General features: G+C 38.5%; 28 protein-coding genes, 4 long non-coding RNA genes and 2 other non-coding genes across 47 annotated transcripts in view; 18 read left to right on the forward strand and 16 right to left on the reverse strand.

Annotated features, from left to right (window-relative positions):
* Window positions 1–5,485: 5,485 nt before the first annotated feature.
* On the reverse strand, window positions 5,486–5,984 carry LOC149092047 (uncharacterized). Its single transcript, XR_016196236.1, has 2 exons — window positions 5,821–5,984; window positions 5,486–5,769 (listed from the first exon to the last, which is right to left on the reverse strand). It is a non-coding gene; the product is annotated as an uncharacterized LOC149092047 (long non-coding RNA).
* Window positions 5,985–9,402: 3,418 nt separating this feature from the next.
* LOC108648980 (CLIP domain-containing serine protease B8) lies at window positions 9,403–11,850 on the reverse strand. The gene is made up of 4 exons (XM_018097963.3): window positions 10,818–11,850; window positions 10,652–10,748; window positions 10,294–10,592; window positions 9,403–10,227 (listed from the first exon to the last, which is right to left on the reverse strand). Exons 1-4 carry the CDS (start codon window positions 11,440–11,442, stop codon window positions 9,905–9,907), a joined length of 1,344 nt encoding a protein of 447 aa, XP_017953452.1. The 5' UTR covers window positions 11,443–11,850; the 3' UTR covers window positions 9,403–9,904.
* Window positions 11,851–13,192: 1,342 nt separating this feature from the next.
* Window positions 13,193–16,452, reverse strand: LOC108648981 (serine protease 7). 2 transcript variants are annotated; one of them, XM_018097964.3, is made up of 3 exons: window positions 16,287–16,452; window positions 14,599–15,247; window positions 13,193–13,951 (listed from the first exon to the last, which is right to left on the reverse strand). In XM_018097964.3, exons 1-3 carry the CDS (start codon window positions 16,342–16,344, stop codon window positions 13,357–13,359), a joined length of 1,302 nt encoding a protein of 433 aa, XP_017953453.1. In that variant the 5' UTR covers window positions 16,345–16,452; the 3' UTR covers window positions 13,193–13,356. The 2 variants fall into 2 exon arrangements, with proteins under 2 accessions (XP_017953453.1, XP_089121792.1); XM_089265666.1 differs by lacking the exon at window positions 16,287–16,452 and adding an exon at window positions 16,025–16,207.
* Window positions 16,453–18,286: 1,834 nt separating this feature from the next.
* Window positions 18,287–18,366, reverse strand: TRNAL-UAG (transfer RNA leucine (anticodon UAG)). The gene has a single exon. It is a non-coding gene; the product is annotated as a tRNA-Leu (tRNA).
* Window positions 18,367–18,877: 511 nt separating this feature from the next.
* TRNAL-UAG (transfer RNA leucine (anticodon UAG)) lies at window positions 18,878–18,957 on the reverse strand. The gene has a single exon. It is a non-coding gene; the product is annotated as a tRNA-Leu (tRNA).
* A 643-nt stretch (window positions 18,958–19,600) lies between these two features.
* On the forward strand, window positions 19,601–21,191 carry LOC149092048 (uncharacterized). Its single transcript, XR_016196185.1, has 2 exons — window positions 19,601–20,418; window positions 20,500–21,191. It is a non-coding gene; the product is annotated as an uncharacterized LOC149092048 (long non-coding RNA).
* Window positions 21,192–23,264: 2,073 nt separating this feature from the next.
* On the forward strand, window positions 23,265–24,407 carry LOC108651050 (uncharacterized). The gene is made up of 2 exons (XM_018100477.3): window positions 23,265–23,467; window positions 23,533–24,407. Exons 1-2 carry the CDS (start codon window positions 23,372–23,374, stop codon window positions 24,328–24,330), a joined length of 894 nt encoding a protein of 297 aa, XP_017955966.1. The 5' UTR covers window positions 23,265–23,371; the 3' UTR covers window positions 24,331–24,407.
* Window positions 24,408–25,070: 663 nt separating this feature from the next.
* LOC108651232 (uncharacterized) lies at window positions 25,071–26,146 on the forward strand. 2 transcript variants are annotated; one of them, XM_018100745.3, is made up of 6 exons: window positions 25,071–25,357; window positions 25,440–25,547; window positions 25,618–25,677; window positions 25,746–25,778; window positions 25,871–25,951; window positions 26,011–26,146. In XM_018100745.3, exons 1-6 carry the CDS (start codon window positions 25,118–25,120, stop codon window positions 26,029–26,031), a joined length of 543 nt encoding a protein of 180 aa, XP_017956234.1. In that variant the 5' UTR covers window positions 25,071–25,117; the 3' UTR covers window positions 26,032–26,146. The 2 variants fall into 2 exon arrangements, with proteins under 2 accessions (XP_017956234.1, XP_089120664.1); XM_089264538.1 differs by having other exon boundaries at window positions 25,072–25,357; window positions 25,746–25,793; window positions 25,880–25,951.
* Window positions 26,147–50,296: 24,150 nt separating this feature from the next.
* On the forward strand, window positions 50,297–52,297 carry LOC108649175 (odorant receptor 42b). Its single transcript, XM_018098195.3, has 3 exons — window positions 50,297–51,307; window positions 51,668–52,025; window positions 52,104–52,297. The coding sequence occupies exons 1-3, from the start codon at window positions 50,538–50,540 to the stop codon at window positions 52,173–52,175; spliced, it is 1,200 nt and encodes a 399-aa protein (XP_017953684.1). The 5' UTR covers window positions 50,297–50,537; the 3' UTR covers window positions 52,176–52,297.
* A 639-nt stretch (window positions 52,298–52,936) lies between these two features.
* Window positions 52,937–54,380, forward strand: LOC149092049 (odorant receptor 42b-like). The gene is made up of 3 exons (XM_018098196.3): window positions 52,937–53,822; window positions 53,877–54,234; window positions 54,297–54,380. Exons 1-3 carry the CDS (start codon window positions 53,053–53,055, stop codon window positions 54,366–54,368), a joined length of 1,200 nt encoding a protein of 399 aa, XP_017953685.1. The 5' UTR covers window positions 52,937–53,052; the 3' UTR covers window positions 54,369–54,380.
* A 6,731-nt stretch (window positions 54,381–61,111) lies between these two features.
* Window positions 61,112–172,368, forward strand: heca (hdc homolog, cell cycle regulator). The gene is made up of 6 exons (XM_018112561.3): window positions 61,112–62,409; window positions 106,964–107,060; window positions 165,585–165,773; window positions 166,722–166,810; window positions 166,906–167,005; window positions 167,676–172,368. The coding sequence occupies exons 1-6, from the start codon at window positions 61,112–61,114 to the stop codon at window positions 167,847–167,849; spliced, it is 1,947 nt and encodes a 648-aa protein (XP_017968050.2). The 3' UTR covers window positions 167,850–172,368.
* LOC149092050 (uncharacterized) lies at window positions 62,813–66,867 on the forward strand. The gene is made up of 2 exons (XR_016197646.1): window positions 62,813–65,170; window positions 65,219–66,867. It is a non-coding gene; the product is annotated as an uncharacterized LOC149092050 (long non-coding RNA).
* On the reverse strand, window positions 102,116–103,246 carry LOC115563262 (uncharacterized). The gene is made up of 4 exons (XM_089265703.1): window positions 102,849–103,246; window positions 102,695–102,786; window positions 102,498–102,633; window positions 102,116–102,318 (listed from the first exon to the last, which is right to left on the reverse strand). The coding sequence occupies exons 1-4, from the start codon at window positions 102,955–102,957 to the stop codon at window positions 102,224–102,226; spliced, it is 432 nt and encodes a 143-aa protein (XP_089121829.1). The 5' UTR covers window positions 102,958–103,246; the 3' UTR covers window positions 102,116–102,223.
* LOC149092051 (headcase protein-like) lies at window positions 168,321–172,368 on the forward strand. Its single transcript, XM_089262694.1, has one exon. The coding sequence runs from the start codon at window positions 168,321–168,323 to the stop codon at window positions 169,302–169,304; it is 984 nt and encodes a 327-aa protein (XP_089118820.1). The 3' UTR covers window positions 169,305–172,368.
* A 16,041-nt stretch (window positions 172,369–188,409) lies between these two features.
* Fer1HCH (ferritin 1 heavy chain) lies at window positions 188,410–191,125 on the reverse strand. Of its 2 annotated transcripts, XM_089260360.1 has the most exons (6): window positions 191,032–191,125; window positions 190,734–190,966; window positions 190,297–190,422; window positions 189,449–189,544; window positions 189,064–189,341; window positions 188,410–189,000 (listed from the first exon to the last, which is right to left on the reverse strand). In XM_089260360.1, exons 2-6 carry the CDS (start codon window positions 190,870–190,872, stop codon window positions 188,719–188,721), a joined length of 921 nt encoding a protein of 306 aa, XP_089116486.1. In that variant the 5' UTR covers window positions 190,873–190,966; window positions 191,032–191,125; the 3' UTR covers window positions 188,410–188,718. The 2 variants fall into 2 exon arrangements, with proteins under 2 accessions (XP_089116486.1, XP_017968051.2); XM_018112562.2 differs by lacking the exons at window positions 189,449–189,544; window positions 191,032–191,125.
* An 885-nt stretch (window positions 191,126–192,010) lies between these two features.
* On the forward strand, window positions 192,011–193,893 carry Fer2LCH (ferritin 2 light chain). Of its 4 annotated transcripts, none has more exons than XM_089262709.1 (4): window positions 192,011–192,164; window positions 192,490–192,619; window positions 192,832–192,858; window positions 192,944–193,893. In XM_089262709.1, exons 2-4 carry the CDS (start codon window positions 192,508–192,510, stop codon window positions 193,507–193,509), a joined length of 705 nt encoding a protein of 234 aa, XP_089118835.1. In that variant the 5' UTR covers window positions 192,011–192,164; window positions 192,490–192,507; the 3' UTR covers window positions 193,510–193,893. The 4 variants fall into 4 exon arrangements, with proteins under 4 accessions (XP_089118835.1, XP_089118849.1, XP_089118831.1 ...); XM_089262705.1 differs by having other exon boundaries at window positions 192,067–192,226; XM_089262723.1 differs by lacking the exon at window positions 192,832–192,858 and having other exon boundaries at window positions 192,016–192,164.
* A 30,279-nt stretch (window positions 193,894–224,172) lies between these two features.
* Window positions 224,173–224,542, reverse strand: LOC108658121 (uncharacterized). The gene is made up of 2 exons (XM_018110779.3): window positions 224,295–224,542; window positions 224,173–224,226 (listed from the first exon to the last, which is right to left on the reverse strand). The coding sequence occupies exons 1-2, from the start codon at window positions 224,428–224,430 to the stop codon at window positions 224,210–224,212; spliced, it is 153 nt and encodes a 50-aa protein (XP_017966268.1). The 5' UTR covers window positions 224,431–224,542; the 3' UTR covers window positions 224,173–224,209.
* A 338-nt stretch (window positions 224,543–224,880) lies between these two features.
* On the forward strand, window positions 224,881–225,446 carry LOC149092052 (uncharacterized). Its single transcript, XR_016196226.1, has 2 exons — window positions 224,881–225,080; window positions 225,180–225,446. It is a non-coding gene; the product is annotated as an uncharacterized LOC149092052 (long non-coding RNA).
* A 1,896-nt stretch (window positions 225,447–227,342) lies between these two features.
* On the reverse strand, window positions 227,343–231,751 carry LOC108660249 (uncharacterized). 2 transcript variants are annotated; one of them, XR_016196488.1, is made up of 5 exons: window positions 231,579–231,751; window positions 231,260–231,512; window positions 228,328–229,024; window positions 227,503–227,686; window positions 227,343–227,435 (listed from the first exon to the last, which is right to left on the reverse strand). XR_016196488.1 is itself a non-coding variant. In XM_030385972.2 (2 exons), the coding sequence occupies exons 1-2, from the start codon at window positions 231,678–231,680 to the stop codon at window positions 231,273–231,275; spliced, it is 342 nt and encodes a 113-aa protein (XP_030241832.1). In that variant the 5' UTR covers window positions 231,681–231,751; the 3' UTR covers window positions 230,721–231,272. The 2 variants fall into 2 exon arrangements, 1 of the variants encoding a protein (XP_030241832.1); XM_030385972.2 differs by lacking the exons at window positions 227,343–227,435; window positions 227,503–227,686; window positions 228,328–229,024 and having other exon boundaries at window positions 230,721–231,512.
* A 45-nt stretch (window positions 231,752–231,796) lies between these two features.
* LOC108660247 (uncharacterized) lies at window positions 231,797–233,063 on the forward strand. Its single transcript, XM_018113583.3, has 2 exons — window positions 231,797–231,967; window positions 232,028–233,063. The coding sequence occupies exons 1-2, from the start codon at window positions 231,870–231,872 to the stop codon at window positions 232,914–232,916; spliced, it is 987 nt and encodes a 328-aa protein (XP_017969072.1). The 5' UTR covers window positions 231,797–231,869; the 3' UTR covers window positions 232,917–233,063.
* On the forward strand, window positions 233,018–233,757 carry LOC108660248 (mitochondrial transcription rescue factor 1). Its single transcript, XM_018113584.3, has 3 exons — window positions 233,018–233,319; window positions 233,374–233,446; window positions 233,512–233,757. The coding sequence occupies exons 1-3, from the start codon at window positions 233,018–233,020 to the stop codon at window positions 233,713–233,715; spliced, it is 579 nt and encodes a 192-aa protein (XP_017969073.1). The 3' UTR covers window positions 233,716–233,757.
* Window positions 233,735–236,417, reverse strand: Nep7 (Neprilysin 7). The gene is made up of 2 exons (XM_018113582.3): window positions 234,914–236,417; window positions 233,735–234,856 (listed from the first exon to the last, which is right to left on the reverse strand). The coding sequence occupies exons 1-2, from the start codon at window positions 236,057–236,059 to the stop codon at window positions 233,849–233,851; spliced, it is 2,154 nt and encodes a 717-aa protein (XP_017969071.1). The 5' UTR covers window positions 236,060–236,417; the 3' UTR covers window positions 233,735–233,848.
* A 237-nt stretch (window positions 236,418–236,654) lies between these two features.
* On the forward strand, window positions 236,655–239,823 carry LOC108660129 (uncharacterized protein CG4951). The gene is made up of 7 exons (XM_018113418.3): window positions 236,655–236,848; window positions 236,903–237,342; window positions 237,406–237,606; window positions 237,670–237,753; window positions 237,817–238,050; window positions 238,342–238,549; window positions 238,614–239,823. The coding sequence occupies exons 1-7, from the start codon at window positions 236,798–236,800 to the stop codon at window positions 238,788–238,790; spliced, it is 1,395 nt and encodes a 464-aa protein (XP_017968907.1). The 5' UTR covers window positions 236,655–236,797; the 3' UTR covers window positions 238,791–239,823.
* Gp93 (heat shock protein 90 Gp93) lies at window positions 238,952–242,591 on the reverse strand. The gene is made up of 5 exons (XM_018113417.3): window positions 242,353–242,591; window positions 242,151–242,237; window positions 241,901–241,983; window positions 240,124–241,388; window positions 238,952–240,061 (listed from the first exon to the last, which is right to left on the reverse strand). The coding sequence occupies exons 1-5, from the start codon at window positions 242,390–242,392 to the stop codon at window positions 239,164–239,166; spliced, it is 2,373 nt and encodes a 790-aa protein (XP_017968906.1). The 5' UTR covers window positions 242,393–242,591; the 3' UTR covers window positions 238,952–239,163.
* A 263-nt stretch (window positions 242,592–242,854) lies between these two features.
* On the forward strand, window positions 242,855–249,921 carry mfrn (mitochondrial iron transporter mitoferrin). Of its 3 annotated transcripts, none has more exons than XM_030385980.2 (7): window positions 242,855–243,004; window positions 243,071–243,892; window positions 247,890–247,978; window positions 248,049–248,173; window positions 248,246–248,481; window positions 248,548–248,709; window positions 248,777–249,921. In XM_030385980.2, exons 2-7 carry the CDS (start codon window positions 243,776–243,778, stop codon window positions 249,197–249,199), a joined length of 1,152 nt encoding a protein of 383 aa, XP_030241840.1. In that variant the 5' UTR covers window positions 242,855–243,004; window positions 243,071–243,775; the 3' UTR covers window positions 249,200–249,921. The 3 variants fall into 3 exon arrangements, with proteins under 3 accessions (XP_030241840.1, XP_089114010.1, XP_089114013.1); XM_089257884.1 differs by having other exon boundaries at window positions 242,872–243,002; window positions 243,059–243,892; XM_089257887.1 differs by having other exon boundaries at window positions 242,873–243,008.
* Window positions 249,922–250,499: 578 nt separating this feature from the next.
* On the reverse strand, window positions 250,500–254,300 carry BOD1 (Biorientation Defective 1). Of its 3 annotated transcripts, none has more exons than XM_089257847.1 (5): window positions 253,970–254,300; window positions 253,155–253,900; window positions 251,079–253,094; window positions 250,879–250,901; window positions 250,500–250,767 (listed from the first exon to the last, which is right to left on the reverse strand). In XM_089257847.1, the coding sequence occupies exons 1-4, from the start codon at window positions 254,191–254,193 to the stop codon at window positions 250,885–250,887; spliced, it is 3,003 nt and encodes a 1,000-aa protein (XP_089113973.1). In that variant the 5' UTR covers window positions 254,194–254,300; the 3' UTR covers window positions 250,500–250,767; window positions 250,879–250,884. The 3 variants fall into 3 exon arrangements, with proteins under 3 accessions (XP_089113973.1, XP_089113969.1, XP_089113977.1); XM_089257851.1 differs by having other exon boundaries at window positions 250,627–250,767; window positions 250,879–250,892; XM_089257843.1 differs by lacking the exon at window positions 250,879–250,901.
* Window positions 254,301–254,601: 301 nt separating this feature from the next.
* On the forward strand, window positions 254,602–260,212 carry NSD (Nuclear receptor binding SET domain protein). Its single transcript, XM_018112391.3, has 5 exons — window positions 254,602–255,028; window positions 255,085–256,267; window positions 256,328–258,848; window positions 258,904–259,029; window positions 259,087–260,212. The coding sequence occupies exons 1-5, from the start codon at window positions 254,707–254,709 to the stop codon at window positions 259,303–259,305; spliced, it is 4,371 nt and encodes a 1,456-aa protein (XP_017967880.1). The 5' UTR covers window positions 254,602–254,706; the 3' UTR covers window positions 259,306–260,212.
* Window positions 259,578–269,441, reverse strand: mino (glycerol-3-phosphate acyltransferase mino). Of its 2 annotated transcripts, XM_018112394.3 has the most exons (8): window positions 268,254–269,441; window positions 263,219–263,330; window positions 262,518–262,682; window positions 261,474–262,459; window positions 261,109–261,413; window positions 260,702–261,045; window positions 260,327–260,642; window positions 259,578–260,268 (listed from the first exon to the last, which is right to left on the reverse strand). In XM_018112394.3, exons 1-8 carry the CDS (start codon window positions 268,364–268,366, stop codon window positions 260,036–260,038), a joined length of 2,574 nt encoding a protein of 857 aa, XP_017967883.1. In that variant the 5' UTR covers window positions 268,367–269,441; the 3' UTR covers window positions 259,578–260,035. The 2 variants fall into 2 exon arrangements, with proteins under 2 accessions (XP_017967883.1, XP_017967884.1); XM_018112395.3 differs by lacking the exons at window positions 263,219–263,330; window positions 268,254–269,441 and adding an exon at window positions 262,830–262,987.
* Window positions 265,080–266,445, forward strand: nenya (RING finger protein nenya). Its single transcript, XM_018112401.3, has one exon. The coding sequence runs from the start codon at window positions 265,475–265,477 to the stop codon at window positions 266,165–266,167; it is 693 nt and encodes a 230-aa protein (XP_017967890.1). The 5' UTR covers window positions 265,080–265,474; the 3' UTR covers window positions 266,168–266,445.
* A 140-nt stretch (window positions 269,442–269,581) lies between the features above and the next one.
* RpL4 (ribosomal protein L4) lies at window positions 269,582–271,560 on the reverse strand. Its single transcript, XM_018112399.3, has 4 exons — window positions 271,405–271,560; window positions 271,029–271,209; window positions 270,583–270,953; window positions 269,582–270,340 (listed from the first exon to the last, which is right to left on the reverse strand). Exons 1-4 carry the CDS (start codon window positions 271,405–271,407, stop codon window positions 269,690–269,692), a joined length of 1,206 nt encoding a protein of 401 aa, XP_017967888.1. The 5' UTR covers window positions 271,408–271,560; the 3' UTR covers window positions 269,582–269,689.
* A 49-nt stretch (window positions 271,561–271,609) lies between these two features.
* BCAS2 (BCAS2 pre-mRNA processing factor) lies at window positions 271,610–272,734 on the forward strand. Its single transcript, XM_030385981.2, has 2 exons — window positions 271,610–271,797; window positions 271,856–272,734. The coding sequence occupies exons 1-2, from the start codon at window positions 271,723–271,725 to the stop codon at window positions 272,663–272,665; spliced, it is 885 nt and encodes a 294-aa protein (XP_030241841.1). The 5' UTR covers window positions 271,610–271,722; the 3' UTR covers window positions 272,666–272,734.
* LOC108659465 (uncharacterized) lies at window positions 272,674–276,495 on the reverse strand. 2 transcript variants are annotated; one of them, XM_018112397.3, is made up of 7 exons: window positions 275,885–276,495; window positions 275,036–275,291; window positions 274,651–274,983; window positions 274,449–274,585; window positions 274,095–274,381; window positions 273,333–274,037; window positions 272,674–273,269 (listed from the first exon to the last, which is right to left on the reverse strand). In XM_018112397.3, exons 1-7 carry the CDS (start codon window positions 276,212–276,214, stop codon window positions 273,104–273,106), a joined length of 2,214 nt encoding a protein of 737 aa, XP_017967886.1. In that variant the 5' UTR covers window positions 276,215–276,495; the 3' UTR covers window positions 272,674–273,103. The 2 variants fall into 2 exon arrangements, with proteins under 2 accessions (XP_017967886.1, XP_017967887.1); XM_018112398.3 differs by lacking the exon at window positions 275,885–276,495 and adding an exon at window positions 275,353–275,681.
* Window positions 276,496–276,616: 121 nt separating this feature from the next.
* Window positions 276,617–279,187, reverse strand: LOC108654368 (coiled-coil domain-containing protein 149). The gene is made up of 6 exons (XM_018105603.3): window positions 278,821–279,187; window positions 278,174–278,764; window positions 278,010–278,117; window positions 277,616–277,700; window positions 277,420–277,558; window positions 276,617–277,348 (listed from the first exon to the last, which is right to left on the reverse strand). The coding sequence occupies exons 1-6, from the start codon at window positions 278,962–278,964 to the stop codon at window positions 276,781–276,783; spliced, it is 1,635 nt and encodes a 544-aa protein (XP_017961092.1). The 5' UTR covers window positions 278,965–279,187; the 3' UTR covers window positions 276,617–276,780.
* A 435-nt stretch (window positions 279,188–279,622) lies between these two features.
* Window positions 279,623–283,551, forward strand: part of gb (solute carrier family 7 member genderblind) — a 4,022-nt gene continuing 93 nt past the window's right edge. The window contains exons 1-6 of the mRNA XM_030385973.2: window positions 279,623–280,800; window positions 281,571–282,084; window positions 282,170–282,370; window positions 282,447–282,596; window positions 282,677–282,854; window positions 282,990–283,551. The exon at window positions 282,990–283,551 is cut by the window's right edge and continues 93 nt beyond it. Coding sequence (XP_030241833.1) covers window positions 280,364–280,800; window positions 281,571–282,084; window positions 282,170–282,370; window positions 282,447–282,596; window positions 282,677–282,854; window positions 282,990–283,051 — 1,542 coding nt within the window. The 5' untranslated portion in view covers window positions 279,623–280,363 and the 3' untranslated portion in view covers window positions 283,052–283,551. The remainder of the gene's footprint in view (window positions 280,801–281,570; window positions 282,085–282,169; window positions 282,371–282,446; window positions 282,597–282,676; window positions 282,855–282,989) is intronic.

The raw sequence follows: 283,551 nt of genomic DNA on the forward strand, positions 1-283,551 counted from the left end.
GCAGCAGGAGTTGTGACAGCTAGCGTATCCATGTAAGTGGGCGTAACACGAATGCTTGCCCAGTTATGGGCGTTAAGTTAATTGATTAAGGGCATCGAAGCCATAGAAAGAATTTACGAAAAAATGTACCGTTAAATTGCGAGCATTGTCCAGCTTAAATTGTGCGCCACAAGAAGGGCTGCCACATAATGTGGCAACTGTGCGAGCCTTTGTTGCGTTTTGATTGGAATTTTATGAGCCTTTACCTGCTGTGCCCCGAGATAAGAGGCCAACTGTCTAAGCCAGCCTGCTATGCTATGGCAGCCAGCCATATTTGGCTATATTTATGCGTTTAATAAGCAACATGACATGTTGCAAATGTCATGTGTGTGTCGACTGTCATTCAAATGAAGGAGCTGCCCCAAGTGAGAGCTGGGAGACGCGTGCGCAGGATGTGCTTGATTACTTTGACATTTTGCAGGGTATCTCGGCATGTACGTTAATGAATGAAATAAATTTAATTTTGGCAATTAATGCACTGCCAGGCATCAGACGTCAGCAAGTTTCCCCCCTCAGTCGCAATCTGTTAACTTTATGTTTATCATTATTGACTCGTGAGTGCTTCGCTCGCCCTTTCACTTGTCGCTCATAATGAGCGCCGAGTTCCGACTGTGGCGCCGCCCCCTCTTACTAGGCGTGGCCGTTCTTGGCTTAGATTGGTTCGCATTTCGTAATCAAATATTTCTGCTTTTCGCAAATTGCAATAAAAACGGACAGCAGAGGGTACCAAGCACTAGCCGGAGGGTTGAAACGGCCCAGCTAGCGGCGAGAGGCGAGAGGCGAGAGACACCGCTTAGTCATCATAGTCATCATCATTGAGGCCCGAAGGCAACTTATTGGATTTCTTGTTCTCAAGTGCTGCTTTAACGCTATTTACGAGACAGTTCTCTTTTGATACGAACTCTATAGGAGAAGAGACAGAGCAATCAAGTGCTGCTTTAACGCTATTTACGAGACAGTTCTCTTTTGATACGAACTCTATAGGAGAAGAGACAGAGCAATTTTTTCCTTCACACCTGGTGCATGACTCCATTGTGCGTCCACTTCAAAGCCACTCGAAACTGGAACAAAGGTTATGCATGTGTGTGTGTGTGTGTGAAAAGTCTCTGCAATTAGTGCTAAAAGCAGCATCAAAGCTGAATACAAAGAAATGAAAAAAAGAAGTAAAAGAAAAGCGAGGCTAATAACTAGATTAGAGCTTAAAGCCGCAAACGTGACTTCATTAAATATGAACTGAAGCCACAAAAAAAAAAAGGAAGAGAAGGAAACGCGTTTGCAGTTAATCGACGCTTTCCATATGAGATATGAAGGATAATATTACAATGCGCTCGCTGTCCATGTATCCATTACACTCGACTGGCCGACTGCATTGGCTGAGAGGGTGATTTCTCGGACGGGCCGGCCGATTAGTTCAGTCAGCCGCAACCAAGTTCTGGGCCATGTCCACTCGTTGCCGAGTCCATCAATGGCACATCAAACTGTCCGAGCAATAACAACAATGGAACCATTCAATCAGCGCGCATAAAAACATAAAGAGATTTTAATTTTTTGATTATGGTGAGCGTGTGTTCGTCCACTGTGTGTGTGTGTGTGTGTGGGTGTGTGTGATATGTGCGTGTCCTGCTCTCGAGGGACTTTTTCCTCTTTGCCTTTGTCCAATCGTTAATCAATGAAGTTCGTGTGTGGAACTCCCCTTCGATCGAGACGCAGAACCCTCTGGTCAGCAGCAGGACAGCTCATTTGTGGATTTAGCATAATAAAAAAGAAGGGAAAAGGAAGAAAAATCAAGCAAGTTGATTAAATTTCGTTCGAGCTGAAGAAAAGCGTCACGAAATTTTCTGTGCTAATGCGTCGTAATTTCTGTTAAAGTCAGTTCCGGACAAGGGGAAGTTAGTCGAGGTTGATGTAATTCAGACTATAATTGCAGTTCATCAGCTGCAACCGGAATTGCGCTGGGCTATAATACTCTACATATATAGTTGGTACAGCACCTGAGGTTGGGAAAATGTTAAAGCAACGCCTGCTTCCGCTCAATTAAACAATTGAATGCAATTGAAGGCCTACTACACAACAAAAGACAAATCATGGCTATTAATTCCGCACTCGTGGAATGTTTCATTATGTGTGGCAGCAAGCAGCGGGCAACTGGAACCCGGGCAACTTCTGCCACTCTTCTGTGTGCACACATGTGGCTCAAGGATTCCAATGCTCCTGCCTGCTGCTGTTGCTCCTGCTCCTTCTGCTTACTTTTAATTTCCTTGCGCCGCCTTATTACTTCCATTCATATGCAAATCGTTGGACTGTAACACACAAGCCAGCAGCAGCAGCAGCAGCAGCATCAGTGGAAAACCTGAAAAGCCCAGCGCAACAAAAGTCAAAAGAAAAACGAGAAAGGAAAAGGAAAATTGTATAAATGGGAAAAGCGAACGCGCATCAAGTCGCTTGGCATTTGGCTGTGAGCGATTAAAAAACGGCAACTGCCTCTGTCAAGGCATATGCTTAGCATATGAATGCCCAATCCTCCAATACCATATAGTACACTCGAAAAAATATGAAGAGCTTCTTCAATATGGATATTGCAGTAAAAAGTCTATACAGTGAATTTAATTAAACAAAACTGTGGGATTCTTAAGCTATTCATAATAGAAAAAAATTCTTTAAAATGTAAACCATTATATTTTTTTAATTAAATAATTTATTATTTAATTTAAAAAAAATTGAACAACCGAAAATATTTTTATTTATTTACTAATATCAGTTTAATATTTAATAACATTATTAATATTAATTTTAATTTTAATTGTTATTAATTTTTTTAAATATTTATATTTATATTTATATTATTTTCATTTGTTTACCTTAAACTCATTTTTTAGTCAATTCAAATTTTCGTTCAACATATACCTTACATTGTTTTCAGTGCATCATCTTAAAGTGCCTGAGAGCTCTTGCTGAGTTCGCAGGATTTTCACCTCGTAACCCAAAAAATGTACTCCGTGGTGTTGGTGTGGTGGTGGTGATGGTGGTGTTTCTGTCTTTTAACTACCCGCGAATGGACCGTCAAATGCTTTATGGGGTTGTTATTATTGTTGTTGTTGTCGCTGTCCTTGTTGTTGTTGTTGTCGTGATGTTGGGACTGTACCAACGATATGAGTGCTACAATTTGGATTTTAAGCATGCCATATCAAATTTAAATGAATCGCTTTGCCTACCTCCGGGGACTACATGTGGCGCTTATAGTTCTATAGATTTAGGGTTACAGAATTGTATCACTTATGTGCTTATGTGTGTGTGTGTGTGAGTGTGTGTATTTGTTTGCGCATAGAAACAGTTCACATTTCCAATTTCCGCTGCGATTTCGCTCTTTTGTTTGGCAAAACAATTAATGTTATTTTGCATAATAGTTGGGCGTTGAGCCTTGGGCGTTGGGCGTTGGGTTTGCTCTGTGTCGCAGCCACACAAAAGGTCACACAAATGCTGTTGGCCACATGTGGTCCACAAAACCTACAACTCCCTTGAATTTCTAGTTTCGCTATCGTTGTCTGCTGCTCTTGCTATCAAATTGTATTTGACTTTGAAACAAGCTCGCTGACGGCGACAAAAAGGTGTATGTGTAGTGATGTGTGTGTGTGTGTGTGTATGTGAGTGTGCATGTGCGTGTGCGTGTGTCTGTCAAGTTATTCGCTGACAGCTTCAAGTGCTCTTCTTCCTTAGGCTCAACGCTACTCGCTTCGACTTCAAGTGCCGCTTTGCTAATGTGCAAAAAATGTTGCCGAACTTTGTTGCAGCTGCAAATTGTCGCTGTGCTGCCGCAACGAGTGCCACTTGAGTATTTGGGAGAATTGCCAAAAAGACACACACAAGTGTTGTGTCACACACTCGCTCACTCACACACATATGGCCTGCTTCCCTGCTTATTTATTTATTTTCGCTTAAATGACACGAATTTGTCATCTGATTGCAGAGAGCTAACATGCGCCCCGTTGCTTTGCCCCAGACCAGCTCAGCTCCCAGCTGCCGTCAGCTCCTGCCCCACCCACTCTCACATACATATGTCGTCGTTGTTTGCTTGGCCCAACGCCCACCTTTTGTTTGCACAGTAGCTCAAAATTTCAATTAGAAGGGAACACAGTAAAAAAAATAAATTGTATTGTTAAGAAAATGTTACAAAATGTTTATAATTAGTTTTTCGTATGCAAATTTGAGTGTGGCAACAAATTGAAATTAAATATTCTTTCTATTGTGCGAACTTTGACCTCAGGCTGTGACCCACTGCCTTAGAAATTGAGGTCTGACAGCCCACAGCTCGACAAGGTGACGTTGGTTATTCAGGCACGTTCACTGCATTACTTCCGCCACATTGAGCCGATGTTGTTGGCAATTTAATTTCAATAAAATAAATATGCATAGCTCACTGTACAGTCTGCACAATTATAAAGGAAAATTCATATAATTTGCACACGTTCAAATGCCAACCCAAACGAGATAAACGGAAGTAAACGACGTCGGCAGCAGTTTCAAGAGAGATTCGCATCTTCTCACTCTGCAGCTGCCTGAAGTGCTTTTCCACTCATTTCAACAGCTTGTTGCTAATTTCTAATAAATATTGAACACATCTCCCGGGAGAGTGGGGAGGGTGTGGACTGCGCGTTGGCAATATGCAAATTATGCCAGCACAATTTTCGCACAATATGAAAGTCATAATTTTTCAAGGCATCACGTGTCGCCTTGGCCTGTGATTATTATCATTGCAATGCATTGGAGGGTTCGCATTATGCCCATGTTGATTAAAAATCTAATGTCTATTGCTGTTTATGTTTGTGCTTGTTTATACATGTACTACAATGGAGTTTGTTGATTTTGCGTTAGCGACACGTGGCACAGCATGACGAGCCGCAAAGAGGGAGAGAGAGAGAGAGGGAGAGAGAGAGAGAGAGAGGTGTACAGTTGAGCCTATTGAGAGTCGTACGGAGTACAATCCATTTAAGCAGCAAACTCTTAAAAATGTTAGAAATGAAGGTGAAGTTATTAACACAGTCTTCTACAGAATTAAAAAAAAATAAGGCAAAATTTGCGATTTCAGCCCTAAATCAATAATCAAGTCAGGAGTTTGAATTCAATTCGTTACAATTTATTGCGAATGCAGATTGATTTTGAATATAATACGCATTTTATAGAGCTTGCAGTCTCTACTTTTAGATTCATTTCAAATATAATATGAACTATTAGAACTTAATATATTATTTTTAAAATTATAATAAATTTTTGATATGAACACCATCTGCTTTGACTATGGCCTGCAGTTTAGATGTACAGCTGTTCATATAAAACACATCAATTTAATAATTTGTAATCAAAGATTTTTCAATGAAACACACATAAAAAATCTTAATTTTTTCCTATATTTGTCAAGCCATCAGCTTTCCCTATTTAATATCCCGCTCACTCAGCTTGATTCATCATTTATTGCATACTTTTCGGTTGTCGCATTTAATGCAAAATAAAATTCACTTTGTGCAATTATTAGTGATGCTTGAAAGAAGTCCGGGTAGTGGCTCTAGTCGTTCTCTGATGCTTGTGATGCTTGCGTTTTCTGTCACGATTGCCGTGCTCCTTGTTGTTGTGCGTCCATTTTGGGCTGAATCGGAGTCTAAGCAGTGGCCGAGGATTGCCAAACATAATGGCCGCCGGTCCCGCATGAGCGAATGCCTCAGTCGAAGTTGCCTCAATCTGTGTACATTCAAATTGTGCAACTGACTGTCAAGGACTTCAACTACGTACCTCCACAGAATGATGATGTCTGCCGTCACACAATAGCAGCAGGGCACTCCATAGAGTTAAGATCAAGCAATAGCGCCACATAATACTTCGATTGACTGTTTAATTGTAACTCAAATATCAATATATGCGTTTTTTTATGCGTGTACTAAGCTCAAGCTCTTCACTCTGACTGATATGTCCATTACACTACTGTTTACGACCGACCAGATTATCAACCGTCTGTGGATTGTATATATACATATATATATACATTTATGCATACAGATTATACACTATATCCGCTGGAGAAGGAGCATCGATTTACTCGAGGGAACAAATGTATAAATATAAACATACACACATATATATTTCTTAATTAAACTCAATATTATATAGATATGAACGATATACTCTCCATTATACAATATTAAGTTGTGCCTTTTGTACATACACTTCAGTTTTAGGGTTGTCATATTACAAATTTATATTTTAATATCACATTTAAGTCATGCTCCAAAATAGTAACAACTGTGAATACGAGAACGCTTAAAAAGCCTGAGATACAGAGATGAATATCCGTTCATACATATATATGCGTGAAAGGTCTAAAAGCGATTGGTGTCTAATACTAAGAAAAAGGTTGAGTTTTTGGAGAATATAATAAACTCCATATAAATACATATAAATATAAGTGTTAACCTAGCTTAAACATTAAGTATTAAAAAAGAAAATACAAATAACAAACCAGCTAATATTATGAAGAGTCCACAATATAATAATTTCCTTTCTTCCTTTCTTATGCAGCAAGTGTATAACAACTTCGTTTACACTAACTCTCGGTAAGCCTTTATTTATGCTTCCCGTTCGGCACATAAGACGCAATACGTAAAATGCTTTTACTCCGATAAGAACGCAAATATTTGTCTCTCTGTCCCGTCGTTCGTTCTTCCCAGTTCCCACTTTCCACTAATTCTATTTTTATTCTCTCAGTAATTCTGACATCCATTAACTAATGAAAACGATACTCTCAATATATACCCACATATACATATACATATATATATTATAAACATTTATTTCTCTTTTTTCGCATTCTAATTTCATTGTATTTCCCCAACAATTTCAACCAAATGCCCATGTGAATTACCCTTGAACCCAGCCCACTTTCCCATGTGCCCGCCCCTCTTGTATACATATGTGGCTGTCATGCAAAGCGTTTGATGGTCGTATCCTGTCCTGTGACAGACATTTAATGGCAGCGTCAACGTCTGTCGCATTTCGTTGATATTATTGTTGTTGATACGGGAGCTGCTCGCGAAATTAACAAATCGATAAACTTTTATCGTTATGCATTTCGTTGCTCAGCTGCACATAAATGGAAATCCAATTGGCGAGCACATAAAAAAACGGCACGAAACATCTAATAAAACGTCACTGGCTAGGCTTAGAGGCAAAACGGTTCTGCACCTGTAGAGCTACGGCCATATGGCTAATTTTATGGAGTTTACCTATTCATTTTCCAATTTTGTCCAAACAAACAAACTTTTTACACAAAAGCCTCTGCGGCAAAAACTCTGGCCCAACTCAATTATCCACTGCAAGAGGGTTGCTTCGACTTTTAAATTCGATTAGGCGACCTTTTCTACTGCACAGCATACAATTTGGAATTTTTCCAAAGTTGAGTGGGCGTGGCAGCTGAACTGTATTGCCCCATAGTACTCTAAACAATTTTCAATTTTTGTGGTTACAGCTATTCACTTATTATTCTCTTTGGGCTGCTCAGAATGGACAGATGTGACTCTAAAAAAAATAATAACCACTTACTTGGCAAGAAGAGGGCGTGGCTGTACCCGATTTAGTTCTGACTGCCCCTGAGTAATACGAGTAATACAACCATTTCAATGTCTATGTCTTCTTCACACTTCAAAATTTCTTGCAATTTTCAATGTCAAAAACATTTGGCAATTTCCTAACATTTACTTAACATTTATGTAAACATGCATACATATATCTCTATTTAGTTCAAGGTTAACGAAAATCGCCAACGCTTCGTAATGAGCTGTGCAAATAGCGACGGCAGCAAGAGCAACAGAGACAGTAGCACTAATGCCTCACTGTCTTCTTCAGACTGTTAAACATCATCATGAATATTAATGCGACATATCGCACACATATCAGCATAAATAGCATTAACATTAACATTAACAGCAACAACAACAGCAGCAGCCGAAGCAGCAGCCGCCGCAGCAACCCGTCAAAGAGTCAAGTTCACTTTCACTACGCTGACGCATACTCGATCACTATCATCATCACAATGATGATGATGATGATCATCAGCATTCAGTGTTGGCCAGTGACCAATTTTGGTCAGTGGCACAGTTGGAATCAGCAGCGGCCGCTGCCAAACTGTGCATACAAATTGTTTGCCCTGTCTTGCGGCTATTTTTGGCCAACTCGGTTTGGCCTGATGAATGGCATCGATTTGAATTTGGGCAGCATTAGGCTTGGCTTGAATTGAGTTGGCTTGGCTCGGCTTGGCCATGCCCAGCTCGTCTCCATTTGGCCCGCATTGCATCACTGCTCACGTTCGAAATCGGCCGTAGTCCGCGTTGAGCCAGGTCTACGCCAGGTCTGCCTGCCTGGACTGCACGCGAATGATGAGTGAAAGCAAAGTGTGGCAATCAATGACGACATCAAAACTACGACGAAAAACACATATATATATATATATATATATTGAATATGGTAGCAGCGATGACTGTGGATATCGAAGGTTAAATGCTCTAACAATGTTTATTATGATTGAATATTTTAGATTATGATTTTCATATTCTCAAAGAAGAACCGACTTTGATTCTTTGCCTTTCAAAGTTGAATTTCAGCTGGCAGAATTGGAGTTTTAAATAAGTGGATTGATTTTAGAGTTTTTGTTATTGAAATTTAATTATTTACAGAAGCTGGATATTATAATTTTAATATTGTATTGCATATATACAAATATATAAAATGTTCTCATTGATCAATCTTAATATGTATCACAATATAGTCAAAATATTTTAAAAATTAAATTATGTAAATACTATAATAATATATTGAATAAAAATTAAAAGAGGAAATATTTATAAATATATTATATTGTTTGTTTTAGAATTTGATTAATTTATTTTATTGTTCTTCTTCTCAACCATTTCTATACGTTTTGTACTTCCTTTACCAAATCATAATACCCCTTGTTAGTGTATTTAAAACTGCAATATCAAGTTTAACCAGCTGCTGACAGGGATGTAAAAAAAGTGAAACAGCTGACTGGCTGTCTATATAACTGTCTGGCTGGTAAGCTGTCCGTTTAGCTGTCTGTTCAATCATTTGCTTAACGTCTCGCCTCTTTCATGGACACGCCCCACAGCCCTGGGGCTCAAGGGCATGCGACGCTAACTAAGTGCAAGTGCAAACAGTAAATTCAACTCTTCTTCATTGTTATCTCCCTCAGCTCCGTAGCGATGAGTCAGCAGCATCGACTAGCTCCAACTGCCGCTGGAACCGTGCCAAGATCAGCTCAGGTCTTGGAACATTTCTCGCTTTTGATTAATAAGGAAAACGCTCTAGTGTGTGTAAATATTTTAATAGCTTATTTCAATAGAAACATGTTTTTCAGACTTTTATTAGCTCACACACACATGCTAAAGCACACACACACCCATACAGACACACGCTCACACACTCACGCACAGACACAACGGCATGCACACACGCACTCACACTAATTAACTGTTAGATACATAATTAGCAAAATATGTACAAATATTTAGAAACAGTTCAGTCCCCAGTGCCCAGCAACCCCTCCCCTACCCGCCTTTCTGCTAGGCGCCAACTGTTATCGGCATATTGAAATATCTCCGAGCTGCAAATCTGACGTCAATATTCCGCATTCCGTCCTCGTCTATAAGTTAATATGCCTCTCAATCCAGCTACTGGCTCATAAAAGTATATATTTTCTATTGCCCAACCATCCTCTCCCTCATTCTATCTATCCCTCCCCCTCTCTCAATATCCCTCTAGACGAAAGCTCTTTCTTCCCATCTATACTCTCTCTTCCACTCCTTCTCTATTTCTTGATTATGCTCTCGATCCAGTTGATGTAGCTCAGCACCGATGTATATACGCCCGGTCCGGAACCGCATTGTGTGAATCCGTAGCTTACAATGCCGTAAGCCACCCACCGGGAGTGTTGACGATCGAAGAACATGAGCGGACCTCCGCTGTCACCGGCACAGGTGTCTTTGGCCTTCTCGCCGCCGGCGCAGAGTTGCTTAGGACCCAGTCGCACACCATAGAGATCCAGCATCTTGCTGCAGTTTTCGCTGGACACATAGGGTATACGCAGCTTCAGTTTGATTGGGCTGTGCGTATTTATGAAGTACTTGTTGACTATAAGAGATTGATCAGAATTAGAACGGCAGTACAGCTGGCTGCTACAGCTAGGCGAACACTTACAGAGATCGGTGCGTCCCCAGCCGGAGACGGAGAACATTTGCCCTTCGGTCAGCGGTGTCTGAACTGTCTTGTCGGGCAGGCAGATGGGCATGATGAAGTGCGTGAAGCTAACCGGATGCTTCAGCCGGATTATGGCAATGTCATTGTACTTGTGACTCGAGTACTCCTTGTACTCCGGATGCACATGGATATGCTCATATGCAATATCCAGTGCCGCATCCGCGCAGCTCAAGTAATTGGGCTCCTCAATGCAATCAGGCTCCGTCTTGACATTAAACTCCCCCAAACGCACATGTTTCCTGTAATGTCGCTGATGATGTTAATATACCCTTAAGTAATGCTCATTTAACAAACTTACAAGCCGCGACGTTCCCGCACACCCTCGCCCTGAACACAATGGGCAGCTGTCAAAACATGTCGATCGTCAATCAGAGCTCCACTGCAACCATAGTCATCTAAGGACAATGTAGAGAAGAGGATATTAGTTCATTTGAAATTACTATTTGCTCTGAGCCGCAACTTACTTGAATGATAGACGAGCAATGCCAGCCATGGGTATTCGTCTAGTTCAGCAATTTCCCCGCCATAGATGCGATTCGTGACCTGCTTGCCACACTCGTTGAGCAGATTGAAGCCCGTGCTGGGCTCCACGGTTTGAATGCGTCTCTTCAGCTTCTTCCGCTTGAAGCGCGCGGTGACATCCAGAAAGCGACGATACTCAAACTTGGTGAATTGTATAACCGGATAGAGATAGTCCTGTCCATTGGCTGGGCAGCATACGAGAGGATTATACGAAGCATCCTCCAGCGTAAGGTCAGCAGCAGTTGCTGTTACATTTGCCGTTTCCGTTGCATTTGCTGTTGTCATTGCAGTTGCATTTACAGTTGTCTCCATTTCGCATTGCACCTTCTTCAGAAAGTTGACGCGCTCCGAGCTCAAATTCGTCACATTGCGCACCTGTAAATAGGCGGCGCACTGGCTCACCTGTACACAAATGCCACGCTTTGTTTCGTTGGGTATATCGCAAGCCAGCTGCGCCGACCGAGACGGCTGCGGCTGAAGCTCAGCGCTGCCGGCTGTGATGCGCAGGGCAAGGGCGAGCAATGTGCCGGCCACCCACAATGCGCCGCTGTTTGGGTGAGGGTACATCAGCGATTGGCCGAGTCCAGGTCCAAACAATGCGATGCTTTAACGAGAGCGACGCCAACGTCGACAAACGGAGAGGCGGTCAGGCGGGGGACAACGCGACGTATACGCAATCGCGAACGCGTGCAATGGCCAAAAGCAAATGTCGCGAATATCGAATTGTTGACTGTTGATTGTTGATTGTTGACTGTTGATTGTGGACTGTGGATGGCTGAGCGGCTTATGAAAACGCAAACGAAAAGTGAATCCGCTCGCGTGAACGCTCGGCCGTATATTAAAATCCAATTTGAATGCTGCGCGCAGCGGCGACAGCGTCAACCGAAACCGAAACTAAAACCGATACCGAAACTACAACAGCGACTCGGAAGAGCCGAAGCTAAGAGTGCCAAAAAAAAAAAGCAAAAATAAATAAAATGAAAACAAAAAGCAAAAGTAAATAAATAAATAAATGAACGAACACAGCCCTCGCCAGCTTGTGACACCAAAACGAGCCCAAAAACTGCAATCGCCGTTAACGAAACGGGAGCAACGGTCAGCGATGTTGTTGTTGTTGTTCTCATCGTGGCTGCGGCTGCTGCTGCTGCTACTGTTGTTGTTGTTATTGCTGGCCGCACGCTGGCAACTGGTACGCGAGTCCGGTTATGCAATCAGCCGTCAGCTGTGTTTTCTGGTTTCACTTTCATTCGGCGTTCGAGCTGTGCGAATAGGCATTGCCTACTTTTAGGGGAAGCTTAAAAAGCTGCTAGCAAAAGCTTTTAGGGAAGAGTGAGAGAGGCAGAGAGATAGAGCTTTTACAATTGAATATATATGAATATGGAATTAGATCAATAGGAGCAGAGAACGGATGCAAGATCGATCGATATGACTAATTGTAAGTAAGAAGCGGACTTATATACATATATGCAGATATGAACATTATATCACGCAATTCAATTCAAGTTGTCATAGTTAATGAATCATATAGGATATGAGCCCTTAATTATAATTGTTTTAAGAAGAATACTAATCACATTGGAAACTCCAAAACCAAAATTACCCGGAATCTACAATAACTAAATGTGTATTAGATTGATAATTGAAATGTCCCTGCTGCCATTGAGACATAACGAATGGGTGCTTCAAATGAGTAAGTGCCAAGGTTCTCTATATGATTTTCTAATTCAAAGTTCTGTTTATATGCATTTCACGTTGATTTGCCTAATAAATTCATTAAAAAAAAAATTTTATATATGATAACTAATAATCCATTCAGTTTCAACATCAGGTTCATTAGGTTACTTCTGGTGGTAAATATTTTATATATAAATAGTGTTTATAGACCAAAATTGTATCTCTATATATCAGATATATATCGTAATGTAATTCGATATGCTCCATAAAACTATGTCTGAAAGGCCAGATCAAATAAAAATCGATTGATTTATAAAATATTGTTCACGTATATTTTAAGCAAATGCAATCTAGAAGTGTCTTCTCCCTAATAATATTCATCCAAGTTAAGAGTGCGAGCCATAACCACAAAGAGCTTTGGTCAAAGTCCAAGAACAGCTGGCACGGCTTCTACAGCTGTTGCTACGGCTGCCATTGCTTTTGTTGTTGTTGTTGTTGTCTTCGCCAATTGTTACCGGAAGCTTTTGTTGCGGTTTATGTTTATATGCCGTGGTCAATTAATGTATGGCGGCAATGTCAATGGCAGGCGATTGTATTGACGGACGTGCTGGAAAATCCAAAGGTTTTTCAAAGCTCAGGTTCATTCACTTTGCACATAGTCTCTAAGCTAGATTCTTTTATTTTGGCTAAAACACTTATGACTAAAATTAAATATGCTATTGATATAGATATATGTATGTATGTATAAACGAGTATGTAGGCAAGATCACATTTCGAGCTTTAGTTTTAGGGCGAGCGCTGCTCTCGTTAGGCTCTCACATTCTGCTTTATCCAGATGTCGTAGGCCGCAACGCTGGTATAGACGCCCGGCCAGTCCTTCAAGCCGCACTTGTAGCCAAACGAGACAATGCCCTCTAGCACCCAGGTATTGTCCCGGAACCGCAACAGTGGTCCGCCGGAGTCACCATCACAGCTATCCTGCGCATATTTCCCGCCCGCACACATCTGTGTGGGCATGATGCTGATCTTGCGCTCCGAAAATTTACGCTTACACTGCGCCGGCTCCACAAAGTTAACGGTTAGCTTCTGCTTGATGGGACTGCGTGCTGTTTGCAGTGTCCGGCCGTAGCCAACGACCGTATACTGTTGTCCCGCCCGCTTCGTTTCCGGCGCCACCACCGAAGGCAAGCAGGCTGGCTGTATGCTGCTCGAGTAGTGAACATTTCGGTCCAGCCGCACCAGTCCAATGTCGTGCAGCTGATTCGGCGACCTCTCCTTGTACAGCTCATGGACGATCGCCTCCTCAATGCCCAAGCGCTGGGCAGCCGGCGCACAGGCGCCGCCGCCTCTCGGACAATCCACTGCAGAGCGCGTATCGTGCTCGCCCAGACGCGCCGAGGCACTAAAATATAACAAATTAAGTAATACAAATTTATAACATTAAGTTAAAGCATGGGGCGCGCTTGTTTAGCAGGAAATCAGATATATATTGCTAATTGAATTTAAAAAGTGCGAACGGGTCAGCCGCCAAACACCCAACGTAAAGCGAAACAAAAGCTAAAGCAAAAGCAAAAGCAGCCGGTCGAGTAAATTAAGAGCGCAACGAATTGTTATCCACTTTGAACCGCCGTTCCATGACACCTGCACCCCCTCCCAACCCAAACTCCACCCTTTTCCCCTGCCCCAACGACGAAAAAAAAACACCCAACTTAACCCAGCCCAGAGCAAGACTTAAATGAATCACGTTAATAAGGCAGCAGCAGCAGCCGCAGAAGTCGCTAAACGCTTTGAATCTGGTTTGGCCAACTTAATTAATATTCTTAAATATTTCGACAATAACAATCAGAGCGTCACACACCCAGAAAAAACAGAGATATACAAGCGGTTAGATGGAGTCCCCCAAAACGGCTTGGAAATCGCAGTTCGATTGACAGCAATGCGTGAAATTTTTTTACGTATGATTAAGCAGTGCGAATTTTCGTCACGGCTAACGGAAAGTTGAATGAATTTATGAAACCTGCTCGTAAGTAAATTCAAAATTTTACTCACAGTGGTCCAATTTGTCGCACGATCCGTCCGACTAGACAGTGGGCAGCGGTGAGCACATAGCGCTGATTAATCAAGGTGCCCGCACAGCTAGTAGAGAGTCCGTTGCCGGCAAGCCGTCTGTACTCGAGCAGGACCATCCAGGGGAACTCGTTGAGATCGGCATCCTCGCCGCCATAGATCTTGTTCTCAATGGTAACACCACCGCAGGCGGGTGGCTGTGGCAGCAGAGCCGAGCCATCCACCTGCTGTGGCTGGCGTCGACCTTGACCCGGACTCTGCGACAGACTGCTGTCGGCGCTTGGCTCCTCGCCAAAGCTCCAGGGTCGCCGATCGCTGGGAAAGAGCAGTGTGGTTGGCGCTGGCGTATTGGGCGCACGATTCCAACTGAAATCGTAGCCCTCGCTGAGATCACTGAAGTCCGGATAGTCGGCAAAGTTGGGCGTCACACGGTAAGTGCGCGTGTAGCCCGTATCTCGAGTGCAGCAGACAAATGGTAGATTATCTTGGCCCATTCCACAGCTTGACTCTTTGATGAACTGCTTCTCCGTGGTCGACAGAGGCGACTGCTGCAGCACCGAATACAGAGTCTGGCACTCATTTATCTGCACACAAAGGCCGGCACGTTGATTGGGATTGATGCAACGCGCGTCTGCAAGAGGTAAAGAGAGAGACAGAGAGAAAGAGAGAGAGACAATCAGAGATCTGGTTTATGTGGGGAAGAACACGGCCTAAACATGAGAATTGACAGCGACATTTCTGTGGTTCACCAACTCGCCTAAAATAGCCGAGTCATTGATGTTTATGTTATTTATATTTGTGTATTAAAACTGAATGGAAAGTTATCTGAAGAAGTCGAAATAGGCCAAATCGGTAGATATTTTGGGTTTTCATTGAAATGAATGTTCTTTGACTTTAAAGTTATATATGAAACATTGTATACTAAACATATTTTGAGACATTAGCTTTAGAAAATCTACTCTAACTAAAAAAAATTTTGTATTTAAATTTTAAAATTTATTTTACAAGTTTTTTTTATATATATGTATATGCTTTAAAAAAATCAGTAAACACTTGAAGCTTATAAATATTTAAAATAATATATATTTAAAATTCAATAAAAACCATAGTTTTATTCCAAATTTAATTTACAAATTAAATTTTATAAAATATAAAAAATATGCATTCTCAAAATATATTTTGACTTTTCTCAAGACATTTCTTTACCTATAAATAGGCTTTATTGTTTATGAAAATTGAACTGAGTGTTCAACAATTGCTTGCTGAACAATATTAAATCGGACCTGTGTATAACCTAGATACACCGAAATAATTGAGCAATTCTCACTCATTTATAACATTGTCTTCATATTATCTTATTCTTTTTTTTTTTTTTTTATTGTAAGCAGTTGATTTAAGTTATATTTACATCAAAACGAAACGTTTCATCACGTAAATTTCAGTACAAAAATTGTTGTTTTAAGGTTGCATTGAACTTGGCACGCGCTGGTGCTTAACAGTCTTTAGCGACTGGCTGAAAACCGGCTATAATTAGTATTTAATTATGCACTTTTCCCCAAAGCTCGTGTATATGGTTCGAGTTTTTTTTTCGGTAAACAACGCATTCTCTTAGTATTAGGTACGTATTAAGGAAATCCCGAAGAATTTGTGGTTTTTCATTTGTCACTTACAACGCGCTCTTGTGTAATCCGCAGATAAAATGCACAGCAACAACACAAACAATTTCATAATTATTAAATTAATAACAGATGCTTTATGAAATTATAAACATTTAAAAATGGAATATTTGTATGTATATATGTTTTGTATAATAACCGTTCAACTAGACGCTTGAAATGAAACTGTGAGTGGCTGGCAGTTGTGTAAGAGCTTTTATAGCCGCGATCGTGATTAGCTGAGAGTTAACACAGCAAGAACGAATGCACACGCGACTCTTGTGAGAACCGGTGTTAAGAACTTGAAAACAAGCAGAGCATCGCGCTCACAGCTTAATCAGCAGCCAGAGGCGAGCGCCTCAAAATGGGGCTTAACATGTGGTTAAAGCATTTGCTACAGACCTAATACCAAATAAATGTTCATAAATATATGTATACATAGATGTTAGCTGTTTTATATATGTCACTAGTCAATACAATACGCGTCTATGCTTCTTGGGGAAAATCTCATATTTTGACAGCGAGTACAGTGAACCTAAGTCAAGTCAATGAAATCCGTGTGCCTCGTCACAAATATGACTGAGACTGTGGCGAAAATTCCGGCTAATTGATTTGAGAACTGCTCTGCTTCGTTTACTCATTTGTCTGAAAATTAAATTTGTTCAATAACCAATTAATTTGTCTATTTGTCATAAGAAATCGATTGATCATAATAGTAGGCTAAGAACCTAATGTTATTTGCTATAAATATTCTTAAAAAATATATATATATAAATATCTGTAATTACATTACTGAGATTTCCTTGATATGCATTTACCAATGTGTTATACTAATCCGAACGGAACTATCCTAACGAGTTAATCTGATAGACTGACCTGTCTCAGCACTAAAATTTCCATTCATTCGTTGATGACTCAGATGCACATCATATTTAAATAACCAACGAAAAATCACATTTCTAATTATATGTGTGTATATATTTTGTAATATATAACATACATAAATTATATATAAATTTAATATAATATGTAGATATTAGATACTATAAAATAAATATATTATATTGTAATCAAAAGTACAAGGTCTTGTATATATAAGCTTAACATCATTTTGATAGTTTTAATGCAATTACAAAAGCAAATATGCATTATTTTTCTTTAATAATCAAAGCGACGTGAAAAAGTAAGTTGTTTAATAAACAAATATCTATAGAAATATGAATCAATCTTTAAGTTAACTAAATTAGTTTACATGTTCCTAAGAGTACGATTTATAATGTAGCTATAAATACAAAGTACAACAAATATTTATAATAAATGGTATTTATAATCTAAAAAGTTTTAATCGATTTTTTTACTACGAAATACTAGAAATATACTTTACACATTTCAGTATGACGTACATCTAAAAATAAATTGTCTGGCATCATAATTAATAGAAAAACTCAACTACTAGTTTAATAAACGTGGAATTTAATCCGTTTTACCCTAGATGGCAATTGAAATTATAATTGTATAGAGAAAACATTCCATTGTACCTTCTACTATTTAAGTTCATAGGAATTTTCAAAAGGACTTTAAGCTTAAGTTGTGAGATATGGGTTTCACTGAAAGTCCACGCCTTTCGTCTTTCCAATTAGCTTCGAAAGAAAGCAATAAAACAAAAAACGAAAAAAAAAAACCTTAGATAAGTTGTGTTGCTTAACATTTGATTCATTTATTTGCCCCGCGGTAAGGACAGTTACATAGAACGCAAAACCCTTTAATTTCCTGTAGCTTTTCCTTTCATTTTATTCTCAAATTGGACCGACCACTGCGGGTTACTAACAAGATCAACATGTTACCGCAGAAAGGGTTCAAATGGAGTTAACTAGCGCACGCGGGAAATGTCAACGCCAGATAAACGTCTGTGCCGGAAAATAGGCGTGGGCATGCTTTAATTAAGCGCGAAATATTCCGAGTGCTAATGCAAAACAGCTTGCAACCCCACCAGAACTAAAATAAATGATTTCACTTGACAGCGGTGGGATTCGAACCCACGCCCTTTCGGACTGGTGCCTAAAACCAGCGCCTTAGACCGCTCGGCCACGCTGCCATATGCCGACGTTGTGATTCCAAGCCAACAACTTTCACACAACCTATTTTTTTTGTAATGAAAATGTTCTAATCAGAATCAAACACATTACACTTGTTCATATATACATATGTATGTTTGTATGTACTTAACAAGAACTGTACTGAGCTCTCCAATTTGTTTACGTCTATTATGCCCATAATTTATTTCATTGAATTTTAATTTAACATTAACAAAACAAAAATTGATAATAGATACATATATAGATATCCGTTCAACGGCTTTGCTTTGCCTTGCTTTGCGATAATCCATTAAATTGCATTTTATACACTGTTCTGATTTACTAAAAATAACAAACTTTGAAGTGAATTCTACATAATATGGACATACTATATACACCATACAATATTATTTCACAAATATTGAAAAGATTATAATTTTAATGAAATTATTTACATAAATATACTATGTATACATGTGATGGATATATTCTAAGAATATATTCTAAGAATAAAAAATATATAAAAAAATTTGACAGCGGTGGGATTCGAACCCACGCCCTTTCGGACTGGTGCCTAAAACCAGCGCCTTAGACCGCTCGGCCACGCTGCCTCGCCCGGGTTTGTGTCAAATATGCTACTTGAATGCGCACCACAATTCTATTGTCTGTCGTCTGGTACTAAAATGTTGGTATAGTTTCGGGGATGTTTTGCACAAGTGTTGCCGAAGTACATTTTGAAAAGGTAGTAGACATCAAAACAAGAAAGTAGTAAAAGCTGGCACTTGCTACTGATAGGCAGCAAGAACATAAACATGATGTTGAATGCAATAAAAAATAGTTTTTGAGGCAAATTTTAATAAAAAGCTAATTAACAAAAAAAAAAAAAATTAATAGCAAAATAGTAAACAACAACAAAAATTTAAATATAATCCCCAATTTGTAGACTAAAATGATTGTGAATATTTATTGTGCTTCTACATACATATATGCATATAATTTATTTGATTAACATATAATATGGAAATATTTGCAAATAAAAAAGTATTATTAAAGCTGAAACCAACAAATTTCTTATCTGTTTAATCGTAACCTAAATCAGAATGTAGAAAATATTCACAAACAACTAAAGTTTTTTATGCAGTCTTGCACTTACTAAGAATTAAAATCAATAAATATAAAATAAAATATACCCGAGTAATAACAATGCCAAAACCACTTTTTACGACTCAGGATTCACATCAAGGCTATTCTAATTCATTGACAAACGCATTTTGATTTTGCGATAATGAGTCTGGGCATAAGGTCGCCGTGGTCAGGGCATGTTGAGATACAGATGAAAACATTTAGCTACCTTCCCGGCAATCTTGCGCCCTTTGAGGTCGACAATTTCTAGCCGCACACCCCGTTGTTTTGTTGTTATTTTACGATTTGTGCATTTCGCAAATTCGCAAGCAAAATAAAAAACAAAGAAAAAACGAAAAGGTTTCCCTTTCTATATATTTTATAGCATTTTTATGACGATATAGTTTACTATTTTGCTTCTACACTTTTTTTTCTGCCCCGTCATCTGGGTTTACGAGCGTTTTATAACTTGTTTACATTAGGCAAGTGAGTAACGGTAACCCTGGGAAGCGTTTTATGCAAAAATCTATTAAAACGATGGCGGGCTGCATAAAAATCACAATAAATGCGTCTTAAACGGTTCATAACACAGCCACCACAGGGATTACGCCGGCTCGACTTGACTTTGCCCCACACCAATTCACATTGCTACGCCTCGAATTCAGTTTGAAGTTTGAGGCAAGCGTTGCCAATGGACCGTGACAATTGTTGCTGCAAATGAAAATATCGCATGGAGCCTTCCGCAGCTCAGTTTAGGGTCTGATCTGATGGCTGACAAAATGTTCGCTATCATATCAACTATAATTGTGTTCTCAATATATTTAATTCTGACCACTGCAGAGGATTCCATTATAGGAGCTATAGAAAGTAATATGGAAAAGATGGCCTGCAAAATGGAAAATCAAGAAGAAGTGCCCCCGAGCTTAAGCTATGCTATAACCGACATCTTTGTAAGTATGCACCCGAAGTTTTCTTAGTAATGTACATATATCAAAACTATATATATTGTGTTTTCTTCAATTTCATTTTAGGAGAAATTTGGGTCACATGTTAAGCGCGAAACCCAAAAATATTTAGGACTTATGAATATGCTAAATGGAAAGAATTATACTATATTCTTTTCTTTCTCGAAAAAGCATAATAAGCCATAGGTATATGTAAGTTAAAATAAAACAAAATATTAAAAATTGCATACTAAAAGCAAAATAAACAAGTAAGAAAACTCTAGTCGAGACTGCTCGACTAGGAGATACCCTGAACCCTCCAGTCTGATATTCCAATCACTCTGCACCTTTTTAGGCACACATACATACACACGCACGTATTAGAACGCGCTCTGCTAACTGTGCAGTAAGCAGCGACTGCGCTTGGGCCGCGCTGCAGTTCGGACAATATTAAACGAATTTATTTGTTAAATAATATAATTTCTAGACGTCCAATCTTAATGAAACTTTCAGAACATGATCATAATGTTCAAATGTATGTACATTCCAAAGCACAAGTCTCTACTAAATGAAATACGCCTTTTAAAAAGGTGAGGGTGAGGGGTCGAGTTTAAGGGTGGGGGGTTAATTTTAACAAAAACCGAAATTATATTAAATACACATAAGTCTACATTTAAAATTTGGAAGCTCTAGCTCTAAAGGTGTAGGCGCTATAATTAAATAACTAGCTTTCGATAAGGTTTTTAATCGATAATAAAATATCGGGAGTAGTTATCGATTTTTAGTGATAAACTTGATATGCGCGTGATATACACGGACGTTGGAAAAAAAAATTTCAAGTCTCTAGCTCTTATATCTTCTGAGATCTACGCGTTCATACATACGGACGGACGGACGGACGGACGCACCGACAGACGGACAGGGCCAAATCGACTCAGCTCGTCGCCCTGATCAAGAATATATATGTATACTTTGTGGGGTCTGCCACGCCTCCTTCTGTCTGTTACATACTTTTAACAAAACCATTATACCCTGATTTCCCATTTTCAATGGGTTCAGGTTTGTATACCCTGTAAAGTAAAGTAACAAAAAACAAAACAAAGATCCATTTGCTACAGTTACGTCAACTTAATTTCATAACGAAATATTTAAGTTCCCTGTACATATCACAAATTAAAATTTAACGCAGTTTCTAAGCTAACTAGGTAATAGAATGGCCTACTTGATGTGAAAACGTTTGTTCAGTGATCACAGAATGTTTAAGCTGATATATATTTTTCTTCTAGCGGTGCTGATTTCAAGTCTAGATGCACGCCCAAAGAGTATCGAGGACTTCAAATCATTGTCGAAGTGCACTGTAAGTTTTCAATCGCATTTATATACATATATTAACGAAATAATCTGATTTAGTTTTCTTTTAAATAGGCCGAAAATAATAATATGATGCCAACCAAAAAGACGATATCATTTTCAATCAAACCAGCTAAAAATGTTCTTATCAATTTGATTTATAAACCAACAAAAAAAGGACAGGGATCCCGGCCAAATAAATCTAAAAGGCGAGGCCCACAATACTTCCTGAACTTTACGTTTCAGAACTATAGGAATCCAAAAGAAGACACAAAAAAGAAACCAAAAAGAAATCAGCATAGATCTACAAAAAATCTATATAGGGATTTTCCGCTTAAGGGCGAAGATCCTTAGGCTAAATATACATACATCGTAATTGGAATATTGTGGGAATAATAATAAAAGATATATAAAAATATATATATAGACAAATTATATACCTCAAGTCACGAAATATTACTGCAATAATGTTTTTGAAGTCAAGTAAAAGACTTTTTTTCTTTTGTTTTTGTATTTTGGGTATATGTCAGTATACGTAAGCGAAAAGCATAGATGTAAAATTCTCTATCCTCTATAACCATGACGGATCCCATGAAATTAAGACTATGACTATATGAACTCAGCTGATCATCCTGAATTAGAATAGTGATCTAATTTTTTACAAACTGATACAAGAACTGATTTACTTTGTGCTATGGTTCTTTAAAAGTTCCCCACAAGAATGTGCGGGAATGCTCATCGACAAATCACAAACGCCATTGTAAACTAAACTTAAGTGTATGATTAAGTTTTTCAATTCAAGTAAACCATTTGGATGTATATATCAACAAAGTTATCTTTAAACATTTACGTACAACAAATTTGATTATATGTACGCAAAGTGGAGTTTGGACACATTGATAAAAATTAGATTTTTTTCAATTAGATTTCGATATGGAAAAAGTTCTAAATATCAAAGTATTTTTCTATTTTTTCACTTTATACGATTGATTTCCTCTCATTTCCTAAATATATAGAACAAACAATAAATCATAATCAAATAATTTTTAAGCCCTAGAGCTTAAAATTTTCTATCAAATTCATGATGGCAAACCAATTACCGGAATAGGCAATTATAACTAATATATTTTGAGATAAGCTTCGACGCACAAACTTGCATAACTCTTAAAAGGCAATTAATATTCTGTCACTGAACACACTTCCATCAAATTTCTTATCAAGTAATGTGACAAATTTTCACAATTATTAATTAAAAGGTAGAAAATTATGAATTAAAAAATTGGCGCTGATAATTTTGTTTATTTTATGAAAAAGTAAAAAAATTGTTTTAATGTGAATTTTAATTCAATGGGTAGACAATACGTCTTGCTCTAGATAATGGCCAGGCCACCATTAAAAATATTGACACACCGAAAATTCCCTAGATAATAATCCGTAGACAGAGTCTAGCGATAAGCTTATCGCAATTTATCGACTTTCGTTTCCCTATAAATACGACCTGAAACATGCAAATATCTTCAGTTGCTATTACAATTTTTATTGTATAGCATACTAATAACATAACTAACAGTTATATAACTAGAAAAATATCTGAACCGAAAACTTCACCATGAAATTCTTCGTTATTTTTGCCGTGTCGATGACCGTGTTGGGTCTGCAGGATGTCAGCGCCAGGAGCATATTTGACAGTCTTGGCCAAGAGTTTGTATGTGTTAAATGCCAAAGGTACAGAACGTTGAAGATGTAAATCTCAACTACTTTCGTTTTCAGGGCAATTTCGGTAACGCAATTGGCAAGGAAGCTTCAGCCTTTGGCAATGCCATAGGCCAGGCCGCTTCTCAGTTCGGTAATAATGTGGGCCAAGCAGCAAACAATCTCGGCAACGCAGTGAGCAGCAGTCAACTGGGCCAGGAAGCCTCCAATTGGGGCAACTCTATTGGCCAAGCGGCCTCAAATTTCGGCAATGAAGTGGGCCAAGACGCTGGCAACTTGGGTCACATAATTGCAACTAATGCATCTAATATGGCTCACAATATTGCCAATGGTGCATCCAATTTTGGCAACAGCGTGGCATCCGATGCTTCCAGTCTGGCACATGACATCGCCAACAGCTTCAATTCCGATGAAAACTCAGCTTCCAATGTGGCCAACAATGTTGCCAACTCTGCATCGAATGTGGCCAGCAATGTTGCTTCTGATGCTTCCAATGTGGCCAGCAATGTTGCTTCTGATGCTTCCAATGTGGCCAGCAACATTGCCAACTCTGCATCCAATGTTGGAAGTAATGTTGCCTACTCTGCTTCCAATGTTGGAAATAATATTGCCAACGCTGCATCCAATGTGGCTAACAATATTGCCAACGCTGCATCCAATGTTGGCAACAATGTGGATTCCGACGCTTCCAACATTGCCAATAACATTGCCAATTCCGCTTCCAATGTCATCAACAATGTGGATTCTGAAGCTTCCAATATTGCCAATAACATTGCCAATTCTGCTTCCAATGTGGCCCACAACATTGCCAATGCAGCTTCAAATGTTGCCAACAATGTGGGTAACTTTTTGTAAGCGAACTGCCCAACTGTTTGTAATCAGCAATATAACATCATTGTAAATAAAGCTTTAATTTCTGTCGACTATAAAAACGCTTTTTAGTTCTCTAATTCAGCCATTTTACAATGTTAAACGAGTAACTGAGGGCAATGTTCTATTTGTTGACCTGATATAGACAGAAGTATAGAAAGTCTTATCAGAATTCATAATTATGCTGTTCTCACAAATTGAATTAGAATACAGTAGAATGCGGTTATAAGGAACCATCGTTATACCCAGACCACGCTATAACCATATATGTTTACTCATCTAAGTTCACCAGAAGTTTCGTCGCAGTAACCGTACAGACGGTACAAGCTGAGTCGCTATAGCCGGCTTCTACTGTATATTTCAATTTCACATATGAAAAGCTTTGCTTCTTACAGAGCTGAGTATCTTACAAATTATATATGTAACACAATAAATAGTCTGATTCCGTATAAACTTTTGACTTATAGCTCTACAAAGCAATACACCCACAATTCAAACAACATTACACAACCTGACTATTATTGCCATCAAAATAGTTAATATTAAGAAAAGCCCTTAGCTCAACATTCACCGCAAGGCGATAAGAACTTCGGACATCAATCAGTGCGCGCCGCCAGTTTCGTATATGAATTATGAGCTAGTTGAGCTTAAGAAGGGCTACTCGTAATTACATTTTACTGCGACTCAACTTACATAGATAAGTTGGCTATATAAATCAGGCTGTTCGTCTCTAAAATCAAAACAGTTAACAAGTTAAAGTCGAACAAGCAATATGCAAGTCAAAATTGTTGCCCTCTTGGCCATCGTTTTGGTGGCCCAACAAGTCGATGCCGGCACCATTACCTTTGGTGATCTAATGGGCGATATCTCGAAGGTGGCTGTAGCTGGCGAGAAAGTAATCCATCAACTGGAGAAGAAGTTAACCGATGCTGCGCAGTCTGAAGTGGAACATGTTGAGACAGCTATGCAAAACATGCTAAGTGATATGGCTAATGGATTGGGTGATCTAGCTGTAAGTATGAGCATTATAAACTTGCCAGAGAGTCTTGAAATTCGATCATAGATATATGATCGCCCCAAATTTCCGTTTCTAGAATGCTCTGACCAATTTGCGAGCTCAGCGTGATTATGTTCAACCGGAGCAAAACAATCTTCTTGGCGGTCTTATGGGTGACATGGGCAATGCACTTGGCCACTTGGCTGTAAGTAGAACAGAGTTCACAATTTTACTTGAAACTATAATATATATATGTATATATACTCATTACACAGAACACGATCACCAGCCTCAGTGTGCAGATTCAGGCCATGCCCAAGTCTAGCAGCGTTTCAGTAAGCATCCACATGAGCGCAACTTGAGATCTTATAACAGATTTGTTTTTTGTTTTCCTTCAATACAGTCCTCTGGTGCTTCGATAATTGGAGAAGTTGGCGTAAGTACTTATCAAGTTCCCAAAATTAATAAACAATTCCAATTTGTTGCTCCAATTTCGATTTCTTTTATTATTAATTCATGTATTTATAGGGCGCTCAGGCCATCGCATCTGCTGCTCATGCTGCTGCGCCCTATGTGAAGCAACTGAATGCTGCTCTGGGCGATCTTGCAGTGAGTTACACATTATTAGTTCATTTTGAACTTCAGCTAATGACTTTGAACTATTACAGAACTCCCTCACCCATCTATAGATTGAACCATATCATGTAGAACACATTTATATTTTCTATCTTTATACTCGCATATACTTAATCAATCAATTTGTAGTTTTAATAAAGCGTGTCCTGAACTTTTTGAACTTTACAAGCAATCTGGATAAAAATAATTATGTTGTGCTCGAGCTTTTGGAATCTAAGAACTGTTCATAGAACCAATGTGTTTTCGTCGATTTCCAGATGCCTTTCCTTTAAAAATCATATCAATGTTGTCTTGTATCTGACTGATACGAGTGAAGCAGAAAGGAAAGCAACAATTGAAGATTAATTTACCTGAAATTCACTATAAAATCAACTATATAACTGAGTCGACCATCCCAAGCAGCCTCTGATCTATTGACTAAGACATATGACATATAAGTTTACCTGTTGGGAAGTGTTCCACCTTCCAACTTATTGATACTGTTGCTACCCGATGTGAGAATCTAAAAACCTCTAAACAACATCTTAAGTCTCTCCTTTAGTATATAAAGAGATATACTTATACCAAGGGAGACAATTTTCATTTCACAAACGAGTATAAATACATATGATATTTTATATAATTTATACATTATGTTGTGATAGAAAAAATGTATTTACCTATTTCTATTTCTGATTGTGAAGTCACATCACTTCACCGCGCATGATCATGCATTTGAAATAAATGAATATTGCTTAAGCTATCAAAAGATGAGTATAAAATCTAATATATCCACTGTGAGAGTAGCGATATAATCATTTACTTGATCTTCTTTGTACGCCTTAAATGATTTTATTTATTTTTTTATTTTTCTACAGCGCCGTTTATAGGGCTTAGCCGCAGTCGCAGATGCTCGTGCTGCGGAAATTGGGTCATCTAAAAGGGTGAGTCGTTATAGAGACCATCGGAAGACAGCGCCAGGGGGAAAAGAACTCGTATGTTATTTATACGTTGCATGATGGCATATGCATAAACATACTTTTATGCATAACTGTGTGTGTCTGTTTGTGTGACTGGCTTTTGTCGGCTGTTGTTGCTGTTGTTGTAGGTGTTATTAAGTCAGTTTATTGAGCGGCAAATTTCGTTTGTTTTGGCAACAGGAAAATTGGATATTTACGTCCAGTCGAACAATACATATATACGCACGATGTTCCCCAAAAAGTCGTGCACGCCGCCAGAAAACTGTAATTATGAACAATTTTTACAAGCATTTTGTTAATTAATTTTGGCAGCTCAAAGACGTAGAAAAAAGGGAAAAAGAAAAAAAAAAACATTCAAAAACCCTTTTGTATGCACGCCCACACAAGTCAGCGTCGCATATTTATGAACTATTTAAAAAAATATATATAATTTGATATCAATTAAAATGCAGAAGCCATAGCTGCTACCGGGCACGACTTCACATACACACACAGTGCGTGCGACCAACTATTTATTTTTTAATTATTAAATCTTAACAAAATACAAAAAAAAAAAAAAATAATAATAATAATAATATATAAATAATTGTCACATCGTGTTGAAGGCACATTTATTGCAACTTCAGCTCTAGATTCCATAAACTCGTTTCGTGGGTGCTATTAAACGATCAAATTAAGTACATTTTACAGATTGAATCGGTCAACTATTCACGAGAACACGCATTGCATTGTCGGGTCGAACTGATTGCCCAATACCCCAGCAGTACTGAGAAGTAAATAAATGTCTTCGATTGGTGGAAGAGTGGAAGAGACGCGGTTTGGGTATGGTCAGAAAACTTGAAAAACCTAGTCATAAAGAGAAAGAGGTTGTTCAATCCGTCTGCTAGTTCTTTGACAATATATATTACTCCATGCGGGGGCTTTTATTGTTTTCGGTCAATCTATCCCAATCGCATTTTATTTTGTGTTTTCTGTCAATAGAGATAGATGTATATTCAAATAATTCACAGTTTGTCGGTATTTTTATTTAATTTACATGAAATTTATGGATCTTGTAAGATCTGTAATATGAGTATTAAGAAAATCTAAGCAGAAGATATATTTTATTATATTAAAGACTTCACTATATAACATTCAACAAAACCAATATACTCCATTCAGCTCACGATCGGATATAAAGCACTGGCAAACGGTGCTGGGAACCGGTTCGCGAACGTTTCTATGTTAGTGGTCAAGGTCTAAGGAGCAGCAGACATCCGGACAGTGGACAGTGGACAGTAAAAAAAAAAACAGACACACAGAACTGACTATAGAATGCAGTCAAAGCGGAATAAACAATAACAATGAACAGAGCAGCAGAAGCAATTCCAAAATAAATGCGAAAAACTGGAGCCAAAGTGAGATCGTCCAGAATTGCATAAACATTGAAGTTATATATAAAGTATACATTATATATACACACATATATAAATATATACATATATATAATTATACAATATATATCGGCTATGTGCAGCTGTATTAGTGCTGTTCTAAAATTAGAATTCAACTCTCAGTAGGGTGACTCTGTGCAAGACGTACTTAAAACATTTATTATATTATATTATATCTTTTAGCTTAATATTAAAAAAAAATATGAATGGTTGGTGTTTTATTTTAATATTTTTTTTTATTTAATTTATGCCCGAATGATGTCATATAAATATTAATATAATTTATTTTATTATATATTATAGGATTTCTTTTATTATAGGATACATCATTTATTTATATAAAACTAAAATATATATATAATTAAAATAAGTTCTAACAGATTAAAAAACTTAGCAAAAAATCCTCTAGTTCCAAATAGATAATAATATTAATAAATGAGTTTCTTTTAGTCCGTTGAGCAATACAAAATTACCCATAAAAAAAAAAATAACTTACAAATATTTAAAATTAAAATTAGGTTAGTTGGTGAGACTCTTTGTCAGTGAATTAAATGTTTTATTTATATTGAGACACCCTAATCATGGCATGCACCACGCTCGCAGTGCAACCAAAAGTTGCATGCATTAAATTTATATGTATATAAGTGTGTTTGAGGGACAATTGCGAGTGTGTTTGTGTGCCACAAAGGGTTGCCAAACCACTTGCTTTATGTACGAAGTAAAAAACAAAAATAAATAAATAAATAAAAGCGGGCTGCAAGAAAAAAAATCCCTATATTGAAATTTTTAGCAATGCGAATACATAAAATACATACAAACTGTTCGCATGTTGAACGAAAAACTGGTTTCTTTTATTGATTACGTTGCAAGCCACTGCCATCCCGTCTCCGGTCCCTTTGGGCCGTAGCCAAAGGTTGTCTTATCTTATCGGGAGAGGCCAACTTCTTGGAACAAACACCTGAACTTCAAATCGGGACGCGAATCGTCTAGCGACTGCTGCATTATTTGTCACAAAATTTCAGCTGTCAACTGTCAGTTCAAAGTGGGCCTGCAATAAAACTTGGTGAGTGTGTGAAGCGGCACTTAGCACGCACAACAACAACAACAACAACAGCTTCATTAAAATTAATTAATGCCTGGGCACACACTCACACACAACAAGGAGCAGGGAGCCGAGGGCAACAATAGGTGTCAAAGGGGGAGGTTGCCATCATTAGGCGCATATCAGTTTTTTTCGGAGTTTTTCTCTTTAGATACTCTTACCGATGTATATTATAATTTTGTCAGAAATTTTGTCAAGTATAGCAGAAGACTTTAAAGAGAATATAATCTAGAAACTAAGAACAACGAACGGCGAGCTAGGAACTAGAAACTGGGATTTGATAACAGAGAACCGTGAACTAGAAACAAGGAACTGCTAGGAGCTAGAAACGGGAGATAACAAATTAGGAAGTGCAAACTAGGAAATGGGAACTAGAAACTGAGAACTCAGAACTTAAAACTGGACACTAGGAACAAGGAACTATCAACTAGGAACTAACAACTTAGAGCTAGGAGCTAGGAACTAGGAACTAAAAGCTAAGAAATAGGAACTAAGAAATAGGAACTAAGAGCTAGGAACTAGGAACTAGGAACTAGGAACTATGAACTACAAACTAAGAACTAGGAACTAGGAAGTAGGAAATATGAACTCAGAACTAGGAACTAGGAATTAGGAACTATGAACTAGGAACTAGGAGCTAGAAACTAGGAACTAGAAACTAGGTAGTAGGAACTCGAAACCGAGAGCTTGGAACTAAGAAATAGGAACTATGAACCATTTCGAATAAACTCTTATTATATATTTATATATATTTTACAACTATATACCAAATAGGGTATACAAAAGTCCACTTCAATGTTCCTCCATATAGGTTTTTTTTTCGTTAGCCGAAAAATATTCACAAATTAAATTAAATGAAGTGAGTGTGAAAATGTTGTTGGTAGGGGTAAAGAAACAACTGAAAAGCCACACAGAAAACATTAAACAGCCGAACAGTGGGCAGGGTCCAAAGGAAATACGCTCAAGTGATTTTCATACCAAAGTTGTTGTTATTGTTGTTGTTGTTGCTGTTGCTGGTGTTGCTGTTTGCTGTTGATGTAAAATCAAGATAAGCAAATTGTTGCCGAAAAAAAAAATGTGGGCACAAAGGAAGCGATTTGGACATTTTAATGATGATAGAGCATGACATAGAATAAATGAAAATAAAATCCATTTAAATAGTACATCAAAATATATATGTATATGTATATATATATTTAAACACATACATATACATACAGTATATCTAACTCAAGAATAGCTGAGCTATAATAACTATATGATTAAATATCGATATGTCAGCCAGTTATATTTTGGACCTTAGAGGTACGCACTCTTATCTAAATATACTAAAGAATAACCCGGAATTTTTTTTTTTAATGGGAGTGAAATATTTTAGGCAACTCATTTAGAGTTAATTGTTTTCTTGTTGATGAAAATGCATGTCGGATAGAATACCAAACTAGTCTTAAGCTAATTAAAGAACCAACTCATTTTTTATGCATTCTTGAATGAAAACATTTTATAAAGAAAGCAGAAAGCAAAGGCCTGGTAAACTTAAGAAACCTTTAAATGAACAGTAAGAAAATTATATTTTACTCGACGATAAATTAACTTCTCTTTCATAAAATAAAGCTGAAATTGAATTAGATATATTTATTATATTTGTATATATTATATATTATATTTTCATATATTGTATATTTATTTTATTTATTATTTTTATTTTAAGACACGAGTGCAGCACATGCCATTAATGTTGCCTGTCATAAGCAAGACTTTCGATAATTATAATAATTCTGTTTTTTTTTTCTTCATCTTTATTTTGCCTGTCAAATTTTGGTTGTCATACAAATTAATGCCCAAAAAAAAAGAGGAAAAAAAATTAAAGTGTGTGCAAATGTGTTGCACAGGCACAGGCACAGTCACAGACACATGGACACCAACAGATACCCTAATGTGGCTGCAACCTGTTTGCACATAACAATGTGTTGCAACTGTTTTGATTTGGTGTTGCCGAAAAACGGGTTACCGAACACATTTCAAGTTCAAAAGTGCAATTACGTGCAACATGTGGCAAAGTAGCTGCCCAGCTAAATGGAGCAAATCAATGCGTGACTTGAGCATGGGAAATGGGGGCAAGTAGCAGACGCATTTTATAAGTGGTAGACCCCTATGAAGGTCTTGCTGTCTCAACTGATAAAGAGATAATGTGGCTACAATGAAATTTATTAAAAAACAGCACACACACACACACACACACACACACACAAAATGTATATTAATGTGTATGTATGTATGTGTATAAAAAGAAAGAGTAAATGTGACAGCAACAAAAACACAGACTGCGTCTGTCTAATTGTCTGACTGGCTGGCTGGCTGACTGACTAGCTGCGCAGTCAGCCCGTACATGCTATATAAGGCAATGCCAATGATATCATCACACACACACACACACATGCATATTGGCTGAGAGGCAGAGCCAACCGCAGATACTTAAGTATCTCAACTGGCGTGGCGCAGGCATTATTTTTGTATTTCACTCTTTCCACTGCAAATGTTGATAATTTGAAGCATGAAATGCAGAAATACCGCGCATACACACACATCAACACACTCACACTCACACGCACACACACACATACACACATACAAGTTCAAGTTTGACATACAGGATCCCATTCAAGGCCCCAACAACAAGTAAATACAAAACGAGACGCAAAATCGCAAACAAGTTTCGCTTTTATTTAGTGCCCCGAGCAGCGCCAACTTGCAGATTCCACATGCAACTGTCTGTGTGAGTGTGTGTATAAGCATGCCCATATATATATATATATATATAGCATATATATAGTGTATACATAAGCTATATACAGCGTCCCGTCGTTACGTGCCGCAGCATTAAAATGGAACAACTTATGTACGTGAACATGGATGGGCTTCTTCCCTGCACCAGAGGCAGACGTAGACTCAGACACAGACACAGACACAGTCCAGGGCCCAGGGCCCAGGCCCGGTTCATCGTCGGCACTTAATGCTCCACTGATTGCACAACGATCGCACGCTGCTGCGCAAACGCAAACAGCAACAGTTCCCGGCAGAGCGACCATAAAAGGGCGCTCTGCACCAGAATTGCAAACATTCAGACGCTCAGATACAATTGTATCTGCATCTGTATATGTTGCTGCTGCAGCGCGTCATAGTAGCCCAGTGCCCAGTCGGAGTCGGAGTCGGAGTCGGTATCGGTGTCGGTGTCAGTAGGTAGACTCATGCATGCATGCACACATACACATCTATGTGTGTCAGCCACAAGGAGCTGAAATTAAAGTAAGGCAGGAGGTTTGTTGTGCCAACCATATGTTTTTAGCTTTCGATTCGCATGTATCTGCTAGATACTTGTTGCACTCTTTCCACAATGGCCATTTAATTATTTGCACCGAGCCTTCTCCCTCTCTCTTTCTCTCTTTATCTCTCTCTCTCTCGCTCTCTGTTTGCTGTCGGCAGGAGTGGGCGTGCTGCGTTGGCGGGGACGGGGTTACGGCAGAGTAAGCCCAATGCACGCAGATTAAAAACTGATTTCCCAGCAAGGATCGCTTGATTAATCGCAAATCGTGCGCACACAATCGTTCAGAGATCACGTTTCTCTCGTCAGCGCTGGACTCTGGCCAGCAGCAGCAGCAGCAGCAGCAGCAGCTACTTTGGAGTCTTTAAAAATAGTTGGCACGCTCGTTGTGGCAGTGTCTCAGATAGACAGACACAGATATGAGTTAAGATCCTCAGAAGGCAGTCAATTCATCAATGCTGAACGGCCGTTCGTCGAAGCATCGTAGGATTCTACATTCTTCAGGTCTCTCAGCATAGACTCATAAGGTTAAGAAATCCTCTATTCCTTTTGTATAGAAATACTAGAATAAAACAATGAAGTGCGTCTATATCGTTTCTATATAAGTTTAAAGCTCACCAATAATACAGTTTATGGATAACTAAATGATATATGTATATTATTCAGGCAACTCTTTTGCCTAGATATCCTCTAATAATGCAAAAATAGCCTATATTAAATTAATAATATTTATATTTGAACATATCTTTATGGTTTTGAAAGATATGTTCTGGATTGCCTCACTTAGGCAAACAATTTGACTTTTAATTGCTGCAGATTCTCAAATGTGATATGAAAAGCGCTCAAATTTATTGAAAATTAAAACTCAATAATAAATTATTGTATGGCATGTATATCTCTGCAAGAAATTCAGATGCTTTGTTGTGATATATCGAAATTCCAATTGCTTTTACATAGGCTAGTTGCAGACAAATGATTTATATGAAAGACGCACTTGTGCTTATCAAATAGGAATTCAAGACAAAAAAAAAAAAAAAAACAAAAAAAAAAACCTCTGACACCCTCAACAATTTTATGTGATATTTAGGCTGCTTTGCCTGCCCTAAGCAAACAAAACATGCGTTTTATTATGCTCGCTCATAAAGTGCATAGAGTTTATTGGCTTTATGCAATAGCTGTATGAGACTTAAGCGTAAAATATATCAAATCTTCTACAGATGCAGAGTGAATTCTTGGTAATTATCTCCATAATTTCACTTCAAATGTTATACCACATTCATATTATTTAATGTTAAATCAATAGACTGAATATCATACATATATCTAGTTCTACGTTCTCAGAGATTTTTAGATGCATTACAAAAGTTTTGTTCATTGCGTTGTCGAAATATCATTTATAATATATATTTGTAACTCAATTTATAGATGAGCGAGTATTAGGCAGTCAGTCGGAGCCCATCATACTTGATGCTTTCAACAAGATGCCAGGGCAATGGGGTTGCCGTTGTAGAAGTTTGGCGTCCAATTTCCAATTTCTTGTCATGTTTTTCTACTGCCAGCAGTTGTGGTTCATTTGGCAAGCGCTATAAATTACAGAATAATTAAAGAAACAAGAAACACACACACACACGCACGCACAACAGCCACATAGAGAAATCACATATTTAGTGGCGTAATTTTAAGCAAATAAACAAAATTCATTTTTGGCCGAATGAAAAGAAATATTTGTTTAGGCAGCCGCCAGTATCTCATAAGGGCATATTCCCTATGCTAATTGCGACTTGACTTTAAAGGCATCATAATTTCAGCTTTGCCATAAATCACGTATATTAATATAAATCCAAAATTATTACCATGCCATGCTGACAGCATCGACCTTTTAACCCTTTGCGACAGTTCAACTCTTTTTTCTTTTCTTTTTTTGGCTGACTTTCTAATTAAGCGACAAAAGAGGAGTGCAACTGGAAGAAATACACAAAATATGTACTGCTTTTTTATTTTGATAAATTACTTTTTGTGTATCAAGAGAAAAAAAAATAAATAAGAAAACAAAAATTCAATGTACTTGGTGCGGTATACAAAGCTGGAAGATACTACTGCTTTTATACATACACATTTACATACAAATATAAATAAACGAGAATTTGAAATCACTGAAATACGGCTTTGTCAACCAAAATTACTTCCCCAAAAATATTTATCGATTTATTTTCACAAAAATATTTGTTTCTCTTAATTAACAAAATAAATAAATTACCATAAGTTGGTTAAAAATATCATATTAACATCATTTTTTAACATTTTAGCTCCACTTATTGTAAAAATCCAACGGTGTAAATAGTTAATAATCGATATATATCGGAAATGCAGCTTAAGTCTTATTGGAAAATTTCGATATATTTATTTCGTGACTTGAATTAGTAAACGAATCTTTCATGCATCTATATTGTAAAGTATCCAAGTCTAAATGGTAGTTCATTATACCCACTGCTCGCCATAATACAGGGTATGTATATACCTTAAAAATTGTATACAAACAGAATGAACAGGCGGCATGATGTACGATACCCTGGGGAACATTTTGTGCCCCAATCCCGGGACAAATTGCTTACAAAGCACAAAAATGCAAATCAAAATGACAAAAGCAATTAAATTTAACCCATTTTCAATACAACAAAAAAAAAACTGAAATCCTAAAAAAATCGAGAAAAAAAATGAAAATCGAAAAGAAAACTTGACTTTTTGTGGTTATTTCATGTGGAAAATGTACTGCATCACGCGGCTCAAAAGGGCGCGAAGCCGTAGCCAACAGTTGCACTGGAAAGCCAAATAAGAAGAAGAAGATGAAAAAACACTGTCAAAGGATAAAGGGCGAAGGATAAGGGGGCGCTTTTAATTATTGGCGCCTGCATGTGTCTCAATTTAAATTAGCTGCGCGCTGCTCAGCACAAAATTAAAATTCAATTTAAAAATGCCACGAAAAATAGCAAAAAAAAAAAATTTATATACAAAAACATAAATAAATAAAAAAAAAAGTCGTATAACAAAAGTGAACTAATTTGCTTGGACCCAAAAGGGGTGTAAAGGCTGGCATGGCAACCCTTTTGAAGTTACGGAAATTAGTTTTAGAATTTATTACAATAAAAAAAGAAGCAAATAAGAGAAGCAGAAGAAGAAGAAACAGCAACAACAACAATTCGCACAGGCGGCGCATTTCACGCGCTTTTCAATTGCCATAAAGATGATTTATGATTATCACATTTAATAAGCAGAATCTCATTTTTTTTAGTTTTTTTTTCTTGTTTTTTTTTTTTTGTAATTCCCGGCAAATGGCCAGTTAGCTGTTTAGTCGGAAACATCTGTCTCGGCCGCCACAATTAACACATTATATGCCATGAGGCATTCAACACTTGGAGCCCACATCAATCGCTGCACGAGTGAAGAGAAAAAACTGTTTTGCGATCCTCAATGACATTGAAATGTGCACTTGGCATGCCGACTGGTGGGCGAGGGGTGCTGGTGCCACGGGGTCGTTGCTGCTGGTTCTAGTGCTGTTGCTGCTTGCTTGCTAAAGCCTTGAAACTGCAAAGAAGAATTGTGGTGGATGGGGCACAGGCGACTTGCCAGTCGCGGGATCAACTTGAAAGCGGCGTAAAGTAAACAACAAAGCAGAGCTGGCTGGAGCTGCTTCTATACCCTATGCGGCAAACGACAGAGATGGGTATATGACAAGAAAATACTACATAATGCAACAATATGCATTAAATGCCAGCTGGTAGAGTTAGAGCTAATGTCCAAAGGCCTCTTCAGCCTGCCCCATTTACCCAAGCATATTCATTATAAAAATTTGAATCAATTTGCATTTGACAATTGTGTCAAATTGCACCATATCGAGTCATAAAAACTCTATACTCTCCCAAGGTTCGAGCCAAGTTGAAAGTTGTGTAGAGCATCGCAGAGCCGCTTATGCCCGGTCGTGCCTTGGTCTTGGTGTTTCTTAAATTGTTCTGCTGAGTTGCTGCTAGCCAGAGCAAACATTGTTAGCGCTAAATGCGCCTCAACAACGTTTTCGTTTTCTGTGGCGCTCTCCGGCCCGCAGTTGCCTGACTGCAACTGAGGCAAAGCCTGAAACAATATTTACACGTCGAGCACGAAGTTGCAACTTGAATGTGGCCATGGCTTTGACTGTTGTTGTTGTTGTTGTTCTTGCTGTTGCTGTTGCTTGGTGACGACAGATACGCCCGTATATAAAATTATAAAAATAAGAAGCATTCCGTCTGTGCCGTGAGACCTGCCACACTCGATGTTGCACTTGGGCTGACCTTGGACTGTATCCAACTAATAGCCAATACTATCTATTCTTCTCATTCTCGCTTTCTGTCTTTCTCTATCTCCGTCTCTTGGTCGATCTCTCTCTCTCTAGCTCCCTCTATCTGTGTCTCTCACTAACTAAAACTCTTACTATGTCTCTTTCACTCCTTCACTCTCTCACTCACTCTCTTTCAAACCGTAATTATAATATAATTATGTACCTATGTACATAATACATACATAATAATGATGAACAAGTGTCTTGGATTTGAAATAAACCATTTGCTAAGCATTTAGGCAAGGATTAGGGATAGGGAGGATTTAGGGAACAGGATGTATTATCGATTTTTGGGAGTGATATGATCTGCGCGTGTCTACAAACTTCAAGTCTATATCATCTAGGTCTAGCCTTCTCTGCACGTTTTCATTTCAATAAAACCTATATACACCTATATCCCAATTTCAATGGGTTCAGGGTATATTGAGGATCTTCGTGTCAAGTACTCTCGACTACATCAGTTTTACTGATTATAAATCTCAGTACGCCTTGACTTGGTCAAACAAGTTTCATGCAATATGTTTATATTCGCCTCATTCAGTATTCAACATTCGAGCGTCGTAGAATATTTAGTCAACGTAATAAAAGTACAAAAGTCAAATTTAAGTAACAAAATTATATAATGTGTAATGACGGATCGTGTACACTTCGTTGTAAAGCCATATTTTTGGCCGGTTGGTCAATAGGCCATGGACTTCTGACTATGATATTTTCCATTCATAGATATCGTATGTTGATTGATAATTGTTTTTTATTTTACTTTCTTTATTTGAATACAATTTTCATAAGCAGGAGTTGCTGGTGGTACATGGTTTTTGAACGGTGATTATTTTCTATTGGTCGTAATAAGTGGTGCCCTCTCCGTAATAGGTGGTGTAATAATGTTGATCGCAATCTTCAAGGTATGTACTCGGTCATATGTATATGTAATATAATAATGTATATGTAATATAATAATCATTTTCATCTTAAAGGGTATGAAATGGCTGCATGTTTTAGGGCTAATATTAAGCTGGTTCCTTCCGGTATTCATCGGCTTTTTCATATATCCACTTGGTAAGTTTCGTTAGATTTTAAAAGTATGTATTGGAATAATAATAACATAATTTGCTTATTTTTAGTCGTACATATCATTTTTACTATATGTGTTGCTCGGTACTATAAGGAAATGAGCAATCAAAGATTTCCATATTAACCAACTTGATCCAGTGTACATGTTCTGTCAACAACTGAAATCGAAAAGTAAATTGCAACTGAATTCAGCTTATTGTATGTATTCTGTTTCGAATTGAAAATAGCCAATGGGAATACCAGCAGCAAATTTTCTTCAAATTTTCCTTCAAGCTGCCGTAAACGGTTAAAATATATTTGCTCGATCCTCAATACAGAAGGAGTTGGATTGTCCATTAGGCGTTTTTCTATGCCATCGTCTAAACAATATTTGTAGAAAGTAAAATTATTGAAAGTAAATAATACGTTGGATATGAATTCCACAAAAGGTTTTGAAGCTTTACTAGGACATTGCAAATAATTTTTTCGTAAAATAATTTGTGTTTCAAAGATATATTTGTAACAAAAAAAATAAATAAATAAATAAAATAAAATAAAACCTAACTGTTGGTCGTTATTCATGAAATGTGGGCGTCGACGACTGAGCCAACTGAAGCCGGCAGAGCCAGTTTCTATAATCTCTCATTGTCAGATTTGGATTGTATGCGGTGATACGTGTGACCTTAATCTGTATTGACATGTTTCAGAAATTAGATAATGCAGTTGTCGTCGGCATTCGTGAGGCGCAGTTGATGGGCTTGTCTTACCTAAAAATATGACATCAATTGAAGCTCGTCAATCTGATATACTATTTGGCCCAACGAGCATGCTCTAATCCAAATGAACTATTCATATACCTACTCTATATATCATTTCTGGAGCTTGGCTATGATCTACTCAACCGAATTCTCGATTTTATGCACCGTTCCTAGGCGGATGATTCGATCTGTCTTGTAAACCTAAAAGCTATATATCTGAAATTTTCAATGTACTTCCTTTCTCTTGTCTTTCAGCAAATTATCAACAACTTTAGGCGGACAACTGCTGCAAAGTGCATATCAAGTGCACTTCACATGATGACAAATGTCGTGAAGGTAAAAATGAATAAAAATAAAGATGAGCCGCAAACGACATAAGTTATAATACATATGGTAGAATATATACAATATATGTTACATACGTGTACTTAAGGCAGGTGCAGATACATACACACAGCAAGAGACACACAAACACACACAAAAGTTCTTGCTCTAGGTTCATGCGTACATAGAATTAGCCTTCGAATCCAATAAGCGGCAGTCCAATTGGAACGTGCCAGAGCTGAAAATTTTTGTAACTGGAATTTGGAATGAAAATCAAATTTTGACATTTTTATTTTCTCTAATATTATATGCAAAATTTGTTTAATTTTTTTACATTTATTTTTTACTAAAAGAAAAATTGACATATTTTTATACATATTAGTTAGATATATTGTATATATATTATCAGATTTATGATATTGTGACTTATTGTGTGTAGTGCACGTATAAACGAACGAGTGTACGCGTGTATGTGTAATTAGCAAGAAGGGCACAGAGATGCGAATTGTATGTATGGGTCTGTGGGGGCAACACTGCACGATTTAACGAGCTGCGACTGCAACTGCAACAGCAACAGCAACAGCAACAACAACGTTTGCCGTCAAAGGCTTTCAGCTTACAGCGCGCCCCCATGCGGCGAGCGGGGCAGCAGAAACCCCACACACATGCATTTGGAAGAATTATGAGGCGTTGGCAACGCACTTTTGGCTAAAGGAGCCCAGGCACCCGCCCGCCCTGGCCCCGTGCAGCCCCCCTCATGGTCGCTTGGCCTCTTGAGCAGACATGCAGCGCATGCAACGTAGCGTTTCAATTTATGCGAAGTGATTCGTCATGCGGTTAACTTTAGAATCCGTACACAAACAGAAACACACACACACACGCACACATACATATTGGTGTTGTTTCAGTCTGCTGCAGGCTGCAGCTGTGTGGCATTTGCATATACATACGTACATAAATACATATACATATGTATGTACTCGCCAGAGCAGGGGCATTGAAACCTAGACGATTGCCAAGTCCAAGGCGACGCCTTGCCTCAGGGCGAGGTGGGCGTTGGGTAGTTTGGGTGTGGCTGCTGTTTGTTATACCCTCTAAGCCTATTGAATGCGTTCAAGAAAAAAAAAAAGTGGGGTATATCTCTTATAATGCTAATTGCTAAATTGATGTCGCCGGCCAAAAAAGTCTCAGACAACAGAGGAGTGTGGATATAGTACGATCTATCGTAAGCTCAATCCCAGGAGTTACAAAATCTAGAGACTTCATTCAAGTATAACTAAGATTCAGGGGAAATAAAAGTGAATTTCATAGAGATGAGAGTTTTGGCATGAGCTTAAGTCGTATAGCTAAGGGCAAAGTTATTCCAAGAGTACTCTGATGATATGGAACAGATATTGTGTATATGAGTGTATATGTATATATGTCCTATAAAAAAGCTATAAAGCTCAACAGAAGTTCATGATAGCTGCTAGGGTATTCACCAGTCGAGCACAGCCGTCTGCATTACGCTGCTGCTTGTTGTTGTTGTTTGCTGTTGTTGCAACAGCTCAATTGACAACGTTGACACTGACATTTCTTATGCTCCGTTTTGTTGCACGTTTGACCATGAAAGTCAAGAGAGAAAGAGAGAGCGAGAGAGAGAGCAACAGAGAGCGAGAGAGACGTTAATGGCTAATGAAATGTTTGTTGTTTGTTGTCTTGTTATTAGCTAAAAGCCGGATGGGGGCTAGGCCACGACCGCTCTGGACCAAGCCCCATCAACGCACAATTGTTGTCAAATGTTGCACGTCCAGATAAATTTGTGCTGCACGCATTGCAGTCGAACCCAGCCAAATCAAGCTAAGCCAAGCTGGGCTGGGCTGGCCTGGGCTGGGCTCAGGCCTGTTCCCTGACTGATAAGCCAAGTGCGGCTAATGAAGTTGTTCGCTCGCATTGTTTGCCTTCACTTCCATTTAGCCAGCTCACAGATTATGGGCCATTCAACCCACAAACATATAGCAGCATTTTAGGAGCTATTCGTATTGCCAAACTAATTGGCGATATTTTCTCGAAAACAATTTGTAAACATAGTTTAAGTTTGATTGAAAAAAATAATAATAATATATGAGAATATAGATTAAAGCAAACGAAATTAGAATTCATGATGTATGAAAAATATAACCATAAAAAAAAGGTCTATAGGGCTGTTAACACTAGGACTTGGAAAATAAATTAAAAATGCTTCAAGACAGAAAGAAACAGAAAACCTGATATAAAGTCAGAAGGAGAGAAAGAGAAAAAAAAATAAAATTCAAACAAAAATTTCTATGTTTCTAGGGATAGACAGCATTACAATGTATATAAGTATGATCATCTTACTGTCATATTTTCATTAATTAATATATGATTTCGCTACATTTCATTGGGTGGTTAGAAGACAGATTCATCTCTTATATGAACTCTTGAAAATCGCAACATATCAAACATATTAGATAAATCATTAAAAACTCTTAAAACACCCATTTACAAACTAAATAAACATCAAATTATTTGTAAACTTTATCAGACCAATTTCGACTGGAAACAATAGAGCTCTGCTTACATCACGAAAAAAAGGTCACAAACTTTTTGTGGAGCAAGCAAAAACTGAGAAACAAATTCGACTTTGAGAGGCGGCACTTTGATTTCGTTAAGCTATACAAAATTCGACGACTATAAAAAGAAATGAACAAAAAAAAAATAAGAAGAAATTAATAAATTCTCATAAAATAGGCTCAGCACATAAGATTTCCGATATTGCTCGATGGCCAGCTGAGGGAGCTGCGGCGGACTCTTGGCCATAGGGCACGAACTGAGTCACAGTCGGAGGCGAAGCTCTCAAAAAGCGGACCATTTTAATTTTGTTAATTTACCACAATGTTTGGATGGCGCAGTTTGCCTAGTTTTTAATAGGCAGCTGCTGCGACGGCTGCTACGGCTGCTGGTTGGGGGAAGCTGAAGATCTGTAGATCTAGCGAGGGCGACAATAAAACAGAATTTTCTCATGCTCGATGCCCCAAGAGCAAATTGTTTACACACAACGCTGGCGACGCTTTCTTTAGCAGATTTTGATTTCGATTGTGGCTTTTCATTGTTGTTGCCAGGCGCTCTAATGCCCTAGGCGAAATGTAGAGTAGGCATATTGGACTAAAGGGATAGGAAATTAATTTTCTTGAATAATTATTGATTATATTCAACATATATTTTCATATAGTTTAATTTGTTTTATAATTCGACCAACAAATAATGTATAATACCCAAAAAAAAAATAATGATTTTAGATATACGCAAGCTATAGATTTAAGATATAAAATTCCATTGAATATTATTAAATATTATTCAAGTACTAAAATATCCCATAGTTCCAATAGATTATCTTTAACTTAATACTTGTGCTAAGTTCCTAAGACTAGGTATCAGTAGAACTGAACAACTTGGAAATAGAGTCAATTACAGCCTTACGCAGGCTATCTTCAGAGAATTATATTGAAAAGTGGAAAAACCTTTAAGATTTGTATGCCTATAAATAAGTCTTTCGGCATCTTTTTCACTCTTTGCCGCACTAAACTGATTTACAGGGTATCTTTAACATTGTTTTATTGTCAGCAACGGCAATGCTTACGGACTTGGTGTATGTCATTTAGCAGCTGAATGATTTATGCCCCCAAAATTTCAGTTCAGCTCGTTTCGTTTCGTTTCGCTTTGTTTCGTACACTTCAATATGAATGCCAAATGCGTAGTTACGCATATTGAACGATGATCCACACACACACACACGCACACTCAGAGATATACCCTGTCAATAGGCAGATACAAATCGTCAAGCACTACCATTGGCCACTGGGCCACACTCAGCGAACTTCAGACAACAACTATTTTAATGCTCGCTCACAATTTGAGACGAGTATATAAGCTTTTATGAAAGATTGTATTATTAAGGGTTCATATGTGAAATTGGTATTACTTGATGCTTGTAAAGTCTAGCCGAATCCTATGCCTATGGTTGATTGACATTAGGGTACATCTTCATTTCGATCAGATTTATAAGAATCTGAGAATGGCAATTCAGCTCGTAGTCCATATCAAAAGTAATATATTACTCTATGGAGTCTATCTTTAACATAGGTTTTCATGAAACCAATATACCCAGTATTTGTATTTTCAAATACCCATATACCCTATATTTACATGTTCAATGGGCTCGCTATACGAAGTATACCTGATGAACGAGTATTGGGCAGTCGGCTAAGCGCCAACTACAACATGCTTACTTGTCTTCTATATAGAACATATATATCATATACACACATATATGTATATATTTTTAATGAATAACAATTTTGGTTTACTATAAAGAAATAGACAGCGCTGGGCGGTTCCTGGAACTGTTGAGCGGATGTGTTGATTTATGCCTGCTTGTCGCAGCAGGGCCGCGGGGTGGGCGGGGCTAGGCGCTGCTTCGGCAGATGGAACCTCTCGCATTGCGTAAGAGCCGCCATGTGCCATTGTTCAACAACGGAGCAGAAGAAGAAGAGGAAGAAGAAGCAACAGTTTTACAATTAAGCGAAATTAATCTAATTGGACGAGTCACAAAACAAAATAAATACATATAAGAGAAGCCCAGAGGAAGAGGAGAGAACGAATGCCAAAATAAAAGGGGTGCCATCAAATCCTGTGGGAAAGTTTCAGGGCAGGTTTCACTTTTACAGTGGCACCTAGCTCTATGCGAACAGTCGGTGCTTCGGTCATGGTCTAATTGCATTTGGGCAGCGGCTCCACATGCAACAAGGGGTTAAATGGACATGCACAAATTTGATCAGCGACCGCAGCTAGCGGCGACGAGGTCGGCTTGGCTTGGATCGGATCGGGTCGGGTGGGGTGGGTTCGGGTCGGGTCGGTGCAGGCATTTGCTGGACAAATGAGCAGCCAACCAGGCAGTCAGCATTAATCCAATTCCAGCGGATGTAACGGTCCATGGTTGACAAACAATTGCAATGTTGCATGTTGTTGGGTTCCGTGTGGAAAGCAGCCAAAAAAACAAATGAAACAAAAACAGAAACATGCACGAAATTTGCGCAAAGGGAGTGCACGACTAGCTGCTACCCTGTAAGCATAATAGATATGTGTATGTGTGAGAGAGTGAAGGAATATCAGCTAGGACTAACAAATACCCTATGCAAACATCATATTATAGAAGTGCAAAGCGCCTGCTGAAACAACTAATAGATACCCTATAGATGCGCAGTAGTCGTGAGAGTAACTGTGACATCTTAGACAACTAGCAGATATCCTAAAGTACTATGATAGCTGCCTAACAAATACCCTATATATAGGCATAAGCACACGATATCATAGCTTAACTTGAAAGTAGTCTGGTAGGCAACTAAAAATACCCTATATGCTAAATAAGTACTTATAACTATCTCAATATACGATATCACTATAAGCTTATGACTTATCGTTTGTTAAATATATGTATGTAATATAGGTATATCTATATTCGATCATACCTTAAACTTATACTTTGTTCCCCTTCTTCCTCTTCTTCTTTGTCTCTTCTACTTCGATATATTTCTAATATAAGATTCTATATCCCATGCCCGGCTATACTCCTTCTTAAATAATATATGTTAATTTGCCGCTCTAGATCTTAACTTAAATGTAGAATGCATGTTCATATATGTATCATGCAATCAGTTAATATAGATAGTCTTAAGGATAGCTGATTCTATGTCTAGTAATGCGAACTATAACCTCTCACAAGCTCAATCTTATACTCTCCAGCCCATATACCCTTGCACCGTTTCTCTGGCTACAGGGTATGGTAGAGAACAGGCTGCATGACAATGTGCAAAAGTTTTTGCATGCCAATAGGGAGTTCGGGCATTGCGAACACAAATTGGGAGCAGCGCACGTATAAATCAGCACAGAGTGCGACAGAGAAGGCGCCAAGAGGCCAGAAAGAGAGAGAGAGAGAGAGGAAGAAGAAGTGTGGTTAACGGTAAGGGAATTCTAAATTGCGCTCTAGAGTCGTGCAATTAATCTGTTAAGCTGCTGTGACGCCAACAGCAAATTTAATATATATATAAATATATACAAAATATATATACATATATACCATATATTTGATGAATATTTGTATAATCACAAAGAGCTGCAGAGCTTTCGAATCGCATTGGAGAATCGGCCATCGAGTTACACTGACTGCGCGAGGCCCAAATGTAGGCGTGTGCTGCCTCTCAATGGGTGGAGCTGCGCTAAAATTTCGATATGTATTTCATATGCTGGCCAATTTGGGGTTGGCCAAGGCACAAACACACACAACTGCAGCATGTTTGTATGTGTGTGTGTGTGTGTATTGGAGCACTTTCCTTTTCATGTGAGATATAAAAGAAGAAAAACAAAGAAAAGGCTGACACAGCACAAAGCAGATTAGATAAAGGCTGTGAAGGGCTTTGAGGGTGTTTGCTGTAAATCTAGATGGGTTTTACCTGTTACCTGGCAAAAATTGTGAATTGTAAGGAAATTTAACGTTTAAATCAATTAACGGGAAAGCTGAAGTTAAGAGAGCTTTTGAGAGTTCCAAAGTAAACTATTTTTATTGTCTTATTCTATTCCCAATCGCACTCTCAAATTTATACTCCCAATTCACTTAAAAATTGATATATACAATTTTTTATAACACTCGATTCATCTCCAAGTTTTTTTCAGCTCAATTTTTAAACTAAATCTATAAAGTACAATCCCTATACAATCCTCTTTAGTACATAACTTTCTCCAGTGAATGTCTATGAAAGGCCAAACCCTTCACTCGAATATATAGATTATATATTGGTATTACCCCAACAACTCTCTAAGCTAAATTAAGTTATGCCGCAGCACGGGCGCCAAAACAAAGCAATTTCAGGCGAGAGCAACTCTAACCACAGTGATGACTCACTAAGGCAACCACAAAGAAAAAATAAAAATAAAAAAAAAATAAAATCAGAATCTATTATGGAGCTGCGCAGTAGCAGCATAAAGGACCAAAACAGCTTGGCCATAACTTCGATTTCCCTTTTCTGTGTGTGGAAAATAAAACGCAAATTGGCAAAAGCTGCTGCAAAAACGAAAGAAAAACTCACACAGAAAGAGAGAGAGAGAGAGAGAGAGAGAGGGAGACTCAGATAGGCATGGAAAATGTGCAGGAAATGGGGTGTGGGCGGAGGCGGGTCAGCTAAACCGCATAGGGCCATTAACAACATAAAACACCTTGTCCCAAACGCACACACACAAACACACACACAAACACACACACACACAGACGCGACCTCGGCCAAGCCAGAGCCAAAGTCTTGGCCAAACTCCGCGATGAAGCCAAACAAATGTGCAGAAAAGCAGGCGCAACTCTTGACGAATGGCAAGCAGGGGAAGGGAGAGCGGAAGAGGAGCGGGGAAGTAGAGAGGGGGAGGCGGAGAGCATAAGAAGAGGCACAGCAAAAAGAACTGCCTAAGAAAAACGACAGCAAAGCATAGATATATACACACAAATACATATACATACATGTATGTAAGTATGTATGTGTGTGTGTGTCTGGCAAGTAACTCAAGTATCTCTGTGTAAGTGTGTATCTGTATCTATATATATATGTGTGTGTGTGTGTGTGTGTGTGTATGTGTAGCTGTAGCTCTGGCAAAGTGACATTAAAACTCCGCATTGGATGGAGTCCAAGTTTCCCTTTTACTTGCAGCTTATGTGGCACTGACGTAATGCGGCAGAGCTGCTGCGCCAAACTCCAGCCACACCCACACAGCGCGCCCCCTTGGCAACATGCCGCCCATGCTCCATGCCCCATGCCGCCTGCTGCTGTGTACAACAATTTCTTACTTCTACTTCTCTCTGTTTTATTTTGTTTTTTGTTTTTTTTTTTTTTTTTTGTTCAAGGTTTCAAGGCCCAGTAGCATAGAAAATTCACGATCAAGAACGTGGAAAGTTGCTGCCGCTGCCGCTGCCGCTGCCGCTGCTGTTGTTGCATGTGGCAAGTTTGGGCCGCGGGGCTGGGTTTTTGGTCGAGAGAGCGACACGCGTATTGCGTTTGGACAGAGGAGGCGGCTGGCGGGCGGGCCGGCGGCCGTTGGGCATGGTCGAGGCGGAGTTGCTGACATTGGTGGTTGCTGCAACGGCGACTGCGCAGCGAGAGCGCCCGCTTGCCACGCTAGGAGGCAGGAGTAGGAGGTGCCCCAGCGAGCGGCGGAAAGGGGCCGGGCCGCAGCCCTTTTGTTGCCAGGCATGTTTGAATGCTTTATGCGCACATTTGATCTTGGAGTTTGAGTGGAGTGGCTCGCTGGCTCGCTGGCTCGTTGGCTCGTTGGCTCGGTGGAGCGACTCGGCTGCGATTGAGGTTTATTTATGGCCCACGGCTTTTGGCTAACATTTTTGCCACCACGACGCACGCGTTTTGTTTTGTTTGCTTTTTTTTTTTATTTATTTTTCTCTCTGGGCTGGCAACTCCTTTATCGAGCCCTTACTTTTTGGGGCAGGCGAGTAGCGTTGGCATAGATAATGGCCAAAGCGGAGAACCGTGCTCAAATAACTCGAGAAACTACAAACTCCCACATATCTATACTTATATATATGTCTGTAAATGCAAATCATAGAATGGGCTGCAATAGACACACATACATATAAGAGTATTCTAGTTAGAGCATACATAGAAATCAGGGATTCATATTCAAGACAAAATATATACTCATATAATATAATATAATGCGAATTCATGCGATATCAAATGAATGAATACTATAATAATCTATAAACTAACGAGTATAGGCTGATAATATTACGGCTTAGCAACAATATGTATATGATATAGATTCTATAATCTTCCTCGATCTATAAACCTTTTTATATTGTTCTATTTCAGTTAATAATTCTTTTACATGAAATATTATTATTGTTTTCATTATTCTGAAGTTGTATGCCATGGAACTCCACTGAATATATATGTACATATGTGCCTAGATATGTATGTGTCTGTATAACAGTTATACAACAATATTATTTGGAGCTTTTGCACACGCCTCAACTCGTGTCGTCTCCATGAAAAACGCGCCGAGCAAAACGAAGAAGAGAACAAGTGATAACATTGATTAAATTTCGATTCGTACATAGAAAACATTGTGATAAAGCCCGAAGCAGAGAACACGTTTTTGGCATTACATAAGCAGGCTGAAAGCGCGGCAGACTGGCAGAGAGGCAGGCAGGCGGGCGGCAGAGACAGGATTATGGGTCGAAAACAGGAAAGCAGACAAAACAAAAACCGGAAGAACAGGAAAAAGTGGGCGAAATGTCAAAAACTGGACAGCAGAACGAAGAGTAACAAAAAAAAGCAGCAGAAGCAGCAGCAGCAGCAGCAAAAGAAGAAGAGACCAATAACAGCAGCAGGCGGCTAAGGCAGCGGCGGCGGCCTGTTCTATGCTGCTGCCCACTCGAAAAAAAAAATAACCAGCATTATACAGCGCGCACCTCCTTCCTCCTTCCTTTCCTTCGCCTTCTTCATTGTCGCAGCCAGCAGCCGCCAGCAGTATCGTGCAGTCAGTCCTTGGTTATTGCGAAAAAGAGCCATAGAAATGGCGATAAAACAGAAAATGTGCAAAACCAACACAACCAACGCGAATGCAAAAGGCAATAGAGAGTGCAAGTAGGCAAGCGAGTTGCCTGTGTGAGTGTGTGTGTGTGTGAGTGAGCATGCTGTTGGTAGTGAGAGTATATATACGCATACATACATTCATATGCTTGCATATACACACATCTAAACGAAGTGTTAAACGAACGCAACACGAAGTTGCTTTCAAGGTCTGGAGCGCAGGCAGCAGACAGCAGGTTCTGGAAGGCAGCGACGCCAACGCAGCGTCAGCCGTCGCATTCCATTCCCGCTGCAATTGCACGAAGTTGCCCTTGGACTTGCACTTGAAAACCGAGTGACAGCAGCGACTGCGCGGCTGCTGCTGACGTCGACGTCGGCATTATGTTGGAGTTGTGTTGCATGCTCGGCACGGCCGGCTCCTAATGCGCGCGCATGCCTCAAACCCAACTGCAACTGAAGTTGTCGCTGTCGCTGCTGCAATCGCTGTTGCTGCTGCTGCTGCCGCAGTCGCAGTCGGCGTCAGTGTGGCCGCCATCAAACCAAACGCTTCGTTCGTTTTGCAGCAAATTTCGTTTTCATGCAGCAAATTTCAATTTTATGTTATAAAATCGCACGCACACAGCTGCAGCCATATGATTATGCAGCTGTATGTGTGTGTGTGTGCTGCATGCATAATGCACATGTTTTTCTGTGCTGCTTATGTGCATGTGTCTGTGTATATGTATGCATTTTTGGCTTTTGCCATACTTCCTTTACGCCGTTTGCCAATTTTTTTGTTGCTGCTGTGTTCATTCGCCTGTCTTCACCACTGCCGCCAAAATAATGTTGAAGGTCAGCGTGTTAGTGTAAATTCCGTTTTTAAATGTATACATGCACATATACGAACATACATACATATGTATGTAACTGCGTATGTGTGTTTGTATATTTGTGCAAAAGCCACCCACACGCATTCGCTTTGAGTTGGTCCCGTTGCAAGCGCTAAACATCATCTGTGAAGAATTTTATGACACTTTGGCTCTGTGCGTATAACAGTTATAAGAGAACCAAATTTATTTGCTGCTATGATATAGCATTAGAGCCTGCAAGTTTCTTGTGACATACACATGTACTTATTTTTATCGCTTTCAGGTACAGTTGGAACTAATTCGACTCAAGCGAATTGCACTACCCATAATTGAAGTTATCGTTAATCGATTTATTAAGTATACTAACTACGACCCCTGCCACGACACATGACAGCATGCTAATTTTTCTCAGTGTGCAAATGCATACTATATATTTCTATATACTCATTCGTAGTTCAGCTAATTAAATTCTTAAGTTCTTGAACTTAATATTTTATTAATTAAGTGAAAACAATTAGCTTAACTTTTAATTGTAAACTCATAAATATAAAATAAGAAATTTACCGTTTTGTTGAAAAACTAATGGGGAAAAGTTTTCTAAACTTTTCCACTGCGAAAACATAATTTGTTCTGGTGGGAATTATTGCATTGCGCTAGAAAGGTATAAATACTGACAAATCAAGGAGCTTACTTCAGTTGCGGATAATTGTGAACTGCGAATATTGTGCATAGAGAGATTCAACTCCAGCAATGATTTTCGAATATATCAGAGAACCAGATGGGGAAAATCTGCTTGCAGCCCGAGACGGCTACAAATACGTCGATGATATTATAGTCTTCTTGGGCTGGGCCTCGGTCGAGGGGCGTGGCTACATATATCGTCGATTATATAGACTGTATACGGTTTTGGTCGTCATTTTCAGTCTATATGTTCCCGTTCTATTCGTAATGTCGCTTATGTGGACCATTGATATCTCCCATGCCGATACTCTGTTCACCACGCTCGAGGTGTTCTTCAACGGCCCCTCCTATACGATCAAGTCGTGCATAATGCTCCACAACAGATGGCGTGTGGACAAGGCCAAGGACATGTTGGACGTGATGAGCGAGCGTATGGTGACATACGAAGAGCGGGTGAAACTTCATCGATTGGCCGTCAGCTCCAATTACATAACAATTACATATCGGATTGTATACATGGTACCAACGACACTGAATTTAATCCATAGCCTCTACAAGGGATATCCGCCTCTAAATTTGTATAATCCATTTGTGGACTGGCATAAGGATACGCTCAGTCTGTGGATCGCAGCATTTTGCGACTATCTCCTACAGATCTTTGCGGTCCATGTCTTCATAGGCTCAGATTCTATGCTTCTGATATTCGGGTCGACTATGCGATCCTATACACAATGGCTGAAAGACCGGATCGAAGAATTGCGCAATAATCCCGAAATGACTGAGGATGAGAACTACCAGCAACTTGTTCAATGCATCAAGGATCATAAGCTTCTTGTGGAGTGAGTGAAAATTGAATATAAATATATCTAAGTCGTGTATAGGAGGGATTTACAATTTATTATAGACATTAAAATTTATTATATTCGTATACCCGTAAGAAATTTTAATTTTTAGTCTTCTATCTTCAATCTTCCAGCTTCAATCATTTTCTATCTCAATAAATTCTAATTTTTAATACTCATCTTTCAATCTCAATTCTTCTATCATCAATCTTCTATTAGAATTAATCACTCTATAATCTTAATGGTACAATCTTCTATTTTCAATTAACAATCGTCAAACTTCAAACTTCTATCTTCGATCCTAAATCTCAAATATTCGTTTTTCCATTCTTAATCTTCAATATTTCCTTCGTTTAGTTACAGCGAGAACATGCGTCCTCTGCTATCTCGTACCTTGTTTGTTCAGTATTGCACAGCATCCTTGGTGATGGCATCATCACTAATTCATTTGGTAGCTTTTGCGGATTTGGTCTCGGGCATTACAACCACCATTTATATGGTCTCAGCTTTGTTTCAAACTTTTCCAATATCGTACATCTGCGAGCAGTTAGTTGATGACTGTGAACTACTATCGATGGCTATATTTCATTCGAATTGGAGGGGTGCGACCGGCGCCTACACTTCGGCCCTTAAGTATTTCATTCACAGGACCCAGCAACCAATCCAATTTATAGCTGGCGGCGTATTCCCCATATGCCTGAACGTAAATATTCAAGTAAGTTGAGATGTTTCAAGGTATTTTTCTTGGGATTATTAAATATATATTATTTTTTCTCCCTCTCACATCTTCAAGGTGGCTAAATTTGCATTCACTTTGACAACATTTGTTCAACAGATGAGCGTATTTGAAAACTTTGAACGTTGAATTACCGAAAGAGCCGTGTGTTAGAAGTCATATCTAAATAAACATATATCCTTGACTCATAAATGAGATACAAAATGCACTACAAAGTAGATGCACTATAAAATAGATTATTGAATCATGTAATGCACTTTGTTCAATAAATATATTATTTGGAATTTAAAATAGTGTATATTTTAATAATATATGTACTTGGCTGATTGATTTTATTTCAACTTTGATTTCAACTTTGATTCTGACTGTGAGAATTTTGCCAGATTCTGTTAGGGAATTATATCGGATATCCTCAATTGGTAATACGCCCATTCAGAAAAAATAGCTGTAACTTTTCTTCTCAGCCATAGATTAAATATTCTCTCAATGACTTGGACAAAAGAAAAAGTCGCAAGAACTTTCTCTACAATTATGAAGAAAAGTTATTTGTTTGCCACCTAGAATATTGAATACGCTTTAGATTTATGTGATATATATATAGAGTAATACAAAATTCTACTTAATTTGTTCTGTGGATTTTATAAAGAGTTAATATATCAACTTCGATATTTCATTTCATACATAAATTTTTTGTGCTTAATTAGATCATTATCATCGACCTCATACCCTAAGTAGTAACAGATTTTGATTGAAACATATTTATTTAAAAGTTTTCAAAATTTTTAACATAATCTATAATGAGAGTTTGATAAAATCTACAGAAAACCCTAAAGCTCATAGGCTTATAGTGTATAAGTATTTGCATATCATACATTTTTTTTTTTTTTAATTTATAGCAAAAATCGAGAATATCTAAGTGGTCTATAGACCTGTATATAAAGCAATTTCCAGTTAGATTTCGTCAGTTAACTTGAGCTTTGAGTGCTGTGAGAAGATTTGTGGAAAAATGAAATTTAAATATCTTCGAGAAGCTGAAGGGGAGAATCTGTTTCATTCGCGCCACGCCTATAAATATCTGGACTATATGCTGAGAAACTTGGGCTGGGGCTCGACCGCGTCGTATAGCTATATGAAAAAGCAACTCTATAGAGTTTGGACTGGTTTGGTCGTGGCCTTTACTCTATATGTTCCAGTCCTATTCGTACAGTCTCTGATGTGGACCATAGATATCTCCCATGCCGATACTCTATTCACCTCACTGGAAGTGTTTTTCAATGCACCCGCCTATACGATCAAGTCGACAATAATGCTCCTGAACCGATGGCGCGTGGATAAGGCCAAGGATCTGTTGGACGTGATGAGCGAGCGCTGCGTCACATATGAGGAAAGAGTCGAAGTCCACAAATTGGCGACGCGCTGCAATTATATCATATGTGTATATCATGTTATATATTTTATACCGACTTCTCTGAACTTGGCCTATGCCATCTCGACGGGTATACCGCCATTGAACTTATATAATCCCTTTGTGGACTGGCGTGACGGTACTCGCAGCTTGTGGATCGCCTCGATCTTGGAGTATTTCCTACAGGTATTCGCCATCTATGCCACCTTGGCACTGGATGCTACTCCTTTGATATTCGGTCTGACTGTAAGGGCCTATATCAAGTGGCTCCATGTGAGGGTCGAACGATTGCGCATGCAGACAGATATGACTGAAGATGAGAACTACGGGGAACTAGTGCTATGCATCAAGGATCATAAACTAATTTTAGAGTAAGTATATCTATGTATCTCTATATATATATCTATATATTTTACTCTCTGCAGTTACTGTGAGAACATGCGTCCTCTGATCTCTCGCACAATGTTTGTTCAGTATGCGACTGTATCTTTGGTGCTGGCTTCGACTCTGATTCACTTGGTTTCATTTGCTGACTTGATATCGGGCATTACGACGGCTATATATATGACGGCTAGCTTGTTTCAAACTTTCCCATTCTCGTACACGTGCGATCTGATTGTTGAGGACTGTGAAAATTTAGCCTTGGCCATATTTCATTCGCACTGGATGGGCGCCAGTCGACCCTATAAATCGGCTCTGGTCTATTTCATACATAAGGTACAACAGCCGATTATCTTTCTTGGCGGCGGGGTCTTTCCCATATGCCTGAACATAAATATTCAGGTGAGATATTATTAAATTGATATTTTGAAAGTGAAACTTAAAGTCTTACGATCCTTTTATAGGTAGCGAAATTTGCATTTTCGTTGATGACTTTCGTACAACAAATGAGCATATTCGAAAACTTTGAGAAGTAATCGGATTAATATTTTAAATGAATCAGTTTCAGATAAATTATATACGTTTTTTCTCACATAATCAACACCAATTTGTAGTAGTTTGATATTTAATGCACCTCCCTCACTTTTTGATTCAAGCTAAAGTAAATAAATGGCTTATTAATATATATAATATTCATTATTTCGGATGATGTGTTCTATGATTACGATAAATCTATACATGGATACATGCTAGAGATCTATTAATTTAAGATATCTGTAGATTGGGCATATATGTATATATGTAAATATATGTACATATAGCAGAGAGCACCTACGAGGTCTCACCCTAAAACGTACTAGCCCAATCACATATGTATACAAATTTTCAATTTTACTTTAGTTTATTATATTTTGTAATCTTCCCAATTTATTTAATCTTCCCACAAAATACCCAAATATTACTCGAGTTTTTCAATATAATTGAGATACATTACGAAAACATTGCAATATCAATCCATGTATATTTATGTTATATGAATCTATGTATTTCGTATCTTTCAGTTCTCTTCATTATTTATATTATTTCTCTTACTACATATTTACCCAGCAAATCATCTAGAAATTTTTTATTACTAACTGAATTTTTACCTTAATTTTCATTAGCCAGTAAATGTCTGTATAAATCTACCTGAATGTTCAGCCATATTAGAGCTGTTTCCACATTTGTGTGGGCGGAGTTAGCTAGGTGTAGGCGCTGAAGAAAACATTTAACTATACTTAGATGAGGATAGATGATATATATATGCATATATATATATATATATATATGCAATACACGTTGTTGCCCTACTACGCTTATTACAGATAGTTTTTGTATAGATGTACATACACATACATATGTATGTATATACATATGTATAAATGTATTTACTCTCTCATCTGTAGAAAAAATAACCCCGAAACAAGTGAGCCGAAAAGTGCGTGCGCCTCAAAATCTTCGTCTCCTTGTCCTTGTCCTTGTCCCTGCTAATGCTCTCTCTCTCTCTCTCTTTGTCTCTCTCTTGCCCTCCCTCTCTCGCTTACTCCTTCTCCTCACTCTCTGTCTTTCTCTCGCGCGCGCACTCTCTCGCTTTCGTTACATGCTAGCACAAAGGACAAATGAAATTTTAGCTCTGTTGCGCTATCTCGCTCACTTTCACTTTCTGCTTTCACACATACAAACACACACACATACTTACATAGAAAAAGAGATATGCTATACATATATATATGTAATGCATTGGGCATTTATACCTGGTTAGGTAATCTAAATTTGATAGATTTCTTTCATAATAATAATATTTAATTTATTTTCAAATTTTAAATCTATTTAAATAAGGTTTTTTTCTAATATCAAGTTTAAGAACAAGTATTATAATACATGCTGGGTATACCTGCAATATAAGCCACATCTCATTTATGTATAAATATGTTCCTATCGATTCTATTTTCTAAGGATTCTATATACCATATTCAACAAACCGGGAGAGCTGCAAATAGTTGAAATGTTGGTTTTTGGGCCATTTTCAATTGCGAATGCTGACTTCATTTCGTTTACATATGTAAGAGGGAGGGGTAGGGAGGGAGTGAGACAGATACTCCAACGCTCAAGCGGAATTAATAAGAGCAGGGCGCCCACGCCCCGCATTAACGCCCCCACGCCCCCAGAGGCATGGCAAACCAAAAAATGAAACGAAAACACAAAGTGGAAAACAAAATGGAGTTTGAGTTATTTTTGGCAAACGAAATAACGGCACCCTTCGTGCACAGCTGGGCTCATAAAGACCGTGTCTATATATACATACATACTATATATACCAGATATACATATATACCATACGTATATATACATTTTTGGCGTTATGTACTCGACTGTGGACAGTGGTTGTCATGCCAGCATGAAAAATTTCAAACCCTATTTTGGGTTTCAAAGCCGCTTCCGATTGGATAAATGCGGGAGTATGGGTAATTACAAATAATACCCAGCCACACGCATACAAATAAATATACATACATACATATATATACATATCTATATATGTATGTACAGGGTATATGGGGATCTGTGCATCTGCTGTGTACCACTGACACACCCTCGATAGCCTCAGCTGAGTGAGGTAGGGGTCGAAGGGGTATGGGTGTTACGGCCGCTACCACCGCCAACTTAATGCGAACTTGATTTTTGCATGCATCAATTTTAAAGTGAGAGTACAGTGAAATCCATAAAAGCTGAAGAAGAAGAAGAGCTAATAAAAAATAAAAAAATAAAAAACAGATGTGAGGAATATGATAGGATTCGGAATGAAAATAAAAACGAAGCATAGAAATTCTTGTTGGTTTTTTATATTTAAATAAATTTAATTCAAATTTTATATAACATTTAAATTAAGATAGTACAAGAAATTAAGTTTTTCATAAAGAGAATGAGACTTTATAATCGACTTTTGATACAAAAATTTCAGGCAAAAAACCTTGTGGTTTAAAATGTGAGATATTGGATCTTAAACTATAAATTGTGGTGCAGAAATAGGCAATTATCGACTATATGTTGTTAAAGGATTACATTGACATTCAATTCGTAGGTTCTCTCTCCGAAATCCTTCACTTTCAGTAAACAAATAATTGCTAAGGCCCAAGTAAATTCGAATCTCGACTCTCAAAAGTAGAAAAAATTGCATAAACCAACCCATGAAGACGTTAGCTGTGCATTCGGCGAGCTTTCACTGTACTCCCAAGTTTGTTTGCGTCTTAGCCGCAAAGTTTCCTTCGGCACCAAATATCGACACGCTTTCTCACACGCAAAACAGGAAGTCTTGGAAGACTTCATGCTGGGTGTCAAAAGGCGATGTTTAGACCGACATTTATTTATGGCAACCCAGACCATGCCCATGCCCATGTCCAGGGGCTACATCTTCTGCAGCCTTTAGTTGCCATTAATTATGAAAATTAAAGTTGATGCGTGTCGTCGTCGTCGTCGTCGTCGACGACGTCTACGTCGCGACGTCGCCAGAGCTAAGGCTGAGGCTGAATTATGGTCCCAGCCGCAGGGCTGCAAAATTCTTGTTGCACTGCGATCCCCCAGTTTCATTTTACTGGTCATTAAAATTAGGTCAGCGCAGAGGCGCACACAATAAAATAATAAGTAAGGAAAATAATAATAAAGGAGACAAGAAGAAAAGAAAAGAACTCACGAAGCAAAGCAACACAAACTAGTCCAATTCCAACTTCCTCCGTTGACGCCTGGTTCTTTGTTCTCTTCTCTGTGTGTATATCTTTCCCTCTCGCTCCCTCTTGATTATTCGATCCTTCCAGCTAGAATACCAAACAAGCACACACAAACACATACACATACACACATGCACACATGTTCTCTCACCCATTCACACTGTCGAACTTATTACGCAATGGCTGCGATCTGCCTACCTGACTTAATTATTATATCAGAGCAGAGCAGCTACTCCTCTCTTCGCTCCGCACACACTCGCATCCAAGCTCACACACACATGCAGGTAGACAGGCAGGCAGGCACAAAAGGAGGCCCAAAAACTACGCAGTTTTTGACTTTGCCAGTTGGACGCGACCAAGGCCTTGACTTTATGGCAAGTCCTTAGTTAACGAATCCTATAAGAAACACAAACACACATGCAAACAAGTATATCCACATTATTGTGTTCCTCTATGTATTTTTGTTTTCATTTGATCTACTTTTTGCATACATACGTACAAATGTATGTACATATTGCCAGACACGTGCGAGCAGCACTGCTGCAGACCTATCGAATTTTGTATCGTTATGTTATCGATATACGTATGTACATATGTTTTTGAAATTCATATACACAAAACATATGTATGTACATACATGGATGTTCATAAATACATATTTGTATGTGCATACCGTTTATAAATCATTTAAATTATTGCTCTATAAAAACAGTTTTCACTTTCCAGCAGATGATGGAAGTCTCGATTCGTTTCTGTATGTTCATACATACATATACATATACATACATATGTACATATGTAAGCACAAACATATGTACGTATACACACCACAGTATATGCGCTTGTGACGTTAGAATATCGATAGTACCACTGACCAGAGTTCTCTGGTCAGTGATAGTATATAGAAGTTACATACATATGTATGTATGTACATACATATGTATGTATCCATATGGTATTAAACACATATGTACATATGTACATACATACATATGTACATGCATATGTATGCGTATAACTACTGAAAGTACACACATGCGTTGTATGTATGTATGTATGTACATACATACATATAAAGCTCAACCTACACGTGCCCTTATTTTGGTTTTTGCCTTTGTTATTTTTTTCCTCCTTTTCGCAACACGCTTTGCTTTTCGATTTTAATACAGGACTCTAAAAGGGAAGCACAAAAATTCAAACGAATACAAACAAGCAATACATACACATAAATATGTACATGTATACATACATATGTATGTACATACATACATTCATACACACAAGTAGAAGAGCAGTCGATGATGCGAAGAGCGCAACAGAGAACAGCGACGATACTGACACCAACAGCGAAAAAGCATCAAAGCGGTATAATAAATTATGGAATACCCTACATTTGTGAAGTGCAAAAATTCAAATGACTGTGCTCATACATTTTATTTATGTAAATCAAATGAAATTTAATCCACAATAATATATATATACAAATATACAATATATTAGATTGTAGCAAATTTTACTGTACACATGCACCAAGGCAAATATTTTCAGCAAGTTTAGAGAAGTGCATACTCCTTGCAGCGTGCCAAATGACTCGACGTAGCTCGCATGTTTCCACTTTGCTTTTACTGTTTTATGCCTTCTTCAGCTTGCTTTTTTAATGCCTCTTTTATTTTTGTTCGTGTGCCATTGTGTTAAGTTGCCTATGTATTTGTGCTTATATACGTTAATATTGTAACTGCACATGTGTGTGCGTGTGTTTTTTGGGATTATATACCAAATGGAAGCACAGTCAGCAGTAGACGGCCTGCAAAGGGTCCCATTCCAGTCAAAACCGAAACAAAGTAGATTCTATGGGAAGATGTACGCACATACTCATGCTGGTTTATTCATATCTATTTGTATGTGTGATACATATGTATTTTGGCACAGGTATCAATACATCTTGCGAAATGTACACATTCAGTTGACATGCGAGTATATGTATGTATCTAAATGTATAATTAGACTGTATCTAAGAATAAATGTTCACATAAATAAACTTTATGGAATATTCCAATCAGCTGCCAGAACTTTCTTGGTAAATTTTCAAACGAAAATCAACTTGACAACCCTGCTCAACGCAGTCTGTTGTTTGTTTTGCCGGCTTTTTTGCGTCACACAAACGCACACAAACACACGACCATAAACACGACCATGCACACACTAGCTTCATACATGTTGCGTCTGGTGCGCTGTCGAGCATTTGACTGACTTTGCGCAGCGCAGTACAACATGTTGTAGGGGAAACGAGCTGCGTTTGCGTCATGTTCGAGCCGCATTGAAAGTGAATTTGAATAGAACTTTTCGTTAATATCTCTTGCCATCTCCCTTGCTCGTCTACTCAAGTGCCGCAAGCTCCACCAACCAACCCCCCAGGAAAATACATTGCCAAAAAACCACCCCGCCCGACATCTCGATTTTTAGCGCCAAAACTTGTACGAAATTTTCCTCAAATGAAAAACAAGCATTTTCCGCAGCGAGGTGGCGACGTCGATTTCGGTGGTGGTGGAAAGTGAAACCAGCCAACCAAACCACCCTAACACCCACTCACCCCTAAGCAAGAACAACAGCAACAAAAAAAGTAAAACTTGCAACTGCGCTGCCAGCGTCGTGGTTGAACCAAACGCTGCCGAGCCAGGCAGCGGCTGTGCAGCTCGACGGACAACATCGAACAGCTCGACCCATCCACCCACCAACAACAACAAGAGCAGCAGAGGCAGAGGCAGCGGCAGCAGCAGCAGCAGCGAGAATACGTGTACGTTGTGTTGCCTCTGCCGGTCGGCTGTGCGATTGTGTATGTGCATGTGTGTGTGTGCTTCCAATTTCAGTTTCAGTTTGTTGTTCGTTCGCTAGACTGTTCGGCTGCTCGTGTGTACCGTTCGTTTCATTTAGTTGGATTTTCGCTTTTGATCTGGTTGGTTGTGTTTATCGCAGCGCTCTCCGTTTGCCGCACTTGAACTAAAAATTGGAAGTGGGCAAAGCGAAACAATGCAAAATCAGCGAAGAACATAATAAAACAAATAAAATAAATAAACGGTATCGAATACGTTTTGTATACATATATATTTTCCTACTCAATAAATAATATGCATAAAAGACAGTGTGTGGTGTAATAAAAAAAAAAAATAAAAAACAAAAACCGGCGCCGCCAAATAAACAATTTTTGTGCGTGTGTGTGAATTAATAAAAATAATTAAAAATGTAAAAATAAAAAATAAATTTTTGATACTAGAAACGCGCGTTGTAAACTCAGCTCAGGTATAAATTTAGCAATAAATTAACAATAAAAAAACATAGACTGCAATTTTGTGTACACTTTTTATACAGTTAAGACAGAAACAAAAAATCTTTAAGAACAAACAAAATTTAAACATGCTGAGGCAGTGGCTTAGCAGGGCTTAAAAAAAATATTTTCGAAAAATAACAAACGGAAATAGTTGAGAGCAGCAAAAAATTTGTTAGACACGTGCGAATTTATGGCGCCGCGTCGCAGCAGCAGCAGCAGCAGCGGTAACTCTCAACAGCAGCAGCAGCAGCAACTACAGCTACAACTCCAGCAACATCAGCAGGAGCAGCAGGAGCTGCATCTCTACAACTCCGCTCTCCACTTCTCGACTCCACTGTCTACAACTAACATGGCGCCCATGCAGCAAACGCTCAGCGTCGGCGTTCAGTTGACGCGCTGCTGCTATCCTAACGGTGAATGCACCAAACTGGACACCCTCATCGCCCTGGACGATCAGAGTCGGCTCGGCGACTATGTGCGCGTGGTGTGCAACAATGAGAACTGCAACGAGGGCCAGTATATGCATCGGGATTGCTTCGAGCAGTGGGAGGCGGGCGTGCTGCAGCAGCTGAAGGCGAGCGCTCGGGGTCGCAGCTGGTCGGAGCGGCAGCGTGTGCAGCAGTTGTGGACCAAAAAGGGCTACGATCTGGTCTATAAGAATTGCAGCTGCAAGTGCGGCCGTGGGCATTTGCGCAAGGATCTGGAATGGCCGCCGACTGGAATTTGCTTCCAGCGGTCGTTGATTGGCAGCGGCGGCAGTGGCAGCGATGAAGATGATAAAAAGGCGAAGGCGAAGAAGAAGCGAAATCGCAACACCAATGGAAATGCCAGCAATAATATTAATAATAACAACAACAACAACAACACGGCCAATAACCAAAAACAAGCTGTTGTTGCTTTAGCGCCGATCAACACGAATGCGGCGAATATTACGCCCAATCCGAATGTGGGTGTGATTGGCTCTGGTTTGCCCCACAACAACAACAACAATAACAGCAACGGCAGCAATAATCATGCAAACGGCTTGCAGCCCAGCGTTGTGGCAACCCTCAGCAACATACTCATGAGCAGCAACAACAACAACAACAACAGCAATGGCAACAACAACAATCACAATGTGTTGGGTCTAGATTTGCGTGCTCGTGCTGGAAGTCTCTCTTCCAGCGGTTCCAGTTCGCCCTCGGCCTCGCAGTCCAGTGCAGACAGCTCGCTCTCGCCCGTGCAGCAGCAACAGTTGCACTATCAGCAACAGCAGCAGCAGCAACAACAACAACAATTGCAGCTGCTGCAACAACAACATAACGGTCTCGGCCTGGCCAAGTGCCTGCTGCAGCCACCAACACCGTCAGCAGCATCAGCAGCAGCAGCACCGCAGCTGCCCTCCTTGGTCAACATCAGCGGCTTCAAGCCGCTCGCCAGCTACGATCAGCAGCAGCTCGTGCAGCAGCAGAAGAACAAAGAAGTCGAAATCTACTCGGAGCGTGTGCGGTAAGTTAACAGTAAATAGTACACACTTTAGCCTTCCAGTGCAGCCCCCACTCCTTGTCCCCTGTCGTTCGCGCCTTCACTTGATTGAATTTGAAAATTTCCCAACATGTGGGCGCAATGTCAATAATTCTAAATTCGAACATCTAAATAAAAGTGAGAAACAAAATTAGATATTTCTATCTACACTAAATGACAAAATTGGGCAATAAGAAGAAACAATAAATGAGAGAATATAAAATGTATGGAAATATATCATTTAAATAGAATAAATATTAAGAATAAAATTTTTTTGTAACATACATTTTTTTTTTTTATTAATTTACGAGTCTTATTTGTTATAGAAAATAGAGAAATACAAAAAAAAAAAGTTCTTTGCTTAATTTAATTTTTTTAATAAAATAATAATAATTTTTTTTATTATAAAATTTTAAATATATAAACATGGGAATATTCCATATTTTAGAGATCTTCATTCACGACCATTTCGATTAATTTCTTGTTTGATAGTGTCCAAAAGCAAATGTTTGTTTGTTTGCCGTACTTTTTTTTTGGCACATTGTTGCGTTTATATAACCTTGATAATTCCAACAACGATTCTCCCTCGCAACAGCTGCCAAATATAAAAAGAAGAAGATTAATCGCCGAAATTAATTCAAATTATTTGTAAAACATGTCTTTTGAAATAAATCACAAGATCTCTTTTTTTTGTTTTTGTTTCTCTTTTTATTTGTAAATACTTTCAAGGAAGCTCGCTTGCATTATGCAAATCAAGCAGACTTAATGACACCAAGCTACATATATGTATGTATGTATATGTCTCTTTCTCTGTTTTCCTCGCAGCTTTACTTCCTTTCGCCTGCACAGTACTTTCGCTCTCTCGCTCGCTCCCTCACTCTCATTCTCTTTGCTGATCTTCCAATGCCTGCCTGCTTCGTCGCATTCTGTTTGCGAATTTCAAGCGTTGCGTTTTTTTTGTGCGCTTTGCCATTCTGCTTGTTATTTCCTTTTTGGTCGCACATTTATTATTTATTTATATACGTACATACGTGTGTGTGTGTATGTTTGTACTTGTATTACGAGTTTCACTTTTATCGAATTCAGTTTATTTATTTTGTTTCTCTTCTTTTCTTTCGCTTGTGCGCTTACTTTATCTGTTTGTGTGTTTTTATCCATTACTTTGGGTCAAGGTTTGGTATTCGCCTGCTCCTTGCCCTCACCGTTTCTCGTTGATTGAAGATTTGCCCTCACACATGCGAAATTAATCATCAAAATTTATTGAAAGCTTCAACAGCCGCAATATATTAAGAACTATGTAAATTCTTATACACATACATTTATCGATCTGTGTGTGTGTGTGTATATACATATGTATGTACATATATACTTTTATTTTCATTATGCCCAATTTTAATATTTCCGTTTCTCAAAGCGAATTCGTCGTTGGGCGCATTAAAATTTATTCCAGTCCGATAAAAAATACAAATGTGTGTGTGTGTATGTGTGGGTGTGTGCGAGCAAAACAAGCAGCAAATGCTAAACAACAACATGACGACTACGAAGAAGAACGAAGAACGAAAAAAAAAAAAATAGATCGTGCTTTTATATTTGGTTGTGGCCCTCTTTTTGCTCTTATTTCTTGTTGATTTCCAATCTCTTCTCTCATTTAATACACATACATACATACATACTCATAGGCATGCCTATATGCTCTGCTCTGGGTTTTTGTATTTTTATTCTCTTCTTTGTATTCTGTTTTGCACAAGATCTGCACAGCCTGAGCCTGTGCCGCATTACCCTTTCCCTGTCCTTTCTTCAAGTGTTGCTCGCTCAACCCCGAAAACAGAAGACAAAAACAAATCAACTTCTAATTCCCTTCGTTCGTTTAGGCTCTCTTCTTTGCTGTTTTCGTTGTTATTGTGCTTGCTTTTGTCCAGTTTTCAAGGCCGCAATATTTGTTTTTATTTTTATTCTTTGGGCTCTCTCATTTGCTGTTGTTGTTGTTCTTGTCGCAGCTTTCGAATATTCTTTGTGTCTCTTCGCTGATTTAATTTTGATCTGTTTTATTGCTTCAAGCGCACAGTTGCTGCGCCTATGTCACACACACACAGTCGCTCTCTCGCGCTCTTTTACACACACTGTCTCTCTCTTGAAGACTCGCCGCAAAGCTTGTGCCTGCTTCTGTTTATGCATTGCATTTGCTGCTTATCAAAAGAGAGAGGGAGATGGAGACAAAAAACCGGCTGATTTGTATTATTTTCTGCGTTTGCACTTTTTAATTCATAAAAGCAAACAATTTTTTTTATCGCTTTTTATTTCTTCTGCGTATTTGTTTATTTTTGTTTCTGATTTTTTGTTGCTTGCTATTTTTAGCGCCACACGCGGCGACTTTATTTTTATTTCTTGTATTTCTGATAAACAAACGTTTTTAGGCATTTTCTGACTTTGCGATTTGCGCGTTTGTAGCTCTTTAATATTTATTTAATTCGCCCTTCCAATGCTGCTGCTGCGGCTGCCGAGCGTGCCTAAGCTTTGCAGATACACACACACACACAAGCGCACATTGTTATGTGTGTGTGACTCTGTATGTGTAACGTGTTTGCCGGCATTTTCTTTTTATGTATTCGTCGTATTCAATGTCAAGGTTAAGACATATTTTATGTATTCATTTTGTTTGGGCGTTTGTTTTTATGATTTTTTATTCTTTGCCGCTCTTTCGTCTGCCTACAGTAAAAACAAACTTTTTTTCTGTGTGTGTGTGTGTGTGTGTGTGTGTGTGTGTGTGTGTGTGTGTGTGTGTGTGTGTGTGCAGAAAGCTCTTCCTGTTTGGAGCAGCCGCAACAACAAAAGCATCAGCAGCAGCAGCTACAACAGCAACCATAAAGAGCTAAAAGATTTCTCCCGCTGCTTTGTCTGCAAATGATTTATGCCACCACCGTTGTGATTAGTCATGGTCTGTGCACAGCGCCACCTCTCCCTCTCTCTTCCGCGTTCACTCCCATTTGCACTCTATTCAAATGTCGCCTGTCCGTCTCTCTTCACACCCACGTGTTGCGAATGGCTGTGCGTTGTTCGGTCGTGTGCTTCGAATCTATTGCCTCTTTTACTATTCTTTGCGTAGGCGCTGCTACACGGCCGTGCCCCCTTCCACTGTTTCGCTCCTCCTTTGCGCGCTGTCTTCCTGCTTGCATCTAAATACATGACGAGATTCACGAACTTTCCTGAAGGAATGAGGGGGAGAGAAAAAACAGTAAACAACTAGGGAATAGCGCGCGAGCTCAATTGCAAACAAATTGCGCAGGGCTCAGCGCCGCAAATAGTTGTAGTTGCAGTTGTTGTTGTTGTTATACTAATGTGCATTTGAAATAAAAACAAACGCAGCAACAGCAACAAAAACACAAACGGAATATGAAAAACAATTACCAAGTGTCTACGAATTTGTTTTTATCGACGCCATCAGGCGCAAATCTTGCCTCGCCCTCACCCTAACCCCCCACGCTGTTGCTTCGTTGTGCGACGTGAAAATTTATACTTAACAAGTGAGCATATTGTTGGCGGGTGGGCACGACTAGTGAAATACCCTGCTAATGGTCAATAATACGGCCATCGATGATTCGCAAGTATCGATATTCTTCCTCATCATACAAACCAGTTGATCGCTAATGTTATCGATAAGTTACAGAATAATATATCGGCTATCTCAATTACTAAACAAACCAGTTTTACTCTCATATCGCTTTAGACGCAGTTTGACATTTAATCAATAATGTTATCGATAAGTTTCAATTTAATATACTAATACTCGCAGCCTTGTACTAGGCTTGTAATTGTATGCTTATTGATATATTATCGATTACCCATAACTCAAACAATTTAATGTGTGCTAGGTATATCTGTACTCCCATCATACCCCCCAGTGGCCCACTTAGCGCTATGTGGTATTACGAGTATTAACAAATTTCGCACGACTTTGGTTTTTAGCTGGTGCTGATTATATGGAACTGCGACTGGGGCACTCGTATGGGACTGCCCGCCCAATCCATTTAAACCATATCGCACAACTTGAGAATATATTGTATATGCATATATCAGCTCATATGTATATATGTATTTAAAAAATATATGTATGTATTTACTTGTGTGTAGTAAAAATTATGAAATAGTATTATTGCCGCCGTCGCGTCACTCGCATTGCCAGATGTCATTGGCAAATTGTTTTTGCTTAGGCCTGGCAAAAGTGGAGAAGGGGTTGGCATCGGCAGCGGTGTGGCGGAAGGGGTATTAGCCTGTTATTCATATAACACTAATTGAGCACGTTCCAAAATTGTCGTCTAGACTTGAAGCATAAAATCTGCAATGTAAAAATTTTATTATTGCGGAAGCAAATTTCCATTACATTACATTAATTGTTGTTTTGTTGTTTGTGGGTTTTTGTGTGGAGAATCGGAATAGAGGTTCTCACTATACATATATCAATATAACAGTCAACAAATGGACGCATATAAATATAAATAGAAATTGTATATTTTGTGTAAGGTTAGGTTTTTCGGGAAAATATACAATATATCGTATATGTATATAAAAACGTTTGCTTATAGGGGCCGCAGCGAAGCATGAAATAAACTGAACTCAAGGGGGCGGTCAGAAGTCAAAGGGCAGATGGCTTGATGTCCATTTACAGCCAAATTGAGGAAACATTAAAAAAGACGTTGACACTTGGCGTTAAATAATTAGAAATTATTGTTGGGCATTCGGTGATGGTATGAACAGTAGGGGTTTCACTCAAGAAACTCTTCAAGAATTTGGAAAAGTATAAGATTGAGAATAAAGAATATGTAGAATATGAACAAGCATTTCTAAAAAAGCAAACAATTTTAGGTAAAGCAGTTAAGGGAAACCAAAATAAATACATAGATCATATTAAAGAGCTTAGAAATAAATTCTAAAACTTAAAGAATATAATGGATTAAAACATTTTTTTTTATGTAAATAATAGAGCTCAATAGGGAAATACAAAGGGGAGCGATTTTTTGCTTAGAATAGAAAGCAATGAGAAGAATTGTGAACAAATTCCCCAAATCTATTTTGGTCAATATATATACATATGTGTATATGTGTAAAGCAACATTTGTAAGACGCATGATATTCTAAGGGGAGTTACCTACCTAGCCGCAGAGACCATTTGCAAATTAAAGCAGAAGCATTCTTGTGCCATGGGCCAGAGACGAGAGCAAGCAGAACTATGCAGTGGCGAAACCTTTTGGCCCGCAGCACACCCAACCAAGCTCTCGTTTTTCTTGTTGTTGTTGGGCCTTGCCTACCCACACCTGACCGCAAAAGCTATTAATGAAATCTTTGCCCAAAAAACGCATGCATACCTTATATATATCCATACACACACACACACACGCATACACAGCTGCAGCTGGCAAAGCCCACACGTGCGTTAATACAAGCATATCATATGCCAAAGTGCCCAGTAGGAAATAGTGAACGCAAAGCAAGTAGCGCCAATGAGGCATGCAAAAGTAGGACTTTGGCTAGAGAAAGAGAAGTAAAACTTATATTAATATGTGTAAATATGTGTTTGACTATGATTTATTGATATATATTTATTTTTGTTCATTAAAGAATTTGAGTTATAAATTAAAATTAATTAGCTTTGGCTAGAGAAATAGAAACACAAAAAATATTAATTTATGTAAATATGGTTTTGACTATAATTTATTGATATATCTTATATTGTTTATATAAAAATTTTAAGTAATGGATTAAAAATAATTTATTAAAAATTTTGCACTATATAGTATATAATATTATAATTTGTAACATTATTTATTATTATTATTAATATTATTATTATTATTATTATTATTTTTATTATTATTATTATTATTATTATTATTATTATTATTATTATTATTATTATTATTATTATTATTATTATTATTATTATTATATTCTTATTATTCTTATTATTATTATTATTATTATTATTATTATTCTTCTTATTATTATATTATTATTCTTATTATTATTATTTTCTTATTATTATTATTATTCTTTATTATTATTTTTATTATTATTATTATTATTATCTTCTTCTTCTTTTCTATTCTTTTCTCCTTCTTTTTTATTTAATTATTTCATCTTATTATATATCCTTATTGTTATTATTTTATAATTTTTATTTATTATTAGTATTTATATTATTTTATTTTTTATTATTAGTATGTTTTAAAACTGCATTTCATATATATTGCTAATTTTCCAACTGGGTCCTCTGCTATATGCATAGAGGTACTTATACATACACATATATATGTACATGTATTAATCTGTCGTCTGCTTGCGCCTACGCTACACACACACACTCACTTGCATGCAACGGCGCATGTCTGACAGTCCTATCTACCTCTTTCACTCCGCTGTGCCCCCAACTCTAGGCGCATTTTCATTGCCAACAGACAATGCCAGGGCAAACTCCATTACACACGCTCACACCCACACTCACACCCACACACCCACCAGCAGCTGCACACCACACTTACACACACACACACACACTGCCACAGGAGTCGCTGGCTTATAGCCAACATGCTGGGCAGGAAGCATGTGGAGCAAAGTGCTGAGCCAACTGAAGCCTTTCAAGTTGCCAAAGCCGGCAAAGAGCCGCAGTGTATGCGCTTATATATACATACATATAAATGTAGTACGTGAGTGAGTGTGTGTGTGTGTGTGTGTGTGCCTGTTGTGTTTATCTGTCTGCCCTTATGTGTGTGCATTTAGGCTTTTGTGCGAGCCAAACGAGGCGAGGCCCAGGCACAGGAGCAGGAGCAGCAGCAGCAGCAGCAGCAGGCGCAGTTGTTGCCGTTGCGCTGCAAGCAGAAATTGCAATCAATATTGCGGTGCTCCATTGTTGTTGTTGTTGTTGTTGCCATCGAGCAGCTGCCAGACACAAAAACGCAACATGAGAAAAAAGAAAACAACAGCAACAACAACAACAACAACTACATACAACATAGCTGGCAACAGTAAAAACGAGACTCGTAAATGAAAGCAGCTCTCAGAGCAAGAATGAAAAATTTCACATACACAAATGTATATACATATGTGTGTTTATATATATGTATATATATATTCACAATCGCACTGGCATATGAAAACATTTTTGCAAAATAAAAAAAAAAAATAAAAATAAAAATTACGAAAAATGTCGACTCCCTCTCTTGGGTCCACAGAGAGGCTCCACAATGGCAGCAGTGCACACACACACAGCACACTCATACTCACACTTACACAGCCCACCCACTCACACGCACTCTTCCGTTCATTCATAGCCAGCACTCACTTTAGTTGGTTTGTTTGCCTGTGCCCTATTTGATATCCATTAAAACGATTCAGTTGCCATTTTATACTCCCAATCTCTGAAAATATGCATGCAAATGCATCCTCTGCTCGTGTGTGTGTGTGTGTGTGCACGTGTATTGGTGTCCATTTGATTTGCAATTTGTGTCGCTTTGCATCCTTTTTTGTGACTCTCTGCCTGATGCTTTCTATGCTCGCTTTTATTTGTTTATTAGTTTTGGGCGCACAGTTGCAATTTTCATTTAGCCATTGGAGCTGCTTGGGCGGAGGGTAGAAGTGGGGGTATAGACGTTACTGGCTGGAGGTGTGCACAAATTAGAGATACGTATGTACATGTATTTCGATATTGTGCGGCGCCTCCTGCCTGTCGTCTGGCAGCCATAAATCATTTTGCTGTTGCGCTGCTCGATTCCAAATGTTTTGTTAATTGAGATCAAGATAGGCCAAGCTAAACTTGGGCTAAGAGCCGAGTGAAAAATTGTAAATAGCTAAAATTGATCAGATTGAGTGGTTAGAGAGAAATTCATTTAGATAATAATAATCGAATACTAATAATTAAATTCTTTGTTATTTTTGTAATGCAATTGATAAAAATAAAAATACGATTTGCAATCTAAAAAAAAAAAAAAAATAAATAAATAAATAAAAAAGAAAATAATAAAATAAAAAATTAATAAAAAATAAATAAATAAATTTAAATAAAATAAAAAAAAAATAGAAAAAATTATATTAAACTTTAAATAAGCTAAAATATTATTTTATATTATTATATTATTTTTATAAATAATAATAAAAAAATAAATAAACAAAAAATTATTTTAAACTTCAAATATGCTAAAATAAATGCTAAATAAATTTTATATAATTACTTTTTTCTTTTTAAGTTAATTAAAAATTATAAATTACGTTTCATTATCTCTCTAACAAAAAAAAAAAAATAAATAAGTAAATAAAAATAAAATAAATAAATAAAAATAAATAAATGCTTTAAAATACGTTTTAAAATCTTCACAAAAAATGTGTTTTTAGACCTTGAGGCCTTCTAATTAATTATTCCCATCAATTATAATATTTAATAACTTTTTGATAACTCAATTAAATTACATTCGCATTAATGAATTGAAATTCAATTTTGACTAAACAGAAAACAAATTTTGCAAATTATAATCGCAGCCGCAATTTGATTATTTTTTGGCCAATATAATTCTGGTAATTGTGGTAATTGGAATTGCCGGTTATTAAGACCGTAATTTATGAGTGTGAGTGTGTGTGTGTGTGCGTAGAGTGATAATTGTAATTGCATTGCTCGACATTTCATTTGGACGGGGATAAGCTCATTCGGGTATTGCATATCTCTTGGCATATAGATTAACAAATTTTTTTTGGGTAGCTGTTCGTTTGCTTGATGATCGCCCCAGACACGCCCCCTTTTGGCAAGGCAGACATTAAGCAACGAAAGCAATGAGAACAGCAACAACAACGGAAACATGAATGTATTTATTTATTTTGCTGCTTCATCGTAAAAATAATTTGGTTTTATTGCCATGGAAAAATTGTTGTTTGGATGAAGTCGGAGAAAAAGGCTGAAAAGAAAGACTTGTGCGGAGTCAAGTTGCAGTCATTGTTGTGCCTGTTGCTAATGTTGCATGCAACCAAAAAGTACGTAAACCCCAAGCCCCAAAAAAAAAAGGCAATCGTAACGCGTTTTATGTCCTCGTCATGCTGTTGGGGCCCGACTTTAATTTGGGGTCCGTTGCAAATCCGCAAATCAACGCCACATGCGCTCGCTTTCGGTTAACCGAAAAAAAAAGAAATAAAAATAAAAACTAAAATAAATAAATCAAGAGTGCTTGATTAAAAGTTACCCTATATGTTGTACAAGAATATTTTAGCTTAATTTCTAGAATTTTGCCTGAAATGACGATTATATATTTAATTTTTAAGTGAATAAATCAAGTCTGACATAGACAAAAGAAGTATGTAACAATTTAATTTTCCATTGTTCTTTTCTTATATTATATATTTATATGAATGTTGAATAGACAAATGAAGACGTGACAATGTGTGTCAAAATTCTTATTTTATTAAGAGGCTAAGAATCTTATACCATTGTTCCTGTATCGTAATATTCAGGGGAGAGATATTATCTTTAAGTTCACAAATTTATCATGAATATTACTTAAGTAAGGTATTGAAACCCCTATATACGAAATTTCAGCCTTATAACTTTTATTATTCTCGAGATCGTACAGAGTGATCTAATATTTGACAATGTGGACTGATATTTATAAGGTGTTACAATAATTACTTAGCTATGATACTATTTGACGGCATATATACCAAGGTTAAACACAATAGCTCTGCTAGTTTCTGAGTTCAAACAGACGGCTGGTAGACCTAATTAAGTGAGATGATATCTAACAGCTGCCTAGTGCTTATGGTAATACAGATTTTGTATGCCAACTTTGCCAACACAATAACTTTTATACTTCCTGGGTTCGCTTAGATAGTGTATCAGGTTTATATAGATCGAACCCACAGCTCTAAAAATATATGTATATTTCCTTAATGGGTCTGTTGCTTGCATAATTGATGCATACCCGTTTTTAGTAATTTTTAATGATTACAGGGTATACAAATTGCACTCATGCAATGACTGCCTGCAGCATGTCTGCGCTCCTTACATATATGTATGTATGTGTGTATGTGTGTGTGTTTGTATGCACACACACACTCGTGTATTTAATTGCTGTGGGCTGCCTTTCATCTGTTTTTCCTTCTGTATATTTCTTTTCGCTTTGCTTCCCCTCTCTCTCCCTCTCTCTCTCCCTCTCTCTGTCTTTCTGCCATTGACATTTGGTTTTTGGCCATGGACTCAACACTTATTCAATTGAACAAAACGCTAAAGTTGTTAACTTGGCTCTCAGCTCAATAGCCAGAGCATATGCAACGCCCAACGCCTCGCCGCCGATCAAAATCATGAAGCGTCAAATTGTTATGAGCACAAGATGAGACGATACAAATGGCAATGGTTATCGCACCAAAGTAACGCAATCAGTCGTGACAGAGAAATGTCTCTGGCCCTCGTCCTCCGCCTCGCCCTCTCGCCCTTTCTCAAAGAGACAAACAAGCAGCCAACACAGAGAACTAAGCACTGGCTGACTGCAACTAAATAGATATTATATAAGCATAAAGAATATGTTTGCCGCCAGCTAAAGAAAGAAATTGAAGACTTTTCGCACTTTCTCGCTTTCGCTCTCCGACTCCTCTCTCTCCCTCTCTCTCTCTCTCACACCATCTAGCCATAGTAGTACTTGAGCTAGTGAACTAAACAAGCTAATAATCATAAAACCAAATGAGTTTGAACGTCGCAACAGACTCTGTCTGTCTGTCTCTCTCTCTCTCTTTCTCTCACTTGACAGGATATTTGGGGCATCTTGCAGCAGCAGCAGCAGCATCGTGTGGCATGCCGCGTGTGGCATAGAGCACACAGAGCTCAGGGCGACAAAAAAATCATCAACATTATCGTCAATGTTTGCGCTGTCGAGAGTGACGATTAAAATTTAAGCTTCATTTGAGCTTTGTTGTGGGCGTTTATTGGGGGTGTGGCTGCATGCTTCACTGGCCAACTGACTGACTGACTGACTGACTGGCTGAATATGCCGTCAAAGAAGCTGTCTTCTGATTGAGTAGGTGTCAATAATCGTTGGGGCTATACAAATATATATTAACACATATACACAGATGTGTGAAATGCGATTATAATGCATAGTTAAGCCATATAGCTTATAAGTCTGTGTACTTGAGTTGTCTCTTATAAAACGAACGCAATGAAATTAAACTGTCACTGCAAAGGTTAAGTGGAAAAAAAAAATGAATTTTTCCATACATTAAAGTTGAATCAGAAACTTATATATTATAGACATATTTGTCACTTTTGCCTGTAATGTCTGGGAATATAATGAAAATGTAAAGAGAGAAAGCTCAAAATATTATCTAGAAGCATTTAGATAGTAGATAGATACTACTGATAAGATAAGTTACAAAATCTTTAGTTTATATTAAGTTGGAATATTTTTTTAGAGTGGTTCATGCTGAGTTCTTTAAGGTTATACCATATCATCTCTTATGTATTTGCAACTTTATTTAAGCTACTTCAACTTTCATTATGTAGATAAGAAAAGTATATAGCAAATATTTTGTATGTATCAAATCAGTTAAATAAATATACCGTTATAACTATTATACTTCAATTTTCCGTTTGCTAAACTCCCCCATTCATCGCGAAGTTCATGTGTCAATTAACAGAGCATCGTTTAGTTTTTGGCCTGAACAACTATCACAGAGACTCCCATTAAAAAAAAAAAATAGACCAAACTTTCTCACGCCACAATTTTGTTGTAATATGGCCAACCCAATCACCGATATAATTAATAATAGCAACAACAACAACAACAACAGCAATAACAACACTCCAGGCCAATGAGCTCTGGCAATGATCGTTGCTGCTTCGTTGGCTGCGATGAACGCTGTTGGCTTTTTATTTAGTTGTTGTTGTTGTTGTTGTTGTTGTTTTTGGCCTGGCGGCTATTTGAAAGACGGCGCTCAAATGAAATTGCAACGTATCTATTGCAATAGCTGCAACAACAACAACAACAACAACAACAGTAATAGCAAACAGTTGCAATTTAGATGTAACAACAACAGTTTATTGAACTTCTTTTTCAGGCAGGCGCCAGCTACAATTAAAAATAAATGTTTTATGTTTAAAAAAAAAAATACGAAAGAGAAGCGTAGAGTAGCTAAGCCCCTCACTAAGTTGTCAGTTGATTCAATTAAAAAATAAACTACTGCAAAAAGTACGAAAAGAAAAAAAAAAACGTATGGGAAAATGCTTGACTTGAAAATACCCTGAGCAAGGGAAGCCCTTAGGAAACTGACATAGGGTTACTTTTCATATATGTATATGTCTGTAGATACTATATAATATGGAGTTAATATAGTATCTAGCAGGGTTACTTTTAATATATGTATATGTATGGAGAAACTATATCATATGGAATTTATGGTAGCCTAAGAAATTTTCAGCTGGCACATGTGTGAGATTACACAGAGTTCCAAGAGTCTAGTATTTGAAATATGTTTAGTTGTTTACATATTAAACGGGAATATGAGAAGATATTGATATTTAATAAAAAATTAGTTAAAATTTCATGAGGAAAATATATATACTTTACTTTATATTAACTTAAAAATCGTTTACTCAACACATCGATAAAAATCGATAATATAAGTGTGGAAGTGGAAGTGGAAGATCGATAAAACAAACTTGAGCCATTAAATCTGTGGAATATATCTGAATATATTGATAAAGTCAGACTACCTAGACGGCTTCACTTCATACATACCTCAAACATATATACCCTTTGCTCACTGCCAATGGCTACAGGGTATTAGACAAAAGCGATCGCGCAGCCCAGCGACAAAATTACTGAAAGATATGAGAGATCTTTAACAGGCCATACACATATTAATATATATATTTATAAGGAGGCAGTCAGGTAGACCTGCTCATATGCGCACTTAGTTACTCTAAAAAAAAAATATATATATATTTTTTTTTATATATATGTATATAAAACCAAAAATAAGCGAAGCAACTTTCACTTTCGGTCATTTTGAGTGCCTGCGACGAGTACCGCTTGCTGCATGCCCCATGCCCCATACCCCTGAAGCTGCAACAGTGTCTCCCTCCTCACTCAATTGATGACAACAAAAAACAAAAAGTAAAAAATAAAAAAAAATTGATAATAAAAATACAACATTTATTGCGAATCGTTGGCGTCTCGAGCTTCACTTTCGTTTTTAGGCTTCAGATAAAGTTTTATTTAATGAAAAAGCGCATAAAAATTGCATTTGCCACAGATTCGTATCAATGGAACACAAATTGAAAAGAAAGTAACTGTTAAATATATGCCATTTGCATGCGTGGGGGAATAGCTGGAGGAGATAAGCGTAGCTAAATATAATTATAGCATTTGCTCAATCGCTTTTCTATGGTCAATTGAAGCTCAACTCTGGTTGATAGTATGACAGCTCGTAGATGCCGTTAGCTTGGGCATAACAGTTTACTAGACTTGGCCAATTTGTTGAGTTGCAGCTAATGCAAATTGAATTCTGTTGTTATATTTTCTGTTATTAATTAAAATAAATAGTTGCAGGCTTAAGCCTATATAAATCTCATTTCCATGGTCTGCTAATCTGTTTTCTTAAGACCTTCCCACATAATTCAAGATTATATATTTTCATTTCGCTTTGCTTGTTACTCCTTTATGTAAGTGAGATTTGCCTTAAAGCCACACACAAAGTACATTTGCTATATATAGCTGGAGCAGCACTATATATACATATATGTATATGTATATGTATATGTATGTATATACATTTCATAATATACTTGCTGGTTGATATTTATGGCCTAGGCCTTTTGCTACTACTTATAAGCTGATAAGACCATGGGCTGGGCCGCAGTCGGGCCTCTGCTCTGATGCACACACAATGAAATGCCATTGAGAAGCTGTACAAAAAAGAAAAAGAAGCAGAAGAGGAAGAAAAAAACAGGGTATAAAAAAAAAAGAGGAGCCGTCAGCAGATGCTACCTTAAGATTAAGGCTCAGTTACAATGGCAGCAACAGCAGCAAGACTTTTGTTGTTGTTTTTGTCTTCTTCTTCTTCTTTTTTTTTCAGAGTGAATTTTCGTCGTTTTTTGTTGTTGCTGTTGTTTTGTTTTCTTAACAGCAATTTTATCGCGTGCATAAACAAGCTGCAATGTGGAGTGTGGGGGCTGGGGAGGGGCAGAGCTTAGCAAGAGTGGGCGGTGAACGGCGCAGCGGGGGGAAGCGGGCACTGAGCAACAACTTCGACTTGTTTCGAACTTCGAACTGACTTTCAAGTTTACAAAGTCATGCAACATGGCCATGTGCAGCATCACTTCGTTTATGCTCGTTCACTCAACTAGAAAAGCGAGTATATTGGTTGTGATGCCATAAGCCTTACTATAAATATAAATAGATATTGGATAATTGAAATCTATCTGTAAATCTGGTTGGATATATCATATTTGTGAACATATTTTACTGCTCCAACCAAGTCTGCTCGACTTGGGCCATTCGTTTTGACCCTGAGCGAGCATTAAGCAGTCAGTTTTGAGTGCATTCTCACTTGGTGCCTTTGCTGTTGTAGCTTACCACTTCGATTGTCATTGTCATTGTTGCTGCTGCAGTTGTTGTTGTTGTTGTTGGCCGCAACTGTCAGCGGCCTGTTAAAAATTATTGCAGGACATTTGCAAAAATGGCCAAAAGGCGAACTTTTTTTTTTTATTTATTTATTTATGCAAAGCACTACGGCTTTAACCTTTTTTAGTGGTTGTTTATTTTTACTCTTTATTTTTCGTGCTTCTTCTGCTTCATACATATCTGTTGCAATTATAAAGCAACAACAACAATAACGTCAACTTTTTTGAGGTCAGCTAAACCACAGGAAAAAAAAAACTGTTGTGCATATGTGTGTATAATTTATGTAGGTTGATTTTTTGTTGCGTATAAATATAAATGTTTAAAAATATATAAACTGCTATATATAGTAAAAGCAAAGATATAAATAAATTGCCAGCCTTGAATCCCTTTTGTGCAGTGTGCCTTGAATATTATTTTTATATTTAGAAAAAGCCTACTAATTTATTGAATTTTTATTTTTAATAATATGATTTTAATTAATTTAATTATAAATATAAATTATAAATTTATTTAAAATGATAATTTACATATTTTTTTTTTTTACTAGTTTCCCAATTATTTAAACACCTATTGGAGAATAAAAGAAAATTTATATTGTAAAAATAAATTTTAGTAATAAAAATATACATAAATAATAAAATACATATAAATAAAAAAAATTTATTAAGTATACATATATTGATAATAAAAATATTTTAAATATATATCATTAATGTAAATATATTTTAGATTATTATTATTAAAATATCTCTTCATTATCTCATACCCTGTATTTCTGCTCTTCTCTCTTTTGCAGGTAAGTCAAGTGGACATCTTTCCGTTTTCTTTGCGACGTGTCTCAAGTGCCGGAACGGGCAACGGCCAACGGCCAAATAAATCGCAGCAAATGGCGCATAATTTTAGCTCTTGCCTGGTTAGCTATTGGTGGGTGAGTTGACTTGTCTCGACTGGGCTTAAAGATGATCTCTGCACTCAGTTTGCGCTCGCTCTCTCTCTCTCTCTCTAACTCTCCTTCTCTTTCGCTGCTCTCGCTTTATGCGATTTGTTGACGCTTTAAGTTAAATGCTCCCCGCGGCGTGATAAAGCAACATTTAAGCGCAATTTAATGGTTCAATGACATAATGAATATGCAACAACACGCGCACAGCAGAGCAGACGCTGCCACTAGTGGTAGCTCTTCTCCAGCTCTTGGCTGCCAGCTAATTAGCTGCATTCATAATTTTTCGTGCACATTATTTACATGCTAAGTACGGCATCTGGGACCAGGATATGGACAGGACACAGAACAGAGACAGAGCCAGAGCTGGAGCTGGAGCGGAAGCCCAGACAGACATTGGAATGGGGCAAGCCGCAAAAGACACAACGTTGTCCTTCTGTCGCTTTCCCGCTGCCCTCGCAATTTGCCTCGTCTTGCCTCTTTGTTGAGCGGCTTGTCCTTGCTTGTTGCTGCTGCCACACAAAAGCCTCAGCCGCCAACTTATTTACAGTTATGCGCCTGCATTTGCAAGCTGCAAGTCGGAACTCTTACAAGTACCAGCCGAAAAAAAAAAACTAAAAAAACTAAAAAATGAAGTTGAAAGGAAGGCAACAGCAGCCATGAAAAGAAAAAGTAAAAATGCCACTGAAAAAAGTCTGTCCCGACTTCAGCACACTCTGTTTTTTACAGTCTGCAATTTTTTGCATAGCTGGGCATGGAAATTGTTTTAATGTTGCTCCCAAACTGTAGCACAATACTGCTTGTCAAACTGAGCAGTATAAAGATCTTGCTATGATCGTTTCATAGAGCAAATAGGGGCGTGTAATGTTAGCAAAAAAGAAAACTGAAAATGAGTCTGAGACTATGTTTCTCAAACTGTCACAGTGATTGTCAAACTGTAAACAGATAGTGTCCAGATTACCTACTAAGAAACGCATCAGACCTTCAATGTTCCCTTACTGCAATCTGATCAAAATTTGAGTGAATATATATCCCAATCTACCCCATTTGGTATTTAAAGCCAGGGTATTCACAGCAACAATAGTTGGGCGTCTGCAACTGCCGCTCGAACTGCAAGTGAAAAGTTTTTTAATTGAACAATTTTAAGTTTATATTTTATTGAACATCACGGGGAAAAAAAAAACCATTTAAAACAAAAGCCAAAAACTTGGCCAAGTTTGGAGTTTGAGTTAGCTGCTTAAAGTTTTGGGTTTGGCAACGACTTACACTTGGACTTCGCCTTTGAGTTTGAGTTTGGGTTAAAGATGCAACCCAAGAGGACAACAAAAGAAGACGGCTTCAAGAAATGCTTCGGTTGGGCTGGCGCAGCGGGTGCATGCAACATGAGCCACGGCTGCTGCTGCTGTTGCTGCCACTTTACTTAAGCCGCTTAGCATGCGCCAAAAGATTGCGCACGGCTCGTAAATAATGAAGCAAACGCCGCCAGGCAAGCACCTGGACAACATTTTTGCCAAGGGCTTACACCAACTGCGACTTCAAAATGTTGTCGAGCTTAAAGAGTGGCAACGCTTAAGCTACGCACATTAAATCGATGAAATATTTAAACGGTACACGCTATCAATTCTCATTTTCATTATCATTTTCCATTTCCATTTCGTATTATCCTGGCGCCTGTCCTGGCCCTAGACACGGCCATGGCCAAGGACCACGAACGAGCACAGAGTCAACTGGCCAACTGGGCGCGACGCTGTTTCTGATTTATGCGACTGACTAGAGCAGGGATAGAGTGAGACACAGGGAGAGAGAGCGAGAGGGGGTGAGAGGATGCGGAGTGTGAGCGAGAGGGAGACTGGGTTGGGTGCTTTTGTCGGGTCAGACGCGCTAATTACGCGATCAAGTCTGTTTGAGATGGGGGCGTGGCGCAATGACAATGACTAGACATTTCATTCATTCATTCAACTTTATGACTCGTCTGTCGTCTGGCTCGCTTGACTGTAAATGTAACTTTTATTTTTCAATTTTCTCAACTCTTTTTTTTACTAGCTTTTGTTGTTGCGGCTGCAGCAGCAGCTGCTCCTGTTGTTGTTATAGTTGTTGCTGCTGTTGCTGTTGTTGTTGTAGCATTGTCCTGCGCATCTCCTCCTGTTGTCCATTTTTTTTTTTTTGGTTAATGGTTTATTTTGTCAGTCGCATTGTTTGCCAGTCAGACATAAACCAGCCAACTGTTGTTTTAAAGAGAAACTTTCATAAGCTCTGCTTTGAAATTCCCTTGAAGGGTATAGATTTGATGAGAGGATGTGCGGCAGTAAATAAATGTATATAAATGTATATTAACATATATATGTACATTTGGACTTATTAATAAAAGTTAAATATATTTTTGGTTTATTCATTTTTTTAGAATATCTAAGCCCTTGTTTTTGTTTTTTTTTTTCTCTTGTCCTGGAATGTTAGAGTTCCTTTCAGTTTGTATTAAAAATATCTATGTTAGTACAACAACAACAACATGATTTTATACTCATGCAAAATGATCCTTATCAAATGTCATTTATGTTTTCTCTTTAATCTTTTTTTTTTTTGTTTTTAATATCTAACAATATCTATTAAAATTGTTTAAAAATGTATCTATATTTATCTATATATACCCTTCTCCATAAGTGCATTTAATATTCGTTGTGCTGTCTTCCTTCATTCGTCTCATTTTTGTCTCTGCTGTCCCGCAATTAGGAATTCTTGCTGCAAATGTTTTCATGTCTGTCAATCTCTCTCTCTCCTTCTCTCTCTCTCTCTCTCTCTGGGACAGCGCTTGCAGCTAGTTATTGTTATTGCTGTTGCTTCAATATTTAAATGCAGCATTTATTATTTGAAATGTTAAAAATTGTGAAATGAGTTTGACATCAAATCAATTATGCAAGCATTGTTTATTTATTTTTTCAATGCATTGTAAATATATTTGTTTATAATTGAATACACACATATATATAAAATATATATACATACATATATATCTTTATATCCATTTAAAAATGGCAGCACAATTGATTATGACCATAAAAAGCATTTTGCGAGTTGTCAATTGCCATTTGGCCGAAATCTTTTTTAAAGTATTTTTATTTTTTTTTTTGTTCGCTTTGAGTTTGAGTTTGAATTTTAATTTGTTTTGTTTTTTCCTTATTTTGTTTTTAAGTGCCGTTCATTACGTTGACTCACTGTCAAATTACATTTGACTTGCAATTGCCAAACTTGTAAATGCTGTCAAAAAAAAAAAAAAAAAAAAAATTACTACAAAAATATCATCATTTTATAAATTATGTTCTTTTTTTTCTTTGACTTATTATATTTTAATATACGCTTATACAATTTTAATTAGCATTAATTGTAAATTATAAATTGTTTTTTAATTGTGCTTGCTTAATTTTACAATGTTTTACCTTGAAGACGCGTATGTGGTATTTTAAAAATACTAAAAAAATCTATATGTATTTACGTCCTTCATCTATTATAATTTGCTGCCTTTTACTTGACTTTAATTATGAATGTGTTTTATTTTCGATTTAAAAAAAAATACTGTATTTTTGCTATATTTACATACATACATTTCAAGCATAGTCGCTTGCATCTATTAATATTTTTTGTTTGCATTTGATTATATTACTCATACGCCTAGGCACACCGACAATTGCTGCTGCTTGAATAGGCTCAGCTACTCAACTTGGTCAAACGAAACAAGTCGGCAATGGGGCAGCAACAACAACAGCAACACTGACAACAACAATAACAACAGCGACAAGAGCACTCAATACTATTGCACAAAAAAACGTGCCACGCATGACAGTCACACGCATAGATACTCATACTTACACACACACATACACACACATACTCATACACACACGCCCATTTGCTTACACGTTTGTTGCACTTTAAGGTAAATGCACTTTACAGCGTCGGCGTCGACGTCGACGGCGCTGCGCGGCTATGCGTCGTGTCTGTCAAACAGTTAGCTAAAATCAAATGATGCCTTGTCGCTAACGTTTGCCACACACAAACACACAAATTCAAAAAGAAAAAGACGACAAAAAGTTGTTGGCAAAGTTTTTGAAATATTCGCATATATTGCATTATGCGACAATTTATGTTTTTTAATTAACCATCCAAGAAAAAAAAAAAAACTTTCAATTTGTCGCCGCGATGCACAAAAAATATTTGCATATTGATTACAAAAAGTGACGAAAGAAAAAAATCTGTGAAAAACTTCAAAAAGTTTTTCATTTACAGACATGTGGCGGCTAGGGGGGCCTGCTCAACTGTCAATATTGAACAGAAATTAAAAATAATAAAAATGTATATATAAATATTTTAAAACAAACATTCATGCCGGGCCGTTCGATAAGCAAAAGCTAACAGTGGAAAAAAATCGACCAATCCCGGAATATAAACGCGCTATATGCTTGGAAAAAGCGAAGCCTTGAAATCAACACGCATATACACACACACACAAGTACATACATTGTGGTAGAGTACGTGCCTGGCATTTCATGGGCCGTATGAATGAAAACAAAGCATTGAAGTATGATGTTTCGCTCTCGCCCCCGCCTTCAGCATTTATGGCAAATATTTAAAAATTAAAAACCAAATGCAGACACGAACGCAAAGTGGAGCTTTTGCCCCTGACAGTCAGACAGACAGACAGACGAACGGAGGGACGGAGGGACGGGTGGATAGACAGACAGAAAGACAGCTGGGCGATCCCATGTCTTGTCTGTCTGTCTGCCTGTTGGCATTTCCTAGAGTTCTTAAGCTCCCCTCGCTATATTCTTGTTGTTGTTGTTGTTGGTGTTGCTGTAACCTTGCGCTTTGTTTCAGCGGCCATTAAACCACATATATGTACATATATAGCACATACAATCTTTATGTATTTGTATTTCGATATGCACATATTTGCTGTAGACATAAATCCCCAATGGGTCTACGATTTCACTGTCAATATAGCGCATACGCCGTGTATTCTTTTTTTTTTTAATTTTTAATTTTTTACTGTTTTTTTCTGTTTATTTTTATTATTATTGTTTTTTTAAACATACGCCGAAGTTGATGTGCTTCACATGACATGCAGCTCTGATATGCAAGCTGTTTAATAAGATATGACTAGGAGCAATTGCTGTAAACGGTGACTAGGTGGGCTTAAAATGTTTTAGAATTGGGTATTCAAGTGAAAATCAGTTTTGAATAGGAATAGGACTAAAAATTTAATAGTTTTGGCTTAAATAAATATTGAATAATGACTACGACTATTGACTAACGATTTATAAACATGATATTGTCCAATAATCTTTTACTACTGATTATAATTGAATAATGTTGTTTATAATAATACATTTTTCAATGAATTTTATAGGTATGTACATGATCTCTAATAAATAGATATACAAAATTATTTATTTCATTTAGTATGCTAATTTTTCTAAAATATATTGTATATATTTTTTAAATATATATTTTTTAGATATATTTTTTAAAGATATTTTTTAAATATATATTTTCTTAAGTTATTTTTTATATATATTTTTGTTATATATTTTTTTTTATATATTTTTTTTTATATATTTTTTTTTAATATATTTTTTATATATATATATTTTTTTTATATATTTTTGTTGCACATATTTTTGTTGTATATATTTTTGTATATAATTTGTTTATATATTTTATTATATATATTTTCATATGTTGTTATACCCTGAACCCATTGAAAATGGGAAATCAGGGTATAATGTTTTTGTGTAAAAGTATGTAACAGGCAGAAGGAATCATCGCAGACCCCACAAAGTATATATATTCTTGATCAGCACGATGAGCTGAGTCGATATAGCCCTGTCCGTCTGTCCGTCCGTCCGTCCGTCCGTCCGTCCGTCCGTCCGTCCGTCCGTCCGTCCGTCCGTCCGTCCGTCCGTCCGTATGAACGCCGAGATCTCAGAAGATATAAAAGCTAGAGAGCTGAAATTTTGTGTGCATACTCGTGTATACCATACGCAGTACGAGTTTGCTTTATTTTTTCGATAACTCATCCGATAACTTTTTTATCGAGAATAATCGAAAAATTGATTTTGTTTTTTGAGCCTCATTGGAATACTATTAGACATAGAGACTTCAGATTTACTGTGTATATATATATGATGAATACAAACATTTTGTAATCAACAGATTTCGGATACCACGCCCCCTTCGCCCCCAATTTGCAAAAAACGTATTTCAAGTACTAGAGACTTGTGCTTTGGAATGTACACACATTTTGACCATATAATTACGCCCTGAAAATTTCATTAAGATTGCATGTCTACAAAAAAAGTTATTCACCGAGTAAATTCTCATAGTATTGCCCACACTGCAGCGCAGCCTGAGCGCAGTCGCTGCTTACTGCGCAGTTAGCAGAGAGCGGGCGCGTGAGGGTGGATGCATGTAAATGTATGTGTGCGTGCATAAAAGAAGTGCAGAATGATAAGAATATCAGCTGGAGGGTTCAGGGTATCTCCTAGTCGAGCAGTCTCGACTAGAGTCTTCTTACTTGTTTTTATATGTTTTTTATATTTTTTTTTAAATATTTATTATTAAATTAATATTTTTAATCAATAACAATTATTTCCATACAGTTTCAACTACATTTCTTAACGGTTTCAAGCTATTTTTTTCACAATTTCTTCTCTACTTTCAACTTCGCTCTTGACTATTTATGGACTTGTTATTGAGCCACCCTCGCTTAGATGCACACTCACACTCATAGCGCTGTATACATAATCATGCTCATGCACATATGTATTTATACGCGCACTCATACACAATCTAGTCGCACTATTCAATGAATCTGTCCTTGGCAAAGTGCATTGTCGGCGCGGCGTTCATTCGCCTGACGCCGTTGCAGTCGCTGCTGCTGCCGCTGCCACTGCTGTTGTTGGCAGCGTTTTAGTTAAAGTTTTTTTTTTTTTTGCGTAATTTATTGACATGAAGCGGTTATTTATTGACTGGGCGGCTGTTTAACTAAAAAAAACTTTAAAAAAACAACTTCGATTGCGCACGCACTTTCTAAAAAAGCAACGAAAAAATTGTAAAAATAAGTAAAGAAGAAGAAAAAAAAAGCCTCGCACAAATATTTACGAAATCCAAATTAAACAAAGCAGCTCGCAACACAAGACACATGCATTGTTTTTTCAGGGCTGTGAAAATGAAAGTGTTGTTGTTGTTGTTGTTGTTGCTGCTGTTGCTGCTGCTGATACGCAAACACGCGCCAAGTGGGTCACTTGAGAAGATCAGCTGTCATAGCCATATGCATAATATATACAGTATATATGTATATGCTATGTATGTATGTATGATTGTATATATAAATATCTGTGTGAGGGTCTCTTATTACAATATAAAGCTTGGCAATTTCAGGCTCAAGGCTCTTGATAAGGCTTCTTCAATTTACATGCTCGTGCATGAACTGGAAAGAGTATATTGGTTGCCAGACTTTGGTTTCCAGAGACTTGAAGTGTGGCATATAAACAATCGGGCATGGCTTTATCTGCCTTGGGGGCGTGAATGAACCATATATATTCTACAGTTTTACAGTATGCTAGCTCATCCAGCTTAGATGTTGGATTTTTCTTAATATTATATATATTATATATATATATTTTAACTATAAATCTCAATAAATCTTGTTACTTGAACGAGTATCATGCAGTCAGTCCCTACAAACGCTCACACTTTTATCAGACAGCTGCATTTGTCTTGTTGGGATTGGAGCTCGTGGTTGAGGTTGGAGTTGTGCTTGGGGTGAACTGGCTCGCACTTGAGCAAATAGTCAATGTCTTATCAATGGTCAACTTTGGCTTTCATTTGCATCACACTCGGATGTAAAGAAAGAAGGGTCTTTCATTAGGTGTTAGAAGTAGTTTTTGTTGTTGTTGTTGTTGTTATCGCACAGGCCACCGCGCTTAATCGACAATCTATCAATGACATTATGCGTATATAATTGTGCCTATACTCTATACTCACTATCTACATATATGTATGTGTATATGTACATATATATGCTAAGTATGAATGGTGGTGCTTTGTTAAGAAATTTATCGGCCCTCGCCAATTGACATTTGCAAATGAAATGTAATTTGAAATGCATATCTCATGGTATGTATATATACATATATATGTATATAGATATAGGTATGTATATGTATGTATATGAGCAAGCACTCAAGCACTCGGTAAAAGTCGACAGCAACTACTTAGGAATGATTATTGCTCAATGACATTAACTGAAAGTGGCAATTAGCATTTGCTATTTTAGTCAAAGTTCTATTAGCATTCAACTATATTTAGTCAGGCTTAAAAGCTTGCTGCGTAGTTAAATGGATCAAGCTTTAGATGCGCTTCCAGTTTCATTTCGTGTATATAGAAAAATATACTAAAAATTTAATATATATGAAAAATATATTGCTATATTCAGAAACTTGTGATCCAAGCCTTGTATAGCAATAAATATCTTATTCTCTTTCACTTAAGATCCCAATCAGTAAAGAAATACTTTTAAATTTCCTTCTCAGCTTGGGAAACGCCAGCAGAGCTTAAACTTAATTGACTTCAATCTCACTGTAGTTAAGCTCTGTTAATATCAGCTCTCAAGCGTAATCCTATCTTAATTTTTGGCTTGACATTTGCCGTTTGGTTCCATGGGGCTCTAATTAGTTACATTTTGTTTGCAATTGTCGAATGCCCCGTTTTGGTGCGCTGCCTCTCGCGCTGCTTAATCTGCGCCACAGAAATTGTGCAATTGGTAACTGGGCAAGAGATTAGATCGCCGCACCTGCAATCAGAGTGAGGCACAGACAGACGTTGCCATTTAAATGACGTTTCTCCGTAGATTTGTATTTATTATTATTATTAACGCTTCGACTTTTTCGATAATTTACTGAAAAATAAACTCAAATTTTCGGCACCACGCCCAGTTTGCGTGTTGCTTCACCTTTGCTGCCCACCCACTGGCCAAGCGAGCAAAAATTTCACATGCTTTACAAAAAAAAAAGACAGAAACAAGACAAAAAGGGGCAACAAGTTTTCAATATGATTCTCACGGCTGAAGTTTGCTATGCTCGTTCACGGCATAAACAGAGTATATAGGTTTTGTTAAACCGTATCTAATGATCGCGGATTAAGTTTTAGATTACCTTGAGAAGAGGCATCCTCTTGTGGTTACATATAAGAAACCTAACCTATCCTAGAATTATTAATATACCATGCACACGTTGGAAATCGAGGTATAATATTTTATAAGTTTATTTTTAAATTAGCTTTTATTTTTAATTTATTTTATTTTTATTTTATTTTCTTTTTAATTTATTTTATTTTTAATTTATTTTATTTTTAATTTATTTTATTTTTAATTTATTTTATTTTTAATTTATTTTATTTTTAATTTATTTTAATTTTAATTTATTTTATACTTTTAATTTATTTAATTTGATTTTATTTATTTTTTTTATTATTATTTCTTTTCATTTTTAATTTATTTTTAATTAATTATTATTATGAATCTATATATTTTAATACTTTTTTCACTTAATTTATTTTTATCAATTTTTTTTTTATTATTTTTAATTTTTTATGATTATTATTATTATTATTATATTTTGTGTTAACGTAATTTTTTGTGTCTCTTAAATATGATATTTGTTACTATGCTAAAATCTTCAAAAAATAAAAAATGTTGTATTGTTTATTAATTTATTTTAATAACCTCAATTTTGCTTATTAATATTGTATTTATTTTTATTATCTGATCACTATTATGAGTATTTTTATTTATTTGCAATTCAAGTTTCATTTTCAATTGCATTTTGCTTGGTTTTCTACTTCCCGGCAAAGCCTTTTTTGTACGTTTTTTTTTTTTATTTTTATTTATTTATATATATTTTTTGGTTTATTTGAATTTTGTTTATTGCTTTGCCGCCGTCCGACGATTTTTGTCAGTTGATCTTTGACACATTTTGGGGTGCGGCTACGTTGAATACGTCGCCTCCTGCTTCGCTTATATTTATTTATTTTATTTTTCTTTTCTTTTGTTTTACTTAAAATTGGCTCATTGTGGCTGTTGTTGTTGCTGTTGTTGTTGTTGTTGCGTCTCAGTAGGTGACTTTTGAGCTGTCGCTTGGCTGTTGTTGCTGTCGCTTTTGATCGCTTATCACCAACACATTTTTACCTTCTGCTGCGACATGTGTACGTACAACAATTGTTGTTATTGTTGTTGTGCTTGGTATTGACGGCATGTTCCTTGTTGTGCCCGATTAATTGCATATTAATTTTCGGTGCCGATCTTGGCACGTTTCTTACGCCAATTGGGTGAAACGGCAAAGCCAAAAAGAGAAAAAAAAATGAAAACAAACAAACAGTCAGGTAGTGGAATGGCTATATGTGACGGTGTAATACGCGCTCATCATCGCTTGAAACTCTTCAACTATCAGTGTAGACCTAAACACTCTTTCTTAAGTTGAGCCGATGAATGAATATGCTGAGCATGACCGAAACATGAATACACTTGCATGCAGTACAGAGAAAACATATCTGCTGAAGGTTATAACAAATAATACCTAATACATAATGCTCTATGTCCGTGAATATGTCTCCTTCAAAGCATTATCGTGCCTCGTTACAAAACTCTAATGCCCCAACGCAAGGGTATGCAGGAAAAGAAGGGGGCAAAAAGATAGGACTGAAAGAAAAAAAAAAAACACCAACAAACTTAAAGCCCCAAATAATCATAACAATGAAACGTATTTAAAATTGTGAGCGCGTGCTTTTGACTGACGTGCTTGATTTTTATAATTATTATTCCTATACACATAGTATATATATATATGTCTATCTCCTTCTCTCTCTCTCTCCCTCTGTTTATTCCAGTGTGTGTATAGCATTGTGCGAAGCGTGAGAACAAAACTCAACTTAACTCAGCTCAACTTTCAATTGCAAACTGGATAGTTTTATTTTCTTCTTTAATTAATCTCTAAAGCCGCAGCAGCAATCGTTGCGCCAACGATGGAAAAGGAAAGCGACGCATCGTCGCTTTCAGTTTCGAATGCAGCGTGCAGCGTGCAGCCACGCCCACAAAGCAGCGGCGACAAGCGGCCGTCACAAAAGAGTGAAGGCGGCGCAAAATGCTTTTGCAACATCATCTTCATTAGCAACAGCAGCAACAGCGGCAACAGTTGTTGCCGTTGCCTTCGTGATCAGTGGCAGCAACATGTTGCCAACGGTCGCGGCGTTGCTGCTGCAATGGCAAATAAATTTATTTGTTGCGCTACTGTTACAAGTTACTTAAACACTTGCAAGCCGTTGTTGTTGTTGCTGCTATTGTTGCTTTTTGCACAATTTGCGTTTGTTGAACCTTTTTTTTTTCTTTTTCGTTGTTGTTGTTGCTGCTAAAAAATTGGCTTGTAATGTTTTGTAGAAAGCGCACTGTGGCCATTGAACAACTAGTGAACAAGTGTACAACTGGGCAAGTGGGCGTGTCAGCAGAGTTTGCCTCATTTTCAGGCCAATTTTTAGTTGGATGTTGCTTTTCTTGCTACAAATTTTCACGTAATTATATTCAAATTTAAAACTATGTAAATTTCTTACAAAATTATTTGCATTTTAATAGCCCCGGCCAGCGAACAGCAGCAACAACATCAGCGTCAGCATTAACAATTATTGCAAATTACTTAGCAAAATATATTGTTGTTGTTGTTGTTGTAGCCATTGCTGTTGCTTTTGTGTCGTGTCGGCGCTAAGTGAAATGAAATGAAATGGAATTGAACTTGCTGCCCACGCAGCGCACCCTCTCGTAACACCCACACACACACACACACACGCACACACATTCACACACATTCGCTCTTTGAATGCCCGCTTGAATTGTTGACATCATATATTTATTGTTGTTTATGGCTTAACTAGAATTTCAATGCACTTTAAAGTCGACTTATCAACGCTGTAACAGTAAATAGTTAACAGCAACAGCAACAACAACAACTGGGCTAGCTTGATTGCATTTGTCTAACCAGAATGCTTAACCAATTGATTTGCAACACGTTCTCTCTCGGTCTCTCTCTCTTTCTCTCAATGATTCATCCGAACAGCAGTTTATCTTTCGCTCCCTCTCTGCGTCTCTCTTTACCTTCATATGTTGCCATTTTTCATTTCACTCGCCGCGGTAATGTTTTCATTGCAAATTGAATATAATTAATGAAATGTCAATATATAAATTAATTGATCGTTTCTGTATAGAACGACTGTCTCTGTCTCTGTTGCCCCCCCCCCCCCCCCCCCCCCCCCCCCCCCTTAGCTAACCGGTTAGCCATTGAGGTAGCTGCACCTAGATTTAGTTTATTTATTAATATTAGTTTTTTATTTATTTATTTTTATTTAGTTTTTTATTTATTTATTTTTATTTAGTTTTTTATTTATTTATTTATTTTTCTTTTATTTATTTTAATTGATTTTATTTTAATATATTTTATTACAATTATTTTTATTTTTTATTATAATTAATACTTGTATATTTTTTAATAGATTTGTTGAGTTCTTATAAGCTATAATTTATTTCAAATTTGATAGTATATTTTTTAATAGATTTGTTGAGTTCTTATAAGCTATAATTTATTTCAAATTTGATAATTAAGTTGGATAATGTGTTATATATTCAAGTGGGATTCAGACCCGCCCTATGACTTTTTTGTATAAATTAAATGCAATTAATTATAGGGAAATGATACTGACAATAAGAATACTTAAATAATTTCTAATTTATTTTTGAGTATTATATAATATAAAAAAATAAATTAAAATTGGTATAAAAAAATCATTAATAATGATAAGAATAAATCGGAAAAAAGTACAGGAATAGTGATCGTGATTGAAACAAGTATAAATTATATTAACACATTTAATATGTAAAGCTATAGATATAAATAAAAAAAAAAAATAGTAAATATTGTAATACAATGAATATTTATATGAGTCAACTATCGTCACACTGATTGCGCCTCAACAACAGCAACAGCAGCTGCTGCTCACTTCTATGATAGATCTAGAAAATTTGCATAAATTATTATGGGTTATTCTTTGCGGTAAATTTGTTTGTTTATTTAAATTTTTATATTTGAATAGTGCCACATCTTCAGCCACAAGTGAAGAATTAGTCATGTCATTTAGGCTCGATCATGCAGTTTTGCTGTTTACTTTGGATTTGTTAACTACTTGCCATATGCGCCTTTATTTTGTTATCGTATATATATACTATATTTTTTTTTGTGATTTTTGCCTTTGCTTTAACAATTTTTTATTTCTTTGTTGTGTGCTCTACAAGTATTTTTATCTAATATATTATTAATATATATTATGTTTGCTTTATCAACATTTCAATTTGTACATTATATACTTATATAGTTATATGTTTAATGAAAGCGCAAAAATCTTAATTAAATACGCTTGTACAACATGGCAACCCAATAGCCGAGCTTATGTCATGATGACGACAATTCCGATACAGATGCAGATTCTGGGCGCCATATACCGAGTATACATACATGTATGTATGTATGTATGTATGTATGTATGTATGTATATTTGATATCTACATATATGGAGAACTGCAGCGAGGCAGCTGTTTTCATTCAATTTGGTTTGTGCGGATTTCTGAGTGTTATTCATAAGTAACAAACGAGTGGAAACAAGATGTTTTTCTTCTTCTTCTTTTTCTTCCATCTTTTCTTTCTCTTTTCATTGTGTTGTCTATGAGGGTCTAGAATTAATTGTGCCAAAGTTTGGGGCTAGCTTATCTGGCAGCATTTCTGTTGCTGTTACCGTATGAAAAATGCCCTTTGCTGTCATAACTTCAACAACAACAACAACAATAGCAACAACAACAATTACCTGCAACTAAGCGTAGCTGTCGTTATTCTCTGGCTACCTGCGGGTTTTTTTTCTCCTTTTGTTATCTTAATAAGAAATCTGGTGGAAAAAAAGCATATAAATATCGTCTAACATGTTGCTAGGGCTTAAGGGCTGGGCTCGGCCTAAGCTATGGCCTCCCAGCACTTGCCACATTTTCATATGAATTTCATTTAATTTTTGTCGGCTCTTGTCTCATTTGCATGTTTTTCACTTAAGCAACTCGCGTTTTCACTCCAATTCACAAGCGGCCAACACGTCTGCGGGTGGCCCCCCAGGCACATACGTATGTATATGTACATATATAGTTGACAATTTGGCCAGTTGGCCCTGACATTTGAAGCGGCATTTTGTGTTTGATGTTTGTGTGCTCTGAGGGTGCAACGCGATGGCTACGGTAGCTAAAACTAACTACATACAACTATTGCCAACGTCATCTTGCGTGGGCCAACATTTTGGTGTTATATGTATGTATGTATATTTCGTTACCTTTCGGTCTTGGTCTAATTATGCTGACGTGCTGCTGGTCAGGCGTACACCCGCCACATGACTTGACTAATTTGGTTGATGTGCTGAATGGAGTATATGGGTTTTATATGCACACATTGATATACATATATGTATATATACAACTGTGAAGAAGCATCAGAAAGTCGTTGACGGCCGTCTGTAGCGTTTCCCTCCCTCCCCCTGCATTTTAATTAATTCGTATTGCAATCAGAGGGCTGCATTTTGGCCAGCTAATTTATTTTTATTTATTATTATTTATTATATGCGACTGCTCTTCAAACAAAAAACAAAAAAAAAAGAAAAGGTCGCTCAACTGTGAGCGCTCAATGCGCACTAATTTTCCGTAATTTTTCTAAAGAATTTTCACGCCAACGCCCATTAAGCATTGACAATGTGTTGTTGTTGTTGTTGTTTGTTTTGTGGCTGCTGCTGTTTGACTTTTGTTTTATTGTCTAATTTGCAGCTGAGCTGTGAGTGCGTTGACTGACCGCACGAACACATTCAGAGAGCTCAACACAAAGCCAAATATAACTAAATTACACAATTATTGGGCAAGGCAAACACTTTTTGAAGAGCTACACGACAATTGCGCGACCGGCAGCAACAGCCGCAGCCGCAGCAACACCGAGCGTGCCATAAAAGCCTTGAATTAATTAAAAATCTAAGCCTATGCCGTGGCTCATAAATAACAAGGCAGCAGCAGCAGCAGCAGCAATAATAACAGCTACAGTGGCAATACCTACAAATAATGTTATTTAATTAACAAATATAATGAAGCCTTCAAATTGACTCGAGTAATCTAGCACTTGGATACTCTATAAAAGTCTAGATAAGCGAGCAAATCAAATGTGTTTAGAGTGTAGATCTTTTCGAAATCTATATAGAGTACAATCTAATGAACACATGTGTATGTCTTATGAGCTTTGCCCATGCGGGCAATTAAAATGTACAAAAAGTATATTTTTTTTGCTGTTGTTGTTGTAGTTTTGATCTATCGAATCTAGTGGTATGTGCGCGCCTAGTCTCTGAGCAGTTATTTGGAGGCGCATGAAAAATGTTTGTCGATTTGTTGTTGTTGTTGTAGTTCGTTGGCGGCGGCGGCGGCGGCGAACTTTAATTGAATGTATAAATCACGCGTGTGTGCATTCAGATAGACAGATCACAGACAGTTTTGCCGAAGTTGTGGCTCACATTTACCTCGTTGCCCGTTGTCTTGTCTCTGGGACTTGAAGCATTGGGCCTGTCATGACATGTGTCAGCTAGGAGCTGGCTAAATGCAAGCGGTTTTTTTTTTGCTTCTTTCGATTTCGTGTTTTTGGCCTACACACATGGGTGGAGTGCACAAATTAGATTTGGCCATAAAGACAGTTGCAGATACAGCTCAAGATAGACTTGTAGATACAGTCAGAGATATAGATACGTGCGATAAAAATGTTAGCATTTAGACTAATAATTATTTGTTGAGTGAGAAGTTGGAGATAGAAACACTTAATTCAATTCTGTATCTAGATAGATACATTTGCGGATGTTAATAGGCATATAGAAACGTTTATAGATACAAATGCATATATGGATACAGCTAGAAGATTTTTATATTCATATGGAAACATTTATATACGTACTTACACGTACTTATATAGATACAGACACAAACACATACATATATAGTCAAAGATACATGTAGATAAAAATCTGTTATAGCACACTTACATTTCAATAGTTACAGATACTTATTCAGATACAGATACACAGATAGAACCAATAACATTTATAAACAAAGATACCTATATAGATACAAATACTAATACTTATGGATACAAATACATGTACAGATGCAAATAATTCTATAGATACAGCCACTGCTATCACATGCATGATAAAGACACATAGATACAGCTACATTTAGCAATACAACTAAAGCTACAGATACAAATGCACGCACAGCTCACAGAGATACGTGCGGCGAACGCCTTTGTTTGGCATCCGAAATAAATTGCTACAAAAATATTGGCAATTGGAATTAATGGCCAACGCTTAACAGGCAGCAGCAGCGGCAGCAGCCACTGCCACAGCTCCTCGCTCGCTTGTTGCCTAATTATCTGATGAATATTTTTTCTACAATTTTGTTTTTGTTTTGTTTTTCTCTTTCGGCTTTTTGCGTGTGTTTGGCCAACGCCCAGCGGCAGCAAAAGTATTCAAAATCTGTTGTTAAGTTGGCTCAAATAGTTAAAGAGTGCCGCTGACAGCTCAATTTGTTATTGAGATAGATCGAAACAAATGCGCGTCTCGAGCGTATTGTTTCGTTTGCCAAGCTCTGCTCAGCTACGTTCCCATGGCCCAAACGCCGCTATTTGCGCAAAGAACTAACCAAACGATCTTCAGTTAGTCAAAGCCAAATGCAACTAGTTTTACGCATGAGAGTTTCAGTATTTTTTTTTTTATAATTGTTGCTTGCGCTGCTTAAATATTTGATGGACATTCCATGAAATGATTTTGCACCGACCAGAAACCTAATTAAATGTGCATGTGTGTGCGTATGGGATTGTATGTATGTGTGTGCGTGTGTGTGTGTGTGTGCATATATATTTAGCTAACAGCATTAATTAAATCAAAATCAAGCGATTAGATGTCTCGTCTGGTTCTGTTAACACGTGTAAATGAGCGTCTGGCCATCGATACATCTGACTGTCTGTTCGAGTGTGTATGTGTGTGTGCATGTGTGTGTGTTGTGCCAGCAAACAAACTAACAAGCAAACAAGGCGCAGACAAACAACAGCCAAAAGTCGTTAAGCTCTTTGCATCCCAGTCGCAAATATTTGCTCAAATCTTTGCGCCACACTAACGAAAGACAGGCAAGGCTCTCACTTTTTTTTGTTTTTTTTTTTTTATATTTTTCGTGCTGCCAGCCCTATATCAATAATTAACAAATACAAAAATATGATATATGTATGTCTGTGTGTGCGTATGTAAAATATATAGGCTCATACTAGCACATGCACAACTTGGGGCAATTAATTTGACGCCTCTGGAAAATGTCTACACATGTTGCAAATACAAGAAAAAAGAGTGCAAAGCATCGACTGTGCCTAGCAGGCAGATACCCTATATTAAATGTATTATTGGGAATTATTTAATAAATTATAGCATTGGGAATGCATATGAAATAAACATTTAAATGTGGTTTACATACAGGAAATTAATAATTTAATTAACTATTAGACAAACTTATAAATTCTTTATCAATTGTCACTTCGCCTGCTATGCATTGCTTTACAGGGTATTCAAGGCAGAGAAAAACGCAGCACAATCTACACCAAATGCTAAAACCCATTTTAATTGCAAAAAATACAGATACTGTGCGTGTGGCATGAGAAATGAAAAGGGATCAAGTCACACAGGTCCCAGTGGTGCAAGTCGCCTGCTAGCCACAGTGCGGCCTGCTGGCCCGCATATGTTTCGTATCTATGACGCAGTCCGTCCGACAGTGTCTGTCGCTAGCTATCTGTTGTCTGGCTGACTGTCTGTCTCTTGGTTTTTTCGTTGTTTGTCTGAACTTGCCACCGCAACACGCGAACGCGCCGCAACCACATGCGCGCCGACTGCCCCAAAACTCACATCTCCTCACATCGAAAGCAGAGCAAAACGTGGGGCAAGTTTTCGCATTTGGCAGCCGGCAGTCGGCAGTTTGCAGTCGGCGGTCGACGGTCGACGGTCGACGGCGTTGGGTAGTTGGTCTATAAGACTGCATATAACACCATAACGACCATAACACTACTAACATCAAATTGCATATTTGTCCAAAGTAATGAGACTTTTCACAGCTTGGCGCGCCAGTGTCTTGCCACTTCTTGGCCCGCCGCCTCTCTTCAACAGTCCACGCCCACTTTTGTCTGGCATGGGGGCCAGCGCAGCGTGAAGTTGTCCACAAGCAGAGCAGCCGTTGGCTCTCTAGCATAGAATGCATTATGGGAATTTTGTGGCATTTTCATTAACAAGTTTGTGTGCGTGTGTGTGGCTGTCTGCATGCATGTGTGTGAGTGCGAATGTGTGTGTTTTTGCGGCATTTTTAATTTGTTTGCGATTAACACGCGAACGTTAAAAATTTTAAGGCACACATACTTTTTCGTCTGACTCATAAAATTATGGATATGTGTCGCAGATTATTAAACTAGAAAGACTTATCGTTAGTTATAAATAGTTTACAAGTATGTATATATACATATATATATTTATATATATAATTATATATGAGCAACTCAATAGTGAAATAATTATTCGCTAATCTTTATGGAAATTCGTTATGTTTTTAATAGGGCAATAAATTTGTTGAATGCTCAAAGCATATCAGAGTAAAACTCAATAGAAATTTTATGGAGATGAAACATAAATAATTTTAAAATATTTTAGGCAAAAGAAAATATAATAGAATTGAAAAATAAATAAAATTAAAAAATAAATAAAATTAAAAAATAAATAAAATTATAAAATAAATAAAATAAAGAAATAAATAAAATAAAGAAAAAAAAATAGAAATAAATAAATAAAATAAAATAAAAAAATAAATAAAATAAAAATATAAATTGAATTAAAAAAAAAAGTAATTGTAATAAAGAATATATTAAAAATTATTTAGTACAAAAATTCAAAATATAAAAAAATACAAAATGTTAAAAAGAATAAAATATTAAACAAAATTAAAAATAAAATGAATGAGTATAAAAAATAAAAATATTCAAACCTATATTATTGTAGACCTTTTTTTTATACTTCTAGGCAAAATTTGCGCCTCAGAGGCAACGTTAAGGTGCTCTTATATTGTAGAGCTGTGTGGCTGGCAGCTGCGCTGAAATTTATAGCGTTAACTTATGAGGGTGCCAAAGTAACGTAGAGTAGAGTAAATCCAAATGAATTCCTTTCTTTTTTCGGTTTTATGTATTTATTTGCGGGTATTAGCTATAACATGGGCGAGTGGAGGAGCCCGCCAGGACGCTGCCTGCAATTAATTAACGGCAATGAGAGATGTTGCCGTTGCCTTTATGGCAACTAATGTGCGTTGCTTTTGTTTCTTTATGTTGCAGCAACATATTGCCGTATTATTTGTACGGTTTTTTTTTCCTTTTTCTTCGGCTTTTGTATGCTTTTGCTTGGCTCGACTGGCCAATGTCTGGCTAATTTTCTATTTATTTCACCGCACAACGTGCATTGCCGTCTGACAGCAGCTGTGTGCATGTGTGTGTGTGTGTGTGTGTGTGCTCCACAATCAGTCTAATTTATGAGTTTCTTGCACTTTCAGGCCAAAAATCGTTAAAGCGCCCGAATGGAAACTTTAACTGGACGCTCTCTTGTCATTTAGTTTAGTTTATTTTATTTTATTTATTTGAGTTTTATTTTTGTTGAGCTTAAAGTTTGAATTCGTGTAGCTGACCGCACCCTGGCTCAGAACTAGTTTAAATCCACTCGTAACTTCAGTCCATTCGCTCATCAACTTGGAATTGACTCTAATGACATTCACGTTTCTGTTGCATTTCGAATGCCAATTGCCGATTGCCAGTTGCCAGTTGCCAGTTGCCAGTTTGCCCGTTGCCTGGCACACGCCTGGCAGCCTGCTTGGCTACTGGGCTTAAAGTTCAGCACGGGGTCGGGAGCTGGAGCAGGGAGGGAGGGAGAGAGCCAGTGTTGCTCCTTTGGCCCGTGCGTGTTGTCATTGTTTGTATGCTGCATGCTGGAGCTGTTTAAGAGACAACATTTTCCATTTAGCTGCAGCTGATCTCATCTGACATGGCCTTTTAGCTATGATTTATGTATGCGCTTTTCTGCTTCAAGTGCATATACTTAAATACACTCGATTAAGGGGTATGACGATTTTTATTGTGCTGTATGTGAGACAGACTTTTGGATATGCGTATGTATATACATATATATACTCTTAATCAGCTTTAAAAGCTTTGAAATGCAGCTCATATCGGTGGCTATTCAAGCCGGATGTTATATAGAATATATGACTATATATTTATGATTATATATAGTTAGTATATATATAGTAATGAATATAATATAATAAAGAATGAGCTATTGTTTATTTTATCAAATAAAATTTTATTAAAAAAAGATGATCGTATTTGTATCTCCTATATACAACCGATATTTTTTGTAGTGTATTTAACATTCATTAACTATATAAAATTTTCTACATTTACAGCTTGTTATTGTTTTATGGGCGTCTTTTGTCATGTAGGTTGTTTAGCAATTGTTGTTTTAATTAGCTTGTGTATTGATCTTAAAAAAAAAAAAAAAAAAAACAGATAGAAGAAAAATATGCAATATTAGTTATATTGCTTTTATTTCTTTCCTTATTACTCTACTATATTAATTAATTTACTATTTGTACTTGAACGAGACACGATTGGCACAAATGCATGCATAAATTTTGTAACATGAAATGCCAATGAGACATTTCTTCGAGCTATGATAAATTCCAATTCAGCATCAATGTAAATCACAGTGCCGACTGCAGATTGCAAACGGTTTGCGCAATTAATTTGCGCTGCAAATTTTCTGCAAATTTTTGTTGCAATTCGATATCTGCTGAAGATTGCACTGATCAGATATGGGATAAACGCTTGGCCATATTGGGGCTATGCCACAGCAACAACAACAACAACAACTACAACAATTATTAAGCGTAGATCGGCAGCCAAACGATCGAGTAGAAAATTTGGTTTCACATTACACATTGAAAGGAAAAAACTTGTTGCTGCTGCTGCTGCTGCCGGGTGGAAATTGTTGAATGCATTTAGTGACCATTAATCAATTTGCAGTCTCGACGCTGGCGATTTTCTGGCGGGATTTGTGGCCAGTAAATAAACACCCGCTAAAGCGAAAAGCACGCTAGTTAAAGCAACCAATTAAACTGCACTTTTTCGTTGTTTTTTCGTTTTTTATTTTACTCACCGTCTAGACTGTGTTTTATGTTTGTCGTCTCGAATTACTCATAATTTGTTATATGTTTAGCAGCTTTTATTTTCCATTTCATTTATGCAAATTGTCAATAATAATTCACATTTGACATAATCTTTATAAATTGCCCAAAATTTTCAGAAGCTGTGAATGTGAATATGCTTCAAGTGATTCCACCCCAGGCACAATTGCAGCTGAAAATGGATTTGTGTCTGTGAAATGAAAGTCAAATGTTGATAAGAGACTTTTTGATATTGTATTTAAATTTCTATTTCATTGATATTAAATTCTTTTAAACTTCCTGTAGCTGCATCGGAAACTGAAAATGAGTTTTAAAAGAATTTTTAAACAAGTTTTTGCTTCTAGTGAATAGTACATAGGCAAATGTTTAGCTAGTTTTTATTTCTTCTTTAATTTTTCATTAAAATGTATTCACAATATTTATTAAATTTTCTTTAACAGATAACCCTTGCCCTTTATTTTTACTAATTTTACTTTCAATGGCGAAGAATTGCAAGCAAAATGAAAGTAAAAAGTCAATTAGAGATAATTTTCGTTATTTTCTGTGAAGTTGGTTTTTTTTTTGTAGTTTTATTTTGGCTTGTGGCTTCAACTTTGCCATTTGGAATATGCAATGCAATAATTCGCTTCCTCGCAATCGCAATGATTCAGTTTTAGCAGTTTTTTCCTTTGCTTTTTGGCTTTTCCCGGAGGCAACAAATTGGCAGGTAGCTAATGTTGTAGTGGCCTACTGTGTGTGTGCGTGTGTGTGTATACATTTCGTAAAGTTCAAGCCCGAGGCTAGCTGGCTGTCTATAGATGTTTGACGGGGCGTGGCTAACCAAGTAGCCCAAGTGGCAAATTCAATCAATAACCAGCTATGGATGGAAGTTGCAATTGCAATTGCAACAAAATATATATATGTATATATATATGTATATATACATATATAGAAAATACGTCAGCGCACACTGAAAATTGAATTTGAATTTAAATTTGGATTTTGTTTAGTTTTGGGTAATATTTTTTTTTTCTTTTCTGTGTCTCTGAGCACAAAATTGATGTGAAAAACGTGAGTTACGGCAATTGCACGAAAATTGTGTACGTCCGCGCTACTATTTGATATTTATTTATATGTATTTCGATATTTATGGCTAGGTGTGGCCCAACAACAATAACTGCAATTAAATTATCAACAAATCAAATAATATGACAAATTCTTTTAGCCAAAAAAAAAAAAAATATTTGGCAATTGGCGCTTGTAGCTATTAAGGTCTCTTTTGGCATTTAGTTTATAATTGATATTGAATTGATTTGCATTGACACAATGGAAGAGGCAAGCGAGTTCTCAATAATTTAGTTAAATCATTCGAGCTTCGCCCTGACAACAGACCCAATTCAAATATATATGAATACATATGATATGCATTTGAATCAAAGATTATTATATTAATTATTATGCTATATTTGTTTAGGCTAAAACTCGTTTCTTGAACACTCAATGCGAGGTTTGTACTACAAAAGTAGTTTTTGACATAAAAAGCAACAAGTTTGAAATCTTTTAATGCCATTTGAAGCATAATATTAAACATATTTTGTCGCACGTTTCGAGTGTTTTGCATAAATTAAACAATTCACTAAACACAAGATTTATATATACGAAAGGGTTTATAAGACCTGCAGTTTACTTGCTAGATATAGCTAAATACAGGGTATTTCATAGTCAAGCATTGCGTATTTCATTTCGATACACACATATCGGAAGCAGCTGACAGAAACTTGGCAATTCAATCTATTTGATGATGCCTCACAATATTCATACGCCACGTTGTACGAAGCATCGTTTGTTGCTATGGCAAGCTATAGTCAACATCTGTGTGTGTATGTGTATGTTTGCATTTGTGTTGCAAGCGTGCATTGCGCTTGCACCAAATTGAAGCATTTCACATTTTTAATTTGTACGTGATAGGGCAAATACATAGTTGTTGCCTGCTACTCGATGATGCTCGAGTTCCATTTGCTTTTTGTGCTCTTGCTTTTGTTTTGATGTTTGAGCACAGAAATTATGCAGCAATTGCCAAGCAGAAAAAGTGCTTTTGTTGTTGCTTTTGTTGTAGCTGGCAGGCTGCCTGCCTGCTCCTCCCCCCTCTTGATGTTGCATGCTTAACTCCCAGACAAATTGTCTCTCGTGTCTGCTTTGTCTGGCAGCACTTAGCACGTGATTGAAAATTGCAACGGAATGAAGTGATTGCAAGCAAATGCAACAGCAACAAAAGCAACAACAAGGTTTAGTTCTTATTGCATACAATTCATTTCGCATTCATTTCACTTCAGTTTTTGCATTTCATTCGATTGAATGTTGAGTTGGAGATATTTGTAGTACCTCCAAATTTGGAAAATTACAGGCATCGCATTTATGTTGTTGTTGTAGACTCTTTGTTTTTGGCATTAAAAGCAAATTTACAAATTAGTGTGAAATTATGGCCAGCAAAAAAAAAAAAATAAAAAAAAGGCACACACAAACAAGAACAGCTCAAATGGCAGCAATAACAACAAAGTAATTTCGCCGAAAAAAATAGGAAGAACAAAAAATATGAACGAAGTAAAGCAACAACCACAGACAGCAAACTCACCGAATATAAAAGCTGCTAAAATAATATGTAAAGAAAACAAAAGATTTGAAGGCAGTTCGTATGTGAGACGACTTTTAAATACACTTTAGAATTTAATAATTTGCAAAATGTATTTGATAATATAATTTGTATATATATTTATCAATTATATGCTAGTGCTTAGCTCCTCCATCATAGTTTATTGAACGTTCCCATTTGCATCTTTCACGATACGAATAGACCACAACCCAAAAGTAAACGCTGAAAACTATCATAAGAGATGTAGATTGGAGATATAGATATAGATGTATAGGTGATATCGACTCATACAGATAGATGGAGATATATAGATATATAGAGAGATAGAGATATATATTGATAGATATAGATGTAGATATATAAAGATAGATATATATATATCAATATGGATATAGATGTCATATATACCTGTTGTAATTAGTATGAAGGTAATTATATAGACGCAGAATTCACATGTTGCAGCCATTGTAATAAAATACATAATGCTGGTCACTAGATGTATGCCACTTGTTATCAAATAAACCAAGAGAAAGTTTGGCGATTTCTAAGTATTTTTCTAGTACATATTGATGAACAAACATATAACTTTTTATATTTTATCTTACATAAATAACGCCCATTAGCAAGAAAACGTTGCCAATCAAATATATCATGCCGCCCAAGCGACTCACTATCAAGAGCTTATTTCCAGAGGACCCTGCTTTAACGACAAGATAAACAGGCATAAAATATTTACAATCCTTATTAATTCAAACTTACATTGACCCAGGCAAATGGCGTAAAATGATAACATAAACTCAAATATATAGATGACAAAAGAACCGCAACGCAAATCTACGCAGAAGCAACATTTCTTTAAGGGTTGCATTTTGATTCGACTTATAAAATACACTTGATGCAAAAGTCATGGCCTAGCTGTAAGGCCCTGATCTAGGCTGGGGCATACATACACACAACAAGTTGTTTAGCCGTACTACACGGAATTTCCAGCAAGGTCAAAGTCAGCTGCTCGGAACCACAAAAATACACAAAAAAAAAAAAAAAGCCAAACAATAGCCGAAAAAAAAACACACAAGTTAAAATGCTCTAGACCCAAATGAACGTTAAAAATATACCCTAAGTAATGGTTTTTCCGAGCTGGTGGGAAATTAAGAAGTTGTAAAAATGTGTAAAAATACCAAAACGAACTTGTTCTGATCGTGATCAAGAATACGTCCATTGATATACTGCCTGTGGCATAATCATACCAGGTTTACCCATACTCAACAGTTCCAGGGTATAAGCTAGCCTTGTATATGTAGTGCTTGGTTGTGTTATATGTTTAATATTCTAATTTAGGCTTTGTTCTATGAGCTGCTAAAGATTATGCATAACGGGTGGGCGGGGGCGTTGGTGGTTAGGGGGAGTGGCCGTAACTCCAATTTGACAAGACAAAGTCGTTGAGCGTCTCTATAAATTACAGTTCGTTCAGCTGGAGGAGTCGACGCTGCGGGTGCTTGGCATTTAAATGGAGTAGATATAAATTTATATACTATATATATGTATGTATATGTTTATTTGCTATATATAGTATATATATGTGTATCCATTTACCTTTCGCGATACTCCAATGAATAAAATAACCATTCAAACAGCTTTTAATTAACAGTCAGCACTGGCAATCAGCGACGCACGTGCGTTCTGCTGGCCCCACCGAAAAAAAAAAACAGAAACAGAAACAGAAAACTGAAAATGAAAATTAAGCCGGAGAGGCATAGCCATTAAAATTCATTAGCCATATGCACATCGGCCGCGCTTTTATTAATAAACAATAAAACACATTAAAGAAACCAAGCCAAAAAAAAAAAAAAATATATATATAATTTAAATGATGAAACGAATTTATGAATTTTTGGCAACGAGAGCAGCTGCATTGGCAGCTCGATTGGCCAAAATAACAGCGGCTAAGAAACAAAAAGGTCAAAATGCTTTTTTGGATTGTCTGCTACAATTTCGCACGCTCTCAAAGGCTTTCAAAGGCGTGGCCCTTCGTTGGCCCAGCTAAAAAGGTTAAGAGGGTCAAAAGTACATTGGGGGCATTACTGTAGATCAATTATTTTTTGGGCTTAAAATATTTATGTTAGTTAATATGTAATTTGTGGTTAAGTGAAGCAAGAAATCAATTTTTTTTTAAATGTGTTATTTAGAAATGTATTCAAATTTGTTTTTTTTTTTTTTTTAATTTAAATATAAAAAAAATTAATTTGAAAACATAATGAAAAAAAAAGCCAAAATATATGACAGCACACAAAAAATTGTAAATTAATAAAAAATAAATATACATATATTGAAATCTAAAAAAAATTAATAAAAATAAAATATATAAGATAAATCTGAAAATTAAAAAAAATATATTTATATTATATATTTATTTTTTTAAAGTGTTACAAATTTTTTTTTTTTTTTATTTGATAGTTTAAACCAATTTTTTTATTTTTATTTTTTATTTGATTTATTCTTTTAAAATAAGTATATAATTTTTTATAAAACGTAACGCATATAGCTTTATTCTTTTTGATGAGCGTGTATAGAAAAGGTTCTTTTTGCTCATCCATATCTCTTTCTCTGCCCTCTCTCGACTTAATGACGTAATTGTCAAGCCTCGCCGTTGAACTCGCCTTGTGCTTGCTTAATTGTGTAATTGTTTAAAAATAAATTACAATTTCGTTTAATTTCGTGTTGATAAGCGTGCATATGACTAATATTTTAGCTTGCCGTTCAACGGGGTAGGACGGTGTAGAAACGAAGGCACGTAGACAGTCGGTCTGTTATACTTATTTCTTGTTTATATCAATTGTTTTTTTTTTTTTTTAAATAACATTTTTAATTTTTTTTTTATGCCTGTTATATAATCGAGGCATGAAATGCTGTATAAATATAAATAAAGCGATATATATGTATGTATAGCATTTGTTAAATATAAGATAAGTACACGCAGAGAGCTGAGTAGCTCTCTGAGTATTTCTAGATAAGTACATTGTACTATCTTTATAATGATGTTAGACTATTGCTATATAAATTTCTATTTTGAGGTGCGAGCAATGAGACTGTGATATATTATTTACTATTCTAAAATTGAGTCAAATTGCGATCAGGCTGACTAAGAAAGTAAAACGCTCGAGTTGTTTACTATTTCTAATATTCAAATAGATGTTGAATGCATATATGTTTATTCTCACACATACTGGTCTATCCATATATAGCGCTAATCGTTTTACAGCACTTAAAGTTGAGTATGTAAAAATAGTCGCTACTCATAGTAAACGTTAATTGTTATTGCGCTAATTCGATAAGGGGCGTTCGGCTGCTATTGGGTTCAAGTTCGGGCGGGCGGTTGCTGTGCTGAAGGTTGCTCCCACCCACTCGCACACACACACACTCTCTCCCACTCTATCTCTCTCTCTCTCTTTAGATAACACTTTGCATAAATAATTTCAACAACTGAAATAATATTTTAATCTATTCAATGTCAAGGTCAACCGAGACACACAACAAGAAATTCGTTTGTTTTGCTCTCGACATTTCTTTTTATTCTTTATTTTTTCGCTTTTATGTACTCTCCCTCTGTTTATTTTCTGCTCGCCTTGTTGTTGATTTTTTATTTTTCTTTTTATTTTATTGAGTATTGTTGATAACTCTATTTGCTTGGGCTTTACGTACAGCAAAAAAAAAGTGAAAAAAAAAAACAGCAACAAAAACAATAAAATTCTTCAACAGTCCGTGACAAGGCGAAATTCCAACAACAACAACAACAGGGGCCAAAAATCCAGCTTTGGGCATAAAATTTGCTTTGTGTTTAATTTTATTTATAACACTCAGTTCAGTTAGTAAATAGAGTATTATGCTTTTGTAAAGTGTTATATACAATATATATATTACAGAAAAATATATGTCTTCCGCTGTCTAAAAACATGAGCGAGTATCATGCAGTCAGTTGTGCACGATTGAAATATGTTTTTGCTGTTATGTGTTTAAAATTGGTCAGTTATTTGTTTTGTTTTTATGATATATACTTTACTTTCCGTTTTGTCTAATTCAAATAAAATAGTAAAAAGGCAAATTTATTACATTTTAGAATTTATGACTCATGTGCGTAGATAATGCAGCTTGGTTTTGTGTTTGTTAGATTCCTCCCTGTTGGCCAAGATTAGCAACGGGTAAACAGCTGTTTAGTGTGCCTCACTATGGCCGGATCTTGGAGTTGCAATCGTCACGTATTAGCTTAATGAAAGCCAAACATTTTACATGTAACATATGTAGCTTTTGAATAGCTTCACTTGGGATATGCGATTGGGGGTGCCTCTGTCGCCTCTGTTGCCTCCCATAGCCAATGTAGTTACGTGCGCTTTGTGGCTAAAGGAAATCTTTATCTGACGGCGACGTCACTTTGTGCAGCAAGGCACATGCAATTTCCGTTGGCTGTCAACTGCCAACGTATTCGATATGCATTGCTATGATGCGAGAGAATATCGTAAGAAAAATGCTGTCATAATGTATAATACAATATATATAAAAATGTATATACAAAACATAAGCATATTGCAAATATACCCTGCAGTGTGTGGGCGGAAATGGGTGTAATAAAAAAGGTAAAAGGCAATTGCTAAGAGAACATCATCTGCATACAAAGTCTGGGGCGGAAATGTTCTTATTTATTTTGCTGACGTTCATTTATGCAAAATTTTCTTTTAGCTATAAAGAAAAAAGTAATTCTATTATAGGATATGCTGCAAGTTGTGCATTCCTTTCATAAGTATCTTATGCATATCTATATATTTATATTCTGAATTGCATTTGCTTATCATATTTTGTTTATGTTTTCTTTCTATTTACAGCTCCACCTCTGGTTGCAATGGCATCTTCTCACGTCGCGTGGATTTCTCATCATTCAATTTGCTGCCAAAGACGCGTTTGAATTCTTATCAAGTTAAGGTGAGTTATTGCCAACGATATCTATCTATTGTATATAATGAATAAGTGAAAATAGTCAGTTGCTCATTAATCAGCAATGCGAACTACAACTCTAGCTGACTTTAGCTATTTTCATACTCTCATTGACTCGCTCACTCGCTGACTTATTCACATTTCTTGATTATACTGCATTCATTCATTCACAAATGGTCAATTCGCTGGGCTTTCAGTTCTTGGAAGTTACCCACAATCATAATATATATGTATATGAAATCGCCTGACTTGGCAAACTAGCAATTGGATATGGTCTTGGGACAGGCCATGGCTATGTTAGGGATCTTATGGGTTAGGGGCCAGCTGCTGCTGCTGCTGTTGCTGTTGTTGTTGTTGTTGTGGCATTGTTTGCATAGCGCAATAGTTTAGATAATTTGCAGATGTTGTTGTATCAGTCAGCCAGCAAAAAGAAAATGACAAAATTCTATGGAAAAAGCTGTACAAGAAAATTGCTGGCAAAAGTTTTTTGTTGTTGTTTTGGCTTTTGTTATTGTTTTCGGTTTTCATATATGCATGTTTTAGGTGTCACATAAAGGAACTGAAATATGTGAGTTTTGTTGTTTGAACTGCTTGGCGATATCTTTCTAAGCGAAATAGAGCATTTAGTAAGTGATCTAAGAAAAGTTGAGGTTATAGAACTATGAAATTTTGGTTGGTGTTCGATATCATTATTGGAAGAAGGAGAGTGAGTTGAGGAGTGAGCTAGAGGCTGGAGGCTTCAGAGTAAAAAATATTTTAAATTGAATTATTTAAATATAATATTAGGATAAATAAATATATTAAAATTGAATTTGTTGGATTAAAACATTAAAATTGTTGGATTAATTGAATAGAATATAGTATTTATTTATTAACTAAGATGTTTTTTAAGGCAGTTTTCATTTAGAATGAACTAGTTCATTAGACACTCCAAAAAGTGAACGCAGGTTCCAAACCCATATTCAATTGAGGCATAAAAAAAAACTTGTCCTGTCCATGATATTGAATATCTTAAGTATATAAACAATCTCTCCCTTGCTAACTAGTTCAAGTAAACTTCCAACCCCATTTAATTTATTTATTATATTTATTTAATTGATAATAAATTCTTATTATAAACATTTATTTTTACTATAAGCAGTTTGCTACTTTGGACTTTGCCTCCCATATTAGAGTATTTGTGTTTCGTGGTGCTCTTGTTGCAGCCTCTGGCTGTGGCTAACTGTGTATTAGATTACTGTTTACACTCTCTGTTGTGCCAATGTCGGCATTTTTTATGGGTGTGTGTGTGCTAAAGGACTGAGGCAAGCAATTTTGAACTGCATAGTGTTTTGATATGTTGCGGTTTTTTTTTTCCATGATTATTATTGTTATTATTTATTATGGCTGATAATAGCTATGCGAGAGCGGATATTGAACTGTACGCCATTGAGCAGACCGCACAAGTTGTTCGAGTAGCAATTAGTTGAAGCTGTAGAATGCATAAATAGAAAATGTAAAGCTGCGAGAGTTCGCTTTGAATATTTTATGACAGCTACACAGACATACATACACACATACATACGCACACTCTCGCAGGACACAATAGAAATTGCCGAGTAGATAATGTAAAAAGGGTCTGGGTAGGGGTCTGAGCGGGTGAGGGGCAACACTGTGCATGTTTGTGGCTACCTGTCGCTGCAGCTATAACTGTATCTGTATCTATATCTGTATCTACATCTGTAGCTGCTGAATCCCTAGCCAACTTATGTAGCCCATCTGCGCCCAGCTTGGTGCTAGCTTTTGTCTGCTTCAAAACTTTACAATTCAATTTTTATCCGCCTCTCTCTCGCTCTCTCTTTATATCTATGTATATGTGTGCGTGTCTTATATCTCCAACTCTCTCCCTCTCTGCTCATCTCTTTCTTTATTTTGGCAGTCTGCCGCTTGGCATGCATTTGAAATTGCATTTTGTATTGAATTTATAAATATTTAATGCCATTCAAAATGCCATGCAATCGCCCAGACTAAACGAAACCAAAACCGAAGCGAAACGAAACGAAACCAAAACCCCAAACTGATTCTGAAGCGTTGGCGTATTAAATTTGTATAAACCTTGCCATGACTAACTGTCTAGGATTTGCCTCACAGCAAAGGATGTCCAAAAGTTGGTTTTTCGTTTGCTGCTTAAAGCAACTCAAGTTTGTGCTCATCATATTAGCTGGTGCTTGGCTTGGTGCTGCAATTTCAAGAGCTAGGAAAGTTTTTTCTTTTCGAGGCGAACAAGTTGAGAGCCAAGTTTTAGTTTGGAATTGCAAACTGCGAATATGGCGGGACGTAACTTTTTTAAAATGATAAAACCTAAAGAATTTTTTTGTTGTTTAGTTTTGTGCCCGAATAGCTTTTGGCATTTTGAACAGATTGCCGATGGCGCAGCGCTTGAATATTGTTTGCTCAAAGGATTAAGTTATCAAAATTGGAGAAGAAAACTGGTTCTCTAATAATTAACACAAGTCAACTTGTTAATCATTGAGCAATTGGCAGCAGTTGATTCCCAAAAGGGTTGTTTGTAAGCCGCATCGCTGATTTTTTAATCAGCGTATATCATTGACTGGCCCGCGGGTCCCTTTCGCGGGATCAACTCGTTCCGTCAGCTGTCAACATTTTTATTAACCCTCAACGAACGAGCTCGTCTCAGCTCTTAATCAGCTATAATTATAATTACCAAATAAAATGAGAAATGAAAAAAAAGTAAGTAGAATACCCAAGTTAGGAAAATGTTCCGGGTAGTTTTTAGCGTGTTTTCATTACGACTTAAGTCAACTTGTTTCGTCATTTATTACGCTTCACATTGTTGTTGGCACATCTGCTAATTGTTGTTGCTGTTCTCTGTCGGCAATACCCTTTACTTTTCCATTCTTGTTTCGTTTATGGGGTGAAGTCCCACATTAATGATTAAGCGTGGAAAATTGCGTGATTGTTGCGTGCTCTTCTACTCCAAGGTATGAAACTGATGACGAGCATATTAGATTATGTGAAAAATAATTTAGTAGATTTTTCAACAAAAATTATTTTTTATTATTATTTTTTATTATAATTTTTTATTATTATTTTTTATTATTATTTTTTATTATTTTTATTATTATTTTTTTGTTCTTTTTTTTTTCTTATATATTTTTATTATTATTTTTAAAAATTATTTTTATTATTATTATTATTATTTTTTTTTAATATTATTTTTTTTTTTTAATTATTATTTTTTCTTATTTATTATTTTGTTCATTAAACTATAATCATCATTTAGTTGCGTTCCTGCCGTAAGACGTTTGTATCAATATGTTAGAACTTAATTTACTATTAAGTAAAACAAATTGCTCTCAAATGCAGTAAGGGTATTCTTATATTATATGGCGCTCGTTTATTTCGATTTCGATTTCGATTGCGCTTGCGTTGTTTAGTCTGCCAATCAATCTTTGTCTTTGCTTGCGAAAAAAGTCTGGTAAAAAGCGAACTTTAAGCAAGAAAATAAGTTCTGTTCTTGTTCTTGTTGTTGTTGGTTTTGTTGTTTAAATGATTGATGAGCACGACGTTCATCTGGCTATTATGGCGCGCAGATGTCGTGAATTGGAGCTGAAATTCGGAATATGCATATATGTAGATAAATACGATACGCAAATATTTGCACAGACATTTGCTGGCTATTCAAAAAGTTTTTAATTCTTACGTATTTCTCTTATTTTGAGAATGTATAAATGGAATGTGTGTAAAAAAAAAATGGAAGATTTATGAATGTGTAAGTTTTTAGAGGTCATTGATGTCAGCTGCAAGGTTTTTCCGTTTCAAACAACTGGGGGGCTTACAGTTTGAAGTATACAATGCTTAATGTGATATGAACATTTATGATTTAAAGTGCAGTTGAATGCCTTAATAGTTGCAGCTGATGAGGTGAAGAATAAATGGCTTATTTAAGATGAAGCATGCTAAGTAATCCTCATGTCTAGAGAATTGAGAGAGAGAGAGAGAAATAAAAGATTAGTCGAATATTAATTCTCTTACGAACGCATTGCATAAAACCAATATACTTTTTCTCACTTCATGAGCGGGCATGGAAAACATTCCGCATAGTTTTTTGTTGCACGTCAGTTGACACTCTTGGAAGGAAGTGTTGACACTTTGAAGATTGATTACTGCACTTTTGTGCATTTTTTGTATATTCTTGATGCCCTTACCGCTGCCAGCCATTTTGTTGGTCTGGCCTGAACCCAAAAAATATTTGTGTGCCTGCCTGGCGGCCTGCCTGCATAGGCGTTTGTGCAACGTGCCACATGAAATGCGTCTCGTAGGCGCCAGTCCGAGAATAATTTATGCAATTTTGAACTCTTCAAAAGGCAAACGAAAAATTGCCCAACCAAATATAATATATTTATGCATGCTGCATAGCATAGCAACAGCTATCAGTGTATGTGTGTGTGAGCTTATGTGTGCGTGTGTGTGTATTCTCGTGTGTAGTTCATTTCCATGCAGCATATAGTTTATGGCCCGAATCACTCATCGTTGCTTTTGACAGACATTTTTGACTACGCTTTGCTTTTTGGAAGTTTTATACCCTGTTTCCTCAAAAGCTCGAAAGGGTGTTCAGAATTTGTGACAGCTTTATGATGCATTATAATTCATCAGGTGTGAAAGTCAGTTTGATGTGTAGCTGCATTCATTTCAGAGCCTTGATTTGCTATACGAGTCAGGGGAGCTAAGCGCTTAAAGGGCATGTGCTAGTCGAGCATATTTAGTTTATTATATTGTTGTGGCTTATATTTTGGTTTATTTAAAGTGCCTCAATTTATGCAAAAGTTCTGCTCTAGCCGCGCCCCCATGCACACACACACACGCACACATGTACACACACATACAGGTAAATTGTGCTTTGGGCCATGTTTGCTACGTATTTTTGGAGTGTTGAGTGGCGTCTGGTATCTGGTGGCTGGCGGAGTCTCTAGACTACGCCGGAGTTTTGGTAGTAGCTCTCTGTCAGCTGTAAGTGATGGGCGTTGTTGTTGTTGTTGTGCTTGACTGGCTTTAACATGACATTTATTGTAACTGTCGCCGTCGCCGTCGCCGCCGCAACGCAGCAACGCAGCAACACAGCAACATTGTTACAGGTTGTAAGTTGTTGTTGTCATTTAAGCATTTGATGTGCATTGTGGTAGACATGCCCTGCAGCAGACGGCGCCAGCAGCAGCGGAGGCATCATTGATAAGTTGTAGTCGCAGTCATTGTCATGGCAACATGTTGCCAGCATTTGCTGTTGCAACGTCTGACAGACAGATTAACAGAAAACATGCACAAATTTATAAGCATACATATATACATGTCTGCACACATATATATATATATACTTCTTTATATGTATATCTGTTCTTATCAAGCTCTCACATAGTCATTTATTTCAATTTTTGCATCTCTCGCGCAAATTGCTGGCAATCATATGCACACGACTTGTGCCTGTGTTTTTTACTCAAGTGTCTGCCACAAGACGTTTGTGTGGCAAAATGAATAATTATGCTGCCGCTGTTTTGTATCCTTAAACTCGCAGTCACACTCAAGGCTCGCACAATCAAACGGCAGTGTCTTAAGACGTGCCAGCTGAGACGTGGCATTGTTTGTGCCTGGTTTTTGCTGCTTAATTAAAATTAGCCCAAAGCGCCCACAAAGCGCCTACACTCACACTCACACACATTTACACATTTTCTCACGTATAGCCATTGAGCTCTACTCGTACTTGTATTAAGCGCAAACCAAACATTTTGTGTGCTTGTGGGCAGTTCAATGTACGGCTTATGTCCTTTAGCATGCTTTTTTGAATGGCATTCGAGAGGAAAATTTAATTTCAATTTTCTCATCAAAATGCCTTTGTTGTTGTTGTTGTTGTTGTTGTGGGCTGCTGTCAGTTTCGTTAGGTGTCCCTTTTTTTTTGGCTGATTGTGCCTACAACAGACAGGCGCAAGGATAATGTCGGCGCACGCACACACACACACATACACGGAGTGAGAGTGAGAGAGAGAGAGAGAGAACGTGTGCTGACATTGAAATGTTGTTGAACTTTTGGGCTTTGCACATTTACAAAATGTCAAATTTTTCTTGCCACAGGCTGTTTGCCAGTTGGCCTGGCCTATGCATTACATATGAATATTAGCTCACACACACCTGAGTGTGTGTGTGTGCCGTGTTGAGGTAGCTTTCGTATGTGCTAATTGTAACGACAAATGCGTCGAGCGACGCATTAAACAAATTAAAAATGCATTGACTTTTGATGTTAACGAGCGTGTCACACACACACACACACACACGCACAACAATGTACTTGTTTAACCTAAAAACAAAAATCACAGCAACAACAATAACAAAATAATAACAAAAGCTCTTCAATGTCTGCCCACACGTTAAGCGTGAAACGTCATTTGCATTGCCACCATCAGCAATTAAGCATTTGTTTACAATCCCCCCAACAACAATACATAAAAATTTAAATTAAGAAAAAAAAAAACAAAAAACAGAAAAAAAAGAATGAATAAAAAATAAGCTATAAAATATTTATACATGTACGTATTTGGTTTATTCCCGCTCAATTGCAATCGGTTTAAGTATTTCTATATCTAGCACCGTCTCGGCTCAAGCTTCGAGCACTCTAAAGCTGCGAGACGTTTCCACACCCAAGCCCAAACAGCAATAAAAATTAAAACCTCGTCTGGCAATTTTTACTTTATTTTTTATGATTTTATATCAATTTAATGTGCTCTATAATATATGCATGTATGACATTTATCGATAGAAACAAAAGGCAAGCATTGTTTTATGTGGCTTGTCTATTGGTCATTAGACATGAACATAACTGAGTAGCTTTTGCCATTCAATAACAAATTATATATCTAAAATTCTTGTGAATAATGTGAGACGAAAGTGAAATACAGATTTGTTATGTTATGATTACAGTAAAGACGGTGCCTGACTAAGAGATACTGTTAAAGGCAGCTGCTCTTAAATTTATATTTGTCGATCATATGAAAATATTCAAGTTATCGAATTAGTTATGCGCTGTTTAAAGATTTTAGAAAGTTATCGATGAGAGGATATTCAATATCATACAAGATCTAGATCGCTATATGTATGCCTGAATATTAGGACAGTTATCTCATGCCTCCTGCTGCGTATTACGTTAACAACTCATCATTTCACGTTGGTAATTATCGAAATCTTAAAATAGTATCGCAAGTGGTGCCTGGAAATACTTGAAATACTTGAACTCACCAATTTCTTGTTCATTGAAAAAACTTTCAAAATAAGTGCACAATTTTGAAGTTATTTAGTTTATTGCATTGGGCGCAAAAGTTAATTGAATTTAGGGCTCGGCCCGACAGACGAGTGTATTTATTGTTGCATTGTTTGCCGGCAGCAGCAGCAGCAGCTGGTCGCTGCAATTGCAGTGAACCGCAACGGTTTGCAATTTTTCAAGTTAACGCTTCATTTGGCTGCAAGTGAAATTGGCTGCGTTTTGTTAGCAGGAGGGGGAAGGGGGCGCAAGTGCGTTTGTGCGAATCGGGCTGAGACGTGAATTGTGGCAATAACAATTAAAGTGTCGTCTGTCCTTAAAGTTATTACCTTTTTGCGATGGTTTATTGTTTATGCATTCGCATTCGCATTCATATTTATATTATAATTTGGTTAAAATTTACGCTTCGTCTTCCTTCTTCTGTTCTCATATTTTTCGCTGTTTGCTGGCAACTCGAGCGGCGACACAAGTCAACAAACTTTACGACAAACAATTTCATGTGTTTATTGTTTTCACATTTTGTTGTTGTTGTTGTTGTTGTTGCCGTTGCTTGGCTGCTGCAATTGAAGCCAGACTCGAATTTAGCCTCAGTCTGAGACTCGTTGTATGACAGCTGACTGACATAATGTCCGCTGTAAGTTTGCTTCCATTGCGCCCGCCTGATGAGCAATAATGATGTTACTAATGATCATGTGGATAATGATGTTGTTGATGATGATGATGATGATGATGATGATGACGTTGACGCTTCAGTCGCATCGGCCGAGTGTCAAGCATCTGACAGCGCTCCCAAGTGCTCTCTGTGACGATCAAACTGCCTTTGTGCCGCTAATGACCCAATGTGCAGCAGCTCACTCAAGACAAGCCCCATTTGCCACCAGAAACACATGTGGGTATATGTACATATGTATGTGAATTTGTGTAAGCTTTATATTGTGGGCACGTTTTTCTTGGGAAAACAAATCTACTTAATTGCTGAAAAAAGGTATATAATGTGTGTGTGTGTGGAATAGATTATTAATTAATTTTGCTGCGGTCAATTAACGATAATCTATTCTAAAACACTATTTATTTCCTAATCGAGTGCTGTAAAATGTCTTATTTTCTCAGTGTATATATTTGACGTAAATATATGTATATATATATATATCGATAACATCGAGTTTTAAGATTCTAAGTAACTATTACCATTTGAATCGTAAACCAAATAGTAACTAAATTTTAATCCAGACGAGTAGTCTCATTTATCTATATGTTTATCGATAAATATATAGATATTTATGAATATCGAATATAATCGACACACATTTTTATCAATTTTTAAATGTATTTTAGTTCGCTTTGCCTTTATCAACACATTAATGTTATCGATAAATTGAATTTAATCGATAGAACTTTTCTTATAGCTTTTATGGATATCATATATTGACAAATTATTTTAAAATCCGAATTAAACTTTCATTTGTACTTTATCTGCCTAAGTCTCTCATTTAACGTTCATTTTTAAGGAGTATCTCACATCATCTCCACTCACATCAACTTCATTTCTCCACTCATTCAATGAGCTGTTGTGTGCACTTGATGCGTTAGTTTGTTGAAAATTGTTTTAATCGTTGCAATAATTTGCAATGACAGCTTGAAGATTTATGTGCGCCACCGATTGCATTTCAGTTTTTGGCGAACATTTTAATTAAAACCAAATGCCGACGATGACATAATCCCAGACTCTAGACGCTGAAGTCGACACAGTCATTAGCCACCCTCAAAAGCGCGTCTCGAGACACCTAACAACGAGACCAGAGCTACGAGAATTGTAGTTTGTTGTTGTTCTTGTTGTTGTTAGTATTGTAGTAGTTGTTGTTGTTGGCGGATTGTCTCGCCCCCAGATGTCTATTAGAGAACTGTATTCGCATAAGTATTTAGGCTGGCGCTGTGGACAATAAATCTGATTAATGTGCAAATAATTTTCGATTCAAGGCAAGTTCCATTGGCAGCTCAACTCGACGCGACTCGAGTTGATTCGCCTCGCCTCTCCTCGACTCGCCTCGACTCTTGTATGTAACACATTTAAGTGGCACATTTAATTTTGATGTTTGCGTTGTTCACTTGACTTTGATTTATTTTCGGTTTTTGTCTTGTTTGTTGTTGTTATAATTGTTTTTATTGTTATTGCTGTTGCATGTTATGTTTTCTTCTTTTCTTTTCTTTTCTTTTATTTTTTTTTTTTTTGGCCACTTACAACATTTTCTTTTTTAATTGCGGCTGTTTTGTTGTCAACATATGGCCAAGACGCGCTGCTGCTGTAATATTCATGCGAATTCACAAATTTTTTCTTCTGCTCATACATTAGCACAGTTCTCTCTTTGTGTGTGTGTGTGGGCGCTACGCTTGAGGGCGTCCAAATCATATAAATATGTATATTTTTGTTGTTGTTGATCTGCTCTCTTTATTTCGCTTATTTTATTTTGCAAGTTTTGTGCGGGTCGCCTTTATATGCGTTAATGAAAATAAATTGCTTAATTTGTAGAGTTTACATAAAATTAAAAGTAATTTTTCACTCGCCACTCTGAGCTGGCTTGCCTTAGCATAAACAAAGCCATAAAAATCACAATTAGAGCGTGCATTTTGTAGTGCAGTGTAATGCTATGCTACAGTAGATGTCCTTACGAGCAGCTGTATGCGGTAGAGCATGTGCATGTGCATATGTATGCATGTATGTATGTGTGTGTGTGTGTGTATTCACTTGTTCACAGGTCCGGTGCAATTTGCAATTTATTTGTGTTATACCCTGTAGGCAGTTAACTTGCTCTGAAAGGGTAGATTAGTTCTTAGCAAATACTGATAAGAGGCAGGGGAAGATTAGTTACTGTAAGAGTACAAGATATATAGATAAGGAACAAGAGGAAAGATGATCTCGACTCCAGCTCGCCCGCTAGGCATACAACTCCGCCTACAGGGTATTTCCTAGTCATGCACTTCCTGTTGTCCAAGCACTCTTGTTGTATTTATTTCTGTATGCGTATTTTATATACTCTGTTATTTTGGCGCTCACTTGCAGCTGGCTGGATGGTTGGCTGGCAGGAAACAGCCGCCAGTCATCCACTCAGCGAAGTCATTCAGCCGGAGGAACCGAACAGAACAACACTGAACAGGCTGCCAGTCATTGAAACACACACACACACACACAAAAAAGAAAACAAGGTAAAAAAAATAATAATAAAGAAAGAAAGGAAAACTGCGCCAACGCCTGCTGCACATTATTAACTTTTGCTCAGTTTCCGTTTCTCTACGTCCTGTGCTTGAGGTCAATGCGCCAGGACATGCCAGGACATGCTCACAGCTCTGGCTTGCATATTCCTGCAGGGCCAAAAATACGCAACAAAAAAAAAAAAAAAAGTAACCGCAAAGCAGCGAGAGCCACTTTAATTACGGCCAATCATTTATCATAAAAATGAAATGCCATTCGCAAAATATGAGAGTCATAAATATAAGCTCGAGTGTTTCTTTAAATAAGCAGCACAGCGAATCTGAGGCGTCGAGGGCATGGCACTTGAGATGTGCAATAAAAGCATTAAGCGCCATGTTAAAATTCCAGATGACTTTTTTTTTAGGGATAAGAGAATAGACTGAATAATTTAATTTAATTGGTGGCAATTATAAAAGGGAATTGAGGGCTGCAATAAAAATGTAATTGAAGAAAAGACTGAAATTTTAAGAGATGGTAAAACATAGAACGGGAATATAATATGGGGAAAGCGAAATATAATAAAACAATTAACAATTAACGGAATAAATAAATGATAAAAATTAAATAAATACAATAATATATGAGTGTAACTAAAAAAAAAAAAAAAAAAAAAAACAATATGAGAATACATATTTACATATACACAAAAATTAAAAAATAAAAAAAAAAAAATATTTATATTAAAAAATTTTAAAAATATATTTTTTCATATATAGAAAAATGTTTAAATTTTTTTAAATATATACAAAAATAAAAAAAAATGTATTTTTATAAAAATATATACAAAATAAATTAATTCAGAAAGTTGAGGACATTTAATAATTTCACTATATAAAGTGCCACATGAATGAAAAAAAAATCAGATAGATATCAGAGAAAAGTTTTCGAGAAAAATGTTATCGTATGACAGGCCTTGTCTTGCAAATATTGCAAAGACGTTGCATTAAAATCAAGTGAATTTCATCAATACGAGCATTAAATTTCTACTTAAGCTAATCTTAAATGCAATCATATTAGTTGCAATCGTTTTTGCAGTCTGTTTCACTAATTTTATGTGCCACTTTGTCCCACAAGACGTTTATTTTTTTTTATACTGCCAAGTGCAACTCATCAAATTTGCCTTTGCTTAGGATTAGAGAGACCAGAGACAGAAGCAGAGAGTGAGAGAAAGAGTGAGAGAGAGAGAGAGAGAGTTGCTCTTTAAAACCAACCCGCACACAATGTGCATCTAATGGACTGTAACAGCAGCTCAGCAGCTTCTAATCAACACAAGACATCACACACAAGCACACACAGCACACACACACCACACATACACACAAATTTACACACTTTCACACCCATGGCTGGTTGATCTTCCTTATGTCGCATAATCCAACGATAATAGAAAACTGCTTTGATCCAATGTCTTTTATGGACAATTTGTATGCGTCGCCTTTTGGCCCCGCGTTCCATCTAGCTGGCGTATCCTGCCATCGTCTGCCATCGATGCACAAAATTACCAATTTCTGGCCATAAAATGTAAGAGGGAACAAGTTGGCGCCATTAGACAGACAGACAGACGGACGGAATGAGAGAGGGAGAGGGAGGGCGAGATGGCCAACAGGCTGGCGCTATATAATGCGCTTGAAGCACATTTTATTTTTATGTCCATTATGAGGCAATATGCTCAAGGATGAGGTCGTGCGCTCCCTCTCTCTCTCTCTATTTCTCTCTGTCTCTCTATTTTTTCTCTTACTGCTTGCATTCTTTCGTTTCTTTGGCTGCTGCAGCTGCCGTCTACAAAGTTGCCAATTAGATGTGAAAAGGAACGAAGAAAATAACTAAAACTTTGCATGCATATTTAAAACAACAGCTGCCCCACTGTGCATTGACCGTGGTCGGTCATCCACTGACCTGGCGCCAGCACCTGCTGCCCGCCCAGCATAGAGTAAAGAAGAAGTGAAAAGAAAATACAAAATATTTGCCCAGACTAAAAACCAGAATTTATAAAAAGCCAATCAATTTTATGACAAAGCCTCTCGAACCCAAGCATACAAATTTAAATATGCTTAAAGCAATAAAATGAAAAGAAAACCGAAACAGTGTAAAAGAGAAAAAATCGCGTCTTTTATTGCCTTGGTGTGCCTGCCTCTTGCTCGCAGCACGCACTGTTTCACGCCTCCTGCCAGACAGCCAGCTTAGATTGCCAGCTATTTATTACAAGTTCAGACACCTTTATATTAAATTGTGTCTAGGCTAACGAAATGCCATAAAATGCGCACTTAAAGCTCAGTTCCCTAATGCTCCAATGTCCTGGCTGCCGTTGCCACTCACACACACACACACACACAGACGCCTCCCGCTTCCTGCCGCCTTTGCAGCTTTTTTCCCACGCTTATACATCGAGAGAGCGAAACATTTGTCCTTCGTTTAAATAATATATAAGTGCGTCAGACAGATTTCGTGGGGTAGCCAAAAGTCTGCGTGCCGCACATTTGCGAAATGCCTCCCGGCGGAGCAGCGCGTCGCAAGGTCAAAGCACTCGACAGCACACACACAGAAGCATTCCCTAAGACCCTACACACACACACACACTCAGAAGTTTATTAACATTTTACGCAACCAAAAATATTCCCTACGCAACATAAACATAAAAAGGCAGCATGCTTTCGCTCAGTCGAAAGTTGAGCGCCTACGCAAAAGGCCAAGTGCAAGGACATGCGCCTATACGAAAAAGGGGGGGGTGCCCCGTCGTGGGTTGGGCCGGTCTGGGCTTTCACGGCCATGGCCATGGGCCTGGCTCTGTGGCTCGGCGGTGGCGACGGCGGCTCATTGTCACGGACATGGCCATGAGTAAATGCCGGCCGGCCTGGCTTTGATGAAAGCTCTTTTTAGGCTCCCAATTGTAGGCGCCTGCGCTTTGCTTACGCGCTCTCTCTCTCTCTATCTCTCTCTCTCTCGCTTACTCCAGCTCTCGTTTGCTTGGGTTTAATGTCCTTTGCAGCCGTATAGATACATTTGCTGCATGCCTGCGTTTTGTTCTGGAGGCGCCACACGTGCCCCTCTGCCACTCACAGATATTTCCAGCTTTTTTTTTCTACGTGTCTTCGCCTTCGTCTTGCTGTGGCCCGCAAAACGAGAAAGTTGTTGACGCCGACACCAAACCCAAAAATTTACCCATGACTAATGTCCTCAGCTAATGACGTGCCATAGCAACGCCCCACTGTCCACGCACACACACATGCACACCTACTTCTGCTTTGTCTATTTTTGTAAACTTTTCTTTGCCTTTTTTATGGCATACTTTATGGCGCTTAAATTGTTGTTGTTTGACATGTAGGGCTGTAGTGTTTGTGTGTGTGTGTGTGTAGGGCTGTAGTGTTTGTGTGTGTGTTCAGCTGGGGCTTGCCCATGCGTTGTTTTTTCCCCTCTATTTTCTTTGGGTTTTCCTCGCTTGCCTTGGCTGTTTAATTTACATGGCGGTCATTATCATGCATTTGTCTAGCAAATGCCGCACATCAAGCATGTTGCATGTTGCATGTTGCAATTTTCCATGTGTGCCTGTGTGTGTGTGTGTGTGCAAAAACAAATAGTTGGCAAAGCAAAAAGCGTCGCACGCGACAATTTCCCAGCGCCCCGCGCTTCACATGATTAATGTAAAGTTTTTTTTTTCCACTCTCTTTGCTTTGGCTTTGTGCCGGGTTTTTCTTTGGCTTTTTCATTTTATTTATTTATTTTTTTTTTTACATTTTTTTCGTATTGCTTTTCGCTGCAGTCTTTACATTGCAGCTTGTTCTTATTTTCATTTTCATTTTTCGTTTGGCTTCATCAGCTTTTTAATTTTGCTTAATGAAAAATTGCGAATCGAGTTGTGGAGCGCATGTTTTATTTTTCTCGTTTTCTGGTCTTTCATATAATTTTTTAACGCTGGAATTAAAAGCGCTCAAGTGAGTGACAGAGTCTCGACGTCATTTAATTGCCTTGGCGGCAAAGGAAAGTGAGAGTTTTTTCTTTTTTTTTATTCTGCTGTCAGCCGTTTAATGATGATGTGCATGTGCAGCGCACAGATACCCTGCACTACCCAGCCCCATCCCTGAGCTCTACCCAGCGTTTGGTGTATGATTAATGAAGCGATGACGTCATGTGGCACGCAACATGTAAATAATGATGTTGATTTAACTTTTGATATTTTTCGTTTTGGCCGTTTTCACAAAAAGAAAATGCGAGTTTTACATTGTTTGCGGTTGATTTAAGCAGAAAAAAGAAATGGAAAAGGTTTTGGCTGGCAAAACTTTGATGAAATTAATGAGCAGCTGTGACAGCAATGCATTTGGAATTTTATTGTAAGAAATATGAAAAAAAGAAAAATATTTAAATTCCCAAGTTGTGCTCATTAATATTATAAATTTAATTATTACTCAGGGAGTATTTCTATAACTCCAATCAGGTAACCTCCTGGACTATAGCAAGTATTGTATGTATTTATATGAGTATCAGATGCATTAATATTCATCTCCGTGGAAGAGTTCTGACTAACTTATTGTTGTATAAACTGTATAACAGAACTTCGGCAAAAAAAAAAAAATCATTGCTTATTCTCTCCCATCTCTAGTATTTTATTCAGTCTACCCATATCAAGTCTATATCAGACTCCATTGTCTGGCAGTGTATCTAAATGTCAGCGTGTCAATTTTGTCTTTCTAATTTTCATAATGAATTATAAATCTTTTTCATTTTTTTTCTGTAAAATATTCAAATGTACATTGTTCCCGAAAGTTTTTAAACCAGTTCGTTTTGAATGCTTTGTTCAAAAATTTTTAATGATTTTGTTAATAATAATTTTGCGCCTTTTTTTCAGCTCATTTTTTCGTTCATCATTAATTTAAATGATGGCTTTTTGATGAGTATTGCAATGGGGGTGCCACAGCGGGTGGCGTTCAAGTATTTGATCTGGTATTTAAATTTGCCAGCTGGACGAACGTTCGCTTGGCTCGACGATTAATCATTCGTGCAGTTGGTCAGTTTGGTTTGCTTAGCTTAGCTTTCTTTTGGCTTCATGTATTTGCGTTTGTTTACACATGATTTCGATGGTATTTTTTCTCTCTTTTGTGTGGGTGTGTAATGATTCTGATGCGACAAACGTTTTACTTACGCTTCAGCACTTTTCGCTGGCATTCGCATCCTGGATAGATGCTGCGTTCGACTTTGTTTTCCACTTGAGCGGCGGGCGTTGTCGTCTGGCGACGCTTTGATGCATTAATTTCTTACCTTGTCTGAGCCGAACATCTTTAGTATGTGTGTGTGCGTGTTTGGGTGGTGTTCATGTCGCCTCCGACAAATGCATCCATCATGAATGAAAAGCAAATGCCGCCGCTGTCGGCGCCGTCGCTGCCTTGCAGCAAAGGCGTCAGACTGTAAACTATAAGATACAGGCTGCTGATACAACCAACAGCCAACAGGCAACAGCTAAGAGCTAACAGCCAACGTATACAAGCGGCAAATATAGCTATAGACACATTCGCACAATGCCCGAGGTCGCCTGAGCTGCCTGACTGACGGCCTGGCTGACAGTGAGTGCAAATGATTTGCACCTAAGCATTTGGCCGCAAAGTATTTGTATTTGCCCGCCCTTTGGCAGCGCTTTCAAGTACAGCTGATATACTCTAGCCTTAGTAGGGTATTACGAATTTGTGATGGCATAGAGAGAGTTAAAAGTGAGCTAAAGAGATGAGATACATTCAAAGAAGATCTGTTAACAGGTATGAGTAACGAATGGAGAGGCTTTTTCTTATCAAATATTTGGCATATCAAGCTCTTAGCATTAATATCGTAAGGGTATTGAAACTTCTCTAACATTGAGCTTATAAATTTATTTTTCTTCAACTCTGTTGTATTTTTGTTAAATTTGTTTGCCTGTTTTGTTGTAGTCGCTGCTCTTGTTGTTGTTGTTGTTATAGCTGTTCGCGTGTTGTGCTTTTATCCTGGCATCTGGCATCTACTCAGCAGCTACTCGACAGTCACTTAAATTGCCATTTCAACAGCTCATTTCGCATGCCCAGGCTTAAAGAGCGAACCCCTCAGCTCCTACAACAGCAAATACACCGCCGTCTCTCTCACTCACTCACTCTCCCCTCTCTCTCTCTTCTACTTTTCTTCAGTTTGCTTTCACTATGTTGTTTGCCTGCTGGCTGCGGGTTCGTTGTCTGCTGCCTTTTTCTGCACGTGCAAATCCAAAAGGTAGTTCAACTGCCATTTATCATACGCAATGTTGTACCAGCTAAGCGTATGTGTGTGCGAGTGTGTGTGTCTGTATGTGTGTTGTGTATTCAATGCGAAATAACTGCCAAAAATTGACGCGTTTGCTGCACATGTTAAATGCGACTGATCAGAAATGCACAACGGGCAACATTTAAGTTATGTTTCAGAGTCTTAAATGCAAAGAGACAGAGGAAAAGAGTGAGAGAGAGAAAGAGAGAGAGAGACAGGGGGTGAGTGTAAGCGAGAAGTTGCCGTGACTGGCTAACTGTTGAGGTCAGTTAGCAATTGGTCTTAGCTGCGACTGTTGCCACATGCTGCTAACATTTCAGCATTTCCCGTATACTTGGCTTGTATTCGCCCAACCACTTGCCCCGTTTTGTTATCTGCAACAATTTAGTGGCACTTCCTTGCGCCAAATCGTCGCCGGTCAGCAAAACGTCAAGAGCACCAGCACCAGCACCAGCAGCAACAACAAAAAGTTGGCTGTGTAGGTTCATTGCTCGTTAAGTTATTGTCACCTTTATGGCCAGTTCCGAAGTGTCTGCTCAGGACATGGCAGTAGACTTTGGCTTTTCCAAGTGCTGCTTGTTAGTTGCATGTGTGTGTGTGTGTCTGTGTGTGTGTGTGTGTATCATCCAGGTGTGTATGTGTGTGTCTGTGCATAAGAAATTTGCACCTCACAGCAGTTGTCCTGTCCAAAGGGGCCGGCGTCTTGCCACGAATTGTTGCCAACATTTCTACTTGCTTCGTGTTGCTGATGTCGCGACGCTGATAAAGAATATATATATATATATATATATATATATATATATATATATATAAAGTTGGCCGCTACGATTCGATTTCTTTTGTAAAATGCAGTCGACTACGAGCGTTTTTGTGGCAGTTCAAGCAACTGAGTGCCAAGAAGTTGAAGCTGAGATGAGAATGAAAAAAGGTAGCAGCTCAACTTTATTTGTTGTTGTTGTTGTTGGTGCTGTCTACACTTCATTTCCGTTCATTGATTCATATGGAATATATGTGTTTGCGATACAAAAATGAATTTAATTTCAATACTTCAAAGGCGCTCACGGCGCTTCAGGCGCTGTAAGTATGTGTGCGTCGTGCCATACAATTCTCAGACAACACATATACATATATATATATAGAAATATATAAATATAACTCTCCTGCTTCCACTCAATAGCCATGCAAAGCTTTAATGTATCGAAATGTTACTTCAAATGATATATATAGTTCACTAACCGCGCCTCTCTAGTCGCTTCTCATACTCCACTTGGCTGTCTGCACCGCTCTTGGCGCTTCTCAGACACTTAATAATGCATTTAATCAGTTAGATAAACACAACTAATTCGATTTGGACAAGTTTTGTCTCTGTGGCTGCTCGTAATTAGCTTATTTACTTTGGCTAATTAAAGTTTGTTAACTCATTTTGACCTGCTCGCTGACTGCTGCAGCACTATAGCGCTTACCGTTCGAATGAGTGGGTGCTTGAATGCATGAATACATGAATACATTTTGCTGCAGCGCAGCGAATGCATTCACTATCAGCATAAATTGAATGCATAGACGAATGCCAAACACTTGCTGTGGCTTTGACTATTTATTATGCTGGAGCTCAACTGGCAAATCAATTTCAATGCATCGATATTGTTTTCACGCATTGCATGGCTGTCAGGCAACACCCTTAGCCATATGTTTTGCGATGCCCTGTAATGGCAATGGAAGTGGGCGTATCAGGTTTTACTTGAAAGTCGGACTGAAAATCATAAATTGTTCAGTCGAATCCATGAATAGCATAAACTTTAATAATAATAAATAAAGAAATAATTTTTAAATAAAATTTATAAGTTATTTATAAATATTTCGCTTGGGTATTTTCTAGCCATTCACTCCCGCCTACATATATCCATCTTCTTTAGCACATGTGTTTTTCTCTCTCTCTTTCTCTCTCTCTCTCTCTCTCTCTCTCTCTCTCTCTCTCTCTGTGTGTGCCAATAATTTGTTGCACTCGCCTGCCGCGGCACGTAGCAAATAGCTTTGGGTTCAATAATAAATGTGACTGGCTTTGTCAGGATTACCGTTTCAAGCGTTGCACTTCAGTTGCAGCAGCCCCCAAGCCGCGGCGCCCTGCCGCTCTGTCTACTGTTGCACCTGTGCATGACATGTTGCGTGATGATGAAGTGGCAGCTTTTGGCCGCATCAAATTAATTAAAGCATTCGTCTCTCTCTCTCTCTCTCTCTCTCTTTTTAAAGTGCAGTTTTCACTTTTTGCTCTGTGCGCGCTGTGGCGCTCTGGGCGCCAGACAGCTTGGCAGCATACTTACGTGGGCCCACGCCCATTTCCGATTGCCGTCAGTGTGGAGCGAAGGTGTGGTGAGGGAGTTGAGCAACTGAGGAGCTAAGGATACACCCCCTACTTTGTTGACTCCTTTGCTGGCGCAGACATGCATTTTTATGCGCCGTTTGGCCATTTCTACACATGTCTATGGTATTTTTATGGCAAACTTTTTATTTGCACCTCATAAAATGGCAAATGCGCTGCGTTCTATGCAGCACTAAACACAATGCGGCAGACAAGCGTGTGTGAGTGTGTGTGTGTGTGTGTGTGTGTGTGTGTGTGTCTGTGTCTGTGTGCTCATGTATGTCTGCCACAAATGTGATATTTATGATGCTTCGCTGGGTCCTTTGGTCTGCGTGTGTATGTCTCTACGTCTCTCCGTCTGTCCGTCTGTCCGTCTGTCTGTCTGTATCCTGTCTCATGTGTAATGGAAAAATGCTGCTCGACGCCTTTGTAGTTTTTTCTTCGTTCTCTTTGCTTTTCACTCAGCTGCTGCGATACTTTCACTCAGCCCAGGCCAGCCCAGCCCAGCCCAGTCCGAGCTGCTCTAATTTATATATTTTACCGAACTAATTAAAATTTAATTTCAACATGACCAAAATTCTACTCTAATTGATATTAATATCTCCATGTCTCTCGCTGTCTCTTTGCAGGTATGTTGTGCACTTTTCTCTACATAAATCTAATGTTGCATTTCGAGTTTGGTAAGTGCAAAACGGAAACTAGAAACCAAAAACTTTATAGACTGCAACAAAAAGTGTTCAGGGTCATAGTCTGGCAAAAGTTATTCAAAAGTTCTAGTATCATGCATACTTTTTGCTTAGCTAAGGACTCGAAACTTAATTACTTGAGGTTAGAATTGAAGAAAATTACGCATTAAGAGAAGTGAAGTAGAGGCAGAGGTGAGGGGGCAAAGGAGAATTATGTTTGCGAAAGTGCTTGAAAGTTGTGGCATGTAATTAGATTCTGGGAGCTATAAATGGAAATGGGGAAAGAGTCGAAGTGTTGGTAAATGAGACCGAAAACTTATTTTGATAAATGTATATTTTCTATAGAGTATATAAATGAGTATTGGTAAAGGCAAAACAAGGAGCTCGAAAACACAGTGTTGTTAAATGATAAAAACAGTTTTGGTAAATAGCAACTACATAAATAATAATAATAATATTCAATGCAAAAATGTTTTGAATACAGTTTATAAAAGGGGATAGAGGACAACTATTTCTTTTCTAGAAGTTATCAGAGCGGCTTTGTATATTTAGTTAATCCTATACACTAAAGTAACCAAATAGCTTAATTCTAGAAGATTTTTTATGCTCTGCTTTTATGAGGAATTTAACAAATCAACTCAACCGTGGCAGACCGAATGACGTTGCACCTTGGCAGCTGCAGCGTTGCACGTCGTGAACATTCAAATATTTTATAGAGCAAATTGTGTCACTTGCTCTGTCTCTCTCTCTCTCTCTCTCTCTCTCTCTCTCTCTCTCTCTCTCTCTCTCTTTCTCTGCGCTTAAAATGAATTTTTGCCATCCTTTACTGTTTTTTATTTACAACACATAAACGCGCTTAATAAACACACGTTGCACGTAGCCAGTTGTGCGTTGCGCGCTGCACGTTGCACGTTGGACGTCGCATGCTGATGCCCAAAAGCAGCTGTAAAACACAACAACAGCCAAAAGCAAAAAAGTTCAAATAGTTTTAGCCAAAAGTTCCGCTGCATTAAATCGCGCCCGAAAGCACTTTGGGGCAAGTTTATTAGTTGCGACCTTAACGTATTTGCAGCAGCGCAGATTGCTCATACGACACGTTGGCCGCTGCTCTTGCCACCAACTTTTATGATCGCGCGCATTTTATTAGGAAAACTGAGAAACAACAACGCAGCAATGGCTAAATTTGTATTTTTTTATTAGCGCATTGCAGAGTTTTTATTGCCGCTGTTGTTGCTCTCGCTTTTATGCGCCGCGCACCAACACTCAATTGAGTTGCCGCTTGAGGTGGCAGCTCAAAAGCTCAGCCACTGCCATAGCTACTAATTCTTCCTCTGCCCCTGCCCCTGCCCCTGTCACTGCCCCTGTCACTGCCACTGGCTCTGTTCCTACACCTCTTTTGTAAAGGTGAACAAACTGCCGTTCATTGTTTGGTTTGCATTGAAATCCTGATTGTGATCCATTGACGCTCAGTGTTTTGGCATCTATTTGCGTCTCTATTTGCTTAGAGAGAGAGAGAGGTAGAGAGAGGGAGCGACGTGCGTTGTTTGCTTTTGTTTCTTTGCCTTTCGGCTTATCTGCGGTTGTCTCTGCGTCAAATGTTTCGCAAGTCCCTTATTCAAATGTCACATCAATTCGAGTTCTGACAGCGCTGCTGCGCACATGTTTGGGTTGTAGGTCCTTGGATCCTGCTGTTGCTTTTGCTGCTGCGCATTTTGGGTTAAAGGTAAGACGCAAAAGTTCAAACTGCGCAGGTTTCTTGTGCTCGAGCCATAACTCGATCCCGCTCTTTTTTTTATGTTGCCTACCCGCTTTGAGCAATTAATTTGCCACATGGCGTCGCCATTCGCTGTGTCGAGTCAACGCAAAAGTCAGTCAAGGAGGCGAAGCTGTCAGCGTTGAGAAGAAAGGAGCAGATATAATAAAACTGAATACAATTGAAATTGTAGGCAATGTTCGTTCTTCACGTTTACTTAAACCCTTTGTTAGCCAAACAATCGCCGTTAAGCTGCTGCCGAATACCAGTTTCTCAAATGCGAACACATTTTTTGATTAGCCCTGACGTTGGATTGCCTAGAAACTAATGGACCGTGTGAGTAAATCCCTACCATGTGCAGATATGATATGAAGTGCGGAAAGTTGAGGGACAGTTGAAGAGAGGGGTTGCGAAAGATGCATACGGCATACAGATGTGTCTGTAGTATTCGTATTGTTCAAATATTAGTTAGATAAGCATTAGAATGTGTATTGTTATTGGAGTGGATATTATGTATGCTTCGAATCAGCATTAGTATTATGCGAAAGAAGCATACGGCATACAGAAATGTTTTTAATGTTAGTATTGCTAAGGTATTACTTTGATATGCATTAATATGTGTATGGCTATTGGAGTGGATATTGTTTATGCTTCGAATTAGCATTAGTATTAGCATTGGCGTTCGCATTAGTTTCTTAAAACGTTCAATTAGTCTTACAGAAATAGCTTTGATATCAACATATACATATACATATATAATTGTCACTACTATTAGCAATAATAATAATAATAATAATATATAATATCATTATTATTAGCAAGTGTATACAGCAATAGCTTTGGCATTATCATTGCTTTAATCATTATCAATACAATTTTCACTATTATTAGCATTAGCAATCAAGTTTGACGTATTCATTACTGCAAATTATAAATATCAGACGCACATGATCCTAAAGCCTAAGCAATTTGCATTGCCATTAGCATAATCATTACAATGAGAGTTGTTATAATGTGCATTAGCATACACATACATATATAAGTATTAGTCATCAATTACAATTAGAAATCCCAACAGCATTAGTAATGCAATGATATATGTATGTATATGTTCGTATATAAATTATCATTATCATTATAGATTTTATATATTTATTTTATATTTATAAGCATTATCATCAGCATTGACATTGGTATTAATATTGGGCAGAGTTTCCGAATACGTTTTCAATTTTAAATAATTTGTATATTGATTATTATTGTTAGCTATAATTGTATAAGTATCTGCATTAGTTTCTCTAATTATCATCAGCATTCAAATTACGATGCATGTGCATAAGGGTTGGATTAAACTGTCTGGCTGGCGCGTGTGTGCACTTGGGTGTGTGTCTGTGTGTGCGTATGCAGCTCTGTGTGTACTCGTGCAATGCCACCCTAATTCAGCCTCTGCCTATTGCTGTTGCTTGCGGCGGCAACTGCAAGTTGCAATTCACACGAATTTGCCACAACTCATTTGTGTCTGGTTTTTTCGTGTTTTGTGTTTTGAGTCTTTGCTAATTTATGCAGTGCTTTTTAATTGCCTCATGCCACAAAGTGCAGCACGCTGTTGCATAATTGCATTTTTTTTTTGTTTTTGTTTTTGTTTTTTTTTTTTTTTGTGGCGCATGTCCTTGCAACTAAATTGGAAAAACATTTCCGTTTTCCTTTTGTTCGTGTTGTTTGTTTAGTTTGTATTCTGCATTTTTTTGTTGCTTTTTGTTGTTGTGGTTCTTGTTGTTGCAGCTTGCAATTATTTGCATAATCCGCAATTTTAGTTACAGACAGCAAAGCGAGCGTTGCAGGACAACGTCGTCCTGGGATTAGCTGTTGCTGTAGCTGTTGCTGTTGCTGTTGCTATTGCTGCTGCTGTCTCTATTTCTCCCTTTTCAGCTCGCTGCACACGTAAATATCTATGTATATATGTATATGTATTTGTCTGTCTGTGCATTGCCGCAAGCTGTCTGCCGCACTTGCAACTGAGCAATTTAAATAAATTTCATGCTGCATGCCACAAAATTATGAATTTAAATGTCCGCTGATAAATCGCAGACGAGCGACGACTAAGAACAGCTCGAATAGACGGGTATGCAACACTGCATGATGCTTGCTCATGGCGCTAAAATAGCTTGAACTGCAGAAGAAATTTGCTCTCAAAGTTAGCTCTGAATATATGGAAGTTCTGGGATGGCAAAGCCCCCAGTTACAATCATATACCAAATATTAGGTCTTGTAGTCAGAGCATGCAGAAACTAATATACCCCCACCTTGTGCTCGTTAACGAGTATAGAAGACGTCTTTGCTAAAAAAGCAATTTGAACAATTTTGGCGCACAGCTTTTACTTTCGACCAAGCAGAATTCCCTGAAGGACCTTTACTCCTTTGTGAGCTGAGATTAGATATGACCGCCGCCGTCGCCGATAAAGTGCATTTTGTGCTCCTGATGCAAATGACAAGCCAGATAAAGGCTCCAATGTAGTGCAGTAAAGTTCTTTAAAATATGGCCAGCTCTTGGCTTGGCTGGCTAGCCAGGGTAATTGCTGTCGTTACCACAAAAAAAAAAATGTAATTAAAAACATATTATAAACATTTCACTTGCACTCTCTCCTGCTGCTCTTAAAAAGGACACGGCCGATGGGCAAATTGTGCGGGCATTTCGTCTGCTTTTTTATGTGTGTCCTGCATATTAAGTGGGCCCAAACACAGCTGCGACGCGCCGTCGGCGCTTAAATTATGCACAAATTATTTTGGCTTAAAGCAAAATTTACGTCAATTATGGAGTTTATGTGAAATGCAAAGGCGAAATATTCCAACTCCTTAATATTATTTCTGGGTACTAAAAGCGATTTATGGCTGAAAGCGAATTACAATTTCAATTAATTTTAAGCTTCACTTTATGTCTTGTATGGTCACCTTTTTTTTTTTTTGCTTTGCGTTTGCTATTTTGATATCACTTGAGAACGGGCAAAGGGTTGCTGCACGGCACACATTAAGGCTCATAATTTGTCTTTATGTTCGTGTATAAAATTTATATAAAGCGGATTAAGTGTAAAATGAAGCAGAAGCTGAAGCAGCAGCAGCAGCAGCAGGAGTAGTAGCAGGAGCAGAAGCAGAAGAGTTGCGAGTTGCGAAGTCCACTCAAAAAGTTGGTCGCGCAGAAACTAACTGCGGGACACTCGAGAAATCAGTGAATTGTGTCTTGCTAATGGGATTCTATGGAAAAGTAAGAGAAAAAACAATTTATTGCCTTAAAGTCGATTATAGGAAAAGACAAAAGCCTAGGGGGTTGTTATTAAGCTATAAATGGGTAAATGAGTGTATGCCTGGGTCTATTTATTGTACTTAAGCTGCTAAGAAGATTATAAATATAAAATGATAAATATATAGATGATATAGTATGTATGTGTATTTGGTATATGTATGTATATTTTGGTATATAATATTTTTTGCATTATTTTAAAGTACATATACTTATATAAATTAAAGATTTATTTATATTTTCTTAAGATCAATTCACATGCAACTCAATATGGCTTAATCAACACTTAATTACATGAGCACTTACATATAATGATGTGCTATAATTTTTACCTGCCATAGGCGTATCCCATGCCCATCTTAAGTTTCCACAGATTTCATTTCATTTTGATCCCTCTTGTCTTTGTCTTTTTCTTTAAGTAGGAATTTCCTTTGAATGAAACCCAACAAAAGCATCAAGCATATATGGAAGGCATATGCTCTTCAACTACCGAATTACATTTATATGAAAAGAGATAAAGAAAGAGAGAAAAACAAATATGAAGAGTGCGGCCGGGTCGAACTGACTGCGTAATACGCGTTCGGATGAGACAGATCTATACACACTTTTAAAGATTTTGATAGGATTTTTCCATTGTAGATGGTATCAAATAATTATAAACAATCTGAGACATCATACATCGAGTATTCCCATTAAATGTAATTCACTTTGAGATTCGTAAATTGTTAGATCACCTCATATAGAAAGTGATAAGGGTATATTTGTATATTATATTAGTGCAAAATCAATATTCCCTTATCATGTTCTGAACGAGCATAAATATTATTTCAGTGCTCAAAAGACAACAAAAAGAAATTGCCGCAGTAAAGTTTTGTCTTTTTGGCTGGCGATGCGCCTACCTGAGCGCGAATTAGAGAACCTGAAGCCGAATCAGAATCTTTGGCTTCTTATTTTTTGGGTACTTCTCCTTATACTGTTTTTTCGGTAGGGTCCATTGTTGTGCATTGATCCTTTTCTGTTTGAAGAGGGTCGCGCCGCGTGTTGCAGTGGCGCGTTGACGTTGCGGCTGCGCATTGTCGATGGGTCTTCTTGCCTTGCCCAAGCAGCAGAGGCAGCAGCAGCAGCAGCAGCAGCAATAAGACTGACGACAGCAACAACAACAACAACAACAACCACCGGCTTGACAATGACAATAGCAATAACAGCATGAGCAACCGCAGCAGCTCTTATCAGATTACATAATGTGACATAATTAATTTCGAAACGCTGAATTCCTTAGCATCGCCGCCCTGAGGGCTTTCTCTTAGCCCTTTTGTTGTACAACGAATCCGTGCCTAGGCCTGCGTCGCTAGCCAAGTTAAAAGGGCCGTGTTTAGTTAGAGCCCATGTTCGCAGCTAGTTAATCAAATTTGGGTCATCGAGCGCACATGTAAAAACACAATTTTCCAGCTAATCTCTGCTAGCCGACTGAGAATATTGTTATCGTTTGTCTTCAACTCTAACTGCGAGCTGGGAGTTCCAGTTCTTGCTAAATACTTACAATACGCTTGAAATCCAATTTACAACATGTATTTTCATTTTTTTTGGTTTGTATTTTTTATTTATTTCTTTATCGGACCGCACATAAATCAAGCAATTGTGGACTTCATTCTCATATAAGGCCTTGTATAGAGAAACATATTTTTCTCTATATAAATTTCATATATATCATTGACAATCCTTGCCGCTGTGCGACCAGACATGTTTGGTCTTGTTGCTTTGCTTTGGCGTGCTCGTTGTAATCATTTTTATTTATCGCAGAAATTGTATCGTCTGCTTTTGGTAGTCACTGTTAATGGTGTTGTTGCTGCTGCTGCTGTTGCTGTTGTTGTCACGCGTAAAACAATGAGACATTAACCCAAAAAGAATAAGGCAATGCAATTTGTTAAAATGTTCAGCCCAGAGACGGAGAGCAGCTGAGAATTAAGTATAAGAAATGCTCTGATTAACTAAAATAGACTAACAGATACCTCGTAGTAGGTATGGAATCAGAGATGTATCCAATATAGATCTCTACATAACCGAAGCAGACTAAGAAATACCCTGTAGTATATATAAAATCCTGTAAAGTAACATGAGCTAAAATTATATAGGAATAACAATACTATGATTATATACTATCACATACCCTGTTGTAAGTATGGAATATTCTAAGATTGTAAATGACTTATACAGGGATGACTTTTAAGAATGCTAAAAAGGTATTCTGCATCTCGATGAAAGATTGAATGTTATTCTTAGATAACATTTGACTTAGTTTGGATTGCTATATATAAGATTAGTTCAATCGCCAAGGTAACAAACTATACTAGAAAATTCATTTACATGAATGCGAAAAGATCTTCAAACCTATAATATATATATTACATAAATATACCAAGCTTACACGAATTTCCTCTTCATTCAGGGTATATTCAACTAAATTTGTGATGAAAACAAAACTGACAAAAATTTTCCGTCGCATTTTGTTGGCGACCCATTAGGGAAATGCACAAAAACTAAGAATGTCGCAGTTGCGCTGCTATGCTTATTGGTATTGTTGTTGTTGTTGTTTAGTAGAAAATGTTGATGCAAATTTTTAAGAGCACATTTGTTGTTATTTTTATTGTTTTTACGATTGGACAGCATCCGCTGCTAACAGCAACAACAACAACAATTAGAACATTTGCATAAAATTATTGAGAAAAAAATCAAATAAAACGGAAAGAAAAACAACCAAAAATTACGTCATGCAACTGATTTATCGGTCTTTATATATATATATATAGTATAATTATAATAATTTTATCAATCAATTGTTAGAATTCACTGAATTCAAGCAACAAAAGCTGAGTTTGCCTTAAATATCAAGTCAATTAAGAGTACATATTTATATATAAGTAAATATGCACAAATTCCCTGTAGGCCAGACGTTAGCTGATAAACCTTACACACACTCGTTGACCCGTCGTCAGAAGCATTGTTTTCAAGGATGTAGACACCATAAAAAGCCATACAATATTTCAGTCATAAAAAAAACGCAAAACAAATTGCTTTTTTAAGCTCAAGTTAATCAGCAAAAGTCAGCAGTTGCGGCAGTTGGGTACGACGAGGTTAGGGTATACGATAAGCGTTAGTTTGAATACAGGAAAAACTATGCTCACACACACACACACACACAATCACAATCAGTGTCGTGCACTCGTTATATTTATGACTAGTGTTTGGTCTATGGGTAATGTAATGTAATGCTTCATATGTAAATAGCCAAAATAAACTGACCATATTAATTGCAAAGCAACCTCCATTTCAATTCTCGTTCCCCAATTTTTATGTTGTGCAGGACGTGACTTATGCGATTTATAAATATATGTATGTATATATATCATATGTGAATTTGGAAACGGAGAAAAACAAATCCATAAACCTTGTCTGGGTCAGAACCGTACAACATGAATGTGATGCCAGCTGTGCAAACTGAAACCTCAATAGTTTGTAATGCTTTTTCTTTGCCATATTTATATTTGAATGTATATATTTTTGCTTCTCCTTAAATATTTACGCATTTTGTGTGCTAAATTTCTGTAATTATTGGATTTGCATGCACTGCAGATACCCTATATACATAAGAGAACGTAATGAAAGTCTTTGAAGAAAGAAGTTTCTCTGAAAACCTTTATAAATTCGAGGTTAACTTCAATATTCTAGTCGATTTATTCTTATAATATCAGCTTAATCAAAATGATTTATTATTAGTTTATCGATTATTATTTTATCGATTTTCATATTTCATTTCTTCACTCGAAATTTGATACACTTCATATTAGACAAGGTTCAATCAACTAGCTCTTTAATATAATATATATATGATACTTGAAATGAGTTTATTGAATCTTACCTACCTTATTTTAGATATCATATCTAGCATCTACCCGCTCTATATAGGGTAATTCCTGGCAGGGTACTTCCTGATCATGCACTCTAGTTTTATTCGGAATTATGCAATTGCGTATTTAGCTATTACAAAGCATATGAATGACAGACAGCCCACTCTCATAGACCTCATATTGCGACATGCACAGAGCCCCGTTTTAGTAGTTTTCTGGGTGTATGGTTTTTTTTTCTCTTTTTGTTAATTGAATCGTAAAAGTGCTCAGCATAATTATCGCCTGCAATTGTTTATTATTGTTATAGCTAATAACATGTGTGTGCCAAGTCGTAATGTACACTTAAATAATTGCATTCCACTATTATTATTATTATTATTATTGCTGTTGTTGCTATTGTTGTTATTGTTCATGTTGTTTGGGTTTTGTGTTCTTTGCTTCGAAATGTTTGCATTTTCCATTTTTGCAAGCCCCAATGCAAATCCATGTAAACAAGAGACGAAGGTGGAGGTGCAGGTGGAGGTGGAGGTAGAGGTAGAGGTAGAGATGGAAGGCCGTGCGAGTTCATCGCTCCAAATCAATGCTATACCTATGCTAGCCAGCAGTAACTATTCATATATATATATATACATATATAAATCTGGGCACTATCTGGCCACTGTCCACTGAAAATAGCGGCAGCAGCTCTCACGCATCTTGTCAGCATTTTGCAATTTTGGATGCTATGCAAATGAAAAATGTAAAAAAGAAATACGTTGAAGTGTATGTGAAGAGGGTGGGATGGGAAGTTCCAGAATGTAATTAAATGAATTGGGAAAGACATGTAGGTATATAAATATATATATTTAAACAGAGAGACAGAGAGAGAGAGAGAGAGAGGGAGAGGGAGAGAGTCAGAAAAATATCAAATTATATTAGCTAATAATTCTTGACTTGATTCTTGTGCTCATGTAACTCCCTTCCCTAACTAGGCTTCACATTTCTAGATGAATCTAACGGAAAAAATATTTGTTTAAATATATTGAATGTGAAGCGTTTCATATTTTGCATAAATGTATTGAACCGAATACATTTTCTAATATTTTTTACAATATTGAGTAATTTATGTGTATATATAGATGTGTCTAAGTCATTATACATATATGCTTACATATATTATTTGTAGAAACCATCCTTTAATCAGCTGTTAGTTTTACCTTTAGTTAAATTTGAATGAAATTTTAATGATTCTATGGTCTCATCACCTCTCTAGAGTTGCCAGTGATCTACATGCAGCTTAATTATCTCTTCTATCAAACTCATTAAACAGCCCTCGCATAAACACTCACACACACGCACACACACAGTTTGTGCTGCACAGTTGTCTTGCTTGGCATGCCAGCTGATGAGCGTAGCTGCCGCAGCTATTGACACTTGGCCGTATTGCCATGAAGCGCATACCGAGTGCATTCACTTCAATGCACGCTGATCTTTGGCAGATGACGTCATCGCAGCATCCACAACGTTGTGCATTGAAATGGGGCAACCTCGTATCTATGTAAATCCAACTGCTAAGCGTTTAACTGATTTTATGTAATTACAAGCAATTTGCAACAGCTTTATTTGCATATATGTATGTATGTATGTATGTTGACTGACATATATGTAATACTATATGTATATCTATAGACATATGATTAATGATCGGCATTCGATATAAAACGACTTTGATTATCTATTTGACATTGTTGTTAGAGCTGGAGTATTGTATGCTAACACACACTTAGCATAAACCTTTGCATTAATTATGTCAACTTAATGTGCAAACATGTTTAGTTATTCCACGTGATTAATTAGTTAAGCAGTTGATTAGCATAAGCCTAAATGGGGCTAATTAGCGTATAGTTTGCATTAATTTATAGAGTATCATCTATATATAGATTTTTGGTTGTTAAATTTACATTTATATAAATTGTTTTGTCTATATGATATAGAGAGGATATTTATAAAGAATGTTAAATGATGGCTCATGATGATTTCGAGATAGTTCTACTTGCTATCAGATCTTAGAATATGCTTTCAATAAGAATTAAAGAGCAATGAAATTGCTGATCGATAATTACATTTAGGGTATCTTCTCTTCATCGTTCACTCATGTCATAACGCTCTGGGGCTTTTTTTTTTCAATAGAGTATATCAACCTCTCTGCACTGCATTCATGCTAGATTTGGAATCTGTTTATATTGCACTTGTATTTACAATTCGGTGTGCCAGTTTCTTTTGGCAAAAAAAAGCGGAGAAAAAAAGTTAACGAAGCCAAACATCCGCCAGACAAAAATAAAATTTGTTAAACATCTCGACGATCCTCGTTTTCTTTTTTAATGTTATTTCCCCCACGCCACATAAAAACAATGTAAATTAATGTCAACAAGCGGCATTTAGCATTAAAAGTCAAGCATTCGCCTAATTACAAAGCTGCAGCATGTTGCACATGCAAAATAAAAACAGGCAACAAGTGCAACTATCGGCCACAAACATCAAAGCCGGCTGAAAAAAATAAAATAATGATACAAAAAAAAATGACATAGCTTGTGGCAATTAGTCAAATTTACCCGCAACAACAACAACAGCAACAACAATAAATGATGAATTTCATTAGGCGATTTGTTAACGTGCCGTTGCAACGGCCAAGATCGCTGCGGCAACGCAGTTGCTGCGCAGTTCGTGCCCGCCCACGTCAGCAGCCACAGCAGCAGTCGAACATTAGGCAACGGAGTGCAATGGACGACGTCGCTGCCAACTAAAAACGGCAAATGAAATGCAAAGAGCGGCGCAGCAGCAGAGGAAACAGCCAGCAACAAAAGCGAAACAAAAGCCAAAAAGAAACGCGCAAAAACAACAAAAAATACTGAAACGAAACTAACAACAATGCATGGCACAACGCGAATAGTTGTTTTTTTTCTAAAACAAAATGAAATTGTTACGCGCATTACATGACTGCGCTGTCGGCGTCGACAGCGACGCGTTGCTGTCTGATAATAGCAAAAAAAAGCAGCGCGGCGACAACGGCCCAATGACAAAAAGTGTGCGATAGGTCGGTACTTTTTATACCCTGAACCCATTGAAAATGGGAAATCAGGGTATAATGTTTTTGTGTAAAAGTATGTAACAGGCAGAAGGAATCATCGCAGACCCCATAAAGTATATATATTCTTGATCAGCACGATGAGCTGAGTCGATATAGCCCTGTCCGTCTGTCCGTCCGTCCGTCCGTCCGTCCGTCCGTCCGTCCGTCCGTCCGTCCGTATGAACGCCGAGATCTCAGAAGATATAAGAGCTAGAGAGCTGAAATTTTGTGTGCATACTCGTGTATACCATACGCAGTACGAGTTTGCTTTATTTTTTCGATAACTCATCCGATAACTTTTTTATCGAGAATAATCGAAAAATTGATTTTGTTTTTTGAGCCTCATCGGAGTACTATTAGACGTAGAGACTTCAGATTTACTGTGTATATAGAGATAATGAATACAAACATTTTGTAATCAACAGATTTTGGATACCACGCCCCCTTCGCCCCCAATTTGTAAAAAACGCATTTCAAGTACTAGAGACTTGTGCTTTGGAATGTACACACATTTTCACCATATAATTACGCCCTGAAAATTTCATTAAGATCGTATGTTTATAAACGAAGTTATTCATCAAGTAAATTCTCATACTATTGCCCACACTGCAGCGCAGCCCAAGCGCAGTCGCTGCTTCCTGCGCAGTTAGCAGAGCGCGGGCGCGTGAGGGTGGATGCATGTGTATTTATGTGTGCGTGCATAATAGAAGTGCAGAATGATAAGAATTTTAGCTTGAAGGGTTCAGGGTATCTCCTAGTCGAGCAGCATCGACTAGAGTCTTCTTACTTGTTTTTTTTTTTTTTTATATGAGCAATCACTTGAAACAACGGAAAAAGGGGTATATGCGACTGATAATGATGGCAGAAGAACTAGAAATAATGCGAGATATAAAATAAGTATACAAAAATTCAATAATAACACTGTTATTATTATTATTGATGAAGCATTTGATTATATGTGAGCATTACCTCTATACAATTAGAGGGTATTTATGTATATCGATCATTTTGGCAACCTTTTGCAGCTTTTGTTTTACTGTTTAACTTTTCGTGTGTGTGTGTGTGTGTTTTTTTTTATACCCTGAACCCATTGAAAATGGGAAATCAGGGTATAATGGTTTTGTTAAAAGTATGTAACAGGCAGAAGGAGGCGTGGCAGACCCCACAAAGTATATATATTCTTGATCAGGGCGACAAACTGAGTCGATTTGGCCCTGTCCGTCTGTCTGTCCGTCCGTCCGTCCGTCCGTCCGTCCGTCCGTCCGTCCGTCCGTATGTATGAACGCGTCGATTTCAGAAGATATAAGAGCTAGAGACTTCAACTTTTTTTTTAAATGTCCGTATATATCACGCGCATATCGAGTTTATCACTAAAAAACGATAACTCATTCCGATACTTTTTTATCGATAAAAAACCTTATCGAACTATTATATCTCCTACATCTTTCAAGCTAGAATCTCCAAATTTAAAACGTATATAAAGATGTATTTTATACAATTTCGGTTTTTGTTAAAATTTACTCCCCACCCCTAAATCCACCCCCTCACCCTCATCTTTGTAAAAGTCGTATATCAAATACTAGAGACTTGTGATTCGGTATACACATACATTTTAACATTATGATTACGTTCTGAAAGTTTCATTACGATCGTACGTCTAGAAATTAAATTATTCAACAAATAAGTTGGCATTATATTGCCACTGCAGCGCAACCCAAGCGCAATCGCCTGTATATGTGAGTGTGTGTATATGCGTGTGTTTGTTTGTATGCGTGTGTGTGCGTGTGTTTGTTTGTATGCGTGTGTGTGTGCGTGTGTGTGTGTGTGTGTGTGTGTGTGCGTGTGTGTTTGCTAATTATTATTGAAATATCAGTTGCTTGTAGGGTTCAGGGGATCTCGTAGTCGAGCTGTCTCGACTAGAGCTTTCTTTCTTGTTTCAACTGCTAATTGTTTGCATTTGGTTGCTGCTGCATTTGCTTTGCTGCTGCTGCTGCTGGCTGCAGTGCAATTTGCATGTGTCGCGAGTTTATTGACCGCGGCGTGGGCAGTAAAACTATTTATAGATAAGAAAATGTGGCAAGAGTGCCAAGCAATGTTGCGCAAACGAACGCATGACGGATGGCGATGAAGTGAACAAGAGAGAGGGAGATGGAGAGAGAGAGAGGGAAAGGAGAGATGGGAGTGCGTGAGTGAATGAGGTAGGGTTAGGTAGCGAGTTGATTGAGACCGCAATTATTTTTGCATTGCTCGGCAACAAGTTGGCGGCAGATGTTGCTAAGCCAACGCCTGGCCCACCGGATGTTGCCTGCCTCTCTCTCTCTCTCACTTGCATTCACTGGCCTGCTATCCTTGTCTAGCTTGCAGTGCAATCATAGCGCAAATGAAGCAAACATTTTCTGTTAACAACTTAATGCGCTCGATGGCGTCGCCCCGCTGATTATGCGCCTCAATCAACAGTAACAACGCCAGCAACAGCAACAGCAACAGCAACAGCAGCAGCAGCAGCAACAACTGCACTTCATAATTTCTGCTATCTGAGCTGCCATCGCGCTCGCTTTTTATTTCACTTTTAATGCAATTAACTTGGCACTTGTCTGACTATCTGTCTAACTGTCTGTCTGCAAGTCGCTGCCGTCTGTCCCCAGACATTGCTGTCGCCTTCTTTGTCATTGTCGCCGTGTTGGTTGCTGTTGCTGTTGCTGCTGTTGTTGTTGCTAACCTGCGAGCATAGTGGGCTTTGCCTTCTGCCTTTGGCCAGTTTGCTTTATGGCCAGCTAATGCGGTTTTTATCTGTTTTTCTTGGCCAAGATTTATTTTATTGTTATTGGAAAAGCCGCTTCGCAAACACACATGTGACTATATGTATGTATGTATGTGTGTGTGTGTGCGTGTGTGTTGAAAGTTGCTAGAAATGCTGGCAGCAGCCAAGCAGCGAATGGTCCAAGTTGGCTTGAGGAAATGAAGCTAATGTGTATATTGCCCTCAGCCCTCTGGTCTGTTTGTCTTATTAATACGCCATTAGAGCGTGATTAATGTTGTTTATTTCACTCGAAGTTATTAGCTAAATGTGTTAATTATGAGCGCCGATTAGTTGAACTCGAGCAACTCTAGAGATTCGCTCGAGGGGCGAGGTAAAAATTATTTCATTAGAACATTAAAAAACCACAAGTGCAAAGGAATTCGCAAAAAAAAATAAGCAAGTAATTTATGCTGTCTGAACTGGAAAAGCTTTTAACTGCAGACTGTTGCCAAACACCCACATGCATAATATGTGCATATTGATGCGTCCTTCGACTTAGCCTTACTAACAAAAAATATGCACTTCTCATGACAATTTTTCATATTTTATTTGAATTTTATTTTTTAAGCAAACATATTTTTCACACCAAAATCAATTAAAATATGTTTTGAGAGAGGTGGGCAGGGGCAGGGGCAGGGGCAGGGGCAGGGGCAGGGAGTTCGGTTGCGATTTTCATGGTAATGACCGCACGGCAACAACCCATAATGGATGTCCATGACAAAAAAAAATGTGCATAAAACAACAAACGCGACGAGAGACGAGACGAGACAAACAAACGAGCGCCGAAACGTGTCGAATATCATTTAAATAACAAATTATTTTTTGAAGTATTTTATTTTATTATTTTGTATATATATATGTATCGTTTGCATTTGAGCATAAATTGCAAATCAGTTATGCAGTTTTTTGCGCTATTCAAATATTTGCACTTAATGTGTGCGAAAAAAGTTTTGGATGTGGAAAAATTTCAATTTAGATTAAGCTTAAAATAAAACTCTATTTGGCTATTAAAAAATTTATATATATTTTTTTGGCAATTCTCTTTAATCTCTACTCTGTGCTAAAATAAGTAAGAACGTTGTGTGGATCCACTTTTTGGATTTTTTATTTGTAGTATGTGGTTCTATTATTTTCATTTAATTTATTTATCATAAAATATTCAATTTTTTTTATATTTTCATGCAATTTTAGGCTGCCAAAAGTCTTTAGCATTAAGCTAACTCAAAAATACTTTCAGTGTAGTTTCTTGTTTTGCTTAAAACTAAGATTTCCCAAGACTTTAGCATAGCTGAAATAAATTTCAAGCGCTATCACGACTTGTGACACCTACAGTCGAGAGCGAATAAACTTTGTTTTGGCGTGTTCTTGAATGCCAGCAATTGGCCAATAACTAACAATATATATAGAGCTATATACATACACACATATGGGTAGACACCTGGGGGTAGGTGGTGTGGTGGGCAGGCTGTTATTTAGACGGCGTCATTGACGATTAGCGCTGCATAATTACAGGCGCTGTGCGGCGCCTGTGACAAATGACAAACGGGCGACAACTTTTGACTGTAATTTGAACTTAATGAGATTCAATTTAATTAACACACAGACAAGGTGTCTAAGTGCATATGTGTGTGTGAGTGTGTGTGTCTCGCTCTTGTAATTAACACCTTAGCACACACCTGTTTCAGCTGTGCCCGCATCGCATGTTTTTGAATAATTTTGTTTCCATTTTTGCGCGTCACGCATACATATTTTTATAACGGCTGCGTTGACCCTCGCACAGCACCCACCCACAACATATGCCATATGGGTGTGTTGTTGTGTGTGGGTCAATGTCAGCAAATCTCGCCCATTGTTAATTTAGACATTCTGACCCAAAAGCTCTAAGCTAAGATCAGCTGCCGTATTTTGACGCAATTTATGTGCCACACAATTGGCCACAAACAAAAATGTTTACGATGCGGCCGACTACTTGTTGCCATGCTCCATGTCGACTCAACAGCCAGCCAGCTGGTCAGTTGGCCAGCCTCTGTGCGCTTATCTGCCAGAGGCCATATATGTGTGCAGGCTTTGAGCATTTGTCAAATTGATTGTGAAATGAATTGTTTGTTTTGTATTTGGCCAATTGTTGGAGAGACAATGCGGCACAAAGAGATGATGCATGCAACGTTTCCCCAGCTCCCAAAGTCGTCTGCTTTGCATTGCGTTTATCTCTGCATAACTTAATGCTAAATTATAGACTCCGGCAACTACTTAAAATTGTTGGCCTAAGCGCGTATGCAGCTCACACAAATTGTGGGCCATCTTTATAAGGAATGAACTGCGATTTATTGCCGAGAGAAAATGGCTACGTTTAATGCAATGGATTGCATATGAGATAGTCTTGGCCATAAGCATATACCGTTGTTGAGAAAGAGTTGAAAAACTTTGCTGAAAAATTGTTAGATGTTGCTTTATTATGCTCATGTATAAATCTTCACTTAATTATCAATGTTTCCATTTGAAATTAAAGCAGATCTCTTGCTTTAAAGCGAACATCAAATACGAGTCGTAAATTATTGAATACTTAAATGTTTATCTTAAGCTGAACTCAATCTGTGCTTTGAATATGGATTTTCTATTTTCTAGCATCTAGATTAAGCGAACATTTCCTCAATATAGTCAAGATTTATAGTAGTTGTATTCGCCGCTAACTAAACCAGAACTATTATGTATTAAAGTTTATAGTAGATATAGTAATATATAGTTTTCATATATGTGATAAAACTAATCCTAACTTAATCTCTCTCGTTCTCTCTCTCTATTGCAGGTATGTACAGACATTTCCTATATATGCATGCATATATGTATATCTGTATACAGATGACTCATCAGCCACGGGTAATACAATCGTGAGTAGTTCACACAAAAAGCAAACAGAAAATGCTATCAAAGTCTGTTATATATATAGTTGATGTGCTTTACCTTGATATGTCCATAAATACATATATTTATATATAGCTTTTGTCTCGTTCTGTGGTTGCCCCCACATTGACTGCCTGCTATTGTCGTTGTTGTTGCTTGTCTGGCATCGCATCTGTAGCTAATTTACATAATAAGCGCACAGCTGTTAATTAATAACGTTAACGGGTCACCTGGCCAATAAATAAAGCCCCGGCACAACATCAAAAGCACAGCTGATAACATAATAAGATCAAACACGAAATCAAAATCCGAATCGTAAAATCAAAAATTGTAAAGCCAAAAATCCAAAAAAAAAGTATGCGTCACACATAAATTAGATGTGAAACCCATAAATTCGAGGCTTACAGCTGTTTAGACCCGGCTCAAGACCCAAAAAGCCAGCCAAACAGATAACTCTCTGATAGGCAGCTGCATAGGTAGATGATCAATTTGTTGCTGTTGTTGTTGTTGTCGATGTTGCTCTCCCTCTCCCCCTTCGTCTCTTTCTATTTTTTTTTTTGGGTGGGCGTTGTTTTACATTAACGCGCCGAGGGCATTTCCGCTATTCGAGCAAGCGCTCCACAATCTGCGCTTTTGCATAACATAGCAAATACCCTGGAAATTTGAGGGAATGATTGCACAGTCTTTGAAGAGTTGCTTGAGTTATCAAAGTGAAATGTGCAACATGAGTAAATTAAAGTTGATGCTGATGTCAGTGTATCAGATTTTTATTAAATTATTCAGATATACGAGTGGGAGTTATGCAGTTCGCATTATAATATCTTACTGTTAATGCAATTACTAACAACAAAATATGCCCAAAGTTTCTTTTCTCAATATCTTATCATATTTCCAACATTCAACTCTTGGATCTATAGTTTGAATGAGTTCAAAAATAATTTTTAGATATATAGAATATTCTTAACTTTTTTCAAATATTTGGACACATTTGGATTTTGATTCTTTGAACATATAACTTTGGGTTCAGCAGTATGATTCTATCTATAAAGAACTATTCTGCTTTACTCCACAGCAGAGAGATTTGAGCTTACAGGGTATCAATGAGTCGAACCAATCAAATTCACTGCCTTTTATCGTTCGACTGTCTTGCTTCTTGAGGCAACTGCTAAATCAATTAAGAAATCATAGACACAACCACGCCCCCCAGGGGCCGTCAATTGATGTATATTTTACATGGGCAATAAAAATGAAACGCCGACGCGTTGCCGAGGCTTGCAATTTTCGAATTTGCAGCAGCAGCAGCAGCGGCGGCGGCGGCGGCGCCACCAACGCGCTGCAAAGTTGCAACCGTTGAAAAAAAAAAGGAAAGAAACGTTGAAAAACGTGGCATGTTGCAATTGCATAGACAATGCACAAACACACATTTCATTTGTGTTTGCGTTTGCAGCGCTGTTGCAAGTGGGTACAAAGTAGTCTGAAGTTTTTGATCAACAGCGCTCTGGGGAGTGCCTGCCGCTGCCGCTGCTGCTGCAACATGTTGTTGCTGCTGCTTAGCTGGCAAAAATTGATTTGTTGTGGCAATAAAAGCGAAACGTTCAATCAAGCGTGCGCTAACAATCTGCCTGGCAGATCTACAACTTTAACTCTTTCCAAGCAACAACAACAACAGCAATAGTTGCTGCTGCTGCAAGCAGATAAAAATCTGTGTTGCACAATGTGTGCATGTGTGTGTGTGTGTGTGTTTCCAACAGGAGTTTGCACTTAAAAATTCTACATAAACAATTTCGCTTGACCAAAAAATATATTTTAGCTGCAGCTGTTGCTGTTGCCATGCAACATGTTGCTGCAATAGCAATCGCTTGCAAATGTGCATCCAATTGGCAGCGTGTGTCATAATTGTGCACTGCCTGCCCCCACTCTCTCACCCACTCTCTCACTCTTTCTAACACCCTCTCAGTCTTGCTTTCTTTCTACCTCTCACTCTCGCGCTGTAGAACGTACGTGCCGAATGGCACAAAAAGCGTCGCCAACGCTGATTGCAACAACAACAACTATGGCAGCAGCAGCAGCGGCGGTGGCAGCGGCAGCAACTGTTTCTGCTGGCGTCGGCTGTTGTCGTTTGGCCGCCATCGCAATCTAATGTCAGATAGTTTTGCGGTCGCTAACCCGCCACGGCAATGCGTGTGTGTGTGTGACTGTATGTGGAAAATGTGAAAAATAGAAATAGCACAGCGCAACGCACACACACACACACTCGCATACAGTTTGCAATTAGTTTGTGCACTGATGATGAATGCAAATTAGGAAAGAAAAAAAAAGTTGATATGCGCATAGAGAGAAAGAACGAGAAACTCAATAGATTGACAACAACTAGTGCATACTCTTTTTATATGTAAACACTCTCAGTTTGTTGAACGAAGAAGAGATTTTTATAAACATCTTGCAGCAATTCATATATAAATAATAAAAATAATTATATATTATTAAATACGTTTCCTATATTGATTGAACTAATGTACTAAAACTGAGATATTTGTCATATATATTTATATAAATATATATTTTATTTTTCTTAAAAGTCTATAAAATATTTCCCGACTTTCCTGAATACATATATTTTTGTAACACTAAATATTTTATTTTATTTTATTTTATTTATATTTTTTTTATATTATATATTCATATAAACATTTTTTTTATATAGCATTTTTAGCATTAAATTATTTATATATATTTTTATTTATACATAAATATAATTTTCATTAATTTTTTTTTTGTATCTATTAAAAGTCAAAATTTATGACGTCATATAAATCCAGTTGAGCCTAGTTATTAAGGCAATTAAAAAAAGTTGTAAAAGTTATACATAGTACATAATGTCAGCTTGGTTATCAGTGGGCATAGCTATGGCAGCCTAACACTTTATCTAAACAAGATTATGGTGTGCTATGTGATATATGCAAGGCTCTTATATAAGTAGCTTCAATAGAACTCGAGCAGGCACACAAGGCTGATAAATAAATAAGTGAAAATAGAATCAAGCTCTATCAATATATTGCTTTATCAAGAGTATATAGACTGCTCTTCCAGCACATGTTGTCAATCGAACGCAGCCAACTTGTGCTTAGGGTATAGGCTAAGCAGACAGCTTACAGCTGTAAGAGATACTTTTACTTAAGCGTAATCTGTCATGTGGTTGAGCTTCAGCGCGATTCAAGCGCCAAACGCGGTGCGAACGTAGATAATCTATAAGTTGCAAGAATGTTGCTAAATGTGTGTTTGCTTCTAGTATATTTAAACAAGCATGTGTGCGTGTGCGTGTGTGCGTGTGCGTGCCTGTATTTGTGTATGCCACATAAAACGCCAACAAGTCAGTTGACATCTGCCACACGCTCCGCCCCGGTGCCCCGCGCAGCGCCCAACGCATTTGACCAGCTGCTTTGGCTGGCCGCTTATGGCTGTCAATCAAGCCGTTCCGTTTGTGCCGTCTTCCACAATTATCCATTCTAATGACAGACCCAATGCAATGTTTGTTTATAAGCTGATGGACAACAGCGACGAAGACGACAACGACGACGACAAAAAAACTGTTGCTGCTTGCCACATGTTTTACTTTGACAAGATGCCAACTCAAATGCGTGGCAACATATGCAGCAGTTGCCCTCCAAAAAAAACTGCCAAAGCACTTAAAAACATGCTAAAAATGTAATTCCAACAACAGCAAAAATACACAAAAAAAAAAAAGAAACAACAAAAAAAAAATAATAAAATTGAAGCACAAAAGATGTCAGGCCCGAAAAATTTTGCTTATTGCCTAATGCTTGGGCCAGTTTCAGCTGTTGTTGTTGCTGTTAGTTGGTAATTATTGCGACTGCTGTATATATTCTATATGAGCTTGTGTGTGTGTGTGTGTGTGTGGGCAACGACATTGTTGCTGTAAAAATGCTTAAAATGCCAAACAGAGTGCCATAAAAATGGCAAAGCAACAACAGCAACAACAACTATCGAGACTGAAACTTGAAAACACTTTTGCTTTCAGCTGCTCAACAGCAACAACAACAGCAACAACAACAGCTTTCAGTTCTGCTCTTTTTTTTATGACTTTCGTTGCTGTTGCTGTTGGACTCTGCCTACACTAACCTATGACAATAATTAGCAAGCTTTAGCAAGCAACAGCAATAACAACAAGCAAGCATGAAATAATAATAATAAAAAAAATGACATGTGCTTTGCTAAGGTGTTCCGTTCTTGTAGTAGTAGTAGTTGTTGTTGTTGTTAGAGAATTGATTGCGACGCAATTAGCCAACAGCTTTTGCCTCGTCTCGCTTCCATTTCACATTCTCATTCACTCGCTCACTCTCTCTCTATCTTTTACTCTATCGGCACACGCTTTTTGAAGGCCAGCCAAAAAGTAGACAATACATTTAGCAATGCAAAGTAGAAAATAAAAAAAATAATCAGTCATAAATTAATCAAAACAAATTGATCGCCGCCAGTTTTTGAAGATCAAGTTTTGCCACAAGCTCAAACAACTGTCATAATTCGTATTGATTTTTAGCTGCTTAGAGAACAACAATTTTAGAGCTTGTTTCAAGTATGGCTTCAATTTCGCATCTATAGAAAATATGAATTTTTATCTAATTTTGCTGCAAAGTATAAACGAGATTTGAATTTGAATAATCATTGATTAGTATATTTGCAAAAAATATTAATTTATATTTACATAATTATGGATTCATGTTTGCTATAAATAAAAGTATCACATATACTATATACATATATAGGGAAACTATATACTAATAGAATGTAGATCATGATCTATTCATATATGCATATATATATACCCAAAAAAGTTTATATACTAATAAGAAATAGAACACTCTATCTATAGATCAGAATCAATAAAAAACTATATAACCTAAAAAATATATATATATATATCAATATCAATCTCCAACAATTTTTAAAAGTAAATTCACTAAATTTGATACATAGAGTACCTTAAGAAACCAAATATAATATAATATAGTATAGCTTTATCTATATCTATAACCAGCCCCATATAGATAGTGCTTATATAAAAATTTCCTGAGCAAACAAATATCCCATCTTTGGTGTAGCTTTCACTAACTGTTCAAGCAGACCTTAGGGACTTTACGATCTCCAGACTAAACAATATTTGTCAATTTTTTCGCAAAAAGAAGACTTTTTTTGTTCAATTTTAATATTTTGCACATATGTATATCTAAAGACAAGTATGAACGTTTATTTGTTTAAGGAAATTTCTCAGTTATTAGTGACACATGATGAATCATAAATAAATGCATATTGATTGTAGACAAACATCAATTGCTCAAGTGTTGTTGAGCTTTGTCATTATTAGCTCAGTTGGCAACAGTTGAAAGAGTTGGCAACGTTGGGCACGTTTGTTGGCCAAGCTGTTGATGGCTTGTTTGACTTGGCAATGCGGACAAATTTACTTATGTACATAAATGCATTGGCTACACGGCTACACAGCTCGACCCGCCAGCTGCCAATTGGCTAGACAATTTCTATTAAAGGCAGTCGATCAAATTGACTAACTCTTGTCCGCCCCCGCCCCCGTCTCCACCGCAGCTGCTGCTCTGCACTATGTAGTCGCTGGCATTTGGTTGTGCAATGGTTGCAACGCCTTCCCCGGGGGGTCATCACCGGCCATATTTGTGGCAAGTTAACGGTACACGATGCAGCAGCAGCAGCAGCAGCGGCACAACAAGACACCCACAACACTCCGATTATAAACGGACGGGAGCAGGGAGCATAGTTTTTGCTAATATTTCTGCTGATGCCAAGAGGCATGCTGTGCCAATTAATAGTTGCATCTGTCTGCGATAAGAGGTGCTTATATTGCAGCTGCTTATCGCGCGTGCCGAATGCTGCAGGCCGCCCAGCAAATTGTTGAACGCCCCATTTTGTGGCAACAACTCAACAATTGCCACGCCGCTGGGGCAATTGTAAGGCCACAACTCAATTGAGTGCAACAGTTGCTGGTGCTGCTGGTGCTGCTGCTGCTGCTGCTGCTGGTCATGATCGTGTTTTATCGATTGCTGCCAATCGTCGCCAACTGCCGTCCATTTGCTTGCCACAAGTTTTGTCACGTTTCCACAGAAACGTTTGCCACAAGCCTCCATTGCCTCTACTCCTAGCTGTGGCACGAAATTCATTTTGCAAATTTCGTTTTCATTACGTCGATACCCTATCATGAGCAGTGAAAGGGCATATTGGCGTTGGCATTTATGTATGCTGATTCAGTTTTTCTTTTACATCGAACAAGTATTGGGCAGTCAGCTAAGCTCGCTTGCCATGCTCTCATATGTCTTGTTTCATATAACAAAAAAAAAATGGAGGTGCCTAAAAATAGCTTTTAACAACTTGGCAGCCAGCTGCAACAACAGCAGCAACAACAAGAGCAACAAAAGGAAGAAACCCGCGCTGTCTGCCGCAAACTTCCACTTCATTCGGTTTTATGTGATTTGTGGGAATGGGCATGAATATGAGCGGGTGAATGCTTATGTTTGCTGCCCTTATTCATTCATAAGAGCCTGCTCAAGATACCCTGTAAATGTGGCTTCCACAAGCTGTTCAATAAATATGTTAATGATGTAACTGAAGTTGATGAAACTTTTAAATGGTTTCTATGAATATATAAATATTAGTTAATGAGCTATATTTGAATTGTAAGGTATTATAAGTCCTAATATATTATCTTGAATGCATCTCATAGCTTACACAATTTGTAAATCCAATAAATCTAATCTTTAATTGATTAAAACAATAGCTGAAACAGCTTCTATCGTATATAATACACAATGAAGGATCCATCCTCTATCATGTATTATGCTTTACATATCCTTGCCAACTACTCTCATCTACTGCAGGCTAACTGAAGGCCCATCAAATTTGAATAGTTTTGAATGTTAAAATGTTTCGACTTTTTGGTGTGGCAACTGCCTGTGGTGCCTGCATCACCTACAACGTCTTCAGCTTCAGTTGGCTCGGAGCTCATTTTCTGGCAACGATTATGCTGATATTTGAAGTGCCTTTGATGCGCATTTCGTTTTTTTTGTTTCGGCCATTTGGGCAAAAATGTATTTTAAAACTTGGGAAGCCGGCGGTTCGGACAGTTGCTGCTGCTGCTGCTGCCGCCGCCGCCTATTGATTTTTACGAGGCAAAGGTAAAGTTTGTTGAACCCGTCTTTTTGGCCGACAGCAACAACTACCTGAAAGCCAGGCAGGCATTCATGTTGACCATTTTTGGGCATTTCGGCCAGGTAACAGCAAAAAAAAAAAAAAAGAAATGTGTGTCCATTAATTTTGGAATGGCGACAGCTTCAAGTTAACACCAATTAGTCGCATCCTCTGCTCTCCACAAACATTTGCATTGCAGGCTGGGCATTTATTTGATTTTCCAAATATATATATATATGTATGTATGTATATTCCTATATCTGTTGAAAGTCACTTAAATCAACTAACTAACTTGGCTTGCAAATGTCATTGACCAGTTCAGTTCGGGGCATTAAAGTGCTTGAATTGACTTTTGGCACAAAACGTTTTGCTTAGCTGTTCAAACTTGTTGTTTGCTGTGACATGGGTCACAGTGCGGCAGTTCAGCCCGGCCACGCCTCCCCCCTAACAGCCCACACAATTTGTGTCTGGAGCGCTTACAGTCTGCCCGTCGCTCTCACTCACTGTCCCTTTCTCTCTCTCTCTCTCCCTGTCTCTCTCTTGTGTATGTCCTGGGGGCCAGTCCATTATGCTGGCTTATTTGTTTTAATATTCGCTGCTCGTTGTCTCTCGCTAGTTTTGGCCAAAGTCTTTTGCATATCCCGGCGGCTTATCGTTAACAGCACATTAAAGGATTTCAGCATCTCGTAGCCAACGGGTCTTACAGGACATTTGCGACTTTTGTTTTGCTCTCTGCTGTTTTGTTTTGGCTTATCGGCAACATTGTGTTAGGCTTTAAGACATGGCCAAGGACAACATACAAGGATTTCCGGCAGCCTGTCTGGCGACTGCCTGCAGGCCAAGGACATGCCAAATTGTTGCATGCATGCGCATGCATGTATGTACGTACATATATATTTTTTGATTAAACCAATCCATCAACTTGCAATTCAATCAAATTCCTCTGCCACAGCATGCACCAAAAACAATTGTGTTGCTGCTGCCGTGTTCGCTTTTATCTTCAGTCTGGATGGCTGACTGGCTGGCTGGCTGGCTGGCAGTAGACGCTCGCTATAGCCCGCACTTAATGCGCACTTCAGTTGATGTCCTGGACACGCCCCAATTGTGTTTTTGGCATTGTCTAACGCATTGTCGCTGACAGCATCTCAACAGACGCCGCAGCAGCAGCAGCAGCAGCAGCAGACACTTGTCTCGTCCTGGAGAGAGCTCGACTTGAATATTTTAATGTGCTTGCTGCTGCTTGCCCGAGTCCTGTGTCGTTTGTGTTAATGTCACTTGGTAAACTTGGCAAAAGTTTTACGCTGCAGTCGCCGCTGCCCCGCCACCCCGCCACCACGCTACCTTGCTGCCGCCAACGAGATTCGGTCCTTGTCGTTGCCGGCTCGTTATCTATTGCCGGCAAACGACAGGCGGCAGCATTGATTTAATGACGTTGACGCGACTCCTTTGACTCCCAGCCATAGCAGCCATAGCATCCATAGCAGCCGTAGCAGCCTCAGTGCCAACCAGAATCCATCCCACTTTCGGTCTACGCTGATCTGCTCAGCTACGCTTTATGCTTTATTTATTGATTTAAGTTTGCAATTTCTTTGGCATATCCTTTTTTCATTCCGCACTTATTTGTTGCTGGCGCACTTATCCTTTTTGAATCCACGCTCTTGCTTTCTGTATTTGTGCAGCGTATGCAAAATTTATGCGCGCTGCTTTCTCCTGCCAGCCTGGCCGACTGTCTAACTGTCTGACTGTCTGCCTGTCTCCTCTTCTGCTTGCTATCAGTTGAGCTGCTCGCCAGCCTCCTGCCACGTTGTCTAAGCATCTTTTAAATAAATAACAAAAAAACCAATTGCCAAGCATAATATGGCAAAAATAAAATCAAGTCAAATAAAGCGCCTCGCGTGGTGCATTGAACCTGACAGCCGACTCCTGCTCCTGCTCCTGCTCCTACTGCCTGCTGTTAGGTTCAGCTCCTGCTCCTGCTGCTCCTGGCTGCATGCATGCTACTTTTATTGTATTGCCTTTTATTGGTTTTTGATTTGTCTTCGGCTTCGCTCTTTTTTTCCCGTTGACTGATTTATTTACTTTTTGGCCAAGCTTCTTCATTACCAATAAGGCGCTTAGTTTTGTAATGTAATGCGAGCGCGAGTCCTTGAGCGCAAAATTAATTATCGAAGAGTGCTGTTTGCCACGCCCCTCGCCGTCGTCTCTCAGTCGTTGAAAACGCAATCGTGTTACGCCCTTTGCTTGTTTTTTTGCTTTTCCCTTTTATTTTGTCTGCTTTGAAGTTTTCTTTCTTTTCGCTTTCTGTCTTCAATTTTATTTGTTTCTCACGACTGCATTTCGGCTCCCTCTGTGTGTGTGTGTGTACGCGTGTGCGTGTAATGGAATTATTTGCAATGATAACTCACATGCAACCAACTCCTGTCTGTCTGTCTGTCTGCCTGGCTGTCTGTCTCGCTCTTGCTTTAGTCCTGCCATTCGACAGGCACTCAATGGCCGTCCGACTCAGGTTCAAAATTCGTCCTTCAGCCACCGAGTTGCTCCTAACTGCAATTTAATTACTTTCTTTGGTTGCCTTTGGTATTTCGAGAGCATGTGTGTAAGCATCTATGTGTGTGTGAGTACCACAAATGTAAGCCGAGCAACAACAAAAACACAATTCAGCCATTTAGCAAGAAGCTGCATTATATTCATGAGAGACGAGCTAGGTAGCTGAGGGCATCATGTGCTGTACAGTGAAAGCTGCCTATGAATGAAAGTAGATTTATGTTAGAGTATGCTAAAGGCTTGAAAAGTCTCAAGTGCAAACCAAATATACATACATATATAAGTCATAAGTAAAGGGAATAAAAAAGTTGGCAGGAATCTTTAGTTATATTATATATATAGGAAAATTATAAAATTCTGAAAAATATATTAAGATTTCAATAAAGAAACATATATATTTTTCATAATTCTAGAATTTTCCTATATATTTTTCCTGTATCATTTTTGCTGGCATTTTGGTATAATTTATACGCCTAAATATTTTTCCTGTAGTATTTTTTTACTGTACTACGTTTACATGTATGCCCATACATATAATAAAGTATTTGTAGTGAATCATTATTTGATAAATTCTGTTAGCAGCAGTTTCATCACATTGTTTACCCATTAAATATGTATACATGCATATATGTATGTGTGTGTATGTATATAAATATACCTGTTCATTAGTTTGATTACAATCCACAATGTCGACGCTGAGCGCATGAATTTCAATTTGTGGTTTCGCTTGAAGGCTGGTTAACTCCACTTAAGAGACAATTGTAAAGCGTTTGAACTGAAATTTAAAGAGCAGCAAAAACTTTGGCTGCAAACTTGCTAACAAAAGGAATCTAAGGAGCAGCAGCAGGAGCGGCAGCAGCAGCAGCAGCCGTTGGCCGTTGGAGGTTATCCTGGGGCGCTGTCCTCGCACATTTGCCAACGACCATGTGCTATAAATCATTTTCATTTTCAACAGCTGCTGTGGCTGCTGGCTGCTAGCTAGCAGCTAGCTGCCCTCCGCCTTCACTCCCTCTCTCCCACTCTCTCTCTCTCTCTCGCTCTTCATGCTTGGTCATTGTCCTGCGCTGATTTAGCGCTGGACACTTATCGCACCTTGTTTAGTCAGTTAAACTGTCAGCCAGACGTTAGAGCACGGGCAGCTGGGTGTGTTTAAGTATTTTGTTTATTTTTTGCTTTTTTCTTTTTTAATGCCACGCCCCGCCCACGCGCCGCCCACTTGATTAATTGCAGTTTTGTGCGGCACTTGGTGAAAAACCAGGAGCCGCATTTGAGAGTGTCGCTAATTATTTATGTAAATGTTTTCGCTTGAAATGATGAACATTTTTATGGGCGTGGCGTTTGGTCTGGACAGCCGCTAAAAAAAGAAACTGCGCTTTATAAGCCGTTCAAAGCGAACAAAAATACGGTGCTTAATTAAATACTAAAAGTGTGTGTGTGTGTGTGTGTGTGTGTGTGTGTGTGCTGGTGTTAGTTTGTCTGGCAGCTGTCATTATCCTGGCCAACTCACATGCTAGCGCCTTAATTAGAAATGCTAATCAGAACGCGTGGCAAAGCCACTTAGCGACATTGCGTATACGCCATGTCGCACACCTAGAACGAGAGCGCATTTACCTTTTGTTTGCCAGCGTATCTGTCGATTAGTGGTCTCATATGTGTGCGTGTGTGTCTGTGCGGTTATTGCCTTGCTAGTTAGCTGCTGCTGCGCTGCTTTGACTTTTATTGGCCTTCTTAAAAATGTCTTCAAAGTGAGTGCACTGGCTTCGAGTTTCGGTTTCTGTTTGGAGGAAGGAGATTTTATTTTTTAATGTCGTGTTTATTTTGACATTTTCATTATGTGTGTTGTGGGTGTGTGGGTGTGGGTGTGTGCGTGTGAGCTTGTTGTCTGTCGGCATTACGCTCGAGTTTGCTTTTGTGTGGCTGTTGTTGCTTTTAATTATATTTTGTTTTTTTCACGCCGCACATTTTGAACTCTTGGCTTAGCTGAAATGTGTCTGAAATGTGTCGACTGCAAAGTTGCAGCCGAAATATATATAATATACATATATATCGTATATATCGTATGTATATATACACAATTTAAATGCAAGTTCAACATGAAAACTTGAACTTGGTTGGTTTTCTTAATCAAACTTTTACCATGAAGTTTTTCACTTTTACGTTATGTTCCCTCACTCTTTCTCTCTCTCTCTCTCTTTCTTTCTGCTCTTCTTTCGGACGAATGCAACTCTTGGCGCCATTGTATTTGAGCATTTGAGTTTAGAATTTGGTCTGCTCTTTTGTGCCCGTGTAATTAAAATGCAGACAGCCATTTGGCATTTCAGTTTTGCTTTGCTTTCCGCTTAGCATTGCTTTCTTTTCATTATATATATATTTTTCCGTTTTTTGCAATTTTTGTTCTCTTTTTTTTTTGCAATTATAAAGATATGCGTTCAAAGTTGATAAAAAAAAGGGGGCAGCAAAAAAAGAAAATAGTAATTTGCTTCAACTGTTCCCCAGTTTCTGCCCTCGGGGAATGGTTACCAATTAGTTGACTGCAAAAAAAAAAAAAAAATAAAATAAAAATAGAAACTGAAAAAGTGCAACAAAAGCAGTCTGCTTATCAGCTGTGTGTGTTTGATAAAAAGGCAATGCGAATTGCTGCGCCTATTGGCCGCTTATCAGCTGAGCAAAGGCAATGCAAGCAGAACGAGTTATTAGTGCTGTTTGCTGTGCTCTGCGTGTGTGTTTAAAGTTCATTGATCCGCAGCGGCGATAAGGCCTGCCATATAGAAATAGTTTCGTTTTATCACTCATACGCACCGTGTGCTCGTTCTGACCTGATAAGCGTGTGTAAAAATAACTTCAAGCAACTGCATAGTAACACACATTGTAGCACACACACACACACACACACACACATGCAGACGACTCGCTAAATCGCCAGGGCATTAAGTTAAGTGGAAGAAATTACAGTCAGCGAGAAAGGCTGTGAGTGAGCGAGAGGGAGAGGTAGGGAGTGAGAGAGAGAGAACAGCGTGTAATTTCTTTTCTGTCTCTGCCAGCCAAATGGCTTACAGTTCGTTTAGTTGGCCTGGTAATATGCTAGGGCTTAAGTTCCAATCAAAGCAATCTACTGTAAGAACATAAAACGCATGCTGCTGCAACTGCGACGACGACTGCGAAGGACTCGAGCAACAGTTAACACAAAAAAAGGAACATAATAATAGCAAAATAATTAAACAATTAACTTTTATGATTTGGCTGCCATTTTTTTTTGTTGGTTATTTCTCAGCAAGCGCCATAAGAAAACTATTAGCGCCGTCAAATGCATTTAAATGGCATGCTTAAACGCCGTGGGCGTGGCAGCTTTAAGGTTTATTTATATACCTTATGCTAAACATGAATATAATTGCCTTTCGGGGCCAATTTTAAAATACGTAAATGTGGCAGACAGACGTTCGCTCGCGGGTCCAGTTCAATAAACTGTTCGACAGATGCCGACGGAAAAATTTTCTAAGCATGCTTATAGGGGCGCCAGTCAAGGCTAGAGCAAAATGAAAATAAAAATGAAAATGAAAATGAAAAAAAAAAAAATCAAAATGGTATTTCAAGAGATTGCATTTAGTTTTTAGCTTTTAGCATTTGCCATCGGCATTGGCATTGGCATTGGCTTTGCCAATAAAAGGCCATTATGCTATAGAACATTGAACGCACAATAAATAAACCAGACTGGACAAGCACCAGCAACAACAACAACAACAACAACATGAAAGGGCAAATACAATTTATTTGCAAATTGATATTTAAGGGTCAGACCAGGCAAAAAGCGAAGTCAGCGCATAAATAAATGATTTGCCAAGGAGACAGTGAATGCCCAACAACAACACGAGATAAAGCTAATGGCTAAATGCAAAAAATGTCATTGAAAAACCGAAATGAAAAAATCAAATCAAAACAAAGCAAAACATGAGGCAAACGAAATGGAAACGAGCTGAAATATTTATTAAGAAAGTGACGAGGCTTAAACAGCTATAGCTGGCATATAGAAATAAATGAGAGATTTAGCGGGTAATGAACTTTATAATTATGGAATATAAAAAATAAATTATTTAGTTGAGTATTGAGAAACATTTTAGCTATTGATGATTGAAAATAATAAAATAAATAAATAAAATGTATCAAAAATAAAAATTCAAGAAATATATAAAATATACAAAATAAAATAAAAATGTACATACAAACAAGAATATAAAAAAATAAAAATAAAAAAAAAAAAACAATAAAATATTAAATATATTAAAAAATATATGTATCATAAAAAATTTTTTTTAACATTAATAAAAAATAAATATTAAAAAAACTACATTATTTACCTAAATTCATCACAAAAAATTACATATGGGTAATATTCATACATATGTATGTACATATATATACCTCAGTGCAATAAATATATGTTAAACCAAACTAAACTACTATAAGAATTGTTATCACATAGCTATGGAAAGTATATAAGTATATGCATATACTAAATGAGTATATGCATGTATAGTATATGGTTTGTATATATATTTATTAATTTATACTTACATACAAACATTATTAAGCTACCTAAATCAACTTCAATCTTAATACAAACAGTAATATAATTCCCAAATTCAAACAGCTATAGATTAATATCAACAGCAGTCCTTTACGACATTCATTACATACGCTATAGCAGATATTGAATGCCCTTAGTAAGCAAATATATATACAAATATTTACAAAAATACAAATTAAATAACTGTAATGCGCTTGGCATTTCACAAACTGAAGAACGTTGCTCAGCATTGCATCCAACTGGCATGTGTCCAATATGAAAATTTGAAACAGAATTTATGCAAGTCAAGAGCAAACTTCAAGTTCACTGAACCACGGCAAAAGTGCCTAATGAAGTTATAACAGCGAAATTTCATTTTGCATTATTTTCAATAGAATTTTACACTTGTTTTTGGCAAAAAGCGAGAGAGAGAGAGAGGTAGAGTGAGAGTGAGAGAGTTTTCATTTAGCAATTGTGTCGCGCATTTGAATTAAGTGCAAATGATACGATGGCTGCAGGTGGAGTTGGAGCTGGAGCTGGGTGGTGGCATGCAACAAACGACACGCTTTTAAGCCACTTCGAGTAGCGCTTAACCCCCAAATGTGCCCCTCCAGCTGCGTGCGGCTGCCCTTACCAAAGAGTAAGAACTGTTTCCGTCTGACATTGGTCTGGTTCAGTCTGGTCTGGCTTTGGTATCTGTTTTGGTCGCTTTGGCTCGTTGCTTGGCTGCTTTGGCACTCCTTTTGCGTGTTTTTTGTTTCCATTGTCTGTCTGCTGGGTTCTCCTTTTTGTCTTCTCTGAATTTATTGAAATGTTTGTTTGTCTGCATTCGTTGCTGTTGCTGCTGTTGCTGCTGCTGCTGCTGGTTGCATTGTTATATGCCATGGCACAGCTGCGCCCAGAGTCCTGGCTCCTATGCGCCGCATAGCGTATCCCTATGCTCGCCCGCTGCTTTTCTCCTTGGGATATTGTATTTTTTGTGGCCCCCTCGCTGCGTTTGTTGTCGCAAAATATTATTACTCCATTTCATTTATAAGAGTGCCGCCTGCTAGTTCCTTATGGCTCCGCTCTCCTGTCAAATCCTCAACTAAAACCTAAACTCCTCTCGTTTCTAGTGACGGTCCTTGCCTCTATTTGTACAATGTTCTTTGACAATATTTTTATGCTACCATTTTTATTATGAGTAGAAGAGTTTGTGAGTAAGTTTGAGAGTTGAGTTTGTGGCTGATAGCATGAGCTGATGGACTAAATAAAATGTGGGGTTGACTTACATCAATCCAATTGTAATTAGTTCGGAAATAGGCTTAGGTCTAGCTCTAGTACTTACTGAGTTTTTATGGTAACTCTTTCTACTTTTAAATGTAGAATAAGGCACTTAGATTTAATACACTTCGTAGCATAGGGCATCTACCTATCGCTCAGTCTACTTCTCCCGTTCAAATCTTTTTTTACCGCCGAGCTTTTTGTTCGCTTCTGCTGATTATTGTGCTGCTGCTTGGCAGATTGCGTGTGAATGATATATATATGTATATGTATATGTTGTCTAATTTCAAAAAGCAGCTTATCAGCAATTACAGGGTATCTGGCTAATGCTATTTAATGCTATTTATGCGCTGCTTCATATCCTTTTAACTGTGGCCTGTTTGCTCGCTTGGATTGCTTTTAAAGATTATTGTGCTGCAGCCACAGATGCAGTTGCTTAACAAGAGTGTTGTCTCTGGTTGTGCATATGTGTGTGTGTGTGTGTGTGTGGGAGATTTCTAGCTAAACAGTTGGGGCTTGGCATGTTTGCAATTCCATTTCATTGTCAGTGTCATACGACGCGTCGTTTGCTTGTTTTTCTGGCTTGTCATTGGCTTTGAATGCTGCCAGTTAATCTGTTCTGTAGTGGAAAGGCGCAGCTGGCTTTGGCTGAGCAGCCGCAATATTAAAAGTCATTTTGTATCTGGGCTGCCACTTGGCCAAATTAAGCAGCCGAGCCTGTTGAGCCTCTTGACTACCGCCTGTGGCTGCTGTGTGCTGCCTACAGCCACGCCCACAGCCACCTTGAGTGGCATTTTGTAATTCAGTTTTTGTTGCAACTTTCTTTTGTCTTTGGTCTTTGTTGTCGCCCACTTTGTGGCAAGCCGTTTCATTTGCTTCGTGCTTCACTCAGCTGGCAATACAATTTTTCAATTTCCACAAATGACAATCGTCAATTGACGTTGATAGTTTTTCCGGCAGGCAGGCAAGCAGCCAGGCAGGCTTAATAAAATCGTTTGACATCAAATGGCTGCACAAAGAGAGGACGCCCACAGTTGCTGGTGGTGGTGGTGGTGGTGCTGGCACCACGTAGGCTGCCACTAGCAACATCAATTGTCGATTAATGAGGCGTTGCACAGTGTCGCATAAATTAAACAACTTCACTTCTTTCACATGGCCCAAAAAAGCAACTAAAATATTTAATAACAGCTAGCTGCTGCTGCTGCCAGCTGCCTAAAGGGGCTAAAAGCGGGTTTTGTGTTTGTTTACTGTCTGCACAAACAAAACACGTAAGCACACACACACACACACATGAGCACACATAGAAGTATTCATGTGCAAGGCCTGTAACCTTTTGTGTTTTTAACTTGCTTAAAAGTAAATACGTTGTAAATGTAGAAGCATACTTGTTAACTTTTTAATAAAGGCTAAGAGGCGGCAAAGGCAGCAAAGGCTGTGACAAAAGTTTTGCATAAGAATTTTATTTAAAGATATGATTAAAGGAGAAATTAAAGCAGGATAAAATAGACATCCATGCATTTAAACCATTTAAAATTTTCATTCATACAGTAAAATATATAAAACAAAATATTTGTTAAATATTTATTTGCATATTTATTATAAACATTCTGCAATTTCCATGCAACAATTCAGAACTGTGTTTCCTTTTGTCTGCAACATATTTTGCCATTCAAAAATGAAAGCCAACTCTCAATGACTGCATAATTTTCGCATAATTTACTACAAATAATTGAAATATTAATATTAACTCCCAGTTCATGGCATGCATTAAATGAAATATCAAATTAGTAAAATGTTTAAACTGAAATCTGTACAACAAATCAAAATGTCTGCTGTAAAAAAAATATGGAATTAAATTTGATTGGAATACTGTTTTCAGTAATTAAATTACATTTAATGGTAAATCAACCAAATGGTAAAAAAAAGAGAGAAAAATAAAGTTAAATACTATCACTATCTCTTTCTCTCTGCGGCACGCCTTCTCTCTCGCTCAGTCTGCATAGTGGCGCCAAAGAGGGGGATAAACTCATGGAATTTCACTCTCAAATATTTATGGCCATCGAAAGTAACAATTTTAATGGATTTCGCCAACTTTTGAGACACTTGGCAACTATACATCGTATATGAAGTATATAGAATGTAGATATATATCTTTGTATATATCCCTTCGCTTAGCTTCCCCATTTAAGCAGCTCTCTCCTATTGAAATGCAATTTAATTTAATGTGTTTATGAAAATCGTAGCACTTGGCAACGGCAATTGAATTGCCATTGTCTGCTTAGGGGGTGTGGCAAATGTTGTCGACTCGTAAGTGCAAACAAAAAGCAGAGTAGAAGGAGGGCAAGACGACTATTGTGTGCCCTAACAAAAGGGAAAGATATAATGATAGATATAATTAAAAATTGTACATAGAAGTAGAAGAAGAAGAAGATTATTCAAGACTGGCTATAATATTTATATATAGATTATAACGAGTTTTGGTTTTGCAAATATTAGAATTTTTAGCTATCCAAAAAAAATCAATTCTTCAATAAGCTCCCATATAAAAGATATGTAGAATCCCATAGTCCTCTTTGGTAAAATGCTGCTCTACTTTGTGAGACCAAAGAAGACGCCTAGCCAATATAACCTCTTAAAGGGTATACAAAATGCCTCCTGGACTTTGATTTGTGGCCAGTCGAGTTACGAGTTACCAAATTCGTTGTGTGGCAGCAGTAACGCGACGACCCTTTAATAGCATGTGAATATTTATGGTCAAAGGGAAACACGCTGTCTAAGCTGATTTATGCTGGGTGGCTGTGTGGCTGTGTGCCTGCTGTTAGCCAAGGAAATGACAACTGAATGGCTTCATTAGCGCCAACAAACTTGGCCAAGTTAATGCAAAAGTTTATTGCACTTCGACTTTTGACTTTAACAATTTGGGCGGGCAACGCACTCCTGACGAAACTTGACAATAAAAACGAAAGCTGAGCAAACTCCAGTCAAGAGAAATGAAAATAAATTTTCATGCTTATGAAAATTTTGTGGCAAATACAAAAAAGCACGCGACACTCATAAATGATGTGGCAGGGCGTTGTGTGGCAGTTGCAACCAGTTGCGCCACTTGACCATTTGGGCAGCCAAATTAACAAATTGTCACGTAGTCAAGCAATATATAGAAATGTCTATAGATATTTCCCTCACTCTCACAAAGAGTGAGACTTTGTATAGGAATTTCGATATGTCTGTCTCTCTCTCTCACTCTCTCTTTATTTATTGACCAAAGGCATTGTCTGAAATTGATGGCGTGTCTTTGGCAGTGCTTTTTGGCTAGAGCTTAACTTCAATTGTTATTGTTATTGTTGCTGTTGTTGTTTGTGTAACCCTAGAATATGCAATTGTTTTATGCCCAGCCCTCACTCAATCAACTCAATTGCGGCTTAAGCGTGTCTGCCATACCGAAAGCGCTTTTGTTTAATGAGTCAAATTTGTGCTGCGTATCGCTTACTCTGCAACAGCCACCACTTCCACGTCCACGCCCATGTCCACGCCCCAAAACTCAAACGAGCCTGGCCAAAAATTAATGCAAACATTGATTAATCGAGTTTAGCTCGCGTTGATTTTATTGTTGGATGCGAATTTATGAGACAGACAAACATAGAGCAGGACTCTTGAAAGGATGCCCCCTTTTAGCCTAGCCTGGCCTAGAGCATAGAATTTGGGAACAGAGCAAGAGTCTCAGCACCTTGTGCAAATATTAATTTGCTGATTGTTTTGTTTATCGCATCACTTTTGACTGTTTTTGTTTGGTTAATTCGATTCAACGGGACTCTACTCTGCTGGCTCTCTGGTGATGAAAAGTTTTTGGCAAATATTTGCACAACATTTTATCGGTTCATCTGCATTGGCTTGAGCGGGTCTTATTAAAAGTGCATTAAACTTGTCCCGCAGCTGGAGGAGACACATAAACACGTAGTGCTTCAATTCCCATTGCTGCAATTGATTAGGACGTACGTGTCCTGCCGTCCTTGTGTGTGTGTGTGCGTGTGTGTTTTAACTCTTATTACTAAATAATGCAGCATGTCTGTGTCGTTATGCGGGTGGGTGAGAGTGTGTACAGGTGTGCGTGTGTGTGTGTGTTCGGTCACCTGGGCAAACGGCAATTACCTGTGTGGTATTGAAGCTTCCCAAACTTTGATTAGTGTCTGCTATAGCTTTTATATATATGGCTATATTTTGTGCATCCTTCAACACCTAGCGCATATACCCTGTAAATGTAATGTAGAGAATATTGATATTTTGTAATGATGTAGAGAAGTCTGATGAATGTATATATATATGTATGTAAATAGGGAATGTGTAATTGATTTAGTCATGTGACACCAGATAATTTGATTGCAGCTTCCGGCTTCATGATTAGTGGTATGAAAAATCGATAAATATCGATAGTTTGTTTTGGCTCTTAAGCATATCTATAGATTTTGATGAGCTACACATTCGAATCGTTTTTACTTTTTTTCTATAGACATTTTAAATCTTAAAATTCTTCACTTCATATTCCATATTATGTTAGAATCGATATATGTACATATGTAGCTTACTTTAGATGTACATTAATAATAAAATATCTAACTTGAAAAAAAAAAAATGTTTAAATCGAAATCATAGAACAATATAACGGATACAGTTGACACTGCCTAAATTGTCCTAAGCTTCACTGTAGCAATACAGCCCGTTCTCAGCTGCTTTACAGGGTATCTCTGATGCAGTTCACCTTGTGCATGCAGTCTTATTATTTTGGCATTCCTATTGACTTTGGCTGCTTGACGGCTTTATTAGAGCTGCGGCTCGCCATATTGATTATCGATTGGGGAATTGCCCTGACTCAGGTCTGCGCTAGCCATTGTATATATATATATGTGTGTTTCTGTATGTGTGCCTGCATGTATGCTTTCAATTTAGCCATCCTGTTAGCCATTTGGCTTAGCCAGCTAGACACACACGTCGCTAGCTGCTTGGCTGGCTGAATGGCTGGGCACGTTTGGATTTTATGGTTCATTTGTTGTTGCGCTTAGACGCCAACGTCCTGCTGCTGCACACACACACACACTCATCTGTATATATATATTTGTATAGTACGTAAACATATTGTGCTTATGCTTTGGCACCTTGGCATTATTATAGTTTTTCTCTTAGATACACATAAATTCCCGCTCAATATTTGATTATGTTTCTCCTGCTGCCCTCACCCCCTTATCATTCGAAGCTAAACTTTAAATTCAACGAACACCGACACATATGCTAAACGAATTTCGTTCTTTCTCTTTGTATTTGCAGATTGAGGACGAGGGCAATCATGGCAATGATGAGACACGCCTCTTCATACTCTCATCGCTGGCCCAGTCGCAGATGAGTCGCGTCGCCTGCATCTTGTGCGAGGAGCCGTTGCTTGTATTCGATCGCTATCCCCTGGTCGATGGCTCCTTCTTTCTAAGTCCCAAGCAGCATTCCAGCGGCTGCATTGAGGTAAGTCCATCTCTCTCTCTCACTCACTCTCTATCTGTTATTCCCTCTTTCTTTTACTCTTTTTCGACCCTAAATGCTCATCATTAATAACCATCAAATGTTGGCGCTGGGGCTACACCCACGCTCGGTCCGCTTTCACTCGCCCACGTGGCGCAGGCAGAACTTTCAGCTGCAATTAGTTGTTGCAAATTTGACAGCAGGCAGAAAAGAGTTATATATATATGTATAATGTGTCTCTACAATGGGTGAAATGTGAAATGCGCAACAGGAGAAGGGGGATGGGGGCTGTGTGCGGGCAGCTTGGCGCACCTAAGTCGCCTTTATAGCATTTGCAATTTATGACCCATTTCAGTCAGCATAATTACGGCAGCGCCTAATAAACTGCCAAGCGGGCACAGTGTGGCTGTTGCTGTTGCAGTTGCAGTGGCTGCAGCACAGACGCACACGAAGCAACCGAAGCGACGACCCACGTGCAACAGAATCGCAGCAAGAGCAAGAGTGAGAGCAAGAGCAAGAGCAACCTACGTAGCCAGCCTTTGGCTTTTTGTCATGCCTGGGCTGACATGGCTTCCCGCTTCCCTTGTTTGCGCTTTAATTTAAACCTGGATTTATAATTCATTGCCAGCTGGCCTGGTCTGGTCTGGCTGGGTCTTGTCTGGGCCCTGGCTCTGTGCAGTGTGCCTCGACTGCCTCGGCTGCCACTGTCGGAGGGCCAGCGTCTCGTGGGCGTTTGCTATGCATTTTGCATTTTATTTGAAATTATTATGTCGCGTCGCCAGTTGAAGCCCTTTTTTTTCCATGTAGAAAGTTGCAAAGAAATAATTTTTCATTGTTGCGCGAATGAATTATGCGACTGAACTAGAGCTCAATTTTTTTTTGTTTTTGTTTTTTTTATTCTCTTGCCAACCAACTAAGCTTATTCAATGTATTCTTGTTCTCCCATTCCAGGTTAAATACGAGGGACGCATGCTCTATTTGACCTGCGTCTGCATGAGCTGCCTGGATGGCACCTCCAGCTGTCGTGTCATCAGCTGCCGGTAAGTGTTCAGAGAGGATGCCTCAAGAAGGCTCCGGGCCGCCTGCCCGCCTAGATCTCTCAATGTAATTCAATCAATCCGATTATCTCTTGTAGATTCTGCAATGAACCCTGGGATGGCTCCAACCTGGTGCTCGGCACAATGTACGCCTACGATATCTTTGCGGCTATGCCATGCTGTGCTGAGCGTTTCAAGGTGAGTGAAATTTAAGCTTGTGTTGCGAGCATTTAATGTTAAAGCAATATAAAATTTACTGTAGCTAAAAGAGTTTTAAGAGCCAAAAGAAATTGAGCTAGAGATGATTTAATTGCACTTAATCAAGCTTGAATAATATATTAAAATAGCTTTGAGCTCAAAGCTAATGACTAAAGAGTTCAAGAGCTTGCAAAGTTCATTAAGAGCTTAAATATGAAATATTCTTCAATTATTTTATTGGTAGCCAAATAGCTTACAAAGTACATCAGAATTTTAAATCTTATTTTAAATTGTATATATATAAAGGCTTCATGGAATATAGGCAATATGCTTTGATCAGAAAGTTTTGATAACTATTCATTAATATGCAACTAAGCCCATATTAAAAGTCTCTAATAAATTATCCGATGTCAGTCAGCCTCATTCAATACTTAAAGCTCAACTTTAAAGCGTGTTCGTCCGCATGTCCTGTTCAACTCTAAAACGTCGCTCAGCCTAGACTAGTTTTACATAATCTAAATAATCTTTATTGCTCTATGCTCTTTCGTAAGCTTCTCATTTGCTTAGCTCCTTAACCACCTCTACAATTCCAGCTAATCTCTAAACAAATTTGTTCATTTTCATTTACGTTTACATTTCTGTTTCTATTTTTGTCGTGTTTTACTTGCAGTGCAATAATTGCTTCAAGATGCTAATGCATCCACAGCAGCGGCTGAGCTTCTACAGCGACTACTCGCACGGCGTCACTTGCCCCTATTGCAACACGCAGGACACTCACTTTGTTAAGCCGCTTAGCTACTGCTACACCAAGAGCAATGCGACGCGGCTGCAGGCGATCGCATAACATGAGGCCCCGTTGGAGACACCAACGGTTGCTGGCGCAAATGTAAATGCGAACGCAGTCACAGCCAGTGGCAATGGTGCTTCAACGGCCTCCAAGCAGCCGCTATATAATGCGGCCATCGACTACTCCGCCCCGCTGCAACAGCAGATTAATCCCGACTTAATTGGCGCCCATCCGCACGCCCAACAACATCAGCAGGTAAGGCAGCAACAGCAGCAGCAGCAACAGCAGCCACCACAGCAACAGCAGCAGCAGCAACAGCAATTAGCAACAGTTGCCCCCACAGCAGTGGCTGCCACACAACGTGCACCAGAAGCTGCCTATTTGGTAACAGCAGCAGCAGCAGCTGCTGCTCGTGCTGCCAACTACCAACAGCAACAACAGCAACAACAACAACAGCAGCAGCAGCAGCATCAACAACAACAACAACAGCAGCAGCAGCAGCACAAGTTAAGCTACTCAAATAGCCTAATGGCCATGGCGGATGTTATGAGCAAGTATCAGCAGCAGCAACAACAACAACAACAACAGCAACAGCAGCAGCAACAGCAACAGCCACTCAAGCAACTGGGCCACTTGAGCCTGGGACACGATGCCAACGGGCTTTTATTGAGCAACATAAACAACAGCAACGCCAACAACGGCAACAACAGCAACAACATTGGCGTTAGCAGCAGTATTAGTAACTTATTAATTAGCCATAATTCACAAAGCAACAACAGCAACGGCAACAGTGGCGTCAAATTGAGCGCCTGGTCGCAGCCGGCACCCGCCGCCCACATGGCGCAGGCAGAGGCCATATCCGCATTGTGGGGCTGCGCCAGCAATGCCTCGACCAGTGGCTCGACCAGCGGCTGCTCGTCGGGCAGCGGCTCACAGCCGTCGTTGAGTCCGACTAGCAGCCACAGCAAGGAGTTGCTCTGGGCACAAACCTCGCCCAGTTGCGCCCAGCTCAGGGATAATTTCTACACAGCCAAGGATCTAATGCTGCCGCATGCTGCCTCCCCCACAGCCTCGTTGACCAGCTCATCGGGCGCCTCCTCGAACGGCGGCAATGGCTGGGGCAATGGCAATGGGGCACACTATGCCAAGCTGAGTGCTGCGCAGAATATTTGGGAGCTGCCCACTGCTCAGGACATGTTTAGCGATCTCCTGTGCAATCTGCACATTAGCCAGGATGGCAGCAGCAGCAACAGCAACAGCAACAACAAGAGCAACAACAACAACATGAACAAGCTCAACGATGCTTCAGATGTGAGCTCGAATTCATCATCCGCAGCCGGCGAGCTGCTGGAGATGGCCAACATTTGGCGACACAGCAACACCATGCAACATGCCATGCCCCAGCAGCAACAGCAGCAGCAACAGCAGCAGCAGCAGCATCTCTTTGAGGAGCCGGCAAGTGGCGCTGCCTGCATGCAGCTCTTCAACGACTATCTAAACATGACCAACTAAAGCCGTAAATGTTACTCTAGCCAAATTTAACAGAGAATAGTAACAGTAACATTAACATTAACAGTAAATATTAACAGTAACATTACATACTAACAGAGCAACGGCAACAGAAACAACCAACAGGCAGGTAAAAGCAAATTTCCAACAACAACTTTTATAGCAATATATCCAAATAAAGAAAGCCAACTACTTTTGCCCCCTGCCAGCAAAACAGTTGCTGTAGTTTCTTTTTAAACTAATCTAACAAAAAAATGGCAAATCGATTTTACTAAAAATGCAAAAAACAAAAAACAAAACGTAACTAAAAACAAATTTCTTGTTACTTTTGTTGAGTTTAAACATTTTTAATACACACACACACATGCACACACAAATGAAGAAAACAAAATCTAAATGAAAGCAATTCTTAGTTTTATATTATAAAAAAAAATTTTATACAACAAAAAAAAATTACCAAAAAAAAAAAAAAACAAAAAAGGAAAGAAGAGGAAAACGATTCGCCTACTTTTGGCATGAAATTTTTTTCTATTATTTAGCGAGTATGGAGATTGATGTGAAAATGTATTGAAAGCAAAGCATTTAAGGTTCGTTGAAACAAGATGAAAATTTGCTGTGCTGCTCAATAAAAACATAAAATAAAACACACACACACCAACAAATATATAAAAAAAGCATATAAATTAAAAAATATATATAAAGAATGGAAACAACAAATTTTTGCTACAATTTATATATAATTACGAAAAAAAAAATTACACATAAATTTATAAACTAAATTAAGCGATAAGTTGCACATCTTTACCTAAACGATTGGTAATTATTTCTAGATTTTAGTCAGCGAATTGCAGTTGCAACCAACGAACTCCCCAGGCCAACCCCCACCCTTAATCTCACATCCACCCTCAAGCACTCCCCAACAAATTCAATAATTCCACAGTAATTCAGTTCGAACCGGCACATGCAATCCGAAAATAGTTCAGAGCCCCATCGAAAAAACCCCAAAATGGTATTTGAGGAGGAGAACCAGTTGCCCGCCCATCCTAAGATATAAGTTTTGTTTTTATTTATATAAAAGTAACAAACAAAAAAGAAAAAAAAAACAAAACAAATTTTCGGCGCAGCGTGATTATTAATTAATAAGTTTTAAATAAGCTAGGAATTCCTCCTTAAGAAATAAGAAAAATGAATTCAAAATTATCGTATTTAATATTTCGGCTAGGTTATCATTTTTGTACTATGTATGAATATGTTTAGGTCGGCCCCAATTTCTCTCCCCTGCCCCAACCTTTGCCCCTCTCCCCACTATATTTGTATGTTTATCATATTCGTGTATCTATGTATCTATCTGTAGTAATTGTTTAGCAGCAAGACAAATTAGTAGCAGAACAGCCGTTTGTGATGGATCTCTTGTGTGTTTTGTGTGCCTTGCACTCGCAAATCACAAATCGCTATCGATAGGGCTTTTTCTAGGTTTAAGCAAGTATTTTTTTCTAAATTTAACAACTTACGATATTACTATATATACATATACTTATATGGTATGCAAACATCCCAAACAATTTAAAGAGCGGTTCAATGTTTCCTGTTTTGTGTTTTAATTTTGTGCATAAATAAAAAAAAGTCACCAGAAATTCCCCTCCTCTACTAAACACCCCATCCAACAATCTAATAACTCATAAATTGTGTAAAATGTTTGAAGATTTCCAATCTGAACTTTTAATGAAATTAAAAGCAAAAACCAAATTTGATACTCGATCCCAACTGTGACAAAATAAAAATTAGAATAAAAAGATTTTGAATTGTGGTAAAGTTTCAAAAGATTTCAATCTTTACTTTTAATCGAATTAGAAGGAAAAACCAAATCTGATATTCAACTGTGAAAATCTTTCAAAAATCAACTCCGAATTGTGTGGAAATTTCAAAAGATTTAAATCTTTACTTTTAATCGAATTAGAAGGAAAAACCAAAATGATAATTCCAACTGTGACAGCGAATGATTCGGTCCAATCTAAACAGCAGAAACTGTGTTAAACGTTTAACTTTAATTAACCTTGATCGGTGTATTGTGTTGCGTTTATAACGTCACGATTCTAGCGGTCAAACTTATTTCTTTCCTTAAGTTTTCGTCAAACTATCTGTGAATTGCGACGCATCCAACGAATCATTTTGCTAGTGATTCCCAAAGTTGGTTCGCTTCGCACTTAACTTTTGCCTGTGACAAGAAATTTTATAAAAATTTAAAAAATCATCCCGACCCATCCCCTGTGTTAAACATTTTGTAAAAATGTCTAAAAAAAAAAAAAAAAAAAAAAAAAACAATTTACCACAATTGCCTGGATAAGATATTAAAACAGCCAAAACTGTGAACCAAATTCAAAATTTGCGATTTGTGAGTTGTTCGTTGCGAACAAATGACTTAGAGCTTAAAGAAGTCTTTCGAATTTACATTTAATTTTTTTTTTTTTTTCCACACTTTTTGTATATTTCCTTCTACTTCTCTCTTGGTTAAAGAAGATAATTATAAATAATCTTCTGTTTAATTTCATTTGCTGTTTTTTCATGCTCAGTCTTGTGATACAATTCATAAATTTATCTCTTTCTATCGCTACCCATTGTGTATAACTACGTAACGTGGAAAAAATTGAAAAAATAGCAACAAAAAAATTCTGTTTAAATTAACATTTTTATTTTTTCCGTTCTTTTCAGCCTTGTGATACAATTTTGTATATTTCATTCGGCCTCTCTCATATCTGTGTAAACTCTACGCAACGTAAAAAATTTTTGAAAAATTAAAAAAAAAACTTTTAGCAGTGTGATAAAATTCCGATTTTATAAAACCCAACAATAAACCCTGCCCTCCTCCCTATTTCCCTAAAATTTTGGTGACTTTTTTTTTTGGCTTGGTTTCACTCCAAATTACCTTAACAGCTCGATGGGACTCTGGATCTATAGGCTATAACTATTAGTTAACGGATTTTTGTGCATGTGCCGCGATTCCCAACACTGAAAATCCTGGCAGTTTTTTTTCGAATTTGCCGCCATTTATATATACCAAAAAACAAAATATTTTCATTCAAGCAGGACAATTAAAATGGGGGAAAAATAAACGAAGTGATAGTAAAAGAAATGTTTCGTTTGCATACTTAACTATATAGAATTATGCTTAAGTTTATAAGTATATAAAATATATATATACATATAGTATATATACCCTAACCTTAACAAAAAAAAAAAAAAAAAAAACAGAACCCCAACAACAACACTTTTGGCATTTACTTGAGAGAATTATATATATGTATAGAGATATATATGAGTCTGGCAAACAAACGTATATAATTTTCGTCTAAATTTAAGATTTAACTCTATCTATGAATTCAAAATCATAAAATAATATATATATTTATAGGCAAACAACCCACATACACACACACATACAACTACACCTAATCTAATACAACATAATAAATCATTTTCTTTAGATATTTAATTGGCAAACGCACATACCCTCACACTCACTAAGAGTTTTATAGAATTTCCGAAATACACACATACCCTATATGCAAGGTCAAAGGCAGCAGCAGCACGCACCACCAACTATGATATAAGTCAGCCCGTGTTTATAACGTTTTTTGCTTAGTTTTTTTTATTTAGTTTTGAATTTTATTTTTGTTTTAGTTCAATGTGCAAAGTAAAAAAAGTGTTAAAACTAACTAAAAACTAAAAATAAAATAAGGAAAAAGAAAAAACTTATGCCCACCTCAGCCACCAAGAAAAACAAACCATTAATTAACGAAAATAAATAAAACATACGCAAATCCTTAACTTAACAAGAAATAAAGTAAATAGTAGTCACAACTTTCAATACACACGCATATAGCAATAAATAATTTAACATAAAAAACTAAATAACTAAAAAATGAATATTAATTAATTGAACACATTTAAATATAATTTATATTACCTCCTTAGCAAAAATCAATAACAAATCATAAATAATATAAAGAAATTGATAACACAAAAAAAAAAAAGAAGAGAACATTTTAAAATGAAGACAGTTTTTGTTTAGTCTTATTTAACTTTAAATATGAGATATTTAATTTTAAAATAAATTTTGAAATTTGTTTTATTTTTATGTTTGATTCAAATGAAAACCAAAATATTTGCACGCTGCCCAAAATTTTTGCATATTATATACATAGTAAACTATAATTATATGGCTTCTACGACATCTTCAATATATACATATATTCAAATTTCGTACCCCCACATAAAAATCATAGATATATCACCAAATTGCTTAAAACTTCAGCCAAAATTTCTTTAAAAAAAAACATACACACCAAATTTTTGATAGCTCCCCAAACGATCGATTTTTAGTGGACTTTCAAGTAGCATCCATGAGCTCTCTCAGATCATCTGATGACGAAATGTACAAATTGGTCGAAATTTTTGGCAATTTGTTGCAAGGGGGTGCCCAGTCTCTAATAAGAAACTGTATTTCAAAGCGTAGCAAATATTTGTTTTCGATTTGTTTTTTTTTTTTTTTTTAATTTTTTATTTTATCCTTTATTTAGATATTTACTTGTCCCTTCCCCTCACATATATTTATATATTCATTTGTAAATCAATTTTTATTATTTTTCGGTATATCTGTCTGCCCCCCACTCTCTAATTTCTAATCGTATACAAAATTTTTAGCACACTTTATATTTTGGTTTAAGCATTATTTGTTTAATGTGTAATATAATACTTTGTACCTTTTTCACTTATGTTAAAGAGAAGCAAGTCCCAGTGTGTTTGATACCCTGAAGGCGCGTGTGCGTTGTGTTTATTAATAGATGTTTTCTCAATTCGCAAGTCCATTTGTCAAACCTTTTTTGCTTAACATCGATGTCAATTTATATTTAGGTTTACCTAAACTTGTGTTTTTAAAACATTCAACAATTCACTGCGCACTGTTCAGGGTATTTTCTAGTCGAATATTCTCGGCTGGAGCACTTTCTAACTTGTTTTCATTTTGTGTTTCTTCATCAAGCCCACAAAAATATAAAAAAAATTTATATATAAAAACAACACAAAACAAAATCCCATCTTTGTCTACTTTTTAATGTAATTTAGTTGAATATTTTAGTTGATTTTTTATTATATTATTATTATATTATGACTATACATAATTGAAAACTAAATAAATTTAATTATACATCAATAAAATATATTCATATAAACAGCGAAAAACAAGAAAAATCACATAAACAATTACAACTACAAATAACTTTTTGCTATTATTATTATTATTATTACATTTAATAAATATACAATTTTTGTTGAATTTTAAAATGATTAAATGAAATATTTGTATTATTTAAAAAAAATTGTTTTTTTTTTATTTCTTACAATTTATTTATTATTGGTTTACTTTGGTTTGTATGATACAAGTTTTATTATTTTTTATTAAAGCAAGTATTTTTAAAATTAAAATAAATTTGCCGGACGACAAACTGCCGAGTTTTGCATACTTTTTAGATGTGAGTAAAAAGCCCTTAAGTGAGTATTGAAATCGGGTCCACTGTAGACTAGACAAATCCGATTCGTAACCTTTACCGTGAAATGTATTGTATAGCATTTAGTGGAAGGTGCTGAAGGCCAGGTCCTTTTGGCTTTTAACCTTAACTTAGCCTATCTAAGTTTTATGCTCGTTCAAGATGTGAGGAAGAGTTTATTACTTCCGTGCAATGTCCGGTTGTCTACTCGTTTGTGTCTGTTGACATATATGATATATATGTATATATGATATGAATATGAATTTATTCGAGGTTAGCATATAAGAAAAATTATTCCACAGATTTACAGTTTACATCTCCTTTTCATTAAGGAAATCAAATATCCACATTCAATCCAAACTTAAATCTCCGTTTCGTGAACGAGTATTACGTAGTCGGTTTAAATCGACTTTCATTTTTATGTGTTATTTCTTAATTTGTTTTTAAGTCCCCCAATTCCTTACTTAGATACAGATACAAATAGCAACTTGTATAACGTAGGAACATGTTAATCGCCGCATAAATACACAAATACACATACACACATATATACATATACATATAAAATAGCTTAGCAATTGCACTTGCGCCTCGGCGTGTGCGACGGTTTTTGTTTTTTGCTTTTGGTAAAGAGAATTTTTGCTTTTAGGTTTATTATTTAGCAAAACTTGCTTACTGAGTTACCTGTACATGTCCCCGCCTAGTGTGCTAATCCCCTTAACGCTTTCCCGACCCCGCCCCTAAATAAAAAAACAAAAACTGCACTAAATCAATTTCTTAGTTGAATTTTGTCATCTTTGTCTTTGTCAATGTTGTAGTCGAATTTTTGTTCACGTTTGTTCTCGTTATGTTACAAATTTCTTGCCAAAGTACAAAACAAACTAAATCAATTCCTTGTAATTCCTAAATGACAAAGTGTACGTACCCTTTGAGTTACCTGAGAAAGAGAGGGAGAGAGAGAAAGAGAAAGAGAGAGCAGGAGTGAGTAAACATTGATTATAGTAAAGGAAAGTCAGAGGAAAGCCAGCAGCGACTCGCTCGAGTTAAAAATCCTTATTTTGATTTTTAGTTCCATTTGATTTGTCACAATAATATTAGCTATGTAGGCAACAATACTTATTATTCGAATACTTTGTTAGCGCTTAAGTACATTTATATTGTGTGTAAATGTTTAAGAGATTCATTCAAGAAGAAGCATATGAACAATTATTTTAGAGCCCAGTTTTGTAGAGGCATCGAAAAGGTTTTGCTAGAAACGAATTTTCCTTTCAAATTTTTCTGCTCTATATATATTTAGATTCGGATTTAATTGGTATAAATATATGTGTATTTTTAGCATACTATATTATATTAGATACAGATCGTCTTTAAGCACTACATCATAAAAACCAAAAAGGAAAACCGATAGCTGGTCAGCATGGGTACAAGAACCGCTGGTGAAGTGGACCAACCAATCGGTTAAACATGCTAACTATGAAACTAACATAAACATAAACATAAATCATGATAAGTTCTTATATTTAACACACAAACACATACGCATACATACGCATTTGTATGCATGTATTTAGTATTAGGCTTTGATCCAGTAAAATAGAAAGCAAGCAAAAGTGTTGAGCAAGCAATACGAGCGAGGGCCCAACAAGGCCACAAATTCCCCCGGGAAGCGCCGTGGCCTGGTCTCGCCAACTAAAACAAAAAAATCCCCATAAAGTACTCTTATAATCATATAACTTACACATTATATTTAATGATATATGTATTACAATATAATTTGTGGGAAAATCAATCTCTGAATATGAATTGTCGAACAATCGTTGCCATTTATTTCTCTCAATATATATACATATATATATATATATATATAGAGAAGTCTCCAAGCCAAGGGTCGTATGTGTTGTACTTAGGTTCTTGTCGTAGTGCTCTATGCTTTACGCTTTATGTTCTATATGATAAGCTATAATTATAAACTTTAAGCACGAGTATTTAATCGGCTTAGTCTTAAGTTGCAACTCAGCCGAAGCAAAAAAGGAAGAATGCAAACGAAGTAAGGGTTAAGATCAACATTCGCTATCTGTGTGTGTGTTAATGAGAAATGTGATGTGTGTGCCGCAAAGTATGCAAGGCTTGTGTTAACAGCAATGGTAACAGCAGCAGCAGCAGCAGCAATAACAGTAACAGTAACAGTTACTGTTCGAGCTAACGGTAAACAGTGTATGCATAAAAAAGACTGAATGACTGAAAAAAAAAACAACGGAAACTCGTGATGATTTATAGATAAACTAAGAAACGTATCTGATAAATCGAAAACAAAAACGAAAAAATAACATCCAAGCAATTCAGGTATTTGAAAAACAAAAGCAAAAACGAAACATTCAAATGGACTTCCATGTATTTAAGCAAAATATTAAAATAGAGACTAAATGAGATACAAATTCAAATGCAACGTACTGCAAAAAAAAATTCTACCTCATTGTTGATAACTACTTTAAAAAAATATATGTTGCAGAGCCCAAATACCTCAATGCAAAAAGAAAAAAATAAAATATATTAAAAATAATAAAAATAAAAATAAATAATAATAATAAAAGAAGAGCATTTAACCACCGATGAATGTAGATGTTTTATAAACATAAGCAAATTGTTTATAAATAATTATCACTTCATGTCATGTCGGTCATCAAGCAGTCATCAATCATCAGTCATCAGTCATTAGTCATCAGTCATCAGTCATGCATCGTCAGTCACACACACACACACACACACACAGTTAACTTTTATTATTTCTTCAAACTTTTTTTTCTAAGCATTATAGAAGTCGTTTTATTACGATATGTAAGAACGCAACACCAAATAATTAATTTAACTAGATTTACACACATACATCTAGCATAACGCATATATCATTTGATTTGGATTTTGATTTGCAAACAATTTCGTATATCGTAAGAAATACGATATTCAAGAACGCAACACCAAGTATTTATTCTGATTAGATTTACACACATCTAGCATAATGTATCTTGTGTTTCATACATTTTCGGATATCGTACGATATTTGAGCAAGCAACGCCACATAATAATAATCGATATACATATACAAATATTCATGTCGTACACTCAGTTCGATAGTTTTAGAAATAAATATATACGTATATATATTTTTTAGGCCAGCCACAAAAATATTTCACCCTAATTGGCACTACAAATAAGTAAGAGGAATCTAAAAAAAAAAAAAATAAAGTATAAATAATAAATATGACAAGCAACTCGGCTAAACAATCATTTTTCACGAACATAATTGGAAAAAGTTTTTCTTTTTTTCCGTGTTTCATTTGCATTTTCTTGTTTAAGAAAAAACTAAGTTTTCCTTGAAAAGAGCTCCCCGATATGTGATATTTAATTGGTAAAGAGTGTGAAAAGCAAAAGCAAAATTTTGTAAAATGAGCAAAGAGCATTGGACATACCCTGTAAAACTCATAACTGTGAGCATATTCGCTTAGCATTTAAGTTCAATTGTCGGACGATCGAATATTTTTCTAAAGAAAAAACAAAACTGAATTGGGATTCGAACTGTGAGCATTGGCTTAGCATCTAAGTTGGATTTGGATTATAAAAATATTTTTCTAAAAAACATAAAAACGAAAAAAAAAAAAAAACTAAATTTGGGATTCGATCTGTGAAGCATGAGCAATGGATATGTGGTATTTACTTAAGTGAGCGTTCTCAGATAATCTGATGTCATATTTTAATCAAATTTCGCATAGACATCACAGTCTATTTTGGAATATATTTTGGATTAAGCTTATCGAAAACAATCATTGCATTAAAATACTTTTAAATTGACAAAACAAAAAAACATCCTTACGACTCATAACTGTGAAAAATTCGAACCGAAAGGAAATTCTTAATATGTCGCTCACAGAGCAAATCAAAATTCATTTTACAAATAGTTTTGTGGCTGCTTAAAAATATAAAACGCTAAACCATAAACGATATACGATTATCGATACTGGTCGATCGATAACATTTTCACAATCTTAAGCTTTCGGTGTCAACATTATTTATAACATATAATCGCTTCGCTTAGGCATCTATATGTATATCTAATTTAAGTTAGGTCTAGAGACTTTAGACTAAGCACGCTTCTTAGTAAACCCCATACTGGGTCAAGCAAATCGAAAAATCGAATTGTCATTAACAATTTCTTAACAATTAACTTACACACACACACACACAAACACAATTACAAAAATAATGGAATACATACCTCAAATTAGAATTTTTCTAGTTTAATTCTTACAACAAAATACCTATATACATATAAATGTTACAAGTAAAAAAATTTAACAAAAAAAATTAAAAAAAAAAAATTGTACGTACTAAAAATCAAGAAGAAGACACCTATAATGATAAACCAAAAAGAAAAGAACAATACTTGTATGCAAATTATGCGAAATTTTTTAATAGTAAAATTCAAGAGCCATTTAATAAACAAAATGAACTAAGGGGTTTTTTAAACGTTTCCAGACTTATGAATAAAACACATATATGTATATATGTGAACAGTCATACATCATCAACCAATATTTACATATATAAATATATATTTATTTAATGCTGCCAAAATCAAAGCTGCCATATAAAAACGAAATTCTTATTCCAAAATAAAAAAATAAAAAACTATTGTAGTGAAAATTTTAGCGGTAGCTGCCCCAGAAACCCCCGCAGAAAACGAAAAATGCATTTGAAAAGAAACTAAACTAAACTTGAATATCTAGAATGTCTCAGCGAGTATTTAGGGTGTTTTCTCTTTTAAAAAATATAAAATGTCTATTATAATGAACTATTATTGCATTATTATTACGCATTACGGATTATGGTATATGGAATATCTATTATATTATATAGGACATATATTGTATATGAAGTTTTTCATTGTAATACTTATATATAATCTATTTGAATGTCAACATTATTGAACTTTGTAGTATGTTTCGTTATATATAAAACACTCACACTCTCACACACACACACACACACAAACACTCACACACAATTTAGTAACTCCTAATCTTTATAGATGACTCTCAAGGATTGACTCGACTACGCACGGTCTGTAGACATAGCCCTTTCACATAGTTGAATTTCTGCTGCTCAGGTATGGGCGTGTCCTACGGCCGGAGCGTAGTCCGGTATTTCTTGCAGGCCATGCGGTAGGCGTTATTTGCCAGTTTTTTAAGTTTTAGTTTAGTTTTAATTTAGTTCTCTATATATATTAAACCTATTCTCTCTGCTCCCAAGGCAGTGGGAGATGTAGGAAACGCCATAGTGGAATTTTGTTTAAGTTTTTTGTTTCGTTTCTATTATTGAAAATGAATAAAATTTATGCAAATCATATGATAAAACGTATTTAAACAAAAACCAAAAAAAAAGTAACAAAAAACAAATACACTTTACCTTATTTAGATGCAATGAAACTTTAATTCCTTGAATTAGTCAAATTTGATTTTGGACCTGAACAAAAAAAAAAAAAAAAAAAAAACAAAAAAATTACAAAAAAAAACTTTATGTAAAACAAAGTACATACTTATACATATATACACACACACTCATATATATATATAAATAATATTACTTGCAAAATAGACAAATAGACGAAAAGGACCTCGACTTGTATTATGTTCTGCAGGCCGTATGCTCCCGAAACCCTGCAGCTCTCCATTTGGTTTTTGAGTTGAAAGCAAAAGCAAAAGAGAAATGAAGTGAAATATCTATTGTATCTGTTTTGATTTCCTTGTTAAAACTAAAGCAAATATACAAAATGAATATTTTACAAAACTAAAAAAATGAAAAAGTGAAGGCGAGAAATTACAAAAAGAAAAAAAACATTGAAAGATACAAAAAACATGAACCTCAGCACTCCTGCATCCTACACAAATGTAACAAAGTAAACACAAGTAAAAAATAATAATTAAAAAAAAATAAATACAAAATAAACCCTAGCGAAATCAAAACATAATATGAAAAACACCGATGAAGGCTAAGCAACCATATAATATAATATAATATACAAAAAAAAGTAAGAAAAAAATACAAAATAAAAAATGCGCCCCTCCCCCATTTTTCGAAAGTACAAATTGTTTTTATTGTGAAAAGATTTTTTAAATAAAAAACGTATGCAAAGTTAAAAGAAGATGCAGAAGCAGTAGCAGAAGAAGAGGAAGAAGTATTTGAAGCGAGTTGGCAGCAAGTAATTCATAGACAAACACGCCCCATTCCCCCACGCCCATAGTAAACAGAACAGTAAAATTGCCTGAAAACAAATTATAATACAAAATGATTAAAAAACTGTTTTTAAAATGCTTTAAAAATTACGCAAAAATGAAAATTACCCAAGCTTGAACTTTGTTTACTTTTTGTTAGACTAAAACATAAACTTTAACAAAAATAAACATAAAATAATAAATATTAAACAAATAAATTTAGAATGAAAAAAATTTTAAAAATTAAAAATTAATATTGCTTTGGAAACAAATTAAGCCGCATAAAAACACAGAAGACAAACAAATTTTCATAATTTATAATTAATTTTGCTTACCCCAAAAATATTTTACAAATTAAACACGAAAACACTTAAAAACTTTATATTGGCGAAACAATTTTATTATTTTTGTCTCTAAACTAAAATAAAATAAAAAATATTAAAAAAAATAAGAAAAACAATTGGTATAAGCATAACATACACAAAATATTGTAATCCCATTTAGCACTTAAACATTTTACATATATGTATAAATATACATATATATATGAAAAACTATATAATATGCATATTTGTCTTTATTAATAATATTATACAAATAACATTTGCTATATTATATATTATATTATATAAAAAATAAATCGATGAACACTTCTAATTATATATTATATATGTATAAGAGGACGAGCAAAATGAGATATTTGTAAAACCCCAAAAATAATAATATGGAAAATACGAAACGATAAAAATCTTTCAATAAAGTGCGACCATTGTCGTTTATAATCATCAAAAACTAAAATCCAAAATCTGATTACTTAATCGGGCCAAATAGAGCTTGGCTTTGGGTAAATAAACTTGTGGGGAACCAGTTCCAGTTCCAGTGGCAGTTGCAACGCCCTAACTGCTCACCAGCCCGCCCGCTTTGCCCCCGGGGGCATCAAGTAATGGCCACAAACAAAAGCGACAGGCCAGAATAAAAAGGGTTGCTCCGGGGACTTTGGGGAGTGCAAAGGACGATGAATGGGGTTTGGAAGCTGGTTAAGTGGAGCTTTGGGTGTCGCTGCTGCGCATTTTGTTTGATGGATGCTGTTAAGTAGCCCTTTGGGCCCAAAATCTCATTCACTCGCTCAACTGACTGGCAAACGGCGATGACCATTTGGCTGGCCAATACATCTGGCTAAATAGAACTGCCCATCGTTAGATCTGACAATCAATGAGATAGCGGATCCGATTGAAGTACATTGTTGAAAAATATTGAAAATAACAATGAACGATAATATCGGAAGTTTTAAGGATATAGAACCGCAAACATAAACAGAAGACATTTGTATATATATAAGAGCATAGTAGGATTTGAAGATAGATGGGTTAACAGATGAGCCTGGATTCTCACTGGATCCATCATTATCAAGATGGGTTAAGTAAGATAGGATTAATGATCTAATCCGCGGATATAAAATGATGTTGGCTAGTTTTGTTATGTTGTATGTATATCAATAAAGGCTGATGCTTAGTGCTGCAGCTAGATTTAGCTTGTCGATCAAAATTTAGCTTGAAAATGTTTCATGTTGTTCAAGATAGGATTAGCGTTGTTGCTTTAGCTTCCACCTGGCTGTAGCTTGTTCCTAGCGCATTCCGATGTAGATTTCCATTGACTTGAGATCTAGCTTTGGAATAAACTCGTTTTCATATCAGGTATATATTTAGCTTGAGCTTGCCTCTAGCCCAGCGAAATTTAGCTTGAACAAGTCTTGAACTCTTGAGGCTCTATAGAGAATTGGCTTGTTTCTAAGCCTATCTTTGGCTGGTTTATAGCGGATAAATATTTAGATTAGCCTAGCCTCAGCAACATTAGATGTAGTTTCAGCTTATTTAATGTAGATGTACCTGTGGAATGATTACATACATTTTTATTAATATCGACTATATTTAGTTCAACATTTATGTAGCTTCTGCTTGCCCATGCCAAACAGAGATTTCTGGCTGTAACTGGCAGCCAACTCACGGCCAACACTGACAGACAGCAGCTAAATAAGGCAGCTGACTGTTTGATTGACTGGCTTTGAGCCCATAAGCTGCTGTGGCAGCCACTTTGGCTGGCGCTGGGCATTCGATAGCTAATTAGCCGCTGCACCTGTTTGGCTAGCTAATTAATTTTTGGCTGCCATGGCAACTGATGCAGCAACAAAATATCATGCTGCACAAATTCAATTGAAATGGCTGCCACGGCCACAGCTGATGCAGCTGCAATCAGAGGCAAAGGCAGAGCGGGAGGCAGCTGCTCCATAAAGTGGCAACTGGAGCCGCAACGCACTTAGCAGCAGACATGGACGTGTCTGCGTGTGAAGTTTAAGCTGTTTGGCTTTACCAGGCACTGAATGTGTGGGTGGGTGGGCGGTTGTTTGTGTACACACACACACACACACACACAGAGAGAGCGAGTCAGTCGAGTAGCGGAAATCAAACAGGGAAAGACAGAGGTGGAGACTGAGTCGCAGGCAAAGAATGGGAGAGTGCGTACTTAGCTGTTGACTGCAGCTGTGGCTGCGTGGTACGTGGCATGTCTGCAATTGTCTGCGTGGCCGGCATGGCAAATATTTAACCCAAACAATGCGCTTAAATCAAAAGCAAGCCATGTCTGCCGCATAACTACGCGACAAGCAATCAAACAGTGAGATGGGAAGCTGGCAGAAGTCCACACATATTCCCACACACACATACATATATCCCGATTTAAAACCCACTTTTGACTGACGCTGCACTTTTGGCTTTTAATGCACTCACAGACCGAAGAAGAAGTTTACAGCTTGGAGTTTGCAGTTTGGCAGGCAAATCAGTTTGGCCCTTGAACTTGCCCAATCGCTCCCTGGCCGCATATTTGTGGCCATTGAACTGCGGCGTGTGCCATAAACACAACACACACACATACACAGACAGCTCTGATTCGCTTGCCCCCTCTCACTCACCCACACTCGTTTGCTATCTCTATCAAAAATGTCAGCCATGAAAACTTTCGCCTTCAGTTGGTCAGCTAAAAAGTGTCCGAGGCATGCCCCAAAGGACTCGTAAGTCTGAGCATGCATAATTAGAAAACTTTTTGGCATAAGTCATATTTGTTTGTGATCTTAACTAAAAGCAACAACGACAACAACAACAACAACAAATGTGGTCACATGACAATGTGCCGTTATCTTTATAAATCAAAGGGAATTAGAAGATCTCCCCCGTTGGCCAAATGCTTGAGATTGTTGCTAAAGCTCCTGCCCATTAACTGGACAAAGGAGTCCTCACACATATTTTTAATGATTTATTCCCAATTTAAGTAAGATTTCGTGCCTGAAATGCTTTTACCCCACAGTTCTGGACATGTCCTGGCCATGTCCTGGCTGCTGTGTGTGTGTGTCCTAATATGCAAATCAAATTTATTGCACTCGCTCGCATCCGTCCTGGCCGTGGGTCACACCACGAATCCTTTTTATCTCTGCTGTCGCCCCCCCATAAATCTTGTATAAGTTGCTCCTTGGAGCAGTCAATATGCTAAATCAGCAGACGCCTGAAGGGGTTGCCAGCCGAAGAGGGTGAGTTTGTTTGGACAGCTGCTAAGACATTTCAATAACGCTTTAGCATTCCGACTGCCAATGCGAGAATGTGAACAGACATCCCTCGCAATCGGGGCGAGTGGGCGGGACGCCTTTTGGCCATGTCTGCAGAATTTTAATCAAACTGCTTGACAACCTCATTTGATTAGTACAAACTGACGTGTGCTTAAGCCAAATGCTTAACAACTATTTCAAGTGAGATAAGAAGCTTCAATTAAGAAATGTGAGAATAATTGCAAGACAAACAAATGAAGAGGATTAGACTAGGTGAGGGAAAACTTGACAGAATTAGAAGGAGCAACGTTAGGAAATTTAAAAATTAATAAGAATACAATTATTAATATATTTTTATTTTTCACGACAGAATCCTAAGATAACTTAAGAGCTCTTTAGTATTTAATTGAAGGCTAGAAGGCCATTTAAGACCCTCCTTTTCAGCTTCCTAATTTTGTGTATGCCCGAAACTGAGGATTTACTTTCATCTTCGGTATTTGATGGAAGTCTAGAAGGCCATTTAAGACCTTCCTTTTCAGCTTCCTAACATGCGTGGAACTCAGGTTTTACTTTCATATTGCTGACTCATACATTTTAAAACAAACTTATAGACCTTCATACGAATGTAAAAATATCTGTTTATAGAAGTTGAACTTTTCTATATGAGAGTGCTAGAAGAACAGAGATATAGACAAGCAAATGAAAAGACGGTTGCACGTGCGCTCGAGCGGATCGGCTGACGGAAATACGTACAGTGCGGATCAGTAGAGGGATATACTGTATGTACAAATAGTCATACATATGCACAGATACACTGTCAGTCGGACAGACGGACAAACAAAAAGAGAAAACTGGAACAACTCGGCTATTACAACTATATATATTTTATAGGAGCTACCAGGCCTCTTTCTCTATTCTCCTCTTTAATCTTCAATACCCTTCAACCAAAGCACCCCACATTCCCTGCGGACAGGGTATAAATAAGTTTGTGAATGGAATGTCAGCTAGATAGCTACTATCGGGGAAACTGCAACTCTCTCAAAAGTTGAGAACCGGTTTTAAGAGACTTGCTCAACGGCAATTGCCATGGCTGTCATAGTTCACGAGTCCTGCGAAGATTTATAGTGTGAAAGGCAAACAGCGGGGCAGGAGGGGGGCCAGAAAAGTGCTGCTAGTTGGCAGCCAAAATGAGTTGAAGACAAAGCCACAGCCAGGATATGAAATACGCGAGTGTCCTGTTGATGTCCTGCGGTGCCAAGCAGCGGCAGCAGCAGCTGAAGCAGTCCTCGACCCGACGCCCTAAATCAAATGGAACAGACATTGTCAGTCAACGTTAGGCAGGCGCAATAAAAAGGATTTTTGTGCTGTGCCAAATGCATTTTCCCATTTCCCACAATTTTCATGATGTGCCTATTGAGCGCGCGTGAGTGGGGCGAGGGTTGGCTACGGCGACTGTCGCCCGTTGCAAATTTGTCAACAGGCACAACAAATGACAATGTGATAAGCGGCAAAGTTCTTGTGTTTTGTTTTTTTTTTTATCCGGTGCTATCAGGAAATAAATCACAAGCCACAATAAAAAAAATTTGATGAAAATGAGTAGAAAATATGAGAAAAACATAGAAAGACGTCGGATGTAACTAACTACATAATACTCGCTCACAATTGACAACATAAGAGAGACTTACATAAAGGATTTGCGGTCTGCTGATCAGTATACATACCTATCCTTACTTTTATCCAAGTATGTGTATTTCTATTTGCTTATAATTGTCTCTCCAAATATCAAATCAAATCGTTCATATCGATAGACATCTGTCTATCTATCTATCGATTTATATGTATATCTATTCATCTATCTATCGATATATGTATGTACATATACATATCTATCTATATATTTATTTTCCGTCTATCCATATAAAAAATTATCAATCTATCTTATAAGTATCTCTCCATCTATACATCTACTACGCCATACAATTGATGAATCTTATAGTATATAGGGGTATCTGCAGAGAAGATAAATCATAGTAAACCTGTAAGCCGTATCGATCCTAACATAAATATCTCAATTGACCAATGTTGTTGTATGACTTTTATATATACAAATTTTAAAATTTCGAGTCTCTCTTCCAGTAGGTTTTCTTGACAAGCTGAAAATAACCAACAATACACTCACTTTACGCCCTGAACGAGTATAGAAACACATGCTAAGAAAGAAAAAAAAAACACTTGCAATAAAAATGATGAGCAGAGCAAAAAAACGCGTGTCGAATGGGAAAAAGTTGCTATCAGCGCATTTGTGGCGCTTGGCCAGGATTGATAGTGTGTCCATTTGTATGCCGGACTGAACTTTGACCCCGCCCCGACCCGTCGCGAACTCAGCTCAAATTGCGCTTGAATATTGGCAAGAAATTTGCGACCCATTGTCCGGGCGGACGAGTTTAAAAGGCTTGCGGTACATCTGTGCAAATATTAGCTTATGAAATTGTTTAAAATGCACAACCCATTTCGTGGATTTGACAAGCCATCGCAGGGCGCCTTGGTCACGCATCGCAGGATGGGGGATGGGCGGGAGGCAGGATGCAGTCAGGACAACAACAGCAACAAGAGAAAAGAAACATCATCCAGAGCCATTTGACAGTTGCCACAATTTATCATAATTCAATGCATGACATGTCCTGTCAATCACCAAGCAGGACGAAAGGGTGAACACACATTAGTTCGATTGAGTTGGATGGGTTCGGCCGATTGCCGTTAGCCCTTGGGCTTGTTCTGCTGGGACATTTTTACAAGTGACTTATGAATTATTCCTTATGGCCAACCAAAGCATGTCCGACTCACTCGCATCCTTTTTGCTCTTTGTACTCCCCAATCAGATTAGCCTCGGCGCTTTCAGCTACATGAAAGGGTCAATAGAGCCAATGGGACGTCTATCAAATGGAATACACAATGTGATTCTACAGATTAGATTGCCATCTGGATGGTAAATACGTGTCCATAAAACACCTCAATGGCCAGCCAAAACACTTGTTCCACACAGCTTTACACGCATTAACTGATGGACATTTTTAAGAAATATAATGACAACTTTAACTAGTTGGAAGTTCTTATTTTTAAAAGATAATATAGAAAAAAAAAAATAAAATAAAAAAAATCACATTATTTATACTTCTCAAGCTTTAGAGAAGGTTCAATGTTTTGAACGCTTTTAATAACAAATAAGTTAAAATTCCACATTCGCTACGAAATAAAAACAAAATTTATACAACAAAAAATCCATCCATTAACATTAATTCTCCAGAGAAAAATCTATATTACAAAAAAATTATATTAAATTGAAAGACATTTTTGGTTTGATCGTATTCTTTATTAAGTTAGTATTATTATTGACTAATTGACAGAAAAATATACGTTTTAATATATATAAATTTGTGTATATCATGTACTTGTTTATATCTAAATATGGATTATTCAATTTGCAATGATTTGTTGACTCGGGAATTTTCCCGGAGCCATAGAACGTCGATTTGAACTTTTGAGCACGCGTACTCGAGGCGAGATAACGAAACAGTTATACGTAACAAATATTGTAAATAAATCACAACTTTTGACTGTCATACTTGTAGGAATTGATAAAGGTATGACGCCTGATTAGTGCTAAGCCCCAGGTGAAGAGCGGGATTGATAAGAAAAGAACTCGTGGATTTGACTGTGCCTTGGAATGAAATTTAATTCAAACAGAACGTGATATATGTTTATTTGGCCAATACTTGATATTTTTTTGGAAACAGGCGATAAAAAAAATAAGAGAAAGTATTTTACTTTTGAGTATGATTTAATTATAAACTAATTTTGGCAAAGAAAAATGATCGTGTGGATAACAAAATACTTGATGCGATGGAGTATCAGCTGCAGAGGCTAGTAACAGTTAATTTTAAATAGATTTCTCTCGGGGAGCACAGTATAAACTATGAATAGCTTGCTAGACAATGAGTTGAATGTGGGGATGTTGTTTACATGTTCTTGTCGAACAGGAATTCGCCCAACTCTCCCTGGGAGGACATCATCTTCTCCAAGGTGGTGATCTTGCCAGCCAGCTCGCGTTGGCCAGTCAGCTGCTCCTCCAGATAGACACCGGTCAGGTAGTCAACCAGATGGTAATCGTTATCATCAGCCTTCTTGGAGTTGCCCTCGCAGGTCTTAATCAGATCGCGAATGGACTTGGTGACCTCGGTCTCCAGCTTGAAGGCATCCTCCAAAGCAGACAGTCCAGTCCAGTTCTTTACCTTGACAGGCTATAAGAGGACAATCGTAAAGGTCCAAGAAAATCCACTACGAACTTTGATCAAATTACTTACCGATACTTTGATTAAGTCCTTCACTGTGTGGGTCAACTCGCCACGCATCGACAGGTATTCGATCAACTTGGCTCCATGCTCGCGCTCCTCCTTGGCAGCCTTGAAGAAGTGTTCGGCGAAACCAGGACGATTGACGGTGTCGTTCGAGAAATAGGCAGCCATCGCCAGGTACTGCATGGAGGCATTGATCTCCTTCTGGATCTGCTCGCGCATGCTCCTAATGCAGGGCTCCTTCATGTCCGGCCATCCCTTGAATGCAGCATTTGACTTGATGTTGCCTGTAGAAATAGAGAGATTAAAATTAAGACATTTATATATATAATAAATTTTAAAAATTACATACGAATATCTATAAATTTATGCTTATTTCATATGCAACACCTACACTTAGAGGTTTCTTGATTAGAATCTTGACTTTCGATTTCTTGCTGCTTTTTATTTTTCAAGTCCTGCATAACACTTGACTGTTGATTTATAGGTGCTAAGGGGAGCGAGGAGTGGTTAGAGTTCACATTACGTAAGCTGCAGTGTCAATGCATATGTATGCATGTATGTGTATAATGCAAACTCAAGTTTCTTGGAACATATAAAGCGTGTGCAAAACTAAAGTGCAGTTATTTCCTAAGTTCGCTCTCTCTCGCTCTCATCATCTCCATATTTTTGTTCTCTGCGCACAAGTGTCGCCATAGCAACGGCATTTGTTTTGGTTTCGTGCCGTGTGCAAAAATGCCCGCTTCTAGTCCAACACAACATATTCTATCTCTCTCGCACGTTCAAGCTTGAGCTCGACGCCGTGTGCAAAATCGAACAACAAAAACATAATACGGGAATCGTTGCTGAGGGCGCGAGGAGCAGAGATTTAATCTCACACATACATACATATATGGAAATTAAGATAATCTGTTACATAAATAAAGCTACCGAAATTAGCGAAAGTTCGTTAAATTGATTTCATATTTGATGAATATTTTAATAACTTCCAGATTATACGATGAAGAGAGCAGACGAGCACAACAGCTGACCTAACGCTCTCTTAGTTTTGTATGCGCACACCCCGCTGCTCTTATTAAACTCTCACTCTCGCTATCTCCCTCTCTCTCTCTCTTTGTTTGGACGAATGGTTCGTCGCCATTGAATGGAATTGCGTCGAAATTTTTTGGTTTTTTCAAAATATTTTTGTTTTGTTTAAAAGAATGTAGCAACTTATAAATTTTATATATTTCAATTACTTACATTGCAAATTGTCTGCCTGGGCCATGTTGATGGCGGCCAGAACGGTCAGTAGACAAAAACTCGCACAAAATTTCATCATTTTATTCTTCGGGTTCCTCTTGTTGTTGTTGTAGTTGTAGTTGATGTCTTTACACAAAATCACAGAACAAATTATATCACTTTCAGTTAATAAATCAATGCAAACAGTTCTTGTTTACGTGCTCTGTCTAAATGCACAAATGAAAATGAACCAATTCGGTTGCTCGACCAATTTTAAATAGAGAAGTTTCTAGGCGATCTGTTATCTCGTCTCAATTGTCTGTCAAAGCTACCTTTACGCACACTGGCATAGAAGGCAAAGCTTGCTTTTTCAATTCAATTGGACTTAGTGGATTATTTGATCTTTCCGGTAACTTATGATACCGTTTTATATACCCTGACAAACTTTTCACACGTACTTGGAATTTTTCGTAATTCTTCTGCTTTACGCGCCTTCGCTATGTGAATGCAAACTGTCGGTGCCTGTGTCGAGCAAAACACTTTTAAACGCTTCGTCGTTGGCCGCTCTCGCTCACAAAGAGCGCTGTATGAGTACATACAATATGTGTACGCTGTATGTGAACCTATGTGTGTGTGCGTGTGAGTTCACTCTTATCAATTCAATATGTCGTCGTTCGGTTTGTTATTGTTGCTATCGCATTGAAAATATAATATATACCATTTGATAGACTTATGTACTTGATTTACCATACTTACTTCCACACGTCCTCAATATGTTCGACAGCACTATAGTTGCTGAATTTAGCCTAAGTCCAATATGGCCGAATGGCTGCTTGGTCGCAGAAGCTGTCCAGTCCCAGTCAGCTGTTCTTTGTTACACACTTACCCTGTAATATGGGTATATTAACTTGGACATACGAATGACGTAAAACTGCAATTCTTCTTGAATTTTTATAGATTGCTTACATGGTTTGGCATAGTGTATATGTACATACATAATAATATTGAATCTTTATTTCTAAGTAAATATTTATGTATTTATTTGATGTATGCTCAACCGTCTAGGGTATGGCGAAACTGACTCTTTGTTCTTGTCTTAGTTTTGTGTACTACATGTCATGGGTTGCCATGCACATTGTTTAATATAAATAAAATTTGATGGTTTAATACCTAACGTGAAGCAGAAACATGGATATTGTGGGATCAATCAAGATTTTGATTGACTATCAGGGCGAACACGACAACTAGTGCAGAGTAGTCATAGTATAACACTGAGACATGTTTGATAAGACTTATGTCAAATGATAACAAAACATGTAATAACCGTGTGCCTTCCGACTACTTTCGTTTATTTTTGAAAATTTATGGCATTAGATTGCTTGTCTATATTAAGTAGTCATTGTTACAACATGATATAAATTTTATCACACGAGGGTTGCTTATACATACATGTTTCTCTCGACTAAAATTAATTTGAATTCAATTCACGTATAACTTAGGCTTGTTCGAGTCAGTTTTTAATCATATGATGAAATAGGATTCAAATTAATGCAAGAACTTTCAACAGCCTGGTAACTCTATTCAGCATTGAGAACTCAAGCAACTTGTGAGTGCCTGAGTCACAAAGAAAAACAACCGCAATGACAATACGAACAACAACAACAACAGCGACGCGGCCATATTGCCAGAGCCATGTTTGACTGACAACGAAATCCCCAACGAAGAGACGACGAGTGCAAAACAACATACCCATACACTCTCAAACTCGCACTCACACTTGCGCGCTCACACACACTGGCGCACTGAGTGCGGTGCTGCCGAGGCATAGAAACGAGACAAACGCAACGCTATAAACAGCAGTTCAGAAATTGAGTTCCAACAAGCAGCACGTAAGAAAACACAAAAATCAAAGCAGAACAACATTTAATTAAATTTAACGCGTCTATTTAAAGTAAGTGTTACACTTGAATTGTTGGCTAATTGTTACGATTATAAATAGTGTAAAAATAATATATTTAAACTATTAAAAACAAATTAGTTGCAAGCAACTTGAAAAATCGTTCGCGACAGAGAGAGAAAGAATGTTCAAGAAAACTCTACGACGCAAAAGTCGCTGATTTGTTTTTCATTGAATCACATCAACTAGAAACAGAGTGATCGATTTTGAAATTCAAAATAAATCTAATTGTGAAATTCTATTTATTCTAATTCTAGAAAGTGAAAACAAATAAAATGAAATATTTCATCGCATTCGTTTTGGTTGCGGGCCTCTGCGCTCTTGCGCAGGCCCAAGAGCAGAGCTGCCAAGTAGACGTGCAGTCTGCCTGCGGACAGAGTGCCAACGGTGAGTACAAAAAGAAAAAATACTGTATAAAATAAGAGCATGAATGAGCGCACGAATGGAAGAGAGTGCAAGAGAGCGGCTGAATGGTTATTAGTATGAACGTGTGTGTGTGTGTTTGTGTGCGTGTGTGCGTGCATGAGCAGTTGATCCGGTTTTAACTGTAACTGTGTATTGTTTTCTGAATATCTTATTTTTAAAAATAAACAAACAAGCGCTCATGGCATTTTTCTCAGGCGAAAGTAAGCAAAAAACACTTCCTCATTATAATTAAGCAAGCCCAACTCACACAGCTATAAATATGACCTTCTCTTTGTTGCTTCTCAGGTGGTGTGGCAAATTGTAATGCGCGCTATGCTGCCATTGGACATCTGGAGCATAAGATGCAGGACTACATCCATTTGCAGCTGAAGAAATCATACGAATATCTGCTGATGGCCACCCACTTCAACTCGTACCAGATGAACCGCCCCGGCTTCCAGAAGCTCTATCAGGGTCTCTCCGATCGCGCTTTCGATGATACCATTGCCCTCATCAAGCAGGTGACTCGTCGTGGTGGCTCTGTCGACTTCAGCAAGCCCCATCAGCAGGGTGTTGCCCAGCCCCCAGAGGTGCATCTGAACGAACTGGAGTCGCTGGCTCGTGCTTTGGACAACGAGAAGGAGCTGACCAACGGCGCCATTCATGTGCACACCAGCGCCACCCACGGCACCACTGAGAACCGCATTCACGATCCCGAGATGGCCCACTATCTGCAGGAGAACTTCTTGAGCAAGCAGGCAGCATCTGTCCGCACCCTCTCTGGCTATGCCAACGATCTGTCCAAGTTGGTGAGCGTGCGCGAGCCGGCCCTTTCGGTCTACCTGTTCGACGAGTACCTGCAGAAGCAATAAGCAGTTATCTCTCTCTATCGCAACTCTTATCAAAATTCACTCATCTGTTAATTTGCTAGTATTACAAAGATTCCAAAACGAAAATAAACCCCCGAAACGCTGCGTTCTGTAAATTGAAATTGTCATTTGAGTTGTGTTTAAAATATGTAATAATAAATCGAAGCGCAGCAGCCACAAAAGCAAAACAAAAACAAAATGAAGTAACATCTGATTTCCTATCAACTATTGAATTATTTACTACATCAACACAAACACACTCATACTATATGCACATACACACACACACACACACACTCACATATTTGTGATAACGTTTAAGTAAGCAGCATTCGCTTGAACAAATGTATCTTTAAATAATTATGTTACCAAGCTAAATAAATAAAGTCAACCAATATACGCAGTATATCATGTTTTCTTTCCCCATGTTTAGCATGCAGATAAAGTGGCTGGCAAAAAAAAATGCTCAACAAATCGTAACTGTCGTCTAGCTGATAGCGCTCGAGCTGAGTCGAGCCGTACTGCGGGTGTACTTTGAATGCGACTCTGATTACAGAGCGTCAAGTGCGGCAAATAGAGCAACTAAGTATACGAAAATTGGACTATACTATATGAGAAATTCGAGTGTGAGTGACGCGGCTGGACCTTTGATCTATGCAAATACTAATTCGCTTTCATTGTTGTGAAATGGGACAAAGCAATTTCGACAAAGGCGGAATGTTTGCTATATGCATTCATGGGGTGGGAATAGAGCTATCTCAATAAAGAATTTAATTTTTTTAATAAACGTATTTAATTATTTATCATCAAGGCAAGAATCTTCTAGTTAGGCTTTCTCTTCGAAGCACTTGTGCTGACTTCAGAGTTATGTAATTTGATAAGCCAAAAATTGGCTATAATTTATTATACTCGATAGGCCTGAATGCTTTATCATATCTGGTATATTTAAGTTATGGAATTTAGTAGTTCTCTCTTACTTTATGATATATTGTACTCGATAGACATCTATAACATGTTATATCTGATATTTTTAATCGGTGTCAATTTAAAAGATTTCTTTAGTTCTTTCTCTCTCTCTATTTCTCTCTTATTTTCTCGAGTTCCAATGATAAGACTATTTTGATGCATTGCAAATGATTAATTGGTGATCTACATAACATTGTAGTCTCTATCTTATCGGGCGGTACTTCAACTGAACTAGTAGTATTAAAGCCACGTTTCATCGCAGTGATACACGTCATATTTTCCATTTCTATTTGCTTGCGTCGAGATTTATCGCTCGTTGCACACGATTTCCGGTTGGCTATGGGAGGCCATGTTCTCCTCTGGGGCAGCCATTTTGGCTGCTGACTAAGCCACACTGACTAACGGTAAAGAGTGCCTCTGTTGCTATTATATAAGACGCACTAGACATTCTATTTCTCTCACTCTCTCTCTCTCTCTCTCTCTCTCTCTTTCTCTCTCTCTGCTTTACTGTCTCTCTTAATCCCAGTCTGCCTCGGGCTGACGTGTTTTACTCAGACGCTGCAGCGTAGTTTCCTTATCTTTAATTTCGATGCGAATTGCAATTATTGTAAATATTTTCCATGACTGTGACCCCTCGCTCTCCCTCTCTCTCTCTCCCACTCATACACATACAGACATTCTTTATATGGGAAGCAGCCACGCAGAAGAGCCATTTATCAATTAGTGACGCCCATTCAATTGGGATTTTATTCGTTTATATTTTCGTCTATGGACCACTTGCACGTAAAATGCACGTCCATTGGCTCAATTTTGTGCGATAGTGTGTACTATATAATTACGGGTCGGAGGTCATCAAAATCTGGGCAATAGACGCGTGTTATGCTGTAATTAGAATATGACAGCCAACAACCAAATGGCGACCATAAAGGCAACGATGCTCGCATAACGGTTAAGTTAAGAGTGCGATTATGATACAGAATGGAGCTAGATACATATGGGACTCCGGAATGGGCTCTGCGACCCTGCTGGCCTGCACTGGTCATTAAATATTAATCCACTTAATATTAATTGCGCTGATTTGCGGCCAAAGGAGGTATACATAAATGTATAGAGTGTATTCTAGGAGGGTTTCCCTTCCATAATTGCGGTCATTTCGAGTGTATTTGTCAAGGGTTTTAGTGGGCTTACACGCACACGTCTCGCACACATGCGACGCCGTTGCCTAATGTCTAATTGCTTTTGCTCACAGAGGTCCGTGGGCGTGTGTCCGTGGAACCCTTTTGGCCAAATGCCTCATAAAGGTGCTCTAAAACTCCAAATTCTTCAATTAATTTATGCATTTTAATAAACGCGCCAAGCAATTAGCTTCATATAGAAAACTATTTCATTTATGTTGGTGTTGTTGTTGTTGTTGTAGTTGTTATTGTTGCTGTTGTTGCGGCTGCTGCTGCCGCCAGCTGTTGTCAAAGGATTCGCCAAAAGGATTCATATCAATTTATGGCCACATGTGTGTCTGTGTGTGAGTGTGTGTGTGTGTGTGTCTACTCGTCTGTATGCAAAAATAGCAATTTAATTTCGTTTTATTGCATTTGCCATTTGCAGCCAGTGAACAACAGCTGCGCCGCAGAACTTCAATAAATAATCCAATTCATTCCCTTTTATTCGAATTTTTAATGAATATCTTCAAATTTTACGCCTGAAAAGACCCCTGGACGCCTTCTGCTATAACAAAAAGCTGAAATTAAAACATTTTATGCATTTTTATTTCTTAAAAATTTACTTCTGTTGAAGCATGTAATATAAATGATTTGATTTTTTAATTGAATCTGATATTTTATGTGGATATACACTTTTAAATTCCGGAAAAAGATTTAGTTTGATGCAATTGCTTAATAAACAGAGCATGATAAAGATCATTATTGGACTATATTTTGTAAAGATAATGAATATGTAAATAGTAATGGGAAAATTATTATATAATTGATTGACTATATTGCAATATAAATGAATTGGCTTAAATGGCAAATAAAATATTAAAAGTATTAAAAAAGTATTGGAATATATAGATATTTTGATGAATCTATAATTGATTGGGTTCTTGCTTGAGACTGATGAATTGTGAAATATATTGATATATATATACATATATTGTTCACTCCAAGATTGACCATGAACTGTCAAGGCCTAAAATCTGAAATAAATGAATCTGAATCTGAAATAATATATATACATATATACTATATACTATTATTTATGAAAGTTAATCAATAATAACTTTCCTAATGATTTTCAAAAGTCATTATCATCTTCTAGTCATAGACATTATATATTATTGACTTGCAGCTCAGATGAATTAGTAAACTTTACTTTTATTTTCTTAGTCTAAGGTTTTACATATCTGCAACAAATAATATAATTTACCATAACATTTTTAAATTAATATATCAGCTATACTTTTTCTTTAGCCTTAGGAAACTATGCCAGCTATTTGCATTACAAAACACATTCTAATATGTAGTCACTAGAGGTAGAAGACTCTATTCTATTCTAAGATTTCCAGCTCAGCTCAAAGTTTTGTGAAACCGTCGAAGTACTTAATTCCCTTGGAATCTTCTTCTACAACTTGTCATTATAATACACTTATTTCTCAAAATACAGTTTCGAATTACATTCATAGCACAACATATTTTCAAGCACCTGTTTCTCCCCCTGAGTGCCTAAGTACCCCCATTTAAATATTATATGGGCATATTGTGCCTCTCGGCAACTTGTGCGTAATAAAGCGATTTGCATAGTCAATCGGCTCACTTTGAAATCGATAGCCAAACAATTTGGCCAAACAATAGCAATATTGAGGCTATGCAGATCCCCATTGGGATCGAACGATTAGCAGAGCAATCGAATCAGGGCCCATAATCAGGGCAAACAAGCTAATGGATTTCCGATAAGCGAACCGTTGATAAGTACAAATAGGTTCGCTGTTGTTGTTGTTGTTGTTGCTATTGCCTTTTGTTGTTTTTTGCCTAAATGAAATGTTTTGCAAAATCTCATATAGTTGAATCGTATTGCAGGGTGGATCAGCGGCAGGAATTGCAACCTGAAACGTTGAGCTGCAGAGCCACCCCAGTGGGCACAGCTGCCGGCAGTCAATTTGAATAAATCCACTTTTCAAGGTCAGTGGGTAAAACAAGTTGCGAAATTTTTCAGCACACCCCATTGCAAAAAACAAAGACAACAATTCGAGGTGAGGTCTAGCACTATTGGACATTGACATACCCTGTAAAATGGTGAAATTGTTAGTACTACTTTTGTATTTAAATTTATAATAGCACATATTAGTGCTAATTTTAATACTAAGGTTATCGTTATACTAATGCTCATGAATTTGGACGAACTACTGCTAATGCTAATACAAATGTGAATGTATACTCATAGTTATACTATTACTAATGCTAATGCTAATGCTAATGCTAATGCTAATGCTAATGCTAATGCTAATGCTAATGCTAATGCTAATGCTAATGCTAATGCTAATGCTAATGCTAATACTAATGCTAATGCTAATGCTAATGCTAATGCCAATGCTTGATGCTGAGTTCAATTCTAACTCTAGTACTGATAATGATAATACTGATGCTAATGCTAATGATCATGCTAATGCTAAAACTAATGATCATAAAGTCATGAGATCATGTTTATCAATAATACCAATACTAATACTAATACTTATACTAATACTAATAACTAAATACTAAATTGCATCTACTTTGGCTTTCAAACCACCTTCAGCTCTAATGTACAGGGTATAAAAAGCCACCCCATTGCGTGCAATTGGGGTTGTGATTGTTTTTGTTGCTGTTACTTAGAGCCTTGAAGCGGAAATGGTCAAAAATGACATGTGGCTGGCGAAATTTGCATACGCACAACGCACAAATGCCAAAATGCCAAAATGCGAATTTGCCGAGGGAGTATCTAAATTAGAGGCGGGCAGAAAGGCGGGCGGGCAGGACTAACCAGGACAACGCAGGCAGTCGAGCTGGTCATGCGTAGGGCAAGGCACGCGCCAGATCTAACTAAAAAGCTGAAAGGCAACTGTACAACATTGCCGGAACTGGGATAAGTTTGTGAGAGAGAAAGAGAGAGAGCGAGAGAGATAGACTAAAGCGAAGCCTTCAGGGTGGCATTCACATTCATTTATTTCGGGTGCATAACTTGCAATGAGCATAACTTTGGCCCGCTCACTCAAATATTTATGGCAAATTTGCTGGAGCACTAAATTAAAATTCAATAAATCATCATTTATATTTCAACTGACTGCACGGAGTGCACTTTCTCTTCCACTCTCCCACTCTCACTCTCTCGCGCTCTCTCTCTGTCTATCTCACGCCTGGCTGGCTGGAAAAAGTTGATCGAAATTTCGTTAGTGTCTGCTGCGCTTTTTTGTTTAAGTTTGGCATTTAGTTTTGCAATTATCCTTTTGCAATTTGCCGCCATCCAGTGCTGGCTGTGTGTCCTGTGCGTGTCCTGTGTTTGCAAACTTTTCCCAAACACTGCAAAACTTTCCAATGTGCACTTTTTCCGCTTGTTTATCTCACTCACTCCATCTCGCTCTGCGTCCCCCTCTCTTCCGGCTTACATCGAAGTCTAGCTTTAATTCCGCCTTCAACTGTTGCGAATGTCCTGATTTAGCTGCATTTTATGACAGCGCCGAAGTTCGCTTATTTTTTGGCCTGCTAATTAATTTTTGCGTGTCGCCAACGACTCTGTCAACTTGCAGCTAATTGTTATTGTTTCAACTACCGTCGAGAGGGTGTTGCTGCCAATTTTGTGGTTTCAAATTGTGCAACTCTCGCGTGTGTGTGTGTGTGTGTGTGTGCAGCAAGGCGAAAATTTGCGCCATAAACATAAAAATTAACGACTGCCACAAGTTGTAAAAGACAAAGGCAGCGCACACGCACACACGTATACCTAGCTAGTTTTGGTCAACATTAAAATCAGTTTTTATGTTGCAACCACACCTACCCATTGTGGCTGCTACGTGCTGCATGCCTCCTCCGCCAGTTGCTCTTGATTAAAAATCAACAGGAAACATCATTCGAAATGGCCGGAAGATTCTTTAGCCAGAGCCAAGGCGAGAGTGAAAACGAAAGCGTTTTTCCAGCTGATAGTCTGGACGGCAATTCCGAAAGATTCGCTTTTAGCTGACAGCTTGAATGCTTCACTTCCCTTGCTCTAAGCATAAGCGGATTAATCTGACTGCGCCTCAGCTGCAAAAGGAGAGAGAGAGAGAGAGAGAGAGAGGGAGAGAGAGAAGAGAAAAGGCTTATGAGAACTACACGAAATTGTAATGCCCTTACGAACTATATATTTCTTTATATATACATATATATCAATCTATTTATATTAGATATAACCAAGATTGTTTTTTTTTTTATAATTATCAAAAGTCAGTAAGACGTTCTACTATATAAATGGATTGTTGTTGATATGATTAAGACTTTGTAAGAAAATTGTAATCTAATATTTATAATCTATATTCTTCTCTCATTTTAGTTTGTTGATATTTCAATTCAGAAATACATATCAAAGCTTCTCTACCTACTTTAAACTTCCATTTAATAACACTCTCCCTAAAATAGACTTCTTTTTCGGAATGATCAATGGCTTCTACAAAATACAAATACCCTCCTCAAGAGGGTATTATAAATTGTTTTGGCTTTATTCGCACCAGGCTCGCGGATGGCAGAGCAGCTCGTGCCGTATAAAGTGGCTGGATGACAGTGCGATTAACTTGCTGTAAGCCATAAATGTTGCAAGTGCAACGCTCACAATCCCCCCGCCCACTCCCTGGCAGCTGTTGCCCCTGGCAATCGCCTCCGCTAATTTTGTATGCATGAGCTGAAATGAAGAGGAGTGTGGACAAAAAAAAAAAGAAAAATTTGTTGTAAACTGTCTGGGCGTGGGCATTCAGTCAGTGGTAGGGGCGTGGCACTTGGCATAAACGCCTTAACGTTCATAATGCGCTGCGCTCCTCCACAGTGGCATTGCTGTGCGGCACTTAAAAAAATCAAGTCCATCGCAGCCGCAGCCCCACAAGGATCAAGGACTTCAAGCCACATCTCCCCCCATTCCTGATGCTGGCAACATTTTAATCCATATTTCTTGCCGTCTGGCAGACAATTTCAAAGATAATAGCATACATATAGATGGTGTTCCTCTGCTTTTTTTTTCTGTTGCAGACGCAGTCAAGGATTACGATTACCATGCGCCACACACAAATAGCCCGGACGCAGCATCTGGCAGCTGCAGTGCCAGGACCAGGACGAGCCGGTGCGAGTTATTGCAGCCGGACAGACCACTGCAATTCGCGCACTAAGCGACGACATGGCCAAAAAAATTATCATTTGGCTATAAATTGGGGCAAGCACTTGGAGCAGCAGCAGCAACAGCCGCAGGAGCAGGAACAGCAGGCGAAGCTGCAACAGATGCAGCACTAACAGTTTCAGCAGCGATTATAGTGGACTTTATTATCAATATACGCGATTAGCTTATACATATATACTAGAGAATTTTCATATATGTAAGTAAAATTATATTGTAATGGAATATGGGCATTTCTATAAAGGAGTCTATAGCTGATATACCTAAAAATAAAAATCAAGGCATCGTCCTCGTAGAGAAATGCCCATATATTGCTTACAAATAATATACAACCGATTGAAACTCTAATCTCTAGGAACGAGAGGTGTGGATTCTAAAAATAGGCAGATGAATTGTAGCCCTGACCCACAGAGATAAGAATACGTTAAAGAAGAACGCTAAGTCTTAAAAACTCAGCGATGGATACATTAAATTTAAAGGCTGGCAATATACATGAGACTAGGAATAACACACGGACTCAGAGGAGTAAAGATCAATATAAAACTAAAAACCATCATAGTCAAGGTTATTCCTTCAATTTGATTCCATCCGGAGTCTGAATAGCTGAATGGATATATGCATGTATAATTAAGGATATATATTTATTCCAGGAATTCGAGCCTGAGCTTGAGACTTGAGCCCGAATACAAGTAGCTGTGATTATGATAATACCATATCCGCGCACTAGTCGAGTAATCCCACCCGGAAATCTTTGCATACCAAATACGTTCCACTTGCCATCAGAATTAGTCATTCATAATACATGGCTATTTAATTGTGGCTCATTAGATATACATGCACATATATAAATGCCACATAGGTCTCTGAATATATATACATATGTATTTATTAATCGCTTTCCCCTTAATTCCACATGCATTAACCACTCTGCTTAATTAATCGAATCGAATTGCCGAAATGTTGAGCAACTCTTTGCTGGCTTTTGTGCCTAAATGCAGTGTAAATAAGTAATTAGCTCACACTCCGGGCCGATTTCATAATGCACAATTTGCAATTAGCGGGCAGCATATACCCCTTGCCCATGCCCATGGCCAGTTGAAGGAAAGGGTAGCTCAGACTTGCAGAACGCAGAAGTCTGCAAGACTTGGCTGCAGTTTCGCCTCCAGCGAGAATTTCAATTAATTTTGACTCGATAAAGTAGGCGGCTGCGGTTACAATTCGTTGGCGGCTGGGCAGCAAGGGCGTGGCCACACTTCGCAACAGTCAAAACTCGCCCCCCACGCGTTGAGGTTGATTGAAAATGCGAGCGATATGGGAACAAAGTAGCCAAGTTAATGCCAGAAATGTCGAAACTTTGTCAACGTTATGATAGCTGTACGTTGAACTCAATGGTGGATGCGATTGCGGGTGGCGTGGTGTGGTGTGGTGTGGTGTCATAGGGGACGATTCTGTGGCTCTGCCGTCGAGCCACAACAAAGGCCGCGCCATGACGGCGGCACGTAGCAAAACTTTTCCAAAAACAAGATAAGCAGATTTACTTAAAGTTTTTGCGAATTCCCGACGTGCTGCTGCTGCCGCTGTCTCTCTCACCAAGGCCAAGAATGGTGGGCGTGGCGGTGCGCTGAACAGTGCAGTATGTCGCACCGCAGCGCCCCTCCCCCTAACCCTGCTCAACCACCAGGCTGCAGTTGTTAATTAGAAACGGGGGCTGATTAGCGATAGCTATCAAGCCAGATTACATTAGCTCGGAGCTGAGGCGGGCCGAGTGCGGGGACTGCGACTGCATTTACCTGTGCATTAGAGAGCGTGCAATCGACATTTGCCACCTGAATGCGATGCGCCCTGCAATCGAGTCAGAGGCAACACGTAAATGCAATCAGGCTGAAGCGCACGTAGCGATATCGAAGGGCTGTCAGAGTCGTCGGGACTCTCGGTCTATTTGAAGTGGATTAATCAGAGTGTCGCTGTCTGCCCCGACTCCAGTCGTAGTGCCTGTTTCGTCCATTGGCACGTAACGCTAAGAAGCATATCATGTGGTTTTAAAAGCTACACGCTCGTAAATCAAACAAAGCCGAAGACCTCTGTATGCAGTGTAACATTCATTGGGTGTATTGCTCGAACTACTATGCTTATTGTTATTATTATTATTACCAGTAGTATCAGCAGCATGAACAAATACACGTATGTACTCATAGAAATCAGCTTGGCAACAAATTGTTATCTATATTTATTTCATAATGTGAATAACAGTTCGGCTAGAGCTGAATGTCATGAATATTTTGTCATGGCGACTTTGCAACTGTCAAAGTTTCATGTATTGCTCAGCATATGATATAATTTAATATCTTTTAAGTACACTCAGTTGACTGTGATACAGCTGACACCAAGAATCACTCTAGAAATCAGCAGAAGAGCTGAGGTAATACCCAATGCATAATACTACAAAATCTACAATATCCATGAAGATAAATTGAAAGTCTTCAAAGCTTATCATACTCATAATAAATGCTTAAATATAATATTTAATTAAACTAAATATGTGCTTAAATAAATTCGAGATAACGTTAAGCCTCATTTCATCCAGCTGCTTGAGATCATTAATATATATTTTGACCATCTTTAAATCTAAGGATTATAATCTATTTGCATGTTTATCTACTTAATAGATTCTATTCATCTCTATAAAATCTTTACCTATCGATCTTTATTTATAGGGTATTTAAAGTATTTCTCCATCAATCCCATATTTTTTACTTTAAGGTATATACAATCTTTATCTATAAATGTTAAGAAAATACAATAAATGTATATACAATTGCATCTTATTTAGTATAAGCACTAGTCTACATGACAATGAAGTACCTCTAGATATATCACCTCAGCTGGGTTTGTCTTAAGCACAATCCTTGACAATGAGCTTTCCATACCTTCCCACAGCACCGTCATAGTCATAGGCTTAATTTGTCTCATGCACTCCTAGTCCTTGTTGTGCTATACTCCGCAGTGTTTACTGTACTGCAGTTGAGTTGTCAAGGGATCGGGATCGTTAGCCAGTCAACCGCAGCAAAGCAAAATAATTGCGAGAAAAAAAGGCGAGACTGAGAAGTAAGCGCTGGGCCTGCTTATCGGCACGCTCGATGCGATTTTAATAACATTTTTAGAGATATTGCGCCGTTAAGGATGCCCGCAAGGACCCCGCAGGAGGCAGCAGGAGGCAGTCGGCAGTCGGCGGGCAATGTTTATGTTGCAAAGACATCAAACATCTAAACGGGCCAAAGCCAGAGATATCGGGGACTGCCAAGAAAACAGAATAATAATAAACAATTCGGCAATTGTCTCTTGAACTGTCGCTGCTCCTGCTGCTGCTGCTGCGAGGGCAGGGCATAAAGTCAAATAATAAAACATTTTAACTCGGCATTTGATGGTTGTTTTTATTTCGTTGGCATTGCGACGGGCAAATAAAAACAAAACGCACGACGCCACGAGTCGCAGTCGAGCTGCTGGCAGGATGCAAGGACATGAACCTGGCTGCAAACACCTTGAAGCGCTTTAATTTTTATGATTTGCCCCCGAGACGAGACGGCAAAGGCAGGCAGGCAGGCGCATCGTAAATCTAACAAGATGAGCTCGCTGCTGGCAAAATTTATGCAATTAGAAATTGATATTATACAATTTGATATCCTGTGTGCGGCCAGGACACGCGTTCGCCATGCCATAAAAAGTGCCAACTGCAATTTTTATGTTATGATTCGAATTTGAATTTTTATGCCTGCGTGACTATGCAGCGCACATATTTACTTCGATTCGTCTGGGCGCCACAAATTTGTAGCTGCCTCTATATAATATTATTTTATTAATCATTTAATCCAGCCCCGCCGCCTGGGCGGACATTGATAAGCCGCCAAACAATAGCAAAATGTGAGAAACGCCACAGCTGCTGCGAGTCCAGCCGCAGCTTCAGCTCCTTTTCAGGCCCGCGGCTTAGTCAAAAGATACAAAGATACAAAGTCATTACGAACGCATTCATAATTAATATATTTACATAGATTACAAAAATTCAGATCGAACGGCAGCTGCGGGGAGCGGAGTGGGACAGCGGCTGAAGTGCACCAAGCGGAAGGAAAATTCGCTTAATGAGTTTATTAAATAATTTGTTGAGCTTAGAGCAAGTGGCCAGGCTGTGAAATACTCTGTAGAGTGCGGGAATTAAAAGAGTCTTAAGATAAAAAATTTTTAAAAGAGATTTGTATTATATATTTTTAGCATTAGCATTAGCTATATATTTTTTTAATCAAATTAAGAAAATATGAAAATATGTTTATAAATGTTTTAGTTATTTACAAAATATTTAGTATTTATATTTAGTGTTCTATATTTTGAAAATTTTAATTCCGATTAAATTTAGAAAATATATAAAAACATATATAAATTTTTCTTAAAAATATTTGTTTCAAAATGTGCAAATTAAATATAATATAAATCCATATTATATAAATATTCAAATACGAATAAATAACTTTTAAATAAACTGTCAAAGCGAGGCATCCTAAATTCAAGGGGTTTTAATGAAAGTATTCCTACATATTAAAAAAAGGACAAAAACCACTTTATATTCCGAACATATTGTATAAAGACCAATACTAATAAACAAACAATGCTAAATTAGTTCAGAATTAAAAATCAACTTTTCCTTGATTACTTTATTACATCCAGACTGTACCACAGTCCAGCAGGAGTTCACGCATAATGAAAAGGGGGGAAAACTAAAGGCAACAGAAACTGGAAAAAAGTTAAGAAAAACGTAATAGGAATACCTCCTGGTCTTCAATCTTTGAGTTCGCGCCACCCGCGTTGGCTAATTACGAATTCAGGCGAAGGAAATAAAAACAATTTCCGAGGGTTGGTGAAATTGAAACAAATCTAATAAATGGAACCAGAAATGTGCGTACATCAAGTCTAAGTGAATTTCGAATCGAACTTTCAGCTGCACTCAGGCAGGCAGCACACGTAATGAGATCCTTGGACAGGACAACGGATCCGTTTCGGAAGCAACTGAAAAAAATTTGCATAATTTTCTTGAACAGTTTTCCATTATTTCAATGTCTGCATTTCAAGTAATTTTTTTACCCACATTTTTTTTGTGTGTTTTTTTTTTCGTAGCTTCGCAATTAAACGTGTAATTACTCGACTGCTTAAAAATGCGCGAGATGTCCGGACTGCGAAGGGTGCGCTACCTATAGGTTTTTCGTCCTTTTCCTTTCTTTTTTTGTTTTTTGTTTTTTAATTTGAGCCAACATTATTCTAATTGTTGTTGTGCTGCTTGGCTAACGGAAGTTTTGCGCTTGTTTTCATTTGATTTTCGTATTTATTATGGTCTGAGTTATTAGCGCGCTCTCTCAATTACAGCAGGAGTACAACAACAACAACAGAAAAGTATAAAAGTCTGGGGCTCTGTTTACTTGTTGTGACATTCTCAAGTGGTGCATAAAAATGAGCAATGGGTGGGTGACTGGGTAGCTGGGTAGGTGGTGGTGTACGGGGGAGAGGGGTGCTAATTGGTGGCTTAAGGCAGTCTTCATATGTCGCTTTTCTTGTATAGGCGCTGAATGAGTGCAGAAGAGTATATTGGCCTGCGCTTGTCGAAAAAAGAAATAAATAAAAATAAAAGAATTAAACTGCCACAGCCTGGATTCGAGCCCGGGTCCATTGCGTTAGTGTGCTGCGCGTCTACCGAAGCTCCACACCACCTGTCAAATGTCTGGCAGCGAAATTGCAATACAGTTCTAATGCGAATTATCAATTCAATCTCAAGATTCTTAAATGTGCTTTCAAGCTCAGACAGCGCCAATAGCTTAAAAGCTACTGCTCTGATCATACAGTTTTAGAGTCACTTTCCTGCTGCCACGACACTTTCAAGCTTGAACAGCTTTGTAGCAACTGCAAACACTGCTTCCCCTGCCCATACTCATGTTCATACAACTTTCGAGCTTTTCAAACAATATTTTCCAGTAATTTCAGTTTTCAAACATTCAGACTTTACCATTAACAGAGCAACGGACCGTCATTGACAATCCGCTGCAGTCAATGCAAACGCATAAGTATATAATTTTGTTTTGAACTTGATATCAACTTGCTATCAATAAATTGGCATCGATACAGATGGCGAGCGGCAAAAGAAGTGAACTCGACACTAATCTCTTCAAATAAAAGATATCCATAACGGTATCCGTTCAGTGTCCGGTTGATGTGCCGCAGCAAAGCTCAACTCAATTGCAAAGGCAGAAAAAGTCGCTGTCGGGCGAGCCAATGGACAGGCTGCACTTAAGGCTACTCAAGACAGCAGCCAGACAGAAAGTCTGAGTAGAGAGACAACAGCAACAACAACGACAATAACAACGTAAACAACAGCAACAAAGAGCTGGCGGAAGACTACAAAAGCTTCGATATAGTTGTAATAAAAATGATTTCCTTAAAGCGTGGCTGGGAAAGAGCGGAAAAGTGAAATTGGCAAAAACGCGCCACGCGAAACTCTATTAGCGTGCTAGACAAAGGAGCTGCCCCTGCTCGAATAGTTTTATGATTTTGATAGCAACTGACAGGCAGGCAGGATGTGAGGAGAGGGAGAGGGCGAGAGAGAGAGAGGAGATTGAAATGCCAACAGGATATGGCCATCAGTTTTGGCTCTTGGCTAAAATAAATTTCATTTGATATTCGCAACTGACGAATTTTGCTCATTTGCGATAAACTAATGGACGCAAATGAAAGACGATGTGGAGCGGATGGAGGCTCACAGCAATTAGGCTAAACAATTGATGTTTCTTTTAGTTTTTGTTATCGGCCAGCAAATGGCCAAGTCTAGGCAGACGTACAGCAAGTTGTTAAAGCGCACTCAACTGCGCAGAAAATTGTGTGGAAAATTGCGGCGCATCTAATCCTGCGCTGATGTCTTGTAATTGGCTTTAAAGTTCTGTGAGCTCTGAGTCAAAGTTTTTAAGCACATGTCATATGTGCTGGTGTGTGTGTGTGTGGCATGTGGCATGTGGCACATGCGACACGCTAAGCTTAGCACTGAGTGTTTGCTGCTTTATCACGACTTTCAGTTTTGTCCACCCCCAACTACCTTTGCTCTGTTGCCTGAGCGCACTTTTTGCATACTCATTCTATTGCCACATATCCTGCCAGAGCATGTGTGTGTGTGCGTGTGTGCGTGCAGGAGTCGTAAATCTTGTTGAGCAACAGAGAGAGAGAGAGAGAGAGAGAAAAAACGAACAGCGTGCAGTGCGTCGCGTCTGTCTGCATCATAAATCATATGCAGCCAAGTAGCTGCTTACACAAAGATACTTAAGTATCTATAAGATACGCTACGTGCATCTGAGCGTAAGCAAAGCAAATTTGATCATTTTTACGCTTTTGACATGTGAATTGCTTCTGGGCCAAAACACCCAACAAACCAAGTCACCCAGCCACTTATAGCATATCCTTCCGTAATTACAGTTTGAATCAGCAACTGAAATTTGTACGAACTACATATTTAGAGCTGGGGGTGGATATATGTAATTTCTAGTACCTTACTAAACAGATTAAAACATATACTTTTCATTTTAGTTTAGTTCATCGCGTAGAGATTAAAAATCTCATTGTATCATGAGCTGGGATTCGAAAATGTTCTAAGAAATATATAACTACACCAACCCAACTCTGCTGGGCCCAAATGTATTCCACACAATAACAAAGCAGAGAAAACTTTCTTCGTCCAAAAAAAATCATTGTTTTCTTTCAATGTTTTTGTCTTTCCCAACTCATTTAACTCCTTCATGAGTTTAGTGCGTTTTGGCCCCAGCTGCAACCCCTTCGAAAAAAGCAATCTCAGCCATGATGACTGGCGGGCAAAAACTATCAGAGGCGACGCACCCAGGAGACAGACTGCCAATTAACAGTTACATGTTTGTACAAAATAATTGGGTTGCGTGACACGAGGCTAAGCGACAGCCAGAACAGTCAGAAGAGATAGTAGAGCCGAAGACCTGGCTAAATAGTAAACAAATAGAGGAACTTGGCTTAAAACAAACATAGCGCAACTATATAATTATGAGCGTGTGCACTTATTGCCGAGATAGTGCGTCATCATCGTTATTATCTCCATCATCAACATGCTCATTATGATTGCAGAGGGCCAACCGAGTGTGCCGCAGGACAAAGGCGTTGCTAAAGTTATTAACGCGTCGTGTGGCGTCAATCAACTTGGGCCCTGGGCGCGCGTTTTTGCATGCGACCAGCCCAACGACGGCAACGCCACGCCCCGCACCGCCCACCGCCCACCGTCGATGAAAAGACGCCTTTCTGTTTGATTTTTGGGGCAAAAAAGCGAAAGGCAGGCAAACGTGTGCCAGACCGAAAAGCAAACAGACGGCCAGAGGATTAGGACTTGTAGGGCTGTCGTTCGACTGGTAACGAAATTTATGTTAATTTAATTGCAACACATTAAAATAGTTTCACGTCACGAAGTCCTGCAAGGATATGACGGTTAAAGGGTTGCCAAATACCCCCACCATCCCACTCCCAGACACTTGCCGACGACAGGCGATTGATGTGTGTGTGTGTGTGAGTGAGTGTGTGCCAGGACGTGTGTAAACCAAGATTGTTTGCCTTTTGCGGCTGCCTGGTTGCCATTGACAAATTCGAGGCATCGTCTGCAGCATCTTTAATTAAGTTACCCCCATCTCCGCATTCTCTATACACGTAGTCGTGGCATTGTTTGGCCATGCGAAATTCATGAGCATCATTATCGATAGTTTCACATTTCATCATCCTCATCCTGGCACATCAAAGGCAGACGACACGGGCATCAACATAATAAAATTTAAATTACAATCCTTGCCCAGAGGCAACATTGAGGCTGTCTTAAAGGATGCCAGGAGCCGACGCAGTGCCGACAAAATGCTTTATTTTGGTAATTCGAAAATCATGTGTGCTGATTTTATGATTTTTGTGATCATTAAAGTCACTTTGATGACATACAACAAAAACGATTTATTGATATTTTAATATAGAACATTTTGCTTGATTGATAAGTCAAGAAATAGCACTAAATCTCATTATAGTGTAATTATTGTTCTATATATGCACTTAACATTCTACAAAATAGTTTCACTTCTACAGCAAACTCTAGTCTGAGACTCTCATCAGAATCTACATTTTTTAGTCATTCAAATTATTTGCAAATAATGCATCTATTTAGATTCCAGCAGGGCATAAACTAAAATGTTACTAACTTAACCCAAAACATTTGCTCAGTGAGCAGGAAGGAATAGCTCTTAAAAGGCATGGAAACCAACTCCATACGAGATCAAAGAATGCGCCACAACTCGACGATTTTCATAGGTTTTGCTGTGTTTGGTAAATGTTTATTTATGGCTGCGCAGTTTGTATTTATGGCCGAATCATGATGACAAATGTCACATGTGGCAAACACTTGAAATAGACACCAAGTCCCGGCCAGCCCCTGCCCACAGACGAAAACTATTCGAGCCACCCTCTCACGCCTTGGTTCACTCTATGAGCAAAACATTTTGCAAATATTTTGTCAAGCTTAGAAAAAAATATTTTTATATGAAGAATATATGGAGGAATATATGAAGAAATATTTATCGCTCGCTCAGCACATTACACACCTAATTTCTATATTAGTTTTTGTTATTGGACAATGTCCAGCAAAGAAGCAGAGGAAGAAGAAGACGAAGAGTGAGCAATGGGGAGTGGACAATGGGGCAGTGTGGTGCGGGGACTTGCATATTTATATATTTGTACAACTTGATTGGATTTTCGTCACGCCTTCGAGCAAAACATTTGTCTCGCCCATCTATCAAGGCGAGCTTTATATTTTTCTTGCCTTGCCTCGGGCTTTACCTATTAATGGCCGGCTCATTAGGCGGCGGCCAAGTCAGGCAATAACCTTTGTTCCTTTGTTTGCAAAGGGTTTAAGCCTAACAAATGATTCCAATTTGCGTTGCAGCCAACACACAAATGTTTATCATTTCATTCAGGGAGGCAGGACCTGGCAGTAGATGGCAGGGCAGAGCAGCCGGCTTGTCTATAGATCACAATTGAACATTATTTAATCGTCTGTAAATAATAGTTATAAATTTTCAATATACCAACAATGCTTGGCCATTGATCTATGACACATTTATCAAAAAACTGCGTCTCAGTTGTTTGCCGAAGAAGAGTTTTCCAAGTTTTCATTAGAAAGTCATAAATTTGATTTACGCTCTGCGCAGCTGTTGGCATTTCGCTTATCCTTAATATATATGTTAAATGCCAGATCTGGTCAGATATTGAACAATTAGAGCTTACATAAATCGCAGAGCTCACGGCGCACGGCAGACGGCATTAACACCTCATTAGGAAAACACGGCGGAAACGTGTTCAAATGGCCAGTAACAACAGAAGAAGAGGAGCGAAAAATCGCTTGGATGACTGTAGCTGACTGCTGAATGCTCTGTTGGCATAGACTGCGAGGTTGAATTTTTGAGTGTTGTCTGGTCTAATTCCAACTTTATGTTGTCTAGCGAATTCCAGTCTACTCTAGTCTACTTCAATTTACGTTAGTCAATTCTGGTGAGCTCTAGTCAACTCTAGGCAAATCTGGTCTGCTCTCTGGTCAAACTTCAATATAATCTAGTTTAATCAACTATAGTCAACTTTAGTCAACTCTAGTCAACTCTATTGAACTCTATTGAACTCTATTCAACTCTAGTCAAGTCTATTCAACTTTAGTCAACTCTATTCAACTCTGTTGAACTATTTTCAACTCTGTTCAACTCTAGTCAACTCTATTCAACTCTAGTCGACTATATTCAACTCCATTCAACTCTGTTGAACTCTTTTCAACTCTATTCAACTCTATTCAACTCTCTTCAACTCTAGTCGACTATATTCAACTCTAGTCAACTCTAGTCTATTCTGCACTCAAATACTCTGCCATAGTTTAGAGTACTCTGGCTGCTTGGGGATAATAAACTAATAGTTAATTCTTGAAAAACCAATATACTCTTCTGTTTTTCAAATTCTTAAGCAGCGTACAAAAAGGAAGCAAAATTTATAGCCAAAAAAAATGAAAAGGAAATGCTGCGATGGACACGCTACGAATGTGGGGCAAGGCGAGGTCCTGCCGCATTTTATTGCTTTGAAATGTTATATCTGTGGAGCTGGGCTGTGGGTGTTAACATGTAAACGCCGTCGCTAATGCGCGGGTCACGAAAATAACGGGCCGCATTTAAAACTGAGAGCGTTACAAATGCGGCAAAGGGGGAGGGTCGGGGATGGGGATGGGGGCAACTGGGCAGAAAGGACTCTCGGGGCTTGGGCTGGTCGACAAGTTTATGTTTTTGATTTGCATTTGAAGTGGCAGTCAAAGCCACTTGGCAGTCGCTGTCAAAAGTAGCTGATTTATGTATGTGTGTGTGTGAGAGAGAGAGAGACAGAGAGGGGTATTCTGTACCTGACAGCAGCTAAAAGCTAGCCTCTGATCTGTGCGTAGAGCGTATAATTTATGCCAATTTAATTGAATGCGCCGCATATGAAAAGCCTGAGTGAATTTCCCTTAGCTGTTGCTGCTGCCTCCGCCTACCTGCCTACCCGCCCATGTCCCTAGAGAGCGGCCAAGACAATTGCAAATGAATATATATGAATTGCAAATGAATGTATTCACAAGAAAGTTAAATTGAATTTGTTGCTCATTAAAATGAGCTCCACTTTTCGCTGCTTCCAAATCAATTTTGAGTGCGGCCGACTCTCTTGGCTAGCAGGGGTTGCAGTTCAACCTGAAAAACCACTTAACCACACACATGCCACGCCCACACGTTCATACGCACACACACACACAGAGCAAGGCGAGTGTTGTGCGTGGCTGCCGCCATTTTGGTTAGCCACAGTCAACGGCGACACTTTCATGTTAACGCCTCATGGCCATAATTAGGGTTATAATTTCTACAAAATTATGTGTGGAAGCCTCTTTTTAAAAACCCGTTACACTGCACATGTGTGCGTGCTGGAGATGGGTGCGTGACGTGACGCACTCTCACGTGACACGAGCACGTATAAAGTGAATGCATGGATAGTGCGATATATACAAAGGCTTTGTTAGGATTTTTGTATTAGTTGACTGAAAGACTGATTAATAAACTTGCTGATTGATTGACTGACTAATTAGGTATTCATAGTTCACTTGATTGAGTGATGGCCGCGTTGTTTGCCTGTTAACAGAATGATTGACTGACAAATTAGGTATTCAGACTCATAGGCTGATTGATAAGTTGCTTGTTTCACGGATTTACTGCCTGATTCGCTAAATGATTGATTGACTGACTGACTGACTGAGTAGCTAAATGATTGATTGACTGACTGACTAAGTCAGTTGACTAATATTATATATATATTCAATCAATAGGATATATATTCAATCAATAGGATAATAGTATGACTGACTAATTGAGTGGAGATGGACCAGGCGATTGCTTGACTGAGTGTATATTTGAATGATTGGTGGGCTGATTAACTGACAAATTAGCAGATGCATTAATAGTCTTGCAAACTGCAAGGATTGACTGATACGCTGCATGTATTGACAGACTGACTGCCGCTTTGCATGGAAGATACACTAACTGCAATGATCATTGATGAGGGGGATTTTAACTGATTGGCTTATTTCCTGCCTGATTGAATTGCCTGATCGATAGAACTAGGTTACTACCTGATTGACTGACTGGGTACCTGCTTGATTGATTAACTAATAGATTGACGGATTGGCAGACTATCAGACAGGCTGATTGCCGTATAGATTAATTGTCAGTGTGATATATTGACTGATGATAAAAGCAGTTAACTTTGTTTATAATTAGTGGCAATCATAGCTCGATAAGTCTGACCTAAGCCGTGCAAGGCTAAGAGAATAGTTTTCAGCGGTTTCTTCTTCTCTAAAATAGAACAAAGCAAAGGCAGATGGTACTTTACTTTAAATATATAGCTGCATATACGAGCATAGATAGTAGAGCTCTCAACGGTTATCCCTTTCTCATCTCCAGCTACGCATATGCATTTCACATTAAACAGACACACTCGTATATGCCACAACAGCTGTCCTGGTTGCGACTTAACGTGGGCTCCACCATATTTTAATGGCCTTATGGCTTTTGCGCTATCAACAGCTTTAGCCCGATCATTGCGTCATTCCCACTCCAGATGCCGCTGCCCCCTCCAGCACTGGCCCCCACTCCAGAGGCGAACCCCTGCTTCACGCTTTGGCTTAACATGAATTTTAATTATGTGAACGACTCGGCGCTGATATTTGAATATTTTTGCCGTTGCAAGGAGCGAGACCGAGAGCAGTTAATTTCATTAATAAATATTTATGGTTGCCGTTAAGCCTTTACTTTTGGGTGGGCGTGGCGTGGCTGTAATTTATCGCCGAGTAGAGCAGAGTACAGCACCGTCAGCCAGCAGGCGGAGTTTAACTCCTTGACTCAATCTCAATCTCGATTTCAATTTCAATTTCAATTTCAATTTGTGTCTCGGGGCCATCGCTCATGGTCAATGTGAAGAGTGGAAAAACCTCAGCACAGCCAAGCGAAATTACGTGCTGCGAGATGATTCTGTTTTCCGTTTCAATTTTATTTTTTCTGCGATTTTTTTTTTCCTTTTGTAGTGAGCACATGTGAGTGAGTGAGTGTGTGTGTGTGTATGTGTGTCTGCCGTAGTCGGCTCGTTAGTGCGCCAATTGATTGATGATCAAATTGAGGCATGTCTCGACGGATATGTCGAGTCAGTGTCAAGACAGAACAATGCAACACGCATAGAAAAGCACTTATCACACCTCTTGCTTCAGCTCCGGCTGCCCCTTGGCCAAGTGGCATCAAATCAGCGCTGGGACTTTCAACTGCCAAACAAAACACATAGACACACACACACACACACAGGCAGTCACGTAGCATCGCTGTACAGTTAAGCAGGAGCACACTAAAATTGTGAATTCAAAAACCACCCGCAGCCCGAAAAACTTGCGCATCATCAGCCGTGCGTGGCTGGCAGCTTTTAAGTCCCGCTGGCAACACGGAGATTAACTCAAATTTGTGGCGCCACAATAAATTTCACGGCCCGGCATTAAAAATTAAGCGTTGCCACAAAACGAGTTGCAAGTGGCTTTTTTGCTTCAAGACACTTTCGAGCCCAGACAGACCCATCCTAATTACACTGTGCTACCGAGTCGAATCGAGCTCTCTGTAAAGAATATATATATAAAGAATTAAAAGTTAGTAAAAGTCCATTTCGCTTTTTTGTATACATTATATATCTTTATTATTATCATTAGTTTATGGTACATTTTAGACTTTTATCAACTAAAAATCCAGCCAATAAGCCCACTCAGGAATAGTTTGGATGAATGAATACAGAATTAATGCTTTTGTGTAAAACAATAAAAGTTTCCATTTATATATTATATAATCTTATTATATACTTAGCTTTAATATTCGTGTGTATTATAGCTAACTTTGTAAAATAAAAAATATTTATAATATTATTTAAGAATTTTTACTAATTTAATTGCGCTTAAAATTACTTTTATTAAGATACAAAATAACCAAATATATAATCATGTACTTATTAATAATAATAAAGTATGACAAAAATTATAACTAAAATTCTATTTATATAAAAATAAAAAATTTATATATAATTTTCATTTACCTCAAATTTTTTTACTTCTATGTTAACTTTGAATATTAACAAAAAAATTCAAAAAATATTTTGCTGTTGCATAGTGTAACCCTTGACAAGTTTTCCTTAAAAAAAGTTTATGTTTTTTTCGCTACAATAAATTTCACCTGCGTTGTCTTTGCGAGTTACGCCTTTGCATATGTCTCGGATGTTTAATTTATGTGTGGATAGTCACAGATCTATCTCCTCCCTCTCACTCTCCCTCTCTCTCTCCTGCACTTTACTTGCTTTGGGTGATTACAGAAACTTACTTAGAGACTTGTCTGTGCACGCATTCGCCTAGTTGAATCAGTCGAGTGAATTTATGTGCTTAGTGCGACAGATTTCTTTCTTTTGTTCTTCCTACAGCCACGCCCATTCCCACGGATTCGATCAACCCTCTGTGTGGACGGGAAATCTAATAAAAAATCCATTTGGGAAAATGTGGCAATTTTTTCCTCATATTTCTTCAGTGTGTTTTACAGCAGCACAAAAACAAATTACGAAATGTGTTAGAAAAGGGCATATTTTCCACATTTATTTTGATGGAAATCTAAAGGAAAAACACAAAAAAAAAACAGTACTGAAACACAGGGCAGTTAGCCACGCCCACCCGCTGCTGCGTGTGACCATTTACCCTTATTAGAGCGACGCACTTTGCAGTGCTTTCTTTTTTTTTTACACAATTTTTTTCATTTTAATTTACATAATTTATGGCCAGCAACAAAAGTCACATGCAGCATATGCGCGCGCTTTTTTATCCATAACTTTTTTTTATTAAAAATTTGTTTATTATTTACGATTTTTTAAGCTGCGAAACGCCACAGCAAATGAGACGCAAATTATACGAATGCGTGCGTCTTAATTTTGGTTTAAAATTCATGCCCGCTCGAAGAGGTGAAGAGGGTATATTGGGTGCTGGCTTTGAGATCGTAGCGGATAGTTTTTATAGGCTTAGAAATTTGATTTAATAGTTGTATAAGTATCTGATCCAATTGTTCTATATTTAACATGTGTATTAAAATATAGCTAGTCTTATATATGTACATATATCCAGAGGCATTCGATGGAAGAAATAGATCTGACTATATAAAACAAATTCTCTAGAAAAACAACTTCTTTGTTGACGTAATCTAAAGACGATTAATCAGCTCTTCTAACAATTGAGATGATATGAGACGACGTATTTGAGAAAATTCTGAAGAGCTCTACTTTAAAACTGTTCCTAATATAACCAAATTCAAGTCTCATAATCACATACATTTATCAAATACCCCATTTATTATAAGCTTCAAATCTAAGTTCATCATAATAATCTCTCTCCCATTTCAACCTTTACATACATCATGAACGAGCATCATGCAGTCGTTCAGGCCATTCGTTCTCATTTGTAGTTATTTAATTTTTTTGACTTTTATGCTGGTTCATTAAGAGCTCATTAAAAAGTGCAGAACAACAAGTTGATGTGGAGCATTTGAACACGTTTTTAATTTTAATGCATTTTATGGTCTTTTAACGATGTCCCTCAAAAGTTCAACAGTTGAGCATTTGAGCCGCCCTTAGCTGCCGCCTTTCACTTCATGTTGACAGTGACTCAAATTCAACTTCAAGTTCATCTGTAACCTTTCGCTTCTCTCCTCTCCCCTCGACTCCTTGAGCCATCCCAGCTGCCCGTCATCGTCAAGGCACATCATGTCAAACTTCATTAGCAACTGCTTTTTGGCTGCCGCCAAGGGTGCAACAGCCCTTGATCCTTGCCTACTCCTGTCGTCCTGTTCCCGTTCTGCGGGCTCGAGGTTTTGCGGTCTCATGATGCGGCACTCGCTCTCTTTGTTTTTATGGTTTGCGCTAATTAGTTACAAAGTCGTTGAATTTAATAGAAATTGCCGTGTTGAAAGTTATTGTCATGTTGCACTCGACACTCAGCAAGCGGCATTTAATAGACGAGGAAGACTATCGACAATGATAATCGACAATAAGTAACCGATACGTGATAGTTACTAATTGAGAACCGAGACACAGCCCTCTCTCTCTCTCGATAGAAAACCATCCATAGAAATAATTGATGAGTACCGATAGTCGATCTTCCATAATCGACATTTGACCATTAACAGCCAATTATATTAATAATCGATACTCAACCTCAGATAATCGGCAATGCCTAGTAGTAAATTCTAAAATAGATACCATTACAAATTTGAAATTCCATATTCAACGATTACAACTAGAAATGGAAAAATCTACGAATAGCAGTCCTTAATCGATTATCGATAGTCGATATTAAAGCTACACTTACATATTTGCTAATTGTATAGGCAGTGCAGATGCAAATGGTGTGATGATTACTGTGATGACAATAAAAGAAAAGTAGAGACAATCAATGATCCAAATTCGATAAACGATAAACGATATAGAACAATTATAAAGAAATATTAATGACAATCAAGCTCCACAACTGATAAACGATTATAGACAAACGACAGTCAACAATCAACTATCGACACTCAACAAATGGCTATTCAAGAATCATATAGACAACAAATAAATCAACAGGCGAAAGACTGACCAAGAAACCACAAACCGAGCCAATTACGCAAAACTCATTAAAATAAAACTCAAGTGGGCAATGGAAATTCTCGGAGGCAAGATGTGGCCCATAAATCTGCTGGCTTAGTCACACAAAAGGGTTAAGGACAACGTCTCGGGGCTTGGTGAAATTAATAAAAAAGAGGAAAGAGGAAAGTTGGAAAAGGAATATCAGGAGCAGTCAGGCGACGTTATAAATCAAAGTCACGGGCTTTGTGCATGGCAAGGAATTTGTAGCCAAGTCACAGACAGAGAAATTGAGAGAGAATGGGAGTAGGAGAGAGAGAGAGAGCGAGTATTTTCCCACCCAATGAAATCCAATTGGATCCAAATCCCAGTTGCTGCTTTTCCTGTTTCCTGTTGCTTCGTGGCTCACATTGTTGCCGTTGGCATTTGAATAAAGTTGCAACAATGTTTTGTCCATAAGCACAATAAGTGCCGCTGACATGTTAAGGCAAAGGCGCAGCAAGATTTATGGCCAAATGGCGCCAATTTCAAAAATTGAATTTTTACCAGGCTAATCAGAGGCGCATTTTACAAGTTTTTTTTTTTATTTTATATACATGTATTTTCCTTTTTTTCGGACACATGTCGCAAATCCCTAATGCCTAATGCGCTTATTTGTTGCGCTGCGAAAAACAACGCAGAAAAATCACCAAAAATAGAGGAGAAAAAAAGAAAATGTCATTTGGTACTTGACGAACAAGTTTTGATTAAATTGGATTGGAAAATGCTCATAACTGTCACACATGCCACAGAATGAGAGTGAGAGTGAGAGTGAGAGTGCGTGAGTGTTGACAGTGTTTGACAAGTTACAGGGCGAAAAACCACCCAAAAATCTTGTGCAATTTTTCAATAAACTCATCAAAGCATCGGCTTTGAACCCCTCCATCATGCAGCATGTCCTGCGGCTGCTCGTAAACGCAATTTGATTTATGAACAATGCCCAAAATTGAAAATTGTCCCATGGTCACTTTAATTTTTGAGTTATGCGACTTTAAAAACTACAAACACACACGTAATCCCTGTGAAAAACGATGAGGGCAGAGGGAGAGCTGAACGTGCGCTACGTTGGCCGGAAGTGAATTATGTGAGGTTATGTAATGATGACACTGACACACACACACACAGACACACACATGCGTACGTACACAGACAGAGGCAGTACAGTTGTCAGCACTAGAGTGAAGACTGTACTTTTTGTAAATAAGCAAATGCCACGCGTCGCTTGTTAGCCCAGTCCGACTCCGACTTCGAGTACGACTCCAACTCCCATAAAGTTAAAGAGCAGCAATCGGTTCAACCCTCGTGACCAGTCATCCACATTGTTCGTGTTCTTGTTGTTGTATGTTGAAGTGCCTTCATGGTTTTAGTGTCAGCTTATAGTTGTGACAATCCGTACAGAGCTGGTGATGGCTATCAGAGAAGTCCTTCTGGCTGTTGCTTCCACTGCCGCTGCTCCTGCCGCTGCTCCTGCTGCTGCTGTTGCGTGAAAGTGCGAAATATGCTCAGCAAGCTAACCACTGCAGCAACGGAACTATTTCATTTAACTCATTATACCCTATGTACATTCAAGTGGGGTAAAGCGGGTATGATGCTTACGAGAAAACTAATGCCAGAGCATGCCTATAAGCATGTATTGATGGAATGTATTGCTCAAAAAGTATTAAAAATCTTTATTATTATTATTATTATTATTTTTTGTAATTTTAAATTCTACAGTAGAATCTTATATATATATCATATTAGGTATATGTTATAAAGAACGAATAAATGTTTAAGGTAGAGCCTCTTAAAGATCATTCTATTTAAATATATATATAATGAATCGATTTATCTAAAGATCTTATGATATTTTTCTAGAACTACAACTCTTCTCATATTTCCCATGCTTCCTACCTCAAATATTCTCAAATCTTATACACATAGTTAACATAGGAATAACGCTTACCTAAAAAACAGAAACTAAACGATGCGCTTCTTCAAGAACTAGGGTATCTGCCGGCCTGACACACTCCAACCTGCCCTCTAGCATTCATCATTTACATAAATTATCTACTTGACCAAACTGGACCGAGCATGCCACGCATACTTGGAGCGCATTGTGACAAAACCCTTTCGGCCGAACTGGACGCACTTTGATCACTTGCGCAATTATGCGAAATTGTTTCTTAATTAAATTATACGAGGAAAATATGTGCTATGGCTGCCGGCACCTGCTACGGCGCACAATTAAAACTGAAAACTGAAAACTAAAAGCGAAAAATTGAAAATGGAAAACCTAAAACTGAAAGCTGACTGCTCCAACTAACCGAAACATGTTCATCTGTATTGCCTGATTTTTCCACTGCCTGGAGCATTTTATTTTTCATGGGTTTTCGATTTTAATTGAAATTTATGCGCACATTCCACCCGTTCGAGGGCGGGGTGGGGCGGTACGGCCAGCCGGTCGTAGGCCATGGTCACGTGCTCGCCAAAAAGAGTGTTGCAAATTGTTGGTAACAACGATGGGCGTGGCACGCCCACAGTGTCAGCCATGATTTACGTGCCGCACTTTTGTTATTTATGTCGCATGCAAAAACATTTTGTTGTTGCTCTTTTTTTTTTTTTGTAAGTGTAATTCTGTGTGTTCATGTGTAAAATTTGGAATTGTTGTAAATAATTACCCTAATGGCTCGCTGAGTTGGCTGGTTGGCCGGCTGGCTAGCTGGCGCCCAAGCCAATCTCCGCCCACTTTCAACCCCCGGGTACAGTTGCGACCAGCAGTTAATTTGTGAGCCAGCATCGTCGCCATTTGTAATTAAGCTTAAACCGTTAATATTTTAGCCAGATAAGAGGCTTTACCCTTACCCAAGAGAACAAAAAACAAAAAAGAGAGCCAATGGCCGTCGAGCGTAACTGACTTGGTAATACCTGCTCATGGGCAAAAGCTGAATATAAAATTTGTTCAAGTATATTTCCATAGGTCTATAAGTAGATGCGGTCTACTGGGGATACAATTCTACTGCTAGGAAAGCCGAACTGTGAAAGAATGTAGGTAGTGAATGTAGGTATATCATTTTTGTATATAACATCAAAGTGAATCAGCTTCCCAAGTTTTAAGGCCCAAGAGCATTTAAGAGATGTTGACTAAGGCTTAAAATTCAAGAAGTGAAGAAGATATATCCTTCTAGAGTTATTTGAAATCTAAGCTGCAGATGATTACATATTTTTATATATTTATATATTTAACATTTTGATTCTCAAACCAATATGCTCAGTTCGTTTGATGAAAACCCATGGAAAACCCTGTCGTAGATTTATGTGAACGCCAGGGCAAAAGTTTTGCCAAATTGTTGGAAAAACATTTCACGGTTCGGCGAAAGCGAAAATTCTCTGCCTTGGGTGTTAATTCGGGTTCGGAATCTCCATCTATAATACTCTCTTCAGTTTTGGCTGAATCTGCACGGCGCTTTCGCTCCTCGAAATTGGGTACGAAAATGAAAACGAAACTCTCTGCTTGTTTATTGGTGTTTGCTATTGGAGGAATTTAATTAGCCTGCCAAGTCGTTAGCAAGATTCGAAAAGTAAGATTCTGTAAAATATGCATACGATTCAGTGAATGGCCGGGGCTGAGGGCCGGGCATAACTAGAGGCAACAAATATTTGGGCTCATTGACTTTATGTTCATTAAGCAAGTCAGTCAGAAATCTAGCATATATAATATGTTAATTAGAATATGTTAATATTCTTGCAAGCGAAGTGAAGGTGTAGGCGAGCCAATGTGTTGACAGAAATCGAAATAATATTTGACTACATACAACGAGTCTTCTCTATGTTCTCTTGGCTGTGTAGTTAACTTTTATTTAATTATCTAAAATTTAACAACTCTTTCACAGCCTGCGAACAGCTCGGTTTAACAAAAAAGAACATTTTCATGTCGGTCGAATAAAAAAAATTAATGCCAAATCAAATTAAGGAGCTCAACTCGAGTATTTTTTAAACACTAAGTGAATATTATATTATTTAAATATATTCCACATTAGAAATAAACTGCTGCAGCTCATTTTTATTTCTTTAAGATCTGAAAAGAACAACAAAATTATAATATAGTATATATTAATTCTTTCTTCATTTCAGCATATGAACATATATTCATATTACGAGGGTTGGTGCTTCGGGCCATGTGCATGGATTTTTTTTAGTGACTTTCTAAAAACTGACCAAAAATGAGGTCTCTACATTTTTGGCCAGTTCCTAAACCTAACTGCAATATTTCAGTGCTCACGCTAAAAAAAATGTGAAAATTCCAGAGTATTTTTCGATATGCCACTCCCCTAAAGAGGTGTAACGATTATTTTGGGGCCATTCGGATGGGAGGTTGCCAAAAACTCAACTATTCATAGATTATAATTTGAGGCTTCTAGCTCTTAAAATTGTAGGAGATATAAACTCTTGCGGTCGTGAATGATTACAGAAAGCCACTGAGTCTGAAACTATTTCATTTCACAGTTTAAATTCACAAGACTATTTCTAATTCAGCGATGCGGCATTCTTAAATAACTGCAAATCGTATATATATCAATAGAAAATGAACTCGATGACCTTTTCGAACCTCTACTATCAGCGTCGATTTAGTATTAAAGATTTTGCAAGAATGTTTTCAGTTCATGTTCTCCTTTTGAAATGTATTTCTTTATTATTACATATAAACACAAATAGAATATTATTTAATTAAAACTTAATTCCATCAAATGAAATCAACTAATAGGTATTAAAAAATAAATTTTTTATTTTTTTTTCATGTACGTGAACGACTGCATCTAGCAAAACAAAAAAAAAACAAAAATTATTATATATCATATTATAATAATTTCTTCATTATAACTTACTGGTAACCGGAGAAGAGTTAACAATAATAATTGGCTCTTGCCTTTGCCTTTGCCTTTGCCGTAGCCTTGGCGGTGGCCTTCGCCGTAGATTCGGCCGTGGACGCGGTCTTCTGCGCGGTGGTACGGCCAAAATTTCACCGAGACATAAGATTATCACAAAAATAAAAATCCACTTAAACTGAAAGTATTTCATTTCGAAGTTGTCTCAATTTGAGTGCACAAGAGCGACTGCTTCTAATTCAGCAATGCGGCATTCTTAAATAACTGCAAATCATATATACATATATATCAATGGAAAATGAACTCGATGACCTTTTCAAACTTTTACTATCAGCGTCGATTTAGTATTGAAGATTTTGCAAGAATGTTTTGAAGGAAACAAGCAGCTCAGTTCATGTTCTTTTGAAATGTATTTCTTTATTATTACATATAAACACATATTGAATATTATTTAATTTAATCTTAATTCCATCAAATAATATCAACTAATAGGTATTAAAAAATTAACCTTTTATGGATTCTTTATCTATGTGAAGATGTGCAGCTAGCAAAACAAAAAAACAAATTTATTATATATCATGTTTTTATAATTTCTTGATTATAACTTACTGGTAACAGGATTAGCGTTAACAACAATAATTTGCTGTTGCCTTTGCTGTTGCCTTTGCCTTTGCCGTAGCCTTGGCGGTGGCCTTCGCCGTAGATTCGGCCGTGGACGCGGTCTTCTGCGCGGTGGTACGGCCAAAATTTCACCGAGACATAAGATTATCACAAAAATAAAAATCCACTTAAACTGAAAGTATTTCATTTCGAAGTTGTCTCAGTTTGAATTCACAAGAGCGACTGCTTCTCATTCAGCAATGCGGCATTCTTAAACAGATCAAATATAAATATATATATATGTACGTATATATGTATATTAATATGTATATCAAAATTTAATTGTGATGACCCTTCCGAATCTTATTATCAGCGCGGATTTAGCATTGCAGAGTTTGCGAGCTTTGAAGCGTTGAAGGAAACAAGCAGCTCACGTTCTCTAAAAATTTCAAATTGAGTAATTAATTATATACACATAACAACTTTATTTAAATACATACAATTGAATAAATAATAATACATAAATAAAAAAAAAAATAAACTGCAGCTTAGCCAATGTGAATATCTGCAATGGCCAAGAAAATTATTTGAAAATTTGTTCAATAAATATTTTGCTTCATTATTATAACTTACTATTGTGATGTATATTAATATTTATTTTTGGCAGTTTGAAGCGGGGCTTGGCTTTGCGCTTTGGCGCTGCCAAAACATCGCTGAGGCACAAAAATATTACAGCAATAAAAAGCCACTGAAATTTGAAGTATTTCATATCGAGTATAGGTTAGGATGGTTTAACAAATATATACAGAGTTTGCTGGCAGATGAAACTGTCACAGTTTGAGTTCACGTGGAAGACATTCAATTAATAAACAGTGCGAGATTCTTAAATAATTTTTAATTAATAGGAAACCGAGCTCTGTTATCAGCTTGGCATTAACGTTCAGCAAGCAATATCAAGAAAGCGAAAGTAATTCCCCAAGGCAAAAAGTTTACAAAAAACCCAATGTGAGAGCCAGTGGGTTTTTTCAATGCGAAGACTAACATCAAATACGATAGCACAAACACTAGGCTTTCGTATAGTATACGTATAGTATATATATAACTCTTCAATATCAATACATTAGTGATGTTGCGCCTTCTGTTTTAGCTCAAGATTTTGAATAAATAGAAAGAAAAATAGTCCGAGTCCCATAGTAAACACTGGCACATAAATCAAAAATTTTATTTCGAAAATTAGCTGAGAGCTGAAATTGTTGTTGCTTCATAACTTGTGAATTTGTCTAATTACTTGATGAGCATACAGAAAAAGTATTATAAGCGAAAAATTAACTATTATGGCTGTTTCGCCTCTCAGTATTCCCCTCGACTTGTCGTTAAAGTGAATAACTATCCATTAACGAATTATGAACGATATTACGGGTAATGTTGCGGAGCCTAGAATATAATTTTATACAAAAAATAAAACTAATTATAAAAACTTGATTTCAAAAAATTCCATAAATCTAATTTATTGAGAAGATGGAGCTTGGTTTTTTCAGGTGAATCCTGCAAGGAAAAACTAAATGTAAGAAAAACATAAACATTATTTATAATCAATTATAACTTACTTATACCACCAACGTCTACTGAGAAGACTGGAAACCTGAGATCTAAGAAGGGACGCGGCTTTGGTGAAACATCACCGATGCATAAAACAAACAAGAGAAGCAATGAAGATTGTGACTTGAAGAATTTCATTTTAATATCAGTTAAGAGCTGACGTTGTCACAATTTGAAATCGCTTGAGAGACTATTTCTTATGCATCGAAGCGATATTCTTGAATACGTTGTGAAATTGTCCAATTACTTAATTAGCATATATAAATTCTATTATAGGCGAAAAGAAACCTATTAACGATTTTTCGCCTCTCAGTATTCCCCTCGATTTGCGATATTACGGACATTGTTGTGAAACTCTTCATTCAAGATTCCTTAATAAATAATAAGAAAAAACACGCCCTGTCATGCTACATAGAAAAATTATATATTTTATTATCAAAGCTTAGTTTTATTACAATTCCAATTCCACTTATTAGTTTATCCTACGTCTGCAAGAAACACTATTTATGAAAGAAAATCTATGTAAATTATCTTTATCTTTATAACTTACTTATACCACCGACGTTGATTGTAAAGAAGGGCACGGCTAAATCTAAAAAGCGAGATTGCCCCTCTACTTCTTCAGTGTTGCGTAAAGCAAGGAATATAAGAAAATGGGGTTTCAACTTGAAGAATTTCATTTTGGATATTAGCTGGGAGCCGAAGTCGTCACCATTTGAAGTCGCTTAAGAGACTGTTTCTTATTCAATGCGTTAAGTTAAGAAGTTGTCTTATTACCTAATTATTATGCTTAAATGTGTGAAAATATATATTAGAGCTGTTTCTTCTCTCATGGACCCTTGTTAAATAGCAATAAGTATTCATTATATATATAAACTGATAAACGGTGTTACGGCTCATAGCTCCAGATTTTGTATAGACAATGGAAAAAAAGCAAGTTTCACAAAATTTGACATTGCACTGTCTTCATTTATTTATAGAAGCTTCATTTATACAATCGGAAAGCATCTAATTTATTTACAATCGCAATCAAGCGAAGTCTGCAACAAAAAAATAAAATATATAAAAGAAAACTATGAAAATTATTTCAATGAATCATAGCTTACGTATGCCACCATTGTGGATTGTTGCGTTTAGTACATTTATCCTTAAATAGCGATTTTGCTCTGCTAATACATTAACCTTGCGTAAAGTAAGAAATACAACAAAATGATATGCCAACATGAAGAACTTCATTTTGAATATCGGTTGGGAGCTGAAATTGTACCGTTCGAAATCTCTCGAGTAACTGTTTCTTATGCAGCGAAGCGATCGTCTTAAATGCGTTGTGAAATCGTCTAATTGCCTAATTATCATATATAACTTGCATAGTAAAAAAATGTGTGGAAATTGAGCTGGTTTGCATTCAGTATTCCCCTGGACTTCAGTTAAATAGCAATAGGTATTCATTATCGACTGATAAACGATGTTACGGTCTTTGATGAAAAGCTGTTTTTTTTTTTTTACAATAAAAAAGAACATATCATGACAGAATGTTACATCGCAAATTCTTTATTACTTTGTAGACACTTGGTTTTATACAATTCCATGCATCTAATTTAATTACAATCTCATGCTTAGCCTTAGCCTAAGTCTGCAAAGAAAAAAAAATTAAGTGTAGAAATTTATTATTTGCTATGAATGATAGCTTACATAGACCACCATTGTTGACTGTTAGGACTGGCACGTTTAAATTTAAAAACCGTTGATTCGGCTGATTCTCCTCCAATCCATCAACGTTGCAAAAAACGAGGAATATAAGAAAATGAGATACCAATTTGAAGAATTTCATTTTAAATATTAGTTAAGAACTCAAATTGTCGCAGTTTCAAATCGTTCGAAAGACTATTTCTTATGCAGCGAAGCGACATACTTAAATACGTTGTAAAATCGTCAGGTTCTATAAACTGTTCTCACGCTTTAATTGCATTACAAGTGTGTAAGAATAACTATTTAAGGACTTTAGTTAAATAGCAATAAGTATTCATTACCGACTAATTAACGTTGGTATAAAGATTTTTTAATAGACAATGAAAAAAGAGCAAGCCTCGCAATATCTTCATTTACTTATAGAAGCTTCATTTTATACAATCGGCAAGCATCTCACTTATTTACAATTTCAAGCCTAGCCTATGTCTGCAATGAAAACAGATATTTAAAGAAGCCTATGAAAGTTATTTGCGATGAATGATTGATTACTTACGTATGCCACCATTGTTGATTGTTGCGATTGGTGCGTTTATGTCTAGGAAGCGTTGATTCATCACCGGTACATCAACATTGTATAAAACGAGGAATACAAGAAAATGAGATTCCATCTTGAAGAATTTCATTTTCATTATTTGTTAAGAGCTGGAATTGTGGCAGCTTCAAATAACTTAAAAAGACTATTTCTTATGCAGCGAAACGATGTACTTAAATACGTTGTGAAATTGTCTAATCTTTTTATAAACTATTCCCATGCTTTAATTGCATTATAAATGTGTGCAAAATTACTATTTAAGTTTGTTCGTAACTCAGTATTACCCTGAACTTCATTTAAATAGCAATACGTATTCATTACCGACTGATTAACGATGTCATGGAACCTTTTAAAGGGCTCATAACCTAAATGATCCAAATGAAAATTCAGCGTATACTAGATTTGGTAGACGCCATAAAAGAGAATATTTTAAGGAAATATAATCGTTTTTTGGAATCCAACACTCTTCATTGTTTTACAAATGATGGATTTAAAAAATTCTCTATATCTAATCTATTGACAGTCCCAAGTTTAGCCACGCTTAATATCTGGAAGGAACAATTTAATGTAAGCTAAACATATTGAAAATACTTCAGAAATATTATAGCTTACTTATACCGCCAACATCGAGTGTAAACAATGGAAGGTGAAGATTAAGAAATGGAAGCGGCGCTGCCAAATTGTCCCTGATGCTTAAGGCGACGACAACAAGCGAAATACCAGCTAACCTGAGCCCGAATTTCATTTTGAATATTAGTTTAGATTAGTTGAAATGCCTTCGAAGACTGTTTCTTATGCATCGCATTGATATTCTTAAATACGTTGTGAAATCTTCTAATGACATTTTAGAATCTATACTATCATGCTTAAATTGCATTAAAAGCGAAAATAATGTGTGAAATAACTCTAGAATCTTTATATACCTATGTACATATATAAGTAGGAGATGTTCGAATTTAGACTTGACACAGTTTACATATACAGTGGACCGTGGGTGAACGATGATAATATTAATAAATACTTAAACAATGAAGTAGGAGAAACCATTGACCGTTCTAGCATTATGTAGGCATATTTACATGCAATATAGTTGATGCAACATTTTCGCTTATCTAACAAGATGCTGGAACGAAATGTGTTCATTGACCGAGGGACCACTTTATATTCTTACATCCCAAGCCCAATGATTGATAAGACTAAGAAAGTTATTATCAGCTGAACATGGACTATTGTAAAAATCTACAAGAAATAAAGAAAACCATATATTATATAATTAACTTTTCTTCATTACAAATTACTATTGAAACTTTTGCTTATCTGTACGATTCGAAGCTAGAAATATTAGTCATCAATATAATTATACTTATTTACATACTTTATTATTATCTATTACAAAATTTATATTATTTGAAAACCACTAATTTATATATTACTTATTTGTATACATATGGATATTTCAAAAATATTAAGCTTGATGGGATATCTGTAAAGGGAAAGAGAATTTGATAAAATCATTTAATTAAGGAAAAGAAATTTCATAAAAATATATAATTTATTTTGATTATTATTGAGGCTAATGTTAATTGTGGGCAATTAAGTTTCGCATCGCGCATCAAGGCAACAAGAATGTATAAGGCAACCCATGTGTGCCATGAATAATTTGATTTTTAATATTCAAAATGATTAAACAATTAGTTCACAGTCTGAAGCCAATTCGAAGATTATTTCCTATACAGCAATGCGAGGTTCTTAGAAAATGCGAAAGTGTCTAGTGGCCTTTAGGGATCTCTTATCAGTTTGCAATGAATTTTGACCCCCGAAAAAGATAGAAAAAATCGAACAGCAAAACGTGTTTTGACTCATTGAGCAAACATACGGTATGTCCATTCATATAATATAGACTAATATAAACATGCATAAATTGCATTATAAGCGACGTAAATAAAAGATTTTAAGTGCTCAAATTCGTGGAATCAGGCATTGATGCGGCTTCGCCCCTCGGCGTTCGGCTCGGCTTGCGTTAAATAGACATAACTATTCATTATCGAGATATAAACGATGTTACGGCCCCTGTCGAAGTGCTCATAACTTCAGATTTTATATTAAATAAACGAGACAAAGCGAACCCTGGCAAAATGTCACGCAGAAGAGGGGAGGGTTGGGCGTCCAGGCAGAGAGAGTGAGGCACACACATGCACGAGCATCCTTTTGACCCACAAAATTGAATATATGTATATATGTATGTAATACATGAGAACCCTTTCTTCTGGTGCTGCATCCTGCGTAATTCAATATTTGACTATATGAGATTTATGGCCACAGGGGCTAGCGCGAAGCTTCCGGCGGTACAGAGAGAGTGAGAGAGAGCGGCGGTCTTTTTTTTCCTTCTTTTTATTTGTATAAAGTATAATTTTTGATTTAGTGCGATTTTCGTGTCAACGCTGAGCCCTGATGTCGCGCAAAGGGTTAACGCAATAGTTTTGCAATATCCAATGTGCCAAGAGTGGGAAATACGTTTCTGTTTGCTTTGCCCAAAGGCGGATATGAGACCACATGCTGGTTGTTATAGTCCCAGCGCCAAGCCAGGGCAGGACAGGCAGGACAAACAGTCCAGGCGGGTGGCTTAGGTTAACGGAGGCCCATGGAAAAGGGAAAGGGCATTTATTGCCATGTTGAACGATTATTTGAATTTTCACGCACTTAACAACAAATGCGAAACTTAAAAACAAACAAAAAATAAAGCGAATTGAAGGCATCTGACTTGGAGATACCCTATGCGCTGTACATGAGATAATATTTCTAGAGTCGTCTCAAGTGAGGTACACCTACACTAAACTTATAGATGCATACAAACGTACAATGTCTGATAGATATATACAAACGATTTTGCCACATATGTATGCTTACCCAAAAACTGAATACCCTTACCATAAATGTATTTCCTCTTCAGAGCTCTATAGAGAGATGTTTTTCAAGAGAGGTGTTTTTCTTTTACATATATATAGCTAATATTCACAATATTTTCTACTATACCCAATAGTTCTATCCTTCTCTTATTAACCAATTACTACAAATTTGTTAATATATTCAAAAATCATTATAAACATATGTGTGCTATCCAAAATTTCCTCTGTCAGAGCTCTCAGATCAAAATTCCCTACTCAAAACTACAATAGGTATAAAGCAGCAACAATCCCACATTGATAGCGAGACATGCGCGTAAAAATTTATTTTTATTATTATGTAAAATATATCAGACAGAAGCAGCAGCAGCAGCAGCAGGAACAGCATCAGCAACGGCAAACAGTAGAAAGTCAAAAATTCAATAGATGCATGGATGGCAACAAATTGCTTTGTTTGTCGACCTTCCTATTGAATTCAAGTGGGAATTAGTTGAGGGAAAGCGCCCACGCGCTTATCAAATGGGGTTGGCACGGCGACAGGATGCAAATGCCAGTTGATAAGGCGTTAAAAATGTTTTGCCAAAAACCAATTTGCCGAGCAGAAAATTTGCATATGAGTGTGTTATATGTATATATGCTATATTCTGGCAGCTGGAAGAAGTACGTAATCAAAGGGTTGCGTACGGCCGGAAGCGAAGGGAGTGAAAATTTATTGCAGGTTGCATTAAATTTAATTTGAAGCGTGCGCGGAAACTTTAAAATGTTGCGCTTGTTCCGCGATACAAAAAGCTATTTCGCTGTTGTGATTGAGTTACCTGAGTGCCCTTATCATTGGCGCCCCTTCATTTCCTCGATTTGCTTCAGCAGCAACTGCATACGATCCTTCATCAGTGGCTGGCCACGCTGTGTGCGCTTGCTGATAATTTTGGTCTTCTCCAGACGCTGTTTTTTGTACGCCTTTATGCGTGCCTCCTTTTCAGCCTTGATCTTCTCACGTTCCGCTTGTGCCGCAGCAGCCTTTTGTTTCCGTATCATATTTCGTATTTCAGGCTTATTTGGTTTGCTGTCCTAATAAACAATGCAAATTGTATACGCCTTTCCAATTTGTTGCTATACGGTGATTTTTTTACATACCGATTTCTGTTGCTTTTGCTTAAAGTTGGGCTTCTGTTTTTGACCTGCCCTTGCAGGCTTTTTATTAGATTTTCCCTGATTTTTTTGCGGTTTTGGCTTCATTGTTATTTCAATAAATTTATAAACACAGCGGCACGTGTGGGAAACAGCTGATCACAAATATTTTATTACTTTACAGCACTATTTTTGAGAACTTTATCGATAAGCGCAGTATTTTTTCGTCAAATTTAGTACATTTATATAAATGCGACTCGCGTGGACCAAACATATTTCTATTCAGTTTGAATTGCAATGAGTTTGACAGAAATTAAACAGAAAGAAGGCAAAGCTAAGAAGAATGTGCTGCCCAAGCTGCGCGCTCTATTGGCTAATCCATATAAACAGCACAGGTAAGGCAAATGTAATTTTACATTCAAAGTCACCAAACTAAGCTAAATAATGCGTTTCAGTCCCGTGCTGCCCGAAAGCGAGTTGCTGGAACTGCAACACATATTAAAAACTTCTATAAATGAAAGTGAGCAAACACAACAAAAATTTGTGACCCAACATCAAATACACCTCGGCTTGGAAAGCTCCCTACGGGCTATTAATGGGCGGCGGTTCTCCTGCGTTTTCATTTCTCTCAGTTTAAGGCCTTCCCACCTCGTGCGTCTCATTGCAACTACAGCTAGTGTCAAAGCTCCAACAGCTCCCATCTATGCGCAACCCAAATTAGAGGATCTCACATATGAGATATTTGGAATACGAGCGCTAGCGCTAGTGTTGCCGATAGACTTAAATAGAATAAGCTCGAAATTGGCCAAATGGGTGGAAGACCGAAGAAAATCTGTGGTCAAAAAAATCTTAAAGCCTACCCCAAGAAAAACTGAAAAGAAACGCAAGCCTATAGAACAAGTCCTTATAAATACAGAAACTGAAGCTCAAGTGGTAAAGGCAGCTCCAACAGATGAAAAAGGATGGAGTGGTGACTACATATCGTGTGCAAGTGATGGAGTCGCATTAAGGATTAGCCAATTGGATGCGCAAACCGAGGCGGAACAGTTAAGCATAGCGCTTAGCAAGCTTGGCAAAAAAGCTGCAAGCAAAGCAGAAATGCCAGAAGTCAAAACAACGAAACAAGAAAAAGACGATGAAATAATTACATCGCCAGCTAATGAGCCAATGGAAGTAGATACAACTGAACCAGTTGATGACGATGAATTTCTGCCTGCTGAACTGACAAATTATCAGCCGTTAACTCAGCATCAAATCTGTGCGAATCCAAACAAGAAACCCAAAAAGAAACGGAACAAAAACAAAAAGCAAAAAAACCAACCGCCACAAAACAAAACTAACTGAAGGCTGGCAACGCCAACAGCTAAAACAGCTGTTGAATTTTAGGTTATGTATCGTTTATATACTATTTTATTGTTATCGTAATTTTAAAAGGCCGCATAAAAATGCTGCGAAGCATACGGCAAATAGTACGAGTACGGAAATGTTTAACTCCTCCGCTTTTTAATGTAACCAATGCCACAACAGCAACGGGAGCCCTGAGAGTGGTCAAACAAGCATCGTTGCACACAAGTTCAGTTTCGTATAAATATGACAAGAAATCATCACGAAAGTCGGACGACATTGACTCAGATGATGAAGACGATGATGAATTTAAAGACGAACGTGATTCTAAAGTAGTTAAAGCCAAAGTGAACTCATTGCGTGCAGATTTACTACTAAAATCCGGACTAGGCATGGCCAGAAAGTAAGTATCTCATACAACAAATTGCGCTCAATGTAAGGAATCCAATATTTACAGCAAAGTGGAACAAAAATTCTATGAGAGCAAAATCCGCGTCAATGGAAAGAAGTTGATGAAAAAGAGCGAGCAGGTGACTTAAGATCATCAATAGCAAAAACATTTGTCATATCATGTAATTATAAATTCTATCTTCAGCTCGAGGTTGGCGACGAGATTGATGTAATACGCGGCTTCAGTCAGACGAACCCCTCTCATTTGGTTATCGCACGCGTTATCATACTCTCCGCCGGAGAGCGTGACGACGGACTCAGTGTGAGTTTGCGTCGCTATAAATCGCTGCTAATCGAGAACTACAACGGGCCGAATGCCTTTAAATCATCAGAGCCCGTGCAACACTAAACCGCAGAATACGAATAAATATAATCAACAAAAACGATTTTATGTGGCATGCCTTGTGTTTACATTTATATGAAACAAACACGTCTTAATTATTTCATGGATTCCTCATGCTTATCAGCTCCGAATTACGTCGTTACCAGACGCGGCATTTGTCCGTTATCGGATGCATTGGACTGCCACGCTCGCAATGGTATGCTTGCGCAAAGTCCTCGTTATTGGTGACGGCACCGAGCACCCTATACTTGTCCATGGGATGCTCGTTGGTTAGCTCCTCCCAATAGTGCTTCTCCTCGTAGTCGGCACACCAAAGCTGCGCAAAGCCAAGGAAAAACAATTGCTCCGGCGACAGATCCAGGCCAGGCATCTGCTCATCGCGATCCACATACGAGGCATTATTCTCGCCATTCAGTTGCAGCTGTTTCATGTGATTGCGATATGCACTCATTGATTCACGCAGACCTCCACTGTCTGCGATACTCTCGTCCTTTGTCTGATTGCCATTAATGTTCCGATTGATTTCCGGTATAAGATAATTATTGAAATGATCCACAAAGCACATGGAACGCTCGTTGAAGACCTCGCCTGACTTTTTCGACCACCAATAGCGTGCTGTACCATTGCTATCGTAGGTGGCCCCAATAGTGTCAAAGCCATGGGTTAACTCGTGGCCCACCAGGTAGCCAATGGTTCCAAACTTCAGTGAGTTGGGCCACGCTTGATCGTAGCTCGGCGGATGGAGTATGCCGGCCATAACATTGATTGAGTTGTCCAAATTGTAATAGAAAGCATTCACCTGCATGCCCACCAGCAGTTCCAACGGTTTCGTGTCACTCGTCAGGGTCTTATGGTGTATGCCAAGATAGCGCTTCATATAGGTGCTAAAGCGCTTCAGATTTATATTATTTTCCGGAAAGTTATCGGGCTTAACGGTCAGATTATTTATTGCACGGATCAGACTCTCCGAAAGATTTTTATCCTGGAATGCACCAATGCGAGTCACAATTGTTGACTCCTTCAGCAGAGCTTCCTTGCGCGTCTCCGCGTCCAACCAATTGGCATTATCCAACAACGTGAGATGACTCTTGCGCAGCTCCGAAATGATGTTGGCAACCTCGGCACTTGCCTCCTCCGTGAAATATTTCTAAGCAAACAGGAAAGCTATTAGATGGAATACAGTGAAACTGAGGCAAATACGAACCACAAAGTAAAGCTTGTCCAGTAAATAGGGCATCGAGTATTGGATGTTGAGTATACAATGATCACGTTGATATTTGGCAGCCTTCAATTTGGCATCCATGGTGTAAAGTAATTTCATGGCCATATAGTTGGCTGCGGCCGCTTTGTGCTTAGCGCACACCTTGTCCAGCTCGTAGTAGAAAAAGTCACAGTAGCGCTCAGCTGGATACGGGTCAAAACTTAGGTTATTCCATGAAATCTCATAGTATTGCTTCCATAGCGGAAAAGGCTCTGTGACAAACTCATCTGTCAGCAGATCACACTTATCCGAATCCTCCTCGAAGCGATCTGCGATCTTCAGAACTTCGCGCCAGAAGGCGAAAATTCCGGCAATGACCTCGACTATCTTCTCTTCGGGCAGGCCGTAAGCCTCCAAATAGCCTCGCATGCGCTTCTCATTGAGCTTGTACCCTTTGGTGTCATTGGTGGCGATGTTGTCGCTGTGCACAATGTAGTCGAAGCCCAACTCTGGCAGCTTGAAGTATGGCATGAACGGATATTGCTGCAGGTTCTTTTCATAGATGAGTCCTTGGGAGCCATAGTTGGTCAAGTGGGAGCTCATGTTGAACCAGCTGAAATTCGAAGCCAGCCAAGCTTCGCCCTCGACTGCGGGAAAGCCACCAACAGACTTGATAAGCGCCAGATAAGCGGGGTCGGCCGCTGGCAGCGGATACAGCTCAGCGTTAAGGCATGCGTTATAGAATTGTTGTGTAATCCTCAGCTCAGCCCCATAGCCAAGATCGTCGGCCAGCGTTGTGTTCGCCAACAGAAGCTCCTCGGCTACATCGGCCAGCGTGTAAACAATGTCCAGAAGATTGCTGCGCTTGTGCTGGGATTGTCGCTCTTGCTTAACATTCTTCCAGTTGCCACATGCGTACTCGTAAAAATCATCACAAGGCGCCACGCTGCGATTCATATAGCTGAGCATTTGAGTCGCATAGGCCCTCAAGTATTCAATATTGGGATTCGCTTGAATAGTGTTATCAATTGTGGCGTCATCAATCTTGGGTTTTGTCTCTGCTGCGGGCTTCGCTACGCAAGTAGCGAATAAAACGCTGACCGTTAAGGCAACAGCGCATATCAATGAATGTATTTTAATCTCAATCATTTTCCTTTTCAACTGCGCGTTTACCCTTTCATAAATACAAATGTCTAATCTATACAATACAGTTTTGATTGATGGATTTGAACTAATGAAAATAATTACGCGCTCTCGAGAGGGAACTTTTTGCGCGTCTAATTCATTCAGAATCTAGTTTCAAACTGTGTGGCCCGGCGGAACTCACAAATTTGCTAGCATTAGCTCACGCTGGTATTATCCGCGTACGTTGGTGTGCTGATAACGAATTCATTATGTTGTTAAATCGAAAACATGACCTATTCTAAGCGTGGCAGATAACGTATGTTGTATATTCTCTCATTAGCCAATTTAATGCTGCGTCCGTTTCAAAATCAAGTGCGCGCCACTGATCTAATCAAATTTATAGTACCAACACCGAACTGACTTTTTTCATCGATAGACCCGATAAGTCTCAGGTAACGATTAAAAAAGGTATGCTGTTTCCTGGTTGGAAAAATGCCAATAAGCCTCGTCACACAATTTTCATTTACTTGCAATGTTTTATGACATGATTTTGTTTAATAATTCAAATAATTTGATAAATCATTTTTAATTAATTAATTCTTCTTGCAATATCGATTTCATGCAAATATATGGTAGCTCGATCAAATTTTGCTCAACTATTCTGCTTGAAAATTGCCGCCAATATCGATGTGGCAACCCTGTACACATCAAATAGTATTCCATTTTTTGTTGCAGTTTGAATTAATGCAGTCGTGAATAACTATGTCATTTTCAAGTGTTGGCGTATATCGCGTTGTTCTTCAACAATATATGGTAAGTTTTAAGCACTAAAACCTTCTGCATTAAATTGAATCTGTTATCATGCAGTATGCATCGCACCGAATATTGTGTATCATCAAAATACTACCGGATACTGTGAGTTTATTTGAAAAGGAACCGGAAAATGATTTCAACTGGATGACGGCTGCTCGTTGGAGTAAAATAGAAAGCGGGCTTTTTCGCCTGTTTGCCAGCATCGACAACTGGCAGGAAGATGCGCCCAAAGTAAACACCCAGATGCTCATAGACCACATCAAAGTAAATGTGAGCGCATCGAAGGAATCGCTGCTGGCGGCACAGCAACTACTGCAAGATAAGGTAAAGTGTGATTTAGGTGTGGAAATTGTATTGCACTATATGTCACACGAGGACCAAACAATCGTTAGTCCCAAGGCAACAAAACGCAAGCTAGTCCAGAAGCCGAAGGAAGCAGCAGTGGATGTAAACACGGTTGGCTCGAACAAACAGAATACAGCATCTAAGAGCAGGTGAAGATTACCATGTGAAGCTATAGCATTTTAACGCAATTTAACATATAACATTTTCTTCAGTAATTCCGAGCAGTCGCAGACGAGTAATGCAGAGCAAAAACCAAAACGTAGAGATTTGTCAAAGTCGGAGAAAAAACGTGGTCGTCGATCCATTTCACAGGGTAATCAGAGGCAGAACAAGTACGTGACGTCAACCACAAAAAGCCAACAGATTGCGTCTCAGAGTCGCGCAGTAAAGCGCAGCAAAACTCCACCTTCTCGGTATAATAGCAAATAACTTTTATATACATATATTCAATATAATATCTTTTGACCAATTGGCAGTTCAACCTCCGTGGAGCCGAAGACTGGACGTCGTTCTGCCCGCTCTCCTGTGATACCAAATCGTTATAATGAATTTGTTATGAGGTACGACACTTACAACGTTGATAGACTATTTTTGCATATATTTAATGATACTCTCTTTTATAGCGTTAAATCAACACGCAAACCAAAACAAAAACTAACTGATAAGTTCACCGACTCCGGCTCGGACAAGGGGTCAAGCAGTAAGCCAGTTGGCGACCAAAAGAAACAAACAGAGCAAGAAACTGACGCCCAAAAGTGGAGCCTTGATCAGCTCGGTGGATCTAAAATTAATAATGCTGCGCTGAAGGAACTTAATGACATGCTTAAAGTACCCAAACCGCGGGAAGTTAAAATTCTGTAAGACTTTTATATGTATGTAGAATACATAAGAAAGAAAGTTAATATTTGTCTGCATATTCTGTTTGTTTCTCTGTGAATTTGTATCTGTAGCCCAGCTATTTGGAGCATTAGTTCTAAAAACAGTCTCTTGTATAGATGTAGTATTGTGCAAAGCGAAGGCCGAATGATCGGTCTTAATAGATGGGTTAACTATAGTATTGCTTTAGTCCTAAATAGCTTCGGTTTCTTATAGATGCCGCTCATTTGTATGGGCATGCATTAAAACACATATTCGAAATTTGTTTGCAGTCTGCTGCAGGATATGGATGAGGCATCTGTGTTGAGCACATTCGAGACATATCGAACAGATTTCGATCGCCTGTTCAAGGAGCGACAGCATAAGTATCAAACAACTAACTACATGAGCATCGATCACTATCACATCATGGATATTTTAAATAAAACGATACGCGACAGCATGATGAAGAAACTGGCCGAAGTATATAACAAATCGGGCGTAAGTCGATATAATGCAGAATTACATAGGTATTTCCTGAAATTTCAATTTCCTCTCCATGCAGCCGCATGGTTCGCTGATTATAAATGGTTTACTGCCACTATGGATAGTTCGTCTTTTTATGGACAAGTTCAAGCTAACGCAGCAGGAGGCAGTGCATCAGATTGCAGATCAACTTAAGTACGACACCTATCTAAAAGCCGTAAACAATGAGCCGATTAAATCGTTTTTGGATGACTGATGGATCAGCCTACAAATAGTATTTATTATCTATTTATATATAAGTTATATCCATTGTATTTAGATTTGTTTTGGAATCTCTGTTACGCATTTCATTCATTTATATCTCTCGTTTGTTTGCACATAATAATAAATTTTCGCTTCTTTTGAGCAATACAACAATGAGAGAGCAAGATTTTTTATTCTTAAATCTAAAGAAGTATCTAAGTTGATGTACTGTTGATGCAACGGTAGTGTATCACCTGCGCACATGCGTAGGGTATGTACTCAGTCTGTCTTCCACAATCGCATATTTACACAATTCATATACATATATATATTTTGCATGTGGGATGTTATGGTATGGACTTATGGGATGATTGACCTCTGGTGTCTTACAGCTCATCATGCTGCTGCTCCTCGTCGTCCTCATCGACAGTGTTGCTGCTATCGTTGCTATCCGTCACCTCATCAGTATCATCAGTGTCATCCTCATCGATCTCAATTTGCTCGTCCAGGGGCACGCCCAGAGTTTGGCGCATCATACGCTCAATGCTGTCCGCAAAGTTCGACGTCTCCTGCAGCATGTAGCCTGAGCGCAGAGTGGCGGTGCGGAACATCATGACTGCCATATCCTTGGCCGTTTGATCAGCCTCATCGGCTTCGACGCGACGCAACAGTTCGCGCATCAGGGGATGTCTGGGATTAATTTCTAACGTTTTCTTCTGGTTGAGGTAGTAGCTACGCTGTGGATCATCGGCCTTCTGATGGGCGTTCGACATGGCCAGACGCTCCATGTTACCGGTCCAGCCGAACACGCTGGCCACCAAGGCGCAAGGCGAGTTGCTCAGACGCTCCGATACCTGAGCTTTGCTGATCTGGTCCTTGAGGGCCACCTCGCTCAACCATTTGATCAATGGCTCGAATGTGCTCTTCAGCAACTCAAACTTCTCCTTGCTCTTCTCAGACTCGTTTAGCTTGAAGCCCTCCTTGGCAACATTCTGGAATTTCTTGCCATCGAACTCGGGCAGTGCAGAGATGCAATATTCATCAACGGCCTCAACCAAAAACAGCACTTCGTAGCCCTTGCTCAACAGACGCTCAACGAAGGGCGACTTCTCGACCTCAGCACGGTTGGCACCGGCAATATAGTAGATATGCTCCTGCTTCGACTTCATGCGTTCCACGTACTCGGCCAGCGAGGTGACGCCCTTGCCATTGGAGCTCTGGAAGCGCAGCAGCTTAGCCAGGCGGGAACGATTGCTAGGATCCTCCATGACGCCCAATTTAATGCTAAACAATAGAATATCAATTAGTATATATTTGTATAAAAACTTTCCTCTAATTTTACTTACTTGGTGGAGAACTCCTTCCAGAACTTCTCGTATGTGGCCTTGTCGATCTTCTTAATCATGTCCAATACCTTGCGCACCAACTTCTTCTTGATGACCTTGATCAGCTTGTGCTGCTGCAGAGTTTCGCGAGAGACATTCAATGGCAGATCATCAGAGTCGACCACGCCGCGAATGAAGCTCAAGTAGTTGGGCATCATGTCGTTGAACTCATCGGTGATGAATACACGACGCACGTAGAGCTTAATGTTGTCAGACTTGGTGCCATAGCGATTGAAGGATTCCGATGGTTGAATCTTTGGAATGTACAGCAAACTCTTGAAGGTGACCTCACCCTCGGCCACGAAATGCGTTTGGGTTAGGGGTTCACTTGAGTCCTTTGTCAGACTCTTGTAGAATGCATTGTATTCCTCCTCGGTGACTTCTGAAGGCTTGCGCGTCCATATGGGTTTGCTATCATTGATCAGTAGCCAATCCCAGGTAGTCTTGGAGACCTTCTTCGTTTTGGGCTTATCCTGCTCAGTAGCCTCCTCGACCTTGGCATCTTCATCAGCATCCTCAACGTCATCCTCAGTCTTTGCGGTCTCAGGTGCTTCATCCTCGACGGGCACCTCCTCTTCGACAGTCTTGCTGGACCACATCATAATGGGGAAGTTGATGAACTGCGAGTATTTGCGAATCAAATCGCGCACGGTATCCTCCTCCAAAAAGTCCTGGGCCTCGTCCTTTAGGTACAATGAAATGATGGAGCCGCGCTTCAGGGTGTCGCCACGTGGATCTTCCGTAATGGAGAAGCTATTGGCATCCGACTCCCAGATATACTGCTTGTCGTCGTTGTGCTTAGTGGTAACCACAACACGATCAGCGACCAAAAAGGCCGAATAGAAGCCCACACCGAACTGTCCAATCATATCATTCAAGTCCTGACCTTCCGATTTGCTGGGATCCTGCATTTTAGCAAGGAAATCCGCTGTGCCAGACTTGGCAATTGTGCCCAAATTGTTAATGAGATCCTGATACGTCATACCGATTCCAGAATCCAAAATGTGCAACACTTTGTTCTCCTTGTCGGCCTTAATACGTATATATAATTCCGGATTCGATTCAAGTTCCTTACTATTGGTTAGCGCCAGCAAACGAATCTTGTCAATGGCATCGGAGGCGTTCGAAATTAACTCACGCAAGAAGATCTCCTTGTTGCGATACAGCGAATTAATAATCAGCTTCATCATGCGATTCACCTCTGTTTGGAATGTGAACTTTTCAGCCTATGCAAAAAGAAACATATAAATATTTGGAAATAAATATAGAACCTTACAAAAATATAGACATGTAAGTAAAAAAAAAAAAGCTATTTAATGCAGGCCAATATTAATATTATATATATTAAATAAATTAAATTTACACAAATGCAGTTAAACATAAATATCCATTTAATGCAAGCAAGAAGCTAAATAATTAAAGATTGAACGGTATTTGATAGTGGAGCACGCCTGATTAGATTTCACTAATTTATGAATGGGGGCGTAAGCATATGAATGTCTGCGTGTACATGTGTATACATATGTATATATACGTGTGCACATACATATGCATGTGTATGTTGGTACATATGTATACGTATGCGTGCAGAGCTAAATCCGTAATTAATCATAGTGTATTCGATAGTCGACCATTCAATAATTGTGTCGTCATTTATGAATGGATTATGTGTACTTAACACTATTTATTTACTTATGTGTATATATAAAGAACTATATATATGTATGCGTGTGCCTACCTTTTCGCGTATTTCTTTCAGCTGTGCAACATTAAGACCATCCAATTGAATAGCTTCTTCTTCCCGTTTTAACGTTTCGGCATCTATAGTCAATAAATTAATAAATATGTACAAGAGTACAATATGAGTAAGCATGTATTTGTATGGAGATAAGGGGTGTCAGCATGGACAACGGTAAAAACTTAACGCTGACGTGTACAAAAAGAAAAAGCTGCTGACCGGCAGGGGGCGTGAACGCTCTGACTCTTACCTGTTCTAGAGCCTTCCTTAAAGGCACCCATATCCACATCAACCGTCTCCACGTTGTCTGCTTCATCAGCGACTATCTGATTTATGCCTGATTCCGCAACAATTTCAATAATATAAATAAATTTGTTTAAATCAAAAATTAGGTTAAATTGCCGGCAAACAAATTTTTTTGTGCGTGGCAACGAAACAAAATAGGTATTCACCTGCTAAGAGCAAAAGGCCGAGCAGCAGAACCTGCTTCATCTTTATATTATTTACAACTTGACTGATAAATTTATTTTAATTGGCTTTTGGCCACGTCAGTTGAACGACTTCAGATCACCGACAGAATCCGTTGTAACTCCCCAAGTTGGAGGTTGACCGACCGAACGCTTTTCGCACACAAAAATGACGCCGTCGCGTCGCAGACAAAGCGTATAAATAGTTGCGAGAGTGTTGCCACCCTACGAAAAGTAATTGAAATGGTTATTTTAACGTTACAAGACTGGCGTTAATAATGTAGTTGTCTAAATTTGTATGTCACACGTTTTCTATTTATTTTTAAGACAAATAAAAAATAGTTGTGTTCTTTTATGCTGTCAGCGTCAAACCACAAACAAAATATTAGACTAAAATCGAAATGTCAATATCGATAAATTTACGCTGGGTTCGCAAAGTAGCCAGGGCAGAGTGACATTCGATAACTTTCAGTTCAAGCTGTTTTTGACATTACTTTTTGACCGCGTTCTTCTCCCATGCTCCCATGCTCACATACACACACACACACACACGTGCACTCAGCTCAACTTGCAGGCACGATTTGAGATTTGTAGTTGGCTAAAATACTAAATGATTTTACATAAATTCAACATTTGTGTGAGTTAGTTATCATACACCTAGCAGTTACAATATATCTATTTTATAATCTAGTTCATTTTTTAGAGCCCATTTTATAGAATGCGCCACGGCAGCAGCGCACAGTGACAGCAGCAGCAGCAGCGAGACGCTCGAGTGCGAGCGAGCAGCAACAAAATCGACAACGGATAGTAACATTTCATTGTTGTTCGTCGTGCGTGGAGGTGGTGCACCCGTCAATTATAGTTTCGCGTAGTCACATACATCCGCCGTCCTCTACTTATACACATACCTACATACATACATAAGACCGCTAACACGGAAAAGGTCCGCAACCGTGTTATACAACAAAATTAATAGTGTGCAAATTAAAGTACGCCGGCAATCGATGTGAATTTGTCCTTCAACTTCAACCCAGTTGCGTGCCCCCACATCTAAATTCACCGCAAATAATAATAGTAGTAGCAACGCCAACATTCAACGAACGTGTGTGTGTGTGTTTCTGTGCGTGTGTGAGTGCGCGCAACGTAAGGCAATATCATCCAAAGTGCGTGCTCGCGGTCGCTTATCAGCTGCTCGCTGGTGGCAGTGCCTGTAAACTCGCTGCGAAAGTTGTGGCGAAAGGCAGAAGCGAAGAGAAATCACACTGTCAAAGCAAAAGAAACGCCAATAACGCAAGCAACGCGGCTGCTCACTGAACTTTTTTTTTCGTAATTGTAAAAGAGATTCTAATAAGAAATTTATTTGGGATATCAAAGTCAATTCCAAATTCCAACAGAGGCCAACAACGCCATGAATATGGATGACTACGAATCGCTGCCGACGACCAGCGTCGGTATTAATATGACTGCTGGCGCGCTAGCGGGCGTATTGGAGCATGTTGTCATGTATCCGCTGGACTCGGTTAAGGTGAGTGTTAGTATGTATATGCAATGATGATGTTGTTTTTCATTTTTCCAATGAACGCAAAAGTTGTGTATGTAATCAAATAAGTGCATAAACATAACGTACCTAACCTCACAATCGCGCATATCTTCATACCCATTCGTGTGTACATATGTGCAAGTGCGTGTACCTGTGTTGGTGTGCTAGTGTTTTCGTCTTATGCCTCGGCATAATCGTGATGTAATTTCTTTGGCTTTTGCTGCTCAGCAATGCGCGCGTTGCTCGCCGCCCCACCACACCCCCAAAAATCCTATCTTATTGGGAAATCAGACTCCAATTCGCGCTGCTCAGCTTAGCTTAGAGGATTTATCTGTGTCACGCTGACCGTATGCTTAGCAATCTGTCTCTTATCAGTCACGTTCTTGACGGTGTTATAAAATATTTTCATTCTGACAGATAAGATTAGCTTTCATTTATTCGGCGGCGGTAGCTAAGTCACGCATTATGATATAATCTAATTGGACACATATACGATAAAAAATAATATATGAATAATAGAGTAATAAATACGTCAGAACCTTCCACTTGCCAAAGTCTATTCAATTTCACAATTTACAACTATCGAAACCACTTTGTATGTTTGTATGTAGGAATACTGTTAAACAAGTTCAATACGACAATGAGAACTGTTGGAAATGATATCAATGTTTACGTTTTACATGGACTTTTGATTAAATTTTCACCGAATCAGCAATGCACATGATGCAGGACTAAACAATACCCTTTAAAGATATCGACTATAAAAGATTATTGATTTTATACGTGATTTTTCAGAGAATGACATACATAGTGAGATTGAGAGAGTTTAACCTTTATTCTTTTAAAAAAAAGTCTTTTATTTTCATGTCTTATCAATATAAGGGCTGTCTTTAGTATAAATATAAAATACTATAAACTAAAATTTGGCTGTCTATATTGTAAAATCTTGTAGACACAAAAGGGTTATAAAATCTTTTATATAGTTTTATACAGCTCATATTTCAGTGAATTGAGAGCTACACAGACCCACACCCACACCACACATACATATACGTGCCTATTACATCCATCTATTTGCGCACTTAACCATGGAACGTCATTGCGGTTGTTCGCATTTGAGCACATGTATTATCTTATTAATATGTATATATGTAAAGTGTAAATATATACATATGAGTGTTGAGCATGCAGTCAGCATGGCTGATTCTTGGATTTAAGAAAAAATATTGACTCGTTTGCGAGTACGTACAACATTCACTTCGTTTGCCGAGCCGAACGCTTATTGATTTTCTCAACGAAAACCAGAATACATGTAAAAATAATATTGCCATTGGTCGCAACGATGTGCTCGAACAGCTCCAATTTATATAGATGACATGGTAATGTTTTCCGATTTGCAATATATAATTTATAGGTATAACTGTAGAGAACGTGAACACACTGATCTAACTGCTAGACCTAGACTCTGTGATCCTAAGCCTAACATGATGAACGATTAGGAATGGGGACGATGTACATAATATATGATATACATATATGTAATATTATTTATGTATATACATATATATAATAAGATTATATAATGTTAACATAACATATGTATATATCAACTCTTGACATTCCACTCCATATGAAACTCTAGCTGACAAACTGTAATGGATACTTTTATTTATGATCTGGAACAAACCTGAAAGGGTCTGTTCAAGTCCCTATGAAATTTGTATCGTTTGCTGCGAGAATATGTAAATCCCAAGTCCCCATGGAAGAGAGAAAGAAAAACAAGTCCTGGCTACATTCCCAGCGGGCGAATCCAAAAAAAAACTTAGCAGTGTTGGAAGAGATATTTCAATAGCTGCTAACTGATTTCCATTCATATAGACAAACAGACGTTCGCACGCACAGCCAATAAACTCTTTGTCATTGCCCGAACGAGTATGAAAAGTAAAAATAAAATGTTTCTTTTTGCCATAATTCCTCATATAAATATGAGCGATCCGTATTTGACGGGCGGTGGGCAATTAAATGCCAAACTAAAGCTGCCTAGGGATTCCCGGCGTCATCGACAGACGCCGAGTAGTCATACATATATATTTATATATACATACATATATATATTCATACATGTGCATATATTTGTAGGCATTTATTGTCACACTGTGACGAGCTTATTTCCAGGCGTTACGACACATTCCGAGTATAGTTCTCAATTGAGCGACAATTAAACAAACAAGTTTGTTGTTGCTGCTGCTGCTATTGCTTGTTTTAGTTTATAAATAATTGTATTTCATTTTGTTGTTGTTTTTCTTTTATGTGCTGATTTGCCATTTTGCTTATCAAAAAAGGCTTCATATGGGATCCCAGCAGGGGGTGAACTTTTTCGTTATCGAAGGTCATTGCAAAATGTATCGTCATAGAGTAGACGTTAGGCGGGATTTTTAGCTAAGAGATGTTTAATGTAATAATAGTTATGAATTAATATAAATAATAGAATAATCGATATATTTTGCATTTAAGGTATATTGTACGAAGATCTTTTCAATAGAATATATGTATTTATCTATAAGTATTCGTACAATCTATACGAATTGACTTTCCTTGAGCACAAACTATTTTATAGATTATTCGTGGAAACGTTCTTCGATTATGTGCGATAATTTGAGAATATTATCTATTCCTAAGCCCGTATGATATAGTATATATACTAGGCTCGAGAGAAGTGGAATTAGTCATTTAGTCTAGAACTGGAAGAGTATAGAAACTCACCAGACAACGCATTAATAAATGCATCTTGTGTAGTCATAGTCACATATAATATCCCCACATATTTATATACATATATATGTATACATTTATATATTGTCCAGACACTCCTTAAAGTACTTGTTTTTAATTAAAAACAGACTCGTTCGATCATCGTCGAGCCAACGAACGGACGGCTTTTGGTTTTTAAATTGCTGATTTTCATCACCTTGAATGGGCTTCTCGTTGACGCTGATATCGTTGTTGTCGGCGTTGATTTGATAGTGCGGGCGTTCACTTGTTATACATACATACACTTCAACTATACACATATATGTATATGTGTAATAATTATATACTATATAAATATGTGTATGTATGCTTTGTGCATAGATAAGTAGTTAGCCATTGTTGTAGCAATAGTTTTATCTAATCGTGTTCGTGCCGCATTCTCTGTAATTCATATGGCAAGGGATGCTGTCCAATCATAAATGGAAAATTACTAGAAACATTTGTAAAGCTTGATCTCCAAAGGTTTGTTTTTTTTTTTTTGTACTAGCGAAATTTTATTGGCATTTCGCCAACAATAGTATGCCTTTCCTAGAAATCTATTAGATAATTCCCTCAGCGTTCTATATTCAAATTGCAGTGCGCTTCAATTAGCCTAAAGAAAATGATTTATTCCATTGTATTGCTTTGAAATTCTAAGAAATAGGGCTTTATCTTATAATATTTTCTTGGAAATCTTTGACGTCTGTTTGCAACATTCACCCACTTGAAGGCACTGATACAATAAAAATGTGCAGTCGATTCGTAATACATACATACATATGTATTATTTATATATTTTTTTTTATTATAAACAAAAGGGAGAATATATTTTCAACGTTTGTAATAAATTTCTTGTGAAATCCAATTTATTTTGTAGCTGCATTCAATGAGTAACTCATGAATACTATAATTTTTGTTGATCTCATGACCGTCATGTTATTTACATGACCGGCTACTGCAGAGTTGCTGTTATTAACATTGAAGCAAATATCTGTTATGCTTATTCCAGCAAAACTGCTGTAATTTAGATTACCGTTTCAAATCGCATCTGTTATAAGCTGTTGCATTGCTGTAACATGTTTATTAACATTGCAAAGTTCATTATTTAACATAAATCATTAACTTATCAGAATTTGATTACATTATATATGTAATATATGTATATTAATATATTCAATTTGGATCTTTACAGACACGCATGCAGAGTCTTACATCGCCTACAGCTCATTTGAACATCATGGCTACGTTACGGAACATGATCTCGCGAGAGGGACTCATGAGGTATGCATTTAGTATGCACTTTAATATTGCAACTTCTCTTATTCATATTGATCTATGTTGTTCCATTTAGACCCGTGCGTGGAGCAAGCGCTGTGGTACTTGGCGCTGGACCCGCCCATTCATTATATTTTGCTGTCTATGAGATGACAAAGGAATCGCTGACGAAAGTCACATCACACAATCATCTAAACTATGGTGCGTTGCAGCTATAAACTAACCCATTTGATATATTGACCTCATTATCGTTGGGCTTGGCTGGGGTTTTAGTGGTGTCCGGCTCTGTGGCGACCCTCATACACGATGCCATTTCCAATCCCACGGACGTGATCAAGCAGCGCATGCAAATGTACAACTCGCCATATACCTCGGTAATACGATGCATGCGGGACGTTTACCTCAAGGAGGGAATCCGTGCCTTCTATCGCTCCTACTCAACGCAGCTGGTCATGAATATACCATATCAGACAATTCATTTTACAACATATGAATTTCTACAGAACATGGTAAGATAGTGCAGTAAAGAGTCAGAGAAAGGAACTTCTCTAATTTATTTTGTTTAATTCTTATAGTTAAATGTGGAGCGCAAGTATAATCCAGTGGTGCATATGGCAGCTGGAGGAGCGGCTGGTGCAGCTGCAGCGGCCATAACGACGCCAATGGACGTGATTAAGACTCTGCTTAACACGCAGGAAACAGGACTCACCAAGGGCATGCTGGAAGCCAGCCGAAAAGTAAATAATCAATGAGAATTGAATTTAATAATTGATTACAACTAATTTGTATTCCCATTGTTTACAGATTTATCGAATGGCCGGAGCCCGTGGATTCTTTAAGGGTATAACGGCACGTGTGCTGTACTCCATGCCCGCCACAGCAATCTGTTGGTCCACGTACGAGTTCTTCAAGTTCTATTTGTGCGGCTTGAAGCCGGAGGAGTATAAATCGTCAATTACGGGCCGCTCTGAGCTGGCGAAGCCCAAAGCTAATGTCGACTACGTGTTGCCCAAGAGTGAGGCCGATGAGCAAGGCGAAGACTTGGCAGACCTCACGGTCAAGGAGGTAACAACGATTCACCAGCCGGCACCGCCAAGTGTGAGTGCGTCCGGTGCCATTAAAACGGTCTGTGAGCTATCGACACGAACCGCGGCGCCCACTATCAACATGCATACGAGGCACACGGAAGTGAAGAGTCCGTATGAGCGGGGATTCTCCAGTACGTAAGCTGGGCACGTAAACAGCAGCGACTAAAAATAAGCGTAGCTTTTAGTTAAGAGAGCAGCCGGAGCGAAGCATAATATGTGTATGTAAATATTTGGTGAAGAATGAGGAGAAGACTGCGATGGTGTCGGACACAGCGTTTGAAACGCTTGGCGACTGCCATTGCCCGTTCTTTGCCCTTCCTTTTGGCTGCTTTTGTTTGAATAATCGGCGTGGAGTCGGTATGAGAGTTTTATCACTCCATAGTGGGAGGTTAAATTGTAGTTGTTGTTGTGCACAAAACTCTTACAAGCCCCTCCCTCCTCCCCCCCCCCCCTATACACAAACACACTCCTAGACACACACACACACACACACTCACACCCATACACAATCATACGATACAGTCATCTGCGAAATTCTTGTTAAAAATACTGATAATAATATTGTATCTATGTTACTTGAAAATGATGAGAGGAAACCTCCTTGTAAACCTAATAATATGTATTACTGCGATGATTTTTTTTTTAAACAAATTTAAAAGTATATATACATATATAAATATATTTATGTTTATGTTGTTAAAGTAAAAAGGAAATGCAAAAATGCAGGAAACATTAAGCGCAATGCTAAGAATACAAAAAAAAAAAAAGAACAAAAAATCGTCATTCGCGGGAAAATTAATTGATTTGTAATCAAATTACAATTAAAACAAATACACTTTATGCTGTTACAAAAACAACAAATTTTCAATTAGTTTCGATAAAAAAAACTGCTTAGTATACCATATATGTATGAATGATCCCAGATGTTGTCCCTGGCTAATCGATCCAGTGCTCGATTGTGATACCCCATTGTTAAAGTTGTATTATTATTAATATTTGTTTGTTTGTTTGATCCCTGTACCAGTTAATCGAGCTATTGATCAATACTTAAATGTACCAAAGTTTTTAGGCTAAAAAGAGACGAAGATGATGAAAAACGAGTTCAATTCTGTAGACGGCATCACGATCGAGCAGCAGATCGAATCTCCGGGACTAAATACTATATAAATATATTCCTCCACATGCAAATACATCATACTTATGTTTATTGTTTGTTAATTTTATTTACTACATTATATATATATATATGTGTATATGTATATATATCTATGTATATAAATGTGCACTTGATATTTGTCAATGTACTCGTAGCTCTTTAAATTAATACATTTTATTGTTAAATAATTGAAGAGACAAACACCAACAAAAAAAAGAGATAAACAATGGCGAAAGCAAAAAATTCCCAAAAATAATTAAATGGCTATCCAAAAAACAAACTGTTTTATGTCAAATGCAACAACAACAATTGCCTTTTTATTATCAATTCCATTATTATTATTTTTTACATATTTATATTTGATTCGATTCGCGTTTCTTTAGCGTGTGTGTGTGTGTATGTGTGCGTGTGAGGCACAAGCTAGAGGATTGAATCTAGGCCGCGACGCCGCGAACGTTGCGACAAAACTGGGCGGGGCTTGTAGAGATCATCGTTCGTGTAGCGCTGCTGTTGGCACAGCTTCTGGCTGAGACGTCTACCCGACAAATCACCTGTGAATTGAGATACATATATACATTAGATACTATATATGACTTGAGTCCTACTTGGGGTAAGGGCTTTAGGACTACAATAGAAATGTTTTGGATACGCTGGCGTCTTACCCAGTTTTAGAGCTCTAGAGAAACTACATAATGTGCGATTTATGGATTTAGGGTTTATATGCGTGTGGAAGGCATGTGAATAGAAAACAGAGGCAGATATGTACAGATATATGTATATGTATATAGCAATATTTAAATGTAAGTAGTTGAGGTGTGATGGATTAGTATCTTTCAAAAGTGTAGACTTTATCTCCAATTACCTTTTTCGTGCTCCTCGTTTTCCTTGGAATTGACGCTAATCTCAGATGGTGTGGGTGATGTCTTTGCCTCATCGCGACGCGTCCTCTTGGCTTTGGCATTGGGACTGCCTGCGGTGCTGCTGCTGCTGCTGCTGAAATTGCTCTGCTCTTTGGAAGACGATGCCTCGCTGCTGAGACGACGTTTGCTCACACTGCGACGCGGACAACCCGTGTCCCCAAGCTCACTCAAAACGTTGACAAGCTGCCGTCGATCCTTGATGTGTTGCTCAATCAGCTGCAGACGCACCTTAAACTCCTCAGCGTCCTGCTCGAAATGCGTAATACTATCGGCAGTTACTTTGACCTCAGTCTCGTCTTTTAGGCTTATGGCTTTCTTGATGGACTCTGCATTTTGTGGATCAGCAACAGCATCAACAACTGCCTCCGTTTCATCTTCAGGCTGTGGACTAACCTCTTCAGGTATTTCCTCAACGCTTTCGGTCTCAGTGGGTAGCATTTCAGCCTCAGCTGAAGCTTCAACAGGTTCTGTGGCTGGCTCAACAACTTGTTCCACAACTGGCTCCACGACGGGCTCCACAACGGCCTCTTCAACTGGTTCCACAGCTGGCTCTACAATTGGCTCTGGTGACTTGCTTGTAGGACCTATATTTTCTAATTCCATCGATTTCTCAGCCGCTTGCTTTGCCTCGTTTTCAGTTGCTTCAGTTTTATTGTCTTCCTCTGCTGGCTTCTGCGCTGCACCTCCGCCGCTCAGTTCAACGAAGCTGGCTGTCGATTGCTGCAGCATGTCACTTACGATGACTACATTGCTGGCCGCCACCAATTCAGCCGAATCATTGTTACTCGTCGTCCCATTGGTGCCATTTGTTCCGTTCGTTCCACTGCTCTCCGCTGGCTTGCTTTCATTTTGAACGGCTGCATCAGTGCTATTCTCCTTAGTTCGACTCACAGCACTGTCTGAATGGGATTTACTGGAACTGCCAGGTGGCTCATCATTTGAGTCATTGCTATGTCGCTTTAGCAGCTTTGCTTTGACTTCGTTGTGATCATCTTGGATCACTGCTGCTATGGAATTGGAGGCGGAATTGGAAGTTGAATTCGAGCTAGACTTGTTCCGATCCCGTTCACGATCTCGTTCACGTTCGCGCTTTGAGCTCGACGATGAGCTCCCACTGCCGTTGTGGCTACGACTATGATGACTATGGTTATGGGTTTCTCTGCTGTCCCGACTCTTGGCGCGATCGCGCTCCGAGCGTGACCCAGATGAGCTGGATTTGTGTTTCTTGTGCGCGGATGAAGAAGATTCGTGGCGCGACGAGGAACGCTTAGAGGAGGAGGTGGAGTCATGGTTGCTACGGCTGGATGTGCTTGTAGTGGAGCTCTTGTCATTTTTAGAACTGCTGCTCCGATGCTTAGAACTGGATGAATGTGTTGAATGGGACGAGGAGTGCTTCGAGCTCGAAGAAGTTTTGCTGCGCGACTTATCATGGTCACGTTCCCGTTCCCGACTCTTTCGACGCTGTTTGTCATCAGAGCGAGAGTGCGAATGCTGACGTTTGTCCTTGTCCCTGGACTGTGACGGCTTCTTCGTCTGCGAAGACGACGAAGCGGAGGCAGGCGAAGCAGTCAATTCGACAGATTTGTTTATCTCATCTGATAAAGTTGGTAACGTTGTGGCCACTGGTTCAGCCTCTTCTGCCTTTGCATCTTCGGTTGGCGGCAATTCTGGTTTTATTTCTGGTAATGGCGGCTCTTCCGGTAATGGAGGGAACTGAGGTATTGGCGTTGTACTTTCTTTGGGTATCATTGGCTGCGAATTGTGTTTTGATTCCGTAAACAGACCAAAATTACTCTCAGTTTTAATGGGCTCTGGCGACGGCTTTGGTATTGTCTCTAGGGGATTATCGCAGGCATCATTTATATTGGCTTTCACCTCACTCATAATGGCATCCTCAATGGAAAGAGCAGCCGCTCCACCATTCGAGCATTGCGACAAGGAATTTCTGCGCTCAGTGCCTGGAAGTAGAATACTTTTAGAGTAAATAAACAAAAGTTGTTTTGCGGTTAGCAACAAACCCTCGAATGTGATCGCATCCTGCTTGATATCAAAATGCAACTGTCGCCCGCTGTTGTCGCTTGCATCATTGGAGTTTTCATTGAACTTGGGCATTTGCGCCTCCTCGGACATACTAGCGGCAATGTTCGTCGTCAGCTCAACGCTGTTGTTGGTGGACGACTGCTGTGGTGCGTCGGTCGAAGCAATGGTGAGGCGACTGTCGCTAGAAACCTGGGATAGCTGTGAGGCTTGCGAGGCGCCAGCGTCTCGCGAGTCATTCGCCAGCTCCTTGACATCCCTAACCGAATCGGATGTGTTTAACGATGCATTGTTTGTGTCTTCCTTAATGCTGCTGGCCGGCTCGAATGCAGGCGATGTGGCATCATCCTCATCGAGAATATCATCCATATCTACACCTGGAGGCAAATCATCGTCCTTGCTGTCATCCCTCGCATCCGACTTAACTGTTGCGCGATCAGAATCTGGACTAATTTGCTCTAAATCGGTTGGTAGCAGGCTAGCGGTTGTCTCCACCTTAAGTAGACTGCCACCATTCATATGGCCAAGACCATGGCCAGTGTAGGGTGGCAAGGGCGGCGCTGGCAGCAGCGGCGGGCGCGGCGGTGGGTTTGTGGGTGGCGGTGGTGGGGTAATGCCCAAATACTTGTAAGCAATGCTTTCAATTTTGGGCTCAAATATTGTGGCCACCTTTGGGTTGACCACCTGATCCACTATATGATCGACGCCCTTATCCAGTACATCAGAGCTGCAAGGTTACGAGTTATATATATATTATATATAGTGGGGAAACTAATAAAAATGGGTTTAGACTTACTCGAGCAAATGCTTACGCAGCCTTTCCCTCAGCTGCACTTTGTTTGTGTCGGGGGTCCAATGTTGTTTGCTCAGAAACTCTTTTACTGCGGTCTCCACACGATTCCGTACATTCTGGTATGCGGGCTTTGTGTCCACATCGGCCAGGCAGCAATTAAAGCGAAACTCGTCAAACACTCCCTGAGACTTGACTTCTTCAATGAGTGTCTTTACAAAATTGTCCATTTTGTATGGACACAACGAAATTAATTACAATTTATGTTTTGGATTAAATGTTTTTCTCAGGCGTTGTGGTGTGACCATAGACAATTTATAAAATACTCATTTTTGCTTACCACTTACTTTGACTTTTCAGTATTTGTTTAGCAGTTCTGAAATACTGCTGAGCAACAGCTGCGCTGTTATGGGTATGTTTTTGTTCTCAGCTGTTACATTTCAATTTAAGAATTGTACACTATTTTTCTTTGAGGACTGAAATAAAATCTAGTTTAATTATCATTTAAGATAAAACTGCATTTATAAAATTAGTTCTCTTTGAGAAAATAATAGTTGATTGTTTTCGGTTTAACATCAGTGTGCTCTGTTACTATGTTGCGGCATATGTTAATGTTTTCGGGGTGACCACAGATGTATGGTAATGCAACACTGTACAATAATTTGGCGCAAGCAAGCGCTTGGTATGCTTGGTATTATTTCTGTGCTTGTTAATGCAAACTGAATAATTAAGCAATTATAGTAATGAAAATAAGCGCAATTAAAACAGATATAGACATGCAAAATGCTGATGATGTTCATAAATCAAGTGTGGCAATGGAGAAAGCAAATACAGACTCCATAACACCAACGCTAAGTAAATCTGAGCTGCAATCCTCAAACAAAATTAAACGCTTTCCCGGAAATTTGCTGCTTCGGAATTTACTAAACGACGCCGAGTCGGCCACGGACAGTAGTGAGCAGCAAACGGAAAATGAACAGCACAACACAGCAGAAATGCGGCAAACACCGCAAACGCCAGAAGAAACGACAACTGGAGAAAAACAACGAGCAAGAACACAACATAGTAAGTAGAAAGTTGTTTAATCGAAACTAGATATCAAGCCTAATGACTCTCTTTAGGAAAGCGTGACTTGATAAATTTGCAGTCAAACTTGAGCCCCAAATACATTGGCTATGCCAATGCCAACTCCCCTATTACCACTATGTCTGACAATTCAGACAAAATGCGCACAACACGTCGACGTAATCAGCCTCTAAACAGCAGCTGTGAACTTAATGCCAGAGATAGGGACAGCGATGTGGCCTCGCCCAAGAGCTACGTAACGGCTGCGGCTGCTGTCTACATGAGTCCCATTGATAAGCTGCTCATAAAAAATGGCGCCAATTCACCCAACAGCACGGGCTTCGAGGCCGACGCTGAGGATGTGGCATTGGTGAATCCAGCACGCAAACAGCTCAAGCGTAAACTGAAACGTGGTCCAAAGCAAAAGATTAAGAGCACTGGGGCTGATGATGCAGCCAATAAATCGAGTGTAGATCCAAATGTGGAGGAGCAACTGCAGCGTACAGAGGGTATAATGGAAGCGAGTCCTGGCCAACCTGAGCTGCCAATCAAAGTTGAGCCAATGGAAGAGGCCGAACAAAAAATAAACGAGTCTGATGACCAAAATGAACCAAAGCTAAAAGTTGAGGAAATTAAAGATGCTGACCACGGCCCGGGAGAGTCTACGGCGATCGACGTTGAACCATTGTCATCTCCACCAGATCATATAGAGCCCGCCAACAATAGCGAGCAATCGATCAAATCGCCCTCATCGATCAGTTTAGATAGTGCAAAGGGTTCATCCATTGTCACCGATGCGGGCTGGCCCACCTATCAGGTGGGTGATCTCTATTGGGGCAAGCTGTTTACCTATTGCTACTGGCCCTGCATGGTATGTCCGGATCCGTTGGGTCAGATTGTGGGCAATCCACAGACGCATCCGCAACGCAAGTCCACGGACAGTGCGCCCGGAGCGCCGATGCCAATACAGGTGCATGTTCGCTTCTTTGCCGATAATGGTCGCCACAATTGGATCAAGTCGGAGAATCTGTTGCCCTTCGCCGGCCTCAAAGCATTTCAAGATCTGCGCGAAGAGGTGCGCATCAAGCTCGGGCCTCGTAGCACCAAATACCGCCAAATGGTGGCAAAACAGAATAAGCTGCACGTGTGGCACCAAGCCATCGACGAGGCAGACATTGTTGCTCAGCTGCCGTATGCAGAGCGCATGCAAAAGTTCTTTGACCTCTACGAATCAGCCATGTAAGTAGAAGCTAATCCATCATTAACTGATTCTTATACTTTCCTATCGGCTCCCTACAGCACTCAGAACAGGGAGAAACGCAAGCAATCGAAGTCCGTCCGTCACGACACCTCCGATGTGGGTAGCAGCCTGTATGACTCCACCGATAATTTGCTGGCCAAGTCCACGTCTACGGGTCAGCTGGTGGCCGTTAAGAGAGAACGTTCCTCCACGCCGTTCAGTCCGGCCTATTCGCCCGTCAAGCACAATCACCAGAAACGTGCAAAGCGCCGCAAGCTCAGTGGCAACGTTGAGGCCCAAGTGGGATACACATCTTCTGTTCCGGATGCTTCTGCGGAAAAGATGCATTCACCTGACTTGGTTAACTATAAGAATCCAGAGTTTGGTCAACTGTTCGATGCGGTCAAGGAGTACGTGATGGTCCATCGGCAGGAGGAGAAAGTTGAAAAGGTACTGCTAGCGGTAGTCCGTAACATTTGGTCACTTAAGCAGCTGCAGCTGCGCGAACTGGAGCGAGATTTGGCCAATGGCGATGAAGAGCTGTTGGGATCGGCTCGCCTAGGCGCGGAACGCGGACGTGGCGCTGGAACAATAAAGCGTCTCTCGAATCGTCTAAAGACCATGATGCTGCGACGCAGTCTAACACCGGTTGTTCCATCCCACTCAAGTGCAGCTGCATCCCACTCAACACTGCATACCCCAGAGTTAATGGAACCGGATCGACAACTCGCGGAGCAAAACAAAGTGAAAAAACCCATTGGCAGAGCCATTGAAGAAGTGATCGACGATATTCTGCAGCTGGACCGCAAATATCTTTTTCGTGGTCTGAATCGCGAGCCTGTCTGCAAATACTGCTACGAGCCGGGCGGCGATATACAGCGCTGTTCACTCAACTGCAACACCTGGTTGCATGCCACGTGCCTGGCGCAGCAGGGGAGTGAAAACGGCAAGTCGATGAAAGTTCCGAAAGCAATTGCTAAGACGCCCGAGCCGGTGTCCAGTTCATCGCCCGTTTCGGACGTAGAGCCAACAACGACGACAGCGCTGGTGAAGCACATAACTGGCGATGAGGTGAAGCGGGAGCAGGAAGAGGAGGAGAAAGAGCCACTTATATGTCAGGAGTGCGCTACTGGCAAATCGAATGCCTGCTGCATTTGCCACGAGCATCAATTGCCAGCCAGCTCGCCGCCGACATCGCCAATCAAGCTCGAGACAGAGGAGTCTTCTGCGGCCAACAACAAGCTGATCCACTGCAGCCAGCCACTGTGCAACAGTGTGTTCCATGCCAGCTGCTGCAAGTATTGGCCGCAGGCGAACGTCAGCAACTCCATGACACGCTGCCCGATGCACGTGTGCCACACCTGCGTCTCGGAAGATCCCAGCGGCAAGTACCAGCAGCTGGGCAGCGCCAAGCTGACGAAGTGCGTCAAGTGTCCGGCCACATATCACCAGGACTCTCGCTGCATTCCAGCCGGCTCACGCATGCTTACCGTCACCCATCTGATCTGCCCCAGGCACAACATTGCCAAGGCGGACGCCAACCTAAATGTGCTGTGGTGCTACATCTGCGTGCGTGGCGGCGAGCTACTCTGCTGCGAGACCTGCCCCATTGCGGTGCACGCGCACTGCCGCAACATTCCAATCAAGACCAACGAGAGCTACATCTGCGAGGAGTGCGAGAGCGGACGTCTGCCACTCTATGGTGAGATCGTGTGGGCCAAATTCAATAACTTCCGTTGGTGGCCTGCCATCATATTGCCGCCCACGGAGATACCCAACAATATACTGAAGAAGCCGCATGGCATGAATGATTTTGTGGTGCGTTTCTTTGGCACCAACGATCACGGCTGGATATCGCGTAGACGCGTTTATCTGTATATTGAGGGCGACACTGGCGACGGCAACAAGAGTAAGTCCCTAATGTCTAAACGCTATACGGCCGGCGTGGAGGAGGCAACACGTTTCCTCAAGATCATCAAGGAGAAACGGCAGGAACAGGCGTTGGGTCGATTAAATGGAAATAAGCTTCACCCGCCGCCGTATGTCAAGATCAAGACTAACAAGCCAGTGCCGCCCGTGCGATTCGTCTACAACGAGGAAGACCTGAACATCTGCGACTGCAAGCCAGGCAGCGCCCATCCCTGTGGCCCCGAGTCGGGTTGCCTCAATCGCATGCTCTACCACGAATGCCATCCGGATCACTGTCATGCAGGCGCCAGATGCGAGAATCAACTGTTTGAGCTGCGGAAGTCGCCACGTCTTGAGGTCGTCTACATGAATGAACGCGGCTTTGGTCTGGTCTGCCGCGAGCCCATTCAGGAAGGCGACTTCATTATCGAGTATGTCGGCGAGGTAATCAATCATGCCGAATTCCAGCGTCGCATGGCCCAAAAGACAAAGAATCGGGATGAGAACTTTTATTTCCTGGGCGTAGAGAAAGATTTCATCATTGATGCGGGTCCCAAGGGAAATCTGGCTCGCTTCATGAATCATTCCTGTGAGCCGAACTGCGCAACCCAAAAGTGGACAGTGAATTGTAATAATCGAGTGGGACTCTTCGCCATCAAGGACATACCAGCGGTAAGGATAAAATGGAGATAGAATAAACACATTTTCAATGTCATTATCTTTGCAGAATACTGAGCTTACGTTCAATTACCTATGGGATGATCTGATGAACAATGGCAAGAAGGCTTGCTTCTGCGGCGCCAAGCGTTGTTCCGGTGAGATTGGCGGCAAGCTGAAGGACGAAGAGATGAAGGTAAGCACATTCTTCAAATTAAAATATACATCATTGAGTAACAATATCTGTACGCAGGACACGAAACTAAAGCAATTGGCAAGACAGAAGGGCATTCGCATTAATGTCAGCGCGCCCAAGAAGAAGACAGTTAAGAGGGCCAAAACCAAGCAGATCAGTGTAGATGCTGTACCCACAACGGAATCAACAGCGGATGCTGCAGAGACTACAACTGGAACTGCTGATGCGACTAGTAATGTGGCTGAGGCTGCTGCCTCTGCCGTGTCGGAACCGTAGTTTAATAGACCTGATTATAGATTATTTTATATATATATATATACATTTACGGCATATTTGTTGCTTATTATCTTTTTTATTGCATTTTTTATACACAACTCATTGAATAACGTTGGACTATGGACGCTTTTATATTTCCCTATATAATTTATTGTTTGTTATCATTAAGTAAGAACGTTGTAGGACAGTTAAGAGTCATGAAAATGTATATTTAAAATGTTTTGAAATTTTTGGAAAGAATAAACGCAAAAGGCATTGCACGGATTCAGTTTTATTCAAAAATGTTTATTTCATTATTAAATCAGTTCATTATTTGGTTCACATTATATATAGATATATAAATTTATGTATTGATATAGTTGCTTCGACAATTGCCCGTAGAAAAATATGCTTATATACATATGTGCGCACATATCATATATGTAGTACATCATTTATACATATTTTGTTCCACTTTTGGTTTAGTCGCTTAGCTGACCTACAGTAAAAATGTAGACAGCTCTTTGGCATTGACATAACTCATACTCGTACAACTAAGAACGAAAAAAAAAACATAACTAAAGATATATATTACGTCTTAAATTTAAAATCTAAGAGTATGCACTTTAATCTTAAGTAGGATTAACTACTTTGTAACGAGCGAGAGAGAGAAAGAGGCGGAGAAGTAGAAAAACGAATGCCAAACGTAAAGAAAACAACGATGATATATCAAAAAAGGAAACGCAGTTTGTTAAACTGGCGGCGGATCATTCAACAGTTTTTGCTGACTAAAGTGACCCGCATTGAGCTTTGGAACGACGGCTTCAATTTTCTTGACAATGGAGTTCAGCGACTCTCGCGACATCTCGTAAAGCGTGTTGAGCGAGATCAAACGCAGGCCGCGCTGGTTGCACACCTCAATCACAGACCATTTCTCAAACAGCTTTAAGCAATTGCGCACGGAGTCAGTCGAAATGCTTTCAGCTAGAAAGAAAATTAATTAGTTTATTATCTTAAGGCCTTTTATAGCACTTCTTCTTACCATATATACAGCTGCCGCGGGTAACCTTATTGGATATATCGTTGATAACGAAACTGATAAATTCTGATTCCAGCATTGCGCTGCGATGGAGAATTTGCAGCGACTGAGCGACAGCCAAATATGTGGAGGCAAATGGTGCCAAGACCTCACAAATGTTGCGCTGCTGCTCGAGTGTTTCTCTGGCCAGCAACAGCAGCTCGGAATCCTCCGATACGCGCAGATTTTCTTCACTATCGTAGTCATCATTATCACCCAATTCGTAAGCCAAATGATACGCCAAGCGTCGCGACTCTATTGTATGATCAGAATCTTGGACCTATAAATAGAATCGTTAGGCTATATAATGAATATAATGTATGTTTCATAATTCATTACTTCATTTCGGCGCAGGCAACCATTGATAAGAAGCTCGTCTATTTGTTTATGCAGCATATTTTCCAATACTTGCGTTGGCTTGTTTAATATAAATTCGTAACGATAGACAAGACAATTTTCCAGAGCAGTCTCAATTAGTTTTTTTTGCGAAACACCTGGTGCTTCCTCTGCATCGTCTTTGGCCTCAGGCAAGAGCGAATGAAATGTAGTCAACAAAATGGAACTTAGGGCAAAATGAGGCGTTAGCATGTTGGAGTAGTACGACAGCTCTATGAAACTTTCCACTGTGGGTACAGCGCGTATGAACATGCGGCCATTCTCGTCGCGTATGCGGGTCACCAAACCTGTACAAATTTTGAATTCATATAAAAAAAATCTTTAAAGTGATGGACAAGAGTATGGCCTACCTGCGCCCAGCAGATCACAGGCATAAGCCACAATGTGCGCAGATTCGCCCGAGAAGCCCAAATCCTTGAAGCCAGTTAGTGTATTACGCAAATCATCAAGCGCAGCGGCAATTAGTTGCTCTTCGGCGCCATTGCGAAAACGTGTGAGCAGCAAGAAGGCCAGAGCATTGGTAGACATCACAGACGTGGCTGCAGCACAGTCAAAAACTACCTGGCGTGAGATGCTTTCGATAAGATTACGATGTTCCTCACAGACGACATCGGTGCCGTACAACGAGGACGTTGATTGATTGTGCTGCAGGGTTCTGTAGGCGAAAGAAAATATGTATGAAATATATATACGTGGATATATTATATTATGTTACCTGGATGCTGGCTTATAGACCTTTGAGTTGCCATCTTCACGTGCAATTTTATTGTACGAGTTAACGAGCTCGCGTATTGAATAGGGTTCATTGAAGTCGATGCGCATCAGACCATAGTTGGAGTTGAGGGCTTTCCAAATGCCCGAAATGGCTTTCCTGAACGACTCAGGCACCTTTTTCTCGCCCTTCTGCTCACGCACAAAATTACCATCGACCAGACGCTCGTAGTTGACAGAGACCGGCACCAGCAGGGCGTCCGGTATGCTGCCATCCATGAAGGCATTCACAATCACAGATAATATGCCGCCCTTGGGCATGCAAGGTTTGCCCGTACGCGTTCGTCCGCCCTCGATAAAGAACTCAATGTTGTGACCCTGTTTCAGAGCGTGCGTTATATACAAATGTAGAGCTGCACGATAAAGCACATCTTTCTTGCCCTCGACGGGATCGATTTTGCGCTTAATGAAGAAGGCGCCTAGGCCACGCAGTAGAGTGCCAAAAACTGGTATCTGGAGATTGTTGCCAGCGGCAACGAGAGGACTTCGAATATCATTGTTGGTCAGTATGAAAGTCACCATTATGTAGTCCAAGTGACTGCGGTGTAGTGGCACAAAGATCAGCGGTGTGTCTGGTGACCGCTTCGAGGCATTCTGCAACATTTCAATTTGTTTCGTATTGGTCACAACGCCAGATAGGAAGCATGGCAGGAGTTTGTAGAGCAGCCAAGAGGTTATGGCAAGCAATGTGTTGTTCAAAGTGGAGCCCATTTCCTTGAGTATTGTGATGGCGCGTTGCTCTTGCTTATGCAGTATCTTTTGATACGATATACCCTCCTTTTCGTCTTGCTCCTCATCCTTGTCGCCGCTAATGCTGCGAGCAAGTAGTCGGTGTCCATTTTTGGCATAGCGTTCTTCACGCAGGGCTTGTTCAGCTGCCTGTTTAATGGCATGCTTAAAGACGGCATCATTGTGAACGATTTCCGTAACCTGCGCAACATAGAGCATGGGGTGTTAACTCAAATTATTATGTAGAGAGTGCACTCACCTGGCGATAATCAAATTTCTCACTGCGCACCACCTGAGCCACATAGGGAAATACATTTCCCCAGTTGAAAATGCTTTTGAACGGCTTTATTCCAGCATGAGGCGTCAGCTGTAGCATATTTCGAGTGCCGATGCCATGCTCCAGAAAGTTTTGCGGTTTGGGTTCCTGTATAAGCATAACAATGTCAGATTCTAGCAAATATACATATAGGTACATATGTATGTATGCATTCATGTGATGCAATTCGCCCGCGCAAATGCAAAAATACGTAATATAATCCGTCTACCCATTCGAACCAAGAACAAGACTTACCTCAAACCAGCCACGCGCCTTAAACTCATTCATTTTAATTAAAACTAACACAATTTTTTATATGTATGTTTGTGCTTTGCTTTTTACGCATTTCATTCAATAAAACGCCGGCAGCCGAATGCGTTGAGCGACAGCTTTCGTCTAGCTTTACAAATGTACATTAATCGATTGCAAATTCTATCGATTCGCACAACAACAAAGATGGCAACTCCACGGAATTTACGAATGGCGCCACATGTAATGTTTGCATGTGTACGCTGTGTGATTTACTGAATGAAGAGCTTATCAGTTCGCATTTCACTGTCCACACATTAATACACATATGAACACATGTATTTGGTTGCGTGCTCTAAGGTTAATAGGCGATTTGATAAGAGGTGTAAACTTACATTTGGACGGAGCGTAAATAAAATCTCATTGCCAATGGTGTTGAACTTCCCCAGCGACGAACGATAGCTTAGATTTAAATTGGGAAATAAACGGGCGATAATAGCGGGTGCTCTGCAAACAAATAAGTCCGAACAATACATATAGATTATCATATGTCTACTATTAGAAAGTAGTTTTTGACTTTTGACTACTGTATGTTATTTCAAAATTAATACAGTGGCTCACACCTTATTTCGTGCAGCAGCATAGTAGAACTTTGAAACCGTATTCCCGCTAAACCAGTAAAGATATCCAAAAAATTTAAATGAGGTTTTATTTATTGGTTATTCATTATGTATTAACACTTTCAATTATTTTTATATTATAATTAATAAGTTTTAAAACTAAAGAAAACTAAAAAAACAGCCCCTTTCCATGTCACAGCTTATTTCGTGCACTTCACTTTCAATGACTTTATTGTCCAAAAATTCTTAAATTAGGATAATTTTTTAACTCATTTTTGTTTAATCACCTCCTTGAATAGTGATTCCATCGAGTTTACTCATTTTCGGGTGATTCCGCTGGAGATTTTTGGCCAATCCTCCAACACGGCCGTTTTGAGGTCATTTTTATTGAATATTGACCATTTCCGAATGGCCACGCCCAATTTTGCCCACAAATTTTCTATAACGTTCAGGTATGACCACTGGGCCAGCGGATTTACCACATTTGGACTGTTCCAGATCAGCCAGGACTAGTCAATACCCGGTTTATTGTTTTGGTCATTTACCTGATGCAATCGGGATCGCCCTTCTAGACGCAGTTCTTCTGCATTTTGGAGCAAATTCTTCTTCAAAAAGGATAGGTACATGTTATTGTTCATATTACCATCAATGAAAACTAAGTATCCAACTCCCAAACCCGACCTGCAGGCCCAACCATGCAACAGCCACTGCCATAGCTCATATTTGGTTTTAGGTGCTGATCTTGGAGCTCAGTATTTGGTGGGCGCCAGGCAGATTGCTTCCAATCCGACCCATATATATGCACATGAGTCAAAATTTAATATATTTGCGTCGGATGGGTTCCAATATGATGGCCGTTAAGCAAATACTGAGCTCCAAGATCAGCACCTAAAACCAAATATGAGCTATGGCAGTGGCTGTTGCATGGTTGGGCCTGCAGGTCGGGTTTGGGAGTTGGATACTTAGTTTTCATTGATGGTAATATGAACAATAACATGTACCTATCCTTTTTGAAGAAGAATTTGCTCCAAAATGCAGAAGAACTGCGTCTAGAAGGGCGATCCCGATTGCATCAGGTAAATGACCAAAACAATAAACCGGGTATTGACTAGTCCTGGCTGATCTGGAACAGTCCAAATGTGGTAAATCCGCTGGCCCAGTGGTCATACCTGAACGTTATAGAAAATTTGTGGGCAAAATTGGGCGTGGCCATTCGGAAATGGTCAATATTCAATAAAAATGACCTCAAAACGGCCGTGTTGGAGGATTGGCCAAAAATCTCCAGCGGAATCACCCGAAAATGAGTAAACTCGATGGAATCACTATTCAAGGAGGTGATTAAACAAAAATGAGTTAAAAAATTATCCTAATTTAAGAATTTTTGGACAATAAAGTCATTGAAAGTGAAGTGCACGAAATAAGCTGTGACATGGAAAGGGGCTGTTTTTTTAGTTTTCTTTAGTTTTAAAACTTATTAATTATAATATAAAAATAATTGAAAGTGTTAATACATAATGAATAACCAATAAATAAAACCTCATTTAAATTTTTTGGATATCTTTACTGGTTTAGCGGGAATACGGTTTCAAAGTTCTACTATGCTGCTGCACGAAATAAGGTGTGAGCCACTGTAAATAGTTACTGCTATTATACTCAATAGTGCGCAATAAAAAGTACGATTGCCCCACTGAAAGCACCTCATATAGTCTGTAGTCCAATTTGCTATATACAGCTGAACGTACGTATGTATTTTATAAAGTTCACTAACCTAGATTATATACATTCATACATGTACGATTGCCTGATAAGTAATTAGTTGCCCACAAAAACAAAGCTAATTCAATTGTGTGCAAAGTATAATATATACACATATACATTCATATATATACGCAAATACAAATTACATATGTATATATAAAAAGCAACAAAGTGGCAAGGACGTTCATCATCTGGTGAATATCGACGACACTATCGAAACTATGTTGCCAGATAGATAAACGAGAAACCGTTATTTGTGAAAATATACTTAAAATGTTTCCTGTACATTGCAATAGTTGTTTTAAAAAACGGGAGGCTGCACCCGGTACAGAATATCTGCTTAGTCGCTGTCACCATATAGTCTGCGCTAACTGCGCGCCGAATTCAACAAATGGCGAACGAAAGTGTCCCGTCTGCAATCGTAGCTTTAGTAGCGTAGCCATTACAAGTTCAATGCCAACACATGCTGCCAACTATTTTACCAATCCCAGCATATTTTTGAAAATGTATCGGAGTATTAGCCAATTCCAAAGTGATCAGCGTAACTCGTACTATGCAAACTACTACAAAAATCAGGCGCAATTGCCAAAGAAAAAACTGAAGCTGCAGGGCTACCTAAAGCTGGAAGCTCAATTGCGAGAGCAAAATGACAACGAGATGCGACGCATCACAGAGTTACGTAACTATATCGACTACTACGAACGGAACGACGAAAAGTTTCTTGGCAATGCAAGTTACAGCTCTTCTGATATATCGAGCACATCGCGAATGATTAACCGCCCAAGGACGCCTTCCCTTAGCGCGACAGACGAAACCACACTCACGGATGAGGCTGACATGAACGAAAGCGCCCACATGGACAGATTTGATAAGCTGCTCTCGCAGGCAACCTTAACAATATCCCAACGCTCGAAGCTTAAGAGATCTAAGAGACGAGACTCTAGAAATAGTGTCAAAAGTACGTGAGATAAATACTCACTCATTTGGTAACAAAAAACAAGAGTAAAGATTATATGAAGTCTAAAAATATAATTTTCGTATCTTAGTTAAAAAAAGAAACATTTAAATTCTCACCTTAGATCAACCACTCTAAATAATAATAAAGTCCATATCGTGTTATTTGTTTAAACAAGTATTTAAGCTAATATTATTCTGACATAGGAAATCAGATTACTCATAAATTTATTTGTTTCAGTTACTCGTGTTATGGAAAGTTTTTTCTTAGTTTCAAGCTTTAGCTCAAGTGTACACATATGTATGTATATGTATGTATGTATATGTTTATGAATTTATACATGTATATGTGCATATGTATGTACATATATATATCAGTATTTACGTATTATATGATAGTACAAAATAAGAGCCTCATCAGATTAGAATTACTTAAGATTTAGAAACGCCAATTTCAACATCAGTCGATTTCAATTTAGAACGTTCCATATATTCAAATTGTACTTTAAAATCAAATTTGGTAAATACAAAATATGAAAATGTTAATATCGGCTATAAAGTATAATTATTTTATTAGCTAGTATTTATTGCATTTGCATGTGTATGTTTATGAGCTCATGCATAGTCATTCTGTTTATCGCGGGTTTTGTCGTTTATTGGTTTATAATTCGAACTGAGGCAAACATCAATCAGCTCAAATTATGAATTGAGCTTTGCACTGCTATGAAGTAGCTAATCTCAATAGCTTTACGGAGCGATTACGGGGGTGCACTCGAAATAACAATAGCAAAAACTCAATCAGATAATTAGCTGGTCATTTAATGTTTATTTACAGAACACACATACAGCTATATATGTATGTGTATACATACATACATATAGAGAGGAGATTTTCAATTATGATAATTGTTGCCAAACGATCGAACGAGTGCTATCACAACAGTGAGTGTTATCACAACCACACTTAGAAGAGAATGATCGCGCGGGAGAGCGGCGTTGTGGGAGGCAGAGAGAGAGAAAGAGAGAGCGGGCACAGGTGTGAGTGCATGCAAAACGAACTACAAATACATTGAATATTGCGTCAGCAGTGGGAGAATGCACTTGCATGCAAATGACCTTTGCGCATCCTTAGGCCACTGACACTATCGGCTGTTCTTCCTTTGGCTACGCCACGTGCTCGATAAGTGCAATGCGTCACATACCTAAAACGACACGTTTAGACACGCAGATTTGGCGAACCAAATTTAAAAGCTCGTTTCGAATGCGCTGCATAACTTACGCGTCACAGCAACAACACTGAACGATCATTCACTACGCGATTTTTAAGTGTTTTCTTTGTATACCTGAATGTGCATGTGAGTGTGTGTGTGTCTAAATATAACAAAGCTTTTCAAAACCAATTTATACGCATACATGCATACATAAATACACATGTAAATACATGCATGCATCTATTGCAGTAAGACAAATTTGCATTGGTTTGTTTTTGAGTAAAGCTTTTTTACTTTAAGATTACAACTTTGTCATTTTTAAATTAATTTATCGAACCACTTTTTAATCGGAAAGGTGGACGATAGCTGGTGATAAGGAAATTTACGCAATTAACGTATGAAGATTTCTTTACAATTTTAACTTCTATAGAAATGCAATGTTTGCAAGAATTATAAATTCATGTGTATGGTATTTGTCTTCATCTTTATCTTATTGCTGATAAGAACAGCTCATTCAGAGTATATGACTAAAGCTTAATGAATATGACAGATTGCATAAGTCCAATACAATCATCTTCATCTGGTAAGCTTTCACTTACATTGTGTAAATATTGTTGAAAAACCAATCACAGCTTAAAAACAGGCGTACCAATATGGTTGCCACTACTGTATTTAGGTACATATGTATGTACATATTTATGTATATGTGTGTGTGTTTCTGTTAGTGCATGCATACAGATGCGTTCTGTATGTACAGCTGGCTGTCGGCGTCATTAATTGAACTTGACAGATGCTGCTGGCTATTGTTGCCGGCAGAACCACTGACGACGGCATCATCAGATGACTTATCTTGCTTCCCATGCATGCCCTATGTTAGTTTTACTTACCGAGTTTTAGCAAAAACGTAGTAGACAATAAGTGCAACTGATGCGATTTCTATGCCGCCAAGCAAGGAAATTTCCGCCACACATTGGGCAAAGTTTAAAACGGACGTCAACATGATGAACAAAGTAAAATGTTCAAAGTGCGTGGCCTTTTGTAATGGCGGCCCGCAATTATGATGACACCCAGCAGTAGTGGCACTGATATAAAGTTGATGTTGCTGGCTGATATGTATGTACTTTGCCTTGACTGTCCGCAATCTTTGCGGAAAAATACGACGCGCATGGAAAGAGCGCCTCCTGCTCTCACTATGTCTGTCAGTGTTTACGTGCTGCTGTATACAGATGCGTCCCGCTCCGTTCGCCTATTCCCTGTGCGCTTGTGTGCTCTGGCCATATACTGCGTTCTACTCTACATAACCAGACATCATCGACGATGTCGCGACCCGTAATTCGCGAGACAACGTTGTGAATTTTATTAAAGTATCGTATGATTTGGATTCTGCGCGTTTTGATTTATTCCAATTTTTCGTTTTATTTGCATCAATCTTGATAATTCACGCTTTATTATCGTTCTTTGATTTGTGCTATTTTATTTACTTGTGTGTGTGTTTCTTTCTTTTTATTTCGAGTGTGCAATAAAAAACCGAACAATTGTTTTTGTTCTATTTTGGCACAGACACTTCTTATTCCCTTCCTTGTGTGGGGTAATTGCAACGGATTTGTCGTTGTTGCCGGCTTCCTTTGTTATTGGTGGTGAATGGTTTTTGAATTCTTTGTGTTCTTTTTATTTTCGTTTTTTCAAAAGGTAGCGCACAGAACGCGCAGATGATACGTCCGCTCGGCTCAAGCGCGCAATTCGGAATAAACACGTTTGCAATCGTCGCTCTTTAATTAAATGCCAATTAACGTGTGACAACAAAAGTGGATGGAAACACATAAAAAACAACATATAACAAATATGTATATAAACTAAGCGCAAGCCGAAGATCACCAGCAGCAACAATTCACGAATGACACAAGTTCTGCCGATAAGAGCATCGATAGGCAACTACTGACTGAATGTTATCAGCTGGCAGGAGAGACTACCCGAAAGAGAGAGGCAAATACTCTCTTTGAAAAAGAAGCAACGCGACTAGCGAGTAAAACTGAGAGCCACACATGACGTAGCGGAGAGAGCGGCCAAGATTATGTAGCATTCCGAGGCGGCACGAATAACGCTCTCTTTTTGAAGATAAGCGCCGCCATGAGAGGGGATGGAGGGGGCGAGCCAGTGAGCGGTAGACACGCGGCATCAATAAGAGCAACAATTGAAATTGCCTAAGACTAAATAGTTTAATTAGATATTACTTTCGCACTGTATTATGAATAAAATTCATACAACTTTTGTTATTTATTATATAAAAAGAGTTTTGTAGTCGGCTATTATGTGGAAAGTAAGTTTACTTCTTGGCCGCGGGCTTCTTAGCGGCAACCTTCTTCTTGCGGGCGGCCAACAGCTTGGCGCGGTTGGCAGCAGCCTTTGTGGCGACATTGGCGAAATGCGACTTAGCCAGCTCGACGTTCTGTTTCTTGGCCTTGGCTAGCACCTTGGCCACGGTACGCTTCTCAGCGGCCAGGGCAGCACGACGCTTGAGGACCTCAGCATAGGGATTCAACTTGATCAGTTGACGCACATTGGACAGAGGATTGAGGCGGCGCACACGACGGAACACCTGCTTGCGTGGGTCACGCAGCACCTTGCGGATCTCCTCGGATTTCAAGAGGCGCGACAGATCTGTGTTGGCCATTTTGGGCTGGGGCAGATTGTAGCCCTTCTTCAGAGTAGATGGCTTCTTCCAGGTGCCGAACAGATCGTTCAAGCGCGCGAATGCCGACTCGGTCCAGATGACGAAACGGCCAACATGACCGCCTGGAGCCAGTTTCAGCAAGTTCAGTTTATCCACACTGATTGTCTCAATTCCGGGGATATTGCGGAAGGCCTTGCGCAGACCCTCATCCTTATCGTAGACAACCAGAGGACCACGACGGGCAATGCGGCGACGGTCGCGCATAGTACCACGACCAGCACGGAAGCGCTGAGACTTGTACACCTGCAATGAGTTTTACACATTTAGTATAAGTTATTCGATGTAAATTGATGCAGCTGTGGCCCTCCACTGCAAACGATGGCACCTTGGAATCAGGCTGCAATCGTAACGCCTAGGAGGGCTGTTTATCTAGCAACGTATTATGTCAAGCTCCCCGATTAACGGAAAAATACAATATATGATTCCGCCTAGGAATACGTTGCGTATATGAGGCAGAACAACTAACGATAATATTGCGTACAAACCTTCTGGATATCTGCCCAGATCTTCATGCGACGTAAGAAGACGACGGCCTGCTTGGTTTTCTGCAGCTTCTGGACCTCATCGGACACAACCAATGGGAATTCGGAAACGCCATCGATGATGTGTCCCTTGGACTGCACCAATGCGGGTACACCGGAGGCGGCGATAGCCGACACCAAAGCATAACGACGCTGGTTTACATTCACCTTGCGGTGCCAGCGACGGAAGGTCTTGGTTGGTGCGAACATGCGACCACCACGGCACATGTTACCGAAGGCACCCTGGCCGGAGCGGTGAGTACCGCCACCACGGACACGGGGAATACGTGCAACAGCACGTCCAGTACCCCAGGACTCGGCCGAAGTCTGGTGACCTGGTTGCATGATAAAATAGATAAACTGGTTTTAATTTGTTTACAAACAAAGAAGAAACAAAAACGTTCACTTACCAGCCAGTTCGCTGACGGCATAGGCCTGACGGTTGTTGCGGCGCATCAGCTGGTGCACTTCGTTGACCACATCCGGACGAATGGGTGCCTTGAATACGGCGGGCAGGCAGATATTCTTCTCCTTAACTGCCTCATTCTTTTCCGTGTACACGGAGACCAATGGCCTAGCGTTGCCTAAGCTCTGCAAATATTACAAATTAATTTCATTAAATTGTCAGATCACAATAGTCGCGCGGCCGACGCACACTGTTAACACGTGGAGGTTAGGACGAAGTTTTTGGGCATGGTTTTTAATGTTTTTCACGCTTTAACTTTTTAAACTGACTGTTTTTGCAGTATACGGTGGCACGGACGACACTCAAACACATTTGCTCACCATTTTCGCTGATTTTTAATCCCAATAAATGGTTTTAATTTTTCTGCAAACGCAGATGCCGTCCTCTATTTAATAAGAAGAACGAAGAAAGAAAGAGAGCTGCCGGAAACGACCTAAAAGTGCTGCCAACTCGTTTTTCAGAGGCCATGGTTGCATTTCTGACAACATGGCTGTTGGACTGTCAAATAATTTCTGTTTAAAATACGATATATGCCTATCGAATACTATGGACGTTTTGCAGCACTATATAAATATAAACAAAATATTGTGTGTTCGTCTTTAACAAAAATAATTTCGTTTTTATAATTACTGAGACAAATGGCTGATGAAGTTATTGTTGATGCTTTGCCTTACATAGATCATGGTTATGATGACGTGGGCGTCCGAGAATCGGTGATTAAAGCTTTTTTACTCAGTTTTTCGGTATGCTAACAACTCGTTTCCATTTCAGGCGCTAGCCATGGTGGAGGAGGAATGCCGGCGCTATCGGCCAACCAAGAACTATCTAGACCATCTGCCCCTGCCAGCATCGTCGCCATTCGAGACGCCATTGATGATCAATGAATTTGAGCGGATACAAAATCGTTTGCCCATGGAAACGCTCTCTATGAAGCGCTACGAACTGCCACCTCCACCCTCTGGCAAGCTGTCTGAGGTGTCTGCCTGGCAAGAGTCGATTGAGAACTCCATGGCACAGCTGGAACACCAGTGGGTACGTTCGTTGAATCTTGAGCTTATGCTGGATTACGGTACCGAAGCCTGGAAATCGTATCTGGAAGTATTCACAGCCATGCAGGCCAAAGCCCAACTACAGTTGCAGCAGCTGAAAAAGGACATGCAGGACATTAATTGGCAACGTAAACAGGCGCAAACACAGGCCGGTGAAAAGCTGCGTGCTTTAGAAGCGCATTGGGTGCTTCTCGTATCAAAAAACTATGAAATTGAGACCGAGTGCGTTGAGCTAGAAAAAGTCATAAAAGCGGCGCGCGAGAAACTCGCGCAGCTGGCGCCACCTATCGTAGAGCCAGAGCAAACGAATGGTCATGCCACAAAGGAAGAGGAGAGCAAAGCCCATGATAGCAATATTGATATGAAGGAGGAGGAGCAAGAGGAGCCTTCTGCAGTGGAGGCTCCCAGTGTGGAAGCTCCTGCTATGGAGGCTCCCAGTGTGGAAGCTCCTGCTATGGAGACTCCCAGTGTGGAAGCTCCTGCTATGGAGTCTACTAATCAAGATGAGGGCGAGGGCTCAAATGATTCATAGTCTCGCTGTAGTTTTTGTTTACTATAATTTGTACAATTTGAATTAAATATACATACATATATCTCTCTATATATATTGAGTCGTATAACAAGCAAAATGCGAATACTTTGTATAAATATAGGATTCGTGTGTTTGTGTGTGTATGTGTGTATACATCTAGATTTGAGATTATGTAATTGTAGTTAATACAGCTTCCATTCGCTGTCCTCAGTTGTAGTCGTGTATGGCACATTTGTGATACTATCTATGGCTTATGGCCCGCCCAGGAGCGCGAGGTGGGAGCAGCAGCAGCAGTAGCGGATCGAAAGGAAAAGGAGCAGCATATAAAGGAACCATAGCAATTAGCAGGATATGTGGCGGGCATGTGCGCTTCATCGCTCCCGTGCATTGATTAACCAAAAAGCCAAGCAAACAGTTTAAAGGATTCGCTGTCAACATCTACAGCGTTGTCTCAGGAACATGTTCCGAGTGGGGCAACCTGTGCCGCTGCTGCATCAGCAGTAGCTGCTCCTGCTCCAGCCGCATGTCGGCCACCTTCTGCTCCAGTTTCTTCATGCGCATCTGATATTTGCGTTTGCTCTGCTCCAGCAGCTGGCTCAGATTGCTGCAAAGGAAGAAGAGTCTTGGTTAAATCTATGCACTGGATAGCTTCTACACCTACTCTTACTCATTTGACTTTTGCAGTTGCCGAAAGTTCTGATGCATTTGTTCGCACTTCTCGTCGTTAGCCTTGTGTGCGGCATTGATGTTCAGCAGGGTCTGGATGCGACTCTTCAGCTCCGCTTCCCGGCTGAGCGCCTCGACCAGTTGCTGCTCGGTGAGCGCCGCCTGCTCCGCCTCCGAGTAGGACACCCGATTGTTGGCCTGCAGCTGCTTCAATGCTTCATGGAGAATGCTCACACGCTCATTCGCGTACTGCTGCTCTTGCTCGGCCTCCTCCTTTTTGGCCTTCAGCTGTTGGTTTTGCTCGCGCAAGTCCAGCAGCTCCTGCATGATGACAGCCATCTCCAGATCCATGGGCGAGTGCTTCTCCTTGTCCAGCTCCTGATCCTTTTCCAAGGCCAGCCGTTTCTTCTCAAACACATCGCAGAATGGCGACTCCAGATTGACTATGGTCTGTTGCACCACGGCGCGGCGACCCTTCAGCTTTGAGACATGACAACGCAGACGATTATCATCGTCGCTTGACCATTGCTGCTTGTGCTTGGGCACATTTTCCACACCTAGATTCATGTTGTGCTGCCATGGACCCAAGCTATTCTCGCACAGATCCTTCTCGCTCTCCAGTCGGGCCAACAGATGATGTGCCACTGTTTCCACGGCTCGTCGACTCTCCTCGGCGGCAGCGGATTTATCGTTCAGCAAGGCCAATCTGCATGACAGTCATTCAAGCAATCAATCAATCTATCAACTTAAGTTATATACCCACCTGCTCTCCAGCAATGCCAACATCACATCGTACGCCTCGATGGCGCGATCGCTGCAGTTGAGCGCCAGCTGTAGGGCCACAGCATTCGATTCGTATTTGCCGCAAAGCAGATAGAGATGCTCGGTGTGCTCCTTGGACTCATCCAAGGTGAGCGAGAGCAATGTGTTGCGCACCTTCATTTGCTCCAGCTGGCGCTGCACTCGCTCCAGCTCCAGTTGTAGGGGCGCCATCAAAGTATCCATCAAAGTGTTCTGTTTGCAAACCAAATGCTCGACAAGATTGATGTCCTATCGGAGGTGGAGGGCAGAGTATAAGGACGGTGCATAGAGCAGTTGCTGCTGGCGACTAGCTTACCTCATTGCTCAGCTCTGTATGGTCTTTCTCCAGGTCAGGCGAGGCATCCAGCTGCGATTCACTTTTGCTGGCGCAACGCAGTTTCACGCGCTCGGCCATTTTAACGCACTTTTGTGGGCTGGTTACGGATACGCAGGCTACAAGGATTTGATTTTTAGTAGGTTATTTGAGTAAGGCTTAGCCAAGAGTTGCCTGGACGCACCATTCAAATCATTGAGTTGGTTGCCATTCTCATTGGCCTCCATATCGCAGGCAAAGTATATGACATTGGGTTGATCCTCCACGACGGCTGAGTCCTTGTCCTTGGTGGCCATCTCGGCCTGCAGCAGCGCTATCTGTGCACGCAGATGCAGCACCTCCTCCTGCAGCGCCTCAAGCTGTCCCTTGCTAATGGCGTCCTGTTGCTTGATGTGCGCATTCTCGGTACTGGAACAGGCGCCCTCGAAATCCTCCAATGGCTCCGTTTGACACTCGCCATCCGCATTGGTTAGATTTAGCTCCGAATTGTATATGGAACCCTCTTGATAGCTGACTTCTGTTAGATATTGTGTTATATACTGAGTCTATAAAATGCATCCGGGACTCACCGCTGCCCTCGCCCTCCGGCTCCTGCTCCTCCATTATGATATGCTCTTGTTTGCTGCGCAACTTCTTGCTAAGCTCTGCAATGACGCAGTGCATCTCGGTGATGCGGCATTCGTGCGCTTGGCTAACCACCTCCAGGCGTTTGTGACACATCTCACGCTCCGCATTGCTTTCAGCGAGCTGGCGCTCAGTCTGTTGCAGGCGCTGCGATAGCTCGCGCACTCGATTCTCCAGCTGTTGCACCGACAATTGCTCTACCTGCAAGAGAGGAACCAACAGATTAGTTAAGAGGCGAAATGAAATCGATTTTAGTTTTCACATTGATGGGCCGTCGTGACATGGGCTGTGCCATTAGAGTATATTCCCAACTGCGTCGCTTCTCGGCATGTTGAAAGAATCCCCCGCCCCCGCTGTTGCCGCCTAGGGGCGTGTCACTGCAGCACAGACAGCTCAGGCTGCGCGGCAGCAGCTCTTCCGATATCATGATCAAATCCAAAATAAACTCAAAAGAAAATAAACGAATTTTCGCTAGCGATTACGTCGTCGTTGTTGCTGCACTTCGTCTTGCAGCTTGACCCTGTCTCTTGCAACGCAGCTGCGCAGTGTCAAAATTCCACACACACTTGCGGTACATACACATGCGTGTGTGTGTGTGTGTACGTCTGTGTAACTAAGGGTCACTTACAATTTGTTGACAATTCGGCAATGTGTGTGTGTGTGTCTGTGAGTCTGCGTGTGTGTGTGCCTGTGTGTGTCTCTGTGTATCCCTGTGTGCGTGTCTGGCGTACGCATGTAACGGTATTTACTTTGTTGACATCATGTCTGTGCATGCCTGCGTAACGGTCACTTACTTTGTTGACAATATCGAGGGTCGAGCAGCTAGAAATGTTGTTGTCGCTCTCAGTCGTGTCCCGCTGCGTATGCTCCGGCGAATCTAGCTCAATAGAGTCCACAATATGTCTGTGTTGGCCCAGTGCAGCGCTGGGGCCGTATATACCGCCTCCGCCTCGCGGTGATATGCTGCCGAAGACGAATTCAATGTCATCGCCCATGACTCCACCGCCACCTCCGCCGCCGCCTACACCCTTTGATATGGCTTTGATATCCCTTTGCTGCTGACGACGCGCCAACTCCGCACCAATCTTGGCAACGCGCGCTATTTGCACATCATTGGACATCATTGATAAAGTGTTTTGTCCACTTTTCTGTCTGATTGGATTTTGTGTGTGCTGTTTATTTATTGGCTAACTGGTCTGGCTCAGACAGTTGGCTTTGTGTGCGCTGCGACTTTTAAGGGATTTTCGTTTGCTTTCGATTGGCGCTCCATTTCCACATTTTAATGGCACTTGAATTCACATGGTTGGCGCAAACAGTAATTACTTTTAAGGCATTTTTAATTCAAAAACTAAACGAAACGAAAATAACATTTGCAGTAGCTACAAATTTCTTATCAGAAAATGTATACTATAGTAGACGCGCAGTGTTGCACAACGCGCAAACTCCAATAGACTGTGCTGTAAAACTTCGCCGTAATTAACGGCTTTCATATTTGAAAATCGAATAAATAGGTATTTGTCGCTCTGAAATGTTTTCTGCACATAAGTGTTTATTGTACGCTGTAAACATTAGATAAATATATTTATGTAGTTTATAATTCGTATTGTGTATAACGGCATAAGCACGATATGCTTATTATGAATAGGTATGCACGGAAGCATTACACAATTAACATTCAACTAGTTTACAACTAATGCATTTTTGCCGCGTTCTCGGCGCGTATTGTGACCATTGCCTCGTAGTCCCTCATATCCAATTCATGGAGTGCTTTCTGCACCAGCTCAGCCAAATGTGGAGGCAAGTCTTTGAGATCCTCCTTGCGCTCCCTAACCACAGCGCTGGAGACTCGCGGTGTGCCATTATAATTGCCCGAATCGGTTGTGAGCGACGTCGATTTATAAGTATTAGCCGCCAGCTCATTCAGTCGCACATCGATGCCATAAACCGAAGAGTCGGCTGACTCCAAGGATAGCGAGGACATGCCGTCATCCGATTGTAGCCCACCCGTTGTTCTGGCATCGTATGGCTCGGATAGATGTGTGTTTGCCGTTTCGGCTGATGGGACTGCTGCTGCTTCCACTTCGTCGGGACCCACATCATCGACCATGGCTGCACAGTAGCCATTGAGTAATAGCTGTGACGGCGCATAGCCCAGCTCCTCATCCTCGTCCACATCCTCCAATGCGGTATTTTCGGACTCGCCGCTAAGAAGCTGCTGCCAACGCTGCTCCAGCTCTGCCATTTTGGTAGCGAGTATTCTAAAAAGGGGTTTCATTTAATTTAATTTTTGAGTAATATATAAATATATATGTATGTTCTTTTTATTAACTTGTTGGTGCGCTTCTGATGCGTCAAAGCCAAATTCTTATCGTTCAGGTTGTCCAGCAGCGCCAAGCACAAGGATTTTAGATCGTGTATAGTCTCCGTTTTGCCGGGCAAATCAATGCCGCTTTCCAATATAGTTTTAACTGTAAAAGGGGACTATAACCTTAGAAATCATTTAAAAGAGATTTTGAGCAACTTACCTTGGCGTGGACTCAATATGGTTTCATCATTTGCGCTGCCACCAAGCTTAACGATGCCTTTTTTACGCTTTGCTTCCACCATGTTCTGAACAAATACGGATTTTTGGATATATGTAAGCATATTTTATAAAAAAAAGTCGGTTTATATAGTGGGGCTTATGATAAGAGAGTCGGAGCCAAATGAGTGCCTAGTGTCTGTAAGATTCGCCCAGGGAGATTACAATAGGCGTCTACCCATAGTATAATCACAGATTCCAATGCGAATCTACCTAATATGAGTCGTTTAGATAACTAAATAAGAATCTGATTAGTCTAGTCCTCTATATGTATGTTATTTCCCCTGTTCAGGTGTCATATGGTCTATATTCATGTCAGTTAAAGCTTCATGGTCTACCTTATATTTGTTGACCGACTGTTTCGTCAGCTCCAGCTCACTCTCCTGGATCTTCACACGTTCGTGTAGGTACTTGTTCTCAAGCAGCACGCCATCAATATCGAGCAACTGAAAATAATCGAAGGTTACATGCATATTCTTCACATCTAGTATATAAGGCATACCTTTGGATGCATTTTATTGGCCTTGAGGGCCACCAAGAGCTCATGGTTGAGCCTGTGCGCCTTGCACTTGTACGCATCCCGTTCCGTAATCAGTTCCTCCTTTTCATCAATAATACCTTTGAGGTCGTATGCTAATTGTGCGTTCTTCTTTTTCAGATTCTCCAGATGGCAAATGAAATTTGCGCGCTCCCGTTTCCACTGCAGCTCCTCCTTGTTGTGGGCCGCATTTTCGTTGATCAGCGTCTGCAATCGGGATTTGCTGTTGGACTCCCTCTCGCGCAATAGTTCCATGTCGCCTTGTAGTTCCTTCAATCGCTGCTTAAGGGCCTCCACCTCGGTGTTTAGCTTGAGATTCAATTCACGTGTCTCGTGCAGCAGCGCAGCAAGACTCGAATTCTGACTTAAAGCGCCGCATGCGTTTCCATTCCCGGCCAGCAGTTCACTATTCCGTTTCATGGCCGAGTACCGCAACTGCAGCGTCTCGGCCATCAATTTGTACTGGTCGCGCTCGACACGAAACTGTTCCAGCTCTTGGCGTAGGATGCGCAATGCCTCAACTTTACTCTGAAGCTTTCGATGCACCGCCGACGTCTGCAAGAGAGGGGATAACAATCTGGTTTCCATTCTTCAAGTATCTGTTAACTTACCTCCACATTATAGTTTTCCATATGTTTGCCAAACATATAGTCGTATTGATTGACATTGACAATGTTGCTGCTGCAATTGCTATTCGAGGCATTGCTCTGTCCGTCGTCCGTGTCCATGTCTCCATATGCTACTCTTAAATTCATATAAGCTCGTCGTGTTTGACATGAACAGCCGTTAATTATGCGTTGATTTGTTTTTCTTTTTACATCAAATAAATGTCAATATTATATACAAAGTTTTAACGTGCTGCGTGCGCTTGTATGTGCAGTAATTTCTTCATATGCTGTTCGTCCACGGAAAATTAATCAATTTTTATTTGCGACTGCGCAATCCATAAAATTTGAATTTTAGTGCTGCTCAATTTTTCAGAAAGGGAGCAGCAGGTGTTAGACACCATCGTTGCCAGGTTCAAATATTCTTCACATAGTTGACATGCTCGATTTTCGCGCCAAATGGGGATGCTGCCTAAATTAAATTTTATTTTAATACAAGTTCAAGCAAACTATCAATATTTTTTAATATATTGTGCTTAAAAATAAATGATTCGAAATACATTTATTAACAAACTGAAAAAAAATCTGCCAAAGAAATACCACAGTTTAAATACTACGAATCGATTGTTCTCAGCTGCTTTTTGCTTATATCAAAGATATCGGAAAATCATCGTGAATATGTATTGACGTTCCGCCACGTTTTATAATTGTACCGCATTGTGTTTTATCGGCGACTTAACAGGTCTTATATTTAATAATAAGCGATAGTATGAAACGCTTTGCAAATATTAATGATTTATTTGTAAAAACCTGCATAGAAAATTTTACATCAGCCGTGGTCACCAAAATGATGACGTCCACAATAAAATTTGAAACCTAAAAAGATCTATATCGATATATATAAGAATCGTGAACAATTTCCTTTTGTTTCCATTCGCTCTTCGTAAAACGTGCAGTTTGCTTATTGGTAATTCATTCAATTAAAACTTCCGGTTGTTGGCTAAACAATTAACTTATTTAATGTGCTTAACTGTTATTTATCATCCTACAGTTAATTAAAATCACAAAGTACAAATATTTTTAGCAAATTAGCATATTTTTTTGCAAAAAGTCAATTACATGTGCGAACGCGAATGAGATAGCAACACGGTGTGAGAGACGCTGCATTGGTTAAAAAGAGTCAAATATAGATTTACGAAGTGGGTTAGCAAAACAATCAATGAAATGCATGGATTTAGAAGAGAGAATTGTTAACCGGCAGATTAGGGAATGCGAGAATGAAGAAATAAATTCATGATAAGCCAGTAAACGTCACACCACCATATATCAACGACCACACACACGCATAAACTCCGAGCACACACCGAGACCTCCTCATTCTCATCAAACAAGACGACACTCCTCTGGCTTGCTTAATCAATTAGCTCGACACACCACACAAACTTAAACCTCAGTTCATTTTGGTCAGTCTAGTTTTGTACTCGAAGCGAAGCGTGCGTGTCCGGCATTAAAGCTCCTCAGCACACACACACACATACACATTGACAGAATGGCGTCCAACGAACTACAGTCGCCGACGAGCGAAATGGTGTTGCTTACACCAAACACTGAGAATCCGCCCAGCATTGTGGCAGCTGCGACCAAGGATAAGGATGCCAAGCGAGAGGGATCTGCCGAATCGGACAGCAGTCGTGTTGTGATGAAGAAACAGTTGGGCTTACTCGAAGGTGTGGCCATTATACTGGGAATTATATTTGGCTCGGGCATATTTGTTTCGCCCAAAGGTGTCCTGCAGGAGGTGGAAGCAGTGGGCACCTCCCTGGTCATTTGGGTGCTATGTGGCTTGCTCTCCATGATCGGTGCTCTTTGCTATGCGGAACTGGGTACAGCCATACCCAAGTCTGGCGGGGATTATGCCTATATATTCGAGGCATACGGCTCACTGCCGGCTTTCTTATATCTATGGGATGCCATGATGATATTTGTGTAAGTATTTTATTTTTCAATTTTGTGATTTCAATGAAAACCACAAGCTTAACCTCTTTATTCCATTTACATTGGGTTAAATGGCTTACGCAATTCAAGCGATTGTTGCGTCTTCTCTTTCAATTGAAGATTCAATTGAACTCAAGAGATTTGTGTGCTTGCAATTAATATGGGCCTGGGTCAAGGTTAACGCTGTCGGTTTCGATTCACTTTCACAAGCGAAGTGGATTATCTTATCAGGTTAATTATTGCCAATAAACAGTTTCAATTGCCTCGTATAGTACACTCAACTGCACTAAATTCTATGATTATTGTTATCACAAAGCTATTTTTGCTTGATCCGATATGCCTTCGGCGTTATATACTACTTTCATGAATATATATATATATATGTATACAAAAGATATTTTTTTGTTTAGCATAGTAGATTTGATTCTTATAATTTATAGCTGTCATACGCATGCCTATACCCGAATTTATCTAAAAGTTTTGATTTTATTGGCTTCAAGGCGAAACTTTCGAGGTTGTTAAACTTTTCAATATAAATTAAGCCTAATTGACATATGTATGTATTCAAACCAATAAATGAATATGTGTGTCTATATACCTTATGCATTTGTACAGTCGTGATTACTGTATAATAGCCATATATATTTAATGGAAATATTTGCAAACACTTGCGCGATTGCAAGTACTTAAGAATTGTTTTGTTTGTCTGTTTCCTGTTGAATTTGATATATTTATTAATGTGAATGCTTACTGAATTGCAGGCCGACGACAAATGCCATAATGGGTCTAACATTCGCCTCCTATGTGCTGCAGCCCTTTTTCGCCGATGGCTGCGAGATACCAAAACTTGCACTGCAGCTGTTGGCAGCGGTTACCATCTGCTTTCTGACCTACTTGAACTGCTATTATATGAAGGTGACAACGAAAATGCAAAACGTTATCATGTTCACCAAAATAGCGGCTTTGGTATTGATCATTATCGTTGGGTCCATCTGGATGCTGATGGGTCATACGGAGAACTTTGATAAGCCTTTTGAGAATACCGAAACCGATCCTGGCAAGCTATCGGTGGCATTCTATTCGGGCATTTTCTCATATGCCGGCTGGAACTATTTGAATTTCATGACCGAAGAGCTGCGCGATCCATATCGCAATTTACCGCGTGCCATTTATATATCATTGCCCTTGGTAACTGGCATTTATGTGCTGGCCAATATGGCCTATCTGGCTGTGCTATCGGCACCCGAGATGATCGCTTCCAATGCCATTGCTGTGGTAAGTACACCCATGTATATGTTAATGAGCATGAGATTATATTGATTGATTGTTGTTTTTTTTTTTTTTTTTAATTTTATTGTAGACCTTTGGCAACAAAATTATGGGCAACTTTGCTCTCATCATACCCATTATGGTGGCCATCTCGGCTTTTGGCGGTCTTTCAGTACACATTATGACATCGTCGCGTATGTGTTTTGTGGGCGCGCGAAATGGACATATGCCCGCAGTGCTCTCTCATATCAGTGTTAAGAGCTACACGCCGTTGCCTTCTCTAGCTTTTCTGGTAAGCTGTTGTCTGACTTCTAACTTGACTTATTGATTGAAAGGAAGTTGACTAATTGAACTTGTTTGCCCTGCAGTGTCTGCTCTCAATTGTGATGCTGCTTGTGAGCGATGTGTATGTGCTTATCACTTATTCCAGCATTGTGGAGTCTTTCTTTATTATGCTATCGGTGTCGGCTGTTTTGTACTTTCGCTACAAGCGCCCCAATATGGATCGGCCAATTAAAGTGAGTTCTGCGGCTTTCTCATGAATTCTTTGACAAATATTCATATGTATATGCATATATAAATATTTTCCTTTGGTCAGGTCTCATTGTGGATACCCGCAGTGTTTGTCGTTGTGTGCGCCTTTCTGGTAGTCGTTCCGGTTTATGTTGCGCCATTTGAGGTCGCTATGGGCTTGCTAATAACACTAATTGGCATCCCATTCTATTACGTCGGCATCGTGTGGAAGAACAAACCAATATGGGTGCAGCACGCGATTGGTGCGTAGACAAGCGGCGTGTGCTGTGCGGGCTTTTGGCCTTGACAATCGCCACGTTTGGACATTAAACCTTACATTTGCACATTCACATTCATTAACAGCTAAATAATCTATTTACGTTTTATGTACTTTCTAGATTCATTGACATTTACGTGCCAAAAACTCTTTTTGTCCGCCAAGGAGGAGAAAGAGGATTAATTAAAGACAAGGATATAAATAAGAGAATTCATCACAAATATACAATACATCACAATCAATACATCACAATCGATACATCATAAAAAAGGAAGGAAAGAACGTTGACCATAAGTGCAAAGACATCGAATATTATTTTTGATATATTTATGTATTTGACACAGTTGTGGACTACGTAAATTGTTAAGTTCCAGTTATAATGCTTTCTGTATACCACAAATTAGAGATTGGTTTATATTTTCATATTTACGTGACGAGGAACAGTTTGTAAATTGTTATTATCTAACTTATTTCGATCTGATTTGTATCATGTACTATAGACTAGATGTTTAAAATATTTTTGGCCAGACCACATATGTGTGCTTAGGTAGGTTTTTAAATTATATTACTATTATCTTGTTAGACCAAAGTCCACCAATGTAATATGCCAAAGTTCATAATACATATATAATTTATTCATCACAGACTACCAAAATGTATACAACCAAACTATTTCCGTTCGA

This window comes from Drosophila navojoa, chromosome 2 (assembly GCF_054131105.1).
Source record: "Drosophila navojoa isolate 15081-1374.11 chromosome 2, UAZ_NAV_1.0, whole genome shotgun sequence".
NCBI classification, from domain to species: Eukaryota; Metazoa; Arthropoda; class Insecta; order Diptera; family Drosophilidae; genus Drosophila; species Drosophila navojoa.

Excerpts from the sequence above, each read along its gene's own strand:
- LOC108648980 (XM_018097963.3), bottom strand. The coding sequence starts at position 11,442 with ATGTACCCTCACCCAAACAGCGGCGCATTGTGGGTGGCCGGCACATTG. Across the intron at positions 10,749-10,817 it reads ATTGCTCGTCTATCATTCAA|ATGACTATGGTTGCAGTGGA; the intron begins GTAAGTTGCGGC and ends CATTGTCCTTAG. Across the intron at positions 10,593-10,651 it reads GTGCGGGAACGTCGCGGCTT|GAAACATGTGCGTTTGGGGG; the intron begins GTAAGTTTGTTA and ends GCGACATTACAG.
- LOC108648981 (XM_018097964.3), bottom strand. The coding sequence starts at position 16,344 with ATGAAATTGTTTGTGTTGTTGCTGTGCATTTTATCTGCGGATTACACA. Across the intron at positions 15,248-16,286 it reads GGATTACACAAGAGCGCGTT|ACGCGCGTTGCATCAATCCC; the intron begins GTAAGTGACAAA and ends TACCTCTTGCAG. Across the intron at positions 13,952-14,598 it reads GTGCGACAAATTGGACCACT|TGCCTCGGCGCGTCTGGGCG; the intron begins GTGAGTAAAATT and ends GTTATATTTTAG.
- LOC108651050 (XM_018100477.3), top strand. The coding sequence starts at position 23,372 with ATGAAATTCTTCGTTATTTTTGCCGTGTCGATGACCGTGTTGGGTCTG. Across the intron at positions 23,468-23,532 it reads ACAGTCTTGGCCAAGAGTTT|GGCAATTTCGGTAACGCAAT; the intron begins GTATGTGTTAAA and ends TTTCGTTTTCAG.
- LOC108651232 (XM_089264538.1), top strand. The coding sequence starts at position 25,118 with ATGCAAGTCAAAATTGTTGCCCTCTTGGCCATCGTTTTGGTGGCCCAA. Across the intron at positions 25,794-25,879 it reads TTGGCGTAAGTACTTATCAA|GCCATCGCATCTGCTGCTCA; the intron begins GTTCCCAAAATT and ends TAGGGCGCTCAG. Across the intron at positions 25,952-26,010 it reads CTGCTCTGGGCGATCTTGCA|AACTCCCTCACCCATCTATA; the intron begins GTGAGTTACACA and ends GAACTATTACAG.
- LOC108649175 (XM_018098195.3), top strand. The coding sequence starts at position 50,538 with ATGATTTTCGAATATATCAGAGAACCAGATGGGGAAAATCTGCTTGCA. Across the intron at positions 51,308-51,667 it reads GATCATAAGCTTCTTGTGGA|TTACAGCGAGAACATGCGTC; the intron begins GTGAGTGAAAAT and ends TCCTTCGTTTAG. Across the intron at positions 52,026-52,103 it reads GCCTGAACGTAAATATTCAA|GTGGCTAAATTTGCATTCAC; the intron begins GTAAGTTGAGAT and ends CACATCTTCAAG.
- LOC149092049 (XM_018098196.3), top strand. The coding sequence starts at position 53,053 with ATGAAATTTAAATATCTTCGAGAAGCTGAAGGGGAGAATCTGTTTCAT. Across the intron at positions 53,823-53,876 it reads GATCATAAACTAATTTTAGA|TTACTGTGAGAACATGCGTC; the intron begins GTAAGTATATCT and ends TACTCTCTGCAG. Across the intron at positions 54,235-54,296 it reads GCCTGAACATAAATATTCAG|GTAGCGAAATTTGCATTTTC; the intron begins GTGAGATATTAT and ends ATCCTTTTATAG.
- heca (XM_018112561.3), top strand. The coding sequence starts at position 61,112 with ATGGCGCCGCGTCGCAGCAGCAGCAGCAGCAGCGGTAACTCTCAACAG. Across the intron at positions 62,410-106,963 it reads ATCTACTCGGAGCGTGTGCG|CTCCACCTCTGGTTGCAATG; the intron begins GTAAGTTAACAG and ends TTCTATTTACAG. Across the intron at positions 167,006-167,675 it reads GCTGTGCTGAGCGTTTCAAG|TGCAATAATTGCTTCAAGAT; the intron begins GTGAGTGAAATT and ends TTTTACTTGCAG.
- LOC115563262 (XM_089265703.1), bottom strand. The coding sequence starts at position 102,957 with ATGCAACCCTTAAAGAAATGTTGCTTCTGCGTAGATTTGCGTTGCGGT. Across the intron at positions 102,634-102,694 it reads TGCTAATGGGCGTTATTTAT|AAATCGCCAAACTTTCTCTT; the intron begins GTAAGATAAAAT and ends AAAAATACTTAG. Across the intron at positions 102,319-102,497 it reads CTTCATACTAATTACAACAG|TTTTCAGCGTTTACTTTTGG; the intron begins GTATATATGACA and ends CTCTTATGATAG.
- LOC149092051 (XM_089262694.1), top strand. The coding sequence starts at position 168,321 with ATGGCCATGGCGGATGTTATGAGCAAGTATCAGCAGCAGCAACAACAA.
- Fer1HCH (XM_089260360.1), bottom strand. The coding sequence starts at position 190,872 with ATGTACTCATACAGCGCTCTTTGTGAGCGAGAGCGGCCAACGACGAAG. Across the intron at positions 190,423-190,733 it reads AGAATTACGAAAAATTCCAA|ACATCAACTACAACTACAAC; the intron begins GTACGTGTGAAA and ends TTTTGTGTAAAG. Across the intron at positions 189,001-189,063 it reads AGGACTTAATCAAAGTATCG|CCTGTCAAGGTAAAGAACTG; the intron begins GTAAGTAATTTG and ends GTCCTCTTATAG.
- Fer2LCH (XM_089262709.1), top strand. The coding sequence starts at position 192,508 with ATGAAATATTTCATCGCATTCGTTTTGGTTGCGGGCCTCTGCGCTCTT. Across the intron at positions 192,620-192,831 it reads CTGCGGACAGAGTGCCAACG|CGCTCATGGCATTTTTCTCA; the intron begins GTGAGTACAAAA and ends TAAACAAACAAG. Across the intron at positions 192,859-192,943 it reads GGCATTTTTCTCAGGCGAAA|GTGGTGTGGCAAATTGTAAT; the intron begins GTAAGCAAAAAA and ends GTTGCTTCTCAG.
- LOC108658121 (XM_018110779.3), bottom strand. The coding sequence starts at position 224,430 with ATGAAATACTTCAAATTTCAGTGGCTTTTTATTGCTGTAATATTTTTG.
- LOC108660249 (XM_030385972.2), bottom strand. The coding sequence starts at position 231,680 with ATGAAGCCAAAACCGCAAAAAAATCAGGGAAAATCTAATAAAAAGCCT. Across the intron at positions 231,513-231,578 it reads AGCAAAAGCAACAGAAATCG|GACAGCAAACCAAATAAGCC; the intron begins GTATGTAAAAAA and ends ATTGTTTATTAG.
- LOC108660247 (XM_018113583.3), top strand. The coding sequence starts at position 231,870 with ATGAGTTTGACAGAAATTAAACAGAAAGAAGGCAAAGCTAAGAAGAAT. Across the intron at positions 231,968-232,027 it reads AATCCATATAAACAGCACAG|TCCCGTGCTGCCCGAAAGCG; the intron begins GTAAGGCAAATG and ends AATGCGTTTCAG.
- LOC108660248 (XM_018113584.3), top strand. The coding sequence starts at position 233,018 with ATGCTGCGAAGCATACGGCAAATAGTACGAGTACGGAAATGTTTAACT. Across the intron at positions 233,320-233,373 it reads GGACTAGGCATGGCCAGAAA|CAAAGTGGAACAAAAATTCT; the intron begins GTAAGTATCTCA and ends CAATATTTACAG. Across the intron at positions 233,447-233,511 it reads TGATGAAAAAGAGCGAGCAG|CTCGAGGTTGGCGACGAGAT; the intron begins GTGACTTAAGAT and ends TTCTATCTTCAG.
- Nep7 (XM_018113582.3), bottom strand. The coding sequence starts at position 236,059 with ATGATTGAGATTAAAATACATTCATTGATATGCGCTGTTGCCTTAACG. Across the intron at positions 234,857-234,913 it reads TGGACAAGCTTTACTTTGTG|AAATATTTCACGGAGGAGGC; the intron begins GTTCGTATTTGC and ends CTGTTTGCTTAG.
- LOC108660129 (XM_018113418.3), top strand. The coding sequence starts at position 236,798 with ATGTCATTTTCAAGTGTTGGCGTATATCGCGTTGTTCTTCAACAATAT. Across the intron at positions 237,754-237,816 it reads TATAATGAATTTGTTATGAG|CGTTAAATCAACACGCAAAC; the intron begins GTACGACACTTA and ends TCTCTTTTATAG. Across the intron at positions 238,051-238,341 it reads CCGCGGGAAGTTAAAATTCT|TCTGCTGCAGGATATGGATG; the intron begins GTAAGACTTTTA and ends ATTTGTTTGCAG.
- Gp93 (XM_018113417.3), bottom strand. The coding sequence starts at position 242,392 with ATGAAGCAGGTTCTGCTGCTCGGCCTTTTGCTCTTAGCAG. Across the intron at positions 242,238-242,352 it reads CGGCCTTTTGCTCTTAGCAG|GCATAAATCAGATAGTCGCT; the intron begins GTGAATACCTAT and ends TTGCGGAATCAG. Across the intron at positions 241,389-241,900 it reads TGAAAGAAATACGCGAAAAG|GCTGAAAAGTTCACATTCCA; the intron begins GTAGGCACACGC and ends CTTTTTGCATAG.
- mfrn (XM_030385980.2), top strand. The coding sequence starts at position 243,776 with ATGAATATGGATGACTACGAATCGCTGCCGACGACCAGCGTCGGTATT. Across the intron at positions 247,979-248,048 it reads TCGCGAGAGGGACTCATGAG|ACCCGTGCGTGGAGCAAGCG; the intron begins GTATGCATTTAG and ends TGTTCCATTTAG. Across the intron at positions 248,174-248,245 it reads ACACAATCATCTAAACTATG|TGGTGTCCGGCTCTGTGGCG; the intron begins GTGCGTTGCAGC and ends CTGGGGTTTTAG.
- BOD1 (XM_089257843.1), bottom strand. The coding sequence starts at position 254,193 with ATGGACAATTTTGTAAAGACACTCATTGAAGAAGTCAAGTCTCAGGGA. Across the intron at positions 253,095-253,154 it reads GGATGCGATCACATTCGAGG|GCACTGAGCGCAGAAATTCC; the intron begins GTTTGTTGCTAA and ends TTCTACTTCCAG. Across the intron at positions 250,768-251,078 it reads AAACGAGGAGCACGAAAAAG|GTGATTTGTCGGGTAGACGT; the intron begins GTAATTGGAGAT and ends CTCAATTCACAG.
- NSD (XM_018112391.3), top strand. The coding sequence starts at position 254,707 with ATGAAAATAAGCGCAATTAAAACAGATATAGACATGCAAAATGCTGAT. Across the intron at positions 258,849-258,903 it reads CCATCAAGGACATACCAGCG|AATACTGAGCTTACGTTCAA; the intron begins GTAAGGATAAAA and ends TTATCTTTGCAG. Across the intron at positions 259,030-259,086 it reads TGAAGGACGAAGAGATGAAG|GACACGAAACTAAAGCAATT; the intron begins GTAAGCACATTC and ends ATCTGTACGCAG.
- nenya (XM_018112401.3), top strand. The coding sequence starts at position 265,475 with ATGTTTCCTGTACATTGCAATAGTTGTTTTAAAAAACGGGAGGCTGCA.
- mino (XM_018112394.3), bottom strand. The coding sequence starts at position 268,366 with ATGTTGACGTCCGTTTTAAACTTTGCCCAATGTGTGGCGGAAATTTCC. Across the intron at positions 262,460-262,517 it reads AGAAATTTGATTATCGCCAG|GTTACGGAAATCGTTCACAA; the intron begins GTGAGTGCACTC and ends TATGTTGCGCAG. Across the intron at positions 261,414-261,473 it reads GTCTATAAGCCAGCATCCAG|AACCCTGCAGCACAATCAAT; the intron begins GTAACATAATAT and ends TTTCGCCTACAG.
- RpL4 (XM_018112399.3), bottom strand. Across the intron at positions 270,954-271,028 it reads TGCCGTCAGCGAACTGGCTG|GTCACCAGACTTCGGCCGAG; the intron begins GTAAGTGAACGT and ends TCATGCAACCAG. Across the intron at positions 270,341-270,582 it reads TCTGGGCAGATATCCAGAAG|GTGTACAAGTCTCAGCGCTT; the intron begins GTTTGTACGCAA and ends AACTCATTGCAG.
- BCAS2 (XM_030385981.2), top strand. The coding sequence starts at position 271,723 with ATGGCTGATGAAGTTATTGTTGATGCTTTGCCTTACATAGATCATGGT. Across the intron at positions 271,798-271,855 it reads ACGTGGGCGTCCGAGAATCG|GCGCTAGCCATGGTGGAGGA; the intron begins GTGATTAAAGCT and ends TTTCCATTTCAG.
- LOC108659465 (XM_018112397.3), bottom strand. The coding sequence starts at position 276,214 with ATGATGTCCAATGATGTGCAAATAGCGCGCGTTGCCAAGATTGGTGCG. Across the intron at positions 274,382-274,448 it reads ATACAGAGCTGAGCAATGAG|GACATCAATCTTGTCGAGCA; the intron begins GTAAGCTAGTCG and ends CACCTCCGATAG. Across the intron at positions 273,270-273,332 it reads CAACTGCAAAAGTCAAATGA|CAATCTGAGCCAGCTGCTGG; the intron begins GTAAGAGTAGGT and ends CTTCCTTTGCAG.
- LOC108654368 (XM_018105603.3), bottom strand. The coding sequence starts at position 278,964 with ATGAATTTAAGAGTAGCATATGGAGACATGGACACGGACGACGGACAG. Across the intron at positions 278,118-278,173 it reads CCAATAAAATGCATCCAAAG|TTGCTCGATATTGATGGCGT; the intron begins GTATGCCTTATA and ends GATTATTTTCAG. Across the intron at positions 277,349-277,419 it reads CATCAGAAGCGCACCAACAA|AATACTCGCTACCAAAATGG; the intron begins GTTAATAAAAAG and ends ACCCCTTTTTAG.